Source organism: Oncorhynchus clarkii, chromosome 17, assembly GCF_045791955.1.
Source record: "Oncorhynchus clarkii lewisi isolate Uvic-CL-2024 chromosome 17, UVic_Ocla_1.0, whole genome shotgun sequence".
Classification (NCBI taxonomy): Eukaryota; Metazoa; Chordata; class Actinopteri; order Salmoniformes; family Salmonidae; genus Oncorhynchus; species Oncorhynchus clarkii.
Genome location: NC_092163.1, coordinates 72,029,003 through 72,260,660, shown reverse-complemented (window position 1 = coordinate 72,260,660; position 231,658 = coordinate 72,029,003). Strand labels below are relative to the sequence as shown.

The 231,658-nt window shown below is 42.6% G+C and overlaps 4 protein-coding genes across 4 annotated transcripts; 2 read left to right on the top strand and 2 right to left on the bottom strand.

The window, feature by feature from the left end:
- Window positions 1–1,057: 1,057 nt before the first annotated feature.
- Window positions 1,058–25,111, bottom strand: LOC139371363 (myosin-binding protein H-like). Its single transcript, XM_071111715.1, has 12 exons — window positions 24,766–25,111; window positions 19,884–20,021; window positions 16,399–16,566; window positions 11,572–11,660; window positions 11,119–11,314; window positions 10,739–10,878; window positions 10,220–10,379; window positions 9,930–10,066; window positions 8,009–8,201; window positions 2,479–2,538; window positions 1,464–1,506; window positions 1,058–1,345 (listed from the first exon to the last, which is right to left on the bottom strand). Exons 1-10 carry the CDS (start codon window positions 24,986–24,988, stop codon window positions 2,495–2,497), a joined length of 1,488 nt encoding a protein of 495 aa, XP_070967816.1. The 5' UTR covers window positions 24,989–25,111; the 3' UTR covers window positions 1,058–1,345; window positions 1,464–1,506; window positions 2,479–2,494.
- A 1,431-nt stretch (window positions 25,112–26,542) lies between these two features.
- Window positions 26,543–145,964, bottom strand: LOC139371381 (neuron navigator 1-like). Its single transcript, XM_071111747.1, has 32 exons — window positions 145,156–145,964; window positions 144,773–144,861; window positions 125,133–125,879; window positions 104,173–104,275; window positions 97,275–97,637; window positions 76,292–76,433; window positions 64,551–64,863; window positions 58,643–59,438; window positions 57,799–58,260; window positions 57,529–57,579; window positions 57,249–57,409; window positions 55,448–55,636; window positions 53,866–53,918; window positions 52,005–52,028; window positions 51,465–51,542; window positions 48,796–48,804; window positions 46,140–46,229; window positions 45,109–45,220; window positions 43,990–44,108; window positions 40,159–40,358; window positions 39,334–39,496; window positions 38,975–39,149; window positions 38,477–38,574; window positions 38,258–38,353; window positions 36,897–37,065; window positions 31,945–32,180; window positions 31,599–31,753; window positions 31,406–31,477; window positions 31,006–31,202; window positions 30,594–30,712; window positions 30,230–30,439; window positions 26,543–29,897 (listed from the first exon to the last, which is right to left on the bottom strand). The coding sequence occupies exons 1-32, from the start codon at window positions 145,962–145,964 to the stop codon at window positions 29,808–29,810; spliced, it is 6,690 nt and encodes a 2,229-aa protein (XP_070967848.1). The 3' UTR covers window positions 26,543–29,807.
- Window positions 145,965–208,915: 62,951 nt separating this feature from the next.
- Window positions 208,916–215,085, top strand: LOC139371376 (cysteine and glycine-rich protein 1-like). Its single transcript, XM_071111740.1, has 6 exons — window positions 208,916–209,139; window positions 211,166–211,275; window positions 213,119–213,287; window positions 213,645–213,774; window positions 214,006–214,099; window positions 214,412–215,085. Exons 2-6 carry the CDS (start codon window positions 211,167–211,169, stop codon window positions 214,486–214,488), a joined length of 579 nt encoding a protein of 192 aa, XP_070967841.1. The 5' UTR covers window positions 208,916–209,139; window position 211,166; the 3' UTR covers window positions 214,489–215,085.
- A 10,735-nt stretch (window positions 215,086–225,820) lies between these two features.
- On the top strand, window positions 225,821–231,153 carry LOC139371380 (troponin I, slow skeletal muscle-like). The gene is made up of 5 exons (XM_071111746.1): window positions 225,821–225,883; window positions 225,986–226,117; window positions 226,212–226,301; window positions 227,665–227,841; window positions 230,683–231,153. Exons 1-5 carry the CDS (start codon window positions 225,875–225,877, stop codon window positions 230,785–230,787), a joined length of 513 nt encoding a protein of 170 aa, XP_070967847.1. The 5' UTR covers window positions 225,821–225,874; the 3' UTR covers window positions 230,788–231,153.
- Window positions 231,154–231,658: the final 505 nt, after the last annotated feature.

Here is a 231,658-nt window from a genome sequence, read left to right as displayed (position 1 = left end):
CGGCCTCATTTATGGAAGAGGGAGCACAAGTACAAAACCATTTTAGTGCGTGTGTCAAGGTCCGTTCCTTACCAATCAATCATGCAGCACTTTAATAAATAATGTAGCATGTTAGACACTGGCTGAACTGTAATCGATCAACATTAAGATTATCCACAGACATATGATAGATGAAACCATGTTTTTTCTGTTGACATGGGATACAGAGAGAGAGAGAGAGAGAGAGAGAGAGAGAGAGATGGCGAGAGAGAGCGGGCAAGAGGGAGAGAGCAAGAAAGAGAGAGAGAACCTCCTTCTAGCAGTTGAGGCTGCTGAGGGGAGAACGGCTCACAATAATGGCTGGAGCAGAGTAAATGGAATGGCATCAAACACATGGAAACCATGTGTTTACTATTCCACCCATTCCGCTCCAGCCATTACTACGAGCCCGTTCTCCCTAATCAAGGTGGCACCATCCTCCTGTGCCTTATATCTCCGTCACAGTAATATAAATAACCTCTGTGCATCTTGTCATTTGCAAGTAAGGACACTAGAGGGAACTGTTGTAATAGTGGTGCTCTTGTGCCTTCCCTGCCTTCGGTCTGGTTCCTTTTCCCCCTGCTACGTTAGGTTAGTCCGGCCACTGTGTGGACTGACATCCAAACTCTTCATATTGTTATCGTTGGCAACAATCTACATATCTCTGGCAACACAGCCTCTTATCACTATGCCAATAACTCCATGACTGTGTGATAAGACAGTTACAGGAGGGTCAGTCATACTACACACTGTTGTTCCACTTGTATATTGGTGTGTGTGAGCCAGACAGCGCCCAAAGGCAGGACAAGTTATTCTGCCTCTTGATTTAGTGGTTCTATTGCCCTGGTTCTTTCAGTTCTCTCAGTTCTACTGTCTGTTAGTCTCATGTCAATCCAGCCAAAGTGCCAGGACTGTGTAGACTGATATCTGATCATCTTGGATTCAACCTTTCAAATGCCACTCTAATGTCATGTCATAACCAGCACTAGTCCTCTCTCACATCAGTAAGTACAGTAGGTTTCCGTCGACAACATTGTCATTTTTACTTCAGGTTAGAGAAGGTTTATTCAACAAAACAAAAACATGAATCAAAATCTTTATTGTAACAAACATTCCGAGGTTTTACATCTGAGTTGTGGACATGGATATGAACTATTTCAGAGAGTACTAAGGGAAAAAAATACACATAAAGGGGACACATGTTTAATCTTCATTAATATAGGATAGGGTGGGATTAGGTTAGGATACAGCGGTTGTAGGTAATAACAATTTGATTGTATGTTCTTTTCAGTTATATGTACATTTTTTTCCAGCATCCAGCACCGTCCTGTAGAAAAACAAGAGGTTTTTATAACTTTCAAGCTCACAGAATCTTACCAAAAACCTTTTTCACATGAAAAGAGAGAGATAGAGTACAGTTTTAGAGCACATGAAGTGGGCCTCACCTTTTATTGTAAAGGCCTCATTCAGCTTGCTTCTAACTTGGGACTGTAACAGGTGTAAATAACAGAACAGCTGTCAATTCACATGCCATATTTAGCCAACTGAGGTGGCTAGAACTGCAGTAGCAGGCCTACAAAAGGCATATTCCAAGAGCTTAAGTAGGCTACTAATAGATAAACAGCGTACAGATGTAGGATCTTAATTTGAGCCCATTTCCTATGAGGGGAAAATAATCTTATAGCAACAGGAAATGTGCAGGAAATTCTCAGCAACAAAAGTGATCAAATTAAGATCCTACATCTGTATGAAAAAGTATATATATATTTTTTAAGACTACAGTCAGTATAAATATTGATGATATCACACATAAATTGTTATTTTGTAGTGTCCACTGTGGAAATTCAACACCCTGGGGGGTGACAAGCTGCTTGCATTACAGTGGATCCTGGTAGTAAATCACGCCATCTCGCTGGTCCCTAATGGGCCCCCTGCTGCTGAGTCAAGGAAATGTGATTTAGTTCCCCAACTGAGTGCATGTGGAGCCATTACAGGAGTAATTTATGAGCAGCAGCTGGTAGTGGCACTCAGACTCTTGCAACGGCAGAGGCTCTGTTTAGGGCTCTCCATGTAAGTCCAGCCTTGGAGAAGATGTACCAGGACACAAATAGACTCTGATACATATTAAAATAAACTTTGGTGCTAAATTCTCAGGTTTCATAGGTATTTTTTTTATTAGTAAGTGACAATATGATGGTTAAATATAAACTTACTCTCCTTACCTCTCTACTCTTCTACATTTACACACACTGTACATAGATTCTTCTATTGTGTTATTGTTGTTTATGTGTAACTCTGTGTTGTTGTTTTTGTCGCACTGCTTTGTTTTGTCTTGGCCAGGTCGCATCAAAGCGCCCTTTATTTGTTGATTCACACTCAACTTCTGAATTCAAGCAAATTTTGTAAATTGAAGGCCATTTTCCATATGAACCTGAAAATATGTCAACAAGAGTGACTGACCTGTATGCATGTGCATTCACTCTGCCTCCTTGTCTTTGTCAGCATCTGCATAAACAGGCTCTGTTGAGGTAAATATCATTATTTTAGTCGTCATGAACCAATGGTAATATTTCCACAGTCTGATTCAAATACAACAAACACCGAGATCTATATTTGCATGGAAAATGTAAAAACACCACCGAAACGAACGCTAAAGCAGAAATATATTTGATTGCAAAAGCAGTGTCTATATTATAGATGAACTGGGTTCATACTTTGGTGAGGCTTCTTCCTCGGATAAACTCATGTATAAGAAAGCACTTAAGTTACATTGTACATTGTAGTCGTTTAGCAGACACTCTTATCGAGAGTTGCTTACAGTCAGTGCATTAGTCTTAAGATAACAAGGTGAGACAACCAGGGCCTAAAAATGGACTTTTTGGTCCACCAGCCACAGTCACTCAGATATTTTACCGGACAAATTTTTTGTAGTTGCCATAATTACACACAAAATAAATAAACGGAAAACCATTCTTTGTAATGTTTCTAAAACAGCAAATGTGTCACTAGCAAGAAGTTTCGTTAAATGTTTTGTGACCTGAGTCTTAATTAATTAGTGAATGTTAAAAAAACTCTGGATTATAAAGGGAAAACCAGACACGTCGCGGATACCGACGCCTCACTCAAAGGCAAGCTTAAGACCTTTTCCACCTGCTTCCAGGAAAACAACACAGAGCCTCCGCCGGGTGCCCCGCTGCTCACAAGGACTGCAGGCTCCCGATCACTGTAGCTGACGGGAGTGGAACTTTTAAACATGTTAACCCATCAAGGCTTCTGGCCCAGATGGCATCCCAAGCTGCATCCTCAGTGCAGGCGCAGACCAGCTGGCTGGAGTGTTTACGGAAAAATGTAATCTCTCCCTATCATAGTCTGTTGTCCCCACTTGCTTCAAGATGTCCACCATTGTTCCTGCATGCAAGAAAACAAAGGTAACTGAACTCAATGACTATCGCCCAGTACGCTCACTTCTGTCATCATGAAGTGTTTATACAAGCTAGTCAAGGGCCATATCTCTACCTTGCCCGACACCCTAGACCCACTACAATTTGCATACCTCCCCAACAGATCCATGGACAACGGAATTGCCTTTGCACTGCACACCGCCCTATCCCACCTGGACAAGAGGAATACCTATGTGAGAATGTTGATCACCGGGCCTTCCAGGTGGCGCAGTGGCCTAGGGCACTGCATCGTAGCGCTAGCTGTGCCACCAGAGACTCTGTGTTCGCGCCCAGGCTCTGTCGCAGCCGGCCGCGACTGGGAGGTCCGTGGGGCGACGCACAATTGGCCTAGCGTCGCCCAGGTTAGAGAGGGTTTGGCCGGTAGGGATATCCTTGTCTCATCGCACACCAGCGATTCCTGTGGCGGGCCGGGCACAGTGCGCGCTAACCAAGGTCGCCAGGTGCATGGTGTTTCCTCCGACACATTGGTGCGGCTGGCTTCCGGGTTGGATGCGCGCTGTGTTAAGAAGCAGTGCGGCTTGGTTGTGTTGTGTTTCGGGGGACGCATGACTTTCGACCTTAGTCTCTACCGAGCCCGTACTGGAGTTGTAGCGATGAGACAAGATAGTAACTACTAATAATCGGATACTACGAAATTGGGGAGGAAAAGGGGGTAAAATTCAAAACAAAAAAAGAATGCTGATCATTGACTACATCTTTGCTTTCAACATCATAGTGCGTCACTCATCACTAAGCTCAGGGCCCTGGGTCTGAACTCCTCCATGTGCAACTGGATCCTAGACTTCCTGACATGCTGACCCCAGGTGGAGAGGGGTCTGTACTCCCTGTTCACCCATGACTGCGTGGCTACGCACATTTCCAACTCAGTCATCAAGTTTGCTTGACAAGGGGCTGCAGTTTGCCTGACAAACTTGACAGTGCCTGATTACCAACAACGACGAGACAGCCCACAGGGAGGAGGTTAGAGTCCTGACGGAGTGGTGCCAGGGAAATAACCTCTCCCTCAATGTAAAAAAACAAATCCACAGCCTCTATCCACAGAGGCTGCATTGGAGAAGGTCAAAAGCTTCAAATTCCTTGGCTGCACATCACTGAGGACCTGAAATGGTCCCACCACACCGACACCTTGGTGAAGGCACAACAGAGCCTCTTCGACCTCAGGCGGTTGCAGAAATTTGGTGTGGCCGCAAAGACACTCACAAATTACTACATATGCACCATTGAGAGCATTCTATTGGGTTGCATCACTGGTTTCTACAGCAACTGCACCACTCTCAACGGCATGGCACTCGGGGGGGTGATGCGGTCAGCTCAGCGCATCACTACGGTTACGCTGCCTGCCCTCCAGGACATTGACAGTACTTGATGTCAAATGAAGGCCAAGAAGATCATCAAAGACCTCAGCCACCCGAGCAACAGTCCATTCACTCTGAACATGAGACAGTACAGGTGCAGGTGCATCAGACTGAGAAACAGCTTCTATCAACAGGCCATGAGACTGTTAAACAGCTTCTATCACCAGGCCATCATATTGTTAAACAGCTTCTATCACCAGGCCATCATATTGTTGAACAGCTTCTATCACCAGGCCGTCATATTGTTAAACAGCTTCTATCACCAGGCCGTCATATTGTTGATCAGCTTCTATCACCAGGCCATCAGACTGCTGAACAGCTTCTATCACCAGGCCATCAGACTGCTGAACAGCCATCACTAGTTGGCTAACTGCCCGGTACTCAGCCCTGCACCTTGAGGACTTACAGTATGCCCCATGTATCTAGATAGTCACTGGTCACCCCATATTCTCAAATCAAATCAAAGTTGATTTGTCACGTGCGCTGAAAACAACAGGTACAACAGTGAAATGCTTACTAGCAGGCTCTAACCAATAGTGCAAAGAAGGTATTAGGTGAACAATAGGTAGATAAAGAAATAAAACAACAGTAACAGTAGCGAGGCTATAAAAGTATACAGTAGCGAGGCTATAAAAGTAGCGAGGCTACATACAGACACCGGTTAGTCAGGCTGATTGAGGTAGTATGTATATGTAGATATGGTTAAAGTGATTATACATACATGATGAACAGAGAGTAGCAGTAGCGTAAAAGAGTGGTTGCAGGGTGCTGGGACACAATGCAGATAGCCCGGTTAGCCAATGTGCGGGAGCACTGGTTGGTCGACCCAATTTAGGTAGTATGTACATGAATGTATAGTTAAAGTGACTATGCATATAAGATAAACAGAGTAGCAGCAGCGTAAAAAGAGGGGTTGGGGCGCATACAATGCAAATAGTCCGGGTAAACATTTGGTTACCTGTTCAGGAGTCTTATGGCTTGGGGGTAAATACTGTTGAGAAGCCTTTTTGTCCTAGACTTGGCACTCTGGTACCGCTTGCCATGCGGTAGTAGAGAGAAAAGTCTATGACTTGGGTGGCTGGGGTCTTTGACAATTTTTAGGGGTTTCCTCTGACACCGCCTGGTGAAGAGGTCCTGGATGGCAGGCAGCTTTGCCCCAGTGATGTACTGGGCAGTACGCACTACCCTCTGTAGTGCCTTGCGGTTGGAGGCCGAGCAATTGCCGTACCAGCTTTGCCCCAGTGATGCAACCGGTCAGGATGCTCTCGATGTTGCAGCAGTAGAACCTTTTGAGGATATCAGGACCCATGCCAAATATTTTTAGTTTCCTGAGGGGGAATAGGCTTTGTCGTGCCCTCTTCACAACTGTCTTGGTGTGTTTGGACCAATCTAGTTTGTTGTTGATTTGGACACCAAGGAATTTGAAGCTCCACTACAGCCCCCTCGATGAGAATGTGAAGATGCTCGGTGCTCCTTTTCCTGTAGTCCACAATCATCTCCTTAGTCTTGGTTACGTTGAGGGATAGGTTGTTATTCTGGCACAACCCGGCCAGGTCTCTGACCTCCTGCCTAGAGGCTGTCTCATCGTTGTCGGTGATCAGGCCTACCACTGTTGTGTCGTCTGCAAACTTAATGATGGTGTTGGAGTCATGCCTGGCCATGCAGTTGTGAGTGAACAGGGAGTACAGGAGGGGCACGCACCCCTGGGGAGATCCAGTGTTGAGGATCAGCGTGGCAGATGTGTTGCTACCTACCCTGACCACCTAGGGACTGCCTGTCAGGAAGTCAAGGATCCAGTTGCAGAGGGAGATGTTTAGTCCCAGGTTCCTTAGCTTAGTGATGAGCATTGAGGGTACTATGGTGTTGAACGCTGAGCTGTAGTCAATGAACAGCATTCTCACATAGGTGTTCCTTTTGTCCATGTGGGAAATGGTAGCGTGGAGTGCAATCTGTTTGGGCGGTATGCAAATTGGAGTGGCTCTAGGGATTCTGGGATGATGGTGTTGATGTGAGCCATTACCAGCCTTTCAAAGCACTTCAGGCTACGTATGTGAGTGCTACGGGTCTGTAGTCATTTAGGCAGGTTGCCTTTGTGTTCTTGGGCACAGGGACTATGGTGGTCTGCTTGAAGCATGTTGGTATTACAGACTCAATCAGGGACATGTTTAAAATGTCAGTGAAGACACCTGCTAGTTGGTCAGCACATGCCCGGAGCACACGTCCTGGTAATCGTCTGGCCCCGCAGCCTTGTGTATGTTGACCTGTTTAAAGGTCTTATTCATGTCGGCTACGGAGAGCGTGATCACACAGTCGTCCGGAACAGCTGATGCTCTCATGCATGCCTCAGTGTTGCTCGCCTCGAGCGAGCATAGAAGTGATTTAGCTCGTCTGGTAGCCTCGTGTCACTGGGCAGATCGTGGCTGTGCTTCCCTTTGTTTTCTGTAATAGTTTGTAAGCCCTGCCACATCTGACGAGCGTCAGAGCTGGTGTAGTATTCTGTTTATATACTGTTGTTTCCTCGCTGTGTATGTATATACTGTGTTCACCACATAGCTTGTCTTAATATACCTTTCACTGTCCATACTTTACCATTTTATTTTACAAATTATATTCTGTTTTCTGTCTATACACACCAAGTATTTATATTCTCACTCAAATAAATCTACTTGGAATGTTAGTTCTTGATTTCTTGTTTAGATTTTTTTCAATATTGTGTATTTGTGAGATATTTTACTGCACTGTTGGAGTTAGAAGCACAAGCATTTCGCTTCACCTTAACACCTGTAAATTTGTGTATGCGATCAATCAACTTTGATTTGATTTACCAAAATTCATGTCATTGCTTCTTCATAAAATTGCAGGAAATGAGAATAATTTATATATTCTGTTCATGTTTTACGAGAAACTTATGCAAATTAATATTCTTAATTTTGCTCTGTGTGACCACCCGCCAACCTGGCTGCTGAAATAAACATTCTACCTGCCTATACCAAAATCTACCCACATTTGGTGGGTGGTGGGTGTTAATGTTAGACCCTGGAGACAACCACATACCACAGTCGTAGTAAGTACATTTTTTCTCAATAGTACAGAAGTTATCAGCAAAGTCAGTACTAGTAGGAAAAATATATTATTATTATTATTATTTCTCTTCTTACAACCACTACTACTTACTTTTGACCTCCAGCTTGCAGCCGGTGTCGACCTTCCCCAGTTGGTTCTCAGCTCTGCAGACATACTCTCCACCGTCATATTGGCCAGGCTTACGGATCTCCAGGGTGCAGATGCCCCCTGTGCTGATCATCCTGTACTTGGGGTTATCCATGTTGTTGAGGATCATCTTGTTCTTCATCCACATAATCTTAGGCTGCAATGACATAGTACGTAAATTCTATGTTTCAGATCAATTGTTTCAAGTTTCAAGATTCATAGTCAGCAGCTATGTTTCCATCCAATCACGCAAATATTCTAAAATCTGCATTACAAATATGCACATTTTCCCACCTGACTTGCTGCGGATAAAAATCAGTGTTCCGAATAAAAATCTAATGTTCAATGTTTTTCCATCGAATTTTCAACTCTACCGATAGTTTTGTTAGATAAGAGCGAGAATATTTTTATTTGTCAAATGGCAGTCAAGAATCGATCATCATGTCACCAGAGTAAACCATCAGCTTTTATTGGAAAGGAGCATCAAGCTCATCACTCTGTACCTTCCCCACCCTATGCAGTTCATCATAACTTATCCGTAGCCTTAGCCTAATCAACTGCAGGCATTCCTGAGATGTAGTGGGAGGACCACAACCATCATTTCATCATGTGACTCCCAGTTTGATTTGATATGATGGTTATTATATCAATATTTGAGCATTAAGGCATTTCCACAGCCATTTCTCACATCATTCATTTTACCGGCACAAAAAGTGGTATGACTTTAATCATAAAAATTGTGGATGGAAACATGATTACAGTCACAATTGTTTACTTCAGTTTTTGTGTACTTGGAGTATTTTACTATGCACCCTACTAAATCTGATCCGCGCATTGCAAAGTGGACATACCTCTATAAAAAATCTAATTCCCCAATAAAGGAACATCACATTTTAGTAAATTATCACCCGCCAGAGCGACTTACAGTAGTGAGTACATACTGATCCCCATGGGAATGGAACCCACAACCCTAGCGTTGCAGGTAACATGCTCTACCAACAGAGCCACATACACTCACACTCACTCACTCACTTAGCTATATTGGTTTCTAAGGCCTTTCCTTTGATGATAATAGCTATTCGGAAGACACACTCTGTCTAGGGTACATGAAACAGAGGGTCCAGTGACAGGGGCACCGTTTGACCCCCATGGTCCCCTCAAGGCAGGAATGTCACACATTTGACCCTTCAACCCCCTCCTCTCTGTCATCCACCCACCCAGCTGGCCAGGGGTCCAGGGCTCTGCTCAGAGACTCAGAACCTAATCCTGTACAGAGGTAAATTCTCAACCCCCCTATGCCAAATCCTGCTTTGCTGTGACAACTGGCAACCCAGGGTATCTGGTGGGAGGGAAGGGGACAGGCTGGAAGCCGGAGGTTCAGACAGCAGGCTGACAAGGACACTAAAGATCCCTCTCATTCCAGCTCTGCTATGAGTAAATATATTGACAGGGACGGATGGACAGGAGTATGTGTGTGTGTGTGCGCATGCATGTGTGACATATATGTATATACACATGCATTAATATTATCCAGGGGAAAAGTGACGGCGCGCAAAAAGGTGTAATCAGTCTGCACTCAAAAAGTGGAGCATAAAGCCTACTCCATTATTTAATGTTTTTAAGTATTTTCACTGCATCAGAGATAGCGTTCACAGACGTTTCAGCTTCACAGCCTTCTTCATGTATGTAGGAGAAGTGAAGGCGCAACTGGCAGCTGTCTGTGTGCATGGGCCTGGCATGTGGAGCTATCGGCATTACAATCTCACCCAACAAACAACGAGTGGGTGTGTTAGAATCATAGCAGTTTTGCTAGCCTAGCCTACAAGTTCCATGAAGAACCTTCAGTACTGAGCTGGTATGAGAGTTTGAGAGAGGGAAGGTTTACCTTGGGGGATCCCCTCACAGAGCACAGCAGCTTGGTGCTGTAGCCAACAGTGGTGGACCTGTCGTTCAGAACAGTGGTGAACTTGGGAGCCTCGGTGAAGTCACGCTCCACAAACGGGGTAGGTTTATAGTCAATAACTGAAAAAAAATAGACACGAGCATAGATTAGGTCTTAAATAGGGACATCTAGCTAAAAGGAGACTTTACTGTCCCACTATTTCTAACATTCTCCAACATTTTAACGTTGCAGGGGGATGTTTTTAGAAAGGGGTGGTGTGGAGAATGTCTCACCCTCCTTCACAATGGTGGCTTCTTCCTTGGTCCTGGCACATTCCTCACTGAGTCCACACTTGTTCTCTGCAAAGATCCTGAAGGTGTAGGTGTTGCCCATGATGAGGTCTGAGATGGTGGCATTTAGTCTGGTGTAGTGCTCCAGAATGTTGAACCAGTCCTGGGCAAGACACCATATGAGCATTAATTATATTTTAAAATCTTATTACAGGAATTTTATTTTCTTTTGGGGTCTATTTTTTGTGTAAAGTGTACTGAGATGTACCTTTAAATAAAGTTTGTTTGGATTGGATGTGATTACGGGCGGTAGGTAGCCTAGTGGTTAGAGCGTTGGGCCAGTAACTGAAAGGTTGCTTGACTGAATCCCTGAGATGACAAGGTAAAAATCTGTCGTTTTGCTCCTGAACAAGGCACTGTTCCTAGGCCGTCAGTGTAAATAAGAATGTGTTCTTAAATGACTTGCCTAGTTAAATAAAAGGTGAAATTAAAAAAATTACAGGGATGTGACGGGTTTCTCACCCCGGTTTTCTTGTCAGCCTTCTGGACGGTGTAGCCTGTGATCTCTGTGTTTCCGTTATCTTTAGGTGCGGTCCACTCAAGGGCAACATTGAATCCCCAGACATCCGCAACCTTAATGCTGGCTGGTGGCCCAGGCAGCTCTGTGGGTGAGCAGACACAGAGATAGAAGGTTCAATATGGGTTGCATCATTAGAATCAATCAACTCACAATAACTCAATCGCTCTCCAGATCAGTTCTTCCTGATCACATGACCTGACCAGGAACAACACCTGGCCCTAGTTATTATCAAAATATACCATGACAGTCAGAGGCTAATGCTACGTCATGATCTGTTTGGAAATGAGAACAAGGTTGGATAGTCTAATACAATTTGACTTACCAATAATCTGGATGATGATAGCAGCTTTGTCTTCAAAGTCATCCACCTTCACGCACATCTCGTATGAGCCAGAGTCCACTCTCTCTGCTTGACGGACGAACAGGATGCTGTCTGTGTCAGATGTACGGATGTTGGCCCTCTTTGGGTCAAGGGGCTCTCCATCCTTTAACCAGGTAACCACTGGCTTAGGCTTGCCCTAGGACAGTAAAGAACACACGGTTGGGCTCAATCAATAGTCTAACTTACATCTGTATGGACATGCTACAACATCAAATTATTTTACATCATCATGCCCAGGAGACTTTAATGACAATGCGATAAAACTCTAGCCCCTAGTAACATTAAATAGTAAATGTGCCTATAGCTAGGGTCCAATTAAAAAAAAATCCTGCTCAGGTCATGTTTTCTAGACAAACTCCCAGGCCTACTCATCATCTCATAATGCAAACTCACAGAGAAGGGGATGACAAGGTTAATCTTCTCACCGACTTTCTTGACATACCTCTGCCTCAGGAAACGAGGCAGGCGGACTTTGGGGCGAGCTACAGACAGAACAAACATAGTTTACAAATAATAATAATCAACCTGTTCAAATAAGTAAAATGACTGAAACACTTTATGGATAGGACACTTTAGAACAAGCATTTGAATATGTATCAGAAATAATTAAAAAACAAATCCTCAAAACCCACTCTGTACCTTGAGGACAGATTATCCTGTACTCCAGACCATATCTAGTTGGGAACCAACCACCTGATGAGTCTAGCAGAGTTACACTCATCAGAGCTCTAAATTGGTCCCATCTGAATTCAGACCATCTCAGAGCTCTAAATTGGTCCCATCTGAACTCAGACCATCTCAAAGCTCTAAATTGGTCCCATCTGAACTCAGACCATCTCAGAGCTCTAAATTGGTCCCATCTGAACTCAGACCATCTCAGAGCTCTAAATTGGTCGCATCTGAACTCACACCATGACATCAGAACAGGTCCCATCTGAACTCACACCATCGCATCGGAACTCTAAATAGGTCCAATCTGAACTCACACCATCGCATCAGAACTCTAAATAGGTCCAATCTGAACTCACATCATCGCATCAGAAATATAAATAGAACACATGATGGAGATCTATAGTTACTCCAGCTCACACTGTTAAACAGGCTGCATTAAGAATCACTCTCAACTTGATACCGTACTGTAGATTCTCCTTCACCATAGGGTTCCCCACAAATACATCAGTCACAGCAAATGGCTTGCTGTATGTCTTAAAACATGGACAGAACGGTTGATATTTGTAACTAACTAATAACAGAACATAGAAACTATAATTGAAAACCCACTCCTAAAAAAATCTATGCACTAGTGCCATGGGATGTCCAGTGCTATGGGCAGAAATATGTGCTGCTATCAGAAAATGGATGGAAAAAAACAACCAACCCACCGGGTAACAGTCATGATAGAGTTAGGTGTGTTTCTCTGTGGAGCGTTCCGACTTGACACTCCTTTTGAGGGGATCAGGTCAATAGAGAACTGCCCTGTCCCTGTCAGAGTCTGTGGCATATTTAAAAATAAACATGAGTCCATGGTCGTCTCAAAGGACTTAGAAGGCATACAAGACATTAGATCCCTCCCCTGTCCCCACCCACTCTGTGTAGACTGGACACTTTGGAATGTCCCCAACCCCCAATGATTACACTTGTCACCATCGCACTATCGCTGGCTTGACACCTCTCCAGCACTCATTCTGACTTGGGAAACAACCCAATGCCAAACCTTCCAAATTGAATCTGTGTTAATTAGCAGACACATCCTAACAATTTTTCTAAGGATTTGTGGGAAAGTTAGAGGTTTTTCCATTGTGTGGGAAACCTGATGCATCTATTGGTGGACCAATGGCTAAGTTTGACAGTGCGACTTGTGGTTCAGGTTTCATTCCCCTCCACTAAATATCTCCATTACACATTTGATGATCTCTCTTTACATAAATTACTTTTTAATCGAATCAGTCTTATTTTTTTTGTAGGTCTACCAATTATTTACGATTTTACTGTATGTTTAGACATTTTGACTCTGAATAAAACACAAAATCCAGGGCCTACCACTGTATACAGTCAATTAACTTGATTCCATGATGAATGCTGTAAATTCAGCCAGATCGCACAAGATTGACTTCAAAACTGGATGGCTGTCCATGCCCAGAGGATGTAGGGAAATGCCTTCAAAACCAGTCACTAGAGGCAACAGTGAACGCTATTACCATTAAGGCTTGGGCATTGTGGATGAGGGGTGGCAGATTAATGTAATCCCACGACTCCGGATTGTTTGGCATAGGGATTTTTTTCCATATGCCAAACCTTAACCCTTAACTAACGAAACTATGTGTAGCAGGAGAAGCGACCCAGCGTGTCAAAAACACTTTGAAATTTGGAGCAATTTGACGTTTGGAGAAAAGTGCAAGAACATGTATAATTCCGCAGTGAGACTATGAGAGCATGTTGGTAAATGAAGATGCTTGACTCACCATTAAAAGTTATCATTGAGGAAGACTAAAAATGACTTTTTCTGAATGCACAGTAAGAAGACACCGGTGAAAACATGCATCCAAAAGGTGTCAATGGTAGTACTTTAGGCACTCAACAACTGGGGAGCTGCTCCATGCTTGGACTGAGGAGTTCTACCACCCTCTTGGTGGGAATAATCTGAGAAGACCACCGTTGCATTACTCTAACAGGCCAGGGAGGTGCCAAGCCAACGGCATTTGGATATCTGAGATGGAAAATATGCTGAGCTGGTTCTCCCTAGCTGTTTCAACGTCTGCTGTTCTGAAAAACTATTTCAACAATAAAGACGGACACCGCCCATCACAAACAGTTTGGACTTGCTGCTATGGCCACCCGGTAATACAGTACTGTCCACGTGAAGTACACTGAAGAAAACCCCTACATCTCCTGGTTGGCAGAAATGGACCATGGTATGCTTCTTAAGTACAGTAGCTAAGGGCTGTGTGTGTGTGTGAGTATATACAGTGGGGCAAAAAAGTATTTAGTCAGTCACCAATTGTGCAAGTTCTCCCAATTAAAAAGATGAGAGAGGCCTGTAATTTCATCATCATACGTACAGACAAAATTAGAAAAATAAATCCAGAAAATCACATTGTAGGATTTTTAATGAATTTATTTGCTAATTATGGTGGAAAATAAGTATTTGGTCACCTACAAATAAGCAAGATTTCTGGCTCTCACAGACCTGTAACTTCTTCTTTAAGAGGCTCCTTTGTCCTCCACTCGTTACCTGTATTAATGGCACCTGTTTGAACTTGTTATCAGTATAAAAGACACCTGTCCACAACCTCAAACAGTCACACTCCAAACTCCACTATGGCCAAGACCAAAGAGCTGTCAAAGGACACCAGAAACAAAATTGTAGACCTGCACCAGGCTGGGAAGACTGAATCTGCAATAGGTAAGCAGCTTGGTTTGAAGAAATCAACTGTGGGAGCAATTATTAGGAAATGGAAGACATACAAGACCACTGATAATCTCCCTCGATCTGGGGCTCCACGCAAGATCTCACCCCGTGGGGTCAAAATGATCACAAGAACGGTGAGCAAAAATCCCAGAACCACACGGGGGGACCTAGTAAATGACCTGCAGAGAGCTGGGACCAAAGTAACAAAGCCTACCATCAGTAACACACTACGCCGCCAGGGACTCAAATCCTGCAGTGCCAGACGTGTCCCCCTGCTTAAGCCAGTACATGTCCAGGCCCATCTGAAGTTTGCTAGAGAGCATTTGGATGATCCAGAAGAAGATTGGGAGAATATCATATGGTCAGATGAAACCAAAATATAACTTTTTGGTAAAAACTCAACTTGTCGTGTTTGGAGGACAAAGAATGCTGAGTTGCATCCAAAGAACACCATACCTACTGTGAAGCATGGGGGTGGAAACATCATGCTCTGGGGCTGTTTTTCTGCAAAGGGACCAGGACGACTGATCCGTGTAAAGGAAAGAATGAATGGGGCCATGTATCGTGAGATTTTGAGTGAAAACCTCCTCCCATCAGCAAGGGCATTGAATATGAAACGTGGCTGGGTCTTTCAGCATGACAATGATCCCAAACACACCGCCCGGGCAACGAAGGAGTGGCTTCGTAAGAAGCATTTCAAGGTCCTGGAGTGGCCTAGCCAGTCTCCAGATCTCAACCCCATAGAAAATCTTTGGAGGGAGTTGAAATTCCGTGTTGCCCAGCAACAGCTCCAAAACATCACTGCTCTAGAGGAGATCTGCATGGAGGAATGGGCCAAAATACCAGAAACAGTGTGTGAAAATCTTGTGAAGACTTACAGAAAACGTTTGACCTCTGTCATTGCCAACAAAGGGTATATAACAAAGTATTGAGATAAACTTTTGTTATTGACCAAATACTTATTTTCCACCATAATTTGCAAATAAATTCATTAAAAATCCTACAATGTGATTTTCTGGATTTTTTTTAAAATTTTGTCTGTCATAGTTGAAGTGTACCTATGATGAAAATGACAGGCCTCTCTCATCTTTTTAAGTGGGAGAACTTGCACAATTGGTGGCTGACTAAATACTTTTTTGCCCCACTGTATGTGACCCGTTTGAGGAAGCTAGGCGTATGTCGCACATCACTATTTCACAGCATCATACCCAAGAAGACTTGAAATTTGGGTAAATGTGAAATGAATGTAAGAGAATATAACACATTAGATCTTTTAAAAGAAAATACAAAGAAAAACACTTTTTTTATCTTTGAAATGCAAGAGAAAGGTCATAACATATTATTCCATTCCAAGCGCAATTTTGTGTTTGGCCATTAGATGGCAGCATTGTATGTGCAAAGTTTTAAACTGATCCAATGAACCCTTGCATTTCTGTTCAAAATGTTGTATCAAGACTGCCCAAATGTGCCTAATTTGTTTATTAATAACTTGTCAAGTTCACAACTGTGCACTCTCCTCAAACAACAGCATGGTATTCTTTCACTGTAATAGCTACTGTAAATTGGACAGTGCAGTTAGATTAACAAGAATTGAAGATTATATCATATATTTCTATGTCCTGGGAAATGATCTTGCTACTTACAACCTCATGCTAATCGCATTAGCCTATGTTTGCTCAACCGTCACGTGGGAGACCCACCGATCCTGTAGAGGTTTTAATCAATTTTGGAATAAAGCTGTGGAAAATGTGGAAGAAGTCAAGGGGTCTGAATATTTCCTGAATGCACTGTATTGTCCATGCTTTGCTTACCCCCAACCTCCTTGACCAGAATGGGATCGGCGATGGTAGCAGGGGGACTGCGGCCACCGGAGTTCACAGCCACCACCCGGACCAGCAGACGGTCGCCGGTAGTCTGGTTCTTGATAGCATAACGACAGGACACAGTCAGGTCCTCATTGACTGCTTTCCAGTCTTCGGCTGTGACAGGAAAGAGGACAATATAGAACAGTGACTGAACAGTTAACACACTGAGGACAATATGGAACAGTGGCAGGAGAATGAACACAGTGAGGACAATAAGCAGCAGCTAACAGCTGATTTAAAAAATCCTTTATTTAACTAGGCAAGTCAGTTAAGAACAAATTCTTATTAATAATGACAGCCTACCCCCAACCAATTGTGCACTGGGACTCCCAATCATGGCCAGATGTGATACATCCTGGATTCAAAGCAGTTACTGTAAGGACATCTCTTGAATTGAGATGCAGTGCCTTAGACCACTGTACCACTTGGGAGCCCAAAAGTTTAAGTCCTGTCATTTTATTGCACCATGCATTCATACATGCAGTACTTATTATCCTATCTGGGCCCAAAACAATATTTTATATAGACGAAACAAGAAGATTCATGAATAAAAATATATTCTGTTGTGTTTTCAGGGTGCATTACCGCATTTGCAAGGCCAACCTTGTAGTTGCATAACTTGAGGTATCTTCTCTTCTCTGTCATTTGACTTGAGTCTGTTACTGACATAAGCATTAGGTTGGAATCTAAAAGCAGGCACCAGTTAGTTCATGACACTGCCAGAAATGCCTCTCTCCTTATAGGGAGAGGTTAGGTACGGTATAAATCAACTAGTGACATGCAGGGAAGAGGCGCAACTGATAGGTCTGAACCAACCAATAAAATATAATTTACAATTGTACCGGCTTAAAGTGGAACGGAGCCTCATCGTAGGGTGTTAGGTAAAACAATCAATCAATATTTTCATACGGTTGTGAATAATTCTCAAATCTACATCAGAGATGGACAAAATCCAATGGGACAACATAACAGCATTCAAGAACTTAGTCACTGGCTTTATCAATAAGTGCATTGAGGACGTCGTCCCCACAGTGACTGTACGTACATACCCCAACCAGAAGCCATGGATTACAGGCAACATTCGCACTGAGCTAAAGGGTAGAGCTGCCACCTTCAAGCTGCGGGACTCTAACCCGGAAGCTTACAAATCCAACTATGCCCTGCGATGAACCATCAAACAGGCAAAGCATCAATACAGGGCTAAGATTGAATCACACTACACCGGCTCCAACGCTCGGATGTGGCAGGCCTTGCAAACTATTACAGACTACAAAGGAAAGCACAGCCACGAGCTGCCAAGTGACACGAGCCTACCAGACGAGCTATATCACTTCTATGCTCGCTTCGACGCACGCAACACCGAGGCATGCATGAGAGCATCAGCTGTTCCGGGCGACTGTGTGATCACGCTCTCCGTAGGCGACGTGAGTAAGACCTTTAAGCAGGTCAACATACACAAGGCTGCGGGGCCAGACGGATAACCAGGACGTGTGCTCCGGGCATGTGCTGACCAACTGGCAGGTGTCTTCACTGACATTTTCAACATGTCCCTGATTGAGTCTGTAATACCAACATGCTTCAAGCAGCCCACCATAGTCCCTGTGCCCAAGAACAAAAAGGCAACCTGCCTAAATGACTACAGACCCGTAGCACTCACGTCCGTAGCCATGAAGTGCTTTGAAAGGCTGGTAATGGCTCACATCAACACCATTATCCCAGTAGCCCTAGACCCACTCCAAATTGCATACCGCCCAAACAGATCCACAGATAATGCAATCATTATTGCACTCCAACACTGCCCTTTCCCACCTGGACAAAAGGAACACCCATGTGAGAATGCTTGACTACAGCTCAACACCATAGTACCCTCAAAGCTCATCACTAAGCCAAGGATCCTGGGACTAGAAACCTCCCTCTGCAACTGGATCCTGGACTTCCTGACAAGCCGCCTCCAGGTGGTCAGGGTAGGTAGCAACACATCTGCCACGCTGATCCTCAACACTGGAGCTCCGCAGGGGTGCGTGCTCAGTCCCTTCCTGTACTCCCTGTTCACCCACGACTGCATGGCCAGGCACGACTCCAACACCATCATTAAGTTTGCTGACGACACAACAGTGGTAGGCCTGATCACCGCAACGACGAGACAGCCTATAGGGAGGAGATCAGAGACCTGGCCGGGTGGTGCCAGAATAACAACCTATCCCTCAATGTAACCAAGACTAAGTAGATTATTGTGGACTACAGGAAAAGGAGCACCGAGCACGTCCCCATTCTCATTGACGGGGCTGTAGTGGAGCAGGTTGAGAGCTTTGAATTCCTTGGTGTCCACATCAACAACAAACTAGATTGGTCCAAACACACCAAGACAGTCGTGAAGAGGGCACGACAAAGCCTATTCCCCCTCAGGAAACTAAAAAGATTTGGTATGGGTCCTGAGATCCTCAAAAGGTTCTACAGCCTCAACATCAAGAGCATCCTGACTGGTTGCATCACTGCCTGGTAAGGCAATTGCTCGGCCTCCGACCGCAAGGCACTTCAGAGGGTAGTGTGTACGGCCCAGTACATCACTGGGGTAAAGCTGCCTGCCATCCAGGACATCTACACCAGGCGGTGTCAGAGGAAGGTCCTAAAAATTGTCAAAGACCCCAGCGACCCCAGTCATAGACGGTTCTCTCTACTACCGCATGGCAAGCGGTACCAGAGTGCCAAGTCTAGGACAAAAAGGCTTCTCAACAGTTTTTACCCCCAAGCCATAAGACTCCTGAACAGGTAACCAATGGTTACCCAGACTTTTTGCATTGTATGCGCCCCCACCCCACCCCAACCCCTCTTTTACGCTGCTGCTACTCTCTGTTTGTCTTATATGCATCGTCACTTTAACTATACATTCATGTACATACTACTCAATTGGGCCGACCAACCAGTGCTCCCGCACATTAGCTAACCGGGCTATCTGCATTGTGTCCCACCACCCGCCAACCCCTCTTTTTACGCTTCTGCTACACTCTGTTCATCATATACTGTACGCACAGTCACTTTACCGATACCTACATCTACATACTACCTCAATCAGCCTGACTAACAGGTGTCTGTATATAGCCTTGCTATTCTTTTTTCAAATGTCTTTTTACTTTTGTTTTATTTCTTTACTTACTTACCTACACACACATACACACACACACACACACACACACACACACACTTTTTTTTGGCACCATTGGTTAGAGCCTGTAAGTAACCGTTTCACTGTAATGTTTACACCTGTTGTATTCGGCGCACGTGACAAATAAACTTGGATTTGATTTGGTTAGTTGTTAAAAGGTAGCCTGGTTCCAGATTGGTCATACCCATGACCGTAGGAGTTAGTAAGACTGCACAAACAGATCTAAGACCAGGCTAGTTAAGGACTGAAATGGGCTTTAAGGACTTACTTCCCTCCTTGGTGATTTCCACAGTGTATCCATCCAGGCCAGAGTTGGCCGGAATGGTCTTTGGAGGTCTCCAGGTGATGGTCACTGAAGAGTCACTCTTGTCCTCCACTGTCACTTCCAGGGGCTCGCTGGTGGGCTCTGCAGTTTGGAAACGATAACACAATTCAGACAATGTACAGCTCAAGATGCAACAGTAAATAATTAGCCTTTTTGGATTAGCATTTCAAAGGAAACAAGGCAATAGGGCTCAACAGTTTTGAAACGCAAACACAATTCAGACAACGTACAACTTGAGGACATGATATTGGGTTATCATATGAATGATAAAAATGGTAATAGGAGGACGTGTGAAGAGCTCCGTAACGGTTTGACCCATTTTTTTTCAGACCGTCGGGTTGGTTTACCCTTTGGGGGTGGAGTTGGCGTGGAGTGAGGGTGCTTTGTGCGGGGTTCATCTGCGCGGGCCACATCAGCAGGAGCAGATGATGTTAAATGTGCATTTATTTAAAGGTTAGAGGCAGCAGGTATGAGAGCAGTGTTCTAGAATCACTTCCAGCCAATCCCATCTCTTTCTGAATACCTCTTGGTTGTCCAGTAGAGAGATCAAAACAGTCTACACCTATACAATGCTCTATGGTACACTGTAGTCTTCCACTAGGGCCAGGAGTGTTTCCTGGTACACTGTACTCTTTAACTAGGACCCTGAGTGAGTGTTCCCTGGTGCACTGTAATCTTTATCTAGGGCCCGGATCATTCCCTGGTACACAAATCTTTATCTAAGGCCCGGATTATTCCCTGGTACACTGTTATCATTAACTAGGGCTGTGAGTGTTCCCTGTTCAGGTCAACGGGGACAGGAAAAACCTATTCCCTATATGTATACCAAACTACATACACCTTAACATGATCCCATACTGGAATGGATTGGACATATTCAGATGTGAAGGTATCAGTGATCCATTTCACTTGACAGGGTCTACCTGTCGGCAGCAGCAGCATCAGCTAGTGTTAAATGTTAGAGATTCATCTAATGTATTAGTTCAAAAGACATAAGAGCCTGGTCCCAGATCTGCTTGTGCTGTCTTTTATGTCAACTCCTATAAAAATGAGCATAGCAATTTTCAAGAAAGACAGCAACAAAACATATCTGGGGCCAGTCTTATAAGGGCCTAACATGATGGTGAAAAGGCTCAAATATCATTGAGATCTTTTAGCGCTATTAAGTTAGGGCTCTATTCAATCTGTAAAGCTGAAGAATTACAAATTCTGCTATATCTTTTTAAAGGTAATTTCCTGACTGAGCCCACATATGCAGCTAAAGCAGGAACATTGCCTTTAATTTAAGGATAAGAACCTTTTTAAATTTTCGTCTAAAATGACATACCCAAATCTAACTGTCTGTAGCTCAGGACCTGAAGCATATTCTTGATACCATTTGAAAGGAAACACTTTGAAGTTTGTGGAAATGTGAAATTAATGTACGAGAATATAACATTAGATCTGGTAAAAGATAATACAATGAAAAAAAATATATATTTTTTTTTCCCCATCATCTTTGAAATGCAAGAGAAAAGCCACAATGTATTATTCCAGTTAAGGCACAATTTAGATGTTGGCCATTAGATGGCAGCAGTGTATGTGTAACGTTTTAGACTGATCCAATGAACACTTGCATTTCTGATCAAAATGTTGTATCAAGTCTGCCCAAATGTGCCCAATTGGTTTATTAATAGATTTTCAAGTTGATAACTTTGCACTCTCCTCAAAAGATAGCATGGTATTCTTTCACTGTAATAGCTACTGTAAATTTTACAGTGCAGCTAGATTAACAAGAATTTAAGCTTTCTGCCCACATCAGATATGTCTATGTCCTGAGAAATGTTCTTGTTACTTACAACCTCATGCTAATCACATCAGCGCACATTAGCTCAACCGTCCTCTGGGGGGGAACACTGATCCCGTAGAGGTTTTTAACCTCTTCACTGTAACATCTTTATCTCTTTACTCACGTACCGGCACTTTCTATCCACATACTTTAAGCTTGTCATTTTGTAACATTTAGTAAGATATTTTGAAACCTTTAAAATCAGCTTTTGTTCTAACATTTCTCTAGCATTTAATGAATATCAGCCGCTTTTGATGCTGCTGCTGAGGGCGAAGCCCCCGCTGCTGGTAATAGTCTCACTACCAATCCACAAGGCGCCAGGTGACATCTTCATCATCATATGCCGCTCAATATGGATACACCTATTTAAAAGAATCGCAAATCACTTTTGGCTAACAACACCTAAGAGCTCTATTCAATCCGCGTCGCGGAAGTTCAGCTTTACACCGTGATTGGAATTTAAGTAGCCTAATCAAGACAAACATCTCTTCATCTTGGCTTTACCCTTGACAGGTGCCTCAGCGATGCCTGAAGCTGCACCTTCCTCGCCCAGCAGTGGCTGGCATTAGATGTGAGATATTAGTTTGATTACCAGCCTATAGGCAACTTATATAAAGTAGTTTATGTGCACTGTAAATTATGACTTCTGTATATTGCAATGCGTGGATACCATCTGGCTCACCAGGCTCAGCAATGGCTGGTATTAGATTTTTTAACCCACTGTTCCTAGGCCATCTTCGAAAATAAGAATTTGTTCTTAACTGACATGGGTAGTTAAATAAAGGTCAAATAAAAAAATATGTAAATTAAGTATTGTGATGCATGCATTACCCTCTGTTTTAGCAGGCGCCTTTGTGGCGGCAGGAGCTGCAGCTTCCTCTTCCTCTGTAGCGGGCGGTATTCGATTTGATATTAGATTGATTACTAGCCAATAGGCAAAATACATGAGAGAACAGAGCTGTGGTCAATTCTGAATTGAGTTGAGAATTTAATTTGAATTGGCCACCCCACACAACACAGGAAGCAACATTTGAATTGAATTTGAATTGAAGGAAGAAGAATCGAATTAAATTAAATTCAAATGGGTTATTTATTATTCTATCACAATCAACAACAAAAAAGGTACATCATATGTGGTTACCAATACCATTTAGCATAAGATTGAAACATGAACTTTTTTTTAAACTCATTCTCCAAAATAAAAATTTTAAAATTACAGTGGTATGGAAATGCTCTAAGATCATGGTATGGGTTGTCTATAATAATTCAAAATTCCATGAATGTTTTTAAATATCAGGAGAAAAATTTTATTCACAGAATGCAATAGGTAAAACACTGCAGAATGGGTGGGAACAATCACTTATAATCGTATAATTAAACAATGCCACCTAATATAATGTTTACATACATATGAGATGAGGAATGTAGGGTATATGTATATACTGTACTCTATACCATCTACTGCATCTTGCCTATGCCGTTCTGTACCATCACTCATTCATATATCTTTATGTACATATTCTTTATCCATTTACACTTGTGTGTATAAAGTAGTCATTGTAGAATTGTTAGGTTTGATTACTCGTTGGTTATTACTGCATTGTCGGAACTAGAAGCACAAGCATTTCGGTAAACTCGCATTAACATCTGCTAACCATGTGTATGTGACAAATACAATTTGATTTGATTTGAAACTCCATTTTGAAATGGTATGCCTATGTGAATTCTTTGCGTTAATAAGTGGCATATCCTTTTGATAAAATATTTGTCAAATGAATTAGACTTTCATGTTTCATGTCTCAGTTGAATTGCTTTGAATTTAGTTATACTTATTTTTAACTTCCATGGGGGAGCCTGGTGTGCGGAGCTATAGGCTCATTCTTTGAATGGAATAAATGGAACTCAGTCATTAATATGGTTTCCATATGTTTGAGATGGTTGATTCTATTCAGTAATTGACTTGGACTGAAATAGTTGTAGGTACTCATTTTGGGTGCTGGCACTGTTTATATTTAGGTGCAGGAGCTCCACAATACTTTTGAGCTAATATTCTATAAGAGGAACAGGAGCTCAAGCAGTAGACAATGTTATGTGCTGGTACTTAGCTCCATTTCCCCATTGATTCCATTCCAGCCATCTCAAATGCCCCATTGATTCCATTCCAGCCATCACAATGAGTCTGTCCTCCTATAGGTCATCCCATCAGCCTCCTCTGTTCTTTAGAGTTACCTTTAAAGAGTAGCCTACTCCCGAGCACAATAGTTTATCCAGGGAATCAGGGCGGGCAGGGATGCACAAAGGATGGAGCACTAATATAAACTGAAGAAAGTGAATCAATATCTCTTATATGCAGTGAGATATCGAGCAATCAGCATGCAATCGGGTAGAATAAGCAAGCATGGAATACTTGACCCTGTAGTCAGGCTATCAAGTGCCTTACACAACCACTTACACGACACGTTGTAGGCTTGTAGTTAAAGGGCGCATGAAGCCCGCAATTATTATTTTACACATTGGCCTCTCCAAAGTAGGGGCTTCAGAGCTTTACTGTTATCTCATATGAACTGACCGTGGACGACTGTTGCTTATTTTCTTTGCAAATGGTGTAGAAAAATAGATTCTCTCAAAATGCATTTAAAGGAATACTTCGCAGGGTTTGGCAGTGCGCAATGGCTGCAAGTGAAATTTTGGACCAAAAATGGAGAGGCTATTTATAGAAAGCGGCCCTTGAAGAGATCCAGTGACAAAGGGACCAACATAAGACCCATTATCTCCATCGAAATATTTGATATAAAAAGACACATTAACAGACAATATCAAAGTTTTGTTATCCTGTCATCTTATGAAAATGTCACTTATGCCCCTTGCGCACCAAACAAATGTAGCCATGGATCATCCATCCAGTCCAGAGAGATCAATGATATTGACAAAGTAGTCTACATGTGTTTCTGCAAAAAGCCCAACCAAGACTTATTTCATGAAGCATTATCGCATTACCATCTGGAGGAGGGGGTGTGGGGGCTTTGGGCTCCTCAGGCGCGGGTTCAGCGGTAGCTTCTCTTTCTGCTGGAGTGGCCTCCGCTGGGGCCTTTCCCTCGGCAGGTGCAGTCTCTGCCGGTGGAGCTTCGCCCTCGGCAGTGGAAGTAGCCTCAGCAGGTGCGGCTTCAGCGGGTGCAGCGTTAGACATGGTGGCGGTTTCCGCTGCTACTCCCAAAGTCATTAAGTCCTCAAAGAGTCATCACTCTAGAGGAAGTGGCAGGCTATGTAGTCCGTGGTAGCGGACTCCACCCCCTAATGCATTTTATGTAACATATACTTACTTGACTGAATCTTGGATCTTATTATAGGCCTAGTAGGAATAGGGACCCCTATATACAGTTGCCTATGTGGTCAGAGGGGTTTATCCTCCGTGTTTCACTCAGTTTCCTTTTTCTGATAAACCACGCTTATAAACACTGATATTCATTACGCATTTGTTTGCATACTTTTTTATGAAGAGCTAGTAAAAATATATTCGCAATTATGAGACAAATCATTTAAATTACATTATTTTATTGACTCCGACGAACAGTGATAAGTGTATGGAAATGTTGTTTCAGAAGCATGCCTATATTCCACACAATTCTGGAGGGATAAAGTTATTCATCTTGTAGTAGGCCTATATGGAGTTTTCTTTTCCTGAATGATTGTTGTCGCTTACAGTATGCTGAAGTATTTACAAGGTTTACAATTATGATGTCATGTACAAAATAGATCAATGAGATTTACAAAGGATTCATTAGAAAAAGAAATCTCAAATATCAGCGTATTAAAAATGAAAAGCTTAATCTATATAGTGAACCCCTAACGATAACGTAATGCTATTACATGTTCTGTTCACACACTCATCTACAACATTTAGAAATCCATCACAATTGCACGTCAATGACATTAGCGACCATTATTACCATTTTTATTTTGAGTCAATAACAAGCTTTGCAAAATAATTATGACTATTCAGCAACCTGTATTGGCCTTCATCAAGTGGAAATACTTCATTTAGAATAAATTCATATTCGTTAAGTTTTTACGAGGAACCTGCTTATATAGAAACATTGATTTATCTTCGATTTCTTGAAAATCTAGTTTTCATTTTGAACTATGAACTTTGTTCTTGGATAATAGTTCAATTGTGCCGAACTGCAATTAGGGCCTAATCCGTTTTGACAACAAGCTGTAGAACCTCTAGAACCTAGGCTTACACTGTCATATCCCTCTTGACCGACCTACAGTATGTTCAAATCCAGATCTTCTGTGTGCCACAAAGGTACAGCCCAGTGATCTAAAGCAGAGGTTCTACCACTTCCAATTCAGTCAAGTGGTGTCTTGTGGGACCAATGATTTCATCACACATATTCTAACAACCTTCACATAGTCAGTCTACTCATAACACAAGGCATCCCTTACATTTTTGAAGGTCACATACTCACTCGCTCTCTCTCATAATGCAACACTTGCATCACAATTCACATTAAGGCATAGTCAAGCATATCTGGTAACATATCATTTGGTCCAACTTACTGCAAGACTGGGGCAATGCAAATCAGAAGTAAACTGTGTCTGTTAGCTTTCAAAACAAATTTAAACTGTTTTTTTCTTTCTTCTGATTGCCAAAACCAGTAAAAGTTGCTGCATAGTCCTGATACACAAGATTGTTATCAAACACACAGCACAGCCACTACAGAGCAACAGCCACAATGACCAGTGAGTGAGATGAAGAACAAACAGAATGGCATTTGTTTACCTGCATACATAGATACAGGATATACTGTACTATACTTTCATACTCTTCTGAATAGTAAAACAATGCAGTGTTTGTACAATGGCAGATTGGGAGCCTACATGATAGTTTTGTTCAAGTTAATGAGGCTAATTATTAAGATTATAGAAGGTTCAGATGGGTCTCATGGTGTCATTGTAAAATGGATAGACCAAAGGTGCATTTTCCCCACATATGATTCATCACAGAATTCTTTCAATTTGTAAAAATGTGTCAGGTTGACACTTATTGGGTCTTGATTTTGTGCCAGAACTGAGAGACTTCCACTAGATGGGCCAGCTGCATAGTCAAAATGGGCTACATCATAAAAATTAATGTACAAATAATAAATACCTTTTGAATTTAATGTATTAAGGTTAGGGTTAGGACATTAGGTTAGTAGTGTGGTTAATGTTAGAGGTTAGGTTAAACATTAGAGTTAATGACTTTGTGGCTGTGCTAGCTAGTAACCACTCTGCAGAGCTGCCACCAAAACAAGATTCATAACAAAAAATGCAAACCTGCAATAATGTGACCACACAGAGAAGCAAAGGCCATTTACTTCAAGTCATTAACAGATTGATGTCGTCAGATGGACTTTGGACTCATTAACCGTTTGATGTCATCAAATGGACTTTGGACTCATTAACAGTTTGATGTCATCAGATTGACTTTGAACTCATTAACAGTTTGATGTCATCAGATGGACTTTGGACTCATTAATAGTTTGATGTCATCAGATGGACTTTGGACTCATTAATAGTTTGATGTCATCAGATGGACTTTGGGATCATTAATAGTTTGATGTCATCAGATGGACTTTGGGCTCATTAACAGTTTGATGTCATCAAATGGACTTTGGACTCATTAATAATTTGATGTCATCAGATGGACTTTGGGCTCGTTAATAGTATGATGTCATCAGTTTGCCTTTAACTTATTAACAGTTTGATGTCATCAGATGGACTTTGGACTTAATAGTCTGATGTCATTGATTTGATTAACAGTTTGATGCAAAAGCAAAACAACAAAAAAGTATAATGTTTTAACGTAATCATCGTGGTTTAGTTCCACTTTGCTTAGTAATGACCTTTAATAGTTTGCAACATTTCTTTCTGTTGTGATAAATATTGTACAAAGAAAGCAATTGAACATTCATTTCAAAGTTTATATACAGGTGACTTATGATCAAGAGATTATACATTATTAATGTGAAGAGACCAAAACAGAGACATTCTCCTACATTGTTTCAGCATCAGTCAGTATGTCCAGATGTATCTTTTGCAACTAATGTAACCCACGCTACTTTACAATTTCATTTTTTTAGATCTTATTTTCATACGTTTATCTTCCTATATGTATGACACTGAACTGGGAAATGGCCCTTGATCATTGCTGATGAGAAAATAGATTTTTATGCTGTGTCTTAATTGTCATTAACTAAACCGAAGATGAGCAAAGCAATATTACCAGTCAAAAAGTGGACAGCGCCATTGGCAGCTACAATAGATGTAAGATTGTTAACCTGTGTCTGATTACAATGGTTTGTGGGGTGCAACAGAGAACGCACCCGTTCACTCACCCATCTTGATGTAGGTCTAAAAACATGTTTTTGCAAGGAATGAGACAGTAGCTTTGTAAAACGTCTACATTCAAAAGCACCTAAATGATCTGCAATGTTACATGGCTAACATATTGAGGAAACTATCTACATGTTCATTCTTTTAAGCACTTTTATGCTCTGACCCCTAACCAGACAGTCAATATGCAAGATTACAGTAAAATATTTGGTTCAGCCTATAAGATATTTGCACCATGCAACTGAAATCAATATCTACATAAAGAATTGAGCACAGTAACTATATTGGATAATTGCGTGGAATATATTAGATGATACCTCACCATCTTAAAAATAGAAGTTGAGAAATATCTAAGCTATAAGCAAATAGCAGTTGCTCAAGCATTATTCATACAAAATAACTTTCTTAGTAATACCTGATTTATATGAAAGTAGTACTGTCATGGCCTTATTTCTTCAAAACAGGTAGTTAGATTTGAAATCTATGTTCAGTCAAATAAATATAACGTATGCTGCCTGCAACAAACCAATGAACTAGTACCACAGAAGCTGAGATTAGTATGTACTGATTTTTCCCCCCCTGTTTTAGTAATGAGTATGACAGCGTTTGTAATTTTGCACAGATTTTGCCGTGAATAATAATGAAAGATATTAACCATAGGAAATAATCGTGTGTCTGTGTTCTGCTCTGTTCAACCCTATATTTTCTCACTTGACAAAGAAACCCTGATCATCACCATCTACCCTACCTGCAACATAGTTTTCTGTCAAATATATCTTAGATGACATTTAAAATCACCCCGGAACCATGTGACCCCAGAACCATGTGAGGGAGGGACAAGTGAATGTCCTCGCACTACTCTGCTCTGAGGCGATGGTGATGAAAGCAAAGCACCACGATTGAATACTGCTGTTCATCTCGAGGTGACCATCAGGAATAGATGTATTAATTAAGGCATTCAGTTTGTTAGAGCACAGAGTAAAAACAGTTCACCTGGTTATGTATAACAGTTGCATATGTCTAAGATTTGGCCTTCAAAGAGTGATAGATAGATATGTATTCAGGACCAGGACACTACACAACCTGACATGCCAACAACATGCCGTCATACTCTTTCTAATAAGCCGAAAACAGGTTTCAAACTGACTTGATTTTACAGACACATTGCAGGCCATGTTGCTGTTGTTGAGCAAAAGCAGATAAGCAAAAATGTGCTTTTTTTTGTCTTTTAAATGTGCTGTTGGAAGAATCACCTGCTTAGACCAATGAGAGATGAGGATGAATTTCTAAAGAGTAATACTTATTATCTAGATAATCAGCACCTGTTTCTATTGAGGGCAGAAGTGGTAGAGATACGTCTTCTGTAAAGAGAAAGACACTTTATACTGTGAATACAACCTGTAGTTCAAGAAAAATCGACAGAAATAGAAAATCTAAACATCGCTAAAATGTCTTTTGGAATGACTTGGCATGATTGAATAAAGTTTCAAAACAACATAACAAAACGGCTTCTTGCTAAGGTTCAAGATAAGTTAGAAAATTAGCAGAAAACTATATTGGAAAGTTTTTGTTCCTGAATTTTATACACTGAAGTTCACATAGGGGAAAGAAGTAGGGCTATTTGAAGTGCTAGGTTTTGAGTCTACAGATGAAGATGATGTTCAAAGTGTAGGGAGGCTGGGGTCCATTGTTTCTCTGTCTGGAGATTCAATGTAGTTGGCTGCCTCTTGCAACTTCAACAACATCGCCATCTGAATCAAAAGACAGAGGAGAGAAGGGTCAGGAAAGGTGAATCATTTCAACTTAACGCTACACTATGTTCAGTATGGGGACAAAGATACCTTCCAAGCACATACAGTAATAGAATTGCGACACAGACAAGGCCAGAGAAGGCCTTACAGCAGGGCTGGGAAACAGGCTCCCCACAGTGTGTTTCAGGGTTTTGTTCCAGCCCTGCTCGTGCTGTATTCACCAGACTCAACTAATAATGCTCCTCAAGTGTATCGTTGCTGGACTACAACCAAATGTTGCACACACTGTGGTAGCTCCATGACCACAGTTGCCTACCCCCAGAGTATCTCACCAGAGGGTCCAGGGTGTCCATGGAGCTGGGTGGGGTTTCCTTATTAAGAGGCCTGGCTGAGGCCTCACTGGGCTGGCCGGGGCCACCAGAGGTCATGCTGGGGGGAGGCAGGTGGAACAGCTTCGCCTGGTCCTGTTGGGCTGAGGGCCAGGGCAGGGTGCCCCTCACCCACTCCACTGGGTCCTCCCACACTGCCTTCTGACCATGCACCTGTGGCACAAAGCCACAACACCGTCATACACTGACCCAAACACTGTCCTATCCACGTGGCAATGACTTGGCAATGACAATAGGAAATGGCAATACAGCACAGATCTGGGACCAGGCTATAATTGATCTACCAGGATAGTAAAACCTGTCTGACCTTAATGCCATCCTTGGCTCCTTCCTGCAGGTAGGGGATAATGGAGAGGTTCCACAGGTCAATGAACCAGGAGCGGAACTCCTCCACAGTCACAGGACAGGACAGGAAGAAGCACGGGCCTAGAGAGACGGAGAGAGAAGAGAGAGAGAGACAGAAAGAGAGAGAGAAACAGAGACAGAGAAAGAGGAAATAAAAGAGAATAAATCATATTAAAGATATCTTTCAATGACCACATCCAATCAAACACAGTCTATGACCACAGACTACATACATATCTCCAATATCTAACTAACTTTAGGCATCACTTGATTTGGATAACATGTAGATTTAGACCTGTGGACTATCCAAATTAAGTGTGACCTACCTTTATATTCCTGTATAATTTATCCCGTAAAACAAAATGTTTTCCTACCGATGAGGAAGTCAGAGGTGCTGTGTTTCTCCAGGAAGGTGTGCAGGTGGTACCACAGCTTGGGTACCCAGTCCAGCACCCTGAGGAGGTCCTCGTTGGCCAGGCTCCTCTCATCCTCCGCCTCCATCAACTTCCTATGCAGGTAACGCACCAGGAAACCATTGGCTGGCTCCACGTTATTGGAGAAGGTCACCATCCTGGGGTCAGAGGAGGGTCAAAGGTCAGGTCATGTGGTACGTATCCTAAGGCACATTATTTAATGTACTTATATATTAGACGTCCAATATCCCAATTTAAATAACTATCAAAGCATAGATTCATGGCAGGGATATAGCCTTCAATGAGGCGTTTTAAGACTCGCGCAAAACAATAACAAAACATGATTTGTCTGTTCAATTACCTGAAGCTGAGGTGCAGGCTGTGGTTCGGGGTCATCTTCACTGGCTGGTTGGTAGTTCCAATGATGTAAGGACTGAAATAGACACAGAATCATCACAGATCAGACTAGAAACATAAATGTACCATAAATGTCGCTATAGATGTTTGATAAAAGGTTCCATTTCAGCTTCTGTTCAGTGTGTTAGTCCGCTCACCATTTGTGGTATTTGCAGGTGAGGGCCCCATTGACAAGCTCACTGATGGAAATGGCATCATGTATATCATCCAGGATAACCACCAATGGGATTTCAGCTGTGCTGGTTTCCCGATCGATCTGATTGGCCAGGTTGGACAGGTAGAGTTGGAGATCCTGTTGAGAGGTATGGGTGCGAAAGAAATCATTCTATGGTGTTAAATCACAAACCCAATGACAGTTGACTGTTTTCTAATATTCTTGAGCTGTAAGGTGTACAGGCTTTTGTGCCAGCCCAGCAATAACACATCTTATGATTAGTGATAGCCTAAATGATTAGGTCATAACGACCCTGTTCCTGTCCCCACCTTGCATGACTGGCGGTGCATGTTGAAGGTGACCACGATGCCGTCGGTGAGGTCTCGGCCGCTGCGGTCCACCAGGTACTCTGCTAGGTGGGAAGTGAGGTAGGTCTTGCCGGTGCCGCTGGGCCCAGACAGGATGAGGCGCCGGTGCTTCAGCAACAGGCTGATGTAGTGCTGGCTCATGGGCTTGGGGATGAGCGTCTCAAACACCAGGCTGTCCACACACTTTTCCTTCAGACCTGCAGGATGCAGAGGTCAAACTTCAAAAGTTTAACATAGTAAAGATTTACTGTCTGTTTAGTTTAAACACACAGTATTAAACAGAACAAACATGGACATTGGCATCCTAACAAACAAAGTGTATGACAACACAGGTACAATGATTGGTTGGGTGTACAGCATTCCAAACAGCCCTCCATTCAGCTGCTCACAGAGACCTCACAGAGACATACCGTAATTCAAGAGAAACACCAAAACTATCAAGCCATTTCTCCTAACATTGAGACAATACACTAAACCAGAGTTTGACTGTTTGTAGTTAAAACAAGAAGTCCATCCATGTGAATGAAAATATTCTGCTCAACGATTTACCACATCACACATCCTGTCACCCTTCATAAACAACTAGGAGTGCAGAAATAATGTTCTGAAAATAACTGTGTTCCTCCTTCTCCTCCTCCCTCATGACTCCGTCTCCTCCTTCATGCCCTCCTACCCCTCCCTCATTATTTATCCTCCTCCTCCATTCCTTCTCCCCCTCCATTCCTTCTCCTCCCTCATGCCTTCTCCCCCACCTTAATACATTCTCCTCCCTCATTCCTTCTCCCCCTCCTCCATCCTACAGTGTGACATACCACCCCACATGTATAGGGTATTATGTGTGTGTGGTGTGTGTGTACATGTGTCTGAGGCCTGGGCCAGCTGGTCAAAATGCTTCAGCTGCTTGACACACAAGCTGCAACAGGATATTTCTGAACCCCTCCTTCTAGCCCACCCATCCCTACTGCATTCCTTCCTAGCCAGGAGGAACAGACTGCCTACCCCTGCACCTCTACATTGGTTTAAAATCACTAATGGGCTTGGATACATATAGATTATAGTGGAAGGGATATATGTACACCGCTGTTCTAGGAAAATGTGCTCCAAGAAAACTAATCGGTCCAAGAAAATCTAATTGCCAAATGCCTGTCTGAGCTTATGTTTTCCTCTGGGTCTCCTGGGGGACGGAGGGAAGCCACACATTCTCTTATTTCAATAATAAGGTAATCTGGAACATGGCGATAAGGGAGAGGTAGGGAGAGCTAGACACCACAAATCAGTCCTAGCCTGGCCCAGGCTGAGACCCCGACGCTAAAGGGTACCAGGGGTCAGAGACAGGGGGGAGATAGAGTTGAGGCGATAACGAGGCAGACAAAATGAATTATGACACTTCACAGCGAAACATCCATCCCCCTTGATATTTAACATGACATGTTAGTATTAAACATGACAAGCAGTCCAAATGTCTGGATAGTGTGAGCACCCTGGCCATAAATCATTCTGCATCTTAAGAAAACATCCCTTTCGTCATTGTTCTATGTGGAATGATGTGGATACTGTTTGGTTTCTGAAACAAATGGCATGCTTTGAAAGTGGAATGGGAAACTTCCAAACATAACAGGAGATCAGAAGAGAGTGGACAGAAAATCCAGAGCCGAGATAAGGAGGTGAATGTCCATTAGACCAGATAGACGGACTCAGAACCTAAAACGTGTTGAAATTACCTGTGGGGTGAACAATAAGTCTGTTGACTGTTTGCTGACCCCAAATGGATCTAAGACAGGCTAGGCACAAGCTGCTATTTATTTTCCGTTCACAAAAAAATTTGTTGCTCAAAGAAAACACACACACACAAAAAAAGAACTTCTACTGTGATAATCAGCTAATAGCACATACACAAATACCCTCTCCCTCAGAGGGATATTGTTCCTCACCAGAAACAAACTGCAGATTGCAGTTTACCCTTCTAACTATTATTTTGATCGTCAAATTAAATATAAAGAGTGATAAAGGGCACCCTTTTCTTACCTACCAATGCATAAATAATGTTTTGTTCCCAGAAATATAAACATTGAGTAAATCCATTTGAGGTCAATCACTTTTTGACAGCCTCCCTTTTGATACAAAAAAAAAAAAACGTTCCACCACAGGAGGTGAGTGCCAGGCCGGTCGGTGGCAGGCCGGTCGGTGGCAGGTCGGTCGGTGGCAGGTCGGTAGGTGGCAGGTCGGGGAGAACGTGCTTGTATTAATGACTGGAGCGGCATAAGTGGAATGGTATCAAATACATCAAATACATGGATTCCAGATGTTTGATACCATTCCATTTGCGCCGTTATGTAAATTATTATGAGCCGTTCTCCTTTCAGCAGCCTCCGGTGCTGTCCATACATGTTTGCCCAAGAAGCGGTCAGAAAGACCTGGACCTGAATCCTGAATGCCAAAACTTTCAGGAGATAAAGGTGCTCAAAGTTGACCCATTTTGCATACCCACCATACCATGAGACATCTTCACTGGAACAGATGAAGGTTGAGTGTGATGTCATTTAAATGACACAGGGTTGTCAAACTACTTTAGAATTTCTTGAAAACATTTGTTTCACATTTTACATCATCTAAGGTTTTTGTCTTGTGCCCATCATTGGTTGAGACACAACATGCTCTTGAATACAGGGTGGGAGTCATTTCAATCATAGAAATAGAATTCAGCAGCATTGCAGTTCTTGACACACTGAAATCGGTGCACTTGGCATCTACTACCATACGCCGTTAAAATGCACTTAAAAATGTTGCCTTGCCCATTCACCCTCTGAATGGTACATATGCACGATCCATGTCTCAATTCTCTCAAAGCGTAAAAATTATTCTTTAATCTGTCCCCTCACCTTCATCTACACTGATTTATCGTTGATTTAACAGGTGACATAAAAAACAATATGTTTCTTGCCCATGATGTATATATCAGAGTTATTGACCTCACAATAAGCCATATTCGACTAACTTACATTGCGGTGCTGAAATTTGAGGCAGCAGCCGCGTCACAATCAATCAGAAACGGACAGCTGACGGTGCTGAAAGTAGGCAAATTCGAGTAGCCATAATTCATTTAAACCGTCTTCATTTGAAGTAGACTTAACAAGAGGGCTTTATGTTGGAGCCTATTCATTCCTATTGAACAAATAAGAGGTCGACTACCTGTTTGACAGATGAAAGTAGGCTATAGGCTTCTATCTTAGTCAATTCCTCACCCACCATGAACTCTTTAAATAGCCTACTGTACCTCTGTGTCAGTGAAGGGCTGTTAAGTTCAAAACAGGACTTGAATTGAGGGGGTATGACTGGATATGCCATAGGCCTACCTTTTATAAAAGAAATGGCAAAAAGCACAGAACTACCTATTGTTAGCTTAAGATTTTGAAGTAAATTCAACAGATTTGATTATATAAAGTGATCCAAGAGAACGCTTTGGTCCGCAGTGATTTATGCTAGAAACAAGCTTTAAAATACCTGGGAAATATGTGACTCCGATACAGAAGTGGTATCATTGTTTTGTATCTTTTGACATTCAGAAAACATTTACTTTGCTTGGGAAGTAATCTAATTCTGTCACTATCATTTGATTAAGCTATTGACTTTCTGTACAGTACAGTAGATGCTTAAACCCAGACAGCTTTTAGGGAAACACTTGTAATCTTCTCTCGTTGGGTTAAGCCACAGAAGAAGAGCGGCCAGCAGTTGAAGCTTACATTTTTCACCGCTGGTCGGCCTAATCTGTCTGGAGTGGAAAGGTAGGCCTGACTTTGGAAAGTACCATGCTCAGATTCCTAATGACGTCTCAGATTTAAATATTTTGAAACAGGGACATGTTAGTTGCAAACAAGACACACTGATTTAGCACTGGAGAAATATGATAAGATGAACACAGGCCTATCTCTCTGTCCATTCTTAGCCTGTAATTTCAGTAATTTGTGTGGTATTAAAAAAGTTCTGCTATTATGTAAAATGACGTAGAATTGTATGAAATGTTTAAAGGCAATTTTTTCTCGGACTTGCAAATACGATGCTATTTTCATCCAATGCTTTTACGATGAAGGAGATCTTTCCACCCCTACTCTTGCTCACGGTTGTCTGTGAACCCACAACCTTCTGGCCCGCAGCCATGTGCGCTATCAAAACTCCTGCAATGCTTACAGGATGAAGAACAGTTTCTAAAACTGCATATCTAAGGCTCTGGTCTGTCCAAGAGGTGAGAGTAAGGATTTTCTCTGCTGTCCACTTTATGTTTTAATGATTATTTTGGGGGAGGGTAGGGGAGGGGAGGGTCACTTGGTTTTTTTTCACGAGTTCAGAGAAGGTAAAATATATTTTGATGAAGGGAGGTCCAATTTTCTCCATGTAACCATTATCATAAATAATTATTACCACAAAAATGGCTGCCAGTTCACCCAGCATCGAATGTCAACTTAAATGGTAATTTCGATTCTATTATCTATATTACTATGATTTCAATAGGTTCCCTATGGAGGATTGACAGTGCAATTTAAAAGAACAGATATTCCCATTGAAGTCAATATTGTCTGTGGACCTCCAACCATCTTTGCTGTACCATTTGTACCATATATTTGATTACATATATCAGTCAAAACATGACACACACCCTGTATTCAAGAACAACCGATGTCGGGCACAACACCAAAACCTCCGATGGTATAAAACTGACACATTTTATAAAAATGTATTATAAAATAGTTTGACATCCTTGTTTGTAAGCTTTTAAATTATATCAATCTCAACCGTTGGATGTCTCATGGTATGGTTGGGTATGCAAAATAGGTCAACTTTCAGCACTTCTACAATGGTGATTGAATTAAAATGGATTAGGCCATTATTGATAATTGTACGTTTATAATTCTGGTTACCTTTGAGTGTAACAGTGACGCCACTGGGCCCCTTGGATACACAGTGTGAGGGTTGGCTCTCTGGCAACTCTCCTCCCAGCACCCTCCTGATGTGGTTCATACTGTAGCTGTAGATAGAGTCTGTAGACAGGCCCAGGCTGGAGGTGGGGTCCACCTTGGCTATGTACACCTAGGAGGAGGTGAGAGGAGAAAGAGGAGAGAGCGAGAATAGAGGAGAGGTACATCCGTGGTGGTGAGGAACATTAGTGGTGAAGGGGAACATTAGTGGTGGAGGGGAACATTAGTGGTGAAGGGGAACATTAGTGGTGGAGGGGAACATTAGTGGTGAAGGGGAACATTAATGGTGGAGGGGAACATTAGTGGTGGAGGGGAGCATTAATGGTGGAGGGGAACATTAGTGGTGGAGGGGAACATTAGTCGTGAAGGGGAACATTAGTGGTGGAAGGGAACATTAGTGGTGGAGGGGAACATTAGTGGTGGAGGGGAACATTAGTGGTGGAGGGGAACATTAATGGTGGAGGGGAACATTAATGGTGGAGGGGAATATTAGTGGTGAAGGGGACATTAATGGTGAAAGGGAAAATTAATGGTGAAGGGGAACATTAGTGGTGGAGGGGAACATTAGTGGTGGAGGGGAACATTAGTGGTGAAAGGGAACATTAGTGGTGAAGGGGACATTAGTGGTGGAGGGGAACATTAATGGTGGAGGGGAACATTAGTGGTGAAGGGGAACATTAATGGTGAAAGGGAACATTAATGGTGAAGGGGAACATTAGTGGTGAAGGGAACATTAATGGTGAAAGGGAACATTAATGGTGAAGGGGAACATTAGTGGTGAAAGGTGAACATTAGTGGTGGAGGGGAACATTAGTGGTGAAGGGGAACATTAGTGGTGAAGGGGACATTAATGGTGAAAGGGAACATTAATGGTGAAGGGGAACATTAGTGGTGAAGGGGAACATTAGTGGTGAAGGGGAACATTAGTGGTGGAGGGGAACATTAGTGGTGAAGGGGAACATTAATGGTGGAGGGGAACATTAATGGTGGAGGGGAACATTAGTGGTGGAGGGGAACATTAGTGGTTGAGGGGAAAGCAGACTGAGAACTTACAGTATAAGATGTGAAGGTTAAGTACAGACCCTTGCCAAAACCATGTCCACATGGAGAAGAAAAGTGCTCCCATATTTATGTGTTTACTGTTTGTTGACATTATGATCCTACACAGAACCCCACACCCTACCTTTGCATTACTGTGGAAGGTTAAACATTTGGCATTTTTAGGGTACATTTACAGCAACAATGTATCCACTTGTGAAGGAAGAGCAGGGTTTTTGTCAGTCGAGGTGCCTGTTGAGACTCACCTTAAAAGCCTGGCCGACAGCCGAATCCAACATAGGCCAGTCCATTCTGCCGTTAACCCTCACAGTACCGATGAAGAAGTCCTGCTGTTTCACCTCCTGTTGAACAAGGACCAACAGTACTGGATAGGTTAAAAGGTTAACCATCACTCTTATTATAGAGGTCTTACTGAACTGAATAAGTCTGGCACATTCATCATGAATTGTAATAAAAAGGCTCACATCTTTGAAGATGCGCAGGTTGGCCACACGAACCACCACTCTGACACGTGGGTCGTCTCTGTGAGAGGGGAGACTGGCGGCTTCTGTCTGGAACAGGTCTGTTCAGAGAGAGGGAGGCAGAGAGATAAAGAAAGAAATGGATAGAGAGAAAGGGGGAAACAGAAAGAGAGAGTGAGGTCAAGGAATAATCTAATGAGTGCTTGCCATGACTACTTTAACTACATTGTCCTTGTGTTAATTCTTACAGTTAAAATGAGGTGAAGTGAGATCACTACTGGCTGTGAATAGACTCCTGTGTGGTTGTTGGGTCGTTTTGTAAAAACTGTTAGGTTTCATATACACGCTTTAAGGAGGGTTATTTAGCTGACATGTTTTGTGATAATTATCTCTAGTTTCATATTTAAAATGAAGGCTAATTCATGGAAGTCATTCAGTCTTGAACTTGTTCAGTGATGCCTGTGTTCCTCTAGTTACTGTGTTACTGACGCCAGCCCTCACCAGGGGAGCTGCCCTCTCCCAGGCTCATGCTTAAGGTCTTGGTCAGAGATATGGCAACAGATTCACGTGGCGAGGCAGTGCCCAGTGATGCCAAGCTGGAGGACTGGGAGGTGGAGGTTGAGGGACCTCCTGTCTTCAACTGGTCATTCTCTGCCTTCAGGTTCTCCACTGTCATCTGCAGGCAGGGACACACAGTGTAGGATTAAGGGGGGATACTAATACAGATAGCTATTTAGTGAGGGGAGTCCTATAGGGCCCTAATGGGGTCAGGTTCAGGGGTCAAACCATATCTACGTTACAGTAGACATCATTAGGTAACACAAAAACACAAATACACACAGGCAGACACACACACACACCTGCATGTTGTTCATGGCCTCCTGCAGTTGCTCCAGCTGGTGGGCGGAGCTAAGGGCTTCCAGGCGGATGTCCGTCAGCTTTCTCTCCTTCTCCCAGAGGGCCGAGCGCAGCGTAGACACAACCTTCTCATCCTCCGGGGGATCCTCGCCTCCTTCACACAGCCTGAGGGAGAAAAACACACAATGCAAATACTGAACAGAGGCATCATGTCCATTGAAACTGATGTGGCACATATCTAATCTATTTCATTAAACTGATGGAGATAAATAAGACACATAACTAAAATAGAGCTAGATACTGATAGATTAAATTAGCGATAGATACTAATACATGATATAGAGATAGATACTGACAGATTAATTTAGCGATAGATACTGATACACAAAATAGAGATAGATACTGATACATGAAATAGAGATAGATACTGATACATGAAATAGAGATAGATACTGATACATGGTATAGAAATAGATACTGATACATGATATAGAGATAGATACTGATACATGAAATAGAGATAGATACTGATACATTAAATAGAGATAGATATTCATACATGAAATAGAGATAGATACTGATACATGATATAGAGATAGATACTGATACATGATATAGAGATAGATACTGATACATGAAATAGAGATAGATACGAATACATGATATAGAGATAGATACTGATAAATGAAAAAGAGATAGATACTGATACATTAAATTAATACATACCATTTGTTGCCCCTCAATGTTTTAAATATGTATTTTATGGAATCGAAACATGGTTCAGACTAGAGGGGCACCAAGGGGGATCAGGATGTGAGAGGCCTTACCCAGAGGAGGATGCAGAGACAGAGGACCTCATCACAGAGGGAGGGTTGTCCCCGTCCCCAGCCCTGTCCCCGTGGTGGATGGTGATCTTAGGAGAGGAGGGAGCAGAGGAATCTGGAGTTGCGATCTCCTCGATGTCAGCGTATGAAGCAGAGAGCTTTGAACCCTTCTTACTGAACGCCTTGTTGAAGGAACTCCTCAGCTGTACAACAGGAGTACATAGATAACAGAGAGAAAGAGTGAGGATCCCCTTCTGGAACAGAATTAAAGTTGTAAGACTGATAGAGTACCCAGAGAGAACCACAGTGAACAATTCCTCAGTCGGACCCCTGTAACCATCCCACACTCGTTGATGTGTCCCAAATGGCACCTTATTCCCTGCATAGTGCACTAAATCAAATCAAATCTAATTTATTTGTCACATACACATGGTTAGCAGATGTTAATGTGAGTGTCACATGGTTAGCATGTAGGATTCATAAAAAATCCTACAATGTGATTTTCTGGATTTTTTTTTCTCATTTTGTCTGTCATAGTTGAAGTGTACCCATGGTGAAAATTACAGGCCTCTCTCATCTTTTTAAGTGGGAGAACTTGCACAATTGGTGGCTGACTAAATACTTTTTTGCCCCACTGTATATGGCACAGCTGTCCGTTTTTTGGTCCTTAAATGAAATTGGTATATGTTTTTATTTGTCACACTTTTCTTTAACCATTTATGTTCTATAATACAGGGCCGACATACAAGTTCCTTACTTTTTTCCCCTTCTACTTGCCTCTTCCATTTTTGTGGTAGCGCTGCAATTAATTGGTTGTAATTTTGGGTAGAGCATACATTTCCGTATGTCTGTGTTAGCTGCATGTGTGACATAACTCCACCAGTCCTATTTATGATATTATTCACAAAATTATACATTTTTTAAAGATTTTATTCGAAAAATAGTTTTTTTAATCAATTAGTATATTTGAATTAATTAAACTGAAATTGCAACCAACTTTCTAAGGCTTGTTTAAAAAATAAAGATATTTTGGAGATTATTTCCTTTTCAAACAATCGAAAGTGGGCCGGTGTAATCTGAATAAAGGGGAAAAGGCCATTCTTGAACATAGGATGAGACATTCCTACCAATTTACTAGAGAACCAGTTTGGATTTAAGTATAACTTTTGTATGACTGATACCTTTAGTGAGAGGTCTAATGCTTTAATATTTAATCATTTCTGCCCTCCGAATTCATATTCGTTATATAAATAGGCCCTTTTAATTTTATTTGGCTTGCTGTTCCAAATAAAATTTAATATTTTATGTTCATATAATTTAAAAAGCAGGTCACTAGGTGTAGGCAAAACCATAAGCAAATAGGTAAACTGTGATATAACTAAAGAGTTAATCAGGGTGATTTTTCCACAAATAGACAGGTATTTTCCTTTCCATGGTAGCAAGATCTTATCTATTTTTGCTATCTTTATATAAAAATGTATCGGAGTGAGATCATTTCTTTTGGGATTTGTATACCGAGTATGTCCACATCTCCATCAGACCACTTTATTGGTAATGTCACGTTCATCATAGTGAGGAGACCAAGGCGCAGCGTGATTTGAAGACATTCTTCTTTTAATAACGAAGAACACGAAGAACACCTAAACAAACTAACCAAAACAACAAAACAAACGTGACGCTATATAACATGAGTGCTGAAACAGGCAACTACACATAACCCACCAACTATCCAAGGCATATGGCTACCTAAATATGGTCCCCAATCAGAGACAACGATAAACAGCTGCCTCTGATTGAGAACCAATCTAGGCAACTATAGACATAAAAACACCTAGACTGGACAAACCCCATAAACATACAAAAACCCTAGACAGGACAAAAACACATATATCACCCTCGTCACACCCTGACCTAACCAAAACAATAAAGAAAACAAAGATAACTAAGGTCAGAGCGTGACAGGTAAACTACATGGTAATGTAAAATTTGCTTTTTTTTTAGTGATCCATTAGGTAATATAGTAATATTATTTGGTAATAATTTGGTTTTAATCCAGAGAGAATAGCAAAAGTATCTAGATCCTCTATGAGGCCGTGGAGAGACTCTAATTGTGGTTTTAAAAGAAAACATGAATCATCAGCGTACAATGACACCTTAGTATTTAAGCCACAGATTTCTAATCCCTTAATATTATTGTTTGATCTAATCTTAACAGCTAACATTTCGATGGCAATAATAAATAGATTTGCCGATAGTGGACCACCTTGTTTTACCCCTCCAGAGAGGAGTACTATATAGGGTTAATGGTGCCATTTGAGACACACTCCTTTGGGGGGGGGCTGTTGGCCTGGCGGTTGGGAGCTTTGGCCGATGACAGATAGGTCGCAGGTTCGGGTCCCCGTTTTTTGACCTTGTGGGAGATCTGTCGACTTGCCCGTGAGCAGGGACTTGACCCTGGTTGCTTCTGTGGGTCGCTCTGGATGGGAGTCTGTTATATCACTAATGTGATGTAGATGTTGAGCGGCTTCCCTACAAGTAGATTGTATGTTTTAATATTCTATAAAAAAACTAGAAATAATACAAAAATCACAGCAGTAACAACTGCCTCTGATTTTCTAGACTTGAATATAACCAGTAGGAAAACAATATTGTCCTCAAAATCCCCAAATCTCGCCACCCCTATACTGGTGTTGTTCCTGCTGAGGTGAAGCGGGACAATGTGTGAACCCAAGGCTAATCTGGCAGAGTGAGACAACAATAGTCACGGGCTGCAGCACACACAACATGGAAATAACCTAACAGCTTAGTCTGCAGGGAAACTGTAGAAATTAGCACCCAGTAATGAGACAGAGATGCCCATTAGACTTTGTAAGTATGGTCCAAAGAGGGGCAAGGAATAGAGGCGAGCACTGTCAAATGAGGGGGACAAAATGGAGAAGAGCACTGTCCAATGGTGGGAAGAGCAGCTGGAAATTGCATTGATGAGCCTTGAGCGCTGCACAGACCGTACAGATTTGAGTTGCTGCAAGAATAATGATTTGATTTATTGTCGAATCCTAAAGCACACTAATTTTTTACTTTATATATAGTAAACCTATTCCACAGGTTTTACTGTGAACAAACCCAACATAATCATAAAAGTCTTGCTCCTTATTTAATGATATTCAAGCACGACCACCAAACAAAACAACACAATGGTTGGGGTGACAATAAATCAATCACAAAAGGTTTATATTGTCATCTGACAGAAAAAAAATATATATATCACTTCTCTGACACTGAACCAAACAGAATTTAACTGCAGGTTTTGAGAACATCTGAATTCAATTTGTTAATGATTTATTTACTTGTGATTTAGGAATAATTTATCTGGCATATATTTAACGTAAATGGTATGCTTATGTAACATACAGTTAGTGAATGAAGTGGAGTTAGCTAGGTTTAATATGAGATTAGAAATTAGACAGCTTCCAAATATCTTAACAAGAATGTCACATCAGTGTACGGAGGGAGGGAGGAATGGAGGGCGGGAGGACTTGCAGCTCTCACAATATCTACTACTCACCTCCACCTCAAAGACCTGAATAAAATACATAGAGAGAGAGAGGGAGAGAGAGAGAGAGAGAGAGAGAGAGAGACAGAGACAGAGACAGAGACAGAGACACAGAGAGACAGAGAAACTCCAGACCATTTCTGGTACTTGGACTGAATTCGGCAAGACAGTACCACTACCCTGGCCACAGTGAGTGGGTTCTCTCATAGAACCAGGATCTCAATAAGAATCCTAATTCTAATGATCTATTCTATTTACAGCAGGCGGTTCTGTGCTCTCACCCAGCTCTTCTTCTTCTTCTTGGCCTCCTGCTCCTTCAGACTGCTCAAGCTGGAGTGGCTGGAGATACTGTTCAGGCTGGAGATGCTCTCGGACGAGTTCTGCCTCTTCATCTGAAGCTCTGGAGAGACAAGAGGAGCTGGTGAGAAGAACTGATCTGGACAGAGGAGAGGAACTAATGAGAAGAACTGTTCTGGAGAGAGGAGAGGAGATAGTGAAAACAAGTGTTCTGGACAGAGGAGAGGAGAGGAGATTGTGAGAAGAAGTGTTCTGGAGATAGGAGAGGAGCTAGGGAGAAGTTATTGAGAGAGGAGAGGAGCTAGAGAGAACAACTGTTCTGAGAGAGGTGAGGAGCTAGTGAGAAGAACTGTCTGGAGAGAGGAGAGGAGCTGGTGAGAATAACTGTTCTGGAGACAGGAGAGGAGATAGTGAAAATAAGTGTTCTGGACAGAGGAGAGGAGAGGAGATTGTGAGAAGAACTGTTCTGGAGATAGGAGAGGAGCTAGGGAGAAGTTCTGGAGAGAAGAGAGGAGCTAGGGAGAAGTTATTGAGAGAGGAGAGGAGCTAGAGAGAACAACTGTTCTGAGAGAGGTGAGGAGCTAGTGAGAAGAACTGTCTGGAGAGAGGAGAGGAGCTGGTGAGAATAACTGTTCTGGAGACAGGAGCTAGTGAGAATAACTGTTCTGGAGAGAGGAGCTAGAGAGAAGAACTGTTCTGGAGGGAGGAGAGGAGCTAGAGAGAAGAACTCTTGTGGAGAGAGGAGCTAGTGAGGAGGGTGAATAAGGGTTGGGCGGTCTCCAGATTTTCACATCTTCACACCATCCTTTTTTCTTCCCGGGAGTATCGACTGATGGTCACTGAATGTTGATGCTAGCAAATATGACAGGGTGTCAAACTCAACTCCGCCTCGTTATAAGAGAATGGAGTTGAGCACTCCTCAGCTACGGGGATATTTTTGACGGTATTTTGACAATAGTTTGACGGTATTGAAAAACCATCCCGTGAATATTTACTGGTGAAAGTAGAGAAGAGAGAGATCAAAATGGTTCTTGAAAGAGAAGAGGAGAGAGAGAAGGTATGTGGGGAGTGATTATGATAAAAGCCTTTGGTTGGCTCTCTACCTTCAGGAGGGATTTCAGGGTTGCTGAGGGCCACATGGATGATATCTTGGGCCTCTGTGTTCTTCGTCTTCAGGATCTCTATGGTCTCCTTCAGATCAGTCAGCTCAGAGTCCTACGGGGAAACAGACTCAATACATAAACACACTGACAAAATGTTAGTTGTCTCTGGGAACTTTCTCAAAATGATCAGATTTTCCAGAAATCCTGGTTGGAAGAATCTCGGAATCAGAAGTGATTAAGCAGGAATCTGGGAATTCTCCAAAACTCAATAGAACAGCGCTGATAGATGAATCCTAATCAAATCAACATTTATTTGTTGTGTACACAGATAAGCAGATGTTAAAGCAGGTGCAACGAAATGCTCATGTTTCTAGTTCCAGCAGCGCAGTGTCTATAATCCCCCCAAAAGAGAAGAAGAAATGAATGAATATCAGAACGAGCAATATCAGATGTGGATTGACTATGGAATTTCTATGGTGTCTCGGAGGTCCTGAAGGTTTGAAGGATCGTGTTGAGTGGCTTGTGAGAACACAACCTTTGCACCATGTCAAGCTTTGACTAGATTTCATTTCCTGCCAGGAGGACCAATGGCAGCGGTGCTGAGTCCCTGTCCTCTGCTCTCTAACAGGATGACACAGCAGTTAGATGGTGCTGGGGGGGGGGGGTCTGGTGGATCAGGCTCAGGGGTTGTTGTGGTATGTTAGACTGTCAACGCACACTGATGAGGTCGGACTGTCTACACTATAGGCTCACTATGCTCTCAGATTTTCATTGAGCAAAAGTAAATTGGTTCATTTGTTTGAAAAACTGTAGGTTAATATGAATTCCCCACACACATTTTTTTTAAATTAATTTCTCACATTCAGAAGATACTGGATGTTTGCTACATCTAATTATAGTAAACTAGAAAGAGTTATGAATAATAAACATTTATTTTACATTGATTGGAAATAGCTGGATAGTAAATTAATAGAACAAAACTCAGCTCCACTGAAGTTTCTGAAAGTAAAGCATAACGCAGCTGCATTTACCGGTACCTTCTGCTCCTGGCTGACCGACAGGGTCTGTAGACGTGACGTCATCAGTTGCAGGCTCTGCTCGAACGCTGCTACCAAATTAGCCTTCAACGAGAGAGAGAGAGAGAGAGAGAGAGAGAGAGAGAGAGAGAGAGAGAGAGAGAGAGAGAGAGAGAGAGAGAGAGAGAGAGAGAGAGAGAGAGAGAGAGAGAGAGAGAGAGAGAGAGAGAGAGAGAGAGAGAGAGAGAGAGAGGTAGAGAGAGAAGAGAGAGTGGTAGAGAGGGAGGGTGAGAGAGAGAAAGAGAAGAGGTGGGTAAAGAGAGAGGTGGTAGAGAGAGAGGGTAAAGAGAGAGGTGGTAGAGAGAGAGAGAGAGAGAGAGAGAGAGAGAGAGAGAGAGAGAGAGAGAGAGAGAGAGAGAGAGAGAGAGAGAGAGAGAAGAGAGAGCGAGAGAGAGAGAGAGAGAGCGAGAGAGAGAGAGAGGGTAGGGTAGAGAGGTGGTAGAGAGGGAGGGTGAGAGAGAGAAAGAGAAGAGGTGGGTAAAGAGAGAGGTGGTAGAGAGAGAGGGAGAAAGAGAGAGGTGGTAGAGAGGGAGGGAGAGAGAGAGAGAGAGAGAGAGAGAGAGAGAGAGAGAGAGAGAGAGAGAGAGAGAGAGAGAGAGAGAGAGAAGAGGTAGGGTAGAGAGGTGGTAGAGAGGGAGGGTGAGAGAGAGAAAGAGAAGAGGTGGGTAAAGAGAGAGGTGGTAGAGAGAGAGAGAGAGAGAGAGAGCGAGAGAGAGAGAGAGAGAGAGGGTAAAGAGAATAGGTGGTAGAGAGGGAGGGAGAGAGAGAGAGAGAGAGAGAGAGAGAGAGAGAGAGGGTATAGGGTAAAGAGAGAGGTGGTAGAGAGGGAGGGGAGAGAGAGAGAGATAGGGTAAAGAGAGAGTTGGTGGAGAGGGAGGGAGAGAGAGAGAGGACACAGAGGTGAGTCACTGCACCACAGGCATACTACACATCAAGCAAATGGCCTTCTCCAGGAGGAGCGGGAGTGGTGAAGGTTTGGACAGCTGTGGAAGGTGAGGAAGATGAAAGAAATGGAGGAGAGGAGGGGGAGGGCGAGCGAGGGATGACTGGAGTATAGTACTAGGGCACAGGCCTCTCCAACCTTGTGTACAGTAGCATGGGAGACCTTTCTGAACGGTGGCAGAAAGCCTAGCGGTTAAGAGCATTGGGCCAGTAACCGAAAGGTTGCTTGTTGGAATCCCTGAGCTGACTTGGTGAAAAATCTGTTGGTGTGCCCTTAGGCAAGGCACTTAACCCTAATTGCTCCTGTAAATCGCTCTAGATGAGAGCATCTGCTTAGTGGCTAAAATGAACTCGCATAGTGGTGTGTGTGGCTGCAATTTAATATGGTAACAATATCTACAGCCAGATGTTTTCACTTATATGGTATTTGTAGATACAGTGTCTTCAGAAAGTACTCATACACATTGACTTATTCCACATGTCGTTGTGTTACAGCCTGAAATCAAAATGGATTACATTAATATATTTCTCACCCATCTGCACACAACACCCCATAATAACAAAGTGAAAACACATTTTTAGAATTTTTAGCAAATGAAGTACAGAAATATCTAATTTAAATATGTATTCACAACCCTGAGTGAATACATGTTAGAATCACCATTGTCAGTGATTACAGCTCTGACTATTCCTGGGTAAGTTTCTAAGAGCCTTGCACACCCAGACTTTACAATATTTGCTCATTATTATTTTTTTAAGCTTGAAGCTCTGTCAAGTTGGATGTTGATCATTGCTAGACAGCCATTTTCAAGTCTTGCCATAGATTTTTAAGACCATTTAAGTCAAACCTGTAACTACACCACTCAGAAACATTCAATGTCATCTTGGTAAGCAACACCAGAATATATTTGGCCTTTTGTTGTAGGTTATTGTCCTGCTGAAAGGTGAATTCATCTCCCTGTGTGTGTTGGAAAGCAGAGTGAACCAGGTTTTCGTCTAGGATTTTGCCTGTGCTTAACTCTATTCTGTTTATTTTTATCCTTAAAAACTATCCAGTCCTTGCCAATGAAAAGCATACCCATAGCATGATGCAGCCACCACCATGCTTGAAAATATGAAGAGTGGTACTCAGTGACGTGTTGTGTTGGATTTTTTCCCCAAACAATTTATATTCAGGACATACATTTCATTTCTTTGCCACATTTTTATTTTTTTATTTTAGTGCCTTATTGCAAACAGGATGCATGTTTCAGAGTATTTGTATTCTGTACAAGCTACCTTCATTTCACTATGTTATTTAGGTTAGTATTTTGGTTTTAAATGGGCCTCATGGTGAAATCCCTGAGCAGTTTCCTTTGTCTCCGGCAACTGAGCTAAGGAGTATGCCTGTGTCTTTCAAGTAACTGGGTGTATTAATACACCATCCAAAGTGGATTTAATAACTTCACCATGCTAAAAGGGATATTCAATGTCTGCTTTTTTTATGCTATTATAGACATGCTTCAAGGTAGATGTCGAGACCTAGCTGGCGGCACCACACAGTGACTCAGACAGGAACCGTATCACCGGGTTAGCCTGTCAGTCAAGCGGGACGGGATGGGCGATCAAAGAATCATGTGACAGCGAAGAACGGAGGAGGGATCTGGAAGCAACAGACATTCCAACAAACCTGTCCTAGCTGCTACACCCAGTATCCAGAGGTGTGGGTCAGCGGCCAGCAGGCAGGGGGCAGCAGAGATTCCAGAACCAGCAGTCAATACAGCCAACAGTGGAGGAGAGATGGACAGTGGCATTAGGTGGGGTCACACTATTTGCACACATTCACACGCACGCACAACCTAGACACACACAGACACAGACATTGGGCCAGAGGGCTGGCTATTCAATATCAATTATTACAAATTACAGTAATAATCAACTACAGTTAAGAGCAACATCCTACAATTTAACACATGATAAAGATAACAACACAGTGGGTAAGGGCTGAAGCAAAACATATTCAATAATATGATACTATATTTTTTTATTAGTTGTTTATAAATACTGTTAATGAATGTATTATTACTGAACCAAGGTCTGTGTTCATCTCACATTCAATCACACAGTATCAGTAACATACTCAGGTCAGAGGGTTGGAGCATGTTAAAGGGTCTTGCCAATGGATAGTGTTAGTACTGTAGTGGACTTTGACTTGCTAAAACAACATGCAACACATAGTAATCAAGTGAATTTCCTGAAAAGAAAGTTTTGGTTTTAGACTGGTATCTCCACAGCCTTGAGAAAATGGTCTCTTTCAACAAATACAGTGCATGGCGGCAGAATTTCACTCACTCTCTTAACACATGTAATATACTGTATGAAGCATCTGATAGCAGGAGTGTCAGGCTGAGGTAAAGAGAGGTGAGGAGAGGGGCGGGAAGGAGGTTGATAGGGGTGAGGGGCAGATGGGGTGTGGAGGCGGAGTACAGAGAGAGTAGAAGAGGTTGTGTCAGTACAGGGGAGAGAAGGGCTTGATAACGTGGTGGGGGTGCAGCGTTGATAATGTACTCCCCTGTAGTGCCTAGGGTTCATAAATCTCAACCACTATCACTGGTGTTACTCACTCCCTAGGTATGGGTACTGCGCTGGGGCCACAGCCAGCCTCTAGTAGGGTTCATTATGGCTGGCATGGGCCAACTTTATCCTCCATCTCGTTCAGCTATGACTGGGCCAAGGAGTGCAGGAATAGCCCCTCCAGGAGAGGTTATGGTTACCTACCTGCACAGTGACTACAACTATGGCCAGGGGATTTGTCCTAGTAAGGTCACATGGCCAGGGAAAACTCTGGAACCAAACTCTAACTAACCAATACACAACTATAGAATTATTAACATTATCATTGAGTGGTTTTTGGTCAGCGAGTTAGATTGCATTCTATGCTTTCAACACTGGGCAATAAAGTCACAGATAGATTTATGCCTCTATCACAGCCAGCACCATTTCTGATCTCACCCTCTACGGCATGTTTTCCTATCGTAGCTCAACATCAGAGTAATCAACGCCTGACGATTCAGGCACTCTAAATAGCTTCATAATATCTTTATCAATATATCATCATTTTTCAGACATGGTTTTTGTGTTGGCTAGTGTGGCAAAAACCCCATCATCACCTCTCATGTTTTATAATTAATAATGTCTGGCATCCAGAGACATCCATCCATCATAATGTATGTCCCAAAACAGACATTAAGAAATGGGTTTGTTATGGATGCTGCTACCGTAGTATGGGACAAGTTGTGAGGCTGCTATTGACGGAGACTCTCACAATCAATCCTAATAGAATCATGGTAGAACATCATGGAATCATGGTGGAACAAAGGTGTGTCATAGGCACATAATAAATGAGGTGAAAATGACAGACAGCCAGGGAGAAATCCAAACCCAGTCTAATAGAAATGATTAGCAGTAGAGGCATAATCCAGATTTGATTTATGCAAGAAAATAAAAGGCATGTGATATATCAGAGATTGTGTAATATAATAATATAATATAACCTAAAATATTGTCATATAATTATACAGACCATAAATGTTCAACATTTTGTTTTCTTGGATAGCTGTGAGTGTTATTATATAATACAATATCAGTACTTGTTGCATTTACAACTTGTCTATTTTTTTTATTTAATCTTTATTTAACTAGGCAAGTCAGTTAAAAACAAATTCTTATTTACAATGACGACCTAGGAACAGTGTGTTAAATGCCTTGTTAGACTTATACCTTGTCAGCTTGGGGATTCAATCTAGCAACCTTTCAGTTACTGGCCAAACACTCTAACCACTAGGCTACCTGCCACCCAAGTCCTAAATCTAAGTCTTATCATCAGATGATTTCAGTCAGTGTATGGCTGCGGATTGACTGCATTGTTTGAATGTTGGCATATTGGCAGTTAATTTGAAAAATGTATGGAATTATTCCTCTAAAACTGGCTGCCTAGTTAGCTAACAAACATACAGTGCAGATACATTCTTCAAATTCATGATTTTGGAGAATATCTTATCACAGCACAGGCAAACCATGGTTGACCAACTCCCTGACCAAAATGGCTGCCCTTAATCCCATCATAAGAAGCTTCATGTCCATTCTAGCCAGACCGGTTTGCTGCTTTAGCCAACTCCATTGTCATTTAGCCTACCATAAAATAATAGCATACAGTACCATAGTTTTGATTTGGCCAGACTTAGGCTACATAACAATGCAACGTGCGCCTAGCAACTCAAGACTAGATAACCCCAGAAACAAATATGGCCACCATATAGAGGCTCCGAGGTTGAAACGTGAGAAGCATGTTCTACATACGTTGGCAGACAGCTGGGTAGTCAGGTTGGCCACTTTTTCCTGGGAGTTCTCCAGCTCGCGTCTCAGCTTGCGGATTTGCTGTGAAGAAAATGACAACAACAAGGTCCTTTAGACAGGCAGTGCAGGAAAACATATAATTTAACATAACTCCATACTGTGCTTTTCCCCACATCTCAAAGCACCTTACACTGTATGGTGATATATGGCATTGGGTTTTGGCTGGGTAAGGTGCATGACACAAAGTAAGCTTATAAAAAATGTAAATTCATATAAAGTTTTCCGGATGGGAGAGGATGAGATTATAAACTAGGAAACTTGATGAAAAACAATAGACACATGGTTGCTGTATAGCAATATCACTGCATGTCGAGTTACTCTGAACATGCTAAATAAATCAATTCAAAACACTGGAAAACAACAATGTTTCAGATCCTAAAGCCCTGAATGGATGGACGTGAACAGTACGGATGGACGAAAGCGAATGAGATGATATTTGGAAGATGAAGACAAGGTGAGAGTGGAACAGCAGATCAGCCTTACCTCTCCTTGTATCCGCTCCTCGGTCTTAGAGAGCAGCATAGTAGGACGGAAAGAAGAAACAACAAGAAAGAGAGAGAGTGAACTTGGGAGAGAGAACTTGGGAGAGAGAACTTGGGAAAGTGAACTTGGGAGAGAGAACTTGGGAGAGAGAACTTGGGAGAGAGAACTTGGGAGAGTGAACTTGGGAGAGTGAACTTGGGAGAGAGAACTTGGGAGAGAGAACTTGGGAGAGAGAACTTGGGAGAGAGAACTTGGGAGAGAGAACTTGGGAGAGAGAACTTGGGAGAGAGAACTTGGGAGAGTGAACTTGGGAGAGTGAACTTGGGAGAGTGAACTTGGGAGAGTGAACTTGGGAGAGAGAACTTGGGAGAGAGAACTTGGGAGAGAGAACTTGGGAGAGAGAACTTGGGAGAGAGAACTTGGGAGAGTGAACTTGGGAGAGTGAACTTGGGGGCAGTGGATGATACGGTTGGTTAAGGTAGTTTCACAGTAGCTCTGTAAGTCTGGCCTTAGGTTGAAGGCACTATCCTGGGTTTACAGAGGGTAATGGGTTCAGACTGCATCCTATAGGAGTTCAGCAGGGTAAAAGCAGGGTAGAATAGCAGGGTTACCCAAATTCGGCCTGCGGGAATTATTATAATTGTTTTAATACTTTTCGTTGTTGGACATGAAAAGACCATAAACTCACCAGGAAATCAGGTTAAAGTGATTTTAATTTAGGAAATGTGTTCCCAAGTATTCCTACGCATAAATAGATAGGCATATGTGATCGTATCCCTATAAAACGATATCTGTTTGGGTGTCTTGCGGTCAACTTGCAGTGTACAAATGATTTAAAACTAGGTTCTGCCCTCTGGACCATCTATTCAAGGAAAAATTGGCCCGTGGCTGAATGTAATTGGGGACCCCTGGCCTATATTGGGGACCCCTGGCCTATATTGGGGACCCCTGGCTTATATTGGGGACCCCTGGCCTATATTGGGGACCCCTGGCCTATAATGGGGACCCCTGGCCTATATTGGGGACCCCTGGCCTATATTGGGGACCCCTGGCTTATATTGGGGACCCCTGGCCTATATTGGGGACCCCTGGCCTATATTGGGGACCCCTGGCCTATATTGGGGACCCCTGGCTTATATTGGGGACCCCTATGCTATAATGGGGACCCCTGGCCTATATTGGGGACCCCTGGCTTATATTGGGGACCCCTGGCCTATATTGGGGACCCCTGGCCTATATTGGGGACCCCTGGCCTATATTGGGGAACCCTGGCCTATATTGGGGAGCCCTGGCCTATATTGGGGACCCCTGGCCTATATTGGGGACCCCTGGCCTATATTGGGGACCCCTGGCCTATATTGGCGATCCCTGGCTTATATTGGGGACCCCTGGCCTATGGGAATTATATAAGGACACCAATTGTGAATTGTTATCTGGCATGTGTTTGTGTATCAGTAGCAGTCAAACCCCTTTATATAAACATACATATAATGTAAACATAATGGTAAAGAGCTGGGTAAACAATGAAGTAATCTATAAACCATGGACAAAGTTGGAAAAGGAGAGAAAAGCCCATGTTTTGCGGTAAAAAGTTGTCGTTGACAGCTCTGGAACTCATCAATGACATGGCACAACATGTCACACCTCATGGCATGGCACACCTCACTTCAGGCATGTTTTTAATCCAAGAGAGAAACACTACATGGTTGTATTTCTACAGTTGGCAGGCCAGGCCTATATCACACACAGTCATGTCATTGTGAAGGGACCAACTGTTATAATCGTGAAAGTATATCCTGTAGGCACACAACAGCTGAGCCCAATAACTGTTTCTGGATGATTTAATAAGTATAGTACTCACCGAGGAATAGTTGGATGAAGTGTTTGATGCCAAGGAGAGGACAGAGCCATGGACTGAAATGGGTAGAGAGAAAAAACACAGAAAGAGACAGAGAGAGCAGAATCATTCAACATGGTTTAATACTGACATATGCCATATTCACACTTCACAGAATATGCTACAAAGTGATAAATCTATCGTATTCAGATTTGTAAAAAAAATACTTTATAGCCAGTAAACCTGCTACTGTGAGTGTAGATACATATACAACAAGGTATGAATTACAGTTGACCTGTGGCAGTATATAAGTACTTCATAGAAAACAACATAAAACATAACTCAACGCTGACAATGTTGAAGAAGAGATGAATGATTATAGAGGAGTGACAGAGAAAACTGGGTCACCTCATTACACCTTTACATAACGCACATCTAACATGGAGGCACTCTCTCTTTCTCTCGCTTCCTCTCTCTCTCTGTATTGAGAACACAGCCTCAAGGAGACCATTAGAGGGTAGTCTAGGCTGGGGGCCTGCAACATCACGGGAATGTGTTCCACAGGGTTGGAATAAGATCAGTTTCCCTTTAGTCGATTCAGGGAGTGAGTAAATAGAAATCTCAAGTCATGAAAACTCAACAGTCACTCAAATGGAAATGGTGAAGGTGCATAAAGATGGCGGTCCCCATGTACCCACCACAAACGCCACATTTTCTAAATTCTCCGTATTGTACAGTGCTCTCCGTTACAATGTTGTTGTATGGTCATTTGCACAATATACATAATCCCAATTCAAGCTTCAACACGGGCACGGGTGCTGATTTATAGGCACATTGAACCATATCACGCAGTAGTTTAAAAAGTCTGGATAGTGATCAAACGAAGACGTAATAAATGATAGTATGACATCTTTATCCACCTTCGCTATTGGAATTTCAATGAATTTCCTGAATTGAAATGGAGCTTACCTCAAACCTGGTTTCTTTATTAACTGAGAGCCTCAGTAGAAGAAGGATAAGCCAACATGGGCCAGCCATAGAAATGGAGTCAAAGGGCTAGCAACAGAAACAGAGCCATAGGGTCCAGCTTTAGAAATGGAGCCATAGAGCTAGCAATAGAAAAGGAGCCATAGGGTCCAGCTTTAGAAATGGAGGCATAGGGCTAGCCATAGAAATGGAGCCATAGGTTCCAGGTTTAGAAATGGAGCCATAGGGCTAGCCATAGAAACGGAGCCATAGGTTCCAGGTTTAGAAATGGAGCCATAGGGCTAGCCATAGAAACGGAGCCATAGGGTCCAGCTTTAGAAATGGAGCCATAAGGCTAGCCATAGAAACAGAGCGAATAGGGTTCAGCTTTAGAAATGGAGCCATAGGGATAGCCATAGAAACGGAGCCATAGGGTCCAGCTTTAGAAATGGAGCCATAGGGCTAGCCATAGAAACGGAGCCATAGGGTCCAGCTTTAGAAATGGAGCCATAAGGCTAGCCATAGAAACGGAGCCATAGGGTCCAGCTTTAGAAATGGAGCCATAGGGATAGCCATAGAAATGGAGCCATATAGGCCAGCTTTAGAAATGGAATGATATATTTGTATACAGGTTACTTACATGTGCTAGCTGTCTCACAGTCATCCCCAGGCTCGCGGAAGGATCCAGAGCGCATCATGCTCTTGGGCCGGTCGGCCAGTGACATGGTGCTGCCCAGTGGAGAGGTGCCATACAGGTCGAAGGACATGTCGTTGGTGGGGATACTGTTGGAGCGGGTTATCCTGGGGGCACCGCTCGGGATGGGGGCAACTGGGAGGGCAGGAAGGTTGGCATGAGTAAGAGGCAGGCTGGCACAGAAACTGTATGAGGCACGCACGTACACTACATACTCACACACTCATACATACCTGCACTCACTCACACATACCTGCACTCACTCACACTCAGTCACTCACACGCAAACACCGACACACACACACACTCCCGAGGGGAACCTCACCCTGATGACTCAGTGTAAGGAGACACTCAGGTTCCACAAACAGTTAAAGTGATATACAGTATGTATACACATACATAGCATTGCTTTACTCAGAGCGTCTTTTATATCTCCTGCCTATTCACGCTTCATCAGTACACATATAAGAGATCATCACATTTTACTGACACATCCAAATCTTAACTATAAAATAAATATTTAACTATGTAACTTGATTAGTTCTGAATATGATTAGAACCATTTCTGAACTATAACGTCACCAGGGTGTTAATGTACTTCAGTGGATACACATTTACTGTATTCACAGGAACTATACCGTCAACAGGGTGTAATGTACTTCGGTGGATATACATTTACTGTATTCACAGGAACTATAACGTCAACAGGGTGTTAATGTACTTCGGTGGATATACATTTACTGTATTCACAGGAACTATAACGTCAACAGGGTGTTAATGTACTTCGGTGGATATACATTTACTGTATTCACAGGAACTATAACGTCAACAGGGTGTTAATGTACTTCGGTGGATATGCATTTACTGTATTCACAGGAACTATAACGTCAACAGGGTGTTAATGTACTTCGGTGGATATACATTTACTGTATTCACAGGAACTATAACGTCAACAGGGTGTTAATGTACTTCGGTGGATATACATTTACTGTTTTCACAGGAACTATAACGTCAACAGGGTGTTAATGTACTTCAGTGGATACACATTTACTGTATTCACAGGAACTATAACGTCAACAGGGTGTTAATGTACTTCAGTGGATACACATTTACTGTATTCACAGGAACTGTAACGTCAACAGGGTGTTAATGTACTTCAGTGGATACACATTTACTGTATTCACAGGAACTATAACGTCAACAGGGTGTTAATGTACTTCAGTGGATATACATTTACTGTATTCACAGGAACTATAACGTCAACAGGGTGTTAATGTACTTCAGTGGATATACATTTACTGTATTCACAGGAACTATAACATCAACAGGGTGTTAATGTACTTCAGTGGATACACATTTACTGTATTCACAGGAACTATAACGTCAACAGGGTGTTAATGTACTTCAGTGGATACACATTTAGTGTATTCACAGGAACTATAACGTCAACAGGGTATTAATGTACTTCAGTGGATACACATTTACTGTATTCACAGGCTCATACTAAAGGAGCGTTATGTGTTTCTATAATTCAACACGACTAACATCACACGGACTCAAAGTAAATGCATCCGCTGCTGCCGGGCTGTTACTGCTGCTTTCAACCTGTGCCTTAAACCTTTCAAATGTATCTGTGTTGAAATACAGACCAGCAGGAAGATTAGTCTGAATGAGAGTTTAGAGTTCCAGTTAGTCTTCAGACCTGCAGGGCTGTGGATGGATAAAGGTGCAGTAGACTGAGACTCACCCACGTTAGTGAGGACAGCCTTGCCAGAGGAGAGGTGGGGAATGTGGGTGGGCGATGGCAGCTGAGGGGGGCTCTCGCTCTCCATCAGGCTCACTGCGGTGTGAGAGTGACGCCTCTCCTTCCCCTCCGACTGATCCTCTGACAGACCAGAGCTGTAGCGACTGGAGCAGGGCATGGAGAAGAAAGCAACAATTAAACATGTGCCTCGGACGAGAAAAATATACTACATCATTTGTACATTGGATACAGCAAATGTGTCATAAAACAATGAAAAACTTACTTGACATACCCTAATCCTTTCTTGGGTAAGGTGTTCCTGTCTGTTTGCAAACTTGTAGAGAAATAACAAGACAACAATAATTACCTTTTCTGCAATCAAACAATCAATGATAGTAGAACATCTTGTTATTAATAATATCTCAGATGCAGTAGAAAGATGGCAACAGTTTGATCATAGTATGTTCCTACATACAGATACTGACTGGTGAAGTACAGGGTTCCGAAACCTATTCCACCTCATCATCAGGGTCTTGCTCCTGTCTAGACCCACCTGTCTGGGAGATTGAGGGAGGTCCTGCTCCCAGCACCCCAGGTCCCCGTGCTCCTCGTCTCCTCCCTGTCCCTGTCTCTGTAGCTGTCCCTGTCCCTGTCTCTGGACTCTGCCCGGATATATCCTCCACTGGGAGGAACACTCATGGTGAGGGGAAGTGACTCCATGCTGCGGTGTAGGCCAGACAGTTTGGGGTAGAGCAGCGGAGAGCCGCCCATGGACAGGGTCTGGTTGGGGTAGCAGCTGGGGGAGTCGAGGTGCAGGATGGGTGCTGGGCTGGGGGTGAGGCCCCGGGGGATGGTGCTGCGTGGCACGGACCCAGCCAGGTCCTGGAGCTTGGAGTAGGGGGGCACTTTAGGAGGGAGGTCCTGAATGGTCACGCACGAGTCCAGGCTGTTGGAGTTGACCTTGTCCAGGTGTGCCAGGCTGGGAGGCCGACCCAGAGATTTGCAGCTCAGCATCCTATGAATTAGACATGAGACACAGAATGTCAGATCCAGCACCATCCAGAACCGTGAAGGCTCCAGAGACCCTGCTTTTCTGGACTTGTTCTCAGGCCTGGCATGAAAAAGACATGAAAACACGGCACGCAAAATGACAGTGACTTGTTTTCTTGCTGTGTTGTTCTCTTATGTCTATAAAGCGGTTTGAGTAGTTAAAAAAATTACACAGTAACTCTTCCTAAAATATCTTAGAACATTCAGCTGAGCAAACTGGGTCGACACTAACAGAGTAATATATGTAGCTGGTTCTATAAACCCCAAACCACCGCAAAAGGAGTACTGTAACTAAAAATTGCACAATTTTAATGTACTGTAGTAATGTATCTGGATGGTGACTTTACCTCTGAGTGGTGGGTGATGAGAGCTCAGGGTATTTGCTGCTGCTGGCCCTACGCAGCCCATGCAGTTTGGCGCTAGTCTCCCCAGTAGAATCACCCTGACAGTCTGCCATCTTCAGAGAGCCACACAGGGAGCCCATATCAGACGCCACTGCCTTGGCCTTAGCCCTCTCCTTCTCCTTCTCCCTGTCTGTCTGGTTGACAGGGCCTGTGCTCCCTCCTCGACTGGCCCCCTTAGTGCTTCCACTGCCAGTCTCTTTCCCCCTGGGGCCGGGGCAGGCAATGGAGATAGGCTTCAGGCTGAGCAGGCCGGGGTCCATGCAGCTGCTGGCGGGCCGGGCCGACCCAGGGCGGCCGATCAGGCTGAGGGTGCTGGACTTGGCGGGGCGTGGCAGGCTGCGGTACTGGAGGCTGTTACGGGCGCTGGGCCCTAGGAAGCCCCCCTCCTCACTGCCGGTGGCGTCAAAGCTATTCTTACGTCCCCCTCTTCCTCCTCCTCCTCCAACTCCCAGAGGCTTCACTGGGATGCCAGAAGACTTGGGCATCTTGCCCAAGGTGGCAGAGCCACCAGATATGGTACTGCCCCCTGCTGTCATTACGGTGGCAGTGCTGGTGGTCGGGAGCCTCTTGTAGCCGAACGAGGCCCCGGCAGAGGGCTTGACCAGGCCGGATGGGGGCTTGCGGAGTTCCCGGTGCTGCGGAAGATGATCCCTCCCGGCGTCAGAACGAGATCGCTGCAGCCCAGCAGCCTTCACAGACATCTTTGTCTTGTCCACCGCCCTGTGGTCACTCTTTGGTGCTGCAGAGAGAGAGAGAGATACATGTCTTCATTCTTTTGGAACTTTTGTGAATGTAATGTTTAATGTAAAAAAAAAGTTTTATTTAACTTTTGTTTATTATCTACTTCACTTGCATTGGCAATGTTAACATATGTTTCCCATGCCAATAAAGCCCTTGAATTGAGAGAGATTAGATTCAACCATACCATTATCATTAGTTATGATTAGTCAGCTACCAACTGTAATAATGAATGGAGCTGAAAGTGGACCATTGCATATAGATCAAGAGTGAAATAAAGCATCAGTCAACTGGCTGGATGTGGATGACAGCATCATTACTAATGTTGGACGACCAGAACCGTACCCTATGGCTTAATGGCTACTTGGTCACATAAAAGCAGCTGTATATAACAAGAAACATGTGTATTTACTTAGAGATGGTTAATGTTCCCTAGATGAAGACAACTAGTCACCAACATACAGCCACAAACATCTCAGAGGTACTGCAGACATGTCTGTGTGACAAACTGGGCCCTTGACCAAGACGTAATGAAATGCAATGGGCAAATACTTTGGTGACTGACACAATTAGGGAAAGGCTTAGTTTTTATTAATCGCACTCTGTAACTTGTGCATTCATATTATTCTGGAAACTTGACATGTACAAGTCACAAAAATGTTTTTCAGACACATTTATAAATGCATGCATTATTGGGGGGTCGACTAAGCTAACATATGAAATTGTTTTAAGATGGTCACACCATGGATCATTTTAGGACCCCTGTAGGTATACATTTGTTTTATTTAATTTGGTATTTATTACTATACTATAGCTCATAGACACACATTGAATAACAAACACATTCATAAATGGCAAAACAGACAGAACAAACACATTCATAAATGGCAATACAGACAGTAAAAAAACGATCATAAGGAAGGATCATAAGGAGTGTCTGTCCTATATTTAGGAGATACAAGAAAGCTCAGGAAATATTTTTGTTTTTTAGACACATATTTAACCCCTTTTTTTTGTTACAACACTACCTTCATACTCCCATTCGCTTTTTACACAAGTCCCGGGTTTCCTTCAGATGAGTCTCATGACATTTGTGAGGGTTGTAAAAGCAGAATATCCCCTTTCCATAGTGGGATCATTAATAGTTTGTAGCCCAAACGGTTCGGTACCTGCAGACAGAAGCTGTCACATCGGCTGAACCGACTTCCCATTGTGATCGTGTGGGTCTCATCTTTCCATAGAGTGGTCATTTTAGTTTTGTAGGGCAAACTGTTCGGACGCTAAAGACATTTTCATCAGAAGGCTGATTTTCTGGATGTCTCATGGTCTGACAAACACCTCTGTATCCCGGCCACCTTCCACCGCAGGTGTGGAAGGATGATATCAGCGGATGCGGTGGATTGAAAATCCATGGAAAGTGATTTCCTGCTGCCCATGGAAAATTATTTCTCTAGCTTAAACTGACACATTTTAATGGCTATTTGTTTAAATTATGTTACTTAGATTGACGAACGGGCGCGTCAATAGACTCTTCAGGAATAACAGAGGCGTTATAAAGTAACAGTGCATGTCACTCAGTCAGGGAGAAAAGGTGAAGGTTAGTTAAGAAAGCAAAAGCAAAGAGCAGTAAAATAGCTGCCAGTCTTTCCCATGTGACATAGCCTAAATTGGACACCGTCAATGGAATTCAAGATACAATCAGACATGTAAAGCAGCATAACTGATTGGGAAAATTAAAAAAGAAAATAGTGTCTGTTTGGGAATATCACAAGACTGCATTTTCAGCCCAGAGAATGATGCCAAAAAACATAGAGCCTCCTAATCAGCCACATTAATCAGACGAATAAGCGGTCGAGGGCATTACAATAAATTGCATCAGTCAGGAAATTGAACTGCAGTTTGATTGTTTCCTCTATTGTTCAATCATAATTAGATTGCGAGGAATTAAATAACCCCTAAACACAACATTATTGCTGTGATCAGATGGATGAGTCACTACACATCATTGTAATCCGCTGCATTTCATTACTAGCAAACAATAGATCCAAAGAACTGGCTTTAGGCTGAATAAAAGGTAATGCACTACATTGCACACCAGTGGAGGCTGCTGAGGGGAGGACGGCTCATAATAATGGATGAAATGGAGTGAATGGAATGGTATGGAAATTGTGTGATACCATTCCATTCACTCAATTCCAGCCATTGTACTCCATTACAGCCATTATAAAGAGCCATCCTCCCCTCAGCAGCCTCCACTGCTGCACACTCTTGCTACTACGTCTTAGTCTGAAAAATATGCATTTTTACTTGAACTATGAATCAGAGAAAAATATGATTTAAAAAAAAAGAGTTCATTAAGAAAAAAGTCACACACCCGCCATTTGAAATGCCATACTGCACTTTGTACTGTTGGAAAGGAAACATTTTGTTGCTGTTTAAATGTCCTTTTCCTACTGATACTGCCCATAAAGTTTAATGTGGTATCTGTAGTCCTCAAACTCAGGTATGGAGCGAAAATATGTTCAAATTCATTATACATTTTTCCCCCTTCATTTAACCAGGTAGGCCAGTTGAGAACAAGTTCTCATTTACAACTGCGACCTGGCCAAGATAAAGCAAAGCAGTGCGACAAAAACAACAACACAGACTTACACATAAACAAACGTACAGTCAATAACACAATTGAAAAAAATATATGTACAGTATGTGCAAATGTAGAACAGTAGGGAGGTAAGGCAATAAATAGACAATAGAAGCGAAATAATTACAATTTAGCGTTAACACTGGAGTGATAGATGTGCAGATGATGATGTGCAAGTAGAGATACTGGGGTGCAAAAGAACAAGAAGATAAATAACAATATGGGGATGAGGTAGTTGGGTGTGCTATTTACAGATTGGCTGTCTACAGGTACAGTGATCGGTAAGCTGCTCTGACAGCTGATCCTCAAAGTTAGAGAGGGAGATATAAGACAAAGAATGCTTCACAGACAGTGTTTTACAGTGAGTTTGTCTTTGATAAGAAGCATGGGAAGATTAACCAAGAGAGAAACCCAAAGAGATGATCCTTGTTCTGTATGGAATACACTGGCATTTCTTCTCAGTGTTCTTGTACAGTACTAGGCCTTCCAATCAAACTCTGGCACAGACTTTCAACATTTCATTTGGTATCAAGCAGATATCTGCTGGCCGTGGCTACTCTCCATGTGGAATCCATTTAGGGGAGGTTATGGACGACAAAGATATCTTGCAAAACAAGTTAACAATCATGTTTCCTCCCCCGAAGATGTCACGCCATTCATACTTCTACTTTAACACAAACACACTCTTTATGAATGCAAGCAGTAAAAACCCTTTCCTGTATAGCAGTCACTTGGAATAATGATTTCAATATAATCATCAAATTGCTAAATTACTCCCAACTCAACAGGACTGGACCAACAGCAAGGTGTATAGTGTAGAGAGAGAGAGAGAGAGAGGGAGAGACGTGGGCCCTGGCAGTAAACACCCAAAATACTAAAATAAATGATTTTCCAGAGAAGATCCAGATCTCAGGGAATTAGACCAAAGTTCACAATTGGTACAGAATATATATGGTACTGCACACACTACAATTACTTAGGTTTAAAAATAAGCTCAACTGGGCACATTAATGATGCAGTGAATGAACTGAGAGACATAACAAGCAGGGCATTCTACGCCATTAAAAAACTAACTCAAATTGAATGTGTGATTGAACCAATTGCACTTTATGGCAGCTAGGTGTGGGGTCAACTTGCAAAACAATATTTCAACCAATGGGACAAAAACCCCATTGAAACGTGCATGCAGAGTTCTGTAAGATTCTCCTACGTGTCCCGAGGAAAACTACAAACAATGCATGCAGGGCAGAGTTAGGCCAATATCCACTAATAAACTCCAAAAAGAGCAATTCAGTTTTAGAAACATCTAAAATACAGTGACCCCCTCTCATATCATTACCAAGCCCTGCAATACCAAGAGCTGAGCAAAAAATATAGTCCCCTCATCCAGCTGGTCCTGGGGCTGAGTTCACAAACCTGTTCTACTAACGCACTGAAGCCTCAGGACCAGAACTTCCAGTCATTCAGATCAAAACAAATTACAACACAGTCCAAACAAAACCTCATTATTTATTGGGAAACACAAGCACAAACCAAAATGCTGTGCTATCTGGCCCTAAATCTGGCCCATTGGATACACCGTGGCAAACTATTTGACCATGGTTACTGATCAAAATCTTAGAAAAACCCTTGATGGGGGCCTCCCAAGTGGGGCAGTGGTGTTGGGCACTGCATAAAAGTGCTAGCTGTGCCTCTATAGATCCTGGTTTGAGTCCAGGCTCTACCGCAGCCGGGCCGCAACCGGGGGGTTTGGCTGGGTCGTGTTTTGGAGGACACGGCTCTCGACCTTTGACTCTCCCGAGAAGCAGCAATGGGACAAGACTGTAACTACTAATTGGATATCACGAAATTAGGGAGAAAATGGGATTAAAATATATTTAAATTTAAAATTAAATAAAACTTGAGAAAGTACAGGCTTGCCATTGAGAAGGGTAGACACAGGAAAACAAAGGCTGTGCAACCACTTCACTACAGCAGAACCCGAGACAGAGAGTTTCATTTCCCCTTATTCAATGTTTCAAAGACCTCTCTGATGAGGATAGGCTATATGTGCTGTTGGGTCGGGGACACAGAGCTGTGGGTTGGCAGCGCACTACATTGCTGCCGGCCGGCCGTAAGATCAGGGACAGTGTCTGACAGACCAAGCAAATTGGACATGTCCTTTATGCTTATTGTTATTGTTCAATGTATGGTTATTTTGACCCTTGGTTATTGTTGTTACTGTTGATTATTATTATTAATTATTTTAATATTGTAAATCTTCAAAGTAAGCTTTGGCAATACGTACATTGTTACATCATGACAATAAAAAGCACACTGAATTGAATTGAGAGAGAGAGGGGAGAAAGACCTTAGAGCGAGAGAATCAGAGCGAGAGAGGCAGAGCGAGAGAGGCAGAGCAAGAGAGGCAGAGCGAGAGGGCAGAACGAGAGAGAGACAGAGATAGAGATAACACATGTTATTCAATCTGACCTGCCACTTTGAGCACGCTCTGAGAGGTGTGGGTAATGGGTGAGGTCACGCCCACAGGAGGGTGGCGCCCCTTCTTATTAAAGTTCCCTGGCTGACCCAGGATCTGGGGCTTCCTCAGTTCCCCTTTGACCCCTGCGTCCTCACTAGCACCCTCCATGGGTCTCGAGGACTTCCTCCACTTGCTGGGGGTCTCGGTCTTGAGGCTCCCAGTTTCGTAGCTGCCCCCGTCCATCTTGCGTGCGGCCTTGGCATCCTCACTGTACCAGGACAGGCCACTCTCCACCAGGGAGCGCTTCTCAGCATCGGTGCGGAGCTGCATAAGGACATAGGGACATAACCATTGAGATATGAAGTATTCTGCAAATGGAAAAATTATATTTGTATGGTCACAATGGTAAACACAGTGTTGAAGTCAATTCCATTTCAGTTCAATCAATGAAGAAAAATAATCGAAATTCAGATTTAGGAATTCTTGAATTTTCTGAATTTAACATTTTTATTGTAGGGGTCATGTGAGAGGCAGCCAGGTGTGTGTTCGTGTGTGCGTACATATGAGACACTGTGTTTGTTATCTCTGCCAGAACCTCAGTTTACACTCAGTAATCTCTGCTGTCCCGTCTGAGTGCCTGTCTGCATTTCAGAGAAAGAGCATGTGGGAGGAACTGATAAGCCTGTACTGTTTAACATCAGAGATTCACTGCAGTCACTATGTTATGATCTGCGGAGTCTTTCACTGCAGTAGTCACTAATAGAAATAATGAATCAAGGATGAATCATGTTCTCCTTTAAATCCCATAATGGATGATCAGTCTTTTTGACTTGGCGTTCTGAAGCCACATTACATACTCATGACATGCATTGTGGATGACGTGCTACATGAAAGGTTGGTCAATCTGGGCTGATTTAACAGTGTACTCGATTCCAAATGCCCCAGTCTTGCTTCAGCTATTTTCACAATGTTTTTCAACGCCCTCCCCTTTCTAGGCCACTGCTACCATATTACGTAACGACTGCTCTTTCGTGGTCTGCAGGGCAGGCACAATATTAACTGTCCAATTAAACTAGAACCAGCTGAGAATGATTAACTCTGACCTTTCCTTACAATAACGTTCAGCACGGTGGCCAAGGATGGGAATGGCTAAAACAATATAGTACCTTCCTGTAGGACACAATTCACTTCAACTCTATTGAATCACCTCTGCTCTCCTCTTTGTTGAGCAGCGCAAGACTCATTCATCAAAACAACAAGGACACAATGCTGTTTCACCTAACGCGTACCTGAGCAGAAGTCTGTTAATACAAGGTGGACACTGGTTTAGTGGGTAAGTCCATAGATAGAAACTAAAACAGGACACACCCGTGCTCAGGTCTATTCAATGCTGGTCTGACGAATCTGATTCCACGCTTCAAGATTGCTTTGATCACGTGGACTGGGATATGTTCCGCATTGCGGCGAACAACAACATTGATGAATACGCTGATGTGGTGAGCGAGTTTATTAGCAAGTGCATCTGTGATATTGTACCAATGTTGACTATTAAAACCTTCCCCAACCAGAAACCATTGATTGATGGCAGCATTTGCGCAAAACTGAAAGCGCGAACCACTGCTTTTAATCATGGCAAGGTGACCGGAAACATGACCAAATATAAACAGTGTAGCTATTCCCTCCGCAAGGCAATCAAACAAGCTAAGTGTGAGTAGAGAGACAAAGTAGAGTCACAATTCAACAGCTCAGACACGAGACGTATGTGGCAGGGTCTACAGTCAATCACGGATTACAAAAAGAAAACCAGCCCCGCCGGGGACACCGACGTCTTGCTCCCAGACAAACTAAACAACTTCTTTGCTCGCTTTGAGGACAATACAGTGCAACTGACACGGCCCACTACCAAAACCTTCAGGCTCTCCTTCACCATAGCCAACGTGAGTAAAACATTTAAACGTGTTATTAACCCTCGCAAGGCAGCCGGCCCAGACGGCAAACCTAGCCGTGTCCTCAGAGCATGCACAGACCAGCAAGCTGGTGTGTTTAAGGACATATTCAATCCATCCCTGTCCCATTCTGCTGTTCCCACATGCTTCAAGAGGGCCACCATTGTTCCTGTTCCCAAGAAAGCTAAGGTAACTGAGCTAAATGACTATCGCCCCGTAGCATTCACTTCCGCCATCATGCAGTGCTTTGAGAAACTAGTCAAGGATCAGATCACCTCCACCCTACCTGACACCCTAGACCCACTCCAATTTGCTTTCTGCCCCAATAGGTCCACAGACGACGCAATCACAATCAAACTGCACACTGTCCTAACCCATCTGGACAAGAGGAATGCCTATGTAAGAATGCTGTTCATCGATTACAGCTCAGCATTTAACACCATAGTACCCTCCAAATTCGTCATTAAGCTCGAGACCCTGGGTCTCGACCCCGCCCTGTGCAACTGGGTCCTGGACTTTCTGAAGGACCGCCCCCAGGTGGAGAGGGTAGGTAACAACATCTCCACCCCGCTAATCCTCAACACTGGGGCCCCACAAGGGTGCGTTCTCAGCCCTCTCCTGTACTCCCTGTGACCGCATGACCGCATGCCCATGCACGCCTCCAACTCAATCATCAAGTTTGCAGACGACACTACAGTGGTAGGCTTGATTACCAACAATGATGAAACGACCTACAGGGAGGAGGTGAGGGCCCTCGGACTGTAGTGTCAGGAAAATAACCTCACACTCAACAAAACAACTTCAGGAAACAACACCTCCCTATCCACATCCACGGGACAGTAGTAGAGAAGGTGTAAAGTTTTAAGTTCCTCGGCGTACACATCATAGACAAACTGAAATTGTCCACCCACACAGACAGCATGGTGAAGAAGGAGCAACCTCAGGAGGCTGAAGAAATGTGGCTTGTCACCGAAAACACACTTTTACAGATGCACAATTGAGAGCATCCTGTTGGCTGTATCACCGCCTGGTACGGCAACTGCTCCGCCAACAACCATAAGGCTCTCCAGAGGGTAGGTCTGCACAACACATTACCGGGGGCAAACTACCTGCTCTCCAGGACACCTACACCACCCGATGTCACAGGAAGGTCAAAAAGATCATCAAGGACAACAACCACCTGAGCCACCCCACTGTCATCCAGAAGACGAGGTCAGTACAGGTGCATCAAAGCGGGGACCGAGAGACTTGAAAAAAGCTTCTCAAGCTTCTCAAGGCCTGTTAAACAGCCATCCAGTGGCAGCTGCCAACATACTGCAGCTGCCCCGCTGACTCAAATCTACAACCACTTTAATAATTAAACATTGGATGTTATAAATGTCACTAGTCACTTTCTTTTTTTTAACCCCTTTTTTCCTCCCCAATTTCACGGTATCCAATTGTTTTTGTAGCTACTATCCTGTCTCATCGCTACAACTCCCGTACAGGCTCGGGAGAGACGAAGAGACGAAGTCATGCATCCTCCGATACACAACCCAACCAACTGCTTCTTAACACAGCGCGCATCCAACCCGGAAGCCAGCCGCACCAATGTGTCAGAGGAAACACATTGCACCTGGCAACCTTGGTTAGCGCGCACTGCGCCCGACCCACCACAGGAGTCGCTGGTGTGCAATGAGACAAGGATATCCCTACCGGCCAAGCCCTCCCTAACCCGGGCGACGCTAGGCCAATTGTGCGTCGCCCCACGGACCTCCCGGTTGCGGCCGGTTACGACAGAGCCTGGGCGTGAACCCAGTCTCTGGTGATACAGCTGGCACTGCAATACAGCGCCCTTAACTTCTTGACCATACTTGAGACGCAGACGTCTCAAGTATGCCCCTGGAAATGCAAATGCGCTACGCTAAATGCTAAATGTACTCGTTACAACTCAATCTTTGATCAAAATTCACAAGCAGGGTATTGAATTAAAGCTACACTCGTTGTGAACCTAGCCAGCAAGTCAGATTTTTAAAATGCTTTTCGGCGAAAGCATGAGAAGCTATTATCTGATAGCATGCACCCCCAAAATGCCAGCACGACACGTAAACAACAGATTTTGCGGTAGCCGGCGCTACCCAAAACGCAGAAATAAAATATAAAACATTCATTACCTTTGACGAGCTTCTTTCTTGGCACTCCTATATGCCCCATAAACATCACTATTGGGTCTTTTTTTAGTTTAAATCGGTCCATATATACCCAAAATAGCTTTGTATGGAAGCTGTGTCATTCAGAAAAAAACATCGTTTTTAAACGCTGCGTAATTTTTTTAAATTAAAAAAGTCGACGATAAACTTTCACAAAACACTTCGAAATCCTTTTGTAATCCAACTTTAGGTATTAGTAAACGTTGATAATCTATCAAAATGATTACAGGGCGATGTATTTTCAATAGGTCTTCGCTTGCAAATCAATGGCTGCTAATGTCTTCATCAACTACATCCGGGTGAAGACTGGGAAAATGGATGCCAGATAGATGGATTTTCCAACAATTAATTCAATTGAAAATGACGACAATGGCGACATCGTGTGGAATTTGTATGAATTGCAGGCAGGTCGATATTAAATTCTGTTCTCTTTTAACAACTCGTGGAAGTGACTTATGGAAATTATTTTTAGCTTTCAGAGAGCAGTTTTTCTTGCGTTTTTCAATGAAACACACGATCTGTTATAGTCACAGCCGTGATTTAACCAGTTTTATAAACTTCAGAGTGTTTTCTATCCACACATACTAATCATATGCATATACTATATTCCTGGCATGAGTAGCAGGACGCTGAAAAGTTGCGCGATTTTTAACAGAATTTTCGAAAAAGGAGGGGGTAGAAGTAAGAGGTTTAACCACTGCGCTACCCGGGAGGCCCTCACTAGTCACTTTTAACAATGGAACTTTATAATGTTTACATACCCTACATTACTCATCTCATATGTATATACTGTACTCTGTATCATCTACTGCATCTTGCCTATGCCGCACGGCCATCACTCATCCATATATTTATATGTACATATTCTTATTCATTCCTTTACAATTGTGTGTATAAGGTAGTTGTGAAATTGTTAGATTACTTGTTAGATATTACTGCACAGTCGGAACTAGAAGCACAAGCATTTAGCTACACTCGCATTAACATCTGCTAACCATATGTATGTGACCAAGTAGCTACAACATTATACCAAGCGATAAGGTGGAAATACTGTACTTGGCTATTATGCCGAAATATGACCAATTGATTGTAGGTACTATGTTGCTGCTTTGAGAGCACCATACCGTATCTAATGGGTTATCCTGTTGTGAATTGGGGGGCTGCGAGGATAAAAAATTGGGCACAGTAGACCTTGGCAGCACACCTACTTAATGTGATATAGTCACAGATGGCTCAGTCAGCTATACTAATCCCCATGATTCATCACTCTCTTCTCTCTGGGATGAGGACAAGGACAGCAGGAAGAAGCAGTGTTGCCACAGTAACACCAGGAGTGACAAGATGCCTGCAAAGCATTTTTCACCTGTGGACAAAGACCTATGCTACGCATGCCTCTCCCCAATGTCAATGTGCCTTGTTCATTGCTGTTTTGGTTAGTGATTATTGTCTTATTTCACAGTGGAGCCTCAAGCCCTGCTCAATATGCCTGAGCTAACCTTCTTGTCCCACCTCCCACACATGCGGTGACCTCACCTGGTTTAATTGATGTCTCTAGAGACAAAACCTTTCTCATCGTCAATCAATGCCAGGGTTTACCTCCACTGTATTCACATCCTACCATACCTTTGTCTGTGCATTATGCCTTGAATCTATTCTACCCAGAAACCTGCTCCTTTTACTCTCTGTTCCGAACGACCTGGATGACCAGTTTTTATAGCCTTTAGCCGTACCCTTATCCGACTCCCCCTCTTCTCCTCTGGTGATGTAGAGGTTAAGGCAGGCCCTGCAGTGCCTAGCTCCACTCCCATTCCCCAGGCGCTCTCATTTGTTGACATTTGTAACAGTAAAAGCCTTGGTTTCATGCATGTTAACATTAGAAGTCTACTCCCTAAGTTTGTGCTCTAGCAGTCAATAAAACACTCTGCCAACCCAGATGTCCTAGCCGTGTCTGAATCCTGGCTTAGGAAGGCCACCAAAAACCCTGACATTTCCATCCCTAACTATAACATTTTCCGACGAGATAGAACTGCCAAAGGGTGCGGAGTTGCAATCTACTGCAGAGATAGCCTACAGAGTTAAGTCTTACTATCCAGGTCTGTGCCCAAACAATTTTAGGTTCTACTTTTAAAAACCCACCTTTCCAGAAACAAGTCTCTCACCATTGCCCCTTGCTATAGACCACATTCTGACCCCAGCTGTGCCATGTACACCATATGTGAATTGATTGCCCCCCATCTATCTTCAGAGCTTGTGCTGTTAGGTGACCTAAACTGGGACATGCTTAACACCCCGGCCATCCTACAATCTAAGCTTAATGCCCTCAATCTCACACAAATGATCAATGAACCTACCAGGTACAACCCCAAATCCGTAAACACAGGCACCCTCATAGATATCATCCTAACTAACCGGCCCTCCAAATACACCTCTGCTGTCTTCAACCAGGATCTCAGCGATCACTGCCTCATTGCTTGTGTCCGTAATGAGTCTGCGGTCAAATGACCACCCCTAATCACTGTCAAATGCTCCCTAAAACACTTCAGTGAGCAGGCCTTTCTAATCGACCTGGCCCGGTTATCCTGGAAGGATAATGACCTCATTCCGTCAGTAGAAGATGCCTGGTTATTCTTTAAAAGTGTATTGCACACAATCTTAAATAAGCATGCACGTTTCCATTTTTTTTTATCCAGGAACAGATATAGCCCTTGGTTCACTCCAGCCTTGACTGCCATTCAACTGTTCTGCCTTCGGCTATGGAACCCTGACCTCTTCACCGGACGTGCTACCTGTCCCAGACCTGCTGTTTTCAACTCTCTAGAGACAGCAGGAGCGGTAGAGATACTCTTAATGATCGGCTATGAAAATCCAACTGACATTTACTCCTGAGGTGCTGACTTGCTGCACCCTCGACAACTACTGTGATTATTATTATTTGACCATGCTGGTCATTTATGAACATAATCTCCACCCGGCACAGCCAGAAGAGGACTGGCCACCCCTCATAGCCTGGTTCTTCTCTAGGTTTCTTCATAGGTTTTGGCCTTTCTTGTGAGTTTTGCTAGCCACCATGCTTCTACACCTGCATTGCTTGCTGTTTGTGGTTTTAGGACTGGGTTTCTATACAGCACTTTGAGATATCAGCTGATGTAAGAAGGGCTATATAAATACATTTGATTTGATTTGATTGACCAGCACAAAAACATCCTGTGGCGTACTGCATTAGCATCGAATAGCCCCCGCGATATGCAACCAATAGGAACCAATATACACAGGCAGTTAGGAATGCGAAGGCTAGCTTTTTCAAACAGAAATTTGCATCCTGCAGCACAAACTCCAAAAGGTTCTGGGAGAATAAAGAATTCCATGGAGAATAAAAGCACCTCCTCCCAGCTACCCACTACACTGAGGCTAGGATACACTGTCACCACCGATAAATCCAAGATAATTGGTTTCCAAGATAATTGCAATCTGGTTTCCAAGCTGGTCATGGGTGCACCTCAGCCACGCTCAAGGTCCTGAACAATATCATAACCTCCATCAATAAGAGACAATACAGTGCAGTTGTATTCATAGACCTGGCCAAGGCTTTCGACTCTGTCAATCACCATATTCTTATCGGCAGACTAAACAGCCTTCGTTTCTCGAATGACTGCCTCACCTGGTTCATCAACTACTTCTCAGACAGAGTTCAGTGTGTCAAATCGGAGGGCCTGTTGTTCAGACCTCTGGCTGTCTCTATGGGGGTGCCACAGGGTTCAATTCTCGGGCTGACTCTTTTCTCTGTATACTTCAATGATGTCGCTCTTGCTGCTGGGGATTCTCTGATCCACCTCTACGCAGACGATACCATTCTGTATACTTCTGGCCCTTTGTTGGACACTGTGTTTAATTAACCTCCAGACAAGCTTCAATGCCATGTAACTCTCCTTCCGTGGCCTCAAACTAGAGGTCGACCGATTATGATTTTTCAACACCGATAACGATACCGATTATTGGAGTACCAAAAAATGCCGATACCCATTAATCGGCCAATTGTTTTATTTATTTATTTGTAATAATTACAATTACAACAATACTGAATGAACACTTATTTTAACATAATATAATACATCAATAAACATCCATTTAGCCTCAAATAAATAATGAAACATGTTCAATTTGGTTTAAATAATGCAAAAACAAAATGTTGGAGAAGTAAAAGTGCAATATGTGCCATGTAGAAAAGCTAATGTTTGAGTTCCTTGCTCAGAACATGAGAACATATGAAAGTTGGTGGTTCCTGTAAACATGAGACTTATATTCCAAGGTAAGAGATTTTAGGTTGTAGTTAAGATAGTATTTGTAGGACTTTTTCTCTCTATACCATTTGTATTTCATATACAGTACCTTTGACGATTGGATGTTCTTATAGGCACTTTAGTATTGTAACAGTATTGCTTCCGTCCCTCTCCTCACCCCTATCTGGGCTCGAACCTGGAACACATCGACAACAGCCACACTCGAACCAGCGTTACCCATCGATCCCCAAAAGCCGCGGCCCTTGCAGAGCAAGGGGAATAACTACTCCAAGTCTCAGAGCGAGTGACATTTGAAATGCTATTAGCGCACACCCCGCTAACTAGCTAGCCATTTCACATCGGTTACACCAGCCATTAGGCTGATAGGCTTGAAGTCATAAACAGCGCTGTGCTTGCGAAGAGCTGCTGGCAAAATGCACGAAAGTGCTGTTTGAATGAATACTTACGAGCCTGCTGCTGCCTACCATCGCTGAGTCAGACTGCTCTATCAAATAACAAATCATAGACTTAATTATAACATAATAACACAAAGAAATACAAGACTTTGGTCATTAATATGGTCGAATCCGGAAACTATCATTTCAAAAACAAAATGTTTATTATTTCAGTGAAATACGGAACAGTTCTGTATTTTATCTAACGGGTGGCACCCCTAAGTCTAAATATTCTTGTTACATTGCACAACCTTCAATGTTATGTCATAATTAAGTAACATTCTGGCAAATTAGTACGCAATGAGCCAGGCTGCCCAAACTGTTGCATTTACCCTGACTCTGCGTGCAATGAACGCAACAGAAGTGACACAATTTCACCTGGTTAATATTGCCTGCTAACCTGGATTTCATTTATCTAAACATGCAGGTTTAAAAATATATATATACTTCTGTGTGTTGATTTTAAGAAAGGCATTTGTGTGTTCATGGTTAGTTACAGTCATGCAACGATTGTGCTTTTTTCGCAAATGCGCTTTTGTTAAATCATCCCCCAGCGTTGCATCGATTATATGCAACGCAGGACACGCTAGATAAACAGGTAATATCATCAACCATGTGTAGACTAGTGATTATGATTGATTGTTTTTTTATAAGATAAGTTTAATGCAAGCTAGCAACTTACCTTGGCTTCTACTGTATTCACGTAACAGGCAGGCTCCTCGTGGAGTGCAATGAGAGGCAGGTGGTTATTGCGTTGGACTAGTTAACCGTAAGGTTGCAAGATTGAATCCCAGAGCTGACAAGGTAAAAATCTGTCGTTCTGCCACTGAACAAGGCAGTTAACCCACCGTTCCTAGGCCGTTATTGAAAATAAGAGTGTGTTCTTAACTGACTTGCCTGGTTAAATAAAGGTGTAAAAACAATAATAATAAAGAAAATGGCGCAAATCGGCGTCCAAAGATATCGATTTTGATTGTAATGAAAACTTGAAATCGGCCCTAATTAATCGCCCATTCCGATTAATCGGTCGACCTCTACCTCTTCTCTTAAATGGAAGTAAAACTAAATGCATGCTGTCCCCCCTTCCAGCATCACTACTCTGGACGTTTCTGACTTATGGACGGGTCTGAATATGTGGACATCTACAAATACCTAGATGTCTGGTTAGACTGTAAACTCTCCTTCCAGATTCACATTAAGCATCTCCAATCCAAAATTAAATCTAGAATCGGCTTCATATTTCACAACAAAGCATCCTTCACTCATGCTGCCAAACATACCCTCGTAAAACTACCTACCGATCCTGACTTCGGCAATGTCATTTACAAAATAGCCTCCAACACTCTACTCGAATTGGATGCAGTCTATCACAGTGCCATCTGTCTTGTCACCAAAGCGCCATATACTACACACCACTGCGACTTGTATGCTCTCGTTGGCTGGCCCTCGCTTCATTTTCATCACAGATCACTGCACCTGTACATAGCCCATCTGTAAATAGCCCATCCAACTACCTCATCCCCATACTGTTTTTTTCCCTCCTTTGCACCCCAGTATCTCTACTCGCACATTCATTTTCTGCACATCTATCACTCCAGTGTTTAATTGCTAAATTGTAATTATTTCGGCACTATGTTCTATTTATTGCCTTACCTCCCTTGCACACACTGTATATAGACAATTTTTTCCCTTTTGTGTTATTGACTGTATGTTTGTTTATTCCATGTGTAACTCTGTGTTGTTGTATGTGTCGAATTGCTACGCATTTATCTTGGCCAGGTCGTAGTTTTCAATGAGAACTTGTTCTCAACTAGCCTACCTGGTTAAATAAAGGTGAAATAAAATACACATTTAAAATAAAGAGAACCTCTGTACTTAACACGCCACACTGATACAGAAGAACATCTGAATTCTCAAAACATAATTGATTTCTGAAAGTTGACGTGATCATTTGTGTTGTAAGGATAAGCGAAGGGGTCACTAAAGGGCTATCAGAAGAGCCGTATGAAGCGATATCAGTGACGGTTTTTCCACCTGAGAGATCACCTACTAAAAGTGTCACCTTTCAACCAAATTGACTTTCAATCCAATGTAGATGTCCACAGACTAAGTTGGATGAATGATTTTGCAGTGTTAAATGAAATGTAAAATATCACATTGATTTCCAGTGACTGGATAATGGGGAAAACAAGTGCTGCACAATGACATCATCATCTTTATCCATGTCTGATTGATGACGTCATCATCTTCATCCATGTCTTATTGATTGACATTGTGGTGTTGGCCGTGTGAACTGTTTCTTTGGGACCCAAATGACAGATTTGACACGCTTCTGCAGAGGGTGAATCATACACACAGGCAGGCAGGGAGACAGGCAGGCAGGGGGACAAAAAGACAGGCAACGGGTGCAATGTAAATCATGAAATACCAACCAGAACTATGAGGACAAAGAACTTAGGTAATTGTAATCTTATATAAATAACTTAGCAGAGTCATACACTGCCCTCACAAGGTAGACTGCTCTCATCTGTTCCCAGTTACAGCAGTGAGACAGTGTGTGTGTGCATGTGCATACAGTAGTTTGTCAAACAAAGCAGGTAGACAGGGAAATAGATTCACTGTCAGTCATGAAATACTGACCTAAACTTATAGAGGAAAAATGGTGTTCTTCCATAACTCACACTGATAAAGATGTTCCTTTTATCTGCTGGAATATGCTTTCAGGTCCTGTCAAATACCAGGTATACTGCTCTGCCATCACAGGGTATCTGCTTACAGCTTCTCCAGTAAGATCCGTGTGTGTGCAGGCAGTGGCCTATATAGTCTACAGAGATACAAAAGAAACATCGCTAAGGCTGTTGTGGTTGAATATGCCCTTCACTCACCATGACAGAGGAATTGCGTCTGGATCCGAGGGGTGTGGTGGGTAGAGAGTTGAGGGAGGAGCTGGCGTTGAACTCCTCGGAGCTGAGGTTGTCTACAGAGCCATCACTGAGCCCACTGCTGATGGAGCTGCTCTCTTCCCAGCTGAGAATAGAAGGGGTCAAAGGTTATAATAAAGCATGGTACTGTTTAGAAGGGAATATATAGTTACTGTGTATTAACAGTTATAAAGATATCTAACAGTAAAGGAAAGAGGGATACCTAGCCAGTTGTAAAACTGAAAGCATTCAACTGAAATGTGTCTTCCACATTTAACCCAATCCCTCGTAGTTAAAGAGGAGGTTATTAAAGGATAAGAAAAAGGTAGGTCTAAATTGGCAACAGCTTTGACTGTCCATCTGTCCTCCTGAAGGGATACCATGGTAACGGCCAGCTACAAGCTGTTCGATCAGAGAAGGGATGCCTAGGTTACACCACACAGCTGCTTTGATTCTAACACAACTAGGAACTCTTTATCCTCTCAGTGACAAACTGCAGCTCCATGAGTGGCACTTTGACTGAAGTTTCCTCAGCACGGTACGTGTATGTTAAATCAAGTTGACTGGGCGAGGCCAAGGGCGGCAGTGGGTTGACAAGTAGCTCAGGGATGGCGTGCTCCAAGGAGCGATAGAACAGGGGAGTTAGAGAAGAAGTGGAAATCCCAGTGACAGCTGCCTGTGGGTCTGGGCTGTCATCCCGCCACCCGCCTGCCTGACCTGGCCTGGCCTGTCCTGGGACAGATGATGCTGGAGAGGCCCATACGTGAGAGGAGGGAGGGAGGGAGGAGGACACACAGATGAGCAGTTACAGTGTGGTACTGTAACCCAAAAATCTGTTGCTCGCTCACAAGACAGCAACTAATACTTGGACCAAATGGATCCCTGAATAAATCTGAATATGAATGAATTTGAATTTCACACTGAAAATACAGGTCATTGAATGTAACTGAATATGAGAAGGGGTGGAGGATGTAGTCGAAACGATTATTGTCATGTAAGGCTCAGAACAGGACAAAACAGACTTTTTAAATGGAGACCCAGGTTCTAAAGCGAGCTTTGTATGCCTTTATTGTTTCAATAGAAACATCTCAAGAGTGCTGTAATGTTAAGTACCTCTTAGATGTATGTAACTGTTATGTTCTCTCACAAACGTGTCAGATAGCAAAAGGTAGATACTGTAATAAGACTCTTAGAAACTCGAGTCATTCCTGACTTCTGTTCTCTGTCTGTGCTTTCCTGCCCCGGCTGAGTTGAAATGGCTCTTTGTGGGTTCCTACTCTGCAATTAGCAGGGTGATGGAACATGGAATTGCATATGTAGAATACACTGGTAGAAAAAAACGGCCTGTAGAAAGTCTGAAGCAGAGGAGGCAATTGGACTTAATCACATGGCTACGGAGAAATGAGTCCCCCCAAAAAAGGGCATTGGGTAAAACTTAGAATCTACCAGTCACTGGAACACTTCAGTATATAATTTTGCGTACTGAAGGGAACTACTACCATAAATGTACAGGACAAAATGCATATGTTGGTGTCGGTCACAAAATTTTATAAAGTCCCTTAAATTAATCTTGCATTTCTCAGAAGCACCAATCACCTTAAGTGGATACATGAATCTAAAAATAAGTTTATAAACTAAGGGTTTTATTTCCTTCCCATCCCTCATCAGGTAGACATATAAAACAGACACACAGAACTGTTGGCCAACACAGAGACAGGGTGTTGAGTAATGTTTTAATTGGCGGTTGTGGAGCTAAGAGTTCTAAGCCTGATCTGAGTTGCTGCACTGCAGTGCTCTCCGTAGGTGGTTGTCATACACAACCATCTCATTAAAGATTGAATTAAGATCTTGATTAAAGATCTCATTGCCCACAGAAACGAGTGGCAATGATGAGTTAATATCCTTTCCAAACCTCTAAATATCCTTTTAATATCCTTTCAAAAATAGTAGGAATATTGCATACGTCTGATCTGTTAGCTTTATGTCTAGCTGGCTTGCAGAAAATAGATATTGAAGATGGCAAGATTGGGGGTTTATATATTGAATGCTAAACAGAGTTTTGTGATTTGCAATGGTTGAAATGTACTTCTTGGTCTATAAACTTTGTACAGAGGACTGAGGTGAGCCGCATTTGTCGCCACTCTAAGCAGCAATGCTATAAACAGCAGTCTTGGAACAACCACAGACCAGCAAGGATTCATCACGGGACTAGGCTGAACAGCATGGATCACAGTAATACTACAACTTGGCCTAAATGTGTGATGAGTTGATGTCCAAGGAAAGGTTCCATCTTCTACATTGTGATTTGAAAATATTATCCTCATACACACTGGTTAAACCAGCATGTTTGTTACTTGATAAAGATCACATTTTGAGGGAGAGCCTGTTCTTTAAGGCAAGTCATTCAGTGTTCTGGCATTATTGAACTGATTAACAGAGATCCACAGGTACTCACCCCAGACTTTTATATTTGAAAAGTCACACCTTATGCAGTAGTTTATGGCCAGTGGTTTGTTACAAAGGAATGACCCTGGCGTGTCCAGTATCTCCCCAAGGGGGTGGCAAATCCAGGAGAGACCGGGAGGGTCTGCAACTCTGTATAGCCTGTAGTCTGTTGATATTGCAACATGTGTCTACTTTGGAGCTTACATTACAGAGTTAAAACTCAGACAAGGATGGGTGGGAGGAACATAACCACTTACTGTACATACTTCATATATTGGGGTGGAAATGAGCTTTTTGTTGTTCGTGGCACTGCTCCAAGCTTACCGGCTGATTCATGCGTTAGTGCTAGTATTTGAATTTCTGTTGTTGAGAAAATGTTTTGGTTTGAAAGATTGAGGGAGGGGTCGTGTGGTGGGTGAAGGAGGGAGGGATGGGGGGGGGGGGGGGGACAATATGATCTACATTCTCCCCTCCTCCCTAGCGGGGCACAAACTGGGACCAGCTGTGTGCAAGAAGAGGACTCTTCTTGGTTACCAAAAGCTTGTCATTGTGTAATGCACTAGATGTTCATGACTAGACTACTAGATGATCTGACTACTAAAACATAACTTTCTGCATACTGTAGGGATACTAAACCTAACAATGATTTCACTTGATTCAATCAATCATAATACATTGAAAACATCAACAATCATGCAGAGAAATGTGTGACATTTTGCGCTATAATGATTTATGTCAACCATATTCATATAGCTGTGACTACATAAACAAACCACTAGCATTCTCATACAGAGAAAGAGCAACACTACCATAAGACTTTGATGTCATTCCTGCAAAGCTAATAAGTGGTCCATTTGGATAAGCACCCAGGCATCACACCTAATAAAACAACACAGAACTTCCTCCACACACATACAGTACACAGGGATACATTGAACAGGTTTAAAGCCACTGTCGCTGCACCACACTATTGGAGAGTCCCACTGTTGATGTGTGTGGTAACATGTGGATCGCCTGAACCGATAGATATCACGAGACAGTAAAAGGTGCGTAAACCATTAATGGTCAAGTCCTTGAAACAACCAGACCTGTGTCATATAATCCCAAATACTTTAGCTGCACTTGATTTAGATTGTCCAATATATAGAAACAATAGGAAAGCTCCAAAAGTGCAAACTCCAAGCTAAATCAAGTGCACCTCCAATATTTTCAATTTACAGGGCCTTATGAAAGTATTCACACTCCTTGCCTTTTCAAGATTTTGTTGTGTTATTTCAAGAATTTTAAATGGATAATATTTAGATTTTTTGTCAGTGGCCTACACACAATACCTCATAATATCAAAGTGGAAATATGTTTATTAATTATTAATAAAAATTAATAAAAAATGATTAAATAAGTTAATAAGTATTCAACCTCTTTGTTATGCCAAGACTAAATGAGTTCAGGAAAAATGTGCTTAACAAGTCACGTAATAAGTTGCATCTACTCATTCTGTGTGGAATGATAGTGTTTAACATGATTTTTTAATGAGTACCTAAGATCTGTACCCCACACATACAACTATCTAAAAGGTCCCTCAGTCGAGCAGTGAATTTCAAACAAAGATTTAACCACAACATTTTCCAATGCCTTGAAAAGGACACCTACTGGTAGATGGGTGAAGCAGACATTGAATATCCCTTAAAGCATGGTGAAGTTATTCATTACACTTAGGATGGTGTATCAATACACCCATTCACGACAAAGATACAGGCCTCCTTCTTAACTCAGTTGCCAGAGAGGAAGGAAACCACTCAGGGATTTCCCCATAAAGCCAATGGTGACTTTAAACAGTTAGAGTATAATGGCTGTGATAGGAGAAAACTGAAGACGGAGCAACAACATTGTAGTTACTCCACAATACTAACCTAATTGACAGAGTGAAAGAAGGAAGCCTGAACAGAATATAACTATTCAAAAACTTGCTTCCTGTTTGCAATAAGACACTAAAGTAATACCTCAAATAATGTGGCAAAGCAATTCACTTTTTGTTCTGAATAAAAAGGTCTGGGGAGTTTTTCAGGATAAAAAAAATACATGTAATGGAGCTAAGCACCTAAAACCTGGATTAGTCTGCTTCCACCAGACACTGGGAGACAAATGCACCATTCAGTAAGGCCAAATTCACCTAAAACATGAGGCCAAATCTTCACTGGAGTTGCTGCTTACCATAAAGACAGTAAATGTTCCTGACAGGCAGAGTTACAGTTTGGACTTAAATCTGCTTGAAAATGTATGGCAAGACCTGAAAATTGTTGTCTAGCAATGATCAACAACCAATTTGACAGATCTTGAAGCATTTCTAAAAGAACAGTGTGCAAATATTGTACAATCCAGCTCCTAGAGACTTACCCAGAAAGAGTCACTGTTGTAATCACTGCCAAAGGTGATTCTAAAATGTATTGACTCCCCCTGAGTCAATACATTTTAGAATCACATTTGGCAGTGATTACAACAGTAATCACTGCCAATAATACTTCTCTAATCAAAATACATCAGTGCTTCATTTATTTTTGACAAATGTTTGAATTTTTCTTCCACTTTGACAGAGTATTAGAATATTTTGTGTAGATCGTTGACAAAAATGACAATTGAATCCATTTTAATTCCACTTTGTAACACAACAAAATGTGCAAAAAAATAAAGGGGTGTGAACACATGCTGAATGCACTGTATGTATTTGGATTGAAAGAAGGATTGAAAGAAGGACAGCAGACAGTACAGCTAGGCAAAGCACAGTTCATGACTCTTGGGAGCGCATACCTGTGGCTGAACGCTCAATGAATCTTCAATTACCCAGATACTGTAGCTGTGGTACTGTTGCCACAATTCCACCATGGAGGGTGTTCTTTTAACCAATCCCATAATTGCTTGTGAAAAACAAGTGCCAACTCTCCATCTAACAAGACCTCAGTGCTTACTTGCCAAAGTATAGAGCTTGCTTAATAAGAAGAATGTTGACTGTCTGCCTCTGAGTCACTTGCTCTAGATCCATTTCAACAATTGACCCAGCAGGTAGCCTATATACAGATATATCCTTTTTTTTTGTTGAAAATGTCAGTATTTACATAGCCTATAAGCTAGTAATTTTATCAAAACTCTATTACATTAGCAGGTATTTTGTTTAATCAAGATTCAAAATGTCCCTTGGGAAAGCTGCTGTGGATAGATAAAATAAACTGATGAGTGTTTTTATTTTATTTTAAACTGCAACTATGCATTTCAGTTGATTGATTTCAATAACATAACAAAATTCACATAATTTTCAATTAGAAAAAAAAAACATTTTCAATGTCTCTTTTCAATGCTTTTGTTTGTTTTTCAACAGTTGCCAGCCTAATTCCCATCATTTCATCAGGTGAGCAAGCTACAATGGATACATTCTAAAAAAGTTCATTGGTCAACTCTTGAGTCATACACACGCCTTTCAAATTCCATGCATTCACAGTATTGAGAATAATTTACAGAGCTACAGTACATCGTCTGATAGTGTTACACGCTGTTCTGTATTGTTATAATCATAATCGCTTAGTGCCTACCTTGGACCCGAAGTAAAATGTAATGTCCTTTTCGCACCGGGCGCAGTCCGCTGCCGCATAGGCGGCACTTTCCCAATTAGCAGACGTCCGCTCATTTTCCCGCAATTCTGACATAAAAAAGCATTTAGAAGAAAAAAATCACGTAACGTCATGAAGCCTCAAGGAAGGCTCAACGCTCCATTCAAATCTGCATTGCAGCAACCTCCTATTCCCCATAGAGTAAGGACTGCGAACCAGTTGGGAAACACCCCCAAGTAAGAGGCTAAAAAGTGACCCCCCCCCCCTACTCTCCCTCTCCTGATGGCTAACAGCTGTTCACAAAACTGCCACATGTAAAACCCACATCATATCATCAACACCATCATTATAGCTACTTGAATAAACTAATCGTTTGATAACCCTTGAATATTGCCCTCTAGGGTTAACATGGATATGACATAACATGGCATATATATACATCAAATGTACAGATAAATAATTGTACAGAATGAATCTGGAAGTTAGGGGGGTGCCTTGACTTGCTGTAGGCCATATCTGTCAACATTACATACGCTTAAAATATTCAGAGGATATAAATCTAGTCAATATAACCGACTATACGCTCTTTATATTCTTTCTCTGGGCTAAGTTTTGTTCTCTCTGCTCCCCCTCCTGCTAAGCTGGAACACTGGAGCGGTAAGGGACACCGCCTCACTGTCTGTCTGTCTTCCAGGAAGACAGCTTGACTGAGTATCCTCCCTGCTTGACCTTCAGTCAGAGGACCACCAGGGAGGAGAGATGAGAATATATATATATATGTTTTTTAAACATTTATTGAACCTTTCTTTAATAGGCATGAGAACACAGAGAAGCAGCTAATGTTCACTTAGACCACTACACTAATAGGCTACAATAAATACACCCATTGTGTTACTGGAGCTAAATCCTTACTGCTCCACAGCCTATTCCAAGGCTCTACTGTGTTCCTGGAGAGCTAAATCCTTACTGCTCCACAGCCTATTCCAAGGCTCTACTGTGTTCCTGGAGAGCTAAATCCTTACTGCTCCACAGCCTATTCCAAGGCTCTACTGTGTTCCTGGAGAGCTAAATCCTTACTGCTCCACAGCCTATTCCAAGGCTCTACTGTGTTCCTGGAGAGCTAAATCCTTACTGCTCCACAGCCTATTCCAAGGCTCTACGGTGTTCCTGGAGAGCTAACATCCCGGGTCCGGTTCCTGATAGCATTGGAACTTGGAGTTATGAGTGTTTTGAGGATGGATCATTCCTACAACGGCCAAAGATGGGACATGTGTTTCTCAAAACACACAGAAAGAACATTCTGTAACACTTAATTTTAAAGTGTACCATCTGGGTTAACTTAGTTCAGCTGGTAAAAACATGATCAGTAGGTCAACCTCAGTGAGGTTGACTGGGATCGAATAAGAGTGTCATCCCAGATGTGGAAAAATACACTGTTTCAAAGCATAGTACATGTAATTAATTACTAGTTTCAAAGCATCTGGAAGTTCCACTTCATTTTTTATTTATTTTATTGAACCTTTATTTAACTAGGCAAGTCAGTTAAGAACAAATTCTTATTTACAATGACAGCCTACCCCGGGCCAAATCCTAACCCGGATGACACTGGGCCAATTGTGCGCCGCCCTATGGGACTCCCAATCACGGCCGGTTGTAATACAGCCTGGAATCGAACCAGGGTCTGTAGTGACGCCTCTAGCACTGAGATGCAGCTCCTTAAACTACTGCGTCACTCGGGAGCCCAATTGGCATGTCTGCTCTTGGATCAGCTTTCTCCATTCACATCTTACCTTAACACTATAATTATTCCTCAGTACTGACGACAGATCAGCTTCTAGAGATGTATTATCACAATTTCACAATAAGGTACAGAAATTAAGTGAAACTTCCTGAAGCTTTAAATTGAAGGCCAGGTTGAAAGGGTGGGTAATGTATTGTATGAGTACACATTAATAACAAGTAAGTACCCCTCAAGGTACACTTCATTGTAACTAGCTACATCCTGTGTAACACCTAGTAATTTCACTGTACTTAGGCAAACATGACATGCACTATGCTTTGAAACAGTGTGTTTATTCTGATGACCAAGTTAACCCCGATCGTACACGTTATTTTGGTGGCAAGTGCTAGCAATAACATTGAGTGGAGATATAACCCTATAATAATGCAGAAAATCAGATTTGGCACATCATTGAGCACACTACCCATCATGAAATATATTGAGGCACCAATTACAGACAGTAGCCTACAATTAGCAAAATAGAACTCGATTGTATGAACATTAAAGTGCTTTCAATATGATTGAAATATATAGGACTATGTAGCCTACTGTGTTTACCTAATAATGCAATCATCTCGTTATTCATTTAAAGGATCATTTTATCATCTGCTTGTAACAATTTTCATTTGAGTCATTTAGCAGATGATTTTATCCAGAGCAACTTACGGTAGTGAGTGCATACATTTTCACCCTTTTTTCCTCCCATGCTGATCCCCATGGGAATGGAACCCACAACCCTAGCATTGGAAGTGCCATGCTCTATCACCTGAGCCACGGTGGGCTATTGCGAAGACATATGCTACTGTAAAAGTGTAGTAAACGACGTTCTGAAATGATCGTTGGTCACATGAGGGTAGCTCTCCAAGAACAGGGTTGGAGAGTAAACCTACACGAGGGTAGCTCTCCAGGAACAGGGTTGAAGAGTAAACCTACACGAGGGTAGCTCTCCAGGAACAGGGTTGAAGAGTAAACCTACACGAGGGTAGCTCTCCAGGAATAGGGTTGGATAGTAAACCTACACGAGGGTAGCTCCAGGAACAGGGTTGGAGAGTAAACCTACACGAGGGTAGCTCTCTAGAAACAGGGTTGGAGAGTAAAACTACACGAGGGTGGCTCTCTAGAAACAGGGTTGGAGAGTAAAACTACACGAGGGTAGCTCTCTAGAAACAGGGTTGGAGTGTAAAACTACACGAGGGTAGCTCTCTAGAAACAGGGTTGGAGAGTAAACCTACACGAGGGTGGCTCTCTAGAAACAGGGTTGGAGAGTAAAACTACACGAGGGTGGCTCTCTAGAAGCAGGGTTGGAGAGTAAAACTACACGAGGGTAGCTCTCTAGAAACAGGGTTGGAGAGTAAAACTACACGAGGGTAGCTCTCTAGAAACAGGGTTGGAGAGTAAAACTACACGAGGGTAGCTCTCTAGAAACAGGGTTGGAGAGTAAACCTACACGAGGGTAGCTCTCTAGAAACAGGGTTGGAGAGTAAAACTACACGAGGGTAGCTCTCTAGAAACAGGGTTGGAGGGCCCTGGCCTATTCTTTTTAACCTACTTTAAAACATTATTCACTTTCTGAGACCAGGGTGGAAAGTCCAGGCATGGGCTGGGTAGACTAGCATCCAGTAACTCTGTGTACTGAATTACTCACAAGGCTAAGTCAACCACAACATAATCTAACCTCCAGCAGGGCATGAGGAACCTCGGAAAATGTTATCCTGGACCCTCCCCTCATTAGCAACAGAGCATTCTCAACGTGATGTCATCAGGTCAGAGGAGCGACGGGCCAACAACTTTGGGAGGTGCACGGTGCGGGCCAAGAAGTTTCCTCCCCAACAAAAGGGCTTACCAAGAAAAACTTCAAAAATGACTAATTTGAGACAGAAAGAAGTTGGAGCACTGAACAAAAAAGCCAGAGATTCATGTATTATTTGTTCAGGCTTTAATCTAGGCATGGGCAACTGGTGGACTGTGGGTCGGGATCAATTACCCCTCCTACCCATTTTTTTTAAATACAAAAATTTGAATACAGTCTCGGGGATCATCATCATCACATTAACCAAGCTAGCTAGATATTTTTGCATGCAACCTATTTCCACATGTTTTTTTTTTCATTGTGACAACCTTTGAGATTTTACACATAGAAGGAGCAAGAGTGTGTAAATAAATGTCATGGGTACACAGTGGGTACACAAGATATCTGCCATGGTAGTTCCTGAGTTGGGACAGACTAAACAGTCAGTGATCTGTTATCAGCTAGCACCAGCCACACAACAGATCTGTTAACAGCTAGCACCAGCCACACAACTGGCAATGGGAAGATTTCTGTCCAAAGAGAAAACAAAATATATGTCCCAAACAGATGAACTGTGGTGATGATAGTAGAATAGAAGACTGTTGTCTCCCTGGATCTCTTGATACTCATACCCTGATCTTTAAGTACAAATTATCTGATAAAAATCTGTTTCCCTGTTGCTGTTTTTGTTTATTCAGTCAGCGACCATCATCCTTTCCTCATCCATAACGACTGTAACGACTGTAATCAAATTGAATTTCTATTGTAATAAAGATAATAACTGTATTTGTGAAGTGCTTTTCAAACATTATCCTCATACGGAAAGCCCTTCCCAGGAGACGTATTTCCTGCTTCCTTTGAAAGGTGCTGCAGTATAACAGGCATGAATACATATTGATACTACATACTACTAATATTGTCATTACCTCTTGACCAAATGGCTGAAATGTGTGTCTGAAATAACCTCTCCAAAATGTTTGCTTAGGTCATAACTCACCATTCAATAACGTAGCGGTATTGTCTGGGATATGTACAAGCTTTTTGAACACTGAATTCAACTGTCAGTGAGAACGACCGTGTAGGCAACGGCCGTAACACACAACATGTGTTCTCTCTTTGCTTTGGTTAACTGCTGTTCTCTGTAGGTTGCATGAGAGCAGACAGGAAGCTGCATTCATATCCTGACCTTCATATGGCTGTGGCCTTTATCTATCTGTGTCTGTCAGCTCTTCCTGCTGGACCAGATCAAAAGGTAGAGAGCAAAGCTGTCTGTTCCACTTAACATTTTTGCAAATCCAAGTTTGATGTTCGGTTGAAATTAGTAGGTATACCCCCTGCCTTTAATCGTCTAAAAAGAGAGACTTTAATGTTGTTCTAAATGAAACGGTTTGAGGGACGGTGAGTGGGTGAGAGGGAGAGACGTACAAGAGATAGAGAGCTGTACTTCCTTCCCTCAGAATGATTCTTAAATATTAATCTAGAATTGGCATTGGCTGAGATAGTGCATTAAAGCACAGCTAAAATATTGATAGGTGGCAGCTGAGCCTCTTCATCTACACCGTACAGTACTATGGAATAAAATCTTTCATCTTCAGCCCAGTCCAGAGTAAAAACCAGGTATCCAGACTGTTGTAGAACGCCATAGAAAGCTATATTCACTGCTGTTTGACAACACTTTTGATTTGATTACCCTGTGGAGTACCATTCAGGCATCCAGGAAGTGACTGCTACTTAAAAAGACTCAACAACCTGAATAAAGATCATATGAGCTCAATCCATTTTCCTAAATAATAGAATTGTTCACATCTCTACTCCATAATGACTCCCAAGCCTAATGGTGCAACGACACAATCATTCCAGCAGACGGCACAATGAGTCCAGAGTGAGGGGGATTGATATGGCATGGACAATGCCACAGATCTGCACAATGGCTTGGGTCTCATTGCTGTATTTGTCTGCAGATGTTGTCTAGCCAGTACAGTCTTTCTATATTGTATTCTATTTGTGCACAATTTGTCCACACACTTTCATTAATCAGTTTATATTCAAGAACTTCATCATGAGGAGTGGAATAATTTAATGCATTAGAAAAGGCATAAAAGTGTCTAAGAGGCGCTCGGAGGATCAAAGTCGGTGTCCAGAGGCTCACCCTGCAGTTCAGTTAGTGTATTATGTCCATTTATCCTCTTATTCAATCAATAGATGAATGAGAAAGACAGTGATGCACTGCACCAGTAGATCACTGATCTTACATTAACCCTGGCATAGCTAACAGGATTGTTTTGGCATCGGCAAGTCAAGGCAAGGCAAGGAGGTACAGCTCAGCAAAGCAGGTCCATTAACAGTAGCAGTAAAACAGTAATGGTTCTGAAATGCATCAGTGAGTCCATCTGAAACTGGAACCCTGTAGCTACATCCCTGTGGAAATGTCCTCTGTCCAACCACTGGGCTGGAAAACAAGAGTCAGCAGCAGTCTCCATGAGTCAGACTAGACCTCAGACAGTACAGGAGAGTTCCCTCACCTAACATCCACATCACAGGGACACACGGCTTGGAAATATTGGGTTTTTATGTTTTTGGTACATTGTATTTGTAAATGTTATATGATTGGTGTACATGCAGGGCTTCCTTGCAACAGAGGTATTGGTCTCAATGGGATTTCCTTGATTTTTTTTTTTTTTTTTTAAATATGTCAAATAAATAAACCTAGCCCTGATATGCTAATGGAGGCTGTCTGCCTTCTTTATTTTTCATTTAATTAGGCAAAATCAGTTAAGAAAAAAAGTCTAATTTACAATGATGGCCTAGGAACAGTGGGTTAACTGCCTTGTTCAGGGAGCAGAATGACAGATATTTACTATGTCAGCTCAGGAATTTGATCTAGCAACCTTTCAATGACTGACCCAACGCTCTAACCTCTAGGCTACCCGCCACCCTTTCTGTGAGTGATATACATAATTTAGTAGACTCTTTGATTCAAAACATACATTGTACGTATGGGTTGCCCCCGTGGGAATTGAGTTACGACATGACATCATTGAAATGATACAGAGAAGGTTCACATGCCCCCGGGGCTACAGTCATATCGTTAGTTACTGGTCTGTTTATCAGACATGCCCCCAGGGCTACAGTCATATCATTAGTTACTGGTCTGTTTATCAGACATGCCCCCAGGGCTACAGTCATATCATTAGTTACTGGTCTGTTTATCAGACATGCCCCCAGGGCTACAGTCATATCATTAGTTACTGGTCTGTTTATCAGACATGCCCCCAGGGCTACAGTCATATCATTAGTTACTGGTCTGTTTATCAGACATGCCCCCAGGGCTACAGTCATATCATTAGTTACTGGTCTGTTTATCAGACATGCCCCCAGGGCTACAGTCATATCATTAGTTACTGGTCTGTTTATCAGACATGCCCCCGGGGCTACAGTCATATTGTTAGTTACTGGTCTGTTTATCAGACATGCCCCCAGGGCTACAGTCATATCATTAGTTACTGGTCTGTTTATCAGACATGCCCCCAGGGCTACAGTCATATCATTAGGTACTGGTCTGTTTATCAGACATGCCCCCAGGGCTACAGTCATATCATTAGTTACTGTTCTGTTTATAAGACATGCCCCCAGGGCTACAGTCATATCATTAGTTACTGGTCTGTTTATAAGATATGCCCCCAGGGCTACAGTCATATCATTAGTTACTGGTCTGTTTATCAGACATGCCCCCAGGGCTACAGTCATATCATTAGTTACTGTTCTGTTTATTAGTCATGTATGTGGATGTGATACTGTAGGGGTTGTCTTCTTGATCCTGTTAAATATACCTTTACTAGTGACCCCTCCAGTGATGGAGGCCTCCCATATTGTCTACAGCTTGCATGAATTATCTATTTATTTTTCAAAAGATTTTGTGTGTGTGTGTGTGTGTGTGTGTGTGTGTGTGTGTGTGTGTGTGTGTGTGTGTGTGTGTGTGTGTGTGTGTGTGTATGTGTGTATGTGTAGGTCCTCCTTTGTTCACATGTGGCCCCAGACTCGTCCTGGCCTTGGTGAGGATATGTAGAATAGAGTACCCCTCCCTCTTCACTGAGCCGTGACCCATAAAGTCTTGACCCCGAGAAGTGGTCCTACTAAACTATAATCCCTGCAGGGCTTTTTGAAGGCCCGGCCAACCAGGCCCAGACCCAATCACTCTGCACATGCTTTATGTGGGTCAGGAAGGCATTGCACTAGGCTGGCCAGGAAAGCAGAAACTGACTGTGGAGAAGTGTCCAATGTATGAAGGAAAGATAAATTGAAGGCAGAGGACCAGTATTAGATGACTAAAGGCAAATACACCTACTGTACTATACGTGTTCCCTTACGGGTGTGTAGATGCTTAGTGGGGGGGGGGGGGGGGGGGGGGGGGGGGGGGGGGGGGGGCATGACATTGCCAGAAGAGCAAACTGAAACAATGGATCAGTTAACATGTAGGAATCCATTCTTTGTCTTAACTGGTTAGCACATACTTTAAATGAATCTCTCTGGGCAGTTTCTGAATAGTACTGCATTTTAAACAGCCTTATATATGCATTCTTTGTGGTAATCTAACTGAGCATTGTGTTTGTTGTTCATCAGAAACAAACACCATTAACTATGAAATAACTTATTGCATTCTAATGACCTCAATCAATTTAAATTGAAATAACCTCCTGCAAGTCTTTGTGCCGCGATTATTGATAGCAGCTCAGAAACCATCAAACATGTCTGCCATAGAGGGATTCAGAGATGATTTCTATCAATAGGTACGAGCCGGAGACATCCAGCTCCCAGTCGCCCACTACACCGTTTCATGTTTGCATGCAGAACAATCTGCTTAACAGGTCAATATGAAGCCACTTCATCCTCCACACACACAGCCACATACAGCTACACACAGCTACACACACACAGCTACACACACACACGCTCACTACCGCACACTGATACACAATGCACAGCCGAACAGTGGGTCAGAGGAGGAGGGTTGCCATGGCAGCACATCCTGATCCATGTGCCGCATGATGAGAGGCGTGTTGCTGCACCAGCCTTCCTTTCCCCTTATCTTTCCTGAACTGCTTTCACACACACACGCACACACACGCACACACACACACACACACACTTAGCTGGCTATAGTCCACCAGCCCTGCATCACCACGTTCCCACACACATTACATTACCTAACCTTACACAATGGGAAAGAGTGTGTGTGTGGGGGGGGGGGGGGGGGGGGGGGGGGGGGGGGGGGGGGGGGGGACGGTGGCATAGATAGCCTTATATTTACTCCCGTTCCACAAAATAATCTAGGCTACTCATTGATGCCGGTAGGCACTGCCATAATCGATACCATGCTGTGCAGTCAAGTGCTTTACAGCTGGTTCTGTAAACAAGGCAGAATCTGAATCCAAATAAAATGCTGACAGTCATTAGTTTTCTGTCTGAAAGTCTAAATAAGCTTTCAGTAATGTTTTGAGTTAATCAACGTCTGCCAGGAAAAGAGAGTAAATCCCTTGGTCGTGATAAACAGAGAGCATTCTGGGTGGGCCTCCTTTAGAAAATCTCCATGTTTGCATGTCCTGTTTAAAGCATTAAACCATTCGCTTCATCAATCAAAGAACGAATGACCAAACAGATTATTCTCCTTTGAAACGATGCGATTGGACATGAGAAAGTACCCAATCAGGTTGCAACAGAACACTGATGGCGCTACTTGGTGGGTCCAAGTGTGTAACCATAATTGACAGAGGGGTGCACCACGTACATCTATGTTTGTTGAGATGGCATTGAATAGTGGGACATTGATCACTTCTCTATCGGCTTTGGAAAATAAAAACAAACACACATTCAATAATAATGTCATTATTTATGTGTAACCCAATAAGTGGAATATGATTCACGGAGACCAAAACATGTAGAAAGTGTTTCAAATGGCTGCTAATACTTTAATACAATACTGGTAACAGTTAAACCATCATAAGCCTCCATTATTATCTGGTGTGAAGAGGATAACTATTCTGTCATTATAAAGACATTATGATTGTACCATACAGATTCCTACAGACTTAACAAAGAGAAGCCTAATTCAAATATAAATGTATTTTGTAGAACATAGAGTACCTTCCCTGTCATGGGGAATAATAGAGCCTGTCAGCTCTATGCATCATCTTTCTAACTGAACTTTCACCCGTTCTGAACACACCCCTGTGTGTTACACCCTTCCCTTCCATCTCTCCCTGTCCTCATCACATACGTCAGTCAGTACAGTGTAGACCAGCTGTAGATATCACACAGCCATCAGCCTGTAAAGTGTAGACCAGCTGTAGATATCACAGAGCCATCAGCCTGTAAAGTGTAGACCAGCTGTAGATATCACACAGCCATCAGCCTGTAAAGTGTAGACCAGCTGTAGATATCACACAGCCATCAATCAGTAAAGTGTAGACCAGCTGTAGATATCACACAGCCATCAGTCAGTAAAGTGTAGACCAGCTGTAGATATCAAACAGCCATCAGTCAGTAAAGTGTAGACCAGCTGTAGATATCACACAGCCATCAGTCAGTAAAGTGTAGACCAGCTGTAGATATCAAACAGCCATCAGTCAGTAAAGTGTAGACCAGCTGTAGATATCACACAGCCATCAGTCAGTAAAGTGTAGACCAGCTGTAGATATCAAACAGCCATCAGTCAGTAAAGTGTAGACCAGCTGTAGATATCACACAGCCATCAGTCAGTAAAGTGTAGACCAGCTGTAGATATCACACAGCCATCAGTCAGTAAAGTGTAGACCAGCTGTAGATATCAAACAGCCATCAGTCAGTAAAGTGTAGACCAGCTGTAGATATCAAACAGCCATCAGTCAGTAAAGTGTAGACCAGCTGTAGATATCACACAGCCATCAGTCAGTAAAGTGTAGACCAGCTGTAGATATCAAACAGCCATCAGTCAGTAAAGTGTAGACCAGCTGTAGATATCACACAGCCATCAGTCAGTAAAGTGTAGACCAGCTGTAGATATCAAACAGCCATCAGTCAGTAAAGTGTAGACCAGCTGTAGATATCACACAGCCATCAGTCAGTAAAGTGTAGACCAGCTGTAGATATCACACAGCCATCAGTCAGTAAAGTGTAGACCAGCTGTAGATATCAAACAGCCATCAGTCAGTAAAGTGTAGACCAGCTGTAGATATCAAACAGCCATCAGTCAGTAAAGTGTAGACCAGCTGTAGATATCACACAGCCATCAGTCAGTAAAGTGTAGACCAGCTGTAGATATCAAACAGCCATCAGTCAGTAAAGTGTAGACCAGCTGTAGATATCACACAGCCATCAGTCAGTAAAGTGTAGACCAGCTGTAGATATCAAACAGCCATCAGTCAGTAAAGTGTAGACCAGCTGTAGATATCACACAACCATCAGTCAGTAAAGTGTAGACCAGCTGTAGATATCACACAGCCATCAGTCAGTACATTAAGGGTACAGTAGTTAGTGTAGCAGTAATCAATAGACATAAGGCCACCAGCAATGTGCTGTAGGTCCAGTGCGCTCCCTAGAACCCAATCTCACAGAGACCATCCACAGCCACGTGCTCTGAATGTATGACTAGACCATCTGGATTGGTAGCATGTAAACTATAGATACAAAAGTTTATACACACCATCAAATTAAGCTCACCGAACCGGACCACAGAGTGGTGAAGTGCATAGCACCAAAAATTGTCTATCCTTGGTTGCAACACTCACTACCAAGTTCCAAACTGCCTCTGGAAGCAACTTCAGCACAAAAACTGTTCATCAATAAAAGGTTAACATCCTTACAGCCAACCAGGAATCAGAATACAGAACCACCAGAATAATAGATTCATAATTAAATCATTATATTTAATTTCAAGAACCATTTTAGCTCAACATTCCCATGTTACCCATGCAAGTCAAACTTCCCTTTGGAAATGATTGACATTATTACTATAGCTTTGATTCAGCCAAAGAAGACTATACTAGGGATGATGATGGAAGAGCTGGAGAAATGTTCCCTTTCCCCACCATTACATTGGAGCTGGTTGCTATGGTGACGCAAGAGAGGCTTGCAGAAATGATCTATTTTCAAGAGATGGGTAGAGGCTAATGGTTTCCAAAGAGCTCAACTGTGTGTGTGTTTGATTGTGTGTGTGTGTATTTAGAGTGCTGTCAGCATTGTGGATTATTTTTGCATTTGAGTGTACAGTACCACTCAGATTAAATGAATTAATGGTTGCCAACAAGGACAGTAGTGTTACCAAAAAATGCTAATGTGTTCAGAGGTATGCTGAGCTATGTATTATAGAGGGAAACTAAAGCATGAGTTATCTCTTTCATTTTTCAGACCTGGATTAGCTTCTCTCCTGGTAGATTAGCCTCTCCCCTCAATTTATTCTGACAGATAAAGAGAGAGAGAGAGAGTGTGTGTGTGTGTGTGTGTGTGTGTGTGTGTGTGTGTGTGTGTGTGTGTGTGTGTGTGTGTGTGTGTGTGTGTGTGTGTGTGTGTGTGCTAGTGTGTGTGCTAGTGTGTGTGCTAGTGTGTGTGTGTGTGTGTGTGTGTCTCTCTCTCAGTTGGTAGAGCATGGAGCTTGCAACGCTAGGGTTGTGGGTTTGGATCCCATGGGGGACCAGTATGAAAAAACTTTGGAAATGTATACACTCACTACTGTAAATTTCACTGGATAAGACTGTCTGCTAAATGACTAAAATGCCCATAGTCCTGGGTATGGACTGACCTTGGAATAGGAACACAGGAGGTATAGGGACTCTCATCATGGTCACCTTGAAATACTCACCTAGTGATTATTATTTCATTTTTGTTTAACCTTTATTTAGTCATTGAGGACATGGGTGGCCCAATGCTGAGCACTCACTATCAAGTATTTCTAAAATCATCAGACATACTATCTCACTCTCACGCTCTATTTTACTTCAATCTGCCCAAGAAGCTGCAGATTAAATTCCAGTGCATGTGGAGCAGAGATAAAGCTGCTCACATCACACCAGAGAACTGGCCTGGATTCCCTCAGCCTCTCTCAGCCTTTCCTTTCCCTTCCTACTGACTGTCAACTAGGGAGACGGAATTAAAGAGAGGATGTGACACAAAGGAAATGAGGAGAGAGAGAGAGATGGATGGGGGAGAGTGAGAGGGAGAGAGAGAGATGGATGGGGGAGAGAATGAAAGGGAGAGAGATGGATGGGAGGTAAGAGAGGGAATTCTAAGAGGGCGAGAGAGAATGAGAGAGTTTTGAGTTTAAAAGAGAGTGAGAAAGATATATTAAAGGAGAGAATGCTGAAGCTGGCAGACAGAACACCTGAAAGCCTGACACAGCCTGACACACCTTGACGACACATCTTCACACACCTTGACATCGTGACACACCCTGACCTAGGATCTGACTGATGCCGTACCATGGCATTGATCGTTAGGCTACTGTTACTAATGGGCGGTTAGTATTAGTAAATTAGTGGGTTATGACTGTTAGAAATGTAGGGGAGTACTTTAAACCAATGTCATACTCTATGTCAGTACTTTTTGCCTCTGTTTTTTTGGTAGCACCAAGGGACTTGCTAAAACACATTTAGTGGAGGGGCAGGCAGAGATTGGCTCTGTGTGTGTGTTTTTGTAAGTCACACCGTCCTCGGTTTCTGCAGTGGGATGTGGGTGTGAATGAATGAATGCCCACAGCTGTCTGTGACATGGCCAGCTCTGCAAGAGGCATGTAATGAATGTCATTACTGCACAACTCAGACGTGATCTGCACTCATTTAGAACCATTTAGAGTTCCAGCTCTGGTTTCCTGCCAATCGGCCATCTTGGTTTACTATCGCTATAAAATGGAAGATTCCGTTCAAAATGTCTGGTTTCAGCACATAATATCCCTAGTTCTTGGTGTGGCTAAGAACAGAGATTAAATAGTGAAGCTGAAACTTTGGAATTACTCTGGATTCTAGACTATTTTTTAAACCTTGTGTTTGCACATGTGTTTTTTCACTAGTTGCCATATCCACCCAAAAACAAACAACCACAACATATTTCATAGAACAATGAGTTTCAGCCAGAGGGGGATCCACATTAGTAATACCAGATAACTCATCTGAGAATAATAGCTGATGATTCACATGCAAGTCGATACTCATCATAGCTACCCTAAAGGAATACTGCAGGACTTTATTGCCAGGGTACTCTTTACTCAGCAGAAAGGTTTTAACAAAATCCAGATACGTCTCAGCAGAATCAGCCTGAGATGGTTGCTGCATGAAGCATGAAGCCCTAACAGACCCATGAAGCCCTGACAGACCCATGAAGCCCTGACAGACCCATGAAGCCCTGACAGACCCATGAAGCCCTGACAGACCCATGAAGCCCTGACAGACCCATGAAGCCCTGACAGACCCATGAAGCCTTGACAGACCCATGAAGCCTTGACAGACCCATGAAGCCCTTACAGACCCATGAAGCCCTAACAGACCCATCCAGGAACAAAAGTTACACTAGATAGACTGCTGAGGACAGCACTATGAGAGGGCTACTCCAAGCACAAGTGCCAACGCAAAGCCATTTTTTACCCACAAAAAAGTGTCTCATCCAAATGTATGCTTGATTGATGATTGCTTTATGACATGCTGTATGTTTTAGGATCGTTATGGTCCAAAGATCAAGTGACCACAACTACCATAGTATTCACAAGGACTACATTAAAGATAATTTAACAGTAGGATGCAAAGTGAGTGTTACTGCAGAACTGTTACTGCAGCCTTCACCACGACTAGAGTAGGAGAACCCCCCCACATGCACGACCAGAGTAGGAGAACCCCCCCACACCCACGACCAGAGTAGGAGGAACCCCCCACACACCCACGACCAGAGTAGGAGATGCCCCACCACGACCAGAGTAGGAGAATCCCACACCCACACCCAAGACCCGACTAGGAAATGCCACACCATGATCAGAGTAGGAGAACCTCCCCACAACCAGAGTAGGAGAACCACCCCAACACTAGAGTAGAAGAACCCCCACCATGACCATAGTAGGAGAACCCCCCCCTACGACCAGAGAAGGAGAACCCCTCACAATCAGAGTAGGAGAACCCCCCACAACCAGAATAGGAGAACCCTGAGTTAGACAACAGAATAGACCACAGGTGTCGAACTCATTCCATGGAGGCCCAAGTACTTAATTGATCAATAAGGTCACTGATTGGTTAGGAACTCCCCTCACCTGGTGTTTCTAGGTCTTAATTGGACACTCGGTCATCTATGGAATGAGTTGACACCCCTGGTATAGACTCTTACCCATTGGCCAGGTTGTCGTCGTCATCCTCTGGCATACTCTTGCCCAGCAGGTCGGTGTCGCTCAGGTAACCAGACTTGAGGTCCGCATCATCCACATCCAGCCCTTCGATGAGCTCCATTCGGGAGGAGTGGCTGAAACGGCTGGAGACTCGGGCGGGCATTGTGTGGGCCGTGTACTGGGACCCGGCCTTTCCCCCCTGGTACCCACCGCTGCCCGTGGAAGAAGGAGCGTCTCCAGCCTGCATCCGGGGGCTGGATTGGCCGTGGCGCCAGGAGAGAGGAGAGGAGCGGTTGGACTGACTGGACATGCTGCGGCCGTTGGTCTCGTCACTGTCGTAGCAAACAGTACTGCTGTCCAGACAGCTGGGGAGACAAGGCGAGGGAGAGGTTATAGAATTGTAGAAATGGAATGGGTGAGAGAGCACAGAAAGGGAAGGAAAATGTAGAGTTTGAGGGACTATGATATTATTATTATATTATTATAAAGAGAAAGAATTCTAGAGAGAGAAAAGCTACTTTTTCTATATTTTTCCCTCTCTGTCAGTCGGCATTTAAAGGAATCCATCCAGCCATATAGTCTCTGCTGACCTAGATACGACTGTAACATTAAATCTCAGCCTTCAGCCACGACAGCAAAGATCTCAGAACTCAGGGGCAAGTCACTAGCTACAATGTAAGGATATATTATCATTGCGTGAAAAGAGAAGCGTCTAGTTTCTCCCCTCTCTCCCTTTGACAGAATCATTCATAACCCTCAGCATATGTTCGTTCACAACATCATTACCAGCTGGGATTTACAGACCTAAGGCAATCAGTGCTTAATCACACACCCCAACTGAAAAATGTATGATTGCTCAAGCGGGCCAGAACTTTTTCATGACTACTCTGGACCAGTGTCAGCTAGTGAAAGGTGAGCCAATGTGTACATGTAGAGAGAGAGCTCAGACTAGACAGTAGTTCTAGATTAGAGACTAAATCTAGTTTAGATTAGAGACTAGTTCTAGTTTAGATTAGAGAATAGTTCTAGTTTAGAGACTAGTTCTAGTTTAGATTAGAGAATAGTTATAGGTTAGATTAGAGAATAGTTCTAGTTTAGAGACTAGTTGTCACGTTCTGACCATCGTTCGTGTGTGTTTTCCTTGTTTTAGTGTTGGTCAGGACGTGAACTGGGTGGGCATTCTATGTTGGATGTCTTGTTTGTCTATTTCTATGTCTGGCCTGATATGGTTCTCAATCAGAGGCAGGTGTTAGTCATTGTCTCTGATTGGGAACCATATTTAGGTAGCCTGGGTTTCACTGTGTGTTTGTGGGTGATTGTCCTTAGTGTCCTGATGTCATTGTTCTTTGTTAGGTTACACAAGTATAGGCTGTTTTCGGTTTTCGTTAAGTTTATTGTTTTGGTAGTGTTTGTGTTTAGTTTGTTTCTTCATTAAACATGGATTGCAATAATCACGCTGCATTTTGGTCCGACTCTCCTTCACACCTAGAAAACCGTTACACTAGTTCTAGTTTAGATTAGAGAATAGTTCTAGTTTAGAGACTAGTTCTAGTTTAGATTAGAGAATAGTTCTAGTTTAGATTAAAAAGTAGTTATAGTCTAGACTAGAGAGTAGTTTCTGCTGAGTCTGGCCATGACATGACCATATTCACCAACCAGCCCAGATGAATAATGCAATGCCTGCCTGGGACCATGTGGGTGTTTTTTCCTCCTGCTATTTCTGTACTTCTGTAGATGGATAATTAATCAATAGACACTGTTAATTCTTTAGAGTCCAAGGGTGGGGGGTTCTAAACTGACATACAGTTGACTTGTTACACATTTTGTTACATTTTGTTGATTGGACATGATTTGGAAAGGCACACACCTGTCTATATAAAGGTCCCACAGTTGACAGCGGCCAGACAAAAGTCACTCCTCAGTAAAAAGCATGTGACAGCCCACTTGGAGTTTGCCAAAAGGCACCTAAAGGACTCTCAGACCATGAGAAACAAGATTCTCTGGCCTGAATGCCAAGCGTCAAGTCTGGAGGAAACCTGGCACCATCCCTACGGTGAAGCATGGTGGTGGCAGCTGGAAGACTAGTCAGGATCAAGGGAAAGATGAACAAAGTAATGTACAGAAAGATCCTTGATGGAAACCTGCTCCAGAGTGCTCAGGAGCTCAGACAGGGCCGAAGGTTCACCTTCCAAAAGGACAACGACCCTAAGCACACAAGCAAGTCAACGCAGGAGTGGCTTCGGGACAAGTCTCTGAATGTCCTTGAGTGGTCCAGCTAGTGCCCAGACTTGAACCCGATCGAACATCTCTGGAGAGACCTGAAAATAGTTGTGCATTGACGCTCCCCATCCAACCTGACAGATCTTGAGGGGATCTGCAGAGAAGAATGATGAAACTCCCCAAATACAGGTGTGCCAAGTATGTAGCGTCATACCCAAGAAGGCTGTAATCGCTGCCAAAGGTGCTTCAACAAAGTGCTGAGTAAAAGGTCTGAATACTTATGTAAATCTTATATTTAAGTTTTTACTGTTAATACATTTGCAAAAAATTCTAAAAACCTGTTTTTGCTTTGTCATTCTGGGTTATTGTGTGCAGATTGATGAGACAAAAAAGTTCATACATTTTAGAAGAAGGCTGTAACTAACAAAATGTGGAAAATGTCAAGGGTTCTGAATACTTTTCAGATTTTCACAATTCCTGACATTTAAGCCTAGTACAAATTCCCTCTCTGGTCAGTTAGGATCCCCACTTTATTTTAAGAATGTGACATTTCAGAATAATAGTAGAGAGAATTATTTATTTCATCTTTAATTTCTTCCGTCACATTCCCATTTACATACACTCAATTAGTATTTGGTAGCATTGCCTTTAAATTGTTTAACTTGGGTCAAACGTTTTGGGTAGCCTTCCACAAGCTTCCCACAATAAGTTGGGTGAATTTTGGCACATTCCTCCTGACAGAGCTGGTGTAACTGAGTCAGGTTTCTAGGCCTCCTTGCTCGCACATGCTTTTTTAGTTTTGCCCACAAATGTTCTATAGGATTGAGGTCAGGGCTTTGTGATGGCCACTCCAATACCTTGACTTTGTTGTCCTTAAGCCATTTTGCCACAACTTTGGAAGTATGCTTGGGGTCATTGTCCATTTGTAAGACCCATTTGCGACCAAGCTTTAACTTCCTATCTGATGTCTTGAGATGTTGCTTCAATATATCCACATAATGTTCCTGCCTCATTATGCCATCTATTTGGTGAAGTGCACCAATCCCTCCTGCAGCAATGCACCCCCACAACATGATGCCGCTACCCCCGTTCTTCATGGTTGGGATGGTGTTCTTCGGATTGCAAGCCTCCCCCTTTTCCTCCAAACATGACGATGGTCATTATGGCTAAACAGTTCTATTTTTGTTTCATGAGACCAGAGGGCATTTCTCCAAAAAGTATGATCTTTGTCCCCATGTGCAGTTGCAAACCGCAGTCTGGCTTTTTTATGGTGGTTTTGGAGCAGTGGCTTCTCCCTTGCTGAGCTGCCTTTCAGCTTATGTCAATATAGGACTCATTTTACTGTGGATATAGATACTTTTGCACCTGTTTCCTCCAGCATCTTCACAAGGTACTTTGCTGTTGTTCTGGGATTGATTTGTACTTTTCGCACCAAAGTACGTTCATCTCTAGGAGACAGAACCCGTCTCCTTCCTGAGCGGTATGACGGCTGCGTGGTCCCATGGTGTTTATACACCAGGCATTTGGAAATTGCGCCCAAGGATGAACCAGACTTTTGGAGGTCTACAATTTTTTTCTGAGGTCTTGGCTGCTTTCTTCTGATTTTCCCATGATGTCAAGCAAAGAGGCACTCAGTTTGAAGGTAGGCCTTGAAATACGTCCACAGATACACCTCCAATTGACTCAAATGGTGTCAATTAGCCAATCGGAATCTTCTAAAGCCATGACATCATTTTCTGGAATTTTCCAAGCTGTTTAAAGGCACAGTCAACTTAGTGTATTGTGATACAGTGAATTATAAGTGAAATAATCTGTCTGTAAACAATTGTTGGAGAAATTACGTGTCAACTTTATAGAAATGCATTGAATAACACATGGCAAAAAAAATGTTTTTTATATATATATATATATATATATATATATATATATATATACACACACACATATATATATATATATATATACTAAGGTATTGAAGTAAGTGTCTGTCCTATATCTAGAAGATATTAAAAAAACTCAGGGCATTATTTTATATCAATTTTTTACACATATTTAACCCCCTTTTTGGGTCGGCACACAACTACCTTCGTACTTCCATTGGTTTTTGTAAACCGGTACCAGTTACCTTCAGACAAGACTCCTGACACTTGTGGTCGTAGATCACAACGGAGAACACCATAGTGTTCATGACAATCTCCCCTTTCCACAGTTGGGTCCCATTAGTTTGTGATAGAGACAGTAAGCAGCAGCCAAAATGGCAGGCATACTGGCTTTGAATGCAGAATGACATTTTTGTTTCGGTTTCTGGCAGTTTCTCCGGTATCCTGTGTGGCTAAACTCTGGTGTTTTTGGTATTGTTTGTGTCTCATCGTGATAGAGACAATCTGAAACGTGTACCGAACATGATTGCCTTGAAAAATAAAGTCTGTTTGAGAGGGATTGACAGAACATGTTAGCCCAAACGGTTCGGACGCTACCAAACAGAAGTTGGCACATCCACGGTACCGACTTCAGACGAGTCTCCTGACACTTGTGGGGGTCATAGAACAAAACAGAGGATGCCTCCATCGTGTTCATGAGTGTCTCTCCTTTCCATTATAAACTAACAGATTTCTGTGAATATTTTTTCGTTATGTAACTTAGTTTGACGAACCGGTGCATCAATCGACTCTAGGGGGTTAAAGACATTCTCTGGAACATTTGAATACTTTTTACCTAGTAGTTCTGAAAGTAGTGCCCACAAGCCAAAACTAACTACGTTACATACAGTATGTCCAGACATCTTGGCTCTCTCTTTCTTTTGCTCTGGTGTTTGTGCATCTTGCTAGCTGTCACTTAAATGGCGAGGGGCTGAAGCTCATTGGCTAGACCTCTAATTGCTATGCGAATGGCCCACATGGGGGAAAAAAATTGGGAAAATGGCGCAGCACAGTTTCCTGAAAAACAATCCTTTCAAACTAGGGATTTCGTGGCTAATTGAGGTTAAACAGTAATTCTGCTAATAGATTATGCATGTATGAACTAAACAAAGCATAAGGTTTAAAAAAGACAGGCCAACTCTCACAATGCTTCAGTGAAATGATAAACTATCTCACATTAGTACAGTACTTCCTTGAGAGTTTTGAAATGTAGCTTCAATTGAGGTTGTTTAAACGTATAGATGCACATCAAACGATTCCATACATTAGGGTATATGTTTGGGAGTTATGACAGGGAGCTGAACTATTAAAGTCATTAGAAGATGAGGATTTACTAGTAGCACTGAATGTGGATGTTACCTATCGTAGATTTTGATCAGTGCCTAGAAGTTCGATGGCCAAGGTCAAAGTTTTTGTGTAAAGTTACTGAACAGTCTGTCAGTCTCTAGAGGCCAGGGCTATGGAAATTCAGAGCTCATTTCTGGGATGGAATCCCCTAGCACATCAACAGTACACACCTCACAGAGAGACCTAAAGGCAAGGAACATTGGTAGGCAGAGCACATACTGTTGAGCTGGGGATAAGCAGCAGCCAAAATGGCAGGCATACAGGCTTTGAATGCAGAATGACTTTTTGTTAACACATTTTTCGGTTTCTGCCAGTTTCTTTGGTATCCTGTGGGGCTAAACTCTGGTGTTTTTTGTTATTGTTTGTGTCTCACAGTGATAGAGACTGTCTGAAACGTGTACCGAACATGATGGTCTTGAAAAATAAAGTCTGTTTAAGAGGGATTGACAGAACATGTTTACCAGGTGGCAGGTTGCCAAGATGACAGAGGATGAGAGTTAACATTGAGTGTAAACATTGATTACGTGTGTACTCCATCAATCTGTCCATTGTGTTTCATGTGTGTATGAGTATATTACATGTCTCAAACAAATCCACACACATATCTACTTGTGATCAATGAAACAATTATATATACAGTGGGGAGAACAAGTATTTGATACACTGCATATTTTGCAGGTTTTCCTACTTACAAAGCATGTAGAGGTCTGTAATTTTTTATCATAGGTACACTTCAACTGTGAGAGACGGAATCTAAAACAAAAATTCAGAAAATCGCATTGTATGATTTTTAAGTAATTCATTTGCATTTTAAAGCATGACATACAGTAAGTATTTGATCACCTACCAACCAGTAAGAATTCCGGCTCTCACAGACCTGTTAGTTTTTCTTTAAGAAGCCTCCCTGTTCTCCACTCATTACCTGTATTAACTGCACCTGTTTGAACTCGTTACCTGTATATGTGTGGGAGTGAAGTAACGTTTGAGCAGATGGAAAGAGATGGAAACAGATGGAAAAAAGGAGAATGCTCTTTAACATTATGCCCCACTCACACCAGTACATAACATCAGAAACACCCCAGTATTTATTGTCTATTATAAACTGGGTGGTTGGAGCCCTGAATGCTGATTGGCTAAAAGCTGTGGTATATCATACCGTATACCACACGTATGACAAAACATGTATTTTACTGCTCTAATTACGTTGGTAACCAGTTTATAATAGCAATAAGGCAGCTTGGGGGGTTGTGGTATATTGCCAATGTACCACCGCTAAGGGCTGTATCCAGGAACTATGCGTTGCGTCGTGCATAAGAACAGCTCATAGCCATGGTATATTGGCCATATACCACACCCCCTCGGGCCTTATTGCTTAACTATAATCTATGAATTTAGTGTATGGTAATGTACTCACCCATGGCTGAGTTGGGCTCCCCGTAGACTGGACATGGTATCTTCCAGGTTCTGTCTGAGGTCAAGGACGTTCTGCACCGTACGTTTCCTCTGAGACTCTGGGTCTGTGGGGACATTACATCAGTCACTATGGTGAGATTCTGGGTCTGTGGGGACATCACACCAGTCACTATGGTGAGACTCTGGGTCTGTGGGGACATCACCCCAGTCACTATGGTGAGACTGGGTCTGTGGGGACATCACACCAGTCACTATGGTCAGATACAAATTGAATTCACACATCCCATGTATCACTGTTAATCTGTTGTGTCTTTATACCTTGAGATATCCCAAATATTCGAGTTCCAGTTATTGAATATATTAAACATAATGTTGATTTCCCAAAGATTGAATTAGACTGTACTGAATAAATGGCACTCATTAAAAGCATAACCCATCAGAGTCTAAGCCCTGTCTTAGCCAGGGGAAGGGTGGGGTTCTTCTAAGCAATATGGATTTGATTTAAGAAGATCTTACACAGAATAAATTAGCTATTTGATTTTGAATTTTAAGACCCCTTGAAGTATAAAACAATACATATAAAACATTTATTTTATGAAATTTTTTTTTGGCTTTACTGCTATTTGCCCATACAAATGCATTGAATAACAGATTCACTACATGTAACAACAGATTGTCCCCCAAAATATAAAAATTAAGTTAGTCCTGAAGTATCTGTCCTGTATCTGAAATGTATTTAACCCAACATTTTTGGCAATAAAAAGTCTCCATACAGTTCATTCAGAAAGTATTCAGACCCCTTGACTATTTCCACATTTTGGAAGCGATTACATCATAGAGTCTTCTTGGGTATGACGCTACAAGCTTGCCACACCTGTATTTGGCGAGATTCTCCCATTCTTCTCCGCAGATCCGCTCAAGCTCTGTCAGGCTGTATTGGGAGCATCGCTGCACAACTATTTACAGATCTCTCCAGAGATGTTCGATCGGGTTCAAGTACAGGCTCTGGCTGGGTCACTCAAGGCCATTCAGACACCTGTCCTGAAGCCACTGGAAGGTGAACCTTCACCATAGTTTGAGGCCATGAGTGCTCTGGAGCGGGTTTTCATCAAGGATCTCTCTGTACTTTGCTCCATTTATCTTTCCCTTGATCCTGACTAGTCTCCCAGTCCCTGAAAACATCCCCACAGCATGATGCTGCCACCACCATGCTTCACTGTAGGGATGATGGCAGGTTTCCAACAGACGTGACGCTTGGCATTCAGGCCCAAGAGTTCAATCTTGGGTTCATCAGACCAGAGAATCTTGTTTCTTGTGGTCTGAGAGTTCCTTAGGTGCCTTTTGGCAAACTCCAAGTGGAGTGTCTTGTGCCTTTTACTGAGGAGTGGCTTCCATCTGGCCACTCTACCATAAAAGCCTGATTAGTGGAGTGCTGCAGAGCTGGTTGTCCTTCTGGAAGTTTCCAAACTTCTTCCATAAGAATGATGGAGGCCACTGTGTTCTTGGGGACCTTCAATGCAGCAGAAATGTTTTGGTACCCTTCTCCAGGGTACCAGGGTCCCCCTTCCCCTGATCTAATCTCAGTGCTAGAGGCGTCACTACAGACACTGCCTGGATTCAAACCAGGGTATCACAACTGGCCGTGATTGGGAGTCCCATTAGGTGGCGCACAATTGGCCCAGCGTCATCCGGGTTTGGCTGGTGTAGGCTGTCATTGTAAATAAGAATTTGTTCTTAATTGACTTGCCTAGTTAAAGAGAGGTTATATAAAAAATAAAATAGGTCAGATTTGCCAAATGGAGGGCGAGGGAGAGCTTTTTATGCATCTCTGTGTGTGGAGTAAAGGTGGTCTATAGTTTTTTTCCATCTGGTTGCACGTGACATTCTGGTAGCAATGACGTAAAACAGATTTAACTCCCCAACCACAAGGAGCATCGCTTCTGGATGAGCATTTTCATGTTTGCTTATGGCCTTATACAGCTAGTTTAGTGCGGTCTCAGTGCCAGCATCAGTTTGTGGTGGTAAATTGTGGTGGCTTCGAATAACATAGATGTGAATTTTCTTGGTAGATAGTGTGGTCTACAGCTTATAAGGAGATATTCTACCAGGCGATCAATACCTCAAGACTTATTTAATATTAAACATTGGGCACCAGCAGTTATTGACAAATAGACACACACCCCCGCCCCTCGTCTTGCCAGACGTAGCTGCTCTGTCCTGCTGATGCACGGAAAACCCAGCCAGCTCTATATTATCTATGTCGTCATTCAGCCCCGTCTCGGTGAAACATAAGATATTACAGTTTGCAATGTCCTGTTGGTAGGATAGTCTTAATCGTAGATCGTCCAGTTTATTTTCCAATTATTGTACGTTGGCAAATAATTTGGAGGGTAGTGGTGGTTTACCTCCTCACTGGCGACTTCTCACGCAGATGACAAGCATTTTCGCTACACTCTCATTAACATCTGCTAACCATGTGTATGTGACCAATAAAATTGGATTTGATTTGGGTCTTGTCTTGACAAAGCAGTATATATTTTGCATCGGAATCATTAAAGAAAAGATCTTTGTCCATTTCGAGGTGAGTAATCTCTGTTCTGATATCCGGAAGGTAATTTCGGTCATAAGCAGCAGCATTGTGTACAAAATGAGTTACAAACAATGCGAAAAGGAGCCCGTAAAATGGCTGCCATCCCCTCCGTCGTCATTCTCACCATGGCAACGCTGCTCTAACCCCCTTACAGGATCCTGACATGGTACAGCCCCAACTGTGGAACACCCCTCTATTGGATCCCGGATGGTACAGCCCTAACTGTGAAACACTGATGACTGGGAGTGGCCACCAGGGGAATACGTCTGACATTCTGTGTGAACTCCAACCTCTATAGCAGGGTTTCCCAAAAACCTACAGACACTAGGCCCTCAATGGAATGAGTTTGATATCCCTGCTCTATAGCCTCCCAAAAGGTTAAACACATTCACCAGGATGTGTATGCATGTTCCTGCATACATTTAGGCAATTATTTTATCATAACACAATAAACATTTCACACAAGTGTTCAGTCACCCCCACTGCCCATCTACACAAGCACGCACTCACACTCGCTAAAAATAATCCATAGTAAATTATAGCAAAACAAAGGGAGATTGGGAACTGCATGGGCAGTAGACAAGACATGATCATCCTATCCTAAATCAATAACGCGGAGATGTCTCATTTGTTAAAATTAATGACTGGATTTGTCTTTGACTAAGATACTGAAGAGGATACATTCGTTTTCTACTATACAGTAAAATAGCTACAGGCAAAACCTCACGACAGTTGAAAAAATTATCATCTATTGAATTAGTTGGAGGTGTTGGCTGAGAGTCAACCATAGCAGAGGAAACACATCTCAAATAATGGGCCATATACCGTATTCATTAGTTCTTCACTCTGAGCGGAGTGCTAATTAAACTGTGATTGCACGCATGCACAATTTCCTTTATGGGCCTAATAGTGAAGATGTCATTTAACGGTAAAAAATGAATTACCTTTTATTATCTGATTGCCTTCAAAAAGTAGGCTGGTGCATGTTTGTCTACTACAAAACAATTCCAGCATTAAAATGAATGGATAATATCAAGTGGTGTGGGGGCTGTGCTTTGGCAAAGTGGGTGGGGTTATATCCTTCCTGTTTGGCCCTGTCCGGGGGTGTCCTCGGATGGGGCCACAGTGTCTCCTGACCCCTCCTGTCTCAGCCTCCAGTATTTATGCTGCAGTAGTTTATGTGTCGGGGGGCTAGGGTCAGTTTGTTATATCTGGAGTACTTCTCCTGTCCTATTCGGTGTCCTGTGTGAATTTAAGTGTGCTCTCTCTAATTCTCTCTTTCTCTCTTTCTTTCTCTCTCTCGGAGGACCTGAGCCCTAGGACCATGCCTCAGGACTACCTGACATGATGACTCCTTGCTGTCCCCAGTCCACCTGGCTGTGCTGCTGCTCCAGTTTCAACTGTTCTGCCTTATTATTATTGGACCATGCTGGCCATGTTCTGTTATAATCTCCACCCGGCACAGCCAGAAGAGGACCGGCCACCCCACATTGCCTGGTTCCTCTCTAGGTTTCTTCCTAGGTTTTGGCCTTTCTAGGGAGTTTTTCCTAGCCACCGTGCTTCTACACCTGCATTGCTTGCTGTTTGGGGTTTTAGGCTGGGTTTCTGTACAGCACTTTAAAATATCAGCTGATGTACGAAGGGCTATATAAATAAATTTGATTTGATTTGATCAACTGTTACAAAACACCAAAAAGTGTGCTTAATGACATTTGCCGAATGCCATTGATTCGACCTACATTAAATGATGCGTCTTGCTAACAAATTGCCTTTTTTTTGCCTGAAAAGTAGGGACTCATGAATGGGGCTGAAGCTGTCCCAGGAAAAATGGTATGGTCACCATAACACACACAGTCAATGTAATAGACTAGGCTACATGACAATGTGTATTATCATGGACCAAACAGGCCTACCTGTATCCAGTCATGTAGCCTAGTGTGCTAAAAATAAAAATGGTGGGTAAACTCCGATTGCAGGTCATGGTGGAAAAAGTTACACTCCCTATACTTTCAATGCATTTTCAGAAAAAGGTGGGCCTGCACCACTGGCGGTAGCCTACCCTATCAACCGAGGCAATGCTACACACACACACACACACACACACACACACACACACACACACACACACACACACACACACACACACACACACACACACACACACACACACACACACACACACACACACACACACACACACACACACACACACACACACACACACACACACACACACACACACACACACACACACACACACACACACACACACACACACACACACACACACACACAGGCTTCATATAAAGCTGCTTATGCCAAGTTCAAAACAACTGGGAATGCAGAAATATCCGACTTCAGTGCGTTCAAGACAACCGCAAAAAAATGAGCTACGTTTTAAATGGTCATCCAACTTGGAATTCCAAATCGGAAACTTGGGCATCTATCTAGAACTCCAACATTCCGACCTGAAGATCACTGATGTACTGTAATGATTCCCAGTTGTCTTGAAAGCTCCATTAAGATATCACATTGTTTGTAGTTTTTATCCTGTCATCACACAATCACTGTGTAGAAACAGAAACAATGAATTGCATTGTAAACAGTAAAATATGCTTGGAGCCTTCACAGATCATGTGTCATAAAACACTACCTTTATTTCCTTATATTAATGACATTTATGGCCGCATTATTTGTCAAGTGAAGCATTAACAATTGCATTAGAACACTGAACTTATTTAAACTCTGTAGGAATCCTGGATCTTGGAGGTCTCAGAAAATGTCATGTAAGTAACTATGCCTACATAAAATGTCATTATGTTTTGCTGTGAAAACATGTCTCATGGACACACAAATCCAAAATAATGTAGGCCTATGTCATTGAAAAATCAAATGATCCTAACCCGAAACAGTCAATTATAGCCAATATAGGCCTACTGTCATTAACTTATAGCCTACTTGTTGGATGGATTGGATGTGCATTGAGATCTATCTGTAGGCTAGGTGTCTAGTAAACATTGCCGACCATCATCAGCTGATCCAGGAAAGAAAACAAATATCGATAGAAAATAAAAAAGCTAAATATATGGTCTACTTCTTGTGGCGACAGAAAGCATGGAGAATACCAATAAATGCACGCCCTGAAAAACAAAACAACGAGCGCTCTACACAGCTGACTGACAAAAGCAAACAATGATAACTTAACCAATAAGTCTAATGCATTGGAATAGAGGCTTTTTTTAATCGAGGACGCATGGCAAACAAATTGGGAACATGTGGAAGTACAAAGTAAAATCTATCCGTTTAAGGTAACTCAGCTGAGGCCCGAAATTCAGCAACCTATAGGACGTATACCATTCCTGAACAGGGTGGCGGTTTGTCCAGCCACGTAGAAATACATGTTTTAAGCCAAATCAAATCAAATGTATTTGTCACATACACATGGTTAGCAAATGTTAATGCGAGTGTAGCGAAATACTTGTGCTTCTAGTTCCGACCATGCAGTAATATCTAACAAGTAATATAACCTAACAATTTCACAACAACTACCTAAAACACACAAGTGGAAAGGAATTAATACGAATATGTACAGAAAAATATATGAATGAGTGATGCCCGAACGGCATAGGCAAGATGCAGTAGATGGTATAGACTACAGTATATACATATGAGATGAGTAATGTAGGGTATGAAAACATATAAAGTGGCTAGTGATACATTTAATTACATCACGATGGCAAGATGCAGTAGATGGTATAGCGTAAAGTATATACATATGAGATGAGTAATGTATGGTGTGTAAGCATTATATAAAGTGGCTAGTGATAAATTGATTACATCAATTCTTCCATTATTAAAGTGGCTAGAGTTGAGTCAATATGTTGGCAGCAGCCACTCAATGTTAGTGATGTTTGTTTAACAGTCTGATGGCCTTGAGAAAGAAGCTGTTTTTCAGTCTCTCGGTCCCCACTTTGATGCACCTGTACTGACCTCGCCTTCTGGATGATAGCGGGGTGGACACGCTATCATGGCTCCGGTGGTTGTTGTCCTTGATGATCTTTTTGGCCTTCCTGTGACATCGGGTAGTGTAGGTGTCCTGGAGGGCAGGTAGTTCCTCTGGAGAGCCTTACGGTTATGGGCGGAGCAGTTGCCGTACCAGGCGGTGATACACCCGACAAGATGCTGTCCCGTGGATGTGGATAGGGGGGTGCTCCCTCTGCTGTTTCCTGAAGTCCACGATCATCTCCTTTGTTTTGTTGACATTGAGTGTGAGGTTATTTTCCTGACACCACACTCTGAGGGCCCTCACCTCCTCCCTGTAGGCTGTCTCGTCGTTGTTGGTAATCAAGCCTACCACTCTTGTGTCGTCTGCAAACTTGATGATTGAGTTGGAGGTGTGCATGGCCGTGGGTGAACAGGGAGTACAGGAGAACACTGAGAACGCACCCTTGTGGGGACCCAGTCTTGAAGATCAGCGGAGTGGATATGTTGTTACCTACCCTCACCACCTGGGGGCGCCCTCAGGGAGTCCAGGACCCAGTTGCACAGGGCGGGGTCGAGAGCCAGGTTCTCGAGCTTATTGACAAGTTTGGAGAGTACTATGGTGGTAAATGCTGAGCTGTAATTGATGAACAGCATTCTTACATCGGTATTCCTCTTGTCCAGATGGGTTAGGGCAGTGTGCAGTGTGATGGCGATTGTGTCGTCTGTGGACCTATTGGGGCGGTAAGCAAATTGGAGTGGGTCTAGGGTGTCAGGTAGGTTGGAGGTGATATGGTCCTTGACTAGTCTTTCAAAGCACTTCATGATGACGGAAGTGAGTGCTACAGGGCTGTAGTCATTTAGTTCAGTTACCTTAGTTTCTTGGGAACATGAACAATGGTGGCCCTCTTGAAGCATGTGGGAACAGCAGACTGGGATAAGGATTGATTGAATATGTCCGTAAACACACCAGCCAGCTGGTCTGCGCATGCTCTGAGAATGCGGCCGGGGATGCCGTCTAAGCCTGCAGCCTTGCGAGGGTTAACATGTTTAAATGTTTTACTCACGTTGGCTACAGTGAAGGAGAGCCCGCAGGTTTTGGTAGCGGGAGCGAGACATTGTGGTTTTTCTTTTATAGTCCGTGATTGACTGTAGACCCTGCCACATACCTCTCGTGGCTGGGCCGTTGAATTGCGACTCCACTTTGTCTCTATACTGACGCTTAGCTTGTTTGATTGCCTTGCGTAGGGAATAGCTACACTGTTTGTATTCGGTCATGTTTCCGGTCACCTTGCCCTGATTTAAGGCAGTGGTTTGCACTTTCAGTTTTGCGTGATTGCTGCCATCAATCCACGGTTTCTGGTTGGGGAATGTTTAAATAGACACTGTGGGTACAACATCACTGATGCACTTGCTAATAAACTCGCTCACCGAATCAGCGTATTCATCAATGTTGTTGTTCTCCGCAATTCGGAACATATCCCAGTCTACGTGATCGAAGCAATCTTGAAGCGTGGAATCCGTTTGGTCGGACCAGCGTTGAACAGACCTGAGCGCGGGAGCTTCTTATTTTAGTCTCTGTCTGTAGGCTGGGAGCAACAAAATGGAGTCGTGGTCAGCTTTTACAAAGGGAGGGCGGTGGAGGGCCTTATATGCTTCGCTGAAGTTAGAATAACAATGGTCTAGGGTTTTGCCAGCCCTGGTAGCACAATCGATATGCTGATAGAATTTAGGGAGCCTTGTTTTCAGATTAGCCTTGTTAAAATCCCCAGCTACAATAAATGCAGCCTCAGGATATGTGGTTTCCAGTTTACATATAATCGAATGAAGTTCTTTCAGGGCCATCGATGTCTCTGCTTGGGGGGGATATACACAACTGTGAATATGATCGAAGAGAATTGTCTTGGTAGATAATGAGGTCGGCATTTGATTGTGAGGAATTCTAAGTCAGGTGAACAAAAGGACTTGAGTTCCTGTATGTTGTTATGATCACACCACGTCTCGTTAATCATAAGGCATACACCCCCGCCCTTCTTCTTACCAGAGAGATGCTTATTTCTGTCGGCGTGATGCGTGAAGAACCCAGGGGGCTGTATCAACTCAAATAGCGTGTCTCGAGTGAGCCATGTTTCCGTGAAACAAAGAACGTTACAGTCTCTGATGTCTCTCTGGAAGGCAACCCTTGCTCTGATTTTGTCTACCTTGTTGTCAAGAGACTGGACATTGGCGAGTAGTATACTCGGGAGCGGTGGGCGATGTGCCCGTCTATGGAGCCTGACCAGAAGACCGCTCCGTCTGCCCCTTCTACGGCGCCGTTGTTTTGGGTCGCCAGCTGGGATCCGATCCATTGTCCTGGGTGGTAGGCCAAACAGAGGATCCGCTTCGGGAAAGTTGTATTCCTGGTCGTATTGTTGGTGAGTTAACTTTGCTATTACATCCAATAGTTCCTCCCGACTGTATGTAATAAAACCTAAGATTTTCTGGGGTAACATTGTAAGAAATAACACATAAAAAAACAAAATACTGCATAGTTTCCTAGAAACGCGAAGTGAGGCGGCCATCTCTGTCGGCGCTGGAAGTACGATAGAAAGGTGGGGGTGTTCAATTCATTTGGAAGCTTTCAAAAAAACATTTACCACTGTAAAACGTATTTAGCACTGCATTTTAAAGACATAGGAGAATAGTTAAATTAGCATGATTTAGAGACCCCTCCAAGTTTGACTTTTGTTGCATTTAGGGGAGCTGATCCCCCTGATCCCCCTGATCCCCCTGATCCCCCTGGCCCCCTCCTATTTTGCACCCTGACTCTGAGGCAATGCAGTAGAACAATGCAGTAGAACTTGAAGAGTAAATAAGTGTGCAGCATTAAATATAAATACATGGCCTTTCACACCTCTTTCACCGTCATGAAAGAGTGGATACAGAAAAATGTCTGTCATGTTAATGTTCTGAGAAGTGCTATTGTAAGCTAAATGTATACTTTCATTCATCTGTTTTAAGCATGTGCAATTACACTGTCTGATCCTTTTCAGCATCACTTAATTGAAAATAAGCATCTCTGCAGCACTCAGTATTTCAAACAATTTAAGGTTACACCTGGGTTCATATCAGCTTACATCAGCTCAAACTGATATAGCCTAGCTATCTCCTTAAAAAACAGTTTAGATGGACTTCACCACCATTTTGCAAATAGCTGTGACAAGCACCTTTCCATAGCGTTCATCCATCCTCCTTAGTATTTAGCCTCACAACAGACACACCCTTTAAGAAGGCCCCATTAGTCTGACAGAGCATGAAGAGTTATTTATTTACTTTTAACCCTACAAAGCCTGCTGATATATTGGATCTTTACAGTAAAAATAATGATTATGGAAATGGTGAATGTGATCTAAAGGAGATTATAAACTGGGAGGTTCGAGCCCTGAATGCTGTTTGGCTGTATCCGACTGTACACCATGGGTATGACAAAAAATGGCTATGTACTTCTCTAATTACGTGGTAATCAGCAATAAGGCACCTCTGGGGTTTGTGGTATATGGCCAATATACCACGGCTAAGGGTTGTATCCAGGCACTCCACCCTGCATCGCACATAAGAACATCCCTTTGCCCTGGTATATTGGCCATATACCACACCCTTATTGGTTAATTCTAGCTAGCCTTATTTTGATATTATTTCCACTCATGGCATGTATAGTCAAAGAAGTTAACGTTGAAATGTATTTGCCAATTTAATCTATGATGCCATTTGATTTAATACCATCCTAACCATAAAATGTATGTACTTCATGTCATCAATCACTTTTCACAAACTCAGAGCACCAGTGCCAAGATGTGAGATCCATAATAGAGCTACAAGGAAAACATCCATCTCTTTCTAGTGGCAGACACCAAAGGGGGTAAATGCAAGTGACCTTCATATAGGCCCAAAACAGGAAGCTGAGGCAGCCAGCAAACCAAATAGCAGACATGCATGCAGGCAGGCAGGCTACGCACCACATCTGCTGAGGAAATACATGCTAAAGTGATTGACAGGTCCCTGGTGCCCTGCATTGCAGTGATCTGTGAGAGGGAGGGCAATCCACCTCACTCACACACAGACAGATACAACGCTAAAGCAGATCTCAATGGAAAGACCACGGACATTATGAATGTCATATAAATCTCCACAACTCTTCACCTACTGTTTAAATTATTACTTTTCCGTAAAAAAAGAAAAATGAGGGAGCAGAATAATTAACAGATTGCTAAATTCATCTGTTCAGTGCTCTCGGCTCTAAGACAGACAGGATGAAGGTGTATAGATTAGTTAATCAAGACTTATGTGACAGTTCGTCCCTTTAAGGTCCACTCAATAGATTAGCCTGTTCACTGAGAAGAAGATAGAATGGCAGTGATTGGCCTTTATATTGTTTCCCACAGCAAACACCCCACTCCAACTCTACAAACAGCCCACTCCAACTCTACAAACACCCCACTCCAACTCTACAAACACCCCACTCCAACTTTACAAACACCCCACTCCAACTTTACAAACACCCCACTCCAACTTTACAAACACCCCACTCCAACTCTACAAACACCCCACTCCAACTTTACAAACACCCCACTCCAACTTTACAAACACCCCACTCCAACTCTACAAACACCCCACTCCAACTTTACAAACACCCCACTCCAACTCTACAAACAGCCCACTCCAACTCTACAAACAGCCCACTCCAACTCTACAAACACCCCACTCCAATTCTACAAACACCCCACTCCAACTCTACAAACAGCCCAGAGGATAGGAAATAGGACACTAGCATTTGGTTATCGCACAATATAATGGTACCTTCTTCCAAACTCGATGAGAGCAAGGGTTGAGAAATCCTACAGCAAAATAAATCCCATCACTTTCATCTATTTCATCTGTGTGTACACACTCTTCCATTATCAATTGTCTCCAGTGCCATGAGTGTTTAAAATGTTCTCCCAGTGGAACAGCATGACCAGATAGGTTTGCCCAGTGGTGGACAAAGTACCCAATTGTAGAAATAGAAAATGAGTCAAGTCAAAGGCACCTAATAAAATACTACTTGAGTAAAAGTCAAAAAGTATTTGGTTTTAAATATAATTAAGTATCAAAATGAAATGTAATTACTCAAATAAGCTTACATTAAGTATCCAAAGTAAAAGTATACATAATTTAAAATTCCTTATATGAAGCAAATCAGATGGCACCGTTTTCTGTTTTTTTTTTATTCATAGGTAGCCAGGGGAACACTCCAACACTCAGACATAATTTACAAACGAAGCATGTTTGTTTAGTGAATCCACCAGATCAGGGGCAGTAGGGATGACCAGGGATGTTCTCTTGATAGGTATGTGAATTGGACCATTTTCCTGCCCTACTAAGCATTCAAAATGTAACCTTTAAATTAGTAGTTTTGGTTGTCAAGTAAAATGTATGGAGTAAAACATACATTTCTCTCTTTAGGAATGTAGTGAAGTAAACGTAAAAGTAGTAGTAGTACTTTAAAATATTTTTATTTAATTACTTTACACCACTGGGTTTGCCGCACCCATTATACCCTACATACCTATTTCACCGCTACTCTATGGCAGTGAATGCTATTGTCACAGTCATGGAGGGCTTGCATGACTGTTCACATCCAATGGGCTCTATGGCAGCGTTTCCCAAATTCGGTCCTCGGGACCCCAAGGAGTGCACGTTTTGTTTTTTTGCCGTAACACTACACAACTGATTCAAATGATCAAAGCTTGATGATTAGTTGATTATTTGAATCAGCTGTGTAGTGTTAGGGTACCCCGAGGACCAAGTCGGGGAACCCTGCTCTATGGCGATCGTGACGTAGCGAAACTGCAAAACTTTGTTGTTTACTTCTGCCGAAGACGTGCAAAACTCTGAGAATCACTTTTAATAAATACGGAAGTAACGTACTGCAACAAGCCAATTACTGCAATAATTCATGGATGCTGCCTCCGCCCCGTCAGCTAGTTCTCTCGCAGTAGTCGTAATAACCCAGAGCTCTGCTTACCAACCTGACCTGCTGTCCTCGTGGACTTGGTTATTGGAGGAATTCATATTGAATCTGCCATACAGAACGAGTCAAATCTCCCTTAGTTATGTTCATGTGCACTTATTCTCCAGCCCCCTTTATGTACAGTATAACAGTATGTCCACATTACTATATTCCTCTTGAATAAGTTGAATCCTGGCAATTGTTGATTGCTATTGAGGTTCCTTCCGCTTGCTTGTCCATTAGAGTTGCACTCTGTACAATAGAGGTAATATAGTGGGAGAACCAGTCTATCTCCAGCTCTTATGATGAGTTGTTCCGGTAATTGAGCGAGGTTGCATTACACAAACTGACTTCATAAATAAGTCTATTATGACATCCAGAGGACTATTGTACCACCGAATCAGAATGAAGTCATAGGATGTGTCCCACAAATAGAGACTATATTTACGAATCAAAACAGTCCTTTCATTATTCCTGTAATGAGCAAAAAAAAATATTAATGAAAAGTGGGTTACTGCTGCATTATGCAGACTATGAATGCACAAGACCATGAATAAATGTATCTGTCCAATAAGGAGGGCTATTGTAGTATACCATGCAGTAGGGAAGGGGAATTGTCTCAAAGAAAGACATGTTCTGTAATGAATGTTATGACCTGGAATAAGGAGAAGTGTGTTGGACCATAGAATTAGAATGCTATCTGTATGTGCTGGACACTCATAGACGATTGGCTACCCAATAGTCTGTTACATCAATGAAGAAAATTCCTCCTGCAAACAGCTTGACGTTTCAGTCAAGCTGCCCTTTATTGTAAACATGCAGAAGCCTGTAGCTTTAATTGTGTGTGTTATAATATTTGCTCTCATGGGCTGTTTGATATTACATGGGAAGGCGAGTCATGACTCGTATATGATAGTTCATCCTGTCTGAAATTCTGCCTGGTTTTACCATTCATGAAACAAAGCTGTTCGTTCATTGCAATGCTGTCTCATGAGGGATTATAAAATCCTGTAAAATAATAAATCCTGTAAAATAATAAATCATTCATTAAGCAGATGTTTTAAATGACATTTCCTCATTTTAAAATAATTACTTCAATGGATTTTAACTAAAATCTCCATTCCTTGGAAAATCTAGGAGGGTGAGAATTGAGTGCATTTCTGAAAATGTGTCACAAGTGGTTGCTATGCAACCAAATGCATGATTGTAAACACACATACACACACAATGGACTCACAATGTTCACAATGTAATTGTTTACTGACACTGTTTACTTGGTTCTAAGCGTGACAGGCACAAGAGGTCAACCTCCCGTCATATAAACTAATGAAGCATGGCCATGAAGTCGGATCAGCAAATATGTATCCATTAAGTTGAGATAGGGGATGTCAACAAAATATATCTCTATGGGTGTTTTTCGTAAATTTAATCTGGAGTGTCAGTGCTCTGGGCGTTCGTAAATTCATCAGTTATTCTGCGCTCTGGCACATTCAGACGATCAGTTGGAATAGATAGCCAGAGTGAATCTACAAACACACCTATATTGCCTAGCTGGGATGTCAGCAAAATACAGACTTCTTTGATATTGGCTAGCTGGAATGTTCATTGACTGGCTTGTTCATAAAACCTCTTGATATCAATAACGGCCATTCAGGTACATATTGAAATGCTATAAAAATGAAGCGATTCTAAACAGCAAGTATGATTATTGGAGTGAACAATTATCTTGTTTGAATCAGTCTCTAGGGTATATGATTCAGGACAGAGCTCACTAACATTAGACTTTAACGCCCTTGGAGCAATCTCTAGATCCAGTCAAAGCAATGGCCTAATGTTCTCAAACCATCCAGTACCATCTTAAATTACTGTCCAGAGAAGAGCTGTCCCTTTCAGAAGCCCGCAGAGAAAAATACACCCCAAAATGAGCATCCTATGAAACAACAGTGGCACTGAGGTCTCTACATCCAAGCTGTCCGACCATTGTTTTCAACGTAATCTACAGTACTCACACTCGCAAAAGCAGATTCATGGACTGTCTATATCCGGATTGCATCCGAGCATTAGCACACAATACATACAGGGATCAGTGTGAGCAGCGACAACATCACACCATCCGAAAACATGGCAGACATTGAAATAATATAAAATGTTAATATAATGGTCTGTGAGTGATGGAGAAAACCAAATCAGCCTCAGCGACAATTATTTGAATAACTCAATGGTTGTTTTGTTTTGTGCACGAAGGTGGTGACTAAAGTCTCTTTCTTATTAGTTAGAAATGTTCTAATCTAACTTCTCTATAGAACCCTACAGTGGAGGTGTCATAATACCCCTAAAATCTTGCGGTCAGGGAAATGGTTCCAATAATTTTTCCTATAGGGGATTTTATAAACACTTAAATAATGGCTGTTTCTTGTATGCTTATTCTGGCGTGATGTTTTGATAACCGTGTAAATCTCTCTCTGACAAGGTGACTTTCAATATATTTTGCTCTATTTACTCTCAGATTCGAAAACGCTAATTAGCATCAAAGTAGACATCATGCAAAACTACAAATCCCTGCTAGTTTCTGCATGTCATCTCTTGCTGACACCTTTGCTAACAGGTACAGTGGTTCCTCCTTTAAAAGTTGCGAGCTTTCACCGCGTGACTTAGAGGAACTCAGCGCCACGCCTTTATTGCTCCAGACCACCACAAGGGGGAGTTAGAGAACTCATTATGCATTTGGGTCCCAACGTTTTTATATGACCAATCATATTGAGTGGTTACTATGACAAAATTGACGTGAACCAACTGTCCCTGGTGACTTTCTTCAGCAAAGATGGCTGACAAAACATTACGGAGGAAGCAAATGTAAGTACTTATAACGTCATAACAAGTCAAGCAAAACATTTACAATTGAGAGGAATATGTTAGTTAATACAGAGAAAAACATATGCATATTTTTTTGTCAAAAAGTTAATTTGTGAAAATTGCTATTTAGAAAGTTGTTTTTCAGCCATATCCAATACCAGGTGTATCAAACTCCATTATTTGAATGATGCTGTGTCTGCATGTATGTATTACAATTATACACTTCAACAGTGTTTACCACTCCTGCTCCTGGGACATCAATGATTACACATTGTAACAACGCAATAGACTAGAAATTTGATTTAAGTAAAGGCTGATTTGTAATTCATACATACAGAATAAAAAACAGTACATCCTCCCAGCACGCCCACAATCGTGCTGAATGACGCATGGAAGAGAGCGAGGAACGAAATGGGAGTAACAATCCAGGCTATTTGCTCTGAGACCAGCATAATAATTTAATGAAACAAGCGAAGTCCAGCACGCTATCGATTGTGCCCAAATGTATCAATTGTGGTTAACCCGATTGTGGCTAAAAACACTTTATCAATTGAAGTTAGAAGCAAAAGCCTACAATTACTTTAGCACAATTTTGTGCTGCTCTGAGACAAGCATGGGGACTCTGAGAGAAGTCTACTCCTTCCTCCCCACTGGGGATTTGAACCCTGGTCTCTCATCTGCATGACACAGGTTTTTTTTTTAGCTAAATAGCCCAGTACTGTACTGCTGACCGTCACGTGGTACAGCGCCATATTTTCCGTTCCATCCTAACAGAAACCCAGAGGGTTTTTCGGTTTTCATTGAAAAGAAACGCCATAATATTAACCTGTTGCGACGACCAAACCCGGATCCGGGATTCTATTTATAGACCTAAGCTCATTACCATAACGCAACGTTAACTATTCATGAAAATCGCAAATGAAATGAAATAAATATGCTAGCTCTCAAGCTTAGCCTTTTGTTAACAACACTGTCATCTCAGATTTTCAAAATATGCTTTTCAACCATAGGAAAACAATCATTTGTGTAACAGTAGCTAGCTAGCGTAGCATTTAGCGTTAGCATTAGCGTTAGCATTAGCGTTAGCATTTAGCAGGCAACTATCACAAAAACAAGTAAAGCCTTCAAATAAAATAACTTACCTTTGAAGAACTTCTGATGTTTTCAATGAGGAGACTCTCAGTTAGATAGCAGATGCTCCGTTTTTCCAAAAAGATTCTTTGTGTATTAGAAATAGCTCCGTTTTGTACATCACATTTGGCTACCAAAAAAAAAAAAAAAAACGAAAATTCAGCCCTCAAAACGCGAACTTTTTTCCAAATTAACTCCATAATATCGACTGAAACATGGCAAACGTGGTTTAGAATCAATCCTCAAGGTGTTTTTCCACATATCTCTTCAATGATATATCCTTCGTGGAAGCCTGGTTTCTCCTTGCTCTCAAATGGAAAAATAATTGCACCTGGCTTTACGCTCCAATTTCGACGCAGGGACACCAGGCGGACACTTGGAAAATGTAGTCTCTTATGGTCAATCTTCCAATGATATGCCTACAAATACGTCACAATGCTGCTAACACTTTGGGGGAACGACTGAAAGTGTAGGCTCATTCCTTGCGCAATCACAGCCATATAAGGAGACAATGGAAAACAGAGCTTCAGAAATTCTGATCATTTCCTGGTTGATGCATCATCTTGGTTTCGCCTGTAGAATGAGTTCTGGGGCACTTACAGACAATATCTTTGCAGATTCTGAAACTTCAGAGTGTTTTCTTTCAAAAACTGTCAAGAATATGCATAGTCGAGCATCTTTTCGTGACAAAATATCGCGCTTAAAACGGGAACGTTTTTTATCCAAAAATGAAATAGCGCCCCTAGAGATCAAAGAGGTTAATCAAATGAATTAATCAAGGACCAGTCAAAAGATGGGACACACCTACTCATTCCACAATTTTTCTGTATTTACCATTTTCTACATTGTAGAATAATAGTGAAGACATCACTATGAAATAACGTCGGTCTCCCGCATGCCCTGCATTCTGTAGTACAGACATGGCCTGCTCTCGCTTATGTAAGGAATTAGGCACTGTCCCATGTTTACAACAGTATGTATTGTAGACTGCACAATAGCCTAACAAACAAATAAATACATTTTGTTAATAAAATAATGATTAAAAAAACTCTTTCAAAATGAAAATGTTTATTTAGTTATGGATCCGTAATGAATTACTATGGGAATAAATATCACTGATCTACAGAAATATTGTAACAAAGTTGTCTAATGAAGGTAAACTATTTAGAATCCTCCAATCCTGTAGCCTTCTCTCGACCGTCACGTTGTACAGCGCCATATTTTCCATTCCATCCTAATGGAAACCGTGAGGGTTTTGTTTTTCATTTTTCTCTGAATAGAAACACCATAATATTATTCAAATTAATTAAGCCAAATTTCTTAACCTGTTGCGTCTACCAAACCCGGATCCAGGATTCTATTTACAGACCTAAGCTCATTACCATAACGCAACGTTAACTATTCATGAAAATCGCAAATGAAATGAAATAAATATGCCATCTCTCAAGCTTAGCCTTTTGTAAACAACACTGTCATCTCAGATTTTCAAAATATGCTTCTCAACCATAGGAAAACAATCATTTGTGTAAAAGTGGCTAGCTAGCGTCGCATTTAGCGTTAGCATTAGCGTTAGCATCCAGCACGCAAGATTTCAACAAAAACATAAAAGCCTTCAAATAAAATAATTTACCTTTGAAGAACTTCGGATGTTTTCAATGAGGAGACTCTCAGTTAGATAGCAGATGCTCAGTTTTTCCAAAAAAGATTCTGTGAATTCGAAATAGCTCCGTTTTCTACATCACATTTGGCTACCAAAAAAAAAACGAAAATTCAGTCCTCAAAACGCGAACTTTTTTCCAAATTAACTCCATAATATCGACTGAAAACATGGCAAACGTTGTTTAGAATCAATCCTCAAGGTGTTTTTCACATATCTCTTCAATGATATATCGTTCGTGGAAGCATGGTTTCTCCCCTCAATCAAATGGAAAAGTACAAGCAGCTGGCGTTTGCGCACCGAATTCCACGCAGGACACCAGGCGGACACTTGGAAAATGTAGTCTCTTATGGTCAATCTTCCAATGATATGCCTACAAATACGTCACAATGCTGCTAACACCTTGGGGGAACGACAGAAAGTGTAGGCTCATTCCTTGCGCAATCACAGCCATATAAGGAGACAATGGAAAACAGAGCTTCAGAGATTCTGCTAATTTCCTGCTTGACGCATCATCTTGGTTTCGCCTGTAGAATGAGTTCTGGGGCACTTACAGACAATATCTTTGCAGATTCTGAAACTTCAGAGTGTTTTCTTTCAAAAACTGTCAAGAATATGCATAGTCGAGCATCTTTTCGTGACAAAATATTGCGCTTAAAACGGGAACGTTTTTTATCCAAAAATGAAATAGCGCCCCTAGAGATCCAAGAGGTTAAAATCAATCCCATATACTATGTTATTATAAAAAAGGATTTAAATTCTCTGGTAATGCCAATAAGGAATACTATGAAATGCATCTCAAAGATGCCCTCTGGTGGTCAAACTATCAATAACTTGCAGTAACAGAAAAAATGCCACAGAATGCTGCGGCAACACACAAGGTGTGCCGCAGTATGACGCAACTTTTAAAGGAGGAATTTAAAACTTGCACAAGACAGTTCACAGAATTGTCCATTTTGAGAAACTTTGCCAATGTATTAATTACTACATTTAGCTAACGTTAGATAGCTAATCCAGAGATTCTTACCTTTGCTTCAATTCGGCAATCTCGTCTAGATCATCATGGCATTTTGTAGTTCCTTTTGATAGCCCCATTAGCACATTAGAAGCAAATATATTGATAAAACTCACCTTGTCCTAGAGAGATTTACACGGTTATGAAAAATTTACGCCAGGGTAAATCTGTACGAAATGCAGCCCTTATTTTAAGTGTTTCTAAAATCCCTTATGGGAAAAATTTATGGTGGAAAAATTATTGGAACCATTTCCCTGTTTGACTGCTTTATGGGTATTATGACTCATACTGTGGAACTCTATGTGGCCGTCTATAGAAATTGTCATTCTGGGCCTTGTGTCAGTTAAACTGCAGTATCGACGCAAGACTTTAGGAACAGTAGAAACCGTGCTTCTAGACTGGATCCCTGGTCCCTTGGGATGTGGTACTTGAAATTGGCAATCTAATAAAGCCAGTGGCACAATTTAAAATGAGGTCAACAATTCAGCAGCTGATTCACAAACTAGAGTACAGTGGGATGTAGGACAGTCAGAGGAAGACAAGTTGGATATTTGGATAGTTGGATATTTGGTTCTTGGTCTTAAGCTAAAACTGATGTGCTCTTGTTTCTGATCAATGTCAAAGTCAATTAACCAATTAACTCAACACACTAATCAAATGTACTCATTTGGGATAATGAGATGCAAAGCCAGAGGCCAATAAATATATTTCACAGGAAGCAATCCAGTGATCAACATATACCTCTGGTCAGTATAAAACCTGTCAGAAACATTACACTGCACTGTATGTTTCAGAAAAATAAAGCTATTCTGTTCAAAATGTGCTGTATTCAGTCAATGACATTTACACATTATATCATGCTACTCTATCTTCTTTATACACCTGGTTGAAAACAAAGAGCTTGTAGTTTTACTGAGATACCTAGAGGACCAGAGAAGCCCAGCCACTCCTGGCTATTTTACTTCCCATATAGACAGTGTGGGCACCATCTGTCAATGACCACGGATGAATGGGGCTGGAAGGAGTCTAAATATGTCTCACAGGGAACTTAAAATCAATTCAATATGGCTCAGTTTATTTCCCAGGTCCTATTTTCTGGAACCATTCACATTCACATTCACTACATGGAGCATAAAGAGAGCTGCAGGATCACTGAGGGCCTAGCTGGTTGGTCAACCCACTGCAGCAGACTAGAGCTGAAACGGAATAGATCTCAGGAAACAACCTTATACACACAATCAATGACATCATGCTTCACACGCCAGAGAACAGCACGTTGGATATTAGAAACAATAACCTAAACGCAAACAATGGAGGTATTGTCCACCACCACCTGCAGTAACTGATCAAAACCCCCATGCTTCACAATAATCAGGATACGGCTTTAAAACAAAATGCCAAATCTGGGGCAGCATTCAAGAGAAAGCTTTTCAAGTGCATACAATACGAACACTGCGAGACGGTATACAACCCCTGGAGTTCATCTCAATCGATACCCAGCAAGATTAGCTCCATTCAGGGACAATGAGGACTGCAGTAGCAAGCAGGTGTTAGTGACAGCTGTAGTAAGGGGGCGTGCTGATGGGGAGAGGCATCGAGAGGAGAGAGGGGCGTTTTTGTTTTGTGCTGTAGAGAGCAACAGACACACAGCCAGGCTCGACAGGCAGGTAGAGGTCTGCAGGAGAGAAAAAGTTGGTTTTACTCACCCAGCATCTGGCTGAAGAGAAGCTGCTCCAGGTCACCCAGGACAGTCACTACCAGCTCTGGATCCACCTTGAGGAAGGAGGATTGGCTCCCATCCCCTTGGCTCTTGGCCTCTGACTCCACAGAAGCTCCCACTGCCTGCTTCTTGCTGGCAGCCTTGGCCTTGCTGGAGAGAATCTCATCATCAGATTTTCCGTCCTCAGGGGCTTTACTCAGGGGCTTCACCTCTGCATACGGCGCCCGGGGGATCCGGCTCTGACTGGGTCTGACCAGACCAGAAGGAGCCGCCAATGGGCTGAAGGTTTTGGGTTTGCCCTGGAAGAGAGAGTGCTCTGACTTGGAGAGGTTGCGTGAGAGTGGCGCGCCCCCTCGTCCGCCACCGCCACCCCCTCCTGCCAGCTTGGGCTTGCCTGCCTTGAGGGGTCCTGCTCCAGGCTTGGCCATGTCATCACACCACTTGGGCTCGTAGAGGTGTATCTTTTTCTCTGCATCGGTGAGCACGGCCAGGTTGGTCATGGACCTCTGCTTGCGGAGGTTGGAGGACACTGGAAGCCGCCCCTCAGAGCTACCTGCACGGTACACCCTCAGTTCCCCTCGTTGGGCGCTCTGGGGCACCCCCGACTTGCCCCTCTTGGCTGCCATGCCAACAGCTTTGCCCTCGGCTTGGCCGTACGTTTTGGTGCTTTCCGCCCTTTCCATCTTTAAATCTCCTTCTCTGCCTCCTTTCACGCTACTTCTGACTATGCCTCCTGCATGAGAGCATTTCAAAAAGCATCAGCAAGGAGAGAGAAAAATAGACTTCCTTTCAGTCCCCTTATCCTTTCAAGAGAAAACAAGAAAAGGCTAACAAGGCACAGTCCTTGGATCTTTGCTCTTCTTTGCAGACAGATTATTCATTTTTTCCTCTCCTCATTCCCTCTGCCTCTCTCTGTCCGCCTGACAGACTGCTGCAGCAGCTGTTGCAGTGCTGCCCAGGCTCTCCTTTCTATTCTTTCTTTCCCTGTTCTCTCTCTCTCTCTCTCTCTCTCTCTCTCTCTCTCTCTCTCTGTCCTCCCTGGCTCTGTTTTCTACTCCTCCTTTCAGCAGTCCCTCCTGCCGCTGAAGCGCACAACAGCAGAATGACAATAGCACCAGACGCAACCACAATCCCTCCTCCTTCCTCTGCCTGTCATCTATCCTCCTCCTCCTCCTCCTCCTCCTCCTCATACCCCCTTTCTCCATCCCTCCTCCCTTACTCCTCCTCTGTTGCATTTAAAGATGCTTCGCTCTGCCTCAGCAGAATGTGTGAAATGTAAGGGGGTGATGAGAAATGATAAACATGACATTTTTTAAAACTGGACAGCATTATTTTGATCACAGGCTTGTTATCACATGCTCTCGTCTCTCTTTCTAACCCTTTGTTCTTCCCACCTCCCTTTCTTCAAGCACGTTCTTCGCACACACAATTATGCATGATTTACTGGTGTGGAAATGTGGAAATGGTGAGGAAATCTGTGTCCAAAAGCTCTCAACAACTGGAACATCCAGCTTATCTGTTTATCCTGTCTGAGCTGCCTTATTGCCTAACCCTTGTTTTAATCAAAATAAATCATATATTTAAATCTACTGAGTGTTATCAGCTTTTTACTTAAATGGAACACTAGTCTAATGATGTTTCTATGATATAATAGCAATGCTGTCCGATAGGTTTCACAGTGCATCACTATCACATCAGTATGTCCCATACTGTACCAACATCATATGGAAGTCATCATTTAATATGGACATTACCTGCTTATTCACAAAAATTGAATAAATAGATTGATAATATTACGCATGTATCAAAAATGATTGATGGTAAACAAACAAAACAAGTGCTGATATTTTGGCAGCTGTATACAGTATGGAGGTTTTCAAGTCAGGTCCTCTTTCACTATACAGTATCCCGCCTGGATGAGTGTAAATGGGTCTCAGCAGTGTGAAAGAGGACACACCCTATACCACGAGGCAGCACTTCATTTTACACTACAGAAATAACTAGGTAATGGCGTGGTAAAATGGTAATTACACAGTTAACCTGTTAATTACTTGTTTGTTTCTCCGGGATTCAATAAAATAAGCACAACTCGGCACAATCTGATTCAACAATATCCAATTGAATATCAGGTACATACCAGAGGTAATACTATAAGATGTGTTAGCACACTTTGGAAAGACATGCAGGCAGCATAAGCACTAAACACAGGGAACAGCATCCAAACCAGACTCTTAGTACGCAAGTTAAGTATAGCACTGCAATTACTCAACCAGCATAATTACTGTCTGTTTCATCCCCTCCCCTTAGATCATGTGTACTTTCATTTACTCTGAATGCTATTTTAGCTCCACTAATTGTGCTTCTCGATTATTTAATTAATGTATTTATTTTGTCTTGAGACAGGTCTCTAAAATAGATATTTCGAATAGCATAATTTGTATGAATAGTGAATAAATAAAATAACACGGAGTGATGAGCTCTTTTAAGACCCTCCCTTACTGCAGCATCTTTAATGATATTCCACACGCACACATATCTCTCAAGAGAACTCTGCAATGCTTCACAGCACATGTATGCACCATGGAAAATGAGGGCCGCTTCACCAGCCAGGAGGCTTTCTGATCACACATGCCCCGATTCATTAGCCTCTCCACGTTCTATAGCAGTAACATAGTACAATATATTTGGCATACATACTCATGATTCTTTTTGCAGACATATGTATGTCTATAGTATGTGTGTATGATGACTCTTCACAATTGTGCTTCTAGTGTTTGAGAAATCAAGGAAGCATTTCTAGGTTGTGCTCAATTGTTCTTATCCAGGATAACCAATCAACTACTGGTAAAAACACTGCATGACCTGGTTTTCTTTCCTTTGATGCAACTGACCAGTTTGTTACAATGCCTTGAGGGCCCTTTCCCACTCTGCTCTCCCACTGTGCCTACACGCTCCACTGGCCTGATATGTGGGTCCCGGGGCGCCTGGGGTTCTTCTGAGACCCATGAAGTCATTTGATGGGTCTTAGCGAGGTGGCCTGAAAACAATGTAACGTCTTGTTCTGGCTCGTCAAAAGCAATACCCCCACGCTCCAGTCCATTGATGATGACCTCACTCCTCACTCCCAAGCTGCTCTGACAAGCTTGGTTCCTGTTGTGTAGACATTGTGGATGGGACTAAGTTGATTACCACATTTTGAAAGTATTTTTTGTGTGAACATATTTGTAATATGTAGATGAAAAAAAATGCAATTACATCAAGTCCTTTCAGCAACACTGGTGCATAACCAACATATGAACTGTGCATGAGTCCTCGTAAAGAGAAAGTTAGCACCTAAAAGTAGCTTACAAAAGACCCCAAAAACGATTATGACGCAGCTAGCTAATTATACGGCTAAGTCATTTCCTGATTGTTCTGGACATTGTAACATGTCTGAGTGCTGGGCTAATGAACTAAGACATTGTAACATATCTGAGTGCTGGGTTAATGAACTAAGACGGTGCTTAGAAAACTTTTTATAGTCCCATACCACTTCAAACATTCAACCTCCAGCTGTGTACCCCCTATAGCACAAGGGTCAGCGCACTCTCAAATGTTGTTTTCTGCCATCATTGTAAGCCTGCCACACACACACACTATAAGATATATTTATTAAACATAAGAACGAGTGTGAGTTTTTGTCACAACTCGGCTCGTGGGAAGTGACCAAGAGCTCTTATAGGACCAGGGCACAAATAATATAATAATAATCAATAATGTTGCTCTTTATTTTGCCATCTTACATATAAAACCTTATTTGAATAACTCACAACAGGTTAATGAGAAGAGTGTGCTTGAAATAATTCACATAACTCTGCAATGTTGGGTTGTATTGGAGAGAGTCTCATTTTTAAATAATTTTCCAAACACAGTCTCTGGCTGTATTTCGTTTTCCTGCTAGTGAGGGACGAGAATCCACTCTCACATAGGTACGTGGTTGCAAAGGGCATCACTGTCTTAACAGTGCTATTTTTCAAGGCAAGAAACTCTGAGCACCGCCCTATCCCGAAATCTGGCGGTGGCTTCTGATTAAATTTTCACAAAACCGCTTGTTGCAATTTCAATGAGGCTCTCTTGTTCAGATATCGGTAAGTGGACTGGAGGCAGGGCATGAAAGGGAAAGGGGTTTCGGGAAAGTACCTGCGTAATTGCACACCCAGCTCACTCAGGTGCTTTGCTATTTTACATTTGGCATTGTCCGTAAGCTTGAGTTCATTTGCACACAAAAAAATCATACAATGATGGAAAGACCTGTGTTGTCCTTGTTAATGCAGACAGAAAAGAGCTCCAACTTCTTAATCATAGCCTCAATTTTGTCCCGCACATTGAATAGATTTGTGGAGAGTATCTGTAATCCTAGATTCACATCAATCAGGCGAGAAAAAACATTGCCCAGATAGGCCAGTCATGTGAGAAACTCGTCACCATGCAAGCGGCAGACAAGTGAGAATTATTGTCAGGAAAGAAAACTTTAAGCTCATCTCTAAATGAAAAAAAAATGTGCCAATACTTCTTGATAACCAGCGCACTTCTGTATGTTGTAAAAATACACGAGAGTTCAGGGGCCTTGCTTTAACTTCTTGATTCTACTTGAGACGCATATGTCTCAAGTAGGCACCTGGAAATGCAAATGCGCTACGCTAAATGCTAAATGTACTCGTTAAAACTCAAACCTTGATCAAAATTCACAAGCAGGGTATTGAATTAAAGCTACACTCGTTGTGAACCTAGCCAACAAGTCAGATTTTTAAAATGCTTTTCGGCGAAAGCATGAGAAGGTATTATCTGATAGCATGCACCACCTCAAAATGCCTGAATGCGACGTAAACAAAGACTCTGCTTATCCGACGCAGCACAAAACGCAGAAATAAAATATAAAACATTCATTACCTTTGACGAGCTTCTTTCTTGGCACTCCTATATGCCCCATAAACATCACTATTGGGTATTTTTTTCGTTTAAATCGGTCCATATATACCCAAAATAGCTTTCTATGGAAGCTGTGTCATTCAGAAAAAAACATCGTTTTTAAACGCTGCGTCATTTTTTAAAATTAAAAAAGTTGACGATAAACTTTCACAAAACACTTCGAAATCCTTTTGTAATCCAACTTTAGGTATTAGTAAACGTTTATAATCTATCAAAATGATTACAGGGCGATGTATATTCAATAGCTCCTCGTCTGCAAATCAATGGCTGCCATTGTCCACATTTACAGCGTCCTGGTGGAGACTGGAAGAAACGGAAGCCAGATACTTGGATTTTCGAACAAAAAATGCAATTGAAAATGACGACAATGGCGACATCGTGTGGAATTTGTATGAATTGCATGCAGGTCGATATTCAATTTTGTCCTCTTTTAACAACCCATGAAAGTGACTTATGGAAATTATTTGTAGCTTTCAGAGAGCAGTTTTTCTTGCGTTTTTCAATGAAACACACGATCTGTTATAGTCACAGCCGTGATTTAACCAGTTTTAGAAACTTCAGAGTGTTTTCTATCCACACATACTAATCATATGCATATACTATATTCCTGGCATGAGTAGCAGGACGCTGAAAAGTTGCGCGATTTTTAACAGAATGTTCGAAAAAGGAGGGGGTAGAAGTAACAAACTTAACATTTTTAAGTGTATTGTCCAAAACATATTTCAAACTCTCAGGCATTCCCTTGGCAGCAAGAGCCTCTGGGTGGATGCTGCAGTGTACCCAAGTGGCGCCGGGAGCAACTGCTTGCACGCATGTTACCACTACACTATGTCTCCTTGTCATGGATTTTGCCCCATCAGTACAGATACCAACACATCTTGACCACCAAAGTCCATTTGATGTCACAAAGCTGTCCAGTACTTTAAAAATATCCTCTCCTGTTGTGTTGTTTTCCAGTGGTTTGCAGAAGAGGATGTCTTCCTTAATTGACCCCCCATAAACGTAATGGACATATACCAGGAGCTGTGCCAGGCCCGCCACGTCTGTTGACTCATCCAGCTGTAACGCATAGAATTCACTGGCTTGTATGCAAAGCAGTAATTGTTTCAAAACATCTCCTGCCATGTCACTGATGCGTCATGAAATCATGTTGTTTGATGAAGTCATGATCTGTGTATGTTTTTTTGGCCTTTCCCCCCAGCATTGTCCCAGCCATATCCGTGGCAGCAGGAAGAATGAAGTGCTTCACAATAGTATGGGGCTTGCCTGTCCTAGTCACTCGGTAGCTCACAATATAAGACACTTCTAGCCCCTTATTAATGGTGTCTGTTGCTTTTATACATGTCTTACTACTCGAAAGTTGTCTTAATTCTCGCTCAAAAAACTCCTGTGGCTTATTTTTAAAATTGGCATGTTTTATTTCTAAATGTCGGCGCAAGAGTGAAGGTTTCTCGCGAGAGAGTAACGGTTAATTTGATTGGATGTTAATCATTTGACTAGGCTACCTGTATTTGAAATTGTGTTGTTATTTTGCTGAACAGTAGATGGCTTAATGTTATACTTGGCAGTGAAACAAAACTATTCAGGCGCTAGAAAAAGCTCACCCAAATGTATAGCCCTGTTGGAAAATATAAATGGACTGTTTGACTGTTTGTTTAAAAAAATAGATATATACGTATATATATATATTTTAAATTGTGAATCACATTTTTATTTGGCCTACCCCCAACGGCATTGCGCTTACCCCAGTTTGTGAATACTTGAACTAGGACATTGTAACATATCTGAGTGCTGGGTTAATGTACTTGGACATTTTTAACATACAGTGCCTTGCAAAAGTATTCATCCCCCTTGGCATTTTTCCTATTTTGTTGCATTACAACCTGTAATTTAAATATATTTTTATTTGGATTTCATGTAATGGTTATACACAAAATAGTCCAAATTGGTGAAGTGAAATGAAAAAAATAAAAAATACAAAAAACGGTTGAGGTGGTGTGTGCATATGTATTCACCCCCTTTACTATGAAGCCCCTAAATAAGATCTGGTGCAATAAATTACCTTCAGAAGTCACATAATTCCACGTGTATGCAATATAAGTGTCACATGATCTGTCACATGATCTTAGTATATATACACACCTGTTCCGAACAGCCCCAAAGTCTGCAACACCACAAAGCAAGGGACACCACAAAGCGAGCGGCACCATGAAGACCAAGAGCTCTCCAAACAAGTCAGGGACAAAGTTGTGGGGAAGTACAGATCGGGGTTGGGTTATAAAAAAAATATCTGAAACTTTGAACATCACACAGAGCACCATTAAATCCATTATTAAAAAATTGAAAGAATATTGCACCACAACAAACTTGCCAAGAGAGGGCCGCCCACCAAAACTCACAGACCAGGCAAGGAGGGCATTAATCAGAGGCAACAAAGAGACCAAAGATAACCCTGAAGGAGCTGCAAAGCTCCACAGTTGAGATTGGAGTATCTGTCCACACTTTAAGCCGTACACTTCACAGAGCTGAGCTTCACAGAAGAGTCGCCAGAAAAAAGCCATTGCTTAAAGAGAAAAATTAGCAAACACATTTTGTGCTCGCCAAAAAGCATTTGGGAGACTCCCCAAACATATGGAATAAGATCCTCTGTTCAGATGAGACTAAATGTAGTTATTTGTCCATCAAGGAAAATACTATGGCTGGCGCAAACTCAACACCTCTTATCACCCCGAGAATACCATCCCCACAGAGAAGCAGGGTGGTGGCAGCATCATGCTGTAGGGATGTTTTTCATTGGCAGGGACTGGGAAACTGGTCAGAATTGAAGGAATGATGGATGGAGCAAAATACAGGGAAATTATTGAGGGAAACCTGATTCAGTCTTCCAGAGATTTGAGACTGGGATGGAGGTTCACCTTCCAGCAGGACAATGACCCTAAGCTTACTGCTAAAGAAACACATGAGTGGTTTAAGGGGAAACATTTAAATGTCTTGGAATGGCCTAGTCAAATCCCAGACCTCAATCTGTGGTATGACTTAAAGATTGCTGTACACCAGAGGAACCCATCCGACTTGAAGGAGCTGGAGCAGTTTTGCCTTGAAGAATGGGCAAAAATCCCAGATGCTGGAATTGCCAAGCTTATAGAGACATACCCCAAGAGATTTGAAGCTGTAATTGCTGCAATAGGTGGCTCTACAAAGTATTGACTTGGGAGGGTGAATAATTATGCACGTTTTCATTTTTTTGTTGTCTTATTCTTGTTTGTTTCACAAGAAAAAAATCTTCAAAGTGGTAGACATGTTGTGTAAATCAAATGATACAAACCCCCCCCCAAAATACATTTTAATTCCAGGTTGTAAGAAAAGGAAAAATGCCAAGGGGAGTGAATACTTTCGCAAGCCACTGTATCTGAGTGCTGGATTAATGCACTAGGACATTGTAACATATCTGAATGCTGGGTTAAAAACTTATTTGGGATCGGTGTCCCATCCGGGTTGAGTTAAAGAAGGCTAATGCGATTAGCATGAGGTTGTAAGTAACAAGAACCTTTACCAGGACGTAGACATATCTGATATTGGCAGAAAACTTAAATTCTTGTTAATCTAACTGCACTGTCCAATTTACATTAGCTATTACAGTGAAATAATACATTGCTATTGTTTGAGGAGAGTGCACAGTTTTGAAAATAAAAAGTTATTACAGTTTTTTTCGATTGCTAAACGACAGTGGACACAACTGGAGTCACATGTGCAAAACTCTAACTACAGTCTGCACAGCAGCAGTTCATGTGGACCAAACTCTAGTTCGTTTTTCATTGCTTGAACACAGTTTTCAAAACTCTACACACTTATCCCATGACTTTAACCACAACCTGCACAACACTGTGGATTTACAGCACTTTGTTAAAATGCTAACACACTGCTGTCAAAACTGTGAACCACACATTCAAAATGGAATAGATTTCAGCCTTGTGCCTTTCAAACACTGCTGATTGCAATTTCAGCTGAAAGGCTAAGCAGGTGTCTTGTTTTAGACTTGTTAGTGAACACACACACATATTACAGTATATATAGGTAGAGCTCAGAAAGACTCATTTTGGAAATGGAACAAGGAAGATGGGTTCGTGGAGGGAGAAGGGTGGCAGGGAGAGGGCGGATGCGTGGAGGAAGACAAAGAAGACAAAGAGCTGTTATTTCAGATGAAATAAGGGCTACACTTATAGACCATGTCGTGAACCATGGTCTCTCATTGAGAGAGGCAGGGTTGAGGGTGCAACCCAATCTGCAAAGATCCACAGTGGCATCTGTAATGCGAATTTTCCATCATGCAAACAGGTGAGTTACATCCTTACAGTAAATGAAAACATTACAGGAATCTATTTTGTATTGCAATTATTGAATATTTACACAGATATATATTACAGTAAGTTTGAGTAAAATATATTTTTACAACAGGACCCAAAGGCTGCCCTCAACAGGGGGAAGAGGAAAAATATTTTCAGATGCGCAGGAAAATGCTATTGTTGACATGGTTGTTGTCAACAATGCAATAAAACTGCGGGAGATTCAAGATAGAGTGCTGGCTGATAATGATATATTTGAAAATGTTAATTCTGTCAGCACAACAACTATTGCTCGAGTCCTAAAGAAACACCAAGTTACAATGAAACAGTTATACACTGTACCGTTCGAGAGAAACAGTGAACGGGTAAAAGAGTAAAGATACCAATATGTCCAGGTAAGACGTCTGAGGTTACGTACACAGCTATACAAAATATTTACAGTAAAAAAAAACACTAGCATTTCTACAGTAAAACTGTGCACTTACTGTTTTTCAGAGAGTAATGGAGGTGGAAGCACTGGAAAGACCACATTCATTTGTATTTATCGATGAAGCTGGATTTAACCTTGCCAAAACACGGCACAGAGGAAGGAATGTTATAGGTCAAAGGGCCACATATGTGCTGCAATGGCCAATGATGGTTTGCTTCTCAACACACCACTCATTGGCCCATACAACACAGAAAGGCTTATAGATTTTCTAGAACAGCTCTATGCTCAGCTAGTGCCAGCAGAACAGGGGGAGCCAGTAAGAAACCCCCAAGTTTGTCATAGTTTGCGATAACGTTGCTTTTCACCACTCTGCAGCTGTCACAGATTGGTTTGCAGCACATCACAGATTTATGGTTTTGTACCTGCCTGCATATTCACCCTTCCTCAACCCAATAGAGGAGTTTTTCTCTGCCTGGAGGTGGAAAGTGTTTGGTCACCACCCACATGACCAAATGTCTCTTTTGGAAGCCATGCGTGCCGGATGTGAGGACACGAGTCCAGAGGACTGCCAGGGATGGATAAGGCACTCCAGAAGGTTCTTCCCCAGGTGCATGGCAAGAGAAAACATTAGATGTGATGTTGAAGAAAACCTGTGGCCTGATGCTAGAGAGAGGCAGGATTAGCCCCTCAATTATTTGTTCGAATTACAGTATGTACTTTTAGTTTCTACCCTTTTTTTCTCATTACTGCAATTCCGTAAATTACTACAGACTATTGAAGCAAACTGCTAATTTTCATTTACCTTAAAGAATTGTTATGTTCTAAAATTTTTAATAAATCATGTGAAAGAATGTCACTCTTTTCTTTGAAGAAAATATTACTTTGTATGAAGTCACTGAAATTGTTCAAACTGTAAAGATGAAAAGTTTGTATTTTCTGTATTGGTGTTTGATGCTAGTGTTTTTACTCTCAGTGTGTTCTGAGTGACAGTGTGTGTTATCTCAGTGAGGGTTGTGCATAGTGTTTGGCTGCACTGAGCGTGTTTTGAGCCATGTGTTAAGAGTTGTGTTGCTTGGAATGAGTTTTGCAGGTGATGTGAACTGTTTAGCTCAGGTGACTGTTGGTAGTGCAGACTGTAGTTAGAGTTTTGCACATGTGACTCCAGTTGTGCCCACTGTCATTTAGCAATCGAAAAAAACTGTAATAAACAAATGAGGAACATTTGGGCAGTCTTGATACAACATTTTGAACAGAAATGCAATGGTTCATTGGATCAGTCTAAAACTTTGCACATACACTACTGCCATCTAGTGGCCAAAATCTAAATTGCACCTGGGCATGAATAATACATTATGGCCTTTCAAATATGATGGTACAAAGAAAATATAAAAGAACCGTTGTTTTTTTATTTGTATTTTCTTTTACCAGATCTATTGTGTTCTCCTACATTACTTTCACATTTCCACAAACTTCAAAGTTTTTCCTTTCACATGGTACCAAGAATATGCATATCCTTGCGTCATCGCCTGAGTTACAGGCATTTAGATTTGGGTATGTCATTTTAGGCAAACATTTAAAAAAAGGGATGGATACTTAAGAGGACATTGTAACTCACATCTGAGTGCTGGGTTAATGTACTAGGACATTGTAACATATCTGAGTGCTGCGCTATTGGACTAGGACATTGTAACATATCTGAGGACTGGGTTATTGAACTAGGACATTGTAACATATCTGAGTGCTAGGAGGGAGACACCCTTCCTCAGGAGAGGCCAGGGTGGACCAGCATCCAGAATCCAGCCGCTGCTTTCCCACACATCTGGAGACTAATCTGACTCTACGATTGACCAGCTGTGTGTGTGTGTGTGTGTAAGTAAGTAAAGAGGCTATGGGCTGGACAGCTCCACAGCTGCCAGTGAACTGGAGAGTCTGTGTAATTATTCTGTGACGGCTCAGCTGCTGTGGCAAAACCATGATGATGTTGCAACATATCAAAGATACAAAGGAACGTTCTTGCCCAGTGTGTGTGTGTGTGTGTGTGTGTGTGTGTGCTGTCAAAGAAAAGCAGAAGGATCCTTGATGTCCTACCATAAAAATACAACTCCTTTCAAACATTAATGAAATCATTGTGCTGAGTGGAATGTGAGCCCCAGGGTCCAGGATATTGTAAAAACCTGAATAGTAATGTGAGTGCATTTTCTTCTCCCAACTTTCCCCATATGCTGAATATTAGTATATTCCTGCTGAGCTCAATATTCTGGAGACCTGTAGAGGAAGGACGATGAAAACTACTAAGTCATCTTGCTCGTTTCAAGTCTCACCAAAGTGATTATCTTTCTTCCTTTTTTTAACCTGGGAGTGTTTTGTGTGCTGTCATAGAAATAATACTATTATATTGTTCCTGGACATACCACCATCAATTTCAAAATGTTCACAGGTGTTGTTTGCAAAATGGCTGCCATAGATCAGCTGGTTTAACCTGGTGGTAAGGGTAGGCAACAACACATCTGCCACACTGATCCTCAACACCTGGGCCCGTCAGGGGAGCTAGCTTAGTCCCCTCCTGTATTCCCTGTTCACCCACGACTGAGTGGTCAAGCATGACTCCAACACCATCATTATGTTTAATGACGACAAGGATGAGAAGGCCTATAGGGAGGAGGTCAGAGACCTGGCGGTGTGGTGCCAGGACAACAACCTCTCCCTCAATGTGAGCAAGACAAAGGAGATGATCGAGGACTATAGGAAAAGGAAAGCCAAACAGGCCCCCATTAACATCGACGGGGCTGTAGTGGCGAGAGTTTCAAGTTCCTTGGTACCGGTACCCCGTTTATATAGCCTCGTTATTGTTATCTAATGTTATTTACTTACTTATTTACCTACATTTTTTTAAACTTTAGTTTATTTTGCAAATATTTTCGATTTCTACTCTGTTTCTTGTTGGTTAAGGGCTTGTAAGTAAGCATTTCACAGTAAGGTTGTATTCGGCACATGTGACAAATAAAATTTGATTTGATGAAGCTACACACTGATTACACTTATGAAGCCACATACTGATCACACTGACGAAGCCACACAGAGAACATTCTCAATATGGAATAAACATATATCCTCTCAATAGAGAGCGGACCTCTCTTTACCCCTTTATCAATACTGTCTAAGACACAGTGATGGGTTGGAAGAGACCCCAGGGCTGTCCTGAGGGGATGTGAGGCACTCTCTGACAGGAGGCGAAAGTGCGTTCTAGATCAAATCACTGGATCCCTCAGTCCTGCATCTGTCCATTCGGCCCTAAAGACCACTCAACCACTCAACCTCCCACCACCCTCTACTAGGGGAATATAGTGAGGGGCCATCACCCTCTCTCAGAGGAATACAGTGAGGGGCCACCACAGCCTCTCCCAGAGGAATATAGTGAAGGGCCACACACAGCCTCTCCCAGAGGAATACAGTGAGGGGCCACCACAGCCTCTCCCAGAGGAATATAGTGAGGGGCCACCACAGCCTCTCTCAGAGGAATATAGTGAAGGGCCACCCACAGCCTCTCCCAGAGGAATACAGTGAGGGGCCACCACAGCCTCTCCCAGAGGAATACAATGAGGGGCCACCCACAGCCTCTCTCAGGAATACAGTGAGGGGCCACCACAGCCTCTCCCAGAGGAATACAGTGAGGGGCCACCACAGCCTCTCTCAGGAATACAGTGAGGGGCCATCACCCTCTCTTAGAGGAATACAGTGAGGGGCCATCACAGCCTCTCTCAGGAATACAGTGAGGAGCCATCACCCTCTCTTAGAGGAATACAGCGAGGGGCCACCACAGCCTCTCTTAGGAATACAGTGAGGGGCCACCACAGCCTCTCCCAGAGGAATATAGTGAGGGGCCACCACAGCCTCTCTCGGGAATACAGTGAGGGGCCACCACAGCCTCTCCCAGAGGAATACAGTGAGGGGCCACCACAGCCACTCCCAGAGGAATATAGTGAGGGGCCACCACAGCCTCTCTGAGGAATACAGTGAGGGGCCATCACCCACTCTTAGAGGAATACAGTGAGGGGCCACCACAGCCTCTCCCAGAGGAATATAGTGAGAGGCCACCACAGCCTCTCTCAGGAATACAGTGAGGGGCCACAACAGCCTCTCTCAGGAATACAGTGAGGGGCCACCACAGCCTCTCCCAGAGGAATATAGTAAGGGGCCACCACAGCATCTCTCTGAAGAATATAGTGAGGGGCCACAACAGCCTCTCTCAGGAATACAGTGAGGGGCCACCACAGCCTCTCCCAGAGGAATATAGTAAGGGGCCACCACAGCATCTCTCTGAAGAATATAGAGAGGGGCCACCACAGCTTCTCCCAGAAGAATATAGTGAGGGGCCGCTACAGCCTCTCCCAGAAGAATATAGTGAGGGGCCATCACAGCCTCTCTCGGTCATTACCATAATTAAGAGACACTTCAAAGACTTTATAACTACTCAGAAGGCTTTTATAACTACTTACAAGGCTTTTATAACTACTTACAAGGCTTTTATAGTAAAAGTGGTTTTCTGAGTTCCTTTTCTCATTATCTGCACACTGGGTGTTCCTAAAGAGTACTAATCAGGGCAACACTTAGACCCCTCTCTCTCCATTACAGGCTCAGAGTGACTTTCGTATTCTCCTTTCATATTCTCCTCTCACTGTAGGTCCATGTTAGTTAAACTGTAGGTTGACATTGTGGTTTGTTGTAGACAGGGATGTTTGCAAATTGATATTTTTGCAGAATGACTATTCCAATGTCCAATCCTCATGTCCCCCAGCAGTCTGAAAACTTGGTACTAAACATTTTCACAGACATGTCACTGTGAAATTAATCGCTATGTTCCTATTCAACTCAATTCATTTGAAGATGCAAAACATATACATTCTCTGGTAAGAATAAAACAGACAATGGAGTTTAAAGTTAAGATCTTCGAATGGCTTTTTAAACAGTTTTGACATACATTTCACGGCAAGTGTACTCCCGAGATGTAGAAACATTTTGGAAACCGTCGTATGCTGTATGTGTTTTAAGATTGATTTTGACAGGCGGAAAAACATGTTTTCCCACATGTGCGTTTACGAAAAACGGTATTTATATAACAGCAGCAGTGAGATGCAGTTGTGACAAACTGCTGGAGGAGATCCTAGGTCTTGATGTATAAAACAGGTGGGGAGTAATGAAGTGTTTACTGTACTGTATGTTGGCAGTCACTGTAGTGAGAACTAGTGAAAGGGGCGGTGCCTACTAACACTGGAATATTATAACAACCAGTACATATTTGCGTGGCATGCTGTCCTGTTTACTGAAAAACAACTGCTTGTCAATATGTCCTAATTTGCTGTGTTGCCATGACTGACAAAAATAAAAGATAGTGTGTGATCTGTTAGTAAAATAAAAGATAGTGTGATCTGTTAGCAAAATAAAATATAGTGTGTGATCTGTTAGTAAAATAAACGATTGTGTGTGATCTGTTAGCAAAATAAAATATAGTGTGTGATCTGTTAGCAAAATAAAATATAGTGTGTGATCTGTTAGCAAAATAAACGATTGTGTGTGATCTGTTAGCAAAATAAAATAGTGTGTGATCTGTTAGCAAAATAAAAGATAGGGTGTGATCTGTTAGCAAAATAAAAGATAGGGTGTGATCTGTTAGCAAAATAAAATATAGTGTGTGATCTGTTAGCAAAATAAACGATTGTGTGTGATCTGTTAGCAAAATAAAATATAGTGTGTGATCTGTTAGCAAAATAAACGATTGTGTGTGATCTGTTAGCAAAATAAAATAGTGTGTGATCTGTTAGCAAAATAAACGATTGTGTGTGATCTGTTAGCAAAATAAAATAGTGTGTGATCTGTTAGCAAAATAAAAGATAGTGTGTGATCTGTTAGCAAAATAAAAGATAGGGTGTGATCTGTTAGCAAAATAAAAGATAGGGTGTGATCTGTTAGTAAAATAAACGATTGTGTGTGATCTGTTAGTAAAATAAAAGATAGTGTGTTATCTGTTAGCAAAATAAAAGATAGGGTGTGATCTGTTAGTAAAATAAACGATTGTGTGTGATCTGTTAGCAAAATAAAAGATAGTGTGTGATCTGTTAGCAAAATAAAAGATAGGGTGTGATCTGTTAGCAAAATAAACGATTGTGTGTGATCTGTTAGCAAAATAAAATATAGGGTGTGATCTGTTAGCAAAATAAAAGATAGGGTGTCATCTGTGATATAAAGTAGCTTACCATGGTTGAATCATCTGATAAAAACTCTTAAGCATCGTCCCCTTTTTTTCAATTTTCGCCTAAAATGACATACCCAATTCTAACTGCCTGTAGCTCAGGCAATGAAGCAAGGATGTGCATATTCTTGGTACCATTTGAAAGGAAACACTTTGAAGTTTGTGGAAATGTGAAAGGAATGTAGGATAATATAACACATTAGATCTGATAAAAGATAAGAAAAATAAAGAAAAATCTTTATTTATTTTTTTTTTATCATTATCTTTGAAATGCAAGAGAAAGGCCATAATGTATTATTCTAGCCCAGCTGCAATTTAGATCTTGGCCACTAGATCGCAGCAGTGCATGTGCAAAGGTTCAGACCGATCCAATGAACCATTGCATTTCTGTTCAAAATATTGTATCAAGTCTGCCCAAATGTGCCTCATTTGTTTTTTAATACATTTTCATGTTCAAAACTGTGCATTCTCCTCAAACAATAGAATGGTATTCTTTCACTGTACTAGCTACTGTAAATTGGACAGTGAAGTTAGATTAACAAGAATATAAGCTTTCTGCCAATATCAAATCAAATGTTATTTGTCACATACTTCTAGTTCCGACAATGCAGTAATAACCAACGAGTAATCTAGCTAACAATTCCAAAACTACTACCTAATACACACAAGTGTAAAGGGATAAAGAATATGTACATAAAGATATATGAATGAGTGATGGTACAGAGCGGCATAGGCAAGATGCAGTAGATGGCATCGAGTACAGTATATACATATGAGATGAGTATGTAAACAAAGTGGCATAGTTTAAAGTGGCTAGTGATACATGTATTACATAAAGATGCAGTAGATGATATAGAGTACAGTATATACGTATACATATGAGATAAATAATGTAGGGTATGTAAACATTATATTAAGTAGCATTGTTTAATTAAAGTGGCTAGTGATATATTTTACATCAATTCCCATCAATTCCCATTATTAAAGTGGCTGGAGTTAAGTCAGTGTGTTGGCAGCAGCCACTCAATGTTAGTGGTGGCTGTTTAACAGTCTGATGGCCTTGAGATAGAAGCTGTTTTTCAGTCTCTCGGTCCCAGCTTTGATGCACCTGTACTGACCTCGCCTTCTGGAAGATAGCGGGGTGAACAGGCAGTGGCTCGTGTGGTTGTTGTCCTTGATGATCTTTATGGCCTTCCTGTGACATCGGGTGGTGTAGGTGTCCTGGAGGGCATGTAGTTTGCCCCCAGTGATGCGTTGTGCAGACCTCACTACCCTCTGGAGAGCCTTACGGTTGTGGGCGGAGCAGTTGCCGTACCAGGCGGTGATACAGCCCGACAGGATGCTCTCGATTGTGCATCTGTAGAAGTTTGTGAGTGCTTTTGGTGACAAGCCAAATTTCTTTAGCTTCCTGAGGTTGAAGAGGCGCTGCTGCGCCTTCTTCACGATGCTGTCTGTGTGGGTGGACCAATTCAGTTTGTCTGTGATGTGTACGCCGAGGAACTTAAAACTTACTACCCTCTCCACTACTGTTCCATCGATGTGGATAGGGGGGTGTTCCCTCTGCTGTTTCCTGAAGTCCACAATCATCTCCTTAGTTTTGTTGACGTTGAGTGTGAGGTTATTTTCCTGACACCACACTCCGAGGGCCCTCACCTCCTCCCTGTAGGCCGTCTTGTCGTTGTTGGTAATCAAGCCTATCACTGTTGTGTCGTCCGCAAACTTGATGATTGAGTTGGAGGCGTGCGTGTCCACGCAGTCGTGGGTGAACAGGGAGTACAGGAGAGGGCTCAGAACGCACCATTGTGGGGCCCCAGTGTTGAGGATCAGCGGGGTGGAGATGTTGTTACCTACCCTCACCACCTGTGGGCGGCCCGTCAGGAAGTCCAGTACCCAGTTGCACAGGGCGGGGTCGAGACCCAGGGTCTCGAGCTTGATGACGAGCTTGGAGGGCACTATGGTGTTAAATGCCGAGCTGTAGTCGATGAACAGCATTCTCACATGGGTATTCCTCTTGTCCAGATGGGTTAGGGCAGTGTGCAGTGTGGTTGAGATTGCATCGTCTGTGGACCTATTTGGGCGGTAAGCAAATTGGAGTAGGTCTAGGGTGTCAGGTAGGGTGGAGGTGGTCCTTGACTAGTCTCTCAAAGCACTTCATGATGACGGAAGTGAGTGCTACGGGGCGGTAGTCGTTTAGCTCAGTTACCTTAGCTTTCTTGGGAACAGGAACAATGGTGGCCCTCTTGAAGCATGTGGGAACAGCAGACTGGGATAGGGGTTGATTGAATATGTCCGTAAACACACCAGCCAGCTGGTCTGCGCATGCTCTGAGGGCGCGGCCGGGGATGCCGTCTGGGCCTGCAGCCTTGCGAGGGTTAACACGTTTAAATGTTTTACTCACCACGGCTGCAGTGAAGGAGAGTCCGCATGTTTTGGTTGCGGGCCGTGTCAGTGGCACTGTATTGTCCTCAAAGTGGGCAAAAAAGTTCTTTAGTCTGCCTGGGAGCAAGACATCCTGGTCCGTGACTGGGCTGGTTTTCTTTTTGTAATCCGTGATTGACTGTAGACCCTGCCACATACCTCTTGTGTCTGAGCCGTTGAATTGCGAATTGCGATTCTACTTTGTCTCAATATCAGAAATGTCTATGTCCTGGTAAATCCTGGTAAATGTTCTTGTTACTTACAACCTCATGCTAATCACATTAGCCTACATTAGCTCAACCGTCCCGCAGGGCACCCACCAATCCTGAAGAAGTTTTAAAACATGGTCAGGGGACAGAATTGATCCTAACCATAGAGTGAAATGTGAATAGATTTCTGTTGAAAATGAACATGGAAAAACAACATTATTGGACAGCATAGTTGGAAACAATCCCACCACCTGCATCCTGCGAAATCCCAATTCAACACGTGATCACAAGCAACAACAAAAAAGATTGTCTAGAAACATTTTCCAATTGTTTTATGTTTCCTCAAGGATACCAGAGTACAATTAACCATACTTTCTACTATTCCTGGTATATGCAAAATCATGACCAAATGTAAGGCTGTACATGTGGCCTTGATGCCTCAGATGAGAGCTCCAGATTAGAGCGGATACATACACTTTATATACAAAAGTATGTGTACACCCCTTGAAATTTGTGGAGACACACTATTCTCAGAAGAGTGGAGGCTGTTATAGCAGCAAAGTGGTGACCAACTCCATATTAATGGCCCTGATTTTGCAATGAGATATTTGACAAGCAGATGTCTACATACTTTTTGACAGTTTGTCAGGACGGATTTAGACAGATAAGTGGCTGAAAACGACTACAAATACCCATAAAGCCTGCTCAGATAACCTACTACAGCAGGCGGACTGGATTTGGTACCAAACCCTGGATCTGGAGATTTGTGTAACACCTTAATCACATTGGTGTAGGACTGGGGCAGTAAACCCTATAACACATTTTCATTGAATTGGTTAAAAAGAATGTCTACAAGATGTTTAATGGAAGTCGAACCGAACGTGGTATCCAAAACCAGTTTGTTCTTCAATCCTCAAGCAGTAATATACTTTGTAGTTGAGTTAAGTAGGCCAACCCTAATACTAGTACTGTACAGTGAACGTAGCGAGACAACGAGTGAATGTGACTCACCCAGGTCGTCACAGCACACCTCCATGGAGTCAGAGGAGCAGTCACTCAGGTCCTCCAGAGAAGAGGCATCATCATCCTGGACATTCAACCTACACGCACAGCATGACCATCAATTTACACCACGATACAATTCAGGGACATTCATATAATACATTTTTACACTACAATATTTTGTACTGAATAGCCAATATAATAATGTATTCCCACTAGGCACCTGGTTGACTCAACATTGTTTCCATGTAATTTCAATGATATTATATTGAACCAAGTGGAACAGATGTTGAATTGACATCTGTCCCCAGTGGATTGTCTTAAATGTATTCCAAACATACTCCCAGTGAGTACACATTAAAGTAGAGCTGATGCTATCAGTGTACCCTCACCTGAACCTGAAAGGTGCCACAGTGGCCATGTTACTACGGGCTGGCTCACTCCCTCTGCGTGGCACACTGACTGTCTGCCTGGTACCACCACCACCACTCTGGCTCAGATGGGACGCTCTATGTTTGTTGGTGGACATGTCTTTTTTAGGAGCGATCATGCCATGGCAGGAGAGGTTCCTCGGCTCCCTCTGCTCCTGATGGGTGGTCATCAACACAGCGCTGATCAGATTCCCGTTCCCTGCTTTAGTGCTGGAGAGCCTGCTTTGGCCTGAGTGGAGATCACCACCAGAGAGCTTCGACAGGGCATCCTGCGCATCTCCATTGTCGTCCAGACGGCTGTGGCGAACCGCGCCTGAGGCCCAGTTCCCATTGGCATTTCTCCTGGTGTGTTCTCGAAAAGCCTTCTGGGATAGAGCATTGCTGCTGCGGAGGTCCAGGGTGTCCTTGGAACGTGGTGGTGGTGTCTGTCTCTTGGGGACCTGGGGGCTGCTGTAGGCTGACCGGCTGATGGTGCCTCTCTCTGGGGCATAGGAGACTCTGGAGGAGGAGCCAGTGGGACAGATACCACCCCTCAAAGCTGCACCACTCAGCAGCTCGTTTGAAAAGGATGAAGATGATGAAGAGTAGGAGGGATGCATTTTGGTGCTGAGTTGAAACTGTGCTGTGGGGTTAGATAGGGCGCTGCCCCCCTGATGTTTGGGGTCCAGTTTGGAGAGGGGGGTTATCCTCTGGGGAAGGGGGATACCAGAGACCAGACCTGAGCTTGGCTGGGCCTGGGATATGGTCTTGATGTTCACGCCGCCGCTCATGGTTTTCTGAAAGAAAAATAATAAAAAAATTACATGATGCTCTTCATATTTTATATTTCAGCCTTTGTTTACATGTGGATAAGACCAAGTGAAAGTCTCCAAACTATTACCATGCTACAATTGATTGATTCTAAATGGTTGCCTTTTTCATGGTGTTTTCTTGACTGCAAATGTCGGATCTTCATTTAATCCCTTTCAAATCAAAGCAATTTTTGTTGATCACATGCTTTGATAACAACAGGCGTAGTTTCACTAACAGTGAAATGCTTACTTACGGGCCCTTCCCAACAATGCAGAGAGAAAGAAAAATGAGAAATAATAGAAAAGCAAATGAATAAAAGTCATAATAAATACACAATGAGTAACACACGTAGGTACCAGTACCGTGTTGATATGCAGGGGTACGAGGAAATTGAGTTAGATATGTACATATAACTAAGATTAAAGTGACAGATAATTTAGTCCCAGGAGGAAAATAATCCTGCGTTAGGTGTTTGTATACAATGCAGTTTTCTTTTCTTTTACTTATTTTTTCAATTTAACCTTTATTTAACTAGGCAAGTCAGTTAAGAACAAATTCTTATTTACAATGCCGGCCTACACTGGCTGTCACTGGCAGTACCGTGCCTTCTGTAGGCTACGTGCAAGCTACAAAGAGCCTTGTGCGAATTCATATGTGGATTATAAGAAATTGACATATATGTAAGGGGTAAATGTTTTTGTTATGCTTTTTTTTAATCAATTGTTTTATTATATGTTGAAGGCAAGCAATAGGCAGAATAAATTATTTTGGTTGCCTCAGTGCCTGTGTGGTCATGCGGTTAAAAGCCACTGACCCCAGAGTCGACGTAGCTTCGAATTCGTCCCACTGCCCTTTGACTCATGGATGAATGCAATCGGAAAAACGTTTTATAACAGGCAAGCATTCTGTACAGTAGAAATCAAGTATTTCCTTGTTCAACATGGCAAATCTACTCTGGCAATTTACCAGATACCTTTTATGAATGATAACTAATGTTGGTGTAGCCTACTGTTATTATTTGATTTGTTATCCATTTATGTTATCCAAAAGTGTCTGGTATGGTCATTTCTTATCAGAATCAGGGGTAAAATATCCCTGGACTGTCCATATTTGAAATGTGTAAATAATTCAGGTCAATCGGGGGATTGAGTTATTTGTTACAGAAGGGCGTGGGTCAGAATTTAACTCACACCGACATTGTAAGCCTATATGTGCACTCTGAAGGCAGTGTTCCTAACTGCTAGACCGACCCCAGGCCACTATTGAACTACATTTTGACCCTAGTATACACTTGTCGTAGCCTAGTGGAGACCAATATCAATCTTGTGTTATTAAGCTATATAAAACCATGGCTGTTGATATGTATGGCTGCATTTCAGATACATTTTTGAGCATTTGAAGGGTGTAGAACTAGGACCTAGGCCTATAGCGTTTTAGCGAGAGAGAACATTATTTTGATAGCAAGCCCAGATCACACTGACTTGACTGCCTTCGCGTGGAGAGGAAGAGAACTGCTCATTTTCAGTCAACTCACGAGGCTCATTTCAATTTCCTGATGCAGCAGGTAAATTCTCTGCGACAACAGAGGGATTATGTTAAGATCTGATATCTGTCCTTCCTGAATATCAAATATCAGTAGTTAGGTTACTGAACATATATGGACTCAATCAGAAACAAATTGAGGGGTGTTGTAGAGCTCCATGTGTGTGGTCCTGCTTCGTGGGAGACTAGGGAGAACACGTGCATGTGTTTATCTCATACAAAATATACTGTGGATCATATTCTTGCAAGCCGTAGGAGACGGAAAATGGCATGCTTCTTGTGACATTTGTTCTACACTATACTGGACAACAGGTGTACCTACCAGTCTGTCTGTCTGACACACAGAGAAAGAGAGTGGGTTACTGTCTACAGATTCACTGTATGTGCTGTCAAATATGATTTCAACAGAGGCTCGGGAATGCGTGGGGACGTGGAAACTTGAATTGAGTGTCATGAAAGTCACGTCAAATAAAATAGAATTGTGTTAATATTTTAATTCTCATCATTTCGGTTGGAGCAGCTTTGCCACAAACGTATTCCATCATTCCCCTTTTCCCTCCAGTGAACTGCATGCTGGGAGAGTCAGTGACAGACTGACATCGTTACTGACTGACATCATTTGGCACACGCAGCAGGACTGCTGGCCCTTTAAGGTAGTGCCAGCAGCACCCCACCCCTCTCCAACTCACGGTCTGGTCATGTCCCTGGTTCATGCGACATCTTAAAATCTATTTGCAGAGGTTGCGTACACATATTTAACAGATGTTATTGCAGGTGTAGAGAAATGCTTGTGTTCCTAGCTCCAGCAGTGCAGTAATATCTAACAATTCACAACAATACACACAAATCTAAAAGTAAATAATGGAATTAAGAAATATATAAATATTAGGACGAGCAATGTCGGAGTCCGGAGTATAAAAATATATATGTGATGGGATGTACATTATAGACATTATGGACTCCACCCTGTACTACGGTAACCATGGCCTCCCCATCAACACCCAGACCCTGTCTACCACCCTCATAACAAAACAAAAGAAAACAGCAGCATCTTTGTCGTGGGGGACTTGTTGACATGTTCTGCTGCAGCTGCACAGTAGATCGCCAGAGGCAATCACTATAAGATACTCAATGTAATATATAATTGGACCTGTAGTTAATTTAGTCCTATTTGCCCTCCTGCACAACACATGGCTCCGTGTCTCTGTTCCAGATGACCCATTCAGTAATCATCGGAGTGGAGATAAACACAACAGGCCAGTGCCTTGAACAACCTGGAGGTACGGCTAGTAAGGCCTGCATTTACACATGTAATGTAGGCATAGTAGGAGAGCAGCAGATGTTACCACACGCACACACTGTATGAACTAATGCATGTGGACATGCACGCACACACACATTCAGAAACTCACAGGTACAGACACACAGAAACACACACACGTACATATCTGCACACACGCACGTACACACACACAAACACACACATTGATGAACATGAATAGATTTGACATTAATGACAATGGAGTGACTGGGTGGTTCGAGCCCTGAATGCTGATTGGCTAACAGCCGCGGTATATCAGACCGTATACCACTGGTATGACAAAACATGTATTTTTACTGCTCTAATTACATTGGTAACCAGTTTATAATCGCAATAAGGCACCTCTGGGGTTTGTGAAATATGGCTAATATACCACGGCTAAGGGTTGTATCCAGACACTCCACATTGCGTCGCGCATAAGAACAGCCTGTAGTTGTGGTACATTGGCCATATACCACACCTCCTCGGGCCTTATTGATTAAACATACACTGCTAGCCGTCTGCTGGTTTGGTTTAAACTAGTCAACGTGATAGTGTTTGTTTATCAACATTTACGAACCCACTGTACCTCTGAATCTTGCCACAGATTATTATGACATCCAGTAGAATGCAGCCCATATCTACAGAGCACACCACACACCAAGATGTTAGATTGACAAGATGTCTCCTGTTAGGACACAGAGACCTAGAACCAGACAGGAGTGGAGTAATCAAAGAGACCTAGAACCAGACAGGAGTGGAGTAATCACAAAGAGACCTAGAACCAGACAGGAGTGGAGTAATCACAAAGAGACCTAGAACCAGACAGGAGTGGAGTAAAAAGAGAAAGGACTATTTTTGCCATAATACTAGACTTACATGTGTAAAATTGTAAAACAGTAATATGAATCTGTTCTGAAAAGGCTTGACAGACTTAAATAGAGAGGACGGTTATTTTCTTACCGAACTGCAGATTTCCTCTTTCACGCAAAGCCAGGATAATTCCACTGTAAGTCCTAAGCAGTCATGCATATGTCAGTGTTCCATACCAACTGCTAACCACTGCAATGGGATAAACCTATGATGAAGAATACAATTGAAGGGCCACATGCTGCGTTGGAGAGAGTGTGTGAGTGGGGGTCAGAGGATGCTGTACACAAAACGAGCCAATGGAAGAGCTAAAAAGGAGGATTAAATGTATTGTAACAGGATGTTTGTAACCTCTTTTTCTCTCTTATTTAATCTCTGTCACACACACACATTCCACACACGTCACACCAACCCACACACACACACAGACATGCACACACACATGAGTGTGCTCATACGCAAGCGTACATGCACATGAGCACACACATGCATGCACGCACGCACGCCCACACACACAGTGACTCATATTTGTGTGACATCATGCCAAGCTGCAGAGGCGGCATGCTCATAGCGTGTACAGGGGCACGTGCCCCCTCAGATTTGTCATGTAAAAATCGACTATTTATTTTAGATTTTTGTTTTTCTCTGTAATACAACTAGGCACTAGCAATTGTATGAAGTTGTCTTTAGCTAGCCCAGATAGGATCCCAATCTCCTGACCTCATAACTAGCTACCAAGAAGCCCTCTTCAGGCTATTCTAAATGTTCTGCCTAAAATACAAAAAGGCTAAATTCATTTTTAATTGCTAGTCGCAGAGCCCTTACCATACAGGGCCGAGTCTTACTATCCAAAGTTGAGGGCATTTCAAGTTTAGTACAGCCTGCATGCTTATGCATTATCTCTTTATGCTGAACCTGAGTCTTGTAATGCCATTGATTCACTCTTGTTTCAATTCCGAGGGAAAAACTCACCTGAATAGTCAAATGTGAAAATAACCTGTTTTTAGGGGATGTTCAAATTGCGGTTTAATGTGCTGGATTTACAAACAATCAATCATCTTTAAGTTGAACTAGATTGAACATTGTGAAATTACAAATAGCTCTTTATATACAGCAATAAACAGATTTTGTGCTCTCAAATCAGTGTGATTACAAACATTCTTCATTTACAATATGGTCAAAATGAATTGTTGATAATGGAAAAGGTGGGAATGTTGTTCCCTTGTCATATACATTTCTACATTTACTTTCAATATAGCATTAAACATAGCTTTCCAGATGGCATCCGCGATGCAAATATTGGGTGGCGATTAAAACAGCCTGGTCAAATCTGGGTCCCAAGGCCAAACTATTTGAGAACCACTGCACTACAGCTGACCACTACACTCTTAGAAAATAAGGTACTGTCTAGAACTTAAAAGGGTTCTCCGGCTGTCCCCGTAGGAGGACCCTTAGAAGAACCATTGTTGGTTCTAGGTCGATCTCTTGTTTCCAAGTATAACTATTTTAGGTTCCATGTAGAACCCTTTCCACAGAGGGTTCTACATGGAACCCAAAATGGTTCTACCTGGAACAAAAAAGGGGTTTTCCTGGAATCCAAAATGGTTATTCTATGGGGACAGCTGAAGAATCCTTTTGGAACCCTTTTTTCCAAGAGTGTAGGAAGAAGGACAACAAGCTTTATATAACAGTCTCGTCCGTCCTCATATATCTGTTAAATTTAGATCAGAGTCCCAGATTCCATATTTCCACTGCCACTTCCTGTGCTGTGTGTTCTGAGTCTGTCAGAATGGAGCTTATCAAACACGGGGGCAGAAACAGGGGGGCAGAAACAGGGGGGCAGAAACAGGGGGGCAGAGACAGGGGGGCAGAGACAGGGGTGTGCAAACACACTCACAGATGCAGTCAGACAGTCACTCACAGATGCACAGTCAGACAGTCACACACACAGACACAGAAACAGACAGTCACACACACACACGCGCGCGCACACACACACTGTTACGAATCCCTTTTGGCCCGACAGTCTAGGGGGGGATGGTAATGAGACCCGTAAAATAACTCATGTAAATTATAATTGTGACAAAGTAAAAGTGTGAACGTAATAACCAGGACAACTGAAATCTACCGTCAAACTCAAGGTTTATTTGATAAACACACGGTAATGGGGGGAGCAGGAAAAAGGGGCTGAGCTGGACCCAAGGAAAGAAGCAATAAATATGCAAAAACACCCCTAAGCTAGACTAGCCTACTTTCACAACAGCTAACTAACCAAAAATACAGTGGGTGGTCCGCCCAGTTCTAACTAGTGTATTTAACAAAGTTCACCTACGGGTAGTGTATGCCCATGGGCGACTTGTCTTGTTTTCCCCCTTTTCCCACAAGCAACAAACACCATAACCAAAACAATACTCACAGGAGATGACAAAGTGATTTGGAGGTGCTCAAACAAAAGAGAGGTTAATTAATACACAGAGAGCGAGCGAAGAACAGAGATCTACAAACATGGCATTTACAAAGAGATTGAGCTACTGAAATCTATGAAGAACAGAGATCTACCAACATGGGATTTACAAAGAGATTGAGCTCCAGAGCAAACAAATGATGGGGTTTTTAAACCATGGGGAAGGAACTGTGATAGGGTAGGAAACAGGAGGAGGTGTGTCTTCAGATTGATGATTGATTGTTGACTGATTGGGGAGTGATGATTTTCACCTGTGAGGGGAGAAGGAGAGAAAAGAAACACACACACACAGGATACACACACAGGATACCTGTATCCGTAACACACACACACACACACACACACACACACACACACACACACACACACACACAGAAACAGACAGTCACACACGCACACACACACACACATACACACACACAGAAACAGACAGTCAAATACACACACACACACACACACACACACACACAGAAACACACGCACACATACACACACACATACACACACACACACACACACACACACACACACACACACACACACACACACACACACACACAAACACAGACAGACAGGCAGGCGTGTGGGGACAAGAGGGAGCAGCAACACAACACTGTGGCTCGTCTTCCATATGACCAAAGGCCCCCAGTGAGAAGACGACACGTCTATGTGTCTCCATGACAGAAAGCTCACAGCTCTGATTTATCTTATAACATGGCCTCCAGCAGAGAGGCATCGGCGTCCTCCTTCCCTTTAACATCTCTGTCTCATGACGATCACCATCTTGAGTGATTGGAAAATGAGCTGGTTGACAAGAAACACCTATGGTGTGTTTCACATATTTTCACATATTTTGAATGTTTTCCATCATTTTTATATTGTTATCTAGAAATTATCATGTTATTTATGGTTTAATATTATTGTAATATGATCATTGTAATCCTTTGTTCTGCTGTTTAATAACCATGATGAGGATTTACAGATAAAGCTCAAAATGATGAAACTGGATCTAGAGTCTGATTAATATTCCATATGTTCACTAACCGAAAATGGCTATAATAGGATTAATACAATAATTATCTTAGTTTTTTTGCCTGCACAAAGTTGCAGGCAATGGAGTGTATTGTATGTACATTGCATGTATGATATGTATAGGTTACTTTCTGAATTATTCACAATACTGTAAATAGAACATTCAAATAACTCCCTGTCTTTGTTCCCTGGGCTGTGGACTAGACAAACCTGATGTGACATCGATGTCCACAGAAGGGAAGAGGTGACATGCCTTGAGACTCAGAGGTCAGTGTTTAAAACAGGACAGGACAAAGTGTATCACTAGGTCACCCGTCCAAAGCTGGGTCCCAGTGTTAGCATCACAGCCACCTGGATAACAGCCTGGGAAAAGCCTGGGAGCCAGCCCTTCCGTTTCCCAGAACAGATCGCTACTAATCACATTGTTCCTCATTCACTCAAGCTAGTCAAGCTCACTCCTCAATCCGTCATACAATCTAATACAATTACGGCAGCTATGCAGCAGCCACTCTCCTGAAGGAATGTGTCTGTCTGTGTGTTGTTGTGTGTGCGCGTGTGTGTGTGTGTGTTTGTGTGTGTACACAGTATGCGTGCATGTGTGGGATACAATAGGTTGGCTGAAATTGCTATCTTGTGAAAGCAAAAGGAGTCAATCTTAAAAGTGAGAGTTGGAGCTATACTTTCCCCACTTGTCATCCATTTAGCTGTTATACCTTTGTCTCCCACTACTGAGCCATATACTGTAGAAGCACGTCTATGTAAGCAGTTATCAAATTAGCTATTGATTAAAACAGCCAGGTCACCCATGATACAAGTCCGTATTCGACATCCCTCCATGTCTGAGGATGTCAGGTGATGACATAGAAACCGGCCACTAGGGGCAACAGTGAGTACTGTTACCTTCAAATAGGTTTCAGTTTTGCATTGGTTATGGAGGAGAGGTGTAAGCAACTGCCGCTGGTGCCAAAGGTTACATGTTCAAATCCAGGAAGCAGTTTTTGCCATTTTTGTTTTAAACCTATCCCAAACTTTAGGCCCTCATTGTAAATTAAGAATTTGTTCTCAACTGACTTGCCTAGTTAAAACTTGTTGTGGATAGGGGGCAGTATTTTCACTTTGGATGAATTGCGTGTCCATAGTGAACTGCATCCTACTCTGTCTTAGATTGCTAATATATGCATATACTATTGGATAGAAAACACTCTGAAGTTTCTAAAACTGTTTGAATTATGTCTGTGAGTATAACAGAACTCATAGGGCAGGCAATCTTCCAAACAGGAAGTGAAATTCTGAATACATGTCTAATTTCAAGTCATCGCCTATTCACTTCCAAATAAGATATGGATCTGGTAGCACTTCCTACACCTTCCACTAGATGTCATTCAGTAGAACGTGGAATGGAGCTTCTGGTGTGAACTTTGACCGAATGGGAGGGGAAATAGTCACTGTCCTGGCAGAATGCAATTTCCCTGTGGTGCATTTGTCTGCTGATGTCACCGTCGTTCCATTTGGCTGCAGATGAAAACGTATAATCCAGTTGGAACGTTATTGGATATATATGAAAATAACATCCTGAAGATTGATTCTCTACTTTGTTTGACCAGTTTATTTGACCTGGAATATATCTTTTTGAAGTTTTCGTCCGAGTTCTCCTGGACCAGCGTCAGCTTTTGGGCACGTGAGCTGAAAGTGCTAGGAAATGCAGCTAATTGGACTCTAGTATTGGACATTATGGAACAAAACAACGATTTATTGTGGAACTAGGACTCCTTGCACTGCATTCTGATGAAAGATCATCAAAGGTAAGGTAATATTTATGATGTAATTTCGTATTTCTGTTGACTCCAACATGGCGGAGAAATATATTTACGTCTGAGCGCTGCATGGTAGGCAAATTTCGTAATGTTTAAAAAAAATCTGACACAGCGGTTGCATTAAGAACCAGTGTATCTTTAATTATATGTAGAACATGTATCTTTAGTCAAAGTTTATGATGAGTATTTCTGTTATCTGGCGTTTATGATGAGTATTGAGTATGAGTATTTCTGTTATCTGGAATTAATGCCTTAACTGAACCTTAAAAACGTTGAAATGTGACATTGGGATCAACTTTGAAATGTGATGTTTGAGAAACATGGATGAACATCTAATTCTGAAGTGAAACTGTGAGAGCTTGAGAGAATCCACACAATACGGTTATTTATAATTTTTGGTAGCGATCTGGTCATCCGGAATCACAACAACTCAAGGGCTTCTGCCTCAGCAAAGCGTGAAACGTTGTCACTAACCCATCTCTTAACCAATTTACCGCATGGTGATGTCACCATGGAAAGCCGAAACTGCCGCCCATGCAAACCTGCTGATTAGAAAGTCCTACGTAGATAGTATTTTTAACTAGCAACTATCAGGGAATATCACTGATCACATTTATTCACACTTTTACAGTGTTAGTTTCATCAGCTGTTGTACAATATGATACAAAACACAGGAAAAACAGCAATTTAAACACTAAATTCTGAGTGAAAAGCTAAGCTCCCTCAGTATATATAGGATTATTCCTGAACCTTTGTCTTTCTCTGCCACAGCCACTGTAGGTTTAGGGAGGGTGTGTTACTAGTTTGGCGCAGAAAGGACATTTTTTGTCAGTTGACTCCTTTTACACATATATTTTCTGTTTAGTCACAAACAGGCTTTTTAAAAGAACAGACTTGCCAAATCCAAAATGGCCAAACCTCGAAGGCAGTCGTCACAGCAGGGAAAGTACACCCTGCCAGCGCCAATCAACACTGTGCCATCCCACACAAACAAGCAGGACCCCTGCAGTCAAAGTGTTATGTAACTGACACAGTTTTCTCAATTGAACTCTGACTATTACTGCAGGAATAGAAGGATGAGGCTGTAGTGCAAAGACCATTGATGCAGCCAAGAGCGTAGGAGTGGGACCATCATTCTGAGCTGCTTAGCCTACAGATCTACAGACAAGTAGGTCAGTAGAATGCAGAATGGTATAAAAGTGAAGGAAGAAGCACTGGATATTGAATAACTGCCGTTCTGCAGCTATTTTACCTTAAATGGCGCAGTGGAAGTGAGATTCAGTTCATGCATATGAAATCCAAACATTCATTTCTACTTGTCCTCCTGGTGCAGGTAGAGGTGGATGAGACTCTTCATGGTTGTCTTGAATCATTTCCCTGGAGTTTCTCTTTGCATTGTCTACATACGTAATGTGACAGTTCATATGGAGTTAATGCATTAAGTAATCCTTAAAACCCTGTCAGTCTTGAGACCTCGGCAAAAATCAGCCTTTCATTTATCTGACTTTCATTTATCTGCGTACCCGTCCCTTATATTTAGCCTCACAATTAAGTGTTTAACCATTTTCTTTTCAGGACATCTAAGTAGAATACAAATTTACAAGTAGAATACAAATTTGACATAATCAGTTGTATTCATGTGTTATTGACACATGCCATTTAAAAAAAAGAAGGTCCCCAGAGAAAAAACCTGATAAAAATGAATTTATATAAATTCTGTAAGCACATGAATTGTTTGCTCAGTGGGAAATGAATATTCAACTAGTCAGTGACAGTTGTGTGAAGTTTGTAGTTTGTGACAGCAACTATTTAAGCTTATTACAGTATTATAGACACTATGTCCTACGATTTCCTACGATCTTCTATGTAGACGAACCACTTACCTTCTAACGACACGTGTGTAGCTTGTGAGCATCATAGAGCAAAACATGTTACACGTGGGTGTTTGTGACAGTCTCAGCTTTTAATAGATACATTTGACTATTTTGGAGCTATAACCAGTCTGTCTCTACAGACCTTTTGTAAAAGAAAGACTCAGCCCCAGGCCCCGGGACCCTTCGGGATGTGCCCTTATCTCACAAACACTGCTCTAGCTCTGCCCCGGTTAATCAACTCAAAAGTCTACAGCTCAAACAGACAATGTTTAAAAAGGGTTGGCAGCCCTAAATCAAGCCGGCTACCAACTACCATGTCTTCCTCTTCATCTTCATGCTGTCAAGATCACTGCAGTTCAGATCAACTCTCATATTGTGTTATGGACATAACATGCCCCATCCGGAGGGGTGCCTGTGGAACTGAGCCGGCTCATCTCAAGCCCGTAATCAAACGGATTTTGAACCATGGAATGGTTCAAAAATAAACATATCCAGGTGTTAGAATGGCCAAGTCAAAGTCCAGACCTGAATCCAATCGAGAATCCGTGGAAAGAACTGAAAACTGCTGTTCACAAATGCTCTCCATCCAACCTCACTGAGCTCGAGCTGTTTTGCAAGGAGGAATGGGAAAAAATGTCAGTCTCTCGATGTGCAAAACTGATAGAGACATACCCCAAGCGACTTACAGCTGTAATCGCAGCAAAAGGTGGCGCTACAAAGTATTAACTTAAGGGGGCTGAATAATTTTGCACGCCCAATTTTTCAGTTTTTGATTTGTTAAAAAAGTTTGAAATATCCAATAAATGTCGTTCCACTTCATGATTTTGTCCCACTTGTTGTTGATTCTTCACAAAAAAATACAGTTTTATATCTTTATGTTTGAAGCCTGAAATGTGTCAAAAGGTCGCAAAGTTCAAGGGGGCCGAATACTTTCGCAAGGCACTGTATATAGATTGATAGAACACACCACAGAGGCGATATATATAGATTGATACAACACACCACAGAGGAGATATATATAGATTGATAGAACACCACAGAGGCGATATATATAGATTGATACAACACACCACAGAGGAGATATATTGGATGAATCCACACCTCCATCCCCCTGCTACTGTCTCTTCTGCAACAGCTGTTTAGTATAACCTACTTCTAAAAAAAAGTTTATTTGTCACGTGCGCTGAATACAACAGGTACAACCTTACAGTGAAATGCTTACTTACATACTCTAACCAATCTATGGTAGTATTTTTAGGGGTAATGTCCAAGATTAAGTTACACATATGGACCGATGGGAGAGGAGTGGCCTTCCCACCTCATCTCCAGCATCCGACTCCGAGGCTTTGCGTCTGGCGCTCACCAGGGAGTATGATGGGATGGCGGCTGGGTGTCAGGGGTTCCTACTCCAACTAGAACTATACCTTGCGACTGCCCGTCCTACTCCCTCCGGGGAGGAGAGCGTGAGCGTCCTCGTCTCCAGTCTGACGGGACGAGCCCTGGAGTGGGCGAACGCAGTGTGGAATGGCCCAGACTCGGCGAGGGATCATCACCCGCCAGAGGGTCGTGAACGGCTGTTCCACCTGCGACAGGAGACGAGGAGCACAGGACTTTGCCCTGGAGTTCAGGACCTTGGCTGCAGGAGCGGGGTGGAATGACAGGGCGTTGATAGACCACTACCACTGTAGCCTCAGGGAGGATGTCCGCAGGGAGCTAGCGTGTCGGGACACCACCCTCAGTTTGGATTAATTTATAGACATGTCCATTCGTCTTGACAACCTGCTGGCTGCCCGTGGGCGTCCGGAACAGGCCCTGTTGTTTCCTGTTGTTGAATATGCCGATTTGGCTATCGCCTTCAGTAAAAAGAAGGCGACCCAATTACCACCCCATCGTCAAGGGGACTGCGCGATAGACCACCTGGAGAACGCTGTACTTCCTAGGAGTCACGTGTATCCATTGTACCAGGAGGAGACAGTAGCTATGGAGACATATGTTGCTGAATCGCTGGGACAGGGGTACATTCGGCCCTCCGCATCACCCGTCTCCTCGAGCTTCTTTTTTGTAAAGAAGAAGGAGGGAGGTCTGCGTCCGTGCATTGATTATCGAGGTCTAAATTCTATCACAGTGGGGTTTAGTTACCCACTACCTCTCATCGCTATGGCGGTGGAATCATTTCAAGGGGCGTGCCTCTTCACAAAACTGGACCTGAGGAGTGCATATAATCTGGTGCGTATCCGGGGAGGAGATGAGTGGAAAACCGCATTTAGTACTACATCTGGCCATTATGAGTACCGCGTCATGCCATATGGGTTGAAGAATGCTCCAGCCATCTTCCAATCCTTCGTAGATGAGATTCTCCGAGACCTGCTCGGGCAGGGAGTGGTAGTGTACATCGATGACATCTTGATCTACTCTGCCACACGCGCGGCGCACGTGTCTCTGGTCCATAAGGTACTTGGGCGACTGCTGGAGCATGACCTGTATTGCAAGGCCGAGAAATGTGTGTTCTTCAAACAGGCCGTTTCCTTCCTAGGTTATCGTATTTCCACCTCCGGGGTGGTGATGGAGTGTGACCACATTACAGCCGTGCGTAATTGGCAGACTCCGACCATGGTGAAAGAGGTGCAGTGGTTTTTAGGGTTTGCCAATTACTACCGGAGGTTTATCCGGAGTTTTGATCAGGTGGCTGCTCCCATTACCTCACTGCTGAAGGGAGGACCGGTGCACTTGCGTTGGTCAGCAGAGGCGGGCAGAGCTTTCAGTCGTCTGAAGGAGCTGTTCACCAATGCACCCGTGTTGGCGCATCCGGAACCCTCTTTAGCGTTCATAGTGGAGGTGGACGTGTCCGAGGCTGGGGTCAGGGACGTGCTGTCCCAGCACTCGGGAGTGCCACCAAAGCTCCGCCCTTGTGCCTTCTTTTCGAGGAAGCTCGGTCTGGCGGAGCGAAACTATGACGTGGGGGACCGGGAGTTGTTAGCTGTAGTCAAGGCTCTGAAGGTGTGGAGACATTGGCTTGAGGGGGCTAAACACCCTTTTCACATCTGGACTGACCATCGCGATCTCGAGTATATCTGGGCAGCGAGGAGACTAAATCCGCGTCAGGCTAGATGGGCCATGTTTGTTACCAGGTTTCGTTTCACCATCTCGTACCGGCCAGGCTCCCAAAACACCAAAGCCAACGCACTGTCCCGCCTCAATGATACCGAGGAGCGGTCCGTTGAGCCGACCCCCATCATTCCACCTTCATGTCTCGTGGCACCGGTAGTATGGGAGGTGGACGCAGAGACAGAGAGGGCATCACGGTTAGAGCCGCCCCGTACGTGCTGAGGGGGGTCCGTGATAAACTAATACGTTGGGCTCATACTCTACCCTCCTCGGGTCATCCTGGCATCAAGAGGACAGTGCAGAGTCTTAGGGGAAGATACTGGTGGCCCACGTTGGCCAAGGATGTGAGATTTTATGTCTCCTCCTGCTCGGTGTGAGCTCAAAGCAAGGCTCCTCGACACTTGCCTAGAGGGAAGTTACAGCCCCTCCCCGTTCTACAACGGCTGTGGACACACTTATCGGTGGACATTCTTACTGACCTTCCCCCGTCCCAGGGAAGTACTACGATCCTGGTCGTTGTGGATCGGTTTTCTAAGTCCTGCCGTCTCATCCCGTTGCCCTGTCTCCCCACGGCCCTGCACACTGCGGAGGCCCTGTTTACGCATGTCTTCCGGAGTTTGGAGGGCATTTATAGAGAGACTTGGGGTCTCAGTCAGCTTGACCTCGGGTTTTCACCCCGAGAGTAATGGGCAGGTGGAGCGCGTAAACCAGGATGTTGGCAGGTTTCTGAGGTCATATTGCCGGGACCGGCCAGGTGAGTGGGCGAGATATGTTCCTTGGGCTGAGCTGGCTCAGAACTCCATCCGCCACTCCTCAACGATCATGTCCCCGTTTGTGTGTGTTGGGTTACCAGCCGGTCCTGGCCCCATGGCATCAGAGCCAGACCGAGGCTCCTACGGTAGAGGAATGGGTACAGCGCTCAAAGGACACCTGGAAAGCCATCCAGGAGTCGCTGAGACTGGCGGGGGGACGGCAGAAGAGGAGCGCTGACCATCACTGCAGTGAGGCCCCCGTGTTCGCACCGGGGGACCGGGTCTGGCTCTCGACCCGAAACCTGCCCCTCCGCCTGCCCTGCCGAAAGCTGGGGCCGCAGTGTGTGGGGCCATTTAAAGTCCTGAGGAGAATAAACTAGGTGTGTTACAGGTTACAACTTCCTAGGTATTATCGTATTAACCCCTCGTTTCATGTGTCTCTCCTCAGGCCGGTGGTGGCTGGTCCCCTTCAGGAAGGTGAGGTGCTTGAGGTCCCTCCTCCCCCTCTGGACATCGAGGGGCCCCCGCCGTACACAGTACGTGGCATTCTGGACTCGAGACGCAGGATGAGGGGCCTACAGTACCTCTTATTAGTTGCACCTGTGTCTATTTGTGTGCCTGATGGGCTTCCTTATTTAAAGTACGTTTACCCGCCCTTGTTTCATGCGGGATTACTCATATGTGACGTCTGTATGTTTTTTGGTGTTCGTGCTCTGGACCTGCTACCCTGTGTGTTGGGTTGGTCCACTTTTTCCGCACCCTGTGTTGTTGGGAATTATTCTCAGTACAATATTAAAGTGCTTAAAGTCTTCTTGTGGAACTATATGCTCTCTGCGCCTGATTCTTCCCTCATGCCCCAAGTTTCTTGTGACAACATGTGTTACTCCACTCACTACTTGTAGTTTTATAGTATATTTGTTTGTGTTTTGGTCTTACTGTTCCGGTCGGTAGCTAGCTAACACTCACTCACGTGGCTGCTAGCACCATCATGAAAAGGGGCATGAGGGAAGCCCTATCGTATTATGTTTAAGTAGTGAGAACGCCTGAGAGCAGGCACTGTTGAAAGTTATCTTTAGACATGTTGGACTTTTCTTAAATGTAATTTTGTTATTGACTAAAAGAAGCAGACAACAAGAAAATTGCATTTGAAAAAGGTTTTTTCTGTGACCCAATGGGGTAACCAAGGTAACCATGGGTTGGTTTCCCCCAAGGCAGGTGGGACCGCATCGTTCTATCTAATACAGACTGGGAGTATGGATGCATCCCAAATTGTGTCTGTTCCCTATATAGTGCACTACATTTTACCAGAGCCCTACATGTGTCCTTGTAAAAGGCAGTGCAATATATAGTGAATAAGGCACCATTTGGAATGTATGATGTGAGAGTTCCAAACAAAAACACCACATGCCAAATGGATGCAGGGTTCCAAGGCAAACACGTGTCCAGACTCTGGGTTTGTCAGGCTGGAAATACTACCACTGGAGCATGTCTGTGGACCAGATGGCACAAACCAGAGTCCACATTGGCCAGGATACACACACACACACCACTGAGACGTGGCAGACAGAGAGGCTTATGGTGATTTGCTTACTGTGTTTTACGAATGATACACTCAGTAGCACAAGCAACAACAACAAAAAAATCCATTTTCAGACATAAGTGCATAAGAAAAACAGTCTAGTTTTCCCTTGAGGATACATCTATATGCTTGAAGCATCATTGCTTGCCTCTGCAATACTCTAGATCAGTGGTATTCAAAGTTGGGGTCAAATACCTTTTTGGGTAGGGGTCAATGACAAACAATAAAAAAAAATACTGATTATTGTATGGGACAACATACAAATGTTTTTTGAGAAAGAAAAATGCTTGACCAATTTTAAGGTTGTGTCATTAGATTTGGAGTTGGATCGCCAGAAATTCTAGGGTCCTCAGAAATACTGGCTAAATAAATGGGTTCCCCACTGAAAAGGTTTGAAAACCACTCCTCTAGATGTTGTAATACCACAGGTTACTATTTCAGTCCATCCATCCCATAATCAGAGTTGTCATTGACATTATTTTTGAAGTTCAGTAAGTGCAGTGAGATATTGGTCTCTCTGTGTGTGTGTGTGTGTGTGTGTGTGTGTGTGTGTGTGTGTGTGTGTGTGTGTGTGTGTGTGTGTGTGTGTGTGTGTGTGTGTGTGTGTGTGTGTGTGTGCGCGCGTGCGTGCGTTCAGTCTGTTCCACTGGGGATGACATCACCAGTCATTAGTGGTATTCCCTATGTATTCCAGGGCCAGACTCTTCACATCACATGGTATTGTATTACGTGGGTGTGTGAGGAAAGGTGCATCTGAATCCTGACAAATTATCACAACATCCAACACACGAACACTGACACGCAGGGACACACACAGACAAAGGAAGCATGCACAAGCACACACACACACACGACCAAACATATGCTTACTTACATTAAGTACATTCTCAGGCCATTTTACATGGATCTGACCAGTCCTGCAGATCATAGAGTACATCTCCCTTCCTGCTGTGTCTAACTGATCCGCTTTTCATTTGTTATATGATTACATTTAGCTTAACATAGCAGAGAGTTTATATGCCTGGCTTCCATTTGGAGACAGACATTCGCCCGAGTGAAAAGAATGACAGAATTTCACAGCAGATCAGACTCCCCACTGGATGCAAGATTTATGACAGCCAGAGAAGGACCACATTTGTTTTTGTAACAGCCCAGTTCTGATTCCCACTTAACATTGGGTTTTAGAAAATGTCATAGCTATATTTCACTCCCTCACTCAGCTCCCCAATCGGGTTGCCTAATGGGAGCCACAACCAATGAAAACAAAAGGCGTAATGCATCTCATGGGGTCATACAAAAACATGACTGATGTTACTGTAAGCGTTAGAAGTCCACCTCTACCCTTACCTCTTCAAATTGTTGGATGTCAGTGGTATTGGGTCAAATTTTAAGCCGTTTTAAGATGGGTCATTTAGCTCTTTGAAATTTAGGATCCCTTTAGGTATAAAAACAATATATTTAATTTGGCCTTTACCACTTCAGCCCATAGAAAGACATGTCACTTACACAAATGACTGATGATTGGCTGAGAGAAATTGATGATACAAATATTTTGGGGGCTGTTTTGTTACTTAAGTTCGGCTTTTGACATTATGGAACATAGTCTGCTGATGGAAAAACGTATGTGTTATGGCTTCACACCGCCCCTGCTATATTGTGGATAAAGAGTTACCTGTCTAACAGAACAACAAGTTTGTTCTTTAGCGGAAGCCTCTCCAACATAATAATCCAGTTAGAATCAAGAATTCCCCAGGTCAGCTGTCTAGGCCCCTTACTTTTTTCAATCTTTACTAATGACATGCCTTGAGTAAAGCCAGTGTGTCTATGTATGTGGATGACTCAACACTATACACTTCAGCTCAAATCAAATCAAAGTTAATTGGTCACGTGCGCTGAATTCAACAGGTGTAGACCTTACAGTGAAATGCTTACTTACAGGCTCTAACCGAAAGTGCAAAAAAGGTATTAGGTGAACAATATTTAGGTAAAGAAATAAAACAACAGTAAAAAGACAGGCTATATACAGCAGCGAGGCTATAAAAGTAGCGAGGCTACATACAGACACCGGTTAGTCAGGCTGATTGATGTAGTATGTACATGTAGATATGGTTAAAGTGACTATGCATATATGATGAACAGAGAGTAGCAGTAGCGTAAAAGAGGGGTTGGCGTGTGGTGGGTGGGACACAATGCAGATATTCCGGTTAGCCAATGTGCGGGTTCACTGGTTGGTCGGCCCAATTGAGGTAGTATGTACATGAATGTATAGTTAAAGTGACTATGCTTATATGATAAACAGAGAGTAGCAGAGTAAAATAGGGGTTGGGGGGGAACACATTGCAAATAGTCTGGGTAGCCATTTGATTACCTGTTCAGGAGTCTTATGGCTTGGCGGTAAAAACTGTTGAGAAGCCTTTTTTGTCCTAGACTTGGCACTCCGGTACCGCTTGCCATGCGGTAGTAGAGAGAACAGTCTATGACAGGGGTGGCTGGGGTCTTTGACAAGTATTTGGGCCTTCCTCTGACACGCCTGGTATAGAGATCTTGGATGGCAGGCAGCTAAGCCCCAGTGATGTACTGGGCCGTACGCACTACCCTATGTAGTGCCTTGCGGTCAGAGGCCGAGAAATTGCTGTACCAGGCAGTGATGCAATCATGCTCTCGATGTTGCAGCTGTAGAACTTTTGAGGATCTCAGGGCCCATGCCAAATCTTTTTAGTTTCCTGAGGGGAAATAGGCTTTGTCGTGCCCTCTTCACGACTGTCTTGGTGTGTTTGGACCATTCTAGTTTGCTGTTGATGTGGACACCAAGGAACTTGAAGCTCTCAACCTGCTCCCCTACAGCGTGGTCGATGAGAATGGGGGTGTGCTCGGTCCTCCTTTTCCTGTAGTCCACAATCATCTCCTTAGTCTTGGTTACGTTGAGGGCAGTGTGGAGTGCAATAGAGATTGCATCATCTGTGTATCATCTGTGTATCATCTGTGTATCTGTGCAAGTTGGTGTGGGTCTAAGGTTTCTGGGATAATGGTGCTGAGGTGAGCCATTACCAACCTTTGAAAGCACTTCATGTCTACGGATGCGGGTCTGTAGTCATTTAGGCAGGTTGCCTTTGTGTTCTTGGGCACAGGGACTATGGTGGTCTGCTTGAAACATGTTGGTATTACAGACTTAATCAGGGACATGTTGAAAATGTCAGTGAAGACACCTGCAAGTTGGTCAGCACATGCCCGGAGCACACCTTCTGGTAATTCGTCTGGCCCCGCAGCCTTGTGTATGCTGATCTGTTTAAAGGTCTTACTCACATTGGCTATGGAGAGCGTGATTACACAGTCGTCCGGAACAGCTGATGCTCTCATGCATGCCTAAGCGTTGCTTGCCTCGAAGCGAGCATAGAAGGGATTTAGCTCGTTTGGTAGGCTCGTGACACTGGACAGCTCGCAGCTGTCCTTCCCTTTGTCGTCTGTAATAATTTGCAAGCCCTGCCACCCGATGTTACAGGAAGGCCATAAAGATCATCAAGGACATCAACCACCCGAGCCACTGCCTGTTCACCCCGCTATCATCCAGAAGGCGAGGTCAGTACAGGTGCATCAAAGCTGGGACCGAGAGACTGAAAAACAGCTTCTATCTCAAGGCCATCAGACTGTTAAACAGCCACCACTAACATTGAGTGGCTGCTGCCAACACACTGACAATGACACTGACTCACTCCAGCCACTTTAATAATGGGAATTGATAGGAAATGATGTAAATATATCACTAGCCACTTTAAACAACACTACCTTATATAATGTTACTTACCCTACATTATTCATCTCATATAACTATGCCACTTTGTTTACATACTCATCTCATATGTATATACTGTACTCGATATCATCTACTGTATCTTGCCTATGCTGCTCTGTACCATCACTCATTCATATATCCTTATGTACATATTCTTTATCCCCTTACACTGTGTATAAGACAGTAGTTTTGGAATTGTTAGTTAGATTACTTGTTGGTTATTACTGCATTGTCGGAACTAGAAGCACAAGCATTTCGCTACACTCGCATTAACATCTGCTAACCATGTGTATGTGACATATAAAATTTGATTTGATTTGATTTGATTTGCTAAGACTAGCGTCGGAGCCGGTGTAGTATGATTCAATCTTAGCCCTGTATTGACGCTTTGCCTGTTTGATTGTTCATCGCAGGGCAAGGCAGGATTTATTGTAAGCTTCCGGGTTAGTCCTTTAAAACGGCAGCTCTACCCTTTAGCTCAGTGTGAATGTTGCCTGTAATCCATGGCTTCTGGTTGGGGTATGTACGTATAGTCACTGTGGGGACGACGTCCTCGATGCACTTATTGATAAAGCCAGTGACTTATGTGGTGTACTCCTCAATGCCATCAGAAGAATGCCGGAACATATTCCAGTCTGTGCAAAACAGTCCTGTAGATTAGCATCTGCTTCATCTGACCACTTTTTTATAGACCGAGTCACTGGTGCTTCCTGCTTTAATTTTATCTTGTAAGCAGGAATCAGGAGGATAGAGTTGTGGTCGGATTTACCAAATGGAAGGCGAGGGAGAGCTTTGTACGCGTCTCTGTGTGTGGAGTACAGGCGATCTAGAATTTTTTTCTCTCTGGTTGCACATTTAACATGTTGATGGAAATTTGGTAGAACTGATTTAAGTTTCCATGCATTAAAGTCTACGGTCACTAGGAGCGTCGCCTCTGGGTGAGTGGTTTCCTGTTAGATTATTTCCTTATACAGCTGACTGAGTGTGGTCTTAGTGCCATCATCTGTCTGTGGTGGTAAATAAACAGCCACGAAAAGTATAGCTGAAAACTCTCTAGGCAAGTAGTGTGACCTGCAATTTATCACAATATACTGTACTTCAGGCGAGCAAAATCTAGAGACTTCCTTAGATTTCGTGCACCAGCTTTTTTTTACAAATGTGCACAGACTGCCCCCCCTCGTCTTACCAGAATGTGCTGTTCTACCTTGCCGGTGCAGCGTGTATCCCGCTAGCTGAATATCGATGTCATCATTCAGCCACGATTACGTGAAACATAGGATACTACAGTTTTTGATGTCCTGTTAGTAGAATATTCGTGATCGTACCTCGTCTAGTTTATTGTCCAATGATTGCACGTTGGCGAGCAGTATTGACGGTAACGGCAGCTTTCCCACTCGCCTTTTCCGGGTCCTAACCAGGCATCCGACTCTTTCTACCCTGTACCTGCGTCGCTTCCTCTTGCAAATAACGGAGATGTCGGCCGTGCCGGGTGTTTGGAGAATGTCTTGTGCGTCTTGTTTGTTGAACAAAAAATCTTTATCTAATCCGAGGTGAGGGATCGCTGTCCTGATATCCAGAAGTTATTTTTTGTCGTAAGATACGGTGGCAGAAACATTATGTACAAAATAAGTTACAAATAATGCGAAAAAACCCCACATAATAGCACAATTGGTTGGGCGCCCGTAAAACTGCTGCCATTTCTTCCGCCGCTATTTTTAGAACATTTGTAGAGCTACTACATGGAGTGAAATCACCGCAACACTTAACAAAGAGCTGCAGTTAGTTTCAGAATGGGTGGCAAGTAATAAGTTAGTCCTAAATATTTGTATTTGGGACAAATCACTCACTAAAACCTAAATCTCAACTAAATCTTGTAAAACATAATGTGGAAATTGAGCCAGTTGAGGTGACTAAACTGCTTTGAGTTACCCTGGATTGTCATAGTCAAAACATATTGATACAAAGTAGCTAAAATGGAGAGAAGTTTGTCCATAATAAAGCGCTGCTCTTTCTTTTTGACAACACTATCAACAAGGGCGGTCCTATAGACTCTTGTTTTGTCACACCTGGACTACTACTGTTCAGTCGTGTGGTCAAGGGCCACAAAGATGGACCTTGGAAAATTACAATTGCGTCAGAACAGGGCAACACAGCTGTCCCTTAAATGTACATTAATAATATGCATGGCTCAAAGTGGAGCTTTCATGGCTCAAAGTGGAGGAGGGACTGACTTCACTACTTGTTTTTGTAAGAAGTGTTGACATGCTGAATGCACCGAGGTGTCTGTTTGAAATACTAGCACACACCTCAGACACCCATGAATACCCCACAAGACATAGCACTAAAGGTCTCTTCATGATGCCAATGTCAAGAACAGACTATGGGATGGAAAGAGTACTATGTGTATGTCCCAGGCTACACAAAAACCAACAACACGTTTATATGTCCCAGGCGCTACACCCATGATCCCTGACGCTACACCCATGATCCCTCTCTCTGTCTGACGCTACACCCATGATCCCTCTCTCTGTCTGACGCTACACCCATGATCCCTCTCTCTGTCTACAGCTGCACCCATGATCCCTCTCTCTGTCTGACGCTACACCCATGATCCCTCTCTGTCTGACACTACACCCATGATCCCTCTCTCTGTCTGACGCTAAACCCATGATCCCTCTCTCTGTCTACAGCTGCACCCATGATCCCTCTCTCTGTCTGATGCTACACCCATGATCCCTCTCTGTCTGACACTACACCCATGATCCCTCTCTCTCTCTACAGTTACACCCATGATCCCTCTCTCTCTCTACAATTACACCCTTGATCCCTCTCTCTGTCTACAGCTACACCCATGATCCCTCTCTCTGTCTTCAGATGCACCCATGATCCCTCTCTCTGTCTGACGCTACACCCATGATCCCTCTCTCTGTCTGACGCTACACCCATGATCCCTCTCTCTGTCTGACACTACACCCATGATCCCTCTCTCTGTCTGACGCTACACCCATGATCCCTCTCTGTCTGACACTACACCCATGATCCCTCTCTCTGTCTACAGCTGCACCCATGATCCCTCTCTCTGTCTACAGCTACCCCATGATCCCTCTCTCAGTCTGACGCTACACCCATGACCCCTCTCTGTCTGACGCTACACCCATGATCCCTCTCTCTGTCTGACGCTACACCCATGATCCCTCTCTCTGTCTACAGCTGCACCCATGATCCCTCTCTCTGTCTACAGCTACACCCATGATCCCTCTCTCTGTCTCATGCTACACCCATGATCCCTCTCTGTCTGACACTGCACCCATGATCCCTCTCTCTCTCTACAGTTACACCCATGATCCCTCTCTCTCTCTACAATTACACCCTTGATCCCTCTCTCTGTCTACAGCTACACCCATGATCCTTCTCTATGTCTTCAGCTGCACCCATGATCCCTCTCTCTGTCTGACGCTACACCCATGTTCCCTCTCTATGTCTACAGCTACACCCATGATCCTTCTCTCTGTCTGACGCTACACCCATGATCCCTCTCTGTCTGACACTACACCCATGATCCCTCTCTCTGTCTGATGCTACACCCATGATCCCTCTCTGTCTGACACTACATCCATAATCCCTCTCTCTGTCTGACGCTACACCCATGATCCCTCTCTGTCTGACACTACACCCATGATCCCTCTCTCTGTCTGACACTACACCCATGATCCCTCTCTGTCTGACACTACACCCATGATCCCTCTCTCTGTCTACAGCTGCACCCATGATCCCTCTCTCTGTCTGACGCTACACCCATGATCCCTCTCTGTCTGACACTACACCCATGATCCCTCTCTCTGTCTGACGCTACACCCATGATCCCTCTCTGTCTGACACTACACCCATGATCCCTCTCTCTGTCTGACGCTACACCCATGATCCCTCTCTGTCTGACACTACACCCATGATACCTCTCTCTGTCTGACACTACACCCATGATCCCTCTCTGTCTGACACTACACCCATGATCCCTCTCTCTGTCTACAGCTACACCCATGATCCTTCTCTATGTCTTCAGCTGCACCCATGATCCCTCTCTCTGTCTGACGCTACACCCATGTTCCCTCTCTATGTCTACAGCTACACCCATGATCCTTCTCTCTGTCTGACGCTACACCCATGATCCCTCTCTGTCTGACACTACACCCATGATCCCTCTCTCTGTCTGATGCTACACCCATGATCCCTCTCTGTCTGACACTACATCCATAATCCCTCTCTCTGTCTGACGCTACACCCATGATCCCTCTCTGTCTGACACTACACCCATGATCCCTCTCTCTGTCTGACACTACACCCATGATCCCTCTCTGTCTGACACTACTCCCATGATCCCTCTCTCTGTCTACAGCTGCACCCATGATCCCTCTCTCTGTCTGACGCTACACCCATGATCCCTCTCTGTCTGACACTACACCCATGATCCCTCTCTCTGTCTGACGCTACACCCATGATCCCTCTCTGTCTGACACTACACCCATGATCCCTCTCTCTGTCTGACGCTACACCCATGATCCCTCTCTGTCTGACACTACACCCATGATACCTCTCTCTGTCTGACACTACACCCATGATCCCTCTCTGTCTGACACTACACCCATGATCCCTCTCTCTGTCTACAGCTGCACCCATGATCCCTCTCTCTGTCTACAGCTACACCCATGATCCCTCTCTCTGTCTGACGCTACACCCATGATCCCTCTCTGTCTGACGCTACACCCATGATCCCTCTCTCTGTCTGACGCTACACCCATGATCCCTCTCTCTGTCAGACGCTACACCCATGATCCCTCTCTCTGTCTGACGCTACACCCATGATCCCTCTCTCTGTCAGACGCTACACCCATGATCCCTCTCTCTGTCTGATGCTACACCCATGATGGCCAGATTACAACCCACTGTTAGCCCCTGCATTTATGAGAGAAATAAATATTGTGTGTGTGTGTGTGTGTGTGTGTGTGTGTGTGTGTGTGTGTGTGTGTGTGTGTGTGTGTGTGTGTGTGTGTGTGTGTGTGTGTGTGTGTGTGTGTGTGTGTGTGTGTGGAATATAGTAGACTACAGTATAGTCAGAATGGTCCTAAAGAGGTTTTAACTTATTTTTCAATTTCGCCTAACTGCCTGTAGCTTAGGCCCTGAAGCAAGGATATGCATATTCTTGGTACCATTTGAAGCAAACACTTTGAAGTCTGTGGAAATGTGAATTGAATGTAGGAGTAAATCACACAACACATCTGGTATAAGAAAATACAAAGAAAACAACTACCAGCAAATCGTGAAGGAGACATTTGCATTCATACATACATTCATACATTTTTCTGCAAGAATATCATCTGTATACTTGGATTTTGATTTAGCTTTTCCATTATTAGTAGCCATATTATAAGTTTAACATTTGCAAAACAACCAGTTTTCATAACTTCATAACTGTGAATATTCTTACATTTTTTGTCCTAAAGGAAAAGGCATGCTGTCGTATAAGGTTAGTAGCTACATTTTATGACAGATACATGTTTTCTGGATACTCCCATAAAGCTCTTCTCATTGGATATCTAGCTAGCTTTGTTTAACCCCGATTGGTGCTTATGTGACAAAGCTAAAGTCCCTCCCTGTGAGACCTGTTAAGAATACAGATTGATGAATAAGCTTATTATGAACAAAACTAAGAGGGAGAATGCAGACTGCTGATATTAAGCAGAGTGAAGCCAAGATGTCTTTTAGAACTTGGGAAAACACATATTATTATATTATTATTATATTCTACTATAACCTCTATAGAACAATTCTGACTGTACTGTAGTCTACTATATTCTACTATAACCTCTATAGAACAATTCTGACTGTACTGTAGTCTACTATATTTTACTATAACCTCTATAGAACAATTCTGACTGTACTGTAGTCTACTATATTCTACTATAACCTCTATAGAACAATTGTGACTGTACTGTAGTCTACTATATTCTACTATAACCTCTATAGAACAATTCTGACTGTACTGTAGTCTACTATATTCTACTATAACCTCTATAGAACAATTCTGACTGTACTGTAGTCTACTATATTCTACTATAACCTCTATAGAACAATTCTGACTGTACTGTAGTCTACTATATTCTTCTATAAGTAAAGGTTAAATAAAAATAAAATATGTCCCTGTGTCCGAGACAGTGATATTCTGCTAGAATGCTAAGCTCTCCCAACATCTGCTGCTTTTCAAAGCCTAACAAACCCAGACATAGTTTTTTTCCACACAAATTGGAGCACGGGAAGGTCTGTCCAAAACAAAGTATGTGAAACGGAGGGCACTTATCGAATGTTTACTCCGTATGTACATATTTTGAAGCAACCTTCAATGGAAAGTATGCACAGAAATATGATGCAACCATGTAAAAAAAACTGAAACATTTCTTGAAACCAATGGGCTGGGCTTAAGCGAGAGAAAACACACTCTGATTTTGGAATGAAAGGTTGTCTATTCGCATCTCATATGTTTCCTGACTACGATATTTTAACTTAATACATTAATAAAAACCTGCTGTGTTCATTTTGACATGTTTACCTGCCTGCAAGCCCATAGTAAGTCAATGGGGCTAACTGGCTAGCTAGCTAGCCAGATAGTCACAAAGAGTGTACATCTACCTTGCATAACATTAGTTTAGGTCATTTTTGCCTGTTTAACTAGCCAACTAGCTAGATTATTACGATTAAGATAAGCAGTTGAAGTCGGAAGTTTAGATACACTTAGGTTTGAGTCATTAGAATTAGTTTTTCAACCACTCCACAAATGTATTTAAAAAAACGATAGTTTGGCAAGTAGGTTAGGACATCTACTTTGTGCATGACACAAGTACTTGTTCCCAAAATTGTTTACAGATTATTTTAACAGATTATTTTAACTATAGTTCACTGTATCACAATTCCAGTGGGTCAGAAGTTGACTGTGCCTTTAAAAACCTCGGAAAATTCCAGAAAATTATGTCATGGCTTTAGGAGCTTCTGATAGGCTAATTGACATCATTCACATAATTTGAGTCAATTGGAGTTGTACCTGTGGATGTATTTCAAGGTCTACCTTCAAACTCAGTGCGTCTTTGCTTGACATCATGGGAAAATCAAAAGAAATCAGCCAGACCTCAGAAAACAAATAGTAGACCTCCACAAGTCTGGTTCATCCCTGGGAGCAATTTCTAAATGCCTGAAGGTATCACATTCATCTGTACAAACAATAGTACGCAAGTAAAAACATCATGGGACCACGCAGTCGTCATTCCGCTCAGGGATGAGATGCGTTCTGTCTCCTAGAGATGAACATACTTTGGTGCGAAAAGTGCAAGTCAATCCCAGAACAACAGCAAAGGACCTTGTGAAGATGCTGGAGGAAACAGGTACAAAAGTATCTATATCCACAGTAAAATGAGTCCTATATTGACATAAGTCCTATATTGCCATAAGCTGAAAGGCAGCTCAGCAAGGGAGAAGCCACTGCTCCAAAACCACCATAAAAAAGCCAGACTGCGGTTTGCAACTGCACATGGGGACATTGATGATACTTTTTGGAGAAATGTCCTCTGGTCTTTTGAAACAAAAGTAGAACGGTTTGGCCATAATGACCATCGTTATGTTTGGAGGAAAAAGGGGGAGCCTTGCAATCCGAAGAACACCATCCCAACAGTGAAGCATGGGGGTGGCAGCATCATGTTGTGGGGGTGCATTGCTGCAGGAGGGACTGCTGCACTTCACAAAATAGATCATGAGGATGGAAGACATCAGTCGGGAAGTTAAAGCTTGGTCTCAAATGTGTCTTCCAAATGGACAATGACCCCAAGCATAGTTGTGGCAAAATGGCTTAAGGACAACAAAGTCAATGCATTTGAGTGGCCATCACAAAGCCCTGACCTCAATCCTACAGAAAATTTGTGGGCAGAACTGAAAAAGCGTGTGCGAACAAGGAGTCAGCCTGACTCAGTTACACCAGCTCTGTCAGGAGGAATGGGACAAAATTCACCCAACTTATTGCGGGAAGCTTGTGGAAGGCTACCCGGAACATTTGACCCAAGTTAAACAATTTAAAGGCAATGCTACCAAATACTATGTAAACTATGTCAACTGTATGTAAACTTCTGACCCACTGGGAATGTTATGAAAGACATAAAAGCAGAAATAGATCATTTTCCTACTATTATTCTGGTTTATTTTACATTCTTAAAATAAAGTGGTGATCCTAACTGACCTAAAACAGGGAATTTCTACTGGGATTAAATGTCAGGATTTGTGAAAAACTGAGTTGAAATGTATTTGAAGTCCACAATCATACCAATGTAGTGTATTTGGCTAAGGTCTATGTAAACTTCCGACTTCAACTGTAGCTAGCTGAAAATTATGAAGTAAAATGTTTGCTTTGTGTATATCTTGTTTTGTCTCTATTGTTGCCAGTGTCCTTGCTGGAAGGAGGTCCTGTGAATGGAGAGATGCAGCGTGAGGTAATACAGTAGGGGGAGTGTGAGTGCTTCTCAAATGTAATGTTTTATGCGTTCTCCACACTCTCTTCCTCACAAGAAAGTACTCAAGACAAGGTCCTTGGAGAATGCACTAGGAACAGGAGAGTGTGGAGCACGGTAGTATGCATATTGAGAAACACACATACTAGTAATGTCATTAAATAGTTGACAAAACAACACCTACAACTTGCCTCCACTACTGTAGCACCTGAAATATTGGTCTGAGCTAACCTGTTGTCAGTTAGGTGCAGAGAAGCTTTCAACATCAGAGGTGTTTCCGACAGCTGACAACACATGGAAGAGAAACGCCTATTCAGGTGTGCCTCACCAACTCATTTCTATTCATCATCTCAAGCTAGTGGAAAAACAGTCCCTAATAATGGAATAATCCAACACCGCACTTTGATCCAGTGTGTCCTCGATAACGACCCTGTTACTCCGCTAACACCTCTGTCAATACGGTCATCTGAAAAAACTGTGGTCGTCTCGACCCAGAGTGGTCCGGCAGTCTGGAACAGTCCTGTTTGCCCTTGGTTCGATGTCTGGTTCTATGAGGAAGTCTGCCTTCTGCTTGCGTAACAATTCTCCATCACAAATATTCTCCTGCTACAGTACACTCTGCAGCAAGGCTTCTCTAATCTCCCTGCAAATGGACCCGCTGGCGCCGGTCCAGCATCTAGGCATCTACTCTCTAACATACAGTATCGTAGCCTACAGCAAAGGAATGTAAAGCTTTACCTGCTGGGAAAGATGGGGAAGATGCTCTTAGACTCCATTTTGAACTGTGACTGAAAACCCTGTCAGTTATAGAGCCACTTACTCAGGAAGTAGAACATCTTTCCTCTCTGATTCCTGCTCTTAATCCTGAGTAATTGACAGAGTCGGAGTAGCGGAGAAAATAGGGCTGATTCTCATTGTCACTGTGTGTTTTTAGTTTTCTGCCCGAGGGTCACACACTCATCATCATCAAATCAAATCAAAATCAAATCAAATCAAATGTATTTGTCACATACACATGGTTAGCAGATGTTAATGCGTGTGTAGCGAAATGCTTGTGCGTCTAGCTCCGACAATGCAGTAATAACCAACATCTAACCTAACAATTCTACAATGACTACTTTATACACACAAGTGTAAAGGGATAAAGAATATGTACATAAAGATATATGAATGAGTGATGGTACAGAACGGCATAGGCAAGATGCAGTAGATGGTATAGAGTTCAGTATATACATATGAGATGAGTAATGTAGGGTATATAAACATAAAGAGGCATAGTTTAAAGTGGCTAGTGATACATGTATTACATAAAGATGGCAAGATGCAGTAGATGATAGAGTACAGTATATACATATACATCTGAGATGAGTAATGTAGGGTGTGTAAACATTATATTAAGTGGCTAGTGATACGTTTTGTACATCAATTTCCATCCATTTCCATTATTAAAGTGGCTGGAGTTGAGTCAGTATGTTGGCAGCAGCAACTCAATGTTAGTGGTGGCTGTTTAACAGTCTGATGGCCTTGAGATAGAAGCTGTTTTTCAGTCTCTCGGTCCCTGCTTTGATGCACCTGTACTGACCTAGCCTTCAGGATGATAGCGGGTGAACAGGCAGTGGCTCGGGTGTTTGTTGTCCTTGATGATCTTTATGGCCTTCCTGTGACATCGGGTGGTGTTGTCCTTGATGATCTTTATGGCCTTCCTGTGACATCGGGTGGTGTAGGTGTCCTGGAGGGCAGGTAGTTTGCCCCCGGTGATGCGTTGTGCAGACCTCACTACACTCTGGAGAGCCTTACGGTTGTGGGCGGAGCAGTTGACGTACCAGGCGGTGATACAGCCCGACAGGATGTTCTCGATTGTGCATCTGGGTTACACAAGTTTGTGAGTGCTTTTGGTGACAAGCCAAATTTCTTCAGCCTCCTGAGGTTAAAGAGGCGCTACTGCACCTTCTTCACAACGCTGTCTGTGTGGGTGGACCAATTCAGTTTGTCCGTGATGTGTACGCTGAGGAACATAAAACTTACTACCCTCTCCACTACTGTCCCGTCGATGTGGATAGGGGGGTGCTCCCTCTGCTGGTTCTTGAAGTCCACAATCATCTCCTTTGTTTTGTTGACATTGAGTGTGAGGTTATTTTCCTGACACCACACTCCGAGGGCCCTCACCTCTTCCCTTTAGGCCGTCTCGTAGTTGTTGGTAATCAAGCCTACCACTGTAGTGTCGTCCGCAAACTTGATGATTGAGTTGGAGGCGTGCATGTGTAACAGTTGTTAAAGTATTATGTGAATTTCACCAGGTTCATATATTAATATGTCGTGTTGATTCATTAATATGCATGCCTGCATCCTGGGAGAAGGGGAGTGTGTACTTACGTTTTGCCCTGCGTGCTCGTGCTCAAATCATTTTGAAGCACTGAGAGAGGTAGGCACGCTTCATCTGTCTTCAGAAAAGTTTGATTCTTTTAAGTACAATGTCATACACACAGTGTTTTGTTCATGAATAATGATGTATATTTAGAGGTTACTCATAAGTGGATGGTATTGTTAAGATGCACTTGTAATTGTACTTTTTAGGATGATATCAACATTGTGAATTCAACATGTGGCTAATAGCTAGCTAAGGTATTAGCAGGCTATTGTATGTGTGAACGATGGCTAGCTCCTCGAATGATCCCAGTCCCTCCTATTGTGCATCTGTTGTAGAAAGAGGCGACGATTCTCAGAACATATGTGCTCTACAAATGTTTTATTTCCTTTTAGATGCAGGTATGTGGTTTTATCTATGTAAAATATGTTATGTATGTTATGTAAGGAGAGACTGTATTAATTTTTGTATTCTAAAATAATTTTGATGCACTGAGAGAGAAAGAGGCGACGATTCGCAGAAACATATGTGCTCTACAAATGTTTTATTTCCTTTTGGATGTAGATGCAGGATGCAGAGAATGAGTTCTGCTTGATTAAAACTACCTGATCTCCAAAGTCCACTTCTATAGTCTCAATCAACCACACACAACGCAGAGTTACAGCGGTGCAGTATAGCACCGGTTACACATGGCCACGCAGTCGTGGGTGAACAGGGAGTACAGGAGAGGGCTCAGAACGCACCCTTGTGGGGCCTCAGTGTTGAGGACCAGTGGGGTGGAGATGTTGTTACCTACCCTCACCACCCGGGGGGGGGGCGGCCCGTCAGGAAGTCCAGTACCCAGTTGCACAGGGCGTGGTCGAGACCCAGGGTCTCGAGCTTGATGACGAGTTTGGAGGGTACTATGGTGTTAAATGCTGAGCTGTAGTCGATGAACAGCATTCTCACATAGGTATTCCTCTTGTCCAGATGGGTTAGGACAGTGTGCTGTGTGGTTGCGATTGCGTCGTCTATGGACCTATTGGGGAGGTAAGCAAATTGGAGTTGGTCTAGGGTGTCAGGTAGGTTGGAGGTGATATGGTCCTTGACTAGTCTCTCAAAGCACTTCATGATGACGGAAGTGAGTGCTACGGGGCGGTTGTCGTTTAGCTCAGTTACCTTAGCTTTCTTGGGAACAGGAACAATGGTGGCCCTCTTGAAGCATGTGGGAACAGCAGACTGGGATAAGGATTGATTGAATATGTCCGTAAACACACCAGCCAGCTGGTCTGCGCATGCTCTGAGGACACAGCTGGGGATGCCGTCTGGGCCTGCAGCCTTGCGAGGGTTAACACGTTTAAATGTTTTCCTCACATCGGCTGCAGTGAAGGAGAGCCCGCAGGTTCTGGTAGCGGGCCGTGTCAGTGGCACTGTATTGTCCTCAAAGCGAGCAAAAAAGTTATTTAGTCTGTCTGGGAGCAAGACATCCTGGTCCGCGACGGGGCTGGTTTTCTTTTTGTAATCCGTGATTGACTGTAGACCCTGCCACATACCTCTTGTGTCTTAGCTGTTGAATTGCAACTCTTTGTCTCTATACTGACACTTAGCTTGTTTGATTGCCTTGCGGAGGGAATAGCTATACTGTTTGTATTCGGTCATGTTTCCGGTCACCTTGCCCTGGTTAAAAGCAGTGGTTCGCGCTTTCAGTTTTGCGCGAATGCTGCCATCAATTCACGGGTTCTGGTTTGGGAATGTTTTAATCGTTGCTGTGGGTATAACATCGCTGATGCACTTTCTAATGAACTCGCTCATCGAATCAGCGTATTTCTCAATGTTGTTGTTGGACGCAATGCGGAACATGTCCCAATCCACGTGATCGAAGCAATCTTGAAGCGTGGAATCAGATTGGTCGGACCAGCATTGAACAGACCTGAGCGCGGGAGCTTCTTGTTTTAGTCTCTGTCTGTAGGCTGGAAGCAACAAAATGGAGTCGTGGTCAGCTTTTCGAAAGGAGAGCGGGTGAGGGCCTTATATGCGTCGCGGAATTTAGAATAACAATGATCCTGTCACGCCCTGACCTTATTGTCCTTTGTTTACTTTATTATTTTGGTTAGGTCAGTGGGTGGAATGGGTGATTGTATGTGTTTTTGCCCCTGTCTAGGGGTTTTGTATGTCTATGGGTGTTTACTAGTCTAGGTGTTATGTATGTCTATGGTTGCCTAGATTGGTTCTCAATTAGAGGCAGCTGTTTATCGTTGTCTCTGATTGGGAACCATATTTAGGCAGCCATATTCCTTGGGTATGTCGTGGCTTATTGTCTATGTCTAGTTGCCTGTGGCTTCAATATTATATTATAGCGTCACGGTCGTTTTGTACGTTTATTTAGAGTTTTCTTCATTAAATAAGTATGTATTCACATCACGCTGCGCCTTCGTCTCCTACATACCACGAACGTCACAGGTCCAGGGTTTTACCAGCCCTGGTAGCACAATCGATATGTCTTGTTTTCATATTAGCCTTGATAAAATCCCCAGCTACAATGAATGCAGCCTCAGGATATGTGGTTTACAGTTTACATAGAGTCAAATAAAGTTTGTTCAGGGCCATTGATGTGTCTGCTTGTTGGGGAATATATACGGCTGTGATTATAATCGAAGAGAATTCCCTTGGTAGATAATGCGGTCGACATTTGATTGTGAGGAATTCTAAGTCAGGTGAACAGAAGGACTTAAGTTCCTGTATGTTGTTATGATCACACCACGTCTCGTTAATCATAAGGCATACCCCCCCGCCCCTCTTCTTACCAGAAAGATGCTTGTTTCTGTCGGCGCGATGTGTGAAGAAACCAGCTGGCTGCACCGACTCGTTAGCGTCTCTCGAGTGAGCCATGTTTTCGTGAAGCAAAGAACGTTACAGTCTCTGATGTCTCTCTGGAATGCTACTCTTGCTCGGACTTCATCAACCTTGTTGTCAAGAGACTGGACATTGGCGAGTAGTATGCTAGGGAGTGGTGCGTAATGTGCCCGTCTCCGGAGCCTGACCAGAAGACCGCTTCGTTTGCCCCATTTACTGCGTCGTTGTTTTGGGTCCCCTGCTGGGATCCGATCCATTGTCCTGGGTGGAAGGCAAAACACAGGATCCACTTCGGGAGAGTCATATTCCTGGTCGTAATGATGCTGAGTTGACGTTGCTCTTATATTCAGTAGTTCCTCCCGGCTGTATGTAATGAAACCTAAGATTACCTGGGGTACCAATGTAAGAAATAACAAGTAAAAAAACAAAATACTGCATAGTTTCTTAGGAACGCGAAGCGAGGCGGCCATATCTGTTGGCGCCGGAAGTATCATGGCCCTCACTTTGAATTCGGGCCAACAAGGATGTACTGCACACACCATGTCATATTCAGCCTTGAAGGGAGGATCTACATGCCACACTGTGTCTCAGAGGGGGGATGTTGAAGGGTGGATCACCGAATCACTGAATCAAGGAATCCTAGAATCCCAGTTTACCAGAATCCATGAATCATGATAAGGAGCAGATTTTGTCACATGAATGTGGAGGATGTTATGGACCACATAATAAACTCAGTATCACAGGTGTAATTGTGAGCAATAACAGAACAGACATATTGTGGTGAAAATAATTAGACGTTGGGTTGGATAGTTAATGGCTAAATATGTTTCCATCACTGGAGAGAGAACAAGGCTGTTCTCCATAAAAGTCAACTGGTTTGTGGATTGACTAACATAAATGTCAGACGTAGAGATGCTGTGGTAATTACTGTGGTCCTCTTCCTCTTTTCTGCGTTGGAGGAGAAGTGAGTAAGAACAAGAGCAGTGATTAGAGTCAAAGCTATGTCAAGGGGGAGGACACAAAACAGACACACATGAGAATACACACATACAGTGCATTCGGAAAGTATTCAGACCCCTTGACTTCTTCCACATTTTGTTGCGTTCTGGCCTTATTCTAAAACTGATTAAATAAAAACATTTCCTCATCAATATACACACAATACACCATAATGACAAAACAAAAACAGGTTTTTAGACATTTTTGCAAATGTATTAAAAATAAATAACAGAAATACTTTACTTACATAAGTATTCAGATCCTTAGCTATGAGACTCGAAATTGAGGTCAGGTCCATCCTGTTTTCATTGATCATGCTTTGAGATGTTTCTACAACTTGACTGGAGTCCAGCTGTGGTAAATTAAATTGATTGGACATGATTTGGAAAGGCACACACCTGTCTATATGAGGTCCCACAGTTGACTTTCCATCTGCATTGATTGCTGTTTGAGGTTTTAGGCTGGGTTTCTGTACAGCACTTTGTGACATTGGCTGATGTAAAAAGGGGTTCATAAAAAACATTTGACTGATTGATTGATTGATAGTACATTTCAGAGCAAAAACCATGCCATGAGGTCAAAGGAATTGTCTCTAGAGCTCTGAGACAGGACTGTGTCGAGGCACAGATATGGGGAAGGGTACAAAAACATTTCTGCAGCACAGAAGGTCCCCAAGAACACTTTGGCCTCCATCATTCTTAAATGGAAGAAGTTTGGAACCACTAAGACTCTTCCTAGAGCTGGCCGCCCGGCTAAAACGAGCAATTGGGGGAGAAGGGTCTTGGTCATGGAGGTGACCAAGAACCCAGTGGTCACTCAGACAGAGCTCCAGAGTTCCTCTGTGGAGATGGGAGAACCTTCCAGAAGGCTAACCAGCTATGCAGCACTCCACCAATCGGGCCTTTATGGTAGAAAAGCCAGAAGGAAGCCACTCCTCAGTAAAATGCACAAGACACTCCACTTGGAGTTTGCCAAAAGGCACCTAAGGAACTCTCAGACCACGAGAAACAAGATTCTCTGGTCTGATGAAACCAAGATTGAACTCTTTGGCCTGAATGCCAAGCGTTACGTCTGGAGGAAACCTGCCACCATCCCTACGGTGAAGCATGGTGGTGGAAGCATCATGCTGTGTGGATGTTTTTCAGCAGCAGGGACTGGGAGACTAGTCAGGATTGAGGGAAAGGTGATTGGAGCAAAGTACAGAGAGATCCTTGATGAAAACCTGCTCCAGAGCACTCAGGACCTCAGACTGGGGCGTAGATTCACCTTCCAACAGGACAAGAACCCTAAGCACACAGCCAAGACAATGCATGAGTGGCTTCGGGACAAGTCTCTGAATGTCCTTGAGTCAGCCAGAGCCCGGACTTGAACCCGATCGAACATCTCTGGAGAGACCTGAAAATAGCTGTGCAGCGAAGCTCCCCATCCAACCTGACAGAGCTTGAGAGGATCTGCAGGTGTGTCAAGCTTGTAGCTTCATAACCAAGAAAGCTCAAGGCTGTAACCACTGCCAAAGCTGCTTCAACAAAGTACGGAGTAAAGGGTCTGCATACACATATGGAATCAGTTAGTAACCCAAAAAGTGTTAAACAAATGAAAATACATGTTATATTTTAGATTCTTCAAAGTTGCCATCCTTTGCTTTGATGACAGCTTCAAATCAAATCAAATGTTATTGGTCACATACACATGGTTAGCAGATTTTAATGCAAGTGTAGCGAAATGCTTGTGCTTCTATTTCCAACAATGCAGTAAAATCTAACAAGTAATCTAACAAATTCACAACAACTACCTTATACACACAAATGCACACAAATGTAAAGGGATGAATAAGAACATGTACATATAAATATATGGATGAGCGATGGTGCGCGGCATAGGCAAGATGCAGTAGATGCTGTAGAATACAGTATATACTTATGGGATGAGTAATGTAGGATATGTAAACATTATTAAAGTGGCATTATTTAAAGTGACTAGTGATACCTCGATGTAAACATTAGTAAAGTGGTGTTATTTAGACCAGTGATACCTTTATTAAGTCAATTTATTTAAGTGGACAGATTTGAGTCTGTATGATGGCAGCAGCCTTTCTATGCCAGTGATGGCTACAGTATATAACAGTCTGGTAGACTTGAGATAGAAGCTGAACCCCAGGCTCTCGGTCCCAGGCTTGATGCACCTGCACTGAATTGGCCCTCTGGATGATAGTGGGGTGAACAGGCAGTGGCTGGGGTGGTTGTTGTTCCCGACGATCTCCTTGGCCTTCCTGTGACATCGGGTGCCGCACCAGGCGGCGATACAGCCCGACAGAATGCTCTCGATTGTGCATCTGCAAAAGCCTATGAGTGTTTTAGATGACAAGCCAAATCTCTTCAGCCTCCGGAAGTTGAAGAGGTGCTATTGCGCCTTCTTCACCATGCTGTCTGTGTGGATGGACGACTTCAGTCCGTCCATGACGTGTACACCGAGGATCTCAAAACGTTCCACTTTCTCCACTACTGGGGTGCTCCCTCCACTGCTCCCTGAAGTCCACGATCATTTCACCTGTTCTGCTGACGTTAAGTGAGAGGTTATTTTCCTGACACCACACTCCAAGGGCCCTCTCCTCCTCCCTGTAGGCTGTCTTGTCATTGTTGGTAACCAGGCCTACCACTGCAGTGTCTTCTGCAAACTTAATGATTGAGTTGGAAGCATGCATGGCCATGCAGTCATGGGTGAACAAGGAGTACAGGAGAGGGCTGAGAACGCACCCTTGTGGGGCTCCAGTGTTGAGGATCAGTGGGGTGGCGATGTTGTTACCTACCTTCACCACCTGGAGGCGGCCCGTCAGAAAATCCAGGACCCAGTTGCACAGGGCGGGGTCGAGACCCAGGGTTGAATATGTTTGGTTGAATATGTCCGTAACACACCAGCCAGCTGGTCTGCGCATGCTCTGAGGACGTGGCTCGGGATGCCGTCTGGGTCGGCAGCCTTGCGATGGTTAACACGTTTAAATGTTTTACTCACGCTGGCCACAGAGAAGGAGAGTCCACAGGCTTGGTAGTGGGTTGTGACAGTGGCACTGTATTGTCCTTAAAGCGAGCAAAGAAGTTGTTTAATTTGTCTGGGAGCAAGATGTCGGTGTCTGCGACGGGGCTGGTTTTCTTTTGTAATCCGTGATTGCCTGTAGATCCTGCCACATACATCTCGTGATTGAGCCGTTGAATTGCGACTCTACTTTGTCTCTATACTGACGCTTTGCTTGTTTGATTGCCTTACAGAGGGATTAGCTGCACTGTTGGTATTCGGTTGTGTTTCCGGTCACCTTGTCATGATTAAAAGTGGTGGTTCGCACTTTCAGTTTCACGCGAATGCTGCCATCAATCCATAGTTTGTGGTTAGGGAAGGTTTTTATGGTCACAGAGGGTAGGACGTCTCCGATGCACTTGCTAATAAACTCGCTCACCGAGTCAGGATATACATCAACGTTATTGTCTGAGGCTATCCGGAACATTTCCCAGTCCACATGATCGAAGCATTCTTTAGTGTAAAATTCGATTGGTCAGACCAGCATTGTATTGACCTGAGCACGGGCATTCCCTGTTTTAGTTTCTGTCTATAGGCTGGGAGCAACAAAATGGAGTCATGGGCATATTTGCCGAAGACAGGGCAGGGCAGATTTTTGTATGCATGGCGAAAGTTCGAGTAGCAATGATCCAGAAAGCTACCAGCTCTTGTCACGCATATGATATGCTGATAGAATTTAGGAAGTATGGTTCTTAGGTTAGCTTTTTTTAAATCCCCAGCTACAATAAATGCAGGCTCAGGATGTATGGTTTCCAGTTTACATAGAGTCCAGTGAAGTTCTTTCAGGGCCGACGAGGGATCTGCTTGGGGGGCATATACACGGCTGTGACTTTAATCGAAGAGAATTCTCTTGGAAGATTATGTGGTCGGCATTTGATTGTAAGGAATTGTAGGTCCGGTGAACAAAAGGACTTGAGTTCCTGTATGTTGTTGTGATTACACCATGAGTCGTTAATCATAAGGCATCCACCCCCGCCCTTCTTCTTACCAGGGAGATGTTTGTTTCGGTCGGCTTGATGCGTGAAGAAACCGGGTGGCTGTACCGACTCTGACAACATATCCCGAGTGAGCCATGTTTCCATGAAACAGAGAATGTTACAATCTCTGATGTCTCTCTGGTAGGCAACTCGTGCCCTAATTTTGTCCACCTTTTAATCTCGAGATTGGACATTGGCGAGTTATATGCTTGGAAGTGGTGGATGGTGTGCTCACCTTCTGAGTCTGACCAGTAGGCCACTCCGTCTGCCTCTCCTGCGGCGACCGCATTGTTTTGGGTTGGCCTCTAGGATAAGATCGCACGTCCAGGGTGGAGGTCCGAACAAAGGATCCACTTCGGGAAAGGCATATTCCTGTTCATAATGATGGTAATTTGACATTGCTTTTATATCCAATAGTTATACACGGCTGTATGTAATTAACACTTGAGATTTTCTGGGTTAACATTGTAAGAAATAATACATAAAAGACAAATAACTGCATAGTTTTCTAAGGACCTAAAGCGAGGCGACCATCTATGTCGGCGCTTCTTGCTGAATGCACACTGTTGGCATTCTCTCAACCAGCTTCATGGGGTAGTCACCTGGAATGCATTTCAATTGACAGGTGTGCCTTGTTAAAAAAAGCACACCTTCTTAATACATTTGAGCCAATCATTTGTGTTGTGACAAGGTAGGGGTGGTATACAGAAGATAGTCCTATTTGGTAAAAAAACCAATTCCGTATTATGGCAAGAACATCTCAAATAAGCAAAGATAAACGACCGTCCAATTAAGACATGAAATTCAGTCAACCTGGAAAGTTTCAAAAACTTTTAAAGTTTCTTCAAGTGCAGTTGCAAAAACCATCAAGTGCTGTGATAAAACTGTCTCCCATGAGGACAGACACAGGAAGACCCAGAGTTACCTCTACTGCAGAGGATACATTCATTAGAGTTAACTGCACCTCAGATTGCAGCCCAAATAAATGCTTCACAGAGTTCAAGTAACAGACACATCTCAACATCAACTGTTCAGAGGAGAATCAGGCCTTCGTTGTCAAATTGGTGCAAAGAAACCACTACTCATGGACACCAATAAGAAAAAGAGACTAGCTTGGGCCAATAAACACGAGCAATGGACCTTAGACTGGTGGAAATCTGTCCTTTGGTCTGATGAGTAAAAAATCTGAGATCTTTTGTTCCAACCGCAGTGTATGTGTGAGACGCAGAGTACGTGAATGGATGATCTCCGCATGTCTGGTACCCACCGTAAAGCATTGAGGAGGTGGTGTGATGATGTGGGGTCACTTTGCTGGTGACACTGTCTGTGATTTATTTAGAATTCAAGGCACACTTAACCAGCATGGCTACCATCCCATCTCCCACTTAACCACCATCCCATCTTGTTTGCACTTTGTGGGACTATCATTTGTTTATAAACAGGACAATGACCCAAAACACACCTCAAGGCTGTGTAAGGGTTATTTGAGCAAGGAGAGTGATGAAGTGATGCATCAGATGTCCTGGCCTCCACAATCACCCAACCTCAAGCCAATTGAGATGGTTTGGGATGAGTTGGACAGAGTGAAGGAAAAGAAGCCAACAAGTGCTCATCATATGTGCGAACTCCCTCAAGACTGTTGGAAAAGCATTCCTCATGAAGCTGGTTGAGAGAATGCCAAGAGTGTGCAAAGCTGTCTTCAAAGCAAAGGGTGGCTACTTCGAAGGATCTAAAATCTAAAATATGTGACTCAACACCTGGATTTGGTCTGACATATATAGCAAAATGTGAAATTGTGTTTTTTGCATAGGATAAAAGTAGAGCCTCAGAGCTACAAAATGGTATATCATACACTGCATTTGAGGAACAATGTGAAAGTAATTCTGCTTTGAAAGTTTATCAACTTGTAAACTCACTTTTGAGAAAATCGCCTTTAAATGTTTTGGAATCTAGTGAAGAGCACTTCTTTGTCTACACCCATTCAGCATTGTTCGCACCTTCTTAACTTCTTGGCGCACCCATCCCTTTAGCGGGATAATTTTCGTCAACATCCGCTGAATTTCAGAGCACCAAATTCAAATAACATTTCTAAAAATATAACATTTTCATGAAATCACAAGTGCAATATAGCAAAACACAGCTTAGCTTGTTGTTAATCCACCTGGCGTGTCAGATTTCAAAAAAGCTTTTAGGCAAAAGCAAACCAAGCATTTATGTAAGGCACATATGTCAGAGTCAAGGCCCGCGGGCCACATCCGGCCCGCAAGAAGGTTTTTTACGGCCCCTGGGATGATCTTGATTTATTATTAGAACCGGCCCGCAGCAAGCCGGCAGCCCGCAGATCTTTTACACGCACCAATACTACATTTCCCACAATGCAAAGGTGACGCACCGAGCAGTAGGCTGCTTCATTTCAATATTTATTGGCACAGCAGTCGTCAGCATCACAGTAAAATTAACTTTCAGATACCCATCAAAAATGGCAAAACGGAAGGTGGATACTGAGAACCGGGGGTTTCAAACAAGGTGGGAGTCGGAGTATATGTTCACGAAGGTAGCTGGAAAACCTGTGTGTCTTCTGTGTGGAGAAAGTGTGGCGGTACTGAAAGAGTATAATCTGAGACGACATTATGAAACGAAACACGCGGACAAAAACAAGAATATGGACATGGAACAAAGGCTACAAAAGGCAGAGGAATTAAAACGAGGCCTCAAATCTCGACAGGCTCTGTTCAAAAAAGCCAAATCACAAGGCCAGGCTGCTGTCAAGGCCAGTTTTATTTTGGCAGAAGAGATCGCTAAATCAGCCCGGCCATTTACGGAGGGGGATTTCATCAAAAACTGCATGATTAAAGTTTGTGACGAAGTTTGCCCAGAAAAAAGGCAACTCTTTTTAAATGTGAGTCTGAGCAGAAACACCATTGCCGAGAGAGTAGACCAGTTGTCCATCAATCTAAAAGAGCAGCTTGTGAAAAAGGGAAAAGATTTTATTGCATATTCCTTGGCTGTGGATGAGAGCACCGACATTTCTGACATTGCCCAGTTGTCAATTTTCATCCGCGGAGTGGACTCCAGCCTAAGCGTGACAGAGGAGTTTTTGGCTTTACGTCCTATGCATGGCACAACTACGGGGCATGATTTGTATGAAGAGGTGTCAAGATGTGTAAATGAGATGGAGCTGCCTTGGGAAAAACTCGTGGGTTTGACAACCGACGGAGCACCTGCGATGTGTGGACACAGGAGCGGACTGGTGGCGAAGATACGGGAAAAGATGCAAGAGGAAAACGCGACAGGTGAGCTGACAGCTTATCATTGTATCATACACCAGGAAGCGTTGTGCGGTAAAGCCTTGAAAATGGAGCATGTAATGAGCATCATCACGCGCACAGTTAACTTTATCAGAGCCAAAGGTTTGAATCACCGCCAGTTCAAGGCATTTCTGACGGAGTTAGAAACGGAGCATGGTGATTTGCCTTATCACACAGAGGTGCGATGGCTAAGCCAGGGAAAGGTGCTTCAAAGATGTTTCGAGCTTCGTGAGGAGATTTGTCTATTCTTGGACAGCAAAGGGAAAGACACAACACAACTCCGAGACGAAATGTTTCTGTGTGAAATGGCTTTTCTGTGTGACATTACGAGTCATCTGAATGCAATAAACTTGCAGCTGCAGGGTCGGGATCGTGTCATCTCTGATATGTACAGTACAGTGAAGGCATTTAAAACCAAACTGACTCTGTGGGAGACGCAGATGCGGAAAGAAAATTTGAGCCACTTTCCCAGCTGCCAGACCATGAAAGAGAAGCTCTCTACCAGTGCGTTCCCGAGCACACAGTTGGCTGATAAAATAGGTATGCTTACCACTGACTTTCGACGCCGATTTGCTGACTTTGAAGCACAAAAAAGCAGGTTGGAACTGCTCGGTAACCCATTTGCTGTTGACGTGGAAAGCTCACCACCAAACCTCCAAATGGAGTTGATTGACCTCCAATGCAATGATGCACTGAGGGAAAAATATGCGGCAGTGGGTGCTGCGGAGTTTGCCCGTTTCCTCCCCGGCACAATGCCCCAGCTGCGCATCCAGGCTGCTCAAACGTTGTCTATGTTTGGCAGCACATACCTGTGTGAACAACTGTTTTCTTTGATGAACCTGAACAAAACATCACACAGAAGTCGACTTACTGCTGAACACCTCCACTCAATTCTGAGGATTTCTTCAGCTCAGAGCCTTACCCCGAACATTGATGAACTTGTGGAAAAGATGGGACACCACCAAGTATCACCCTCAACCTCAAACAAGTGAACATTACTGTGCAATCACATATTTAGAGTTTTTACTCAGTTCAAGTTTAAAAGTTAAAATTTAATATTTGTTTTCACTGCATGTTACTTCTCCTTAAACAAAGTGTTGTTTTTGATTAATAGATTTTTGCACTTTATTTTTTTGTATTTCAATCCAATTATATTTTAAAAATATTTCAGTTGAGTGGATGATAGAAAATTGCTATTATTGTTTTTTCTTTGAAGTAAATTTAGCCCACTTTTGCTAAAATAGAAAATATAGTCTACTGATGGTGCCTTGAATACCGGTTTCTTTCATTTAATGTTCATGTTATGGGGATATTTATATAAAGGAAATTTGTCTTTTGTGTCTGTTGAAAATTAAAGATTACTGACAGAGCCATAAGAAAATATTGCTTTATTTATCTGATCATATTGTAATATATTTGTTAGGTTTTCAGTAGGTTCAATTAGGTTCACTAGACTATATGCGTCATTTAAAAATTTTTCAATGAACATTCGAACAGTCCGGCCCTCGTCTTGTAGCTGATTTTTTTATTTGGCCCTCCGTCCATTTGACTTTGACACCCCTGATGTAAGGGAATACCCCCCTGATTTGTACAAAAATGAATGTCAAAATATTGGCATTGGACAAACCATGTACACGATGTCCAATACCACCCAAAGCGGCGTTGATTCGTGCAAAGTATATGGCAAATGCCATATGGCAATTGCCAATTGTAACACCTCAAAAATCCAACAGGGGGCGAGTGCGCTCCACCTGGGTTTTTCATATTGGAAATGCAACCCAAGTCAACATCCAAAAGAAAAATTTTGAAAAAATGATATTTTTTTCAAAAACTTTTTACCCCTTAAAAAAGTGCTTTCTGGGCCTTTTTTCGAATTTCTTTCGCTTTTTTTGTCAATTACACATGTGTAAGAACTGTATGAATATACTTTTGTCCAATTTTGATATCAATTTTTTTTTTTTTTAATTACATGCGCATAAGGCATATGTTTTGTCCATTTGCAATATGATTTCATAGGAAGTCAAAAGTCAAAAGTCAAAAATGTCAAAATTTGGTAAAAAACTTCACACATCCTTAAAAAAGTGCTTTCTGGACCGTTTTTCAAAATTCTTTCAATTTTTATGTCAATTACACATGTATAAGAACTTTATCAACATACTTTAGTCATACTTTATTATCATTTTTTTTTTTTTTTTACTAGTGCATAAGGCATATGTTTTCTCCATTTGGAATATGATTTCATAGGAAGTCAAAAGTCAAAGTCAAAAGTAACGATTTTCCTCCGTGCAACTGGTGATCTGAAATGTGCAACTGGTGATCTGAAATGTGCAACTGGTGATCTGAAATGTGCAACTGGTAACCCAAAAAAAAATAATTTGATTCTATGTTTCCTTACTTTTTCAAAGTCACTGTGCATTTGCAATATGTTTTAATGGGCAGGTACCATCACGAATTTGTCATGCTATAAAAATCCTGCAGGAATGTGAAATTGACTGGCCCGATGAACTCGGGATGGCTTTGCAGTGATTCTGGGTCATCTCAATCGCTCGTTTGGGTTGATTTCAGAATGTCGCTTTTGGTGATGTTTTTTCACTATAGAATCATATTGCAAATGCACGTGCAACTGCTCACCCAAAAAAAAAATGTTTAGATTTTTTTTGTTTATGTTTCCTTACTTTTTCAAAGTCACTGTGCATTTGCAATATGTTTTTTCACTATAGAATCATATTGCAAATGCACATGCAACTGGTCATCCCCCCAAAAAAAATTTAGATTTTTTTTGTTTATGTTTCCTTACTTTTTCAAAGTCACTGTGCATTTGCAATATGTTTTTTCACTATAGAATCATATTGCAAATGCACGTGCAACTGGTCATCCCCCCAAAAAAAATTTAGATTTTTTTTGTTTATTTTTCCTTACTTTTTCAAAGTCACTGTGCATTTGCAATATGTTTTTTCACTATAGAATCATATTGCAAATGCACATGCAACTGGTCATCCCCCCAAAAATGTTTTAGATTTTTTTTGTTTATGTTTCCTTACTTTTTCAAAGTCACTGTGCATTTGCAATATGTTTTTTCACTATAGAATCATATTGCAAATGCACGTGCAACTGGTCATCCCCCCAAAAAAAATTTAGATTTTTTTTATGTTTCCTTACTTTTTCAAAGTCACTGTGCATTTGCAATATGTTTTTTCACTATAGAATCATATTGCAAATGCACATGCAACTGGTCATCCCCCCAAAAAAAAATTAGATTTTTTTTGTTTATGTTTCCTTACTTTTTCAAAGTCACTGTGCATTTGCAATATGTTTTTTCACTATAGAATCATATTGCAAATGCACGTTTCATCCCCCAAAAAAAAAATTAGATTTTTTTTGTTTATGTTTCCTTACTTTTTCAAAGTCACTGTGCATTTGCAATATGTTTTTTCACTATAGAATCATATTGCAAATGCACGTGCAACTGGTCACCCAAAAATAAAAATTTTGGATTTTTTTTGTTTATGTTTCCTTACTTTTTCAAAGTCACTGTGCATTTGCAATATGTTTCAATGGGCAGGTACCATCACGAATTTGTCATGCTCAAAATTTTTTAGATGTATTTTTTTTTGTTTCTTACTTTTTCAAAGTCACTGTGCATTTGCAATATGTTTTAAAGGGCAGGTACCATCACGAATTTGTCATGCTATAAAAATCTTGCAGGAATGTGAAATTGACTGGCCCGATGAACTCGGGATGGCTTTGCAGTGATTCTGGGTCATCTCAATCGCTCGTTTGGGTTGATTTCAGAATGTCGCTTTTGGTGATGTTTTTTCACTATAGGATCATATTGCAAATGTGCAAGAGTCAAGTGGACAAGAGTCCATCAGTCAATTAGATATCATTCTGACCACCAAACTGATACAAACTGACACCAAACCCACTTTTTCCAACTCGTTTAGTAGCCAACTATTACATACTTCAGAGCTGGCCCAAAATTCACAACCCCTTCGGTTCAAACCATAAAAAAACCATAAAACACGTAGTTACGTTCTAGCTGCGGGTCCATTTCTTATGTTATGTGTTGGCCTAGCTGAGGCGACCCCGAATCCCAAGTTTCGGCTCGATAGGTCATTTGGTGTCCGAGAAAAACCCTAATTGGTGCTGAAAATCCACTATTTTCCATGACTTGCTACGGGGTCCTTGAATGAGCTATTGGACAGAAACGTTGGGGTCTGTCTATATGGGCCGAGACGTTTGCAATGCACCTAGTCTTGCGACTCTGGGACATTTCTAAATGTCGTCATTTTCGTGATGCAAAAATGAATTGAAGTTATTTCAAATGTACGAGGCTGTTTCTCGGTCCGAGAACCGTCTAGAGCCACGTAACTCACCACGCACCATCTACGGGAGGTCTAGAACAGGTTTCTAAAGTTTCGGAACTCTAGGTCCGACGGTTCTTTTTTAGCTCCAACAAAGCTAACTATTGGAGCCACTGTCTGTCTCTACGCACCCCAATACGTCCCTCCTTCCAAGTTGTGTTTTAGTGTGATTTTTTTTTCCTTTGAATTTTTTTGGGAAAAATGACTGATTTACAGTTCATGGGGGTTGCCTAATCACACATATGAAGTTTTGGAAAGATCAGACTTTTTTAACCCTTCGAAACAGCCCCTGAGACACCAATTATGGCACTTCCGGTTGGCACAGGAAGTTATAAATCAACACATATCCTCATTGGGGTATGCTGTTACAGAATCCTGAGTTTTAAGTCCTTACGTTAAGAATTGACTGATCTACACAGGGTTGAATGCACTATGTCTATCAAACTGCATGCAGTGTATGGGTAAACACTTTTAGGGGCATTTTAACCACTTCCGGTTGGTCCAGGAAGCTTAGAATCAACACAGGTAGACCTCATAGTGGCCTGATGGACTGGTACCGAAGACAGGTTCATACGGCATTCATAACCCACATAGGCCTCAGGTTGAAATTAGGGGTGCAGGCAATGTATTCCTATGGGGAGAGATGACACTGTAATCTGTGAGATCAAAAAACACTGTTTTACTGTTAAGGGTTAATGCCACACGGTCAAGGTTAGGCTTGTTCAGATCGGGAGGACCTTAGGAACATTCATGTGGTGGAATTGTGCTTCTCACCCTAACGGTTCTCTCACTGTCACCCAAAAGCAAATGACATTGTGGTGCAGGCTTCATTTTGGGCCTACTATTCTAATGCTCGCTGCGCCTAGACCGAGCGAGCTACGGTCAAGCGGGATATCTCGCTGAACTCGGTACGGCCTAGGGATTATGGTAATGCCATTTCCTGCTCTCTGTGTCTTTAAGCACCGCACTTTATCACTCCATCCTTCCTGTGTGTGTGTGAGGGAGCTTTTCTTTGACATCTGTTGGGATTAATGACTGATTTACAGTTCAGAAGGGTTACCTAGTCACACATATGAAGTTTTGGAGAGATGTGACTTTTTTAACCCTTCGAAACAGAGAGTGTGACCCAATTAAAGGCACTTCCGGTTGGCACAGGAAGCTATAAGTAAACACATGTCTTGATTTACATAGCCACTTACAGAATCCCGAGTTTTAAGTCTTTACGTTAAGAATTGACTGATCTACACAGGGTTGAATGCACTATGTCTATCAAACTGCAGGCAGTGTATGGGTAAACACTTTTAGGGGCATTTTAACCACTTCCGGTTGCTCCAGGAAGCTTAGATTCGACACAGGTAGATCTCATAGTGGCCTGATGGACTGGTACCGAAGACAGGTTCATACGGCATTCATAACCCATATAGGCTTCAGGTTGAATTTTGTGGTGCAGGCTATGTATTCCTATGGGGAGAGATGTCACTGTAATCTGTGAGATCAAAAAACCCTGTTTTACTGTGAAGGGTTAATGCCACACGGTCAAGGTTAGGCTTGTTCAGATCGGGAGGACCTTAGGAACATTCATGTGGTGGAATTGTGCTTCTCACCCTAACGGTTCTCTCACTGCCACCCAAAATCAAATGACATTGTGGTGCAGGCTTCATTTTGGGCCTTCTTTTTTTCAAGTTTGCTGCACTCAGAACGAGCTACGGTCAAGCGGGGCGTCTCCTTGAACTCGGCACAGTCTGGAGACTATGGTGATGCCATTTTTTGTGTTGATTTCAGAATGCCATTTTGGTGATGGTCCCTCTCCGTTTAAACATATTGCAAATGTACAAAAGTCAACTAGCAAGTCAGGGTCCATCAGTCAATTAGATGTCATTATGACACCAAATGGATATCAATTGACACCAAACCCACTTTTTCCTACTCATTTAGTAGCCAACTATCACATATGTCAGAGCAGTCCCATAATTCACAGCGCCTTCGGTTTAAAACATAATAAAAAGGTAAAACACATAGTTACGTTCTAGCTGCGGGTCCAGTTCGGACATTATGTGAAGGCCTATGTGAGGCGACCCCGAATCCCGAGTTTCGGCTCGATAGGTCATTTGGTGTCCGAGAAAAACCCTAATTGGTGCTGAAAATCCACTTTTTTCCATGCCTTGCTACGGGGTCCTTGAACGAGCTATCGGACAGACACGTCGGAGTCCGTCTCTATGGGCCGAGCCGGTTTCAATGCACCTAGCCTTGCGTCTCTGAGACTTTTCTAAACGTCGTCATTTTCGTAATGGTCAAAATGAATTGAAGGTATTGCAAATGTACGAGGCTGTTTCTCGGTCCGAGAACCGTCTAGAGCCACGTAACTCACCACGCACCATCAACCGGAGGTCTAGAACAGGTTTCTAAAGTTTCGGAACTCTAGGTCTGACGGTTCTTTTTTAGCTCCAACAAAGCTAACTATTGCAGCCACTGTCTGTCTCTACGCACCCCAATACGTCCCTCCATCCAAGGTGTGTTTTAGTGTGATTTTTTTTTCCTTTGATTTTTTTGGGGAAAAATGACTGATTTACAGTTCATGGGGGTTGCCTAATCACACATATGAAGTTTTGGAAAGATCAGACTTTTTTAACCCCTCGAAACAGCCCCTGAGACACCAGTTATGGCACTTCCGGTTGGCACAGGAAGCTATAAATCAACACATATCCCCATTGGGGTATGCTGTTACAGAATCCTGAGTTTTAAGTCCTTACGTTAAGAACTGACTGATTTACACAGGGTTGAATGCACTATGTCTGTCAAACTGCAGGCAGGGTATGGGTAAACACTTTTAGGGGCATTTTAACCACTTCCGGTTGGTCCAGGAAGCTCAGAATCAACACAGGTAGACCTCATAGTGGCCTGATGGACTGGTACCGAAGACAGGTTCATACGGCATTCATAACCCATATAGACTTCAGGTTGAAATTAGGGGTGCAGGCAATGTATTCCTATGGGGAGAGATGACACTGTAATCTGTGAGATCAAAAAACACTGTTTTACTCTTAAGGGTTAATGCCACACGGTCAAGGTTAGGCTTGTACAGATCGGGAGGACCTTAGGAACATTCATGTGGTGGAATTTTTCTTCTCACCCTAACGGTTCTCTCACTGTCACTCAAAAGCAAATGACATTGTGGGGCAGGCTTCATTTTGGGCCTACTTTTCTAATGGTCGTTGCGCTTAGACCGAGCGAGCTACGGTCAAGCGGGATAGCTCGTTGAACTCAGCACAGTCTGGAGACTATGGTGATGCCATTTTTTGTGTTGATTTCAGAATGCCATTTTGGTGATGGTCCCTCTCCGTTTAAACATATTGCAAATGCACAAAAGTCAACTAGCAAGTCAGTGTCCATCAGTCAATTAGATGTCATTATGACACCAAACCCACTTTTTACTACTCATTTAGAAGCCAACTATCACATATGTCAGAGCAGTCCCATAATTCACAGCGCCTTTAGTTTAAAACATAATAAAAAGGTAAAACACATAGTTACGTTCTAGCTGCGGGTCCAGTTCGGACATTATGTGAAGTCCTATGTGAGGCGACCCCGAATCCCGAGTTTCGGCTCGATAGGTCATTTGGTGTCCGAGAAAAACCCTAATTGGTGCTGAAAATCCACTTTTTTCCATGCCTTGCTACGGGGTCCTTGAACGAGCTATCGGACAGAAACGTTGGGGTCTGTCTCTATGGGCCGAGCCGGTTTCAATGCACCTAGCCTTGCGTCTCTGAGACTTTTCTAAACGTCGTCATTTTCGTAATGGTCAAAATGAATTGAAGGTATTGCAAATGTACGAGGCTGTTTCTCGGTCCGAGAACCGTCTAGAGCCACGTAACTCACCACGCACCATCGACCGGAGGTCTAGAACAGGTTTCTAAAGTTTCGGAACTCTAGGTCTGACGGTTCTTTTTTAGCTCGAACAAAGCTAACTATTGCAGCCACTGTCTGTCTCTACGCACCCCAATACGTCCCTCCATTCAAGTTGTGTTTTAGTGTCATTTTTTTTTCCTTTGAATTTTTTGGGGAAAAATGACTGATTTACAGTTCATGGGGGTTGCCTAATCACATATATGAAGTTTTGGACAGATCAGACTTTTTTAACCCTTTGAAACAGCCCCTGAGACACCAATTATGGCACTTCCGGTTGGCACAGGAAGCTATAAATCACCACATATCCTCATTGGGGTATGCTGTTACAGAATCCTGAGTTTTAAGTCTTTACGTTAACAACTGAGTTATTTACGGAGGGTTTAGTATGTGTGTGTTATTTCAGAAAATCATAGAAAATCACAGAAATCTCGCAGAGCTCCGCAGCACACTTTAAAAAGATTCGTATGAACACCCTGCAACTGGATCTGTAACCGTTGAAAAAAAAAAACGCCTATTTGTGACCATTGCCAAGTTGTCATTGTTCCGTTTCTCTTAAATGACGATAGATAAATGGCTGGTTCTTTTTTTATTGACACCGGAGGCTCCTTGACTTGGGCCTTGACCTGAAGTGGAAAAATAATTTCTCTATTTCCATTTAGGACCTTTAATCCCAGAAAAACGGCCATAACTCAAAAACCGTCGAGGCCTAGACGCCATCTTGTTCGGGGCCAACTGCCCATTATGCCAAACCTACGCTCACCGAGTTTCGGCTTCTAAATATTTTCCGTTTTCGAGATAAGGCCCCGTCGTGATTCGTGATGTTTTGCCAAATTGCCATATGATTCCGTATGCCCTCTTGTGGGAAATTCCGGGATAGCGGAAAAACGCTCAAAAACTTGTTTATTTTATAAAACGGAAACCGAATGTCCGACAAAGTTCATTTGATGACTTCCCGGTAGGTCTGGCCCTACCGCACGGCCCGACGCCGACCGCGAATTTTACAAACGATTTCGGACGTCTAGTAAGGGACCGTACATTTGCAATATGGACTTTCTCACTGATCATACACGAAATGCCGAAATGTTCCCTTAAGGTATGTAAGGACATCTCTCTCAGCAGACAAAACATTACAAACAGCTAGCAGCAAAGTAGATTGGTCACGAAAGTCAGAAAAGCAATAAACTGAATCGCTTACCTTTGATGATCTTCGGATGTTTGCACTCACGAGACTCCCAGTTTCACAATAAATATTCCTTTTGTTCCATAAAGATTATTTTTATATCCAAAATAGCTCCATTCGGTTGGCGTGTTATGTTCAGAAATCCACAGGCTCGAGCGGTCACGACGGGGCAGACAAATTCCAAATAGTATTCGTAAAGTTCGTAGAAACACGTCAAACTATTGTTAGAATCAATCCGCAGGTTGTTTTTGCAATAAATAATAAATAATATTTCAACCGGAACGTAGAATTTGTAATAGGGGAGAGAGAGAAAATGTCTTTCTCGTTCATTTTTCCGAATAAAAGCCTGACACTATGTCTAAAGACTGTCCAGACCATGTGGAAGCCATAGGAAAAGGAATCTGGTTGATATCCCTTTAAATGGAGGGAAGGCATGCAATGGAACAGGGAGCTTTCAAAATAGAAGGCACTTACTTCCTCTTTGGATTTTCCTCAGGTTTTTGCCTGCAATATCAGTTCTGTTATACTCACAGACAATATTTTGACAGTTTTTGGAAACTTTAGAGTGTTTTCTATCATATTCTAGATTCTGGGCCTGAGAAATAGGCAATTTCATTTGGGTACGTTTTCAGCCCCACCCGTCCTGTTTCGCTCTCGGAGTGCACACTTGACGCTCTGGTCAATGATTTGTTTACCCCTGGATAACATGAAAACAGCCCAACCAGCCCTGCTGGCAAAAATGTCATTACGCTTCTTGGCAGATGTTTACGGACCAAATGTAACCATTTTATTTGTATTTACAGATGGTATATGCGTTTGTGTTTAAGGCACAAAAACCTAACATGTTCGAGAAGGCATTTCTGCCCCCAAAAATACGCATTTTGATTCAAAAATTAAGTTTCACGTTCAAACGGCTCTCCTGTGAAGCTGTGACTTGCGACATACGCCTAGTATCCTGAATCGGTTCACATATATTTACATTTGTTTAACACTTTTTTTTCTTTTTTTTAAATGATTCCATATGTGTTATTTCATAGTTCTGATGTTTTCACTATTTTTCTACAATGTAGAAAATAGTAAAATAAAGACAAACCCTTGAATGAGTAGGTGTGTCCAAAATTTTGACTGGTACTGTACATTTGCCAAGATTTCTAAAAAACTGTTTTTGCTTTGTCATTATGGGGTATTGTGTGTAGTTTGTTGAAGGGAAAAATTGATGTAATAATTTTTGAAGAAGGCTGTAACTTAACGAAATGTGGAAAAAGTCAAGAGGTCTGAATACTTTCCGAATGCACTGTATAGGCCTAGTACCTACACACATGTGCACACGCAGCCACACACACACGCATTAACACCTCCAACTGAATGGCTAATGAGTTGCCTTGATCAAGTCAAGCTGTGTTTACAGGTACAGCACGGGAGGAAACTAAGACTTGGTAGGCTACCAGACACTCCATAACCGACACTCGTCAAAACCCCTTGCTGAGCTGAGACCCAAGAAGGTGTTTCATCCCCACCGCAGCTTCAACTGCTTACACTGAATGTAAAATAAGGCACATTTCAATCTGGAGCTGCAATTTTGAGCATTTAAAACAACTAACATAAACATCTACCAGACTATAGTCACAATACACTGGAAGTAGGGTCCTTACTGTCCATCAAGATAAGGTCAACAGTTAAATAATGTATGTGACTTCGATGATAACTCCTATTATGTCATAATGCATGCCTTGCCTCATGGTGTTGATATCAGTGAGAGTCTTGTCATCTTATCTGGATTGACAGACAGACGCCTGCCAATGGATTTTTATACATCTTAACCTTCAAAAATGAGAAAGAGGGAAAGACAGAGAGAAAGAGAGGGAGAAAGAAAGAAAGAGAGAGTGAGTGATAGAGCGAGAGAGAAGGGTGTGTCTCAAGAGGCAGCGCTGTTCAAACTGCAGCTTGTGTCCTCTCACACAGTAGATGGGGCCCTCTACTGGTATGTTAGTGACACTGCTTCCCTCCACACCTGGCACACCACACCGCAACACAACAGCCATCATCATATCCTCTATTCAGTTGGAGTGTGTGTATTCACTAGGAACCAAACAGAAAGGAAATGGGAGCAACTACCTAAACCTGTCAAATAAAAAACTATTATTTACTTTGCCAAACCTTTTCCATTTCAAAACGTTTCGCTACGGAGTGCTCTAATGAATACCCCCTTGAACAGGAGGCAGAGCGATGACAGAATAGATCTTCTGGCCTATTGAATGAGAGAGGGTCCTCCATGCAGCACTATAAAGACCTGCCAACGACCCCTTCTGGAATCAATTCAATTATCTAATTTCCCCCCTGAAATTCATCTAATGGCGTATTATTGGCCCAGAAGATAGAGGAGAACTGTTGTCATTGAAGGAAATGGATCTTAAAATGGATATCCTTATTTAGACCCTTTATGTGACATGACATCATCACAAAAAGCCGATGTGAGCATTTAGTAAATGTATAAATTTTTCAATAATTTGTTTGTTTGTTTGTTTACTGTTGTTGTTGTTTTAATCACCAACCATTGAAATCCAACACTGGAAATGCTGAGTTTTAACATTAGTTAAAGCAGACCATATATTCTCTTGGGAACAAAAGCAGTACTGTTGAAAAGTACCGTGTGTTGGGAGGAAGGGTCAGCTGATTGCAGAGATGTCCTAACAACAGACAAAGACTAGGCATTATACCCTTCTGACAAAACAGCCCATCCACATTCACATCATTATCACGTCTTCCAGTGCAGTTGTCAGTAATCATAAAATGATATACCATTGCTCTGTAGCGTTTCCCGGCAGAGGACATAGCACCTCTGAACAGAGTACCAGCCATAATTTCTGTTTGTGGTAATATTTGTTTATGTGGTAATATTAGAATTAAGGCCTAGTTAAATATCTTAACTAAATATCTATAACACTGGAACACATAGTTAATTCTACGTTATATTATTATTAGACTATGTGTTATTATTAAGCAATACGGCCTGAGGGGGTATGATATAGCCAATATAGAATACCTCGGCTAAGGGTTGTTCTACGCTCCACGCAACACGTAGACCCTGGACACAGCCCTTCGCCGTGGTATATTGGCCATATAGCACAAACCCCAAAGGTGCCTTATTGCTATTATAAACTGGTTACCAACATAATTACAAGAGTAAAAATACATGTTTTTTCATACCAGAAAGCCGTGATATTCCACGGCTTTCTGCCAATCAGGATTCAGGGCTCGAACCACCCAGTTTATAATTATTATTAGAAAACATGGCAATTGTAGAATATCTCAGAAAGCATTTGGTCTACGTGCTTTGACGTTCAGATAATTGACATATTTTCCATATAATTTTGAGACCACCTTCAATGTCAAAATATCCCATAGCAAAACTAGTCCAATTTAAACCTTGATCAATTGCTTACTTTAAAATGGCTATATATATATATAATATAATCCAAACTACTTAAAAAGCATCACAGAAGACACTGCAATCCAGTGCCAAGCACATTGTTATTATGAGGTCAGAAGCTATCCTCCCTGAGCTCTAAGCTCTGCCTTCCACACCTGAGAGGGAATCTTGGCAAAGCTGCTTTCAAGAGCAGTGCCAAAAGGAAACACTCACCAGAAAGAAGACTTCTGGCAACCAGTCAAGATCTTCTGGACTCCATGTAAATAGACTGGATTGGACCAACACTCCCACTCCAGGTCTCCATTCGAAAAAGGTCTTCTGATCTCAATGGGTAAAAAAAAATATCCAATGATTAATCACAACTCTTCCTCTTCTTCACAATGTAACAATGGACCTCAGACCAGTTCCTTCCTCTCTTTCGTATGTCTTAATCCACTGATCTATGTCTCTCTCTCTCTCTCTCTCTCTCTCTCTCTCTCTCTCTCTCTCTCTCTCTCTCTCTCAGTCTCTCGGTCTCTTGGTCTCTCAGTCTCTCCCAACATACACACAGACAATCCCGTAGCCTACTACACTACAAGTCAGAGCGGATGTCCAGGGGCCTAGCTATAAATAGGTTTCTTCGGTGTAGAATGTCTCTTCCTATGAGAGTGAGGAGCATGGAGGCTGGAGGAGCCTGGCAGACCAAGCATCGCTCTCTCCAGCCTGATCCAGGCTGAATCACAACCGGCTGTGATTGGGAGTCCCATAGGGCAGCACACAATTGGCCCAGTGTCGTCCGTGTTTGGCTGGTGTAGGCCGTCATTGTAAATAAGAACTGACTTGCCTAGTTAAATAAAGGTATAAAAAAAATACAAGTAGGAAAAAAGTATGAATGAATTAGAAAGCAGTTGCTTATCAACAAATTGCTTATCAACAGATAGTTTGTTGATACTATGACCATCTGTAGAGCATATCTGTAGAGCATCTACAAATGGGCTATCCGGACTATCCAAATAAAATGCGACCTGGGTTGTTAACTCATATAGCTAGATAACATAGCTGGTATATATATATATATATATATATATATATATAACAGGGGATAATGTAGCTGGTCCATACTGAAGCAATTTCTGTGAAGAGAGTGCAGTCTGCTGGTATGAAAGTAGCATTAAAGTTGGCCTAGGCGTATTTCTCTACCATATTTAGTTTGTGCTCCTCCATCCCGCAATGCAAATTCAAAACCAAATAACATTTTATGCCACATGCGCCGAATACAATGGGTGTAGACTTTAGCATGAAATGCTTGCTTAGGAGCCCTTCCCAAAGATACAGAGTAAAAACAAATATATATGTAGTAACACAAGACAAATAAAATGCACATTAATTAAGCTATATACAGGGAGTACCAGTACCAGATCAATGTGCAGAGGTACAAGGTACTTCAGGTAGATATGTACATGAAGGAAGGGTAAAGTGACTAGGCATCAGAATAGATCATAATAAGAGTAAAATAAAGAACTGAGTAGCAGGAGCATATGATGAGCAAAACATCTGTCACTCAGTCAGAGTCTAGATATTTGGGGGGGCTCAAGATGGCGGCATGAGAGGTCATTACATTTCTAGCTGAGGAACAATTTTAGGCTGTAGTTGCAACAAAACAAATTTATTTAGCCATACAATGTAGCCATTTTGAATTGTTTTGTAATTAATCAAGCCATTGAAATATATTTTTTGATGATTTCCAATCAACAAGCTAGCTATGAAAAAGTTTCAGCGTGTTTAGCTAACATTAGCTAACTAACATCTTCATATAAACTCAGCAAAAAAAAGAAACGTCCTCTCACTGTCAACTGCGTTTATTTTCAGCAAACTTAAACATGTATAAATATTTGTATGATATTTGTATGGCTAACAGAAATTGAAAAATGTGTCCCTGAACAAAGGGGGGGTCAAAATCAAAAGTAACAGTCAGTATCTGGTGTGGCCACTAGCTGCATTAAGTACTGCAGTGCATCTCCTCCTCATGGACTGCACCAGATTTGCCAGTTCTTGCTGTGAGATGTTACCCCACTCTGCAACCAAGGCACCTGCAAGTTCCCAGACATTTCTGGGGGGAATGGCCTTAGCCCTCACCCTCCGATCCAACAGGTCCCAGACATGCTCAATGGGATTGAGATCCAGGCTCATTGCTGACCATGGCAGAACACTGATATTCCTGTCTTGCAGGAAATCACACACAGAATGAGCAGAATGGCTAGTGGCATTGTCATGCTGTAGGGTCATGTCAGGATGAGGCTGCAGGAAGGGTACCACATGAGGTAGGAGGATGTCTTTCCTGTAACGCACAGCGTTGAGATTGCCTGCAATGACAACAAGCCCAGTCCGATGATGCTGTGACACACCGCCCCAGACCATGACGGACCCTCCACCTCCAAATCGATCCCGCTCCAGAGTACATGCCTCGGTGTAACGCTCATTCCTTCAACGATAAATGCGAATCCAGCCATCACCCCTGGTGAGACAAAACCGCGACTTGTCAGTGAAGAGCACTTTTTGCCAGTCCTGTCTGGTCCAGCGCCGGTGGGTATGTGCCGGTGATGTTTGGTGAGGACAGTAAAATTGACCAAATTCCACATGCAGGCACTTTTAACTTGGATGTTGGCATTTAAACATCATTTTTCCCCTCACAGATACTTTCTATGGAACAACAAAGATATACGATTTAAAAATAAGTCTCTTTTGTTTCGTAACTGGTTTGAGATTACAATTATTTTGGTTGGTCAGTTACTGAATGAGGATGGATATCTACTCTCATATGGGGAATTTCTTGATAAGTTTAGAATTCCAATAACCCCGAAAGAATATGCAATTGTTTTTGATGCACTTCCTAGGGGGGTTGTATTTCTTTTAGAAACAATGGGGAAAAGCATGGAAAATTCCTAATAAATAATGTATCAGTAACAAGGTAAAGGAAGATTAAAGCTGAATATTTCTGTGATTTCTGTGGAATGAAGAAGGAGACCATTTGTTTTTTTACCTGTATTTATAGTATACTTTTTTGGATTGACATACAGAACTTTGTTACAGAACAACAGGCCAGTGGGGCACTTAGAACAGCAGCAGGCAGGGGCAACTGGTACGGAAGACGATGATTTAGGTGACCCAGACACAGGCCCAAAACAAGTTAAGATGCCCTTGCCCGTTCTGGATTGCAAAACTAAAAATATACGCAAGACACAGCAACAGAAGAGTAGAGAGAGACAAGACACAGAGGAATAGGATATTTAACTAGGCAAGCCAGTCAAGAACAAATTGTTATTTAAATGACGGTCTACACCGGCCAAACCCGGACAGCGCTAGGCCAATTGTGCAACACTCAACAGCCAGCTGCGATACAGCCTGGATTCAAGCCAGTGTGTCTGTAGTGACACCTCTGAAACTGAGCTGCAGAGCCTTAGACCGCTGCGCCACTCAGGATATGATGGAAAAAACACCAGACAAGACACAGAGAAAGCAACAGGAGAATAGGATATGATGGAAAGAGACACCAGACAAGACACAGAGACAGCAACAGAAGAATAGGATATGATGGAAAGAGACACCAGACAAGACACAGAGACAGCAACAGAAGAATAGGATATGATGGAAAGAGACACCAGACAAGACACAGAGACAGCAACAGAAGAATAGGATATGATGGAAAGAGACACCAGAACAAGACACAGAGACAGCAACAGAATAATAGGATATGATGGAAAGAGACACCAGACAAGACACAGAGACAGCAACAGAAGAATAGGATATGATGGAAAGAGACACCAGACAAGACAGAGACAACAACAGAAGAATAGGATATCATGGAAAGACACCAGAAGAACAGAACAGGCCATAACAGAAGAGGATATACAAATGAGACAGTAACAAACAACAACCTACAGTGCCTTGCGAAAGTATTCGGCCCCCTTGAACTTTGCGACCTTTTGCCACATTTCAGGCTTCAAACATAAAGATATAAAACTGTATTTTTTTGTGAAGAATCAACAACAAGTGGGACACAATCATGAAGTGGAACAACATTTATTGGATATTTCAAACTTTATTTCAAAAACTGAAAAATTGGGCGTGCAAAATTATTCAGCCCCCTTAAGTTAATACTTTGTAGCGTCACCTTTTGCTGCGATTACAGCTGTAAGTCGCTTGGGGTATGTCTCTATCAGTTTTGCACATCGAGAGACTGACATTTTTTCCCATTCCTCCTTGCAAAACAGCTCGAGCTCAGTGAGGTTGGATGGAGAGCATTTGTGAACAGCAGTTTTCAGTTCTTTCCACAGATTCTCGATTGGATTCAGGTCTGGACTTTGACTTGGCCATTCTAACACCTGGATATGTTTATTTTTGAACCATTCCATTGTAGATTTTGCTTTATGTTTTGGATCATTGTCTTGTTGGAAGACAAATCTCCGTCCCAGTCTCAGGTCTTTTGCAGACTCCATCAGGTTTTCTTGTGGCAAACTTTAAACAACACTTTTTATGGATATCTTTAAGAAATGGCTTTCTTCTTGCCACTCTTCCATAAAGGCCAGATTTGTGCAATATACGACTGATTGTTGTCCTATGGACAGAGTCTCCCACCTCAGCTGTAGATCTCTGCAGTTCATCCAGAGTGATCATGGGCCTCTTGGCTGCATCTCTGATCAGTCTTCTCCTTGTATGAGCTGAAAGTTTAGAGGGACGGCCAGGTCTTGGTAGATTTGCAGTGGTCTGATACTCCTTCCATTTCAATATTATCGCTTGCACAGTGCTCCTTGGGATGTTTAAAGCTTGGGAAATCTTTTTGTATCCAAATCCGGCTTTAAACTTCTTCACAACAGTATCTCGGACCTGCCTGGTGTGTTCCTTGTTCTTCATGATGCTCTATGCGCTTTTAACGGACCTCTGAGACTATCACAGTGCAGGTGCATTTATACGGAGACTTGATTACACACAGGTGGATTGTATTTATCATCATTAGTCATTTAGGTCAACATTGGATCATTCAGAGATCCTCACTGAACTTCTGGAGAGAGTTTGCTGCACTGAAAGTAAAGGGGCTGAATAATTTTGCACGCCCAATTTTTCAGTTTTTGATTTGTTAAAAAAGTTTGAAATATCCAATAAATGTCGTTCCACTTCATGATTGTGTCCCACTTGTTGTTGATTCTTCACAAAAAAATACAGTTTTATATCTTCATGTTTGAAGCCTGAAATGTGGCAAAGGGTCGCAAAGTTCAAGGGGGCCGAATACTTTCGCAAGGCACTGTATGACAACAACTGACAAGACACAGAGAAAGTGACAGAAGAGGGCAAATGGAGAGAGAACTGAGGTGGGTTGAGCACACAGAGGACTGTATCACTTCAAGCTACTCTTTAGATTCTAATTCATTGTATTTATTTTCACAAATTATAAGTGATGCAGATGCAGGAATGTCCACATGCAGGAATGCCCCAAATTGCGGTCCGTAATCACATTATTGGTATTGGTACACTGTGTTGTTTGGTTTGAGCCTCATGTATAAAATGAGCTAATAAATTGTTGGTTAGAGTACTCACAGGTATGTTGAAAGGGGGTTTACCTGGTATATGGTCTGCTGTAGGCGTATGGTTGTGATTGTTTTTATTGAGGTATTGTGCCTGTGTCTTTTTAAATAATTAGATTATGGTGGGCCACTGACATTGGTATGCTCAAGGGGCGGACTGGCCATCTGGCATTTCGGGCAATTGCAATTATCTGGCTAACACTGAGTACCTCAAGTGAAAAAATGGGCCAATGTGTTAGGGGGCTTTCATATCAAATTGGTTTGAAGACGTATTTCCCAACTCTGGAGTGTTTATGCTTCTTGATAATAATAGAGGGATTTAATGTGAACATTTTTCTCCAATAACCAAATCACTTGCATGAACAGATAGTTTTGTTTAGGCATTTAGTTTGTTTGACATTTGGCCATTTAAAAGCAACTGGACAAAACATTTTTTCTAAAATACAACTGTGTGAAACGCCTTTAGAAATGCCAAGGCCGATTTTTGGCCCCAGTCCGGCCCTGGTATGCTCAAAGGTGTGCCTGTGCTATGCCTGTGTTTAGACAGGCAGCCCAACAATTATGACCTTTTTTTTCACAAATTGGTCTTTGTTCCAATCAGATCTGATGTGACAGTTCAAAAGACCCCAAAAAATCTGAATCGGGCTGCCTGTCTTAAACGCATGCTATGGGAGAGGTGACTATATTTTGCACAGGCTGGTGTCTGAGTTTGCTCATTGGGAGGCTGGACAGAGCCAGGAAGACACTACCTGTTAGTTATATTGTCAGGAATGCCTGCTTAGGGTTTTCAGTGTTTCTACATTCTTTTTGTTAATATTTGTAAATATTTTTGCCAATTTTGCTTAATTTTGTATCACCTTTTATTTCAGCCACCTTCACATCAATTTCCCTCCTTTCAGTTTGCCTCCTACTGTGTCATGCATGCCCTTTTCACCGAGCAATTGAATCAATGTAACTTCTCTCTCGCTCTCTAAAAATGTCTCTCTCATAGCACGTTTGTCCCAACAACCATATTTAGGCTAGGTAACATTATTTATCTTCGTGCTCCAAAATTCCCAAATAATTGTAGGCTTACTTTTAAACTTGAGCTTCACCTAATAGCCCCGCCCCTGGAGAAAGTGAGTAATCCTTTCAGCAAACATGCCTGCAGTCTGCAATCATCATAACAAACACCTTGTAAGGCAGTGGCCAGCACTCAGCACTTCACTGACTGGAGAACTCCACAAACCAATCTAGTACTGCAGAAGCTGTTTTATCTTCAAGCCATAACATACTATGTTTTGCTTTGCATATCATAGCTCGCTCTTGGTAAGAAGAAGTCTTTACAACATGAGTCTCACATGCTGCCTGGGAAAATCATATTGGCTGTGTTATACCTCAGTAAATGTTACCAGACCATTGTGGATGTGACTGATTGGAGGTTATTGGATTTGAAGAAGATACAGTAGTTAGGTAATTTAATGGTGCTGCTACCCATCACAGGAAGAGGGCAGTAAAACCAGATTGTAGAAGGAGGCTGTCTTGGCTTCACTGGCCTGCTGGTCTAGATGATGTCTAATCTCCTCTTTCCATCATACCATCCCCTTTCCTTCCCTCTCTTTCTGCCTCTTTCCCTCTCTCTCTTGCCTCGTTTACACCTTGCCCAAACGTGACTTTCGTGATCTAATCAATAAGGTTTGACGTGCCTACACCCATTATTAAAATGTGTCTTATCCGTCAGCTGTGTCCTCATTGTGAGCAGATTATCTGATGCCTCCCTGTACGCAAATTATTTGACAGACATTCTTTCAAAATAATATGAATGTATTTATTTTAAGACTATTACTGATGCCATAAGTCAATAGTGCTTACTCTCAATGATTTTAGAGGCCATGATAATGATTTAAATGGTTTGACAATCCAAGTCTGTTTACACTTGATTGATATCCAGACACAATGCTTGCCTGACTACCTCTGGAGTTAGTCAGGAAGTCACAATCAGACCACAATGAGTCTTTTAATCATTTACTCCTGTCTAAAAATGTGGGCACAATCAGAATGTAGACAAGATCAGGACAAAGGGCTGCATGTCAGCACCATATATAAACGGGGCTTCTCTCTCTCTCTCTCTCACTCTCTATCTCTCTCTCTCTCTCTCTCTCTCTCTCTCTCTCTCTCTCTCTCTCTCTCTATCATACTCTCTCTCTTTCTTTCTCTCAGCCTCTCTCTAACCCTGTTTCTGCATCTCTCTACCTCTCCCCATCTCTCTCACAAACCTGCTTATCTCTCATGTCTCTTCCTCTTTTCCTTCATCCTCTCTTTCTCCTCCCGCTCTCCGTGTCTCTCTTTTAGTCTACGTGTGTATCCAGCAGACTCCTCCTCCCTCAGTCCCAGCCTGGCTTCTTTCTCTGCTGCTGTCTTAGACTGAAGCCTGTCCTGAACTCGTCTGAGCTCCACTCATCAGAGATCACTTAACGACCAGGAAGTGTCTGCCAGGCCACACAGACACACAAAAAAACAACAGGTAAGATGGGACCATCTTCAACAACTACAAGCTACTGTAACCACTGCTTTCATGATGTATAGAATACAGTTACAGTCCACAGATAACATATTCAAAACTTTTATTCCTATCCGGGACTGCACATTCTTCTGCTTTTTCACTTTCAAAGCCTGAAGTGTGGGTGTGTGAGCAGGGAGTGTATTCTGAAACTTTTTCAGACTGCTGAGTTTCTGCCAAGAATATAACTTTGACAACGGTATCTATGTGAGTTTGAAGGGTAGATCACATCTGTTGCTTTAAAAACTGAATTTTAAGGGTTCTATTTCCTGAGAATCTGCAGGAAAGAAGTCTCAGAACTCAGGATGTGATATGATGAGTAACTTTCGTGTAGAGTACTGTACTGTATGTACAATACCGATGTAAGATCTTAATTTGATCACACTATAGTTGCTGAGAATATTTCTGCACAGCAGGAAATGCAAAAGTGTAGTGTATTCAAGGTTTTTCACTTAAATATTTCAGACTTGATTTACCCTAATGACAAATGTACCATTAATTAATTATAATCCACATAATATTTTACATTTCCTATTGCTGCAGGATCACTTTCCTGCTGTAGCAAACTGTCTCAAATTAGGATACTACATCTGTATGTCGCAAGACCAGCTTCCTATTTAATGTGTTGATCAAAATGATCTCTGTTTCTCAGTACTCAAGTTTCACTTTTAACCTCTTACTTCTACCCCCTCCTTTTTCGAACATTCTGTTAAAAATCGCGCAACTTTTCAGCGTCCTGCTACTTTTCTACAGGAAAACTGATGTTGCAATAAATGATCTTGTTATTGTGGTAACCAGTCGATTAGTGTGATAGAGGTGATGTCGGATAATGCTCTAATACTAAATTGTCAAATGCAGTTGTTTACAATAGACATTTTTCATCATTTTAATTGTTCTATTGCATTAATCCCTGTTGTCTAATGCCTGCCCGGGTCAGGGACTGTCTAAGGCCATGAAGTGGCTACTAACATGGTGGTGTAATTAAAAAAATGAAATGCAGACCATTTCCTGTTTACCCAAATGGCAGATTAGAGCCTGTATGTGTGACATCATAGGATTCATATTTCAACAAGATGGAGTCGAGTACAATACACTCAACAGCTATTTATTATTTAAATTCAGCAGTCGTTCTCTATTTAAAGCACAGGAGGTTGGTGGCACCTTATTTGGGAAGGACAGGCTTGCGGTAATGGCTGGAACAGAATTGGTGGAATGGTGTCAAATACATCAAACCCATGGTTTCCATGTGTTTGATTCAGTTCCATTTGCTCCGTTCTGGCCATTATTATGAGCCGTCCTCCCTTCAGCTGATACAATGAGTGTTCTGTATGAGTGGCCTGGAACCTCCCTAGCAGTTGTTAAACATCAGGAGGAACTTTGTATTTCCTGATAAAAGATAATAAAGTACTGTAGTCAAGCCCTGCAGCAGTTTTGACTCAGAAGGAGTACGCTATAAAAAATAGAGTAGCACAATCAATATTTATGCGCCCAGTAATTTATTGGGTAAATCACCAAGGTTTATTGTGAAGATGCTGAAACCTTGGTGATTTACTCAATAAATTACTGGGAGTTTGACACATGTGCTCCCTCTCTGGCCTATAGGTCATCAGACTGCTTTTTATTTAACTCAGAGGAGTTCATTTTCTGAGTAAATTCCTAAGATACTACACATTTAGAAAGGGTGGATAATGGATAACCAGGCTCTGTTGTGTAAATACTGTATGTTCACTCATTTGAAGAGTTCTTGATCACCTGACCAGAAAAGCCCTGGGCCCTAGGTACAGTTTTTTTTAGTACACACAGTTTTTTTTGTGGTCAAATCACAAGGTCTGTAGGTCTCCTCCCATCCAATGCGTGCCAGGGACTGTAGATATAGACTTAATTTCTATGTAAGGGTCTATTCCCATTGAGTGAGTGTCAAAACACAGGAAGTACAAACCTGCTGCTCTTCTTCTATGTATGGAACTAAGTCTCCACTGTGACTCCGCAGGATGCCTTTGGGAGGAGGAAATAAGTGCGGCTGCTGCCGGAAGACGGTGTACTTTGCTGAGGAAGTGCAGTGTGAAGGGAAATTTTTCCACAAGTGCTGCTTTCTGTGCAGTAAGTGAACGGAGTGAGGTCCTCCCGTTCTTTCATAAACCACACTGACTACCAATGCACCAATTACTCTGAGCTGATATTCAGAGCTCAGGCTGGAATGTGAATTATTCTGGTACCGAGAGAGGAAGCAGAGCATCCAAACATTCTCGGTTCTCATTTGTGTGCCCTTATTTGGAGAGAGAGAAATGGATGTGTCACAGGCCTTGTAGCCCTTCTATGGGAGAAAAGGTACACAGCATGTGTTTGTGTGAGCTAACGAGGCTCATCTCTCACCCACAGAGTCAGAAGATCAAAGGTTAACTAACACAGACTGTGGTGGTCACAGTGTCATTTCAATGTCATAAAAGGACTGAAACATTAAACTGCAAGGTCTGTTAACCTACAAAATGACCTAAGATTGTTAGTGTTGCACTGTAGTGTCTAAACTGCTGGTGTTGCTGCCGATATGGCACAGCATTGACCACTTTAAGGCCAAGCACAGTCCAAAACTTGATTTACCTGTGTTTTAAATATATTTGGAATAAAAAGCTGTTTGAAATGACCACCTGCCATTTCTGCTTGTTATGGTGGGATGGAGTTTCATTCTGCCTAGTTACATCACCAGGTGGTAAATTAGTTATGTAACCGTTATTTAATGACAGCTTAGCAGGGAACAGTTGGTTAACTGCCTTATTCAGGGGCAGAACAACAGATTTTTACCTCTTCAGCTTTCGGTGACTGGCCCACCGCTCTAACCACTTGGCTGCCTGTCTCCCCAGGAAAAGATAAACGGTTGAGTTTCATGTAATTTGAAACCTTACAAACACACTGTCAGAAATTATTCAGGTTGTTAGTAAATTATACTTGAAAATATATTTATATTGACATAAAAATGTAGTTGTTATCTTTTCTTGAATATAATTAGTACTTTACTTGTCCAACCAACCCCCCCACCCCCAAAAAATGTATTCAATATAAGATAAAAGTGTAATCTAAACAACTATGTGTGTTTTAAAACAACTAGAAGGACAATTGTTTAACTTACTAAATTTTCATATTTCCCATAAATGTAAGAATTTGTTCTGTTATCAGAGGATTGTGGGTATTTTTTACTTTACGATACTTTTACACAATGTTGTAAGCATGTTTTGAAGAACGAAAACCACATTTATATATTAGTATCAAAAATGTGTTGTGCTATGAGGTTTAATGGATCATGAAAGGATATAAAAACCATTGAACAAATTGACGTTCAATGATGAGACCACCCATTCTCACAATTAGTAAGATCATGCGTTCCACTCTTGACAGAGCCAAGTACATCAAGCTACAATGTTTGCAGCTTTATCTCCAGTTAGTGCTTGTTGGAATGAGCACCGCGCTCAACAATTCCTGCTAAAGTGGATAGAAATGTCAAGCTATGAAATACATAAAGCCTTGTTTAACACTAAGACACGATCAATGAAAGTAACTAATCAACTAATATGTATTCAGACATTCATCGCGGTACCTATAGATGCATGTTAGCACTAATGCTAATGCTAAAAATGATTTGCAAGTCTTCTTCTCATAATGCACTGATTGTACTTAAAGGAAGATTTATTTGTTTTATTTTTTTATTTCACCTTTAACCTGGTAGGCTAGTTGAGAACAAATTCTCATTTACAACTGCGACCTGGCCAAGATAAAGCAAAGCAGTGTGAACAGACAACAACACAGAGTTACACATGGAGATAGTTCGTACATGATAGTGATTTGCTTTGTTATCCAACTGATCTTGTGTTCTTTCTGTCATAGTTTGAACCCTGTTCATTGCTGCTCTAAGCTATATTTCTAATTATATTACCTACTACTCTACTCTTAGTGGCATGTAAGAAGAACCTGGACAGCACAACAGTGACCTGTCATGTGGATGAGATCTACTGCAAGTCCTGCTACGGCAAGAAGTATGGGCCAAAAGGCTATGGCTTTGGCGGAGGAGCAGGCACCCTGAGCATGGACACGGGGGCACATCTTGGAATCAGACCTGAAGAGTAAGGAAGGAATCTCAGAGAGTTTAATATTGTATACACTCTATACGAGGGGTGTATTCATTACGTCAATTCTGTTGTAAAACGTTTCTTAAGCAAAAGCAAATGGAATGAGACTGGAAGGGACCTGCCTGAATTTGTCCAATAGAAACTCTTGTTTTGGTAGTGTTTGGATTAATGATTACACCCCAGGGCTTTCACTGCTGATGTTCATCCTTCCCTTCTAATCAGACCTGGGAAACCAGGTGAGTGGAATCTGGTCAGTGACATAGGTCTACCAGGGAAAAAACAGCAGTACTTACAGACATCAAAGCCTGAATATGTAGAGTAATCATAACAAACCTGTCTTGTCATCCACAGGCCAGCAGCCCACTGTCCCACCAACAACCCCAACGCCTCCAAGTTGGCCACCAAGTTTGGCAGTTCAGACGTGTGCCCGCGCTGTGCCAAGGCTGTGTACTCTGCCGAGAAGGTGCTCGGAGGTGGAAATGTAAGTCTGAGTTTTGGGATAATCAGGTTGTTTTGAGAGGAAGTAGCTCATAATCTTGCCAACTCAAAACCCTGCTTCTACTAAACATTGTATACCGTATGTAAAAGTACTAAATGACTACATGTATCTTTTGGCTTTAGAGTTCATGTCAACTGAAATAGATGCAGGGGGATTTGCTGTCTGTGTTCTCATACAGAACAACACTTACTTCTCCGTATCTCTCTCCGTCAGTCCTGGCACAAGAGCTGCTTCCGCTGTGCCAAATGCGGCAAGGGGCTGGAGTCAACCACTGTGGCCGACAAAGATGGAGAAATCTACTGCAAAGGTGTGTATACTCTATTCATGTAAAACAAATGTGTACAATAAATAGCAAAGACACAATTGCCTAAATGCATTCAATTAAAGTGTCGAGTTAACATGAGAATTGCACATACTGTAGTGTATGTAAATACTCTGTTTTAGAATTATTGATAAACACATGTGTAGACAACTCGTGGATTGCCTAGCTAAATGAATTCACCAAAACGGAATGTAAATATACTGGAGAAAAAGCTAAACTTTAGCATCTGTTATAAATGTACATGCCTTTGTATGTAAATACATTCTTATATAAAGTTCATCACCTTTTCATCCACAGCATGTTATGCCAAATCCTTTGGTCCCAAGGGCTTTGGGTTCGGCCAGGGGGCAGGGGCTCTGGCACATGCTCAGTAGAGCTATGGCCTCCTCTGATAGACACCTAGACATTTGGACTGCAAATCCCAGGATTCCCAAATCAACCTCTATTTAATACTGCCATTTCACTACTGCTTCAGTCACAGAGGCTCAACAGCAACACACAGTGCACAGCTTACCTAAATGCTTATCTTGCCAGAAGAGTAAGTTGCTGATGTTTTCTATCTAAGCTCTGGTATTGATGAGGTTAATTCTCTGCATGAGAAATGTTTCCTAACCACTATGAGAAAGAAAAAAAGGACTCATTAGCCTGTTAATTTTGACCTAATAAAATCCATTCACAAGAGCGTTCCTTTTAGAATTTTGAATGTACACAAAGTGAATCAGATATGTACAGTCAGATAGACACACCCTGGTTTTGTAGAGTTGTTTGGCTGTTGGCGAGTTTACTTAACAGAGCAAATTATCAGCGGCAGAATGAAAGAACAAAGTCATCATGTACAATTATTGTCCAAGGCTATAAATTCTGTAGAAAACTGGCACTGATATTATCCTATGATATTTACAACACAGTGGATGTGCTGTATCAAAAACTGTGCACATTTAAACACCAAATAAAAAACGAATAGAAAAAAACATTGTATTTAATTAAATTATGGTAATGTGAGGAAATGATGTGTTTGAGACATGACAACAGCACATTTGGAAACAAACTAACAAACTAGTTGCAGGGGTGCAACTTTGGTTTTAGAAGTGGGGGGACGACATAATATATCTATTTTATTTTTATCCACATGGATAAACACTCCAAACAGCCGACGCAACCATGCATGGTCCTAATGCACAGCCCTGGTACTGCCCTCTCCCCGGGGTTGGCACACTGGGCAGCTGGAATGGGGCTATGGGTAGGACTGGCAGGTGGCCAATCTGTCTTTTGTATTTCCATACAAAACTATGCCATGCACACGCCATCTTATCTAAACGGCCAGTAGGTGGCGTGTGACCTGGCTACTGGGATGTTAATTAGTGTTTGTATACAAAATGCTGCTCACACACATGCTGGTATGGAATCAGGAAGCAACCGTGAGGAGAGTCAACCAGGTAGTAGTGTTTTTACAGTATCCAAAATTATTCTGTATTTGATTTGATTTTTGTTAGTTACTAGATCTATTTTCACCAACTGCAGAATGCCACAAGAGGGCATTAGAGAATTCCATTGGTTCAAGAAAAAAAACAATTTGGAAACAATGTTGCTGTTTCAGTTTTACAGCTGAACAGCAGGTCTTGCATCTCACGCTGAACTCTCCCATCCATACTGACAGAGTTAGATACAATAGCAAAAAAAATATTAACTGATCCTCCTGCCATAGATAAGGGGGAATTAACTGATCCTGCAGCCATATATAAGTGGGAATTAACTGATCCTGCTGCCATTTATAAGTGGGAAGTAACTGATCCTCCTGCCATAGATAAGTGGGAATTAACTGATCCTGCAGCCATATATAAGTGGGAATTAACTGATCCTCCTGCCATTTATAAGTGGGAAGTAACTGATCCTCCTGCCATAGATAAGTGGGAATTAACTGATCCTGCTGCCATATATAAGTGTGAATAAACTGATCCTCCTGCCATATGTAAGTGGGAATTAACTGATCCTCCTGCCATATGTATATGGCAGTAAATGGGAATTAACTGATCATGCTGCCATATATAAGTGGGAATTAACTGATCCTCCTGCCATTTATAGGTGGGAATTAACTGATCCTGTTGCATATATAAGTGGGAATAAACTGATCCTCCTGCCATATGTAAGTGGGAATTAACTGATCCTCCTGCCATATGTAAATGGCAGTAAATGGGAATTAACTGATCATGCTGCCATATATAAGTGGGAATTAACTGATCCTCCTGCCATATATAAGTGGGAATTAACTGATCCTCCTGCCATTTATAGGTGGGAATTAACTGATCCTCCTGCCATTTATAGGTGGGAATTAACTGATCCTGCTGCCATTTATAAGTGGGAATAAACTGATCCTCCTGCCATATGTAAGGGGGAATTAACTGAACCTCCTGCCATATATATATAGTGAATGGGAACTAACTGATCCACCTTTCATATATAAGATAAGTGGGAATTAACTGATCCTGCTGCCATATATACGTGAGAATTAACTGATCCTGCTGCCATATGTAAGTGGGAATTAACTGATCCTCCTGCCACATATAAGTGGGAATTAACTGATCCTCCTGCCATTTATAAGTGGGAATTAACTGATCCTTCTGACATATATAACTGATCATGCTGCCATTTACAAGTGGGGATTAAAATGAACTGTCATGCCATTCATCAGTAGTTCTCAAGTGTCACATCACAACTGACAATCTTCCTATTGTACCAACAGGCAACCATAAACGTGATATACTTGCTTGGGTAAAACTTTATTTGTTTAGTCCACATGTCAAACTCATTACACTGAGTTCCGAGTGTCTCCGGGTATTCGCTCCTCCCTTGTACTTGATTGATGAATTAAGATCACTAATTAGAAAGGAACTCCCCTCACCTGGTTGTCTAGGTTGAAAGGAAAAACCAAAAACCTGCAGACACTCGGCCCTCCGTTGAATGGTTTTGACACCTCTTGTATTGCCCAACTGCAGGTGCTCTACAGCAAAGTTTTCCAACCCTGTTCCTGGAGCGCTACCATCCTGTAGGTTTTCAATCCAACCCTGTTCCTGGAGCGCTACCATCCTGTAGGTTTTCAATCCAACCCTGTTCCTGGAGCGCTACCATCCTGTAGGTTTTCAATCCAACCCTGTTCCTGGAGCGCTACCATCCTGTAGGTTTTCAATCCAACCCTGTTCCTGGAGCACTACCATCCTGTAGGTTTTCAATCCAACCCTGTTCCTGGAGCGCTACCATCCTGTAGGTTTTCAATCCAACCCTGTTCCTGGAGCGCTACCATCCTGTAGGTTTTCAATCCAACCCTGTTTATGGAGCACTACCATCCTGTAGGTTTTCAATCCAACCCTGTTCCTGGAGCGCTACCATCCTGTAGGTTTTCAATCCAACCCTGTTCCTGGAGCGCTTCCATCCTGTAGGTTTTCAATCCAACCCTGTTCCTGGAGCGCTACCATCCTGTAGGTTTTCAATCCAACCCTGTTCCTGGAGCGCTACCATCCTGTAGGTTTTCAATCCAACCCTAATCTAGCACACCTGATTCTAATAATTAGCTGGTTGATGAGCTGTTGAATTGAAAACTTCAGGAGGGTAGCTCTCTAGGAACAGGTTTGGATTGAAAACCTTCAGGAGGTTCTCTCTCCAGGAACAGGGTTAGAGAGCCCTGCTCTACAGACTATCAGTAACATTTCAACTAACTATCTACTAAACCTAGCCCTAACCTTAACCCTAATCCAAACCCTAAACTTAACCCTTACCCTAAGCCTTTTTATTTTATTTTATTTCACCTTTATTTAACCATGTAGGCTAGTTGAGAACAAGTTCTCATTTGCAACTGCGACCTGGCCAAGATAAAGCATAGCAATTCGACACATACAACAACACAGAGTTACACATGGAATAAACAGAACATACAGTCAATAATACAGTTGAACAAAAGAAAACAAAAAGTCTATATACAGTGAGTGCAAATGAGGTAACATTAACCTTTTACCCTAACCCTTATTTTAAACCTAACCGTAAGCAGTTGCTTATCAACAGATAGTTTGTTGATAGTATGACCATCTGTAGCGCATATCTGAAGAGCATCTACAGATGGACTATCCGGACTATCCACATAAAGTGTGACCCTTGCTTCTTATCTGCACAAATAAAACAAAAATGGAGCAAAAAAAGGTTGATCTGAGCACTCAGACAGTACAACCATTATCAAGCACCCAAGCTAACATACAGAACAGAAGAGAGTGCTCTGAAATCGGCTTAGATCAGCGGAGTGAATTTACAAACGCACCCATAGTTGACATGGTGACACTACAGTCCAGAATGTCAGCACCTGTTTCATATGGCAGGGTGGGCCAGTGACAACAGGCCTAGTTCGTTATTGACTCTGGACAGTAACCATGGGGGGCATCATGGTTTAGAATTTGGTTCATGAGAACAAGAGCTCAACTGTGAATTGAACCACAGCAATGGCCACTGAATCAAATGGCAAGATATAGTGGTGTGGTGTTAGAGAATATACCTGTCCAAACAAGCATTTTATGATTTAAACAGAGGCTATATTAACTCGTATAAACATCTTTAGACTTAAGACGTTGAAGACTGTCATTAATGGCCTCCTCACAGTTTTAATTTACTTCAATTGACCATGCCATTCTATTCAAAACTACTCTCAGTTGAATTATAATTCTGTCTCAGAATCCCAGCAGGGCCAAGCACAAACCAGTCCAATCTGATTTACTCAATTAAGTACCTTGGGGATTTATTGTCCTTGTGAAGCACACACACCCACACACATGCATGCTTGCACACATGCACACGGACACGACCACACACACAAACAAGCACATGCATGCAATAACCCGATCAAAGAGTAGCAGGATCAGATGGTGGTACAGTCCCTTGCTATTGTGTGGTGGATATGATCGCATTCCTTTAATCAACTTCAGGGCTTAACATTGTCTGCAGTTCATTTTCTAATCAGGCCATGGGGGGGTTGCTGTTCTCAGGGGGCAGTGCCTGTCTGTAAAATCTCTCTCATTACCAGCCAACAGAGAACACAGCAACCAGTGCTTAATTTGAGCCTCTCATTTTCGGACTGTATCGTTCCGGAACCCATTTGCCAGGATCTGGTACCTCATGTGGCATGAAAAATAATTGTCACTGTTTGCAATGTAAAAATTATAGTAAAGGCAATCAGAGTTTATTCATGTTGACTCCTCTGTAATGCTCTGCCCCTTAAATAACGTCATGTGATTTATTTTTTGTTGGGCCGGCCCAGGTTCACGGTTTGTGCAACATTGTAGCCTATATAGACCAATGAGTGGCCATTGCTGTGGTGAGAGAGAAAAGCGTGCCATTCTATGATCTCGCTCTATCTGCTCTGATGTACAAGAGCCTGCAACTCTCTCTCTCTCTCTCTCTCTCTATCTGCTCTGATGTACAAGAGCCTGCAACTCTCTCTATCTGCTCTGATGTACAAGAGCCTGCAACTCTCTCTCTCTCTCTATATGCTCTGATGTACAAGAGCCTGCAACTCTCATCTCTCTCTCTCTCTATCTGCTCTGATGTACAAGAGCCTGCAACTCTCTCTCTCTCTCTCTCTCTCTCTCTCTCTCTCTCTCTCTCTCTCTCTCTCTCTCTCTCTCTCTCTCTCTCTCTCTCTCTCTCTCTATCTGCTCTGATGTACAAGAGCCTGCAACTCTCTCTCTCTCTCTATCTGCTCTGATGTACAAGAGCCTGCAACTCTCTCTCTCTCTATCTGCTCTGATGTACAAGAGCCTGCAACTCTCATCTCTCTCTCTATCTGCTCTGATGTACAAGAGCCTGCAACTCTCTCTCTCTATCTGCTCTGATGTACAAGACCCTGCAACTCTCTCTCTCTCTCTCTCTCTCTCTCTCTCTGCAACTCTCATCTCTCCAGCGTTGAACTTCATAATGTATTTCCTTATAGTCATAGCCACAAGAAGAGTGCTGGAGGTGCTGCAGCACCTCTGATTAATTGAAATACTTTTGCTACAGTTATATAATTACAGCTGTCTGTTCAGAAATAAATGAAATAATTCAGAATACTATACCAGGAGTAGGCCAATAATTTAGCCACAGAGAATCAATAGTTTATAGCCAAGCTGTGGATTGTGTGTAGCCCAATCACAAGGCATTCCTACATTCGGGAACACGTTGCAAATCTGTCAGTGAACAGCGTGAAGCCAAAATAGGCCTTTGGAATATTTCAAATACAATAGCGTGAAAACACAGGTTGGAAAGCAATGTCTCCTGCTGAAAGGAGAAGACTCTTATCTGTCTGCTGTAGGCTACCAAGTTATCAACTTCCAAATAGGCCTATTGAGGGAACAGCAATGTAAAACAAGAGAGAGATACGTTTTTGGTACTGGCGCATCGGCCAATTGCTGGTGAGGGAGCTGCACATCGTTGGGTGAGTCAGTGAAACTGGAAAGCTTTTTTAGAACTATAATTTCCTCCTCATATTGTTCAATATGTGTCCTAACACGCACCTAGAACCGGGCTACTGATGTATTCAAGACAAGGTCATTTTTATTCATCTCAGATTGTCAGTTTGTCAGTGTCAAAGTATCCTGTCATTTCGATCATTTGTGAGGTATTAAAAAATATTCTGCTAAAGTCTGCATCATCTAAAATGATGTAGAAGTGTATGAAATGCATTTATAAAAGACCAACATTTTCCCAGACACTAGGCTACAATTTTTTTTCCCCCATGTGTGCAACTTCTGCAAGCGCCTCTACTGTTCTATGCCTGTACTCAAAAGTGGTGATAACGCATGCAATACTTTATTATAAAGGTGATTTGTTTTTCTGATTTCTGGTACATCAGCAGGTCACCACCCTCCCTGGCTCATTTTTTGTTCCGGCACCTCCCAATTTACAAATGAAGCACTGACAGCAGCCAAACTGCCTGAAAACCCTCTCTCATTACCAGCCAACGGAGAACACAGCAACCAAACTGCCAGCAGAATCTCTCTCATTACAAGCCAACAGAGAACACAGTAACCAAACTGCCAGCAGAATCTCTCTCATTTCCAGCCAAGAGAGGACACAGTAACCAAACTGCCTGCAGAATCTCTCTCATTACCAGCCAAGAGAGAACACAGCAACCAAACTGCCTGCAGAATCTCTCTAATTTCCAGCCAAGAGAGAACACAGTAATCAAACTGCCAGCAGAATCTCTCTCATTTCCAGCCAAGAGAGAACACAGCAACCAAACTGCCAGCAGAATCTCTCTCATTTCCAGCCAAGAGAGAACAAAGTAACCAAACTGCCAGCAGAATCTCTCTCATTACCAGCCAAGAGAGAACACAGTAACCAAACTGCCAGCAGAATCTCTCTCATTACCAGCCAAGAGAGAACACAGTAACCAAACTGCAAGCAAAATCTCTCTCATTTCCAGCCAAGAGAGAACACAGTAGCCAAACTGCCAGCAGAATCTCTCTCATTTCCAGCCAAGAGAGAACACAGTAAGCAAACTGCCGGCAGAATCTCTCTCATTTCCAGCCAAGGGAGAACACAGCAACCAAACTGCCAGCAGAATCTCTCTCATTACCAGCCAAGAGAGAACACAGTAACCAAACTGCAAGCAAAATCTCTCTCATTTCCAGCCAAGAGAGAACACAGTAGCCAAACTGCCAGCAGAATCTCTCTCATTTCCAGCCAAGAGAGAACACAGTAAGCAAACTGCCGGCAGAATCTCTCTCATTTCCAGCCAAGGGAGAACACAGCAACCAAACTGCCAGCAGAATCTCTCTCATTACCAGCCAAGAGAGAACACAGTAACCAAACTGACAGCAGAATCTCTCTCATTACCAGCCAAGAGAGAACACAGTAACCAAACTGCCAGCAGAATCTCTCATTTCCAGCCAAGAGAGAACACAGTAGCCAAACTGCCAGCAGAATCTCTCTCATTACCAGCCAAGAGAGAACACAGCAACCAAACTACCAGCAGAATCTCTCTCATTTCCAGCCAACAGAGAACATAGCAACCAAACTGCCTGCAGAGCCAACCTATTGGATCACTTAGCAAAGCTCCATCATATGGTCTGAAGAGAATAGAATATAGAGATATGTTTATTTGAACAACTTCCTTGACATACTTTTCATTGCTGGCTTGTCAGTCACCGTGACTGAGATAAGATAACAATGTCCAACCCCCAACATCCCTAACCAAAAGGTAGGACTGGAAAGTTCAGCATTATAAGCAGTGGATAGGAGAGACCAGCCCTAGGGTATGTTCTATTCTGAGGTCCCAGTGACGGGCAGGAAGGACAATGGGAGACAGCTAAATACTCTGGTGCATTCTCCTTCCCAGCACTCTGAGCCTCTACGGAACATCTCCCTCAGCACAGGAAGGTAAGACAGGACTCCTCTCTCATTCTGATATTGAGGAGACAATACTTTTCTGTATTCTTTGAATTTGAGGTTCAGGTATAATTGCAGAACATTATTAATTGTTTTATCATAATTATCTGTGTATTTCAGTATGTAGAAAATCGGCATTTATTGAGTAATTTACTATTTATTTTACTTTTTAGATTTTAGACAAATTACATAAGGGCAAAATTAAACTGTAAATCAGAAGCAAATCTAAAGAAATCACATTTTAAGGATAGGCCTATTAGAAAAATCTGTAATTAAAATATATTTTTTCCTTATTTTCCTTTTACAATTCATTTGTTTGGGAAATTTATTTTTGACTTTCAGGTTTCCAACTGATTTGAGTTTTCCAATTGATCTTTTGTTCCAATTAATTGTATATTCTTTGTGGGATTTGACTGTGACATTAAACATATGACTCAGACAATAAATTCCAACAGAATTAAAGAAGTTGTACAGGCTTTTAATGTTTAACAGTTATTTCCATAACCTCTAAGTATTCCACATTGTTTCATATTACTAATAATTCAAACTGGGTTCCCATCTAAACTGGACACTGCGACATTCCTCATGGAATTGGAATTCTAAAAAAGAACCTCTTAATCCCAACCTCCTGGTCCCTTTAAGGAGAAGGCAGCCTGACAGGTCTATTTGTGGAGCGTTATCCAGTGGAAATGAGCAGGAGAAAGCTGGGATTGTTATCTGTCTGGAATAGTTACCACGCCAGAGACGATGAACGCCTCTCCCTCTGTCTGCCATCACTTTATTTTCTGGGGGAGAGCCATTGTCAGCAGAAGGGGGATGGGCTACGGTCTCCAGGCTCCAGACCACAGACTCCATACACCAGGCTCCATAACCCAGGCTCCAGACACCAGGCTCCATAACCCAGGCTCCAGGCCAGAGGGTGAGCCGTAGTAGTAGGGTCTGGTTAAGTAAACCACTTGGAGCCCTGAGTGACCACTTTTAACCTGTTGATAATGTACTGGAGTAGGTGGAGAATATCAAACCATCATAATATACTGTAGTTGGTGGAGAGTAACAACCATGATAATGTTATGTAGTTAGTGGAGAATAAAAACCATGATAATATGCTGTAGAAGGGGGTGTATAACAGCCGTGATGATGTGGGCTTGGGCTTTTTTATCTAGCCTGTGTAGCCTCGTTTCACTGCCAAAAATAAAATTAAACCATCTGGTGTTCAGCGAAATAACAACAATGTCAAATACAGGTAGCTTAGTCAAATAATTAACATCCAATCACATTAACCGTTACTCTCTGGCGAGAATTCCACTAATGGTCTGTATGTAGCCAAACGTAGCTGCTGCTCATTCCGTTTGCTCGAAAATTGATAAAAATGGTTAAAAAAAGGCCCATGTTCATAGAGGCACATACCAGCCCTACTGGTAGTACTGCTATTACCAACAGTACTGCACCTGTCGACAACACAAGTTGTTCTGCTTCCATTTGTTGTTAGCCCAGCTATCATGGACACTGACAGTTGTGAATCTGATGCAGCCGAGGAGCTACTGACCCCTGACCCGGAAAGCACCGAACAGACAGGGACATTGGACCATCGAAGAGGCGCAAATATAATGAGAACTACATTGTTTTGGGGTTCACTTATATTAGGAGTAGTGCCTTTCCTCAGCCACAGTGTGTTATATGTGCAAATGTACTATCTCACAACTCAATGAAACCTTCACTCTTCTGCAGACATTTAGAAACGAAACATGCCAATTAGAAAAATAATCCACAGGAGTTTGAGCGAGAATTAAGACGACTTTCGAGTAGTAAGACATGTATAAAAGCAACAGATAATATTAATAAGAAGGGGCTAGAAGTGTCTTATATGGTGAGCTACCGAGCGACCATGTAACGCTATTACAACATACAGAAGTGCGCTGGTTATCAAGGGGCAAAGTATTGTCATGTTTTTTTTTTAAATTGAGAAACGAGCTTAAAGTTCTCTTTGCTGAGCATAATTTTCACTTGTCTGAATGCTTGCATGATGACGAGTTTCTCACACGACTGGGTGAGGTTTTTTCTCGCCTTTCTCTATTCAATGTGCAGGACAAAATTGAGGCTATGATTAAGAAGTTGGAGCTCTTCTCTGTCTGCATTAACAAGGACAACACACAGGTCTTTCCATCATTGTATGGTTTTCTGTGTGCAAATGAACTCAAGCTTATCCATTTGATGCCCTGCCTCCAGTCCACTCACCGATATTTGAATAAGAGAGCCTCAATCTAAATTGCAACAAACTGTCCTGTGAAAATGTTATTTAATCAGAAGCCACTGCCAGGGATAGGGCTGCGGTCAGAGTATCCCGCCTTGGCAAATTGGGCTGTTAAGACACTGATGCCCTTTGCAACCACATACCCATGTGAGAGTGGATTCTAAGCCCTCACAAGCATGAAAACTAAATTCAGGCAGGTGTGTGAAAAATGATTTAAGACAGACTCTCTCCAATACAACCCAACATTGCAGAGTTATGGGCATCCTTTCAAGCACACTCTTCTCATTAACCTGTGGTGAGTTACTCACAATTTTTGATGAACAAATAAGGTTTTATATGTAAGATGGCTAAATAAAGAGCACAATTATTGATTATTATATTATTATTATATTATTATTTGTGCCCTGGTCCTATAAGAGCTATTTGTCACTTCCCACGAGCCGGGATGTGACAAAAACTCACATTCAATGTTATGTTTAATAAATATATCTTATAGTGTGTGCGTGTGGCAGGCTTACAATGGTGGCAACAAAAAAAAACATTTGAGAGTGTGCTGACCCTGGTGCTAGAGGGGGTACAGCTGACCCTGGTGCTAGAGGGGGTATGCAGCTGGAGGTTGAATGTTTGAAGGGGTACGGGACTATAAAACGTTTGGGAACCACTGCTGTAGATTTGTGGTCTCTGTCACTTCAGAAACAATACGTTTTATTTTTGTCTTCTAGGGGAATCTACATTGCCAAGATGCCGGATCAAGTGTAAGTATATCAGGTTTCCGTTTTCTTTTCCAGCAGTCCCCTTTAAGAGAAGGGTCAGACATCACATGGCAGTTATCATAAGAAACACTAGCAATGGCTGCCTGATAAATTCTGTCTGCCACATTAGGAAGCATTCCAGATACTTTATCTCTAATGCAAAATGATGTTTACACTAAAATGTGTTTTTTCTTTACAGACAAGAGGTAAGAGCTCTAATTGTATTACATAAATGCTGATCAACTCTGGTAAATTGAGACATACTGTCAATCATAATTTGACTATAACTAAATTAATCAAATTGGTTTAATATTTTTGAAGCAAAAGTCGAAGATCTCTGCCTCCCGTAAGCTCATGCTAAAGGTGAGTCTATAGCCACACTATGACTACAGCAATAACACTTGACTGTTTGACAACTACCTATCATATGTGGCAATACATTTTCAAACTTAAATGTATTTTCAGAGCTTAATGGTGGCCAAGGCGAAGGAGGAGATCGAGCAGGAGACAGTGGATAAAGAGGAGGAGAAGGAGAGGTATCTGGCTGAGAGAGCTCCTCCCTTGCAGACTGGTGGCATGTCCTTTGCTGAGCTCCAGGTACTCCCATCCATACATATGTTCAATAAACCTGTTGACTGTTTATGATCCTGGGTGCTGGGTAGGTCATTGCTGATTCTAATTTCCCCAACAGGAGTTATGTCAGGAGTTACATGCTAAGGTTGATGTGGTGGATGAGGAGCGATACGACATTGAAGTCAAAGTCATGCACAACACCAGAGAGGTAACGTAGCCTACATGGTGCTGCCTGAATCATACACTACATGACCAAAAGTATGTGGACACCAGCTCGTCGAATATCTCATTCCAACATCATGGGCTTTAATATGGAGTTGCCCCCCCCCCCCCCCCCCCCCCCCCCCCCCCCTTTGCTGCTATAACAGCCTCCACTCTTCTGGGAAGGCTTTACACTAGATATTGGAACATTGCTGAGGGGACTGGCTTCCATTCAGCCACAAGAGCATTAGTTAGCTCGGGCACTGATGTTGGACGATTAGGCCTGGCCCTCAGTCTGTGTTCCAATTCATCCCAAAGGTGTTCGATGGGGTTGAGGTCAGGGCTCAGGCCAGTCAAGTTCTTCCACATCAATCTTGACATACCATTTCTGTATTGACCTCGCTTTGTGCACGGGCATTGTCATTCTGAAACAGGAAAGGGCTTTTCCCAAACTGTTGCCACAAGGTTGTAAGCCCAGTATTATCTTAAATGTCATTCATTGTATGCTGTAGATTTCCTTTCAATGGAACTAAAGGGCCTAGCCCAAACCATTAAAACAGCCCCAGACCATTCTTCCTCCACTCAACTTTACAGTTGTAACTATGCATTCAGGCAGGTGGAGTTCACCTGGCAACCCTGATTCATTCGTCGTACTGCCAGATGGTGAAGCGTGATTCATCACTCCAGAGAACGCATTTCCACTGCTCCAGAGTCCAATGGCGGCGAGCTTTACACCACTCCAGCCTACACTTGGCATTGCGCATGGTGATCTTAGGCTTGTGTGTGGCTGCTCAGCTATGGAAACCCATTTCATGAAGGTCCGGACCAACAGCTGTTGTGCTGATGTTGCTTCCAGAGGCAGTTTGGAACTCAGTAGTGAGTGTTGCAACCGAGGACAGACAATTATCCACTGTGTTCTCGGGGACCTTCAATGCTTCAGACATTTTTTGCTACCCTTCCCCCAGATCTGTGCCTTGACACAATCCTGTCTCGGAGCTCTACGGACAATTCCTTCGACCGCATGGCTTGGTTTTTCATCTGACATGCACTGTAAACTGTGGGACCTTATATAGAAAGGTGTACCTTTCCAAATCATGTTCAATCAATTTAAATTACCACAGGTGGACTCCATTCAAGTTGTAGAAACATTTCAAGGATGATCAATTGAAACAGAATGCACCTGAGTTCAATTTCGTGTCTCATAGCAAAGGGTCTGAATACTTATGTAAATAAGAAATAAATTGCAGAGATTGCACAAAAAAGTCTGATACTTATTTCCATTGTGGTCGCAGATGCCTGTTGTGTATCCCATAAAGATTGAAGCAACTTTAGTTTTATCTCTATGATTGTCCACCTCCTCTGTCCCACAGATCAAGGACCTGAACATCAAGGTTCTGGACCTGAGGGGGAAGTTCAAGCGGCCCAACTTGAGGAGGGTGAGGGTCTCTGCTGATGCCATCCTGCGCTCCCTTCTGGGCTCCAAACACAAGGTCTCCATGGACCTCCGGACAAACCTGAAGTCAGTTAAGAAGGAGGACACAGAGAAGGTATGTTTTGTTTGCCGTGGTATAGTTAGTGGGTCCTCATCAGACCAAAGGTAGCAAGCAATAGTGCTGCTCAGTCCTGCTCCTCTCCTCTCTACCTGACTTTCCCTCACAGTCCCTTCAGTTTCCCTTAAATCATGCAAGTTTGGCTCGCAACTGAGTTTTCAGTGTTTATTTTAAAGAAGTGATCTTTGTGTGTACTAATGTGTGCTGGTGAACTATAGAATAAAACTATGGATTTGGAACATCTGACTGGTTCTTGCCAGACCGCTTGTAGTGGGGTTTGACCAAAGATAATGATAATCACAATCTCTACAGCACCTGCTGTCTAGAGAGTTGAAAACAGCTGGTCTGGGACAAGGTAGCACATCCAGTGAACAGGTCAGGATTCCATAGCCGCAGGCAGAACAGTTGAAACTGGAGCAGCAGCACGACCAGGTGGACTGGGGACAGCAAGGAGTCATCAGGCCAGGTAGCCCTGAGGCATGGTCCTAGGGCTTAGGTCCTCCAAGAGAGAGAGAATTAGAGCATTCTTAAATTCACACAGGACACCAGATAAGACAGGAGAAATACTCCAGATACAACAGACTGACCCTAGGCCCCCGACATAAACTATTGCAGCATAAGTACTGGAGGCTGAGACACGAGGGGTCGGAATACACTGCGGCCCGTCCGACGATACCCCCGGACAGGGCCAAACAGGCAGGATATATCCCCACCCACTTCGCCAAAGCACAGCCCCCGCACCACTAGAGGGATACCTTCAACCACTAACTTACTATCCTGAGACAAGGCCGAGTATAGCCCATGAAGATCTCCCCGATGGCATGAATCTGAAGGGGGGGGCACCAACCCGGACAGGAAGACCACGTCAGTGACTCAACCCACTCAAGTGACGCACCCCTCCTAGGGACAGCATGGAAGAGCACCCGTAAGCCAGTGATTTTGATAAAATGTTGATAAAAATATATTTTTTTACGTTCAAACGGCTCTCCTGTAGAGTCGTGACTTGCGACATAAGCCTAGTTTCCTGAATCGGGTCACATATTTCCATAAGATATATTGTGGTGGCTGTAAAAAAAATATAGACTTTCCTGCTTCTCTCCTCCTCCGAAGTTTCCCTTATAGTCCCTTCAGATTCCATTAAATCCTGTTAGTTTGGCTGTTCAGCCTACCTTAGTTATCCCTCACCCATCATGGCCCTGCCATTCCCAACCAATCAGAACACTTGGAAATGAGCATCTGGACACCGCACCCGTCAACTCAGGTCAGAGTGTTATCGTCATCTGAAGGGAGAACACACATTTTCTGAGGACTTTTTATTGTTGTCAGTAACAACAATGTCTGAATGTTTTGCATGAATATAAATGTAAGTTGCAGGGGGGTTTATTGGTGGGTCTACATGCTGTGTAATAATAGGTAATTACCACTAATTACTTAAAGGTATTTTGATGAAATATTCTACTGTATGGCTGTAACTATTCTTTAATGTCATTCTTTAATGCCAATACTGCATTGTGTATTATTTATCGTATGTGGTGTTATTCTGTACTGCCATCAGTGTTGTTATTACATTGGTTGCACAAGTTATTTTACAGAAGTTGTTTAATTGTTGCATTGGGAAACATAGTACTTTGCATGAAAACGCTACAGCAACATGTTCCATAGTGGCCTTTATTTAAGGTGTTTTATTGGTAAACATAGTACTTTGCATGAAAACGCTACAGCAACATGTTCCATAGTGGCCTTTATTTAAGGTGTTTTATTGGTAAACATAGTACTTTGCATGAAAACGCTACAGCAACATGTTCCATAGTGGCCTTTATTTGAGGTGTTTTATTGGTAAACATAGTATTTTGCATGAACACGCTACAGCAACATGTTCCATAGTGGCCTTTATTAAGGTGTTTTATTGCTCTGGCCATGGGCGAGCATCCAGAGTCATCCCAGACACTACTGATTTGATTTGATTTTCTTGAAGCTTGCTCATGCGCAAACTAATTTACGACCCTGTGGGGGCAGATCAGATAAGATCTCATCCCTGGAGATTCTCACAACAGGCTGCAGAGAGAGTGCCATACATTTTTTCCCTTCTCAAGCCAAGCAATTAGTTCCTCTCTTTCCAAGAGGTGAATGTTTAGTTTTATGTTTATATTGACGCTGTGTTTATAGCCCTTCGTGCATTACCATTTGCCATTTATTCATGTAAATATATATTGCATAGTTAACTAATACTGTTTACATGTGTGCATATCTTTGCCTTATACAACCACAAAAAATAAGATTCCAAGTCATTTGCATTATTACACACAAAGAACTACCTTAAATAGAAGCAGCTGTGTGCATGTGTGTGTGTGTGCATGTGTGCATGTGTGTGTGTGTGCACGTGTGTGTGTATGTGTGTGTGCACGTGTGTGTGTATGTGTGTGTGCACGTGTGTGTGTGTGTGTGTGTGTGTGTGTGGTGGTGACTATCAAGAGAGTAATGGGCCTCAACATGGTGTTCTAACCGGACAACACTGTAGTGAGCAGAACCTAAACAATCACCATAAGTTAATAATGGGTAAGGTCATTCACAGTCGATCACTCTGACGAGTTCCTGCTAGACGTTTTTACAAATAGTTTGATGCAACAATGACTTTGGTTGTTGTTTTTTTAATAATATACTGTCTGGAGTTTTGTTTGGAGTTTTGTTTAAATTGTCAGGTCAACGTTTCCCTGAGTCTGTACATAAATGACACGATCTAACAGTTTGTTTTTGTACCTTGAAGCTGACCAGTCGTAGGGCTGACAAACTGAAATCCTACTGTCATGATAGTGACTGCCATTGTCTGTGTGCCTGCAGGAGAAGACAGTAGAGGTCAGTGACTGGAGGAAGAATGTGGAGGCCATGTCTGGCATGGAGGGCAGAAAGAAGATGTTTGACGCAGCCAAAGGCCCCGCTCCATAGACACAGAAGAGAATACTAAACATTTGGTTACCTTGTTTCGTGTTTCTTTCATTTTTATTAGTCCCGGACATTCAAAATGTACGAATGGTTGTCCTTTTTATCTCTTGTGAGTGTATCTACTTTGTCTTTCAGTGCCATTAATACAACTGTTTTATTCTTAGTTCAGCATGGTTAATACAGCACAAGCTGTAGGCTAATCACAATTTTATGTTATTTTGTTATGGGTGAAAAAGGGCATGAAGACAATTTCTGCTCCTTACTGATAATATTGGCCTGAGAATAAATTATAAAGTAAGGTAAGCCAGCTTTACTTTACAGCTGAAGATGCTTTAGATGTTTTGCTTGCTGTACATTCATCGTGGCATATCCTTCTACTACAATAATAAACATATTATTATTTATGCAAATGTATTCTTTAGTTCATCCGACTATTGTGGTTAGCGTTCAACACCAAATGATAACTGTAAAGTATCTACTAGAGTGCATACCATTCACACAACTACACTCTCCTGATGGTGTCCTTATGAAAGTAACAACCAGTTCAGAAAGAAAACATTCTTGGGAACCTGTGGGTAAATTACGATTGTCTTGAAATGACTGACGTAAAAAAATATAACTAAATATTTCAAGACCTTACTCCAATCATCAGAAAGCAATACTTTAGGACATTATACATACATTATACATACATTATACATGCATTATACATACATTATACATGCATTATACATACATTATACATACATTATACATGGATTATACATACATTATACATGCATTATACATACATTGTACATACATTATACATGCATTATACATACATTATACACGCATTATACATACATTATACATACATTATACATACATTATA

What these genes read in the sequence shown, in the direction of transcription:
- LOC139371363 (XM_071111715.1), bottom strand. Translation starts at nt 24,988, where the DNA reads ATGACTTTGGGAGTAGCAGCGGAAACCGCCACCATGTCTAACGCTGCA. An exon ending in ACCTTGTCATCCCCTTCTCT is followed by an intron (nt 11,315 to 11,571) that starts GTGAGTTTGCAT and finishes TTACTGTCCTAG; the next exon opens with GGCAAGCCTAAGCCAGTGGT. An exon ending in CTGCAAGCTGGAGGTCAAAA is followed by an intron (nt 2,539 to 8,008) that starts GTAAGTAGTAGT and finishes TTACCTCAACAG; the next exon opens with AGCCTGTTTATGCAGATGCT.
- LOC139371381 (XM_071111747.1), bottom strand. Translation starts at nt 145,964, where the DNA reads ATGAGCGGCGGCGTGAACATCAAGACCATATCCCAGGCCCAGCCAAGC. An exon ending in CGTCACTGTTACACTCAAAG is followed by an intron (nt 32,181 to 36,896) that starts GTAACCAGAATT and finishes TGCATCCTGCAG; the next exon opens with GTCTGAAGGAAAAGTGTGTG. An exon ending in AGCCTGCACCTCAGCTTCAG is followed by an intron (nt 31,203 to 31,405) that starts GTAATTGAACAG and finishes CTCTGACCCCAG; the next exon opens with GATGGTGACCTTCTCCAATA.
- LOC139371376 (XM_071111740.1), top strand. Translation starts at nt 211,167, where the DNA reads ATGCCTTTGGGAGGAGGAAATAAGTGCGGCTGCTGCCGGAAGACGGTG. An exon ending in AGGTGCTCGGAGGTGGAAAT is followed by an intron (nt 213,775 to 214,005) that starts GTAAGTCTGAGT and finishes TCTCTCCGTCAG; the next exon opens with TCCTGGCACAAGAGCTGCTT. An exon ending in TGGAGAAATCTACTGCAAAG is followed by an intron (nt 214,100 to 214,411) that starts GTGTGTATACTC and finishes TTTCATCCACAG; the next exon opens with CATGTTATGCCAAATCCTTT.
- LOC139371380 (XM_071111746.1), top strand. An exon ending in TGTCCTTTGCTGAGCTCCAG is followed by an intron (nt 226,118 to 226,211) that starts GTACTCCCATCC and finishes TTTCCCCAACAG; the next exon opens with GAGTTATGTCAGGAGTTACA. An exon ending in TCATGCACAACACCAGAGAG is followed by an intron (nt 226,302 to 227,664) that starts GTAACGTAGCCT and finishes TCTGTCCCACAG; the next exon opens with ATCAAGGACCTGAACATCAA.